This window comes from Lichenostomus cassidix, chromosome 9 (genome assembly GCF_008360975.1).
Source record: "Lichenostomus cassidix isolate B80296 chromosome 9, HeHo_3.0, whole genome shotgun sequence".
NCBI lineage: Eukaryota > Metazoa > Chordata > Aves > Passeriformes > Meliphagidae > Lichenostomus > Lichenostomus cassidix.
The window spans coordinates 17873347-18161704 of NC_139490.1; the positions used below are offsets into that span (position 1 = coordinate 17873347).

At 40.2% G+C, this 288358-nt stretch overlaps 1 protein-coding gene and 1 long non-coding RNA gene across 6 annotated transcripts; both read right to left on the reverse strand.

Moving 5' to 3' along the window:
- Window positions 1-11042: 11042 nt before the first annotated feature.
- LOC146433388 (uncharacterized) lies at window positions 11043-181868 on the reverse strand. Its single transcript, XR_014853944.1, has 3 exons — window positions 181748-181868; window positions 11814-11957; window positions 11043-11205 (listed from the first exon to the last, which is right to left on the reverse strand). It is a non-coding gene; the product is annotated as an uncharacterized LOC146433388 (long non-coding RNA).
- A 38712-nt stretch (window positions 181869-220580) lies between these two features.
- On the reverse strand, window positions 220581-272166 carry PXYLP1 (2-phosphoxylose phosphatase 1). Of its 5 annotated transcripts, none has more exons than XM_085069675.1 (6): window positions 271996-272166; window positions 252355-252486; window positions 231697-231858; window positions 230655-230781; window positions 223464-223603; window positions 220581-222903 (listed from the first exon to the last, which is right to left on the reverse strand). In XM_085069675.1, exons 2-6 carry the CDS (start codon window positions 252431-252433, stop codon window positions 221972-221974), a joined length of 1440 nt encoding a protein of 479 aa, XP_084925801.1. In that variant the 5' UTR covers window positions 252434-252486; window positions 271996-272166; the 3' UTR covers window positions 220581-221971. The 5 variants fall into 5 exon arrangements, with proteins under 5 accessions (XP_084925801.1, XP_084925800.1, XP_084925799.1 ...); XM_085069674.1 differs by lacking the exon at window positions 271996-272166 and adding an exon at window positions 265890-266101; XM_085069673.1 differs by lacking the exon at window positions 271996-272166 and adding an exon at window positions 265314-265422.
- Window positions 272167-288358: the final 16192 nt, after the last annotated feature.

Below are 288358 nucleotides of genomic sequence, written 5' to 3' on the forward strand. Positions count from 1 at the left end.
GCTGAGCTTTAAGGACACAAAATTGCCTTGAAGTATCGATAACAATTAACATTTACATTCATCCCAGTATCTATTGGAATGCATACTTCTCAAAGCCATAATCAGAAGGCAAACAAACAAACAAAATTCATCACTGTAAACAACCATGAAATTTGAGTGTTTGCCTTCCTTCTAATCCAAGCTTAAGTTATGCTAATGTCTGTCCTACTCCTTCCTCAGCCCTAACAAAGCATAAGTAAAAAAAACCACAATTAATTGTAGTCAAAAAGTGGGAGGGGAAAAGTTACTTTTAGCTTTAGTCAGAAATCCTGTATTTTAACAAGACTACTTCCTTCATATCTTTCCTTCACATACCAAGAGAACAGCACACAATGAAGTGTGACTGAGCTCAGAAGATTATTGTATTTAGCATTTAGCATGTATTTGTGTAAAACTGTATTTTTTTCTAATTAAATCATAATTTCATTACATTTAAGCATTTACATAGAGTTCATGTTTATCTCCCTTCAACTTTCAAAATTAATTAATTCCAGAAAACATATTATGATATGCTCACCAAAAGCAATCAAGAAGTACCTATCATGATATCCCTTAAGAAATAAATATTAACAGGGGAGAAAGGTGCTGGAGGAGAAGACTTGACTCTTTCTCTGCTTCTACCACAACCAACACAAACAGCATGGGTATCAATCAGCATGCCGAAAGTCACAAATTAGATTTTATTTTGGATTTTAGTTGGACTCTGATTCATGTTCATTCAGTCTTTCTCATGATACAAAGGAAAACATTGTCCATCAGAGGAAAAATTTAAGTTATGATCCCAGGAAACTCACAAAACCAACAACCACAAGAGTTCCTATAGGACCACAAAAAAGAATTTTAAGCCAAAATTTTAAAGGTACAAGCTTCAGTCGTTCCTAACCAGCAACCTAACACATTTTGAGGATATTAGTCTTCATACCCTTGCTTCATTTTCTCATCTGCTAAATGATGATAACAATATTTACTTATCCATTAGGGTTTAACTGCATTAAAACTGCAGGGTGCCCTGATAATATGATATCCTAGCCATGTAAGAACGTAAGATTATTCATAGGTTTGACTGCAGTCCCTGTCTCAGGAAAATCAGCTGGAATTTTGTGTAGAATGAATATTGATGAGATATCAATTTTATTCTGGCTGAGTACAATTTTGTATGGGTGATTTTTACTTTTTTATTCTCATCTGGTACCGAGTCAAAGTGTAAAAAACAGAATTCCTTGGAAAGTAGGGCTGATCAAGAAAAGGCTTTACACCTGCAAGAATGCCAATATTTCAAAAATATTTTCATCCTAGTTTTGTATAAAAATGAAGTGATTCAAAGATATTCCCAGGAATGCTTTCCTCTCTCTGTGCTTTTCTCATGTAAACAATTTATAGTAACTCAAAAACCCCCACAAGAAACAGCTCTTCCCCCCCTGTGTGTTGGCCAAGGGACCTGACATGTAAAGGTCAAAGGTAAATTTTTCTGAGTTAAAAATTAAAATTTGGAAGATTATATTTTACAGCACCACCTGGAAGACTGTCTTGACTGACCAGATATTCTAGAGTGTTTGTTTAGTTTTTTACTATATGTTTATCTCCTCTTTTGGATATAGAAAACATTTTGGTTTAAACATTTAACCCAACCAAATATGTCCCCATGAAAACTTGCAGGTTTCATCTCAGAGCTTGGGGGGTGATTTTCTTGTTATTTTTGGGTTTGGGTTTATCTTTGTATTTATTTATTTATTTATTTTTTTTAAACAGAAAAGCTAAAAAAGCCCCTACATTCATTAATGCTCTTAAAGCCTGAGTAATTTCTGTAACCCTTTTTCTTCACTTTTCTAGGAGTTATTCAATGTCCAACGTTTAGGGAGGAATTCTTGTATTCTTGAATGAGTATTCAGGCATGAACTCCATTGTTCACAGAGTTTATACATTTGCCCTAGAGAGCAAGCCTGGAAATATTTCATTATAACACTGCACATGCAATTATGTGGTGGGAAACATGATAACACAAAACTGGTCAACAGCCAAAACATCTTTCCGAGTCAAAAATTTAAAAATTATTAAGATATGACATCCAAGCTGTGGAGTTAAACTTCTCACTTTCCTTCCCCCAGTTAGGTCCCATTGTGCACTGTTCCCTCAGATCCTCCTTAATAATTTAAAGTCCTCAGTATCAGAAAGCAGAAACTCCATGATTTTACCCTGGTAGATGACCACATTCCTCAAATTTAGAGTACCAACTCTGTCAAGCCAACAGCAGCTCAAAAACCTGAAGGCACATGGTGAACAACATGAATAAGTTCAGAAGATTGTGCAATCAAGAATTTCCTCTGTTCCACCCCTGCCTCTGCCCTATGAAGAGCTCCAGAAAAGTAAGGATGTAAAAGTGATGGACATTATACACCAAAATCCCTGTATAATTATAAACACTGAACCTGCCTCATGGCAGTGAAGGTTTACCCCTGGAGAAGCATTTGTCCACTAAAGGGTGATTTGTAAGGACAACTTCACCTTACAATCCAAGCATTTACATTCTGTCCTTTGCTAACTGGGACCTTACTGAGAGGCCACTGAGCTATGAGAAAGTTTCAGCTGATGGACTCCAGAGGGCTTTGGATCAGAAAATCCTGGCATGTCTATAGCTGCTCTTGAAAGGGAACTGAAAAAGTCTTATTCTGCCATACAAAATGAAAAAGAACAGCACAAAAAGGGGTGAAGAGTAATCCAGTGGTACATAGGTGCTCTTTAAACATCTGATGGCCTAAAAAACATGTGAGGGATAAATAACATATACTTTCAGAAAATTTTACAGTGACAAGCACAATGCCATTTAGTTTTAATATTATCTCCCTGTCAACTGCAGACCCACAGGTACCCTCAGGAAACGTTACCTTGTTTCACTCATCTTTTAAAGAAAATGAGATTCTTTGGGATTTCTATCTCCAATATCCACCCAGATGGGATATGGAAGGTCTGACAACTGTCCTGACCTCTTTAGTCTCAGAGACTTGTACAGTTTCTTCCTCTGCCAGAAGCCTTCTCCACTGTTCTGAGCCCACAGGAAGGCAGCCTAAGGCAGCCAGACCCTGCCTCTGGCCATTTGCACCAGAAAATCATCTCTGCAGCTCTCTGTGAACACTGTTTTCCTCAGAAAAATCCACAATCATCTGAAACTTTACCAATACCACCGACAAGCACTTCTGACATTCAGTCTCGCTGCTGCCTCTGGGATAGCAAAGAAAAAATGATGTGTTACACGCAGGACTAAGATTCAAGTTCAGGTTTTAATCCATTCTTTGCTTTTCCGAGCCTCTTTCAGGCCCTTGGCATGATGTGTATTGACTGTGGTCGGGTAAACAGAGCAGAACTCAGCACATGGGAGTGATTTAAACTGTGTCATTAGCACATGGCAGGGGGCAGGGCTTCACTTGGATAGTTCACACATACCACACAAATTCTTTAAACAAATAAAGAGCTGTGCTGGGAGGGAAAGGGAGGGGACCTATACAACCCCCAGATTTTCCATGCTGTCTCCCTCTGGTTTGGAAAGCTGATTTTTCTCCCCCACAATGTGACTCCCCCAGTCTATCAGAAACTCCTCTCACTGCACACACTGAGGTGTCCCACTGAAGGTTTTGGCAATGCACAAGCAGGTCTAGAACACGTACTGAGGACAGAGAAAGACAGTCTCATCTATTTTTTAATAGATGCAGTCACAATTTCACATGCAGTATATTAACCCTTTGTTCCTATGAATTCTTGACAGAAACAGGTACTGTAGTGAGCAATGCCCTCGGTAGAGGCAGAGGAACAGAGACAACATTAGGCTGGAGAATGCCTTTCCCTTTCTAAAAAATTAATGATGCATTTTTGTGTAGTTGCACAATGAAATGCAGCTCAAAAAAAGTATTTGTCAAAGCTCAAGCTGACACACCAAGCCATTAATAAATCTGTGTCCTCACCTCTCTGCAGGTACATGGCACAAGGCAGGCTGCTGGGCTCTGATGCAAGCAGCACTCACCTCACCTGTGACCTTACTTTCAAGGACACAATTGAAACCTAAAGGAGAGGGAAAGTACTGAAAGAAGGTGGCATACATGAAGGTGGTTTTATATTGTTTAATAAGACATTACATGATTCTTGATTTGATCTATTTGCCAGCTTTTTAATATGGTGCTAGTCTACAACACGTTTCATATGGATTAAAACTAGTAGTACTTCACATATGTTATTTAGTCACAGCTTTCTTAGAGATAGGTAAATAAAATTCCCTCTTCTGCTTTTAGGAAACCTGAGGCAAAATTATTCTAGATCAACTTTACTCATCAAAAGACACAAATATTTCTTCATTGAGTTCCCCAACAGCCCCACAGTGCCCAAGACCCACTGATTTCAGCAGTCCTTTTGAAACACCAGATGTGTTATCTTGAAGTATTAAACTGTTCTAAAAATTAATGATGGTTTCATTCAGATCTGTGTCAGGAACAGAATTAAAACCCAGGGGCCTGAGAAGGCCAGGTGTGCCTAGAGAAACAGGGGGCAAAGCTGATCTGAATCAGTCTGGGTCTTTTGCTCAAACCCTTTCTGTTTTAAAACCTTCGCTGGGCAGGCAGCAACAGGCCCTGCATAACAGCAGGAGATGACAACCCCTCAAGGATGTGGGGCAGACTCAACAGAACATCTAGATATTTATGTCACCCGGATCTGCAGCAAGCAAGAGAATTGATTTACTGTCCCAGCAGCTCATGGAGGAGGAAGAGTTATTGCTCAGACAGGGAACTGGAGCAGAAAGAGGAGTGACTTCCTTACAACCCCGCAGGAAGCACACTCTATTTAAGCAGACTGCAGCATCACATTCCATTGCCAGGTTAATTTTACACAAAGATTAGCAGTTTAGCAGTTCCCACAAGTGTTTGTAGCAGCAGCAGCCTGTACCTTGCTCTCCAGGGTTCTGTCCCAGCTGAAAGACAGACAAGCATAAAGGATGTGAAGGAACTTTCCAAAGATGCAGACAATGGCTAGCTGTCAAAGCCCACCAGTGAAAATGAAGTGTTTTCTGAAGTCTCATCAATACACATGGAACTGGAGCACAAGAGTACTGGGGGGATTTAGAGTTTGCCAGATGTGATGTAAAGGAGAAATTAATGTATCTGAACAGATCTAATTCCTGATGGATTTTTAGAACTAGAATTCAATCCATATTTCTTTACAGAATTAATACCACCCTGCACAGATAGTTAATAAGTAGATTTGCCTTCAGTATTAAAAGGTGAGAGATTACCTTCAGATTTCCATCCTCATCACCGTTTCTACCTCTATCTCCAGCCAGTATCAGTGAGACTTGTCCATTTTTAGAAAGTATCACCTGAACAAGTCTGGAGGGGAAGGAGTTGAGAACACAGCTACAGCAAGAGAATGAAGAGCACAGTTGTGTATTCAAAGACTTACTCGTGATCCCCTAGTGCCACCTTTGGTTGAAGCTCTCCAAGTACCAAGAAGCTTACAGCCATTCCCAGGGGAGAATGAAGTTTCATTTGCTTTATGTCGTTTGCAGGCAGGCAGTCCTCCTGGATTCCTTATCTTCTTTTCAGGAGAAAATCAAACACTGAATTTTTCTACTAGAGTGACTGAACTGTATCTCCTATTCCCATGCTATTTCTGAAGCTTCCCCAGAAGTGTTGGCTGGAAAAGGCTCACTTGGTTTTTGTGACAGCATTTCCATGTAGCATGGGGAAAAGGGACATCCATGGAACCTGTTTGGAGAGCTTCACACAGTAATGGCTGAAAAAGGAGGAGAAGGCACCAAAAAATCCTTCTGCTGTTTCTGTGAGCAGACATGCCCTGTGGATTTTTGTGTTCCAGCCCATCCTTACAGCCACAAGCCTTTCAGCCCTTTGGGAGGGATGTGTTAAAAGCAGAAGATTGGAGATGAAGATTGTAAAACACCCTCAGTGCCCTTGCAGCAGGGAGTGACCCTTGCTAAACCAGTGTGAAGAGCAGTGATCCCCCAGCATGGCCAAGGGGAATGGTACCTGTGTCCCTGTCGTGTCTATCTCCATCTCCTGTGCCAGGGAGGTGACAGAAACACATTTACTCTCTGTGGTTTAGCCTTGGGCTTGGAGCTGTCCTGGCTGCCAGTCCGTGCTGACTCACAGCAGGCCAAACCCTCAGAGCACGGAAAATGCTGCAGGAAAGTCAATGGAACAGTTTTCAGCAGGGTTTCAGCAATTTGCTGCTGCCAAGAATTAGGCCCAGGAGCATAACAAAGACAGTTGTTTAACCCCATTAATAAGAGTGCACTTCTACCACCTCGTACCGCAGCGGCGACTGACTGAAAGCCATTTCAGACACACGTGTAGGTGGTCTGCTTCATGATGCAGAAAGCAGAGAGGAAAAGGAAAAGAAAAATTAAATGGGTTGTTATAGATCTAGCTATAAACATGAAAAATGTGGTACACAAAAATATATGCAGATACATGTATATGCATACTTGCAAACATACCCCTATGGATTCACATAAATACAAATATATGTATGTACATGCAAACACAGCACACAGAGGAGATGTGGACTATTGTTTCAACAGGGCATAAAGGGCTGTATTATAAAGCAAGCCAAAAGCTTTATAGTATACAAAAGTCACCCTTGAAATATCAAGCAAAACAGTCATCAAGAAGCTCATGGACCTGCCAGCTGCTCTTTTAAAGCTTCAAGTTAACGATTGCTGAAAGAGGCCCTTCAGGCTTCCTTCCCTGCTGAGAATCAGACAAACCTCAGGTCTAGAGAGCTTCAGTAGTCAAAATGTTCTTCTGTAGTGGTAGTGTTGCACCGCTGAAACAAATGGATTTACTTCAGTGCTAGTACCACTGGGTATTTAGGGAGAACTTGCTTTTGCAGGGTTATTATCCACCCTATGTTGCCAGAAACCAATTTGTGGTTTTTGCAAGAATAGTCATATTGCACCATGGGGTTTTCAGACAGGGTTAAAGAGTCAAGCAACAGCTCCTCATCTTTCTTCTTCTGATCCTCCTCTTAGCATTTTTAATCCCATAGTGAGGAAGAGGAAGTGGATATGGGAAAAGAAGTATTTTTTTACTACTAATGTGTAGCAGAATGTCATTTGCAGAACGTATTATCTGTAAATTAACCAAAGCAGGGATAGTGCTATTCCAGGTGTGCCTTTTCACATCCTGACAGAAACACCTTTGCCACCATTTTAGCTCCTGGCAACTTCCCTTTCCATTCCCAGGCTGTTGCCCTTTGCTTTCCCTTCTCTGGAGGCACCAGTTCCATTGTGCCTCACAAAGCTGCTATCCACTCTCTTCCGTCTGTTCTCCTCCTTACACAGCACTTCTGCAAAATGTATCCTAAAGAAGCCTCAGGCTATTTTACCTGGTGCCCTAGTAATGATGTTCTCTTATGTGAGCACTTGAGAAAGATGACAGGTTGACTCTAATCTACTCCATGCAGGTGCCATTTGAATTTTAATTATCCCAGCTAAAAAATTCCACTTTCAGGCCATCCTTCTTTATATTTGAACTTAAGAGGACAAATTTCATACGAGGAGATTCATTCCTGGTGACTGCAGACAGCTAATAGAGACATCCAAGTTAGGATGCTAATCAGCAGAAAGAGTAGAGTATTTATCTCTCTCCAGAGGCTGCAAGCAGGGCACAGTGAAGGGCCTGAAGCTGGCTCAGGTGAACCCAGGCTGTATTCTCTGCTTCTCATTTGCACAGGAAGAATCCTGCCTGGGAAGAGTTGTCCCCTCAGAAGGCGTTCTTGGGGAAAGTGGAGCTGGAAGAGGACACTGCTGCTGTCAGTGGCACAGCAGGGCACAACAGATGGGAGGTTTTTATGGTCAGCTGCAGAGTAACATCTTTGTCTCACCATCCTCAAGTTATCACCAATGTGGTAACAGAGCAAGCAATACAGGGAAGCACAAACTGTGGTGCCATTGAAGCTCATGGCAATCCAGACACCATAAAACATCTTATTTCCCTCTCAGCCACAGGCAGCCTCCTCCAAGGCACCTTGCACTGACTGTAGGCCTGCAAAATGTGGTCATAGATTCAGCTGAAATGCAGCTAAAATGAACTATAGTCACTATTGCCAGCTTCATCTCAGGGAAGAATTTAGCAAGTTTTTCTTCTTTTTAACTTAAAAAAATAGGTAATGCTACTTCTGTTAGTGATTCCAGCACTCCAATATTAAGTATCCAGTTGTCACTGTTAGATGCTGTATATGAAATAGAAGCCTGGGGGAGGTAAGAATTAAACCAGTTTATAATAATTGATATTTCTAGACTATAATCTTGGCATCTCTTTAAATCAATTTATAATTGTTTGCTACCTGTTCCTGAATATGAATAGGTTATTTCACCCGTGAAGGGTGAGTGCTAAGTTCCTTCCCTGGTTATGAAAGATCCATAACTCACAAAGGCTGCAAGGCCAGAGTAAGTGGCAAAGATTAGTCTTTTTTTTTTTTTTCTCCAAGTCAAAGAGCCACAACCACCCTTCGTGTATGAGACAGTCTATTTGCTCTTCTTTGTTGTATTTCTTTTAAATTAAGCTTTTAAAAAAGGGACTGAACCTGGCATCAGATAGTAAACAGAAGGCTGGTGACTGGATAATTAGTACTTTGGGGCTTGTTGGATAAGCCAAAAATAATTAAAAAAATTAAAATATTGCATTGCCAACATTATTTGGGTTTTTCTTTAGGGCATATTTTCATCACAGTGAATAACAAAAGTAATACTGAAGGAAATGTTTTATTTGATTAGACATTAAATATATTGTTTCACTTGGCACTGTATTTACAATTTAATTTTTTAAAACCCTAAATTTTAATCCAGCATTTTATTTCAATGGCTTAATCTACACAGGAGACAAAGGGAAATGACGCAAAGCTTTGCAAGCACAGAAATGTGAATATCAAAGGACATCTAATCACTGGCACAATCATGGTAGGAGAAATAAGCACAGGTGTAGAGGCAGAAAGGGGAAATAATGCAGAAAGTCAGAAACATAGAACAGGTTTCATCAGTTTGAGGCTATTCCTCCCACCTTGAACAAACCAGTGCAAAGCAGCCACATCACCCCAGAGGAGCTTACACAGGAATGCTGGCAGCATAACCAATCCCAAATCTGGGATATAGCACTGTCCTGTTCCCTGGGAATTCACAGCAGAAATACTCTCAGATGATGGTGCAGACACCTCCCTGCACAATCCCAGTTCTCTTAAAATAACTACATGAAAATGCTACCCCTGAGATAAAAATCAGAGGCAAACCTTGAACTGTACTTACACTTTTGACTTTGCATTCTGCCTATTAATCCATTTCTGCCAGAAGTATTTTGAACATGTCAAACATCCAAGAGCTGCAAGACGCTTAAATTTATTTTGCCACTTTAGCAGGTTTCCTCCTCCTCACCAACATCTCTGTTACAGCCTTTCTCTCCTTGAGTTGCAATGGCTCCAAATGCTGAACCCAAAAGATTGAGTGCTGGGTTTAAAAATCAATATTCTGTCACTCTGCAGAGCTAGAAACGGGATCCTTTCCCTCCAGTGATTAAATGTTGCAGCTTCCCAATGGGCTTCAGCGTGTTTGTTTCCAACCCTGAAGGTCTCAGGATTTTAAAGAAGTGGCATTTTAACTATCCTTACAGGAAATGCATATTTCTCATATGAACAGGTTTTAAAACCTCAGGGAGCACATCCTGAAAGGATATCCATGGCTTTTAGAGCACAACAGAGTGGTTCCTGTTAATTGCACTATCAGTTGTACACATCAACCAAGTCACCTGCTCTCTCTGTCTGGCAGAGATGGCACTGGGAAAGATCAAGGGTGATTTCCTTGCAGTGTTTTGCAGACACATAAGTGTTCCCATAAAAAATTAAGGTATTTGTCAAATAGTTTACTTCCCAAATAGTCTATTAGATGAGCCAATGGAATGTAAATTTTTGTGCCAGTAATAACACTGAAAAGAACATTGGCAAATCTGTAACCTGCACTTCCCCTTTGTTATTTCATCTTCAGTTGTCATTTTGTCATTTGTAACTTCGGAAAGCTTTTACTCTTTAGGTGTAATCTTGGTCTAATTCTTGCTCATAAGTAGTTTTGGAATTTAATAATAGGAGTAGAAAAACATACAAGATAAAATATAAGAAAAACATACAAGATAAAATTTTTGATTATTAGAAAAACATACTAAAATATAGAAATATTAGAAAAAATTTATGCTGAGTATACAGCAGATAATTGCCAGCACAAGCAAACAGCTCTTAGCTCAGCAGTTTTTCTATTTGCAACAGAACTAACAAAACTTAGATTTTTATAGTAAAATAGTTTTGTATAGGAAGGGTTTGTATCCTTTACTGCAGCCAAAGAAAATATAAAATGGCTGAATTCTTTCTGCTCTCTTATCCCTGAGCAATAATTTGTGTTTCTTTCCTCTACCTAGCTACTGGTTTCCAAATTCTAAACCACTACTACAGTTAAGTGGAATTCAGACATGCATTACTACAAATAAAATAAAAATGTTTTGCTATAAATCTCTTTTGCCTGCCTTCACCTTCAAAGGACTTGGAGTTGGACTGGTTTTACCCTCAGTTCCCAGAAGTAATTGGGATCTGTAAGTGCCCTTCAATTCCCATAATGCATTTATATTAAAATTATACTAAATCTCAGGTTGCTCTGTGGAAATGTATTAGAGCTGATATAACAACCATCAGCCCAGGCAACAAGCACAATCTATCCATTTCTGTTGCTCACTGCTGCATCAAGCAAAAATGAGAAAATTCTACCGTGGAAGTAAGATATTACAACATTTCAAATTTCTTGAATTTAAGAAATTATTTATTATTTTTATTATTATTATTTGTCTCATATAGAAATAAAGGCTGAATTTTTCTTTATTTCTGAACCAATTCAGGTTGTTAGTCTGAGCTCATTTTCTATTCATAATTATCAAATGAAAAAAAAAAGGCAAATAACTCAGACATACCTTGCAAGATATTTTGGAAGTTTTCCCAAATAGTCAAGGATTCCCTCAAGATAAATCTTCAACCCTTTCAAAAAGAAGTGTAGGATTTGTATGTATGTATGTACCACATGTAAAATGTGGATTTCTGAATGTCTGTGCCAACATTATTTCAAAAGTCTGCTGAGATCTCCTGGAAAAAAAAATTTGCATTTTAATTTCTCTATGTATTTCCTTTCTTTATTGCAACATGAATTATAAATAATAATTAAGAATTACAGAACTCCTGTTTTTATTAAAGACTCCATGTCTAGTGAAAACTAGAGCCAATCTAGCTTCTTGCTGTCAAAGCTCCTTATTTGTGTTATCTCAGCAAACTGTAGTGGAAATGATCACATGAAAAGGTAATTACTATTTTTATTTTCTTGAAATTATAAACAGGAATGTGTTCGTTCCTATGAAATAAAAATCTTATAAGCATTTTTCTTAGTAACAAACCTCTAAAGATGTAAGCATGGGTGTGAAACAACGTGTTAGACATTTACATTCTTCCCTCCAGAATGGATTTCTGTGTAGAATATTTTTCAAAGTTACACCAGATATCAATGATATCAGGCTTGGGCCCTAGAGCTGTAGGCTACCTTGCCATTCACAGAATGAAAATTATTGTTATCTGTATGTACTGGGAAGAATTAAGAGTCTCAATTCACTTCAGGCACTGCTTGCCAGACTTCCTGCAAGCAGAGTGTAATATTTTTTAGATGACACATTTTAAGCTTGTGGGTTTGAAGAAACACATACCTCAGGCAAACAGGCACAGAAAGTAGAGCACAACTTCCCATCTCATTAGAGGACTGTATTTCTGAATCCAACCACGTCTTCCTTCTGTCATGCCTTTTCTTAGGATAAATATCCCCATTCCGGTCATAATGAGACAAACAATTCCTAAATGTGATTTTATTCAAATCAGAGATGGTCCACCTCAAAGTTCCAGCTACCAGCAGCACGTTTTTAATGAGAATGTTTGATTTTTCAAGAGCCATCTGACGTACGAATGTGATGAACAGATCACAGGGGGATATTTTTTGTTAATATATAAACACAATGATTGGGAGTTAACTATGTTTTGTTTTCTTCCAAGCATTTCCAGCTTAGTTTTACCAAAAGAAGCAAATAAAGATGTAAATATGAAAGTTTCTTCTGCAATCTTGTCAGGACTTGGCACTTCTATTTTTCTCCTTACCATTTATGACCAAAATTACGTTTGTGGAAAGTAAGGCATTAATTTTACACTCAATATCCAGGTTCTCCAGACTGAGCTCTCTCAGGCACCCTCACAGCACCACACTGACTGACATGGTGTACAATGGCACTGAGCAGCCAGTTGGTGTCTTTAATTAGGCACTAAATATCCCTAGATGTGGTGGTGTCAGGATTAGAGGGCTGAGGTTGGACATTGATCCCATCATGTCACACAGGCACAGCTTGATTTATGTGCCACACTGCTCAGCTGTCACTGAGCTGTGCCTTCAGACAGGCCAGCTGGAGAAACCAATTCCATCTCAACATCACCAGGCAAATCCATTCTCACTGCCTTGTGCACAGCAAGGAGACTCTCAGTTAATATAAGATCTATTTCCTAGTATTTCCTAAGAATGGGCATTTCTAATAATCTCAGATCATGTTTTCTGCACTTCTTTACCAAAAGGTCCTTTTCTGAATTGCATCTATCCTCATTGCTTTACTTTTGATTTATATTCACATGGTTACTGTTATGATTTTATATACACATATATAAAGGATAAATGTTTTACCAGCATAAACAGCACCATTACATGCTATATTTATTACACTAAACACTTCATAATTGATTGCTAAATGCTACATAGTTAAATTTTCCTTCCCCTGAACAGAATCATGACGTTCAAATATAGATTTAAAAATAGAGTGCTGCCAATGGTTTTAAATAAATACTGTATAGCACCAAATACTCATGGCTGGCATCAGCTGTAGTTTACTTTTGTTAAAGGCTGTTTAAGCTTGTTTTTAAGAATATAACCAGTTTTAAAGGAATTAAACAATTTCCCAATGGTTGTTCCCATGCCAGCCAGGGACAGTGTTAAGCTTAAAACGTTTAAAAGGATTTTACAAGAAAGTTTTATCATTGAAAAGCAATTTTTGGCTATTACTGTGATAATCTGGATATCAGACACATACACAAACAAATCCGCTCACAATGTTCATACATTAGATTTCCGTAGTCATCCCCTAAATTCTGTTCTCTTTTCAGAACAAGCAATTGTAAAAACACAAAAGTTAATTCAATTCCAAATCGTAATTTTGCTATCACAACACGAGGTATTTCTAGACACAAACACAGAAAAGGCTATTTGTGCCTTAATTGTTATTAGCATACAGTAGGAAATCACCTGCTGCTTGTACATGCTGAGGAACCTGTCAGAGTGTGTACAATTGCTAAAGTATACACAATAAGGGAATTTACATATGATTCAAGCACTTCCTTTCTAATTTCTTTACTGTATATTCCATAAATCCCATACTACTGCTTATTAAGGAATGCCGTAGAGTTGCCAGAGGTGGTAGCTGTAATCAAGGATTATTTATTTAATGCAGGAAATTATTGTGAAGGCTAAGAGAATACTCACCACTGGACTTGTTTAGCTTGTTGGAATGATTCTAAAGGATATTGAAGCAAAGAAAAGAAAGTGTTTGTTTTATTTTGGTTTTTTTTCCTGTGAAAAAATGGGGAGGGATGAGAGTTATATTACTTACTTGAGATATCTGGTATATGAATTTTATTTTCTGAACTGCTGTGCACTTTTTAAAGTTAATTTTGCCCTAAATCAAAACTATATCATGCATTTAAAATGTCTAAATATGCTCCAAGTGTAGACTCTAAAGAAAGTTATCCTAAATCTATTTGCTGAGCCAGATCTATGAATTGATCCCAGTCCTCTAAAGATGAGAGTGTGGTTAAAGGAATGCTTTTGAGTTTGTCTGCTAGGCCTTGTCAGGCAAACTAAATAATATATGTATAGTAGAAACCCTAATTAATGCTTCCCAGATAGAAACTAGGATTAGTTTTCAATCAACTGTGCAGATTTTGCATCATCATTTGAATCCTCTTGCTGAAGGTTGTTGTAAAGATGCTTCACTAAAATACATCCAGTTATTACCATGTGGAAAATGTGGGGAAGTGCAGGGAGAGAAAGCAGCAAACAAGTAATAATGTGGAATCAGCTTGCCTGGCATCTGGGACAGATAAACACCCAAAGCTCCCTTGTGGAATTAGTCTGGTCATGCAGCATGGCAATTTCTAGCTGGGCATCCCAACCATTCTGAGCTATTATAAAAGTTTCCCTCTTGAGAAGCAGAGATCCAGTCATCAATATTCCTTCCTTTCGAAGACAAAACTCTGTCCTTGTTTCCTGAATGTTCCCCTTTGAAGGAAGAGGGAATATCCTGTCTGAGGGACCCACACCAATCAATGTCCTAGTTAGTTAGCATTCTTTCATTGAAAATGATTTTTCATTTTAGAAATGCCATTTCTTTAAAAATCAAAGCTTCTCTGCAGAAATGCATTGCTTTCAAATAATTAAGGTCTGGCATGAATTTACTCAGGGCCTGTGATTAGCTGAAGGCCTAATGATTGAGGCACTTCCTGAGGATGTGGAAGATCCCAGCAGAAACCTAGCCTGCCTGATTCAGACCAGGAATTCAAACCCCCCAGTCTCTCATGTCCCCCGCAAATTCTTCACCTTTTTCTCTGTTCTGCAGGTATAACTCAGAGAACTGCAGGCCTGGAAAGTGACCTGTGCCAAGATGAGAGAGTTTAAGGCATCTGCCATGGCTGTGTTTGGTCAGGTAAATCTGAGTTTCTCACCTAACTGGGCAAGCCAAAAGCTTGAATGTGCATTGCCAAAGTGTTCAGTGAATAAAGTGAGTTGGCTGAATACCAGCTGCTCTGAAGGAACCTTCTCTTAAAACCGCATCCATCTCAGTTAAATTTTAGATGGATTTTTGTCTAATTTTTATTCTTATGCTGAAAATTTTCTGCAATACAAAAACTATTGATGGATTAAGTCAAGTACATCTGAAATACCTGCTCAGTGTGGTCTCCTAGTGTGGCTTTGTATAGACAAGAAGGGAAGTTAAAAGCAACACTGCTTCAGAGTTAGCTACTAAATAATGTCAAGGTAGTTCTAAGGGAGAAATCAATCCTATACACTGTGGGTCTATAAGGTTTGCAGTCTAACCAAAATACATCTGGTTTACCAAGTCAGGCTGCATGTGTGCACTAATAATAACTGTGTTTCATTGTCTGACTGGCATCAAAACTGTTTTCTGCAGGAGAAAATTACCTAAACCAGCATGTCCTTGAGGACAAAACTGCTGCGAGCTCACTATGGGAATCCTATGGTATAGTTTACTACCATTTGTGTCATTCTATTTAATTTGCTATTTCTTCCTTACACCATGTGGGTAATAATCACAGCAAATTGATTCCCATGAGCTCCTTGGACAATTAAAGCTATTTGGTTATTGCCACCTGCCTGCTGTTTTCATTAATGCAATTTTCAAGACGTTTTTTTTCCCTTCCTGCTTCTCACCCCAGTAAATTCTTTGCCCAGTCTTGACACATTGCTGTGCTGCAATTAGAGTTAAAAGGCTGTGGAGGGCATCTGTCCCTGAATCTGATCAGTCACACTTCCAAATATTGCTTTGTCATATGCAAATTTAGTTTTGAGAATTGATGAAATTTAGCTTTTTTTTACATGCACAGTCTAAGGGAAACATACAGTTACTGACATACTATTTTAAATCAGATTCTGGGTAGCTTGGCTATTATTTCTGTAACCATTTTCTTCTCATAATAATTGTGAAATTTACTAAATTACCTGTTAGGTTCTAACTTCTCTGTTAAATGTATGTCGGAGAGAGGAAAATATGTGTTGTATTTATCTTTGTGTGCACGTGTGTGTGTTATTCCTGTTTGTCATGTCCTTAACCTTTTCTTTCTTGGAGTATTTAGGCTTTGCTCCTCTATTTCTCTAGCTCACTATTAGCCTTTTCAGATCTGCATTCTCAAATGAGCAGTATGCCTTGTGTTGTAATCTCTCTCTTTTTCCAAGATCAAACTGGCCACTGACTTTTGTGGAGAAAAAAGGCAAAAAGCAGGATAAGGTCATGGATCATAGAAGTAAAGATGAAAAAGGGGAAGAATGAAATGTAAGTTTTCAGTCCCAGTTCTGTTCTCAAGGAAAATTGAAATTGTGCTTTGTACGGAAGATAGAACAAGAGCGAATCTGAAACTGATTTCAGCTTCTAAAAATGCAGTCAAATGGAACTAGATTTCCTCATTAACCTCCTTTAACTGCTATAGTCAGATCACAGAATATTGTGAGTTGGAAGGCACACACAAGGACCATCAAGTGCAACTCTTTAATTGAATGGCCTGATGCATTTGCTATCCATATCCTGGGTTCTCCACATGAAATCACCAAGACAGAATCATCCTTGCATCATTCTGATCACCATAAAGAGCTGATCAACTTGCAGACAAGCCCTATGGACTCGCTGACTTTTCACTGCACAAATGTGAGCTTACAGTGTTCTTCACATTGCTGGTGGCAATGGGAAAAGACAAAACTATGAAAAATAGCCTTGATTTTATTCATTGCTATTACTCTTTCTTCAGTCAGTCAAGGCAAGTTTGTATCTGAAGGTATTTAGACCAACAGCCTGAGCACAAATGTGGATCCAGGTAAGCATCCTGCAAACTGAATGTGCATATAGGACACAAATTGCATCAGCAACAGAGAGAACAGACATCAAGCCAGTTCCGGCTTTGTTCCCCAGCAAACATGGCAGAAAAATTGTGACTAAAAGAAGCAGCAGGAGTCACCAAAAAAATCCTAATTTAGGAACCCACTTTTTTAAAATTCCCTTTCATTAGATAATGTTCCACTAGATCTTAAGCACCGGGGTAGAATTTCCATTCTTTGCAGATCATCTAAAAGCTTAAGGGATTACCAAACCAGTCATTTAAAATGACATTTTCACTGTACAAATATTTGTCTATTAAATAGGCTGTATGGCACAGGACCTGATCAGCCTTGGCAGTATTACAGGTTCTTCATACACTGCAAACCCCACTGTTTCCTCATAAAGCTGTCAAGTCTCGGTTTAATGAAACATATATAAATTCAATGATGTTAGCCATGTCTTGGCAAGTTAATTCATTTTGTTTTTTTCCTGTTGAGTTTCTCCTATTAGGAATTTTATCAATTTATCATTTTAGGAGCACCACAGCAGGTCTCTTGCTGGCAATGGAATACAAGATTGAAGAATAAGTTTAACTTTCAAGCAGCCAAAATATTTACATATATAAAAATATGTCTTGATTGACCATTAGTGCATTAACTCACAGACAATGAAAAATTAGGGACCTTTAGTGAGAAAGATCTGAAATGACCCTAAACCTCTCCTTAAGGCTTCCTCCTATTCTGTGAATTCTTCCATGCCCTATGCTACTTCATTTGTAATTAGAGCCAAGGGATTTCACTTCACATTCACTTCACAGGCTCAGAGACTGAATGATCCACAAGATAAGAATGGTTTTCCCAGAATGGTTTCAGTTGGAAAAGATCTCTAAGATCACTGAGTCCAACCATTCCCCCAGCACTGCCAGCCCACCACTAGACCACGTCCACATGGCTTTGAAACACCTCCAGGAATGGCAACATCCCTGGGCAGGCTGTTCCAATGCCTGACAACCCTTCCTGGGAAGAAGTTTTCCCCAGTAGCCAATCTAGACCTCCCGTGGCACAACTTGAGTCCTGTCTCTCATTATCTGGGAGAAGAGACCAACCCCCAGTTCTCTATACCTGCTCGTGTTTGTAGGAAACAGTGGAAACTCCAATTGAAGCAAACAAGTTCATTCATTTGAAAAATATAAATACATGGTGTTTTCAAGTGTACAATGAAAACCTGAAAATTTATCCACTGAATTTGAGATGAATGCATTAAATTTCCTTAAAGATTCTGAACAGACACATTTAAATGTCTGAGGTAAACAATCAGTCTATTCCCAGAACAATTTGTAAGAGAATTTAAAAGACAAAAATAACCCAATGCATTAATTCTGTCAAGTTATTTACGAGGTCCCATTTCCGATCCTAGTTCAGTTTAATTACCTCCATAGAGAGTTTTGAACTAAAGAGAGAAATTACGTCTAAAAAGAAGTTTGTATGTAATCACACTGTGGCTTTTTAAAATCTTTGTCTCCAGGGGTTCATATGAGCAAATAACGACTCCACACAGAACAAAAAAGGCAAAGTGAAGACAAAAGTGGGACAGTCTGTGTGCTCCAGTGCTGTGGGGATCAGGGAAGAGGGCTAGAACCAGCAGTGAGGTTCAGAGAGAAATCTGTTAGAACTGATCTTATTTTTCTGCCAGAAGCATGACTGAGTGAAATTAAATTAAAAAAAAAAAAAAATCAGAGCTATCAATAAACCTTCTCTCATTTTCCATTACCCTTCAAGAGATTACTTTGATGGGAATTAGACAGCCCCCTGTAGGAAGCTCTTTAGTTCTTGTTAAGTCTTTGCACAGCATGTTTGTTGGAAAGGAAAGCTTGTGTTTGATGCTGTTCATCACTATTGCTGCTGATTTTCTGAGGTTAGCAAACATCAGTGTGTTTGCTCCCCTTTTGAGGGCTGCCAACGTGAAGATCTCACATGAGTTCCAAGCTGCTGGCTGCTGTGTTACAGCACATCCCCTTAGGCAAGCCTTCATGCCAGGCTGAACAAGTTTCACATATCAAATGCACGTTTAAGGATCTTCAGGAGGTGAAAATGCTCTTCCTGAAAGGGACAGCATGTGCTTGTGCTAGTGTTGGTCTAACTGCATTTCTAGATGGTGTTTGATAATCATCAATGAAATCTTTGCCCCTTTTGGACTGTCTGGCATGACAAGTATTACATTATCCACACCCAAAGGGGAATTCTTGCCCTCCAACAGAGGCAGAATTGGTTGTGGATTGTTGTTTGTTTGTTTGTTTGGGGGTTTTATTATTTCCAGTGTCTACAAAGCATATGTGTGTGTGTACCCCTGTTTCACAGAATAATAATTTGCTATTATAACAGAGTGCCTCACTAAAAATTGAGATGCACTCTACATTCTCTTCTCCTATTTTATTTAACGGTGCATCAGGGTTTTGTTCCCCTAAAATTTGCTGAGGTATAAGCACAAACCAAGAACCCACACTGCAATTCCCCTGCCTTTTTCAGTAAATCACTCTTTCTCCTGCTGGAGCCATAACTGTGTTTACCTTTCAGTTCTTCCCTCCAACTTTTCCTGTGTAGAGTCAACCCAGTTTCGTTCCCTGACCTCTTCTCCATTTGCTCTTTGGTTATAAGTGTGTTCAAACAAAATGAGTCTCTCTAAGACTATCATTACACAACCAACCTTTGCCTCTTTGCTACTTTCACTTCCTATAACACTTCTGAAAATTACAGAGAGCTGATAAAGTCTGAATCACTTTTATCACTTATCAGAGGTTTAAAAAAAATGCACACTCAATAAGGCTTCACCACCTCCTTTGGTTTCCTATTTCTCTCCCTTTAGTCAAAGTGTCTTTGTATTAAGTGAAAAACTGCTCTAAAACTGTCCTTTATATCCACCAGATCCTATTATGTCTAGGCACAAGGGCAAAACTTCAGTGAATCTGGATCTCTTCCCTTCCTGTCAGGCTCTGCTCTGCTGTTGTTACCAAATTTGGTCCCTTCTCCTTGTACACAAAGGTACAGGAGTGATTTCCAGCTGGGAAAGGCTTAGCACATCTCCTCCTGGCACAGGCAGAGGAAGGCTTTTCTTTAGCACACCTTTCTGAAGGCTTTGCCTGCACATGGAGCTCATTAGTGACATCTGTACTGAGTTCAGCCACCATCCTGCCAGAAACACGGGAGCAAAATCCACTCAGCATCACCAGGATCTTCAGCTCCCATGCCAAGGAAATGCTGGCTCTCCTCATGGCTAGTGGCAGATTTTCCTATCCCTTAACCTTTCCTGTGGATGAATTCATACAGCACACCCTGTTAACAGATCAGCTTTCATCTCTCTGCTCATCCCTGCTCACAGGCACAGCAATTTCTCTTTTAGCAGCTGTGAATTCAGCACCTCTTTGATCCACAGTCATCCTTAACACCTAGATGTTAAGTGGCATTAGAAATTTGAGTCAAAAGCATCAGTCTTCAGTGGTTTTGTGACCAGCCTGTCTCAGGTGTCTGATGTTTTTCTGCAGAGGATTTTTAGTCCATGGTTTCTTCTTGCTACTTCTGATCAACTGGGAAAAAACCAAACCAGGACATGACTTATTATGGTCACTGTGATTCACCAGATCTATTTGTCTGATCATTCCTGTCTGTCTGTGCCTGGCAAATAAAGGCATTTGTGATCAGATAGGTATTGCCACCACTATTTATATTAACACAAATAAAATGCTCCACACAACACCACAGACCCCCCATGGACACACACTGATTTCACACACATTTTCCACACATTTCTATTGGCTCTGCTTGAGACCACATATTAAAACCCACCAATCTTCCCAGCAGACTGATGAAAGCCTCAGTAAAAACAGCTGCATTTCACATGTGGTTTAAGTTAATGTCTCATCCTGAAAGTTTAACTCTAGCTGGCAATGCTACTTTTTAATATTCACAGCCCTCTTTATCTTCACATTAGAAGGCAGGCATTCAAGCCTTGAAAAGCACAGAAGAATACAATGAGGCTGGTAGCACTTCATTTCTGGAGTGTCCAAAATCACTTTTTTTATTGCAAAGAACATGAAGAGAAATTCATGTTTGATAACCTGTGAGCACATAAACCAGTTGCATAGCACTGTTAAACAGTGTAAACAAACACCCATCTGTCCACACAGTAATATTTCCTTTCAATAAAAATGAAGCACTACCAAAAGTAAGTAGCATTGCACATTTTTTTTCCAGACTGAGCCTAGTATAAAAAAAGTAATGTAAAATGCATCTCTCCTCCTGGTTGGCCTAGAAGAAAAAAAAGTTACAAAACTATTTACTAGAAGCTGGAACACGCTTGAAAACCAATAGCCATACATGAGTTTATGTAACAAGAGTTTAGAAGACTTTTCATTTTTTCCCCTTGAACCTGGATAAGGTTCAAGATCAGTAATAATCTCACACAAAAAAGAACAGTCAAAAGTTCCTCCTGCATGAATGACTGTTCCCAGTAGAGACATCAATGCCACCTTTGTTTTTTTTTCCAGAAAATTCACACTTCAGGCCAGGGAAGCCTTCTCTGCACATGACGTCACTGCAAGTTGTGCCAGAATCTCATGGATTGAAAGGCAACAGATTAGTGATGCCACAGGTTAGTGTACATGGTAATACACAGCACACTTTGGTTCAGCCTTCGCTTTAAGTAAATCAATGAGATCAGATTAAAAAAATCACCTTCTCGAACATGTTAATTGTTAAGGCTATAGGACACTGTGGAATAGGTTCTCAGGACAATCCATCCTTCACCAAAAACAGTGACTAGAGTCTCTGTGTGAGGATTATTGACTCCAGTTTCTTCAGCTCGAAGACAATAATAACTTCAACCGCTTAGCAGAAAGCCCTCCCACTCTCTATTTAGAAGCAGGAATAGAAACCATCAAATTTCTTTCACAATTCCACCTATTTTCCCTTCAATCTGAAATGACAGGCCTTATCACCCGGGAGGTTCACTTTGCAGGGAGCACTACAAGCCCATTACACCTAATGCATAAGAGCCTTTCATTTCAAGATACTGAAAAACATTTCTTCCCTAATATTGCCAACAACAAGAGCAAACCATAAATGTCCAAACTATGTGCAGATGGGAGGAGTGTGGAATAAGAGGATAAGAAAGCAGTTTCCAATGTCACAAAGCTAACAGAAGGTAGTGACACCAGCTCATAGCACTGATGTCAAAGACAAACTCCTGAAGTCACAGTTTGGCAATTTCCTGGTTAAGTGCCAACTGCCTTTGATAGCCTCAAAGGTATTTCTCTTCCATTAATTTGCCTAATTGTTTTTGAATGTGCTGCAATTAATAAAGTGAATGGACAACAGGATTGGCAAAAGGTCGCTGCTGACAACTGCCCAAATCTTTGATGGGCAAAAGGAAAGAATTTAAGAACACTTTTCTCTCTATCCCTACTCCCTATGTGGAAGAATGGATTAGGTCAGGCTCAGTGCATCTTCTCCTTCTCTCTCTTCCTGTGAAGGTGCATAATAACTAAAGGCAGTCAACCTTAAAGCCCAGGAAAAGGCCATGTCTGATTCTCAGCTGATGCATACTTATGCATACTAAAACTAACTCTTGAGCACAGTGGAATTATACAAGGATTGAACCACCAGCATCCCAAGGTCAGAGTTGCCAGCCAGTACCATCAAACCATGAAACCCAATTCCCTGGAAACCAAAAATAGGACAGATCACCCCCTAAACTGTCAAAATTTACTTTGCTGCTGTTTCAACAGCGAAAAACAAAAAAAGTGGCAAAGAACAAAGGGGAAAAAGAAAGAAGTGATGTGACTAAGTGCTCCCAGTGGACCTTTGCAAGCAAAAGAAGAAAGGCAAAAAGAGCAAGAGGTCACCAAAGTGCATGTGATTAACATAATCAGTGTGAGAGTGGTGTCAGCAAATTAAAAATAGAGTCCATAACCCCCAGAAAGTGTGCTTAGGGCAATAACAGGAAGAGCCACAAGGTATGAGATGTGAGACTTTGGAATGAAGCTGAGGCAACAGGACTTTGTATAACTGAATGTGTGTAAACAGCATATGAACAAATCCCTCAGCTGGGTTTCGGTCATTAACAGTCAAGCTAAGCATTTTGCAGACATTTATGGTATGCAAAGATAAATTCTGAAGACATTCAAAGTCCCTCCCTCTCCCATCACCTTTCCTGAGCAGTTCCAGTGACAACAGAAATCGTCCATGGACATGATTGTTCCAGGAAACTCTTGAAGGACAGAGACTAAACTCCCACTTCAACAGGAGCAGGGCTGGACTCTCAATCCCTCAGGTGTTTGGTGAAGCAAAGCTTCGGGATGAAGAGCAACTCCAGGCTTGGAAATAAGGCAAATAATTTACCAGCATACAGGAGCACATAGATATATCATGTGAAGCAATGTTTACCATTCAAAACATTTGGATCAAGCAGGATTGTCTTATAATAACTCTGAGTTATTTTCCTTTCTTGCCCATTTCCACCTAGCTACCACTGAGCTACCTGAGGAACACTCTAGTATGTTCTGGGTTTTTTGAAAGTCTTCATAACATTTACTTTGTAAAGTAGAGTTAGGGTATAATTTTAAAGTTTTATTAACTTCTAGTATATCCATTAATTACATTATACTACAAAACATGCTTCCTTTCTTTGAAAAGAAACCTTGAAAATTACCAAAAAGGAATTCTTCAGAAAAACTTAACCTCTGCAGAAATCAATTGCATAGACAAATTCTACGAATGGTATGTGAAACACCCCTGCCTCTGGTGCCACTGTCCCTCATCCTCCCTCGGGTACCAAATCAAAACCCTTTGTGCAAGAGGAAAATAAATCATCAGATGTCTTTAAAGCACTAATAAAGATCAAGGGTCACTGAGAAAGGACAGCTTCAGGCAACTTCATATTTTCCAAAACCTGACAATAAGAACATTTTTGCATCCAGCAGGGAAGAGTCATTGGAGCACTTTGATTTGGCTTCCTTGAGCTTCAGCTGTGGGACTGACTCCAGCTGCACACCCTCTGCATGTTGGTCCAGGAGCCCCACTGAGCTCAGGTCTGGGTCCATGTTCCTGCCTGCTCTTCCATCCAGGAATACATCCATTAAATTTGGATCCATCATGTGCTAGGTCCTGGCAGGACAAAGATGCATCAAGCTGAGGAGCCTGAGCCAGTGTCTGTCCCCTGGAAGCTGTGAGCTCCACAGTAGGATGGCTGCGTAGGATGTAAAATCCCCTCTGTTCACTTGGCTTGCCATATTAAAAATAAATTAAATTAGCAGCTCAATAAACTCAGTTGTAAGCTGCAGTTGTTAAACCATTCTTGCCACGGGGGCAGCAGCCTTGGGGAAAGGCAGCCAAGCAGAGCTTCACACTCCTCACTGAATCCTTGGCACCCAGGAAACGAGGGAGAGATTCCCATCCCATGGAACGCCATTGCCCTCTGCCCACTTCACTCCATAAGAAGGGCAGAGAAAACTGTCCTCATTCTTCCCAAGTCCGTCAGCACCCTAAAACTTCACCCCTGCATTTTCAGCTGTTTCTTATTCAAAGTACAGTTTCATAATATTGGAGGAGTCCTAGTTATGATTTCTATTGTTTTTACCTGAAAGTCTGCTTTTCCCTTCAGTCACAGAGAAAGACTTCTTTCAGCTACCCAAAAGCTTCCTATTCCATTTTGTAATACATCCCTAACGTGCTAACAAACCACAAAAATCAAAACCCAAACACACAGCCTTGAACCACAGCATTTTGGATTTTTGAATTTCCCAGTATGGGCAAATAAGCCAGTCCTTATCTCAGAGGCCAAGTACAGGAGACAAAGACTTAAAAGAGAGCTGGGTTCCTGTATTCTCCTGACTTTTCAAGCAAAGAGGATGTGTCCTGTGCTGCCAGGCACCCAATGCCAGGAGGGGAGCCCTGCCTAGCACAGCTCCCTGCCTTCCTGCCCGCTCCCAGCTGGGGATGAGCCTCTTTCTCCAGCTTCCCTGCACAGCAAAGACAACAAACAACTCCCTCTCACTTTGCATATTCCAATCTAGCATTTCAAACGGAGCCCTTTGCTTTTTATCCTAAAGTGGTACTTGTTAAAGGAGCTGTGACCACTCAGGCTATTTCCTCTGAGGATGATAACGCTGCTGCAGAAGCTTCATTATTATGCTAATGGAGCACAGGCTGAGCAGCTTTCATAACTGCCACATTAAATCATCTACCAAGGGGAGGCCTCGAGAGCCATTTACATTGCACTGGATGCATATTAATGAAGCCAGGAGCAGCAGAATTGTTTTTGAAGCAAATAGTCAGGTAAGATGGGGGGGAAAAAAAAAGACATTATACTGAAGGTTGGAAAAACCAGAGATGGTTCAACTTCACAAAGGTTCAGTCCTGAGGCTCGGTTCTGCTGCCTGTAATTAGGACTGAATAACAGAACTGAGCAGAAAGCTGCAGCAGCCTGGGTGTGCTGGAGGTCTCTGTGACAGACTGTGATGGCTCCACTGTGTCCCTGCTGTGCAGCACAGCCTCACCCTCAGCCCAACACACACAGAAGCACTTCTGTCCTCCTCCTGCTCTCCTCACACCCTGCCTCCCTCCCTCGTGCCCCAGGACACCCACCTGTGCTGCACCTAAAGCACATTATGCCACCACAACACGAGATAAATACCTAGCAGCGTGCCTTCAGAGGAATCCAGACACATCCATCAGGACCAAGGACATAAAAGCAAACAAGCGACATTTCCAGTGATCTTGGGCTGACAGCTGAATATAGATATACTTTTCCCCAAAGATGAACCACGTGGAAGTCACCACAGATGAAGGGGGATGATACAGACAGGTTAGGTGGAAGAAGGAGCAGCAGCGATAATCACGGCAGTTCACCTGCCCAGACAGTGTCATGCTGCTTTATTTCACACATGTTCTAGAAAATGTCTATTGTCAAGAGGGAGTTTAAGGGCAGAGCAGTGTCATTATTGACAGGAACTGGGAGCTTTTCCCACTCGTATGAGAAAATTGCATAAAGGAGAGAGCTCTGTGGAAAATAAGGATGATGTTGGCATTGTTGTTGAAGCAAAGTCAGGACCTTTTTATCAGATCACAGGTTTGTTTAGACAGTTAGGCATATTTTTAAATGATTTATAGGTGAATATTAGTGCACTGTGGAAAGAACACACACTTTAGAAACCTGGCATCCCAGGAAATGTTTTATTTTATGATTCAAGCCAAGCACTCTCTTCCATCACCATGTTCTGTAATATCAACAATCCACTTCCCTATCTTGCTTCTGCTACTCTCCTCCCTGGATATCTACCCTCCAGACCCAAACAGTGCTTGACAGCAATCCTTCACATCCTCAGAACATCACTTTCTCATGCTCCCTCCTTCCCCACACCTCTTGACTCCAAAGGGATCCATCAGGAGAAAGCCAAAGTTTACAAGAGCAAGAATTCACCTGGAGCCAGCAAAGAATGGCTTTTCTATGTGGTTAAGAAGCATTTATCCATATTCTCATTGGAAACCCAAGAAGATATCATCATCAAAATGTGTCATTTCATCATGAATGACAAGATTTTTTGCACACTATCACTGGAAATGTCACAGGGAACCTTGCATATTACATATGTGCAAAAGTTTGACAAAAAGTCAGTCACACAACCTTCCAAGTAAGCCTTCGCAAGCCTTTACCTTCCAAGAAAAGACTAGAACTAGAATTAGGAAAGCCTGTGTAGCTTCCTCCATCTTATGAGCAAAGAGTGACTGGGGACAGGGTGGACCTTCAGAGAAATGACACCAGCCAAAGGGAAGAGCTCTGTGCCAGCTTTGCACAGTGCTGAAGGAAGGCAGACGTTGCTGCAAGATGGCTTACCCCATTTTCCCCAGCCTAAAAGAAATTATTCTCCACTTCAGCCTTTAATTGACTTTTGAAGATCCACAAACTGACTTTTGAAGCAATTCCCTAGCCTTGTTTTCCAGTCATTTAAAAATGTTTCCTGCCCTGTTGATTTTTTGACATCTCACTAAACAACTAATGTCCATGTTCTCATGAAAACTGCTGTCCCTACTGAAAGCAGGAAAGTTTGTTTGCCATTTTCTTGACTTTCTCTTCAAAGGCTTCCTTTCCCAGCTCAGTTATGTTATCAGGACCACCACAGGTGGCACATCTAAACATTGTAATGCCCCTAATTCACATCTTATCACATATTCCAAAATACCTAACTTTAGAGAGAATCTAGTATATACTGCCCTTGGAATGGAAAGAAAATATTTATGTGTATCTTGCAATTCAACAAGTAATAGTAATCTGATAATAGATAAATGACAGAACAATGTAACACAGGTATATAAATACTCCTACAAACATGAAGCGATATAATGGATACATATATGTAAATAGATCTTTTTACAAAAGGTACTTGCATACCTTGCATGTATTAAGAGTGATAATTTCACAGGTTAATTTACTTTCATTATCAAAGAAGGAAAAATATGTGTTAGAAATGTGTTTGCTTGGAAGCTCCATGAAAGGGATTGGTTTGTGTTGTAAGCAAATTAATGAAACTTCACCTTTTAAATGTGAACAGATGGCGGAAGAAACAGAAATTCCATTAGCTAATAAGATAACAAGTGTACTCAACAAGGTAAAGTTCATAGTCAAGAATCTAGCCTTGTACACACACAGAGATCAGGAGATACCCTGAGAGCTCTGCACAGTTCTGATTTGTACAAAAGCCCCACAAGTCTTCATTCCTAATCTCTGAAATCCTGACATTAAATTAAACTTATAGACGTGGCTTTGCTGGGGGTGGGATGAGGATGGAACTACTCTATATATTTGCTAAATATTATCAACAGAGGGGACATTTCCCACTGCTGATACCCACGGATTCCACTTTGTTGCTACTCTGTGAATCACAAGCTCCCAAACCACTGCCTGTCTATTCCATTTTAAGGACTATTTTACCCAACACATTTAATGCCAGTTAGATCCTGTAACATGCTGGTTTTGCCCTTTGTCATTGCTATGTCTGCTTTAGAAATGGTTTATTCCTGAAAGGGAAAGGAAGTGAAAGCTTCCCCAGAGCTGTTCTGCACCCTATTACTGTGTGTCCCTGAAGGGATTTTTTTCTAGAAGGTTCTGAAAGATATCATTGCTGTCACTGCAGAGCTGCTGTGTGGAGTCCCACAGGCACTGGGTTAGCTCTGCTGCCTAGAATGCCATTAGGGGCAATCAGGAGAGCTTCCCACTGTCACCCAGGGATGGAAGGGATGCAGCAGATGTGCCTGTGGGACCAGCACTGCCTCTGCCCCATCAAACTGGGTACTAAAGTGCAAGGCAGCATCTGAGTCTGCAGGTAAGGCTGAACCACGGCTGGCTCCTGCTTTTCCTTCATGAGCCTACACAAAACCAGAAAGGTCAAAATGCTCTCTGGAAACAGCTTCTGATTCTCAGATAGATTCATCACTCAGTGGTTAAGAAAACTAAAAAAAAAAAAAAAAAAAAAAAAAAATCCTCTTTCCTTCATTACAGAATAACTGCCTGATCCTTCCTACAGTGTAGATGACAGTTTTGGAGCTCCAATCTCCATAAGAGCTCCTCTTTTGGAAATCAGCCATCCCCACTTCTCTCTGGCAGGCAATGGCAGGGAAGAGAGGATACTCCTTCTCTTCCAGGCTGGGGACAGCAGCCATCAGAAGGCACCAGTGACACCAGACAGAGACCCTTAGAGCTGAAAATCTGCAAGCTGCTCTCCTCTGACAGCCTGCTAGGAATGCCACAGGCAGGCAGACAGCCTAGGAGGGGGAATTTGCTCCCCTCCTTCCTTTCTTATCATCTGTAGCTGAAAGCCATCAGCTAGACGTGTTGGGAGAAATATATAGCCTGTGTTTATCTTAAAATACAACACTTCTGGTAGCTCTACAGTTTGTTACTTCCACTCAGAACATTTTTTTTAAAATGATGGAGTTCAAATTGACTATGTTTCCATGTATTGCTAATTAATCATCTAATCAGCTGGCCTTAGACTGTCATATAGAAGCTGAGGTAAAAAAAAAATCACAATGTTCAAAGAAAAATCTGTTTCTTTATGGACAAAGCAAACCATATACCCAGGTTAGAGGAATCTGCATGCATGTAACAACACTTCCCAATTTTGAAAAGTGAATTAATTCTTTGTGGGGACAGCTTAATACAATAGACCTGGAGTGCACAGACCTGGACCTCTGCCAGCACCTGTCTGTTCAGGAATTTCATCCACTTTAATAAGCTCTCTGGATCTCAATTAACCAGGCAAGCTGGTGCAATTGTAGAGAACTCAAAAATAAGAGAGAGAAGATTTCACAGATCCTCCATCTGTAGGCCTTCTGTAAGCATGACACATACAAATAGAACCCAATATTGTAGGTGACATCCTTAACATTATGAATTACAGTGAGGCAATGAGAGGCTGGTAGAGAAGCATCAGCATGAGGCCCCAGAACAAATGTTATTTTTCATGGCTTACTTCAATCATTGTCATCAGAAGTCGGCATCTGTACCAAGCACCTCGTTGATGCCATGGCTTGAGAGGAGCTTGGGATCTGCCAGGCCTGCAAACTGCTCCATGGATTAACCCCAGCTCCAAGTGGGCAGAAGGGTTCACCAGCATGAATCTAATTACAGCATGGAAGACCACACGTGTGCAATGACAATGTAACTACCAGAATAGAGATGCATCACACTGCTTGAATAGCCCAGTAAATCATGGAAACTTAATGTTTACTTTGTAAGAGTCTCACTGGATTTAAAAGAAATGGAACTGATAGATTCCTAAATAAATTACAGTAAGAATCCCGCAATGTTTGCTAGGTAATTGTATTCTTTCCGCATATTAGCCAACTTTACTAGAGAAAACTTTGCAGTAAATTTTTTTTGCTTATATGTGTAACCCAGAGATTCCTACTAAATGCCATTCCATTGCTCACATGCACTTTTATTCTTTAATAATGACATAAAAATGCTGCTACCCTGCCCCATAAAACAGCCTGGCTTTTACTACAGTCATTATCTGTCTGGTCTGCTGGGACTGGATGCTTTTAGGATGGGATGTTCAGTGGAGTCTTATCCATAGACAACCACAAACCATAAAAGACAGCTGAAAGTGGGAAGCACTACCAATGTATAAGGCAGGCAAATAAACATCAAGGCTAATCAGGAATGTAACCAGAAAACCACACAAACAAAGATACCAAGAAAAAATATTTGCAGATTTTATACCTCAGTATCTCAATATTCAATAGGTCTATTCATAGCCCAAGTTTTTAATTCTCTTCTGTGATGCCTAATACAAACTGGGTATTGAAAAGGTAATAGACACCCATCATACTACATAAAACACAAATTTGTAATTTACAAAACACTAAAAACTGTTCTTCAGTAACTAGTCCAGTTCAGATCTTGGCACGGAATTCACATTTATATCCTAAGGAGATGAATGTGGAAATTCAGTCTGAGGAAGGAACTGAGCATTAAAATTTCAAGTCAACACAAATAAAAAGTTAACATTAGTTTTTAATTAACTGACAGTGTCCCTTGTGACGGAAACCAGGAACAAGCACCTTCATAGGCAGTGCTGATCTCCACCCTCAGATTAATACATGTTTTGAGATTATAAAAAGACAAGGAGCAGAAGCCTTTAAACAGAGGTGAACTTTCTTTAAGAAGAGTAGTACATTAATTCTCTCTTATAGCTTTATCACTGTTCTTAATATAAACAAACCAGTTTTTCTTCACCTTTTTTTCCTCTTTCCCAGTGCTAGAGGTGCAGCAATACATATGCCTCCTGCCAATGGAATAACTCTTAGACAGAAGAATCATGAGCTTCCCAATTATCTCCTTTTGGTTGATCTTTGGACTGTTTCACATTAAATATACCTCTGTCAACATTAGCACAGCACAGCCGTGTGATCCCCACCCTCATCCCAAGGAGTCCCAAACCATTAGATTGTCACACTCACTGCCATGACAGAACCCCATTCACACTGCAGATCTTCCCCGGCAGCCTGGGGCCAGGCTAAAATAAATTGCATCAGTGTTATCTGTGGGATCAATTGATTGCAGGCTCTAAAATGGCTAAAGTCTAGGAGAATATGTGAATGCTCCAGACACAGGGCAATTCTTTGAAATCAATGACTGCTTGAAAGGCTTGATAACTAGGGGCTTCAGGCTATTAACACCAGCTGGTCATTAAGTCCACACAAATTGTTATAGCTTTTATAACCTTTTCTTATCTCAAGAAAACAATTAAACATTTTAATTACATTACAGGGATGACAGAAGATAATTGGAGTTATCAGGAAATTATGTAGTCCTGTTAATGTGAGTTACTATGTCATTTCCATTGCTTACAAATGTACTTGCCATCTAGATAAAGTAAAACTAACTTTCAATTAGGTCCATATTCAAACCACAAAGATGGAAGAAGACAAAATAAGTAACCCAAAGTCAAATGAATTCTCATATTAAGATGGTATTGTCTAATCTTTGAACTATTGTCCTGGAGAGAGGACATGGTGATGGAACCTTAGTTGAAAAAGCACAGTTGTCACCTGTGGAAATAAATTACTTTTCACACCTACCTCTATTTTAAAATTGCAAAGTCCATAGAAGAACACAAAAAATTCTATGTTTATACAGCTTCTGTGAACGATCCTGCACTGTTTACAAAAAAAAAAAGTACCATCAATACAGTACCTGCCAAAAGTTGCTCCTTGTATTACTTCATAAAGACTTAGCATCTTCAGACATGTTCTGGTTATGTTAGGGTCTTACAAAGCTCCTAATTCCATAAAAGCAGGTTTGCCCCATATTTCTGTACATCAGTTCTTCACTGGGACTGGGCTATTATGGTGAGATTTCTGAAGGACTACAACAGTGTCTACGTGGGGAGCTGTCACAGTAGCATTTCAGCCTTTTGAAACATGGAGAGAAGGTGTAGAAATATACCCCTTAATTTTTTGCTGCCAATCTTTTCTTGCATAAATTCCTAAGGCTGAACAGCAGGCACAACAGCAGTTGCATTAGTTCCCAGGGAATTCCTGGTCATGATGTGCCAGTCTGTTGGACTTTGAAGATTTACTGTTTTGCACTTAAGGGAAATGTATAAGAAAATATTTACAAGTGCTCATTAAGGCTAAATTGTGTCCTTATCCTGTGCAGGTTCCCTGGGAATTAAGAAAATTCTATAATGAGAATGGATGTAAGGCTGTCACACTTACACAGGAATAGTCTCTTGGACAAGGGAAGGATGAAGAGCTATACTGCAAATACAGTACAGGGCAAAGTTTAGTAGAAAGTGAAATATGAATCACCTTCATTATGGACACAGTCATAGGGGATGCATAAACAGGAATGTATTCTGAAAATATTATGTTAACTAGCCTTTTCTCACCTCCAGCGCCAGTGAGGCTGCAACTGCAGCACTGTGCCCAGGTTTTGCTCTTGTACTTGAAACAGGCTGCAGAACACAATTAGAAATGCAACAAGATTTATGTCCCATCATGTCTAGATGATTCAAAGGGAAAGACTGTCCTGCGAGAGATTTATGCAGAGAACAGGATTCCAATTATCAATTACAGAAGGGATACAAATGAGATTGGCACATCTGCAGCAGAAAAAGCTGTAGTGGAGGAGCCTGAGGCTGGACTAAAACATGGGAGCAGATCAAGCAGGTGTCTCACAGAGCCTGTGGGTGACAGCAGGCACAGGTGACCCTGCTGGGCAGACAGACAGGGACAGTCAAAGGGACTCACCCACATGATTTATTGTGGTATCTTTTTAACAGAGTACCACTTCAGTTCATCACTGTATTGCCAAGGGCTACGTGATGATGTTTCTCAAAGAAGGAAATTAGTGAAAAATCTGAATAACTATGTAGGGAAGGCTGAAAGTCAGAATGGGCAAAGAGCTGCTCTTCCATCCTAGCCAACACCCCACAGGATGAACAATGGCCAGTCCTGATTTATCAAGACTTTTACTACACTAAAAATAAAATCAGGTCCCCTGGTTGGGGACTTGGCCATCTCACAGCAGAAGTGGTTCTATAATGTTACTGATGATGCATTCTGAAAGGAATAAGAGACACTACTTTGAATTTATCTGACAGAAGAGCCAGGAGATTCTGAATCTGATTCAAGTTTATGAGGTCAGGTCTTGCAAGCAAATCAGGACTTGTAAGTCTCTACTTGCAGGTCACACATATGAGGTTGCACATTCCAAGACACAAATAATGCCAAATAAACCTCGCAAAAGAAAACTTGGCACTCCTGAATTTTTTGATCGGGATGGATTCAAATTAAATCTATGAGCTTTCACTGGCAGGTATTTTCATTGTAACCACTTTATTTTGGTATAGTTTGGTTTCTTAATGTAAATCTCTCTGAAGTCTACACATTGCCTAACCATACAGAGGAATTATTTGGTTTGTTGAAGATGATGTGCGCTCCCTTATACCAAAACACAAAAGTTTTAATACTTTTTACAAAATTATCCAGTAATTTATCCCCTCTCTTCTGAAGTTTGGCATTTTACACAGACCACACACTTAAGTTTGTTTCCATTGACTTATTTGACATTTTTACACATAAAACCAGCTGGAATTAGACACTAAGGGCTTCATCTATTTTCCTAGATAACTCAGCAGGCTGTCCCTAAACATAACAGATCTACCTATGACAGCAGCATAAATTCAGCTGTCCTGATATCCCAAATTTCATCCTAGCAGAAAGGCACACCTGCAGCCACTTGCTGTGTTAAATGCAATGAAAATCCAGTTATTCTTTGGGGTGGCAGTTCACAGAAGAGCCATAATCCCTGAACTGATACTCTGCTCAAGGAAGAGCCAGGGATACCAAGGAATTTTGGTTACAGCTACACAAAGTCTCAGATGGTTGCCATGCAAAAATAGGCACAAGCTGTTCCGAAGGCAGATGCTAACTAAATCTTCATAGCAAAGCTGCTCCTGAGGGAAAAAAACCTCATGTCTATCTCAGAGTTCCACATTCACCTCCACATGCCAACCTCAGCCTACTCACAACAAGCCCTGCCTGCATGTCCAGCACCATTTGACCATGATCGTTTGCTCACTTGCTTTTTCAGCTCTTCTCCCCCAGGATGTACCATCTGTAAAAGTTTCCAGGGGTTTTTTCACAAGGTCTCTGTGCATATGTGGCCTTGGGGAGCAATCCACCACGTTAAACAACTGCAAATAGTTCTCCTGCTCTCCATGACAAGCTATACTGGATAAAATGGTGCTGTAAGGGGAGAATTATTTAAATGTGAAAAGGGTTATAGCTCACCAGGGAAAGCAGGAAAAAAGACAATGGCCACAGTATCACTGATGATATTGAGAAAGTGGGACAATATTATAATTATCCCCTTATCATGGCTCTCTTTTTAAACAAGACGTTAAGATCTGATAAAAACACCTAAACAGAAAATAGAATTTCCAGTTTCCCTTTCTTTGCCTTTCTTTTTTACTTTTTTGTGTCCATATTCTCTTTTTAGAGCAAACTTCAATGTGTCCTCCTACAACTCTCCAGCTTTGCTAAGGATGAGAATTTGAAGAGGACTCAATGCACTTTCACCATGCAGGACCCAGTTTAAATTCTGCTTAATTTAATAAAGAAACCCAAACCACATTCCCTGAATATTTTATGGAGGCCAAGTCCAGTGTACATCAAGAGCCCATAGAAGTGCAGGCCAAGATCTGTGTCTTGATCTTAGACAGGTTTTTTATCACTCACAAGGAAAAACATCCTGTATGGAAAGCCTCTGCAGAGAGAACTACTTAAATATAGAGTGACAAATCTTTCAAATGCTAAAATGAAGATGAAATAGGGCTATCAATAGAGCAGCTATGATGATGACAAAAATCAAATCAGCAGTTTTTGCTATTTCAAAAACTATTTAAAATACCAACTTTCAGAGTGGTATTTTTCATTTTTGGTTTTATGATGCATCTAAGGGAAATACGTGCTTCATATGAATTCATGGTTATTACACCACTGCTGCAGCACTTTAGTGTGTGTCAGCATTTTCATGGTGAACCTTGCAGTGCTGGGTCTGTAACTTGTCCATAAAAATTTGCCCAAAGCAAGAACCTGACATAAAAGCTAACATAGGTGCATTATTCTAAGCTGGGGAGGATAAAACATTTTAACCTTAGATAAATTAAAAAATTATTGATTAATGATTAGATTAATGATAACTGGATTTGGACACTTTCTTAAATCATATTGAATACATAACCCAGGGTGATAAATAAACCATTTATAGTATCATTCTAACCTTCCAAAACTGAGATATTTTAAGACCTCCTTATTATGTAAACAGGGTGTCTCAATCATTTAAGAAAGGTGGTTTTGTAGTTCTTTATCTTCCTCAGTTGCCTCATAAATATGCGTTCAGGACATACACTTCTCATGCAGAAACATTACTGTTTCCACATTTTAGATGGGAATTGCAGCTCAGAAACATGCCAAAGGTCAGGATGTGTGTGTCAGAGTAAAAAATCAGCCTTCTACCCTAAATCCTTAGCCTTCACACCAATCAGAAGCACAGCAGCAACATTCTGATCTCTTCATCAGTGAATTTCCAGCAAGAGCTTATTTTTTTTATTGAGATCTCTCAGTTCTAAGTCTCTCACAATAGCAACTATCACTTCTGTAACAACTGGACTAGAAGCCAACTCAGATAAAAAATATTCTGAGATTAATCCTACCTCATCATGCATATCCTTTCAGCAGCAAAATTACAAAATTTATATGGAGATTATTCTAAGCTCACATCTTTTGGATGACTGTGAGCACTGGTGATTGTGCTGTGAACCTAGATTGAATGTTCATATGCACTGAATATATTTATGTTTTTGTCTGGGAGGGACAGTGTATCTTAATGATGATAAAGGCAGTTAGAAAATCAGCTTGCCTCCTCATTCCACAGTTTATAGCTTTGAGAGGAAAAATACGATATCCTATGCAATTTGCAAAGCACACAACCTGAATTTGAAAAAGAATAAGATTATTCTGTCAATGAAGAGCTGCAAGCACAATGTAAGATGACTGAGACTGAAAGGAAAAGGAAAAAACACCACAAAAAGCTGTTTCATTAATCTCAATAATAGTAGAAAGTCTTTGAACTCTAACAAGTCACAATCTTGAAGGCAACTCCCACATTAAAAGAGAGCTCTGGAGTCATTTGCTGGGGCCCAGCTCAAGGTTATTTTTGAAAGTCAAATGTGTGCAGTCTAGGCTGTGGTGCTGTTTTGATATTGGCCATTTTGATAATGCAAAAGAGAAAGCTTTAAGAATAATGTAGCACTCATAATAATTATGTTCTAGAGCATTCTATAGCAACATGTAACAGCATATAAAATACACTAATGTATATTGTTTTAAAAAGATCTAAGCAAAGTATATATTATTTGGGATCTAAGTGGGTAATTCCTTAGAACTGCAGTCTCCAAGATAATAACTTAAACATTTGGTTCCCCATTGAGTCTTGCCAGCAGTTCTTGTTTGTTTGCTTTATGTATTAAAATATGACTTCAGTATAATTAAGTACCACATCATATTCAATATCTACAGAACAGAAATAAAAATATCCTTATTGCTAATCACCTTATAAAGTGGAAAAGAGTCCTAATTGCCTTTATCTTTCAAACATCAGAAATTTCATATTTTAAATATGAAAAGCGTAGGCAGTGGGTACTAACAGTGTGACTGAGAAAAACATGAAGATCCTTCTCCAAACCCACGCTCTGTGTTTGTATATTAGCTTCTAATATTACAGGAAAATTACTGTACAGTGTGCTATAACAAAGAAAGATATATATTATATACAACAATGATAAACTCCGATTCCACTGGCCTTGATTCATCACTTAAGCAGGATGAGAAATTGAGGCTTAATTAAAAAGGTACACCATGAGACAAAACACAGAGAGCCCCAGTCAGACCCCAAGAACAGCTGACTCATACATTTATTTTCTCAGTAGAAGGGGGTGGTTCTGTGTCATTTATCATGCAAGAGGCTCAGGACTCTGTAGTTTAAAAGAGCCAAATTAATCAGTGTACCGACAGCTCTTTCTTTCTAACAAGGTTTTTCCTCACTTAGGTAAGTTCATTTCCAGACATTAAAACCTAATTTTAGTTTGAAGCTAAACCTCAGACTTCTGTGATACCAAAGGCCACTGTAGAACATCCCATCAATGTATTTCCAACCTATGAATTTGAAACAAATCTCCAAAAGGAAGTGCTCTGCTTCAGAGACAGGACCTGGAGAAGGAAGGGGAGGCATTTCCCATCATCAGTCCAGGACGGACTTCCAGCAACATTTTGGTACTTTGGAAAGCACTCACATCCCATTGTCCTCTGTGCCACAGAACCTACATGCAAAATCTAACCAGGGCTGCACATATGCAGATACAGTAACCATTTAATTGTTTCTACACATTCAATATTTGTTACACTTTCTTTCTTTTCTTTTTACTTTGTACAATTGTATTGGTTTTCTGAAAGATTAATGCTCATTTTCCAAGATGTTTATGATAGTGTTTCTCAAGGAATGTCCTGGGATCTCTCATGACACCCAAACATGGGAGAATCAGGACAAGAACCTCAAAATTCTAGGGCATTTCTGAGTGAAGTTGATGCAAAACTAGATGCAAGTTTCTGTTCTTCTGCAAAACCTCTTTATTTTGGGCAACCAGACCTTGTTTCTGAGGGTTTTCTGCACTGAGCCCTCAAAGCATGAAGCAGTAGGAGTGGAAGGAAGTCTGCCTTAGATCATTAACAAAGATCAGCTCTGATGGATGCCTTGGGCTCACAGTTTTCTCCCCAGGCTTACCCCAGTACTGCTTGACACTTTATCTCTTGTTAAATGATCCCACCTTTCAGTACAAAAGGTCCCAAATACCATGTCTCATTCAGTACAAATAGTCTATGAGCCTCTGCAAAAGCTGTTCAAGTCAGAATGTTTCAGATAAATATGTCTGAATATCTGTGGCAAAATTTACTTTATCATGCCAAACAGTTCCAGTACTCATGTGAGGCTGACTGAAGTGGGATATGAGAGAAACATATCCTGAAACAAACTGTGATTCTTTGTCAGAGTCAATACCCACGTGAAGCAGGGGGAAAAAGCTTTCTGTAGCCTCAAAGGACGCAACAAATGGAAGCAATTCCACAGGAGGCTCCACAGAATTTTATCTGTACTGAATCATACACTGCAGCGGCCAAGCCCTCCTCTGTGCCTGCAGGATCTGAGACTCTGTACAGATTGAACTCATACAAAACAAATTTTAAAGCTAGTCATTCCCTAGGTTCACTGAGATTTGGACATTTCATAAATCCATCTAGGTAACATGTTCTGACAGAAATAGCATTGCTACATTTTGACACGAGGGATTTGAAAGTGCAATTCCTTAAACAAGGATCATTCAACCTATTGTTTTCACATGCATTCACTCTCCAGTAAACTCTTAATCATACATAACTGGGAGGTGTTGCCTTTCTTTTACAAAGCTGAGAGCAGACCTAAGGTTCACACTGACAAATCACACTAAAATAATGCACCATGCAAAGGGCAGCTGAAGCAAATGATTCAAATTGCCTAGTGGTTCACAATTTTCTCCATGAAAGTCATTAAAATCTATTTGTAAAAAAACAGTAAGATTGAAAATAAGATGACAAAACAAACTCTGTTGGCAGACCATCTTCACAGGAAGTTTGAGTTCTTTTCACTCCAAAGCATCTCTCAGTCCCTCAGAGCACTGCAACCCACACAACTTTATAAGAACATTCAAGAAAACTCAGACTTTTAACATTTTCCTTCCAGCCAAACTGACCTGCAAGGTGCTGTGTCTCCGAATGGCTTCACCCAAAGTATGTGCAGTATTGAAGGAATACCAATGGTTTAAAACTTAAATGGTTTTCAAGGCAACTTCACACACGGAAGTCACAGACACAAACCTGGGAAAATAATAAGGCCTTGGGATTTGTTGGCGTGGGTTTTAATTTTGTTAGAATGGTAATGCAGGAAGGGTTAGAAGAAAATATAAATCCTAAATCAGATGCACTGGGGAGGAAATTGCGTCTAGGAAGTGGCAGAATATGCTCAGCAGGCCAAAGAAATGAAGCTTTAGAGGTCTATCTGCCTATATAAGACCTGGATTCAATATTACATCCCAGTTTGACAAAACACCTCAGCTCAGGCTTAAAGCTAAGCCTGTGCTTAACTTCACTGAAGACAAGATAGATTTTTTTTAAGATGTCAATCACTAGAGAAGCTAAAGGTTTTAAGTTCAAATACCCCAATTCTCACCTGCAGACAGCAGGACTCCTGAAACAGAGAAGTTTTCTCCAGCACACCTCACTGTTAAAGGAAAACAGTTATTACACTTTCCAAACCCTGAAGTATTTAAATCCCAAGCTAGGTACATAAATAATAAAGCTGCATGACTTTCAGACATGCTGAGTTCCCATTGATTTTAATGAGAGTGATATATGGTCAGATCCCCTCGAAGAAAAGATTGTTTAGATACCCAAGTATGAATGAAGCATCTTGACTTTCAGATAAAAACAGCTTTCATAAGAGCCAGTAGGAGTTTTTTATTGCTCACTGTATATGCCTGATTAGGGAGTCTGGCTCTGAGTGATTATCAACTAGTGTGTCCACAGGAAAAGCTGCACTTTTTTGTGTTTGCAGTGGGATGGTACCCGAGGTAGAAGCAGGCTGCCATCCACCCACTCAATGGTGAAGTTAAAACAACAATTCAAACTGAGTTTCTTCACTAACAGCCCCATGCACACCAGGATTTCCTAAAAAGATGGCAAGGAAATTACAGCATCACAAAGAAATTTCATGGCTTCAGACTTCTCAGACACGGCAGGAGCACGATGTATTTTATGGTTCTTTGTTTGTAATGCATCTTTCAGTACACATCTTACACAAACCAGCTTGGTTGAGAGGTTTTCTCCATCACAAGAAAGAGAAGAGCTTGAAATCTAGGACCAGTCAAGCTACTGTACACTTCAGCCAGCAAATTTCAGCAGGTCACAGCTTCCCCTCCAGTTGTATTTCCAAGGTGGAAGGTTGAAGCCATGCACGACCTGTATGAAACCCTGGTTTTGTCAGTTCTTGAAGCTGGGCAGCTGTGAGACTCCAGCTATTCAGCACTAATCCATACAACATTGATCACCACCTCCAGTACCTTCTTTGTCAATATATTCAGTGGTGGAGGCAAAACACTGTGCAGTGCTTTGGAAGAGATTTTTCTGCAGTGTCTGGGGTAGAGCTGGCAGGAGAGAGCTGCTTATTGGCGCTCACACGATTAAAATAATGCATGTGGCACAATCCATCATCCATGGCAGACATTAAGCACTCTCTAATATCAATTACCAATTAAGAGCTGACAAACAAATTTTTGTGATTAGCAGACCAGTATAATTACAGTCTGCTGGTAAGGAAGAGCCTCACCTCATTTGCTAGGCTTACCCAGCCAGCCCATTCTCTAATAAAGAGAAGGAAATTCAACAGTTTGAGAGAAGCCTCTGAAAAACTGGGGGAAAAAATTCTCCCCATGATTTTCAGATATTTACAGAGTTTTTTACTTTCATTTACAAGTTCATCACATTTCCCAGTGCCACATTGCATTTTTTAGTGTAAACAACATGATGGGTAAGATCACAGCAAATCAACAGGGAAGAAAACAATTCACATCGCTGGCAGAGTTTGTATACCTGCTCATTACTTTCAGCAAATTGCTCATAAGGACACAGCTTTTTCAAGAAGCTGTTTATTTAAGTGCTTAATGGATATTCTTGTCACAGTAGGCCAAGAAAAGTCACATCAAAACCTCTGACACATCATCTGATGCTATTTTATATTTTAAGAAATTTGGCACGCATCACATTACAGTGCAATGCATTATTAAGTGTCATTCCAGGATATGAGATAATCAATCAGAAAGATCCTTTGGGATCAAATGAAATTGAATAACTGACATTTTGGCATGAACAGAAGTGCAGGGGTGATTGAAGAAGTTGCCATTTGAGGAACAAGCTGTTCAAAGAAGCTTAATTATTTCTATTTCCCTTTTTTCTCTTCATAAATATTCCTAGTAGGGTTGCACTGAGGTCTCACATCCAAGGGCCTTCCTCTGCACAGTCTGGATTTCCCACTATCTACACTGTGAGTCCTGGAAAGCCATCAAACAGAGAAATTCTCTGTTAAGAATCTGATCATGTTACTCAGACCATTTGGCCTTGTGCTTGCATTCATTGTATGGAATGGAACACAGGGAAATGCTGTGAAAGCCAGCAACAGAGGGGATTAGGGATCTCTTTGGGTCACTCACTCACTTCCCACCCCTTCCCCTCTCCCTCTGTCCCGGGTCAGGCTCCTTTCCCAGATCAGTCTGTGTGCACTCAAACACAGTGCAGACTGATGGAGAATGCTGCAGTAACTGAAACCCCCTCTGGAGCAAAAAAGAAAAAAGAATAGAAAGTGAAAATAAAGACAAAATGCTGTTTATCTGAAACAATACAAACCTATTCTGATGGGTATAAACAGTCATTGGAAAAATGACTTTTGTGACCCAGTATATCAAATCCAGCATTTCTGTTTGGCATAGGCTTGGCTGCCTCAGTCCAGAAACAGTCCAGGCTGGGAGAAGTACATGTCTGTCACACACATAATGGCTCAGTGCTCTACATTGAAATAATTTATGAATGCCAAGAGGGCTAGATTCTGCAGCCAAGGTTCAGGAAAAGGCACAGCACAATATATTTCATAACTTCTGTGATTCTTTCATTTCTTTAGCTGTGAATGCCTCCTTTTGGTCATTTCTCATGTATTTCACAAGCCTGCACATCTAATCCCTGGGCAAACTATCCATATCCAAGAGGCAGCTGTTGAACAAAAGTAGCCAAAGAAGCACCTGTAGACTTGGATAGAGACCTATGGTACATTATTGGGACACAAAATACATACACACAAACACAAATGCCCAGTGAATTTATGACATATTTAAAATATGTCACTGGCAGAAATTCTCAGCAGCATTTTTCCAGAATGAGAGAATTTTTGTGAGAGAATTCTCTCATTTCTCCAGGATTGGAGAATCCATTTCTCCTGTCTCACATCTCAGAAAGCAGCTTGCTTGATTATTAAAAAAACACATTTTAATAGGTGCCATTTAATTCAGCACTATGTAAGCAATTACATGACCTCTGCTTCACAGACAGGAAGGGGATTTTTAAAACCAAGCAACCTTAATTACTTTCAATTTACTAAACACATAAGCTAGCAGTAGGATGCTTAAAACTGACCAAATTACCAGCTCTCCTTTAATTATCCTCCACTAAGTAGCCAGCTAAGGAGATATCTTCAGAAGCAAATAACTGAGTTGGGCTCATAAATCCCAGAGTAGGATGGGATTTAGTAGGATGTCAATTCCTTTGGTAGGATGTCCATCTCTGTAGCAGCTGCTACAGGAAAACTGTAAGCTCAGGTGTTGCATTTTTCTGGCTGACCACACAGAGGTGAGGTCAGAAAGGATCTGGGATAAAAGAGCAGAAGGGTCGAGGAGCAACCCAGTCAGAGAAGCAAATGCCCATTGCAGTGTGGGTAATGCTTCCCTAGGGACACCTTGTCCTGGCAGAGGCCAGGGATAACTGCATGGCTCTGCTCACAGTGTTTTGGCCTCCCTAGGCAGTTTCTAAAGCTGGAATGTCCCTGGGGAAGCAAATAGTAATATTAAGTTTCTTAACAAAAGAAGTACCCTGTGCCAGTTAGGCATTACACTGATTTTGTCCTTAGGTCTTTCTCTCAATATCACATCATCAATATCACATGAGGAAAATCAATTTTCCTTTTTTTTCTCATTGGGAATTAGTAGAGAACTGCAGCATGCAAGCAATAGGATCATTCAAGAGTTCCGTTGAATATGTTCCCGTCCTAAGGCACAATTACGTTAAACTATGTATTTATTCATCAGAATAATACAGTAACACAGGCCATCTTCCTAAAGACACAGTTTGACTTTGTGAGTAGCTGAAGCCAAACCCAGCAGCTCTTCCCTGATGGCACACCCAGTCCTACACCATATCAGCATCAGTCAGAACTGGGGCTGAAGAGAGAATACAGAAGCAGTGCTCTTCAGAACTCCCACAAAAATGGGGTACATGAGAACTCCTGAGCAGCAAGGGGTGCAGTGCTGTGGGCAGGGAGCTGCATCTTGCTCCCACACATCTAAAGGAATTCACAGCTTCTGACAAGGTCCTATTTTCCCTCTTCTCAATTTCATCCCAGAGACACACAGTTGCCTTAAAGAGCCAGAGCAAAAGAGCAATTCAAGGAGAGCTCTTAAGCAGTGGTCACACAGCCTAACCTGCCTGAAGGTTTTCCAGTGCAGTTCAAAGGCCACAAAGGGGACCTCCATTCTTTGAAGTACAGCTCCCCGTAGTGTTTCTTCCCATAAAGAGCAAAACATATGCCATAAAACTTTATGATCAAACTTACAGGAATCTGGCTAAGAGCCTGGGAGTGCAAGGAAACTAATTAGTTCAAACCACCCCTCCAGTCCCCCTGTTACTTCCCATCCAAACAGTAGCAAACCCAACAGAAGTTAAAAAGCTTAATAAAAGTACAGCCAGACCACAAGACACCCGTTTCTCTTTAGGCAGGGCTTTCTTTTTCCTAAAACAAGACACTACAAGAGCAAGGAAACAGTCCCTAGCCAAAGTACATATCTTTCCAATGCCTGGGAAATATCCAGTGATCTATGGGGGAGAAGGAACAGATTGCAGCTTTGCCCAGGTAACAGCAACATGGTATTTTTATATCTACCTGGATGTACTGTTAGAGCAAGTGCAGTATTTTAGTGCTGTTTTCCAGGTTATTCAGTAACATTACAGAGATTTAACTAGAAAAGAATAAAGGGCAGTAGTAGTACAAGCAGCCAGCCCAGGCAAGGGAAAACGAGGTGTCTGCTCATGGCAATTGAGACATTTACATGAGTATGGGAAAGATATTGTGGTGAGAATTGCAAAAATAACTGATTCCAGCAAGAGATGTCACAGCAACACCAAGCTGTAAAGTGCTTTGCTGAAGAAGTTTGGAGCTGATGGAGGCAGGCACCAATCCAACAATCTGCCTGCCCAAACTGCAGCATTAAGTGTGATAATGCTGACATTTCCACAGTGAGGAGCACAAAGTTAAACAGATTGACTGCATCCTCTCACCTGAGGATGTATGTCACTGCAGAGCCTGAAAACTGGAATTCTCCTCTCTGTGAGCACAGAGCAGGATGCCCTGCCTGACTGTGGCCCACTGAGCAGCAGAGCAGACACTTTCAGGACATGTAGCTAAGTTAGACATGGAATTTCAATATTGACTGTTTTGGTGGGAGGAGGAAGAGGAGAACAGTGACCAACCATCATTCCCATTTTTTCCCCCATATTCATATTTTCCCAAGTCATTTCCTGTCTTACCTTGCATTGTGTGGATGAGCTGAAAAGGCCATTTTTTGCAGCTTCAGATGCATTTTTACAAAATGTGACATCCACAAAACTTAGCTCCTGTATCCCTCGATAGCTTCAATTATCTTCCAGCACTGTGCCATGAATTTTCCCCTATATGAAGATCCCACACACAACTAAAGTCACAGAAACCTGTGACCACTTTAATTAGCAAGGGCTATTGGCAGGAATGTTTGTGGGCTCAAGACCTGAGAGCACAAACACTCACATCCTCTCACACAGTCATTTCATTTTTTATATCATTTGTGGGGAAGAAAGAGCAATTTGCAAAGTAACACACTTACTGCACTGTGATTTGAATTTGCATAATAAAAGCATTTGCCTTTTAAAGCATATATTAATGCTTAGAAGGGAGAGTAAGAGAATGTTCTGATATAATTCAAGATAGCTAGACACAGTTCCATTATTTTAATTTACATTTTATTGGGTTTTTGCTTTGGTAAAGAAACACATGTTATAACTAATCACAGTTCTAATTACTGCCTGATTCTATCTTTTATTACTGCTAAAATTTCTATTAAGGGAATGAAAGAAACTAATAGGATCATTAAAAGATCAATAGGAAATATTGCTTACATAGAAGTTGCAATGTATAAACTTCAAGTCAACAGTTAGGATCAAAAGAATTCCTTGGAAAGAGAGGATTATGAATTCATTCCACTTAGGAAAGAACATGAGCTGATTTAAAGCCTATCCACCAGAAGAATTCTTTTTAATTTCACTCCTCTGAGAGCAATAGGCAAAGAAAAAACACAACAAAATTATGACTAACTTTCCACCTCTAAACTTCTAATACTCTTTCTATAGAGTCTGAGTACCTTTCAGGCATATCATTAGGATCTGGAATGCATGTGACATTTCTGAACATAAAAATGGGGATGCGACTTGTTTAAAATTGTAACCTCATAGGCCAGATTCTTATTCTTAAAATGATGCTCAGGTAGTTCCCAGTGACTATCCAGTCCATCTAAAACCTGTTCTTCACTTAATTTTGTCGAAAAAATTATTCTTTTACTTCAAGTCACTACTCTGTCTGAAGTAGTTAACCAAGCATGAATGTCATACATAAAAAATAATATTATGGTCAGTACCTTTTCTCATATGACAATACCTACTTGGCTGCACCTTCTTACCTTGGCTGTTATAATTTTCCATTTCCCACAAGGAGCTATGAAAACAAAGATCTTACTGTTTGAAGAAGGATTAATACTTAAAGCCAAACACTTGCTATGTTCTCAAATCATATGGCCTAGAAAACTAATAAAGAATATTTTAGAAAAATAAATCATATCCATAAAGAAGTGGTACATGGCGGGCAAGTCCTAAATCACATTATCACCAAAAGCATACACAATAAAATTCATAAGACCCCAAAAAAAGGGAAAGAAGATTTTTCAGGTCACAAATGTACCTGACTGAAAGCTCAAAAGGAGTGAAAAAAGAAAAAAAAACAATACATGTGACCTTTTTTTGCTCCATCTTTAGAATTAAGTAAAAATGTTCCAAAGTACATCATAACTGCAGCACAGGAATAACTTGAGTTATATATTTTTCACTTATAAAATTCACCTGCATGCACAGTGTGATGATGTAGATGTTTTGCTTTACACTGAGAGTGTTGCGTTTTTTTTAAAAACGGGTTCATTGTGAACACATACTGAATTTCAGTAAATTTCTATTTGAATTTCAAAAGGGATTGCTGCTTTCTTTCCTAAACAGTTCCCATTTCTTAAATACTACATGACAGTGTGGAAAGCAATACTTCAAATTACATTTTGCAGCAAATTATGCTTTGCAAAGGTCAAGGGGATACTTTTCACAAAGCTCTGATTGGAATCGTCTTTAATACAGTCTCTCTTTTACGTTACAGTCTTTCTTCTCATATCATATTTAAAATCAAATTCTGTTTTCTGATTGCAGGTTATCAAGCAGAGCAAATGCAATGTAAGGAGTCAATTAAAAGAAATCAGCATCCGATTAACCTGAAGCCAGTAAAGTTTACCAGAAAACTGATTATTTGGAAAACAAAGAAAACTCAGGTTTGACAGTCTCCTAACATCCCTTTTGGCCAGTCAAATCACCAGAAAAAGGACACAAAATGTTTTCATTTTAAAACTATATATTTTGTTTAAGCTCTGCTCTACAGGGACATTATATGGCTAAAAATATAGTGAGATAGTGAGATATAGTTTATAGCTAACTCACAAGACTTTCCAGCAAAGGAAAATAACACTTTTCTCAGTGCAATCCTTGCTCAGTGACAAGGCACCATCAGGTGTGAGTGCAATTCCCTGCCCCCAAACCATTTTTTACCCTTGTTTATGCTGTTTCTCTACAGAATCCTCCTCCCAACACTGTCCCTGTTTATAAGAACCAAGCAAATTATTGGCTTCTGTTTGTGTCTCTGAGACATCTGTTTTCTCCTTTTGTCACTGTATCTTTTTTCTTTTCAGGATTCAGTTGCCTGGAACCACGACAAGATCTGGTTTCAATCAAACCAGTGTATTAATTTACTCCAATAATAATTACAAGGGATTTTTGGGGGGTGGAGGAGAACAGGAGTGGGATGGATTCAATATCATGCACCATTTCAGGCAACACCCTACTCTACTGGTACAGTGAGCTTCACCTAACATTTCATCATTATCTAAACAGTACTTCTGTAATCATTGGTTTTCTAGCAACAAAGAAATGTGTGAATGAACACAAAATGATGACAAGGACTGCACTTCAGCCTCTTTCTATTTCCTGGCATTTGCAGGATCACCTTGCCAGTCTCTTAATGGTTACAAATAACATACTAAGGCACTGCTTTGTGACCAAAACCTGTTACCTCTCTACTTGGTTTTGTTCCACATTTGGATTACCCAGGGATTCCCCCAGATGTGGTGACTTTCATGCACTGGAAATCCCTTTGTCCTTCCCTCTTTCCTGATCCCACCATTAACTCTGTCCAGTTACTGAAGTCCATGGGTGCAAACATGGCACCAAACACTTCCCTGCCATGAACTGGCACCAGTTTCAGATGTTGCCCTACAGAAGGAACCTTCAGGCTGTATTGATACTTGTTCAACAAAAAATTCCACAAGATGGTTGAGATTAGAACTGGACATGGCACATTCCACAAGTCATCTGCACTAATGGCACTAACAAGAGTTCTTATTTCTAAGGGATGCTCATGCATGGATAGTTATTTTTAGGGGTTGTTTTGGGGGGTTTTAAGTTTATGGGAATTACAGAGACAATGTTTTTCCAAGGAGATGATTCAATAGAGTGGGTAATGTATTTTAGCTACATAAATTCTGCATGCAGAGCCTGAATGTTTTGCATGGTTTCAATGATCCACACTGTAACAGCTTAAACAAAGACAATCACATGGGCTTAATAAAGCCAGTGGTAATAAAAAAGAAAAGCTTGACTTTAAGAGGAAAATATTTATATTGGAAGCAATAATTATATAGTACTTTTCATCCCCAGAAGTGCTTTTTAAGTGTCATCTGGTGGTTTGCTTGAAAGACTGAGAGCCAGGATTGGATTTCTTCTCCCCACTGCCACCAGCTTGCTGTGTGGCCCAGGACTCATCACTTAGTGTTGGATTTTCAGCAATTCCAGGCACCCACCCATCCTACAGGGTGCCACTGACAAAAAGACCAGCAATGCTCTTGGGCCTCATTTTTTCCACCTGTACAATGAGATTAGTTACTCTATTTTGCAAGGCTGTCATGCACATTAATCAGTATTTGTAGGTTTTCTGGAGATCCTCAGATTAGAGAGAGCTACAATAACCTGGCTTCATTTATGGCAACATAAGATTGTGCCCAAGCCAAGAACTGCAGTTGCTCCCTAAGGTGGAGCAGAGCTGTCCTTAAGTGTAGGAAGGAGCAAGTGGGATAACAGCAAAGGAATGGTGTTTCCCAGTTATTAGCAATGCTCATACCCTCCCAGCTCCATTGGAAGAGCTCCTGAGAGCCTCTGTGGGAAGCAGGAGGGAAGAAAAGTTCTTCCTTTCACTGGCCACCTCCAGCCTCCATCCCACAGAGCAGCAGCAGTGGATCAGGCAGCTGCTGGCTGTGAGCACTTTGTGTTATTCTCCTTTGGAACTGTTCTGTTTGCTTCTCTGGTGTCTCTAAGAGCAGCCCATGGAGCCACCTCCTTGTCTCTGTCATTTGTAAGCCCTTTGGGAGCTGTTCTGTGCCCCTACACTCTGAACATGAGCACCTGCTGGCTCCCCAGGGCAGCAGCCTCGGGATGCTGTCAAATATTAATGCATTAAAGTCCTTCTCAGCTGGACAAGGGCCCTTCTCCTCACTGCCCTGCAGCAGGAGCTTTGGCTGGGTAATACCTCACACCTATCCCAGCACGGGTAACAAGCTGCAGGAATGGGGAGAGGGCTCAAAAAAAGCAAAAGGGAACACATCAGCTCATCACAGCAGAGAGAGCATACAGCAAACTGAATAGCTGCCATATGCACTGCAGGTCTGCCAGAGAGATCATCTGCTGAGAAACTGCAGCTCTGTTTCTTCAGGACCTCACAAATACACAGAATGGGAAAAACAAAAAAAGAAAAAAAAGAAGCAATAAAATATTTTGGGAAGATCAGTACACTCTACAAGGTAAGAAAGGGGTTAGATCTAACTCTCCTACGCAGACTCCTTTAAGAACCCCTGCTCCACAATAAGGCAGACTGGGAAGAGGGCAATGTAAAATAAAAACTAAATGGGAGCTAATTAAAATGCAACTCACACATGAGGGCTGCTGAAATGCCTGGGATCAATTTTCACTGTCATCACTATAGTAGGGCCAGAGAACTTCAAATGCTTTTTATCAGATTCTCCAACTTACACAAGAATTGGGCTCCAAAACCACCTTTCCTAATTCCTCTATCCTCCCAGGAAAGTTTGGCATCCAAATATGGACTCTGGCACTGCAAAGACTGTATTCAGTATTGATAAAATTTCTACTGGATCTTGCTCTCCTGTTCTTCCTCCAGGCATAGAAAAGCACCTGATTTGTTTAGGCTATTTAATGAACTTCCAACCACTATCTTCTTCCAAGTTCTAATTCCTTATTTCCTCTTCTCTAAAGTTCAAACAATTAATTCCCACATGTCTAAACTGCCCAACAGTCTATTCTGAGCTTCTAGCCCATTTCAGTTCTTGCTAAGTACTCAAGTTGAGTTGCTCTTGCCCTGAGTGATTGGGAAGTCCTCTCACACCCAGCTGCTCAACGTTGCAGCCTGCTCCTTTCACTTGGCAGGAAAAGCCTCTGAGATTAGCTCCTTGTGCCTGACCTACATTTCTGGAGAACTCTGGAGTAGAGAATTGGTTTCTACAGTAATTTCTGGGGATGTTCAGTAATCTTTTTCATGACAGTTTAATAGCCATATATACACCTCTCTATTACTCTGATGTCTATAAGTTCTTGATTCCTCAAAAAACCCCTGCCATGTTAAATATCCCAGTTATTTAGCACAAGATCTTCTGTATACAACAAAGTGTATTTGAAACCACAATGACTTGAAATGACTTTAATAAAAGGGATACTCAAGGCTTATGAGGCTTTGATTTTCATTTTCACTAAGGCCTTTACTTACTCTGGCAGAATCAAATGGGAGTAAATGGAATACAGACATGCCTTACACTCACTTTAAAAAGCCATTACACAAATGAGGAGTCCCCCCTGTCTGGTAAAAAGAGAAGTTGAACCATTTACCCCATTATGACAAGCAGCCTTTTCTCAAGCAATGAAAGTCTATTACTGTGCTTCACCAGCACCTCTTAGCAAGTCAGTGAAATTGCTGTAGACATGATGAAAAGCTCATCCTGAAGTATACAGCATCACATATACATCTCCCTCAGAATTTATTTGTCTCTTGCAAACACATGAACAATTTCCCCATGCCTAGTTTCCTACTCTCCATAGAAGCTAACTTGAAAAGGTCTTTTCTGCATATTCTGGGAGATATACAGCAACTTGTAACTTGCTATTGCACCTGCTGTTTCAGTTTGGGGGATGTTATTGTGTTGCTAAAAAAAACGCCAGCAATGAGGGAGTTGGTGTGACAGACATAATTGGCCAAAACTTAAAATGCAGCGTTGCTCACTGAAGAGATGTGTCATTTAAATTATACACACAAACATCCATCACTTTTCTGTGGGCACAAAAAATAAGGGATTCAGTCTTTGAGAAGTGCCATAAAAAAATCATCATTTCTAGTAACCAGCAATAAGTGGTCACTTAAAAATGAACATTTTTATAAGATCACTTACATATACAATCTAGAATATCCTCCTTATATTTGCATTCAAGTTCAGCTATTAATCAGTGTATGAAAACCAGCTGTTTGTTGACTGACAACTTTAGGAAAAGATTCATTTCTCTTTCATACCTCTGGAGTTTGTGGGGGGGAACCTTGCTTAAAGAATGCAAATTAACTGTGACGTCAATATTCTTAAAAATATCTTCTTAACAGAAGAACCATTTTAACAGGTACAGCCTGAAATCCCAGAGAACAATGGTACCTGTGAACTTTAAATTTCAATGTGACCCCTCAACTCCACCCCATTCCCGTATGACTAGTGACATTCACTTCTAGGAATTTCCAGTGTCCAAGGGATGATTACCCATCTCTGATCAAAGTGCTCACCATAACATGGCACAATCCAGTTCACACTGGAATGTTGCATTATTTTCACCACAAAACATCAGTGCAGCCTGGGATTACAGGGCTGCAATTTTTTAAAGCCTGACAAGCAAATCCTCTCTCTGCTTCTTGAGCTTTGCACTCATGAGAACAGCACCTCACCCTGCACCCCCTGAAGCACCAAACCATCCTGTTTGAAAGTAGCAGGAAGACCACGATTTCTTGCCCACAACATGGAATTTATTCCTTCTTGAATCAGTCTGCATTCCTTCCTGCTCCAAAGGCACAAGTGAAGCACTGCCTTCCTTCCCCACTGCAATTCCACGTCCCTCACTGCAGTGGAATTACACAGAAATGATACTAAGCTCCAGAAAGAAGAGAACAAAGCCCTAAAACTTCCCCTCCTCCTGACCACAAAGATGTTCAAAAATTGCATTTTCTTCCATCCCTTTGAAACATAATTCAGTTGCCTTGTTAATGTCAGGAAGATCATATTTAAACTCTTTCTTTAGCAGCTCAGTGCCCAGCTGGGAGGTGAAAGGCTGTGATCGATGTAGTAACCATACAACAGATGAGTTTCAAGCACTACACATTAGGCTTTATGGATTTCTTTAAAGTGTGCTTTAAAAAAAATAACAAGGGAAGAAATTAAAAGACCCATACTACCATTTCAGCTTTCACAATCCGTTACACAATCCTCATTTTTCAGAGCTAGGAGAGAATAAAAACCCAGCCTTTCAGACCTTGGAAACAGGTGAGTGCATTAAACAGCTGAGCTAATAAATGTCATACTGTCCCTCCATTTTCCCTAAAGGCTGTGCTTAGTTCTCAAACACAACAGGGAACTGAGATGATCTCCAAAGCAGATGAATTCAAGCTTTGGTGACACTCAAGAACAGAGCAGAGTGAGATGGATCCTGACAGGCTGTTACTTAGCCCAGTTGTTTTACTATTTGCTTAACAGCTCTGATTTTCAAAATACAACGCACTACTGAGGAAAAGTTAGGAGCAAAAATAGGAGCTCTGAGTTGTTTCATTTGGAGGACAAAATTCCTCAGAAGATGTGTTTTTCAGAGATTCTAAAAAACTGGCTCAGGGACCATGATTTCCTTTGCAAGTGCCCCCATATTTGCATTAGCTGGGGCAGTGCAAACAGAAACTCGTAATTGGATGTGTTTGCTGGGATTGCATACATATAAAAGTGTGCATGGATAAAATCCTGGCTTATTAAAGCTTCCATTGTGACACTGATACATATCCATGAAGTGAAGTTGTGTCTTGTGCAACTTTAAGTATTAGCAAGGGCTTTTCGTTATTCAAGCCATAGTTGAGAACATAGCTCTGGTGCAGAACATGTGAAGGTAAAATGAACAAAACACCTAGAAAAAGAAACCCCCAAAATATGGCAATGGAACCGAATTGACACCCAAGCTGTGTGAGGATATCAGAAACACCAGTGCAGGAGTAAATTTGATGCTGCTTTGACAGTCTGGCTCTGTACACTGAAACACAGCATTAAAGAGCATCTGCATTCCCACAGTCATTGCCCACAGAACTGCATGCTTTACCTTCTGCTTTATTTCTTTATAAAAGAGAAAAGCCTGCAAGTACCAGGTCCATGTCTTTTTCAGTTTAATCTGTTACAGGATGTCTATATCACACTGAGGATTTCCCAAAGTGCAGCACACTCAGGAGATATTTCACAACCATCCCACTCACAGAACCTCTGTGCCAGCACACTGCATTGATTTCTGATTATCAGCACAATGAACAGGTTTCTTTGGCCACAGTGAATGGCTGCAGACACCCTGGGCCATATCAGCAGTCCTGGAGTTCTAGATGTAAGGAGGGTATGCAAGGAGCAGTACCAACCATATAAAACATATATCCCCTCCCATGCCATTCTGTATCCATGTGTACAGAAACAAACTGAGTTCACTGCTGCTGTAAGGAAATGCAGCTTTCTGCACTCAGTGGAAGGATTATACATCTATGGAAGGGGAAATTACATTGCTCATTTTAACTTATTCCTGCTGCCACTGAAAAAACAGGAGCTGTTTCAAAACAACTCGGTCTGAACCCCATTGTAATCAGTCTCAGCCTTTCCAAAGGAAGAACTGAGCCATCTACAAAAGGAAAAAGAGGAAAAAATCCCATCTCAGAAAGCTGGGCTGTGGATGTAGTGTCAGCAAGCTGGCTGCAGCTGCACAGTGAGCCTGCCATCCATTGCTGCTTTGAGCAGCCAGCAGCAAGTGCTGAGAGAATACTGATCTAGGGCCTGAGCCTCAAAAGAGCTGTGCAAATTCAGCTGCCAGACTTCAGCTGGGAGATAATGCATAGCATGTCTGTGGGAAGCAACCACTTCAGAGGCAGAACTAAGTGGCAATGTTAAGTACACAGGTAAAAGAATAGATAGCAATTATGTAATGCTCAAGAGCTTTCTCCAAATTCAATGGAGTTTCTCTGATTTCAGTGGCCTTTTCAATGAACCTCAAGACCACAAGTTATTAAAAAATAGAACTTAATCAAGTAATTCTGCTTTCTTGCTGATTTAATCTTCTTTATCCCCTCCATTTCTAAATAATGAGGAACCAAGTGTTATGAGTCCCATTACTTTGCTATTCAGAGGAAATCTAAGCCTTAGATTTTGTTGCTAAAGAAGTAAGACTCTAAAGACATAATCCCCAGTACCACTTCTGTTAACTGACCTAAATATCTTCCTTACTTTTCAGGTCTTTGGTCAAGCAAATTGATTTCAGTGCTTCCCTCTGTGATAAGGCACTCACTCCCAAAAATGTCCTTGGTCACACAGTCCCTGCCCATGGTGTTTTTAACACCCCCACGTGCTTGTGCAGGGTCATTAGAATATTGAGAAGACCTGTATCAAGTTTAGTTACTTGCTGATATATCTGGACACACCTGGACTTGCACTGAAACAGTGTTTGTGTAATAGAGTTACAACAAATAAAATAATTGCCTACTCAGTATGCTTTTTTTTTTCCAAACCGCATCATCCATACAGGTGTATTTCATACACCAAATGTGCTGAAAGAGATTTTCAACTCCTCTAACAGTGAGAACATATCAGATTTCTTTCTATGTAGTCTTCATTATCAAAAAGTAACTGAGGCATCCTGTAAGACAACATGAAACCTGTTCTGCTTCAATAATTTCTACATGTTCTCTCTTTTAGTCCTCCTTTAGTATTTTCTTTGTATTTCCGTATTTCCTTTGGGCACAGACACTATCTCACCCTACACATCCCATCACACTGGAACTGTGATCTCAGTTGCATAGGCATAGGCCTTAATGTAATAAAGCAATAGCAAAGCAATGAAATAAGAATAAAGATTGCTGATTCACAGTGCTGATTTCATTTGCAAATACAACATCCAATGAACCAGGACCCAGTGATAGCTCAGGGTAGGTTTAGTTTCTACAGCATCTACATCCACACTAGAAAGGTCAAGTCATCACAGGGATGGGCAGAGTATAAAAAATCACAGCAGAATGGTTCAGGACTAGGACCAGGAAAGGGGTTGGCTTCAGTTGTTAAAATCTGCTGCAGTAAAAACTCCAAGAAATATTATAACACACAGAGAAAATCCTTACATCTTCTGGAAGGACTGGTATATTGGAGTTTCCTCAAAACTGCATCAAATAATCCTGTACCAGCTCTGATCCAGCCAGCAACATGGTGCTTTTCTTCTGTTTATTTCCCTCCTCCTCTTGTCCCAGACTCAAATCTCATCCACCTTGTACAGCATGGCCCTTTCTATGCTGTATTGTCTCTTCTGGCCCAGTTCTGTATATCCCCAGCCTTTCTTCAGGTGTTAATGATGCATTTTTCTGGTGCAAATATGAACTGTTCTAAAACAGACAGCAAGGATGGAGCTGTCACTGTGAGTTTAAATCCTCATAGAAAACAACCATAGAGAATAAGCTGCTTTAGCAAAATGTTCTTGCAGGTAATGCAGACTAGAATTTACCAGAGACATCTCTCCCCTTCTAAGCCCTTCAAATATGACAAAAGTGTAATGGTACCTGAGATCCCTTTGAAGAGATACAGTCAGTGTTGACAATAGGGGTGTTGACACTAGGGGTGTTGACACTTCTAACTCTGTGGTGAAATTTCTGACAGTACAAAAAAGGCCTTTTTCTAAAAACATTAATAATGCTATTAAACTCAAGATCTGTTTCTGTTTGAAGACTGCAACACAATGCCAAAAGTCCATTTTTGATACCTCTGTAACATTAGTAGGGGACCCACACCATGGCTGATATCCAAAAACTTCAACCTCTGCCTGAACTTTCAGTCCTTTGTTCTCACAGTTTCTAGCAATAGTAGTCACTTGCAAGATACACTGTTAGAAACAGTTATTGGTTTTAAAAATATGAATGATCAAAGATCAATGCATTTTAAAATAGAAATTTCTTATGCAGATAGACAGTTGCATCAGACTGAAAAATTCAAAAGCTTGGTAAACCTTATTTGCCCTAATGAAAAGCCTGGAAATTTGGCAGTGTGTTCTGTCCATCATGTACATTAGCATATTTTTCTAAGAAGGCTATTAGGTAACATGAATTTTACTAACAAAAATGGTGAATACAAATCAAGCATTTTGAGAGATACTGCTATGCATCATTGGCACATAATTCAATGTTATGATGGATTGCTGGTTTTCATACTAATTTCAAGACTTTTGAATCACTAAAGTAATATAGTTGGTCAACATAATACATTTCATAAATCAGAACTTGATAGATTAATCCATGTGGATTTATAAATCATGTCAGGGTATTCCCTCCCAAGCAGAGCTTGCTCTCTACCTATTTTTCTTCATGGATTTGCAAACAAAACATTATGAGCTTACATCTCCAAATGATGTGTTAGCCCTCCAGGGCTTTTCCAGAAAACACTGCAAGATCACAAGAGCAAAGTGTACAGATGAGAAGAACTTGGCAAGTTCTCTCCTAAACTCACAGAGACTGGAGCAAGTGTAAATATTAATGCAGTTCACACACCTTTAAAGAATGCATGATCACAAGTCCATCTGTAGCTGACAGTCAGCTCTCAAACCCTGAGCAGTGAAGTCACTGTCAGCACCAACCTTCTCACAGATTTGTAAAGAATTACTTATTTCTTCCATCTCTTAAGTTTATCTGTTTCTTAAAGAGGATTATTCTTCAATATTTTTCTGTGGGAGAAAAAAATACAATTCATTTACTCTGTACCAAGAAGCTCTGCAAACAGAGCTGTGGTGAAGTGTGACCCAAGGTGCACTGGCATGGCTTTGGCTGTTTCTCAAACACAGGACAAAAATGAAACCATGCTGAAGTACTTCAAGCAGAGCCAAGGACACTGGCAGTAAACCTTTCATGCAGCTACCCCTGGAAGACACTCTCAGGCCAGGTGAAAGGGACACTGAGGCTGGCAGAGATCAGTTTCCTGGGTTAATTAATGAGAGCTCTTGCAATGTGACATGCAGCCACCCAGCAGGAACTGACAAAAGATTCATGTAAGCCTTTCTTCCATTGGTACAGTTCAGGTCTTCGTTTCTCCATTTTAATGCCAAAAAGAAAAGAATCAACAATCCTAAATTTCCCTGGGTATTTAATAGATTCCTGGCTGACAGCAGCACCCCAAACTGTCCCTGTTTAACCCCAACAGGCTCTGCAGCAGATCTGTGAAACTTCCTGAAGTCTGTGCCACAGGTTCCCATGAACTCCAGCAAATTCTACCTCTCGAAGATCAAAAGCAACACTATATTTCACAGGCTATCTGCACAAGCATATTTCCTTACCTTTAAAGACCTGAGAAACATTTATGCTGACTTCTATCCTTTCAAGATATTTTAACTCCAGCTTACTGACTGTGCTGATTGCAGGTAACAGACACTGACTTTCTGTGAGACTTCAATTGTGCTGTATATTTGAGGCAATGGAGTGGGGCTTAGAAGCTGTACTGCTGTGATCGTTGTGGAGAAAAGAATTTATCAAAATTCTTAACAATTGAATATGGTAACTTTCCCAGACAAGTTCTGTAAGACTGAATGTGAGAAGCTCCACACATCTCTACACCTTGGTAATGGTTATGTAAAATTATTAGATCCTGAAGGCCTAATATTGAAAGACAATATCACTCTATTTAATATCAGTATTCTTTCAATTCTGGCCTAACAATGACCAAGAGAAAGAATCAATAGGAATTTTAAGGCACTTTTATCAGTGGATATTAATATACATATTCTGTTATATATCTTCTCCCTCCCAGTCTCCTATAAGTGTCAAGTTTTGAACACTTCCACACAGGATATGATATGATATTAACAACAATAGAAATGGAAAAGAGGCCATCATTTTCAGTCAGGGGAAAAAAGGTCAGGAATGGCAGCAAAACAATTCCCCACACATACAGGTAAATCCAGGCTTAATATTCTAGCAAGTTTTCACTGGCCTCATTTAATTCAAACTGGAATCCTTTATAATCATGGGAGAACTTCCTTGAGACTTCTTACATGGCCCTATTTTTAGAGTGAACATGAGCCATTCTGGCAAACAATTTTTCACTCTTGAAGTGCTGTCATGAGGATTCGCTGATCTCCAAGATATGAGTTACAATGCAGATGGCAGCTTGGGGAAATCCAGCTCTGATTTGGAACATCCCAAAGCTCCGATCCCTCCCTCCCTTTATGCCCTTGTGAGCTAAACAACTTAGCTCTGTTCACCTGTTCCTGAAACAAGTAGCTCCTAATCAAGCAAAGCAAAGCAAAAAGGAAAGGAAAAAAAGAGTATCATTTACCTTTGCTGTTGTCTTTAATTAAATGTATTCCACTCTGGTGCTGCCACTTCGGCTGAACCTTTTGCTATGCAAATTTCAAGGCTAACTTCTAGTCAGAGAACAAGTGTACACTTGAGAACGAGTTGGCATTTTTTCAGTGCTACTCGTGTTCAAGTGCTCTCTCAGGTGTTTATGTTATCCTTCACAATGGCCTCTTCCCTTTCCAATTAGAATAATTAGAGAAATGACAAGAAAAAGATGCTTCGTTTCTTTTTACCCACAATAGATCATTGAAGACTGCATTTCATTCTGAAAACCAACCCCTCTAAGTTCCTGCTCCAGGCAGCCTCAGCACCTCTATTAGTCTGGTCTATTTTTTTAAGAGGCATCCCTAATGTTGCTCCCAGCTCCAGTTTCTACACCTCCAGAAGATCCTCACCCCTTGTGGTGCTGCTGAAGCTCCACACAGGAAGGCATTTCAGACCCTGTATTGTGACAGTTTTAAAGGACAGAGGGCATTGCTATTTTTACAGATAGCCCAAAATTTGCACCCAAAACTAAAAGCACTTCATGTTTGTGCCAAGAATTGAAATCAGTTCCAAATCAACCTGGAGGGTTTTAGAGTGTTTCTGAACCAGAAGAGAGAGTGACCATCAATCACTCTCCTTGCACAGCATGATGCAAATCCATTTGTAATCCTCTTCTCATTCACTCTGTCATGAATATAAGCAGAATTTCTAGTTATTGTTATTATCCAGTAAAAAAGATGAGTTGTTCCCTGAACATATTTCCTATCCAAACAGGAAAAGGCCAAACACTGTAGCTTTGCCTACCACACAGTAAATTCAACATACTTAAATCTGTGTTTGAATTGAAAGAAAAAGAAAATTAAAAATTGGTCCATCCTTACAGGCACTCTCCTAGTACTTGTAAGGATGAGGTAGGAATGGGAGTTTCCACATTGCCTCCAAAGTGTGCTTCTTGCACAAGCACAGCTGAGTGTGCCATTGTAAACAGGAGTAAGACTGAACTGAGGATCAGCTCTAATTATTCAATGATTACAGAAATTAATTCAGATTTTCATAAAAACTTCCTTTCTGAAAAAGACATCTACCTGTTAGAAACCACAGAAAGTTGTTTATATGTGTACAACAGTTTCTTCCAGTCCAGAAAATCACACCTCATTTAGTGCTCTTTGCATTCCCCAACTTATTTCAACCTTGTAGTTGACTCACACCCACTTCTTTAAAGAACAGCATGTTACCAAAGTTTGCTTTATGAAATAATAAAGAAAAATAAGTAACAATGGACACAAATTACAACTGCTTTGGTAAATGATTTTTCCCTGAAAAGAGAAAGTAGAAAAAATGTGAAACAGACCAGGGTCATTTTTCTCTCCTCAAGACTGCTAGAAAATGCCATTTTGATAATCTCAAGAATTATCCACATATTCACCTGGGATTTGCATTGGGTTAAAGATCCTGAGTGAAAAAAGAATTAGATTTACATCACTGACAGAAGATATAGTAGTCCTGCATTTTGCTCGATAGGGTTGGTGTTCATCCAAGTTCAAATCTAATTTTTATCTGAATAGAAAAGATCTGAATACTTTCTTTGCACTTATCAGAAGGAAAAAAAAAAAAAAAAAGAACTTTGACTTACCACCTCCCTCGTGAGTGCTCCTAACAGAACTTGAAAGAAAGAGACACCATATCCATCATATCCTTTCATCTTCCTCCCAGTGGATTCAGCAATGTTTCCCAGGTATTACAGGAAGGCTGCTCGTACCACACTGCTTCCCATAACAGCAGCACAGCCTGGATTTCACTACAAATTGTGCTGCGTTCAAAATGGAACCCAGAATTCTCTGAATGCACAGGTCGAGTTTGCAGCACTCTAAAGTCATGTGTGTAAAGGGACAGATGAGCCAATGCAACCCTTGAAAGATTATCAAAACTGAACTGTGTCAAAAGCACTGCATCCAGGTGAAGCTTTTCCTGATTGTCATTCCCTGTAGCAGTTCCAAAAGCCCCAACCTGTAGCCCTGTGCAGAATTTGCTGCACCTCATTTGGTGGTGTGGCTGTCCCACAGTGCACTGGAGACATGTCCCCTACTTGGCTTTGGCACAGAAATTCATGACCCTATAAAATAAAATGGCAAAAGAAGGAGAGGCCTTTGTGTTCCCACTGACACCAGGGCTAAGGGAAGGATTCAGAGCATAATATCACAAGTGTTTGAAGAAATGTAACTGAGACCTTGTCAGGTAATGAAACTCAGAAAAATCCTCAGCACATAAAAATTGCTTTCACAAACATCCAAGCCCACTAAATAAAATAAAATCTGAAATGAAACAAGATACTCTGGAATAACCTTGAGAGCTGCAATCTTCTATTCTGTCAGATAGCTGGAGCAGCAAATCACAGAAACATGATCTACATGTGCAAACTGTCCCATCTACAGACAAAGACTTGCAGCAGCAGGGTCCCCAAAAGAGGCAACATGAGCCTTTTTCTGTCAAAACCTTCCTTATTCTAACATATGAGCTAAAAGCCAAAGGAAGCTGTGCAGTACACTACAAGCAGCAAATGCTGCTGAAGGAATCTTGACATGCTGAAGCTTTCAAGATCCAAAAAGACATTAGACTGATATCAAAGCTGGACATCAGCAATCTAGAGGAAGTCAGAATCTTCATCTCCATTTCACTGAAGCACTGTACTGCTGCTTGTACTACTCTGATGAATTCAGCTCTAGCTATGCTTTGACATTTCTTCTCTGCTTTTCCCTCAACAGCAACAATTTTCCCACCACCCAAAGTGACTGTCAGTGCCCTTACCTTGCTTCTGTTGGGAAAAATTCTGTACTGAACACACACAAACTTTGTCAACAACTGAAAGACTTTTCAGTTTTCAATTAGGATTAAAATATGGCCCATAATTTGCCTGTGATCTTCTGCAGACATTCAAAGAGTTGGGAAAAGAGTACAAACATCCCAGAAAATCAGAACCAAGGCAAATACACTGTTTTGCTGATACAGATTTTGTACACAAAGCATAGGAAGATAACTGAGCTGGTAATGAAATACTTTAATAAATGCCCAAACTTGAGGACTCTTGAGCTGCCTATATAACACTTACTCAAGCCTCTATACTGTCCAGACAAGCATGAAAACATTTGGTGACAAACACTTCCTCCCTTCCAACTGATAGAGAGGTATTTAAATTAGCAGAGGTTTTTAAATTATGGTACTAATGCTTGCTGCTGTGTTATCTGCACAAGTAGTAAAATGGTTTTGCAAATCCAGAATAAAGCACAAGTGACACCCTGAGCTTACATCACAAGGATCACTGTGATCAGTATCTCTGGGTTTGATTTCCTTCATGAGGAAGAAAGTGATGGTTGATCTCATTTCAGAATTGAAGCACAGTAAAATTGCTGTAAGAGAACAACTCAATCCATCACTATTATATGTTCCAATGGTTTTAAAAGAGCATGGGACTGATTATGATCTCAATTATGCCAGCCATAATAACTTGGCTGCATTTGCTTCAACTGATAGGATTGTTTAGATGCTCTGTCAGTACAACTCCAGAGTTACACCACTGGCTTGTGTAGGATTATGACTAATGCATGCTTGTAACAAGATGAGATGTGGTAGATTTCTAGATAGTTTTATCCTCTCTATGCATAATTCTGCATCTAAATTCACTGCAAGAGTGTCCTTTAAAGGTGATATCTCTTTTATTTGAAATTTGTAGTGTGAAGCTGCTTTACTTGCAATTGGTCATTATTCTTAATAGACATGCAAACAGAAGATCCAATAGTTTCACACATCAGATCATAAATGCTTATTACCTCAAGTATGCCTTTGGGAACAGCACTGTGGATTTCCACAATGGACACAGGAATTACAGAACTATAATACTGAACACAAAAAGCTCTTGCAGAGGGGAATTATCTCTAAGCATTTACTGCAGCTGCTTTGCTAACCTATGTCTATCCATCACTTTCAAGATGACTGAAATAAGCAGATCAGCTACTTCATGGCACTAACAACTTTAATGGCACCTATTACCGAAAATTTCAAAAATTATCAAAACTTTTTAAAATGGTAATACTTTACCTTTCTTTACTTTCTATGATGTCAAAGAAGCCTAATAGGCATTTTAGAGAGTGTCTTCACTCAACACAATGTGCCTGTCCTTGGGCTGAGGCACAGATTTCAGTCTGACTGGCTAACTGGGGTTGTCAGCTCCTGGTTTCTGCTGTACACTCATTTCTCTTGACCACATTTTCCAACCAATTAAAAGTCTTGCCATCCCATAAGAAACAAAAATAATTCCCACTTTTTTAGACCAAATATAGGAACTATTTTCAAGTTTCCTGTAATAGATTATAAAGGTAAAGCATAAAGTTAACATTCTGCCAGTTTTGTCTGGAAACATTTGAGGGGCTTCCTAAGCTGGCTACCATCTTTAATTTACTTCTTTAAAGAGCTAAGGATGAAGTTATTCTTCCCTTATGTTTTATGGGTTTAGTATTATCATCATTATAATTTAAGCTTTTCTGTTAATTTTTCCTCCAGAGTCAGAAGATGCCCTGAGAATCAGATTCATAGTAGATGCATTCCCACATCCTACCTGCAATTTAACAGCACAAGTGTCAGTCATCTGCTTCTGCAGGCGAAGCAAAAGGAAAAGCACTTCCAGAGACAGGCTCAGAAGAGTAAGTTTAGCTTCAGTTCCAAGTTCTGCTGTAGAATTATAGGAACAGTGAGAAAAAAATCCCTGTCTGAAGAAGCCACTTTTCCATCATCCTCTGTTCCAAAGGAAAACAAGGTAAGCCTCCTTTCTTAGGAAATGTCCAATACTTTTAAAAGCAGCTTCATGATCTTTTCCTGACTGCATGGGTCTGACAATTCAAGCTTCCTTGATTTATTCTACTTGCATATGAGATCTCAGTCTTTATTTTCTCTCATTCTAATCTTTTCCTTCTTGTGAACAACTGATAAATTGTAATAGTGTTCTGTTACAATTGTCTGTAAATAAAATTCACTGTTTTATCACTACCCTGTAAAGTACTCTGGAGTGCAGGATTATATCCTTAAAGGGCAATGGCCTTTTTAAAGAATATTCCCAGGGTTTAAAGATACTGATTTATAGCCAAGAGAACTCCCCCTAAAACATGATACAGAGTATAATGTACACAGCACAATATATTTAGGGATTTTTTTTTTCCTCTGGTGGCATGTATGTACTGCTGTGCCAGAACTTCAAGTCAGAAATTAAGGAGTCAGCTAAAAAAGTTATGAAAAGTAGCTTCATTTTCTAATGAAAATGTTACAAAACACACTCCCCAGAAAACTTTGGGAAAATCCTGGAAGTAATTTGGACTCTTTTTGTGAAACACAAACTTTCAAAAAATGTCAGTGTTTCAAGGAGGTCTTTTTCCTTTGTTCCTTCCTCTCAAAGACACACTGCACATAGAGAAAAGAGAATACCCTATTGGGAAGCCTACCCTGTCAAGCCCTCATCACCTGTACAATAGCTCCCTGACATGAATTACCTGACACCTCATACAACTGCAAAAAAACTGTGGGATTTTAGTCACTGGGGAGAAAAAAAATCATTTAGTCTTAAAGTGGGAAGAAGAGAAGGCAACAAAAGAAACCATTATAACTCATTTTTCTGATAGATCCTGAGTAAAGCAGCAAGAGTAGAGGGAAGGTTCACATCCAGCTCTGGGTCCCAGCACAGCACCTAAGGCCAGCCTGGATGAGGCTCTGACAGCCTGGGTGGTGTCCTGCTGTCTCTGCCCATGGCAGGGAGGTTGGCACCTGGGGAACTTGAAAGTCCCTTCCAACCAAATCCATTCTATCCTTTTGTCTTTCTTCCAAAAATGTCCTGCAAAGTTCCAGGGAAGATAATGAGTCTTCTCCACAGATGAGCCTTATCCTACAGCTTTTTGAGCAAAAGGCAGCAGTGAGCACAGGAAGGGTGAGGAGGGCAATCTGCCACAAGAACAGTGCTAGAGACAGACAGAAGAATTACCAACTCCTGCAAAATAAATTTTATTCCTTTCCTTCTCCTGTCACAGTTTGTTTTTTCCAACCCAGCCAGCAATGACTTCACACCAAGAGTGAAACACATCCTGCTTTTCTAAAGCATGTATCCCATCAGCCTACCTACAGTTTTAAAATACCATTCCCAACAGTCCTGAAAGGTCACACAGCACAGTTCTAATAATTCTCACATTCCCATTTGACTAACGTTCTGTGCATTGAGAAAGATATTTCATGCCCATGAGTAGACAGCATAGAACAGACTCTTCTCATGCTAATGTGGACCTGGAGAAGCTGAAATGGATTCACTGTAGTTAGTCCAAATTTACTCTCTGGTCAACATGGCTGCATTCCTCTAGAATTAAACCAGAAAAAGAAAAAAGAAAATACACTTATGCTGCAAAGGTACAATCTTTCACCCAAGTGCTATTGAGGTGAGACGATTCCTGAGCATATTCCATACTCAACTTGATTCCCAACTTGATCCCTGGTCCAACTAAGACCCTCTTAAAACCACCTCAAGCAATTCAGCACTGTTTTCATACACAACAGGATATCTCCCTTCCCCTCTTTTACAAGACCCTTTGTTGAGAAAAAGGGTGCAGAATGAACTTCAGCACCAAAGTCTTTAAGCTCCCAGCACTTTAACCTGAGATTGGCAGTGAAGAGAGAAAACAAGTTGCTAAGAGATGAATTTCTCAGCTATTTAACTGCCAAATATTTGGTACCTCAGGGTTAACTTTTTAATACTGTCACAGGCTCCTTTCCCTCCAAAACTGCTGCCCTGTGGAATGTTTCTGTGTCATAAAATATGAATACAGGTAAAACCTTTGCTGCCAAACACCTGTGGGAAAAGCTACAATAGAACTGCACAAAAAGTTCTCTGATTTTCATGTCTTCAACTTTGCTGTCAGCCCTTGTCCTTACCTGGAAGCCACTCTGCTTTCTGAAAATTTAGCCTCTGAGTCCCTAAAACTCTCACATCCTGAGTAAGGAAAGTGGAACAGAAGATTACTTTCAGTAATTAAACTTCTGCTAAGTGCAGTTATTTTCCTGGTACATAGGGTCACTCCTAACAAGAAGCCAAGAACTGATGTTTTATAAGACCTCCATAGATCTGCCCTTCTGAGACCAGGGAGTGCAGACACTGCTGACACAACTGCACAGAAATCCTACAACTTCCCTGAGCTGTGTACAAAATTCACTTCAAACAGCAGTGGATTTGCTTACCTCAGTTACCATCAGCAAATGCCTTAGGAATACCTTATGGACCACTGTGGTCATAAACCAGATCCTGAAACCTCTTGTTTGAAATTATGTGTCATTTTACAGTGTTACTAGGAAGCTGACAACTAGTTTCTCCAGTAGTTAAATTATTTCCTGTATTGAACTCTAGTGCCCAGTTTCTGGCCCAGAAAATAGCAAAAAAAATGTGTTCAGTGCTGCAATGAGATGGAGGATCAGTTCTGCAACTGCAAGTAATTTCCTTTATATTAGTAGAAAAAATTCAGCACCATCAACTAGTTCCTCTAGCTGTCACTCATGGAAGGAAATGTGTAAACACATAGGCAAGGTATGAAGAAAAGTTTGTCCCATCTCTGCCACAGTGAGGTCTTGGAAAGCAGAAGACCATTGAGAAACATTTCTAGTTTGTGGGGGGTTTTCATTTCTTAAAATACATTTCTCCCTCTTTTACTTGACATTGTATTGACCTAACCTATTTTATAGTGTCCCTTTCTTCTGTCTACTTAATTACACATCATATTTGTGTATGGGAATGTTCAGTCTTAGCGAATGTAAGAGGGTTCTTTTCTTTGCCCTCAGAAAGCAGCAATCTCACTGTGCTGAGGATAGACACGAATAAATCAAACCCAAACAAAATCTTTATGGAAATAGGGAACAAATGCGCTGCCTGGAGAGTCCAGTAAAAGACAAAACATGAACAGCAGGGCTTTCTTAAAATCTTCACTTATGTTGATACAATATTGTATGTATTGAACATAAGTCAAATGACAGAATCCTGCTGTACAGCTAGGAGGGCTCAAACCATTCCATATCAAAACTATTCAGCTTCAATAAATTCTTAAAAAACCCCAGTTTTAACTGTAAAAAATGAGATTTTATAACACTTAAGAGTATCAATGTTTTTTAATGATTAACAGAACATATTTTCCTTTCCCCCCATAATTTTCTGGTCATTTTTTTAAGTACGTGTGTCAAACATTCAGCTTGTCAGATTATATGATAATAAATGGCATTCAATAACTGCACAGTACTCAAATTTCATCCAAACTTGGCCAGCAGAACTAAAAACATCTAAACAAAGGAAACATCAAGGGACAGACTATAAGCAGAAGCTACTAGGGATAACCTTTGAAAACAATAGTGCACTACTAATTTATACCAGCTGTGGATCCACAGGGAAGGAGCAATAGTGGTGGGAATTAAAATATATAGACAAGCGACAAAACTGATGGAAGGTTTTGTGTATCCTCATGGAATCCTTCAGAAAACATGAGAAGGTGCTGAGCTTCCTGTCTATGTTTTCTCAGATTCAGTGCCTGGGAGAGATCACATATAAATATCATCAGTGAACAATTGTTACAGGCACAAATACAGGTTTTTTGACCATGTTGGGGCTTTGTTAGTAAAATATGAAGTATTGAAGCCAACATGATATGAGAATATGCAAAAACTCACTGAGATCTTTTTTATACCAACAGTGAAATAGTAAAAACACTCTTGAGCTGCTTTTGCCAAAGGTACTTTCAGCAGGCAGTGTAATTCAGCAGTTTCTCTGGGCTGCCTCATGGAAACACAGCACAATAAGTGCATGTGAAAGTTTGCCATAAGAATTTATGTTTATAAAATTAAAATTTGTATTTATGTGGCTCTCCCAGGAACTGTGTTTCTGGTTATTTGGTTTGTCTGTGTCCTTCAGCAATAAACAGCAGTTCTTGGATGCATTTCCTATTTCCTGTTTCAGATAGGAGCACGTTCTCCAGGCTTTCCTTTCAGCAGGGATGTGTCTACACCAGATCATTGTGATAAAGAGCCCCTTCTTCCCTTCCCATGAACTGCTCTACATGGTGCTTCTCTCCACTGGGCATCTCCTGAAGCTTTATTCCCATCACTGATACTGAGAACAGCACAGACAAGGCTGTTGTCTCTGTTTATACTCTATTTCAATCCTTCTAGGGACTGAAGGGACCAACTACCTCAGTAAAAGCTAAAGGCATTTGAGACTCCAGTTCCTGCAGGCTAGACTTATGAAAGCTCCAAGCCACAGAAAAAAAAAAACTCTATAAGAAACCAAACAAATATTTTTGTGCCCTTCTAGATCAACAGATGCGAGAAATAAAATATTTGAGTAAGAATAAGGGTAAGAATAGCAAAAACCCAAGCTCCTTCTCCCACAGCATGATTATCCTTCTGTTTTCTTCACAAACTCACTTCTTTAAATTGGCAAAATTCACACCAGGATAAATGTTATCTTCTTTCAAAATTACAGGTGTAGCAAGCATCTGTCTTAAACAACCTGTCTTTACTTTTAACTTCTGCTAAGACTCTAACTATACTAACAGAGCAGAGCATAACAAAAAACCACTACAAAATGGTTTGCCTTTAATTTAGAAAGTACTAGTAGGAGCTGCTGTTCAACACAGGAATTTTTTGCCTAATGACTGCTTTGCCTCTGCTGTCTTTGTAAAATTGCAGGGTTTATAATAAATTATCAGATAAAGATATTAGATATGTTAAAAAAATAAAGTAAGAACCCATAATACTGGAATTTATAAGTGATAGACAAGGTAGTTTATCCTAAAGTTCTCAGTTCTTTGGACTTAAAACTTGTAAAAATGTGTAGTTTTCTCAACTTTCCATTGCAATTTATTAGTTAGAGTTGTCTCAGATGTTTTCAGATTGCATTAACTGGAAACCAGAGATATACAATAGATGAAAGGGACTGAAAGAAAAGTCACCAGAGATCTTTATGCTGTGAGCACAGAGTAATCACTCACAAATTCCACTGAAGAGCGCTGAGCATTTCAGCCATGAAAACACAACCAAGCAGAAGAGATCAGCTCCAGTTTTCTCTGGCAGCATCCACCCACAGTGTGAGACACCCAGGAAACATGAGGAGCTCAGCAACCCAGCTGGACACTGGAGCTGCAGCTGACACTTCTCCCAGTTTCTGCAAGACAGAGTGACTCGTGGCTGGCAGCTGCCAGCAGGAAAAGGCTGGATTAGAGGCCATTTCCTCTCTGACCAAGATGAACACCAGCCTCTGGCATTTGCTCAGCCTCAGGCGTTTGCTCTGGTGTGGACTCTGATGATTATACTTAATTAGACTAATTAGTTCACACTAAGCCTCCAGCCCTGCACTTGTGAACAAGTAGGAGACAGGATGAGATTCCCTCTGTTTGCACTTGACAGAACTCAGGTGAGACATTCCTTTCTAATGACAGAGCTCAAGTTTAGTTTCTTTTTCCCCCCTTTCTTGTGAAAGATAATTTTTACCAACACATCCTAGGAAAAAAAAAAAATCTCCAATTTAAAAGACTATTTAACTCCTTCTGCAGAGCATCTGCTCGGGAAGGAAAAAACCATGAGACTAAAGGCAAAGGTAGCTTCAGCAAATAAGGATAACTTCATAAATTAAAACTAGTGTTCACTTTGAACACCAAGCAAACAAAGTACCAGGATGGAGGAGGAAAAGGGAAGATAGCAGTTGAATGAAACAAAGAAGGCAATTAGAAAGAGCCCACAGACGGCACTCAAGAATATTTTTTCTTTCAGGTCCTACAAGTGTATTTTCCGTGGCACTAACAACTATTTGTCAGGGATTATAACATACAAATCAGTTCATTGCATACTTTCAGGACAATCCTAGCAAAGAGGTGCAATATACCCAACATTTGTTGCCTGTATCACAAAGAACAAAAGTCATATAATACTCCCAGAGAAGTTTCCAATAATCTTTAAAAGTAAACACATATATAAATGCACATGAATATGAAAGCTGGGAATCTTGGAAAGAACTATAGTTACCATAGAAGTCATTCAGCAATGTCAAGATCAGTCATTCTTGCTGTCAGCTTTGACAAAACTCACACTGCAGGTTAAGAGCAGGCAATTTATCAAAGAAGTGCCCATCAGACAATCATTATGATGGAGTCAGAAATTTCCCTGCAAACCATCATTATCACTTAGTACATCAGCCAGCAATGTGAATGCTATCTGAATTATCAGAAACTCTGATAAATGGTATGGCAGAGCCTTCAGCCAGCAAACCATGGTGATAACTCTGAGTCATCAACTTTTTCATACTTCCTTCTGGTCTCCAAATATTTATATACCTTTACATTCCCAAGCATTCACAAGAACCATTGCTAATGGCAAAAAGACTGGATCATTTATGTAAATTTGATACAACAACACAGAAAATGGAAATAGGGGCTAAAATAATCAGGATCAACATTTATATGCGTAGATAAGAACAAATTGTGGAATGAATGTTTAATCCCATGTTCTTCTGCCATGGCATTAATCAGTGAACGGATGGCAGTGAAGAAATTGCTTCTGCCCATCACTCACTGCTGCTGCTTTTGAAGCAAGAATTGAACTTTCCCTTTCCTGGCAACACCTGTAGACCCTGTCATGCCAATAATTGCTCCTACTGTTTGCTTTGACATTTGACACGGCAATTCCTGCTGTTGACCAGATACAAAGAGATTTAAATTTAATTACCAGGGTGGCTGCAGGTAAAAACTACCCTGCTTCTTGATGTAAAAGCTGCTGTGTCACCACAGTCAGATAGTATCAAGCAACAGGAATTCATAACACTTTACCCAAAGATAATTAATAATGCCACAGAACGCTGGAAAAAATGTTCACGTGAGACCACAGATACACAACTGGGAGTAAAGGAGTGGATACAATATTTACAGACAGATTACATAAGGAATTCAAGCATACACACTTCATCCTTCAATGGGAAAAGCACATAAAATGTATTTTTAAAGGAACAAATGCAATCAAGCTGACCTGCCCAATTTTTTGACCATAAATTTCTCATGGCAGTTAAAGAGAAGGTAAATATCATTTTCTTCCTTTTCACAGATGGAGAAATGGCTGGCAGTGTCACTTGCCAAATAACACACAACTCTTAGGAGAGCCTGGAAGAAAAATAAGTGAGACTTTCTGGTCTCCTTCAAATTAATAGGAATCTCATGGAGTTAAACAGGTCCAACCTTTCCCTGAGAACATATGAATCTTATATTCAGGGCACTAGGATGTTGTAACATTATACAAAATAATCTTTCAGTGAGCTGCTATAGCCTTATGTAACCAGCCATGCAAAGAAAGAAGATTAAAAATTGAATTAATACTCCAGTTTTAATCATACCAGGAGTCGCTACTGCCACATAACAGCAGCAGCACAAAAGGTGAGAGGGGACACAGCTGTAACTGGCAAACAAAAGGCAAAAACTGTCTTTCTTATTCATAAGTAGATTAGTGGAAAATAAACCACTTAAACACCCAAAGCCTGCTTTATGAACTCGGGCATTTATTTACATAAATGCTGGATGGTTGCTGGTATGAATTGTTTTCATCTGGGTTATTTAAATGTGAGGATCTCTAGCATGAAGGGCAAGCCACCAGGACAGAAGCAGTGTGAGACTCTGCCTTTAAACCCATACATGACTTACTGACTGGGGATTCACTAAATGCTTAGGTGGATCTGACAAAAATCACGTAACAGAGAAGTGCCAAAGCCTCCAGTGTCACTTGCTATTGATGGTCCTTGGGATGCAAAAACCTCAAAGTGAAACAGGGCTTCAGTCCATTCAAGAAAACAATGGAATCTGAGGTATTCTATAAGGGAAAAAGACTTTTCATTCAACAAAAAGAACTTCAATTTTATAGTCAGTTTAAAATAGAACATTTCCAGTCTTAATATTGGTCACAGTGAAAAATATAGATCTGTATTGAAGTATTTTAGAACTGCCTTGTGCACACTGGAAAGATTGTAACTTGACCACTTTAAATACTTCCCTCCCTGGAAGCACAACCAAGGACCTTCCTTTCAGGGAATGTCAGGAATGATCTGAACCTGCAGGTTAGTATTTCTGAGGATGGGAAACAGAGCTATAGCACATTCCTTACTGACTTGTGAGAAAAGTGGGAAATGCAAAATAGAAGGAAAATTGGCTTTATTTCTGCAGGTAATACCAAAGAAAGGAATAAAAAATACCTTATCAATATTTTCACCAGAGAACTATTTCTTTCCCTCAAAAGAATGTGATGACACACTGTCTCTTGGAAGGTGTTTGGGCAATCACATCCACACTGAGCAACAGCAAGGAGCCTGGGGAAATCAAAATGCAGCAATCCCAGTCGCTCCCAACACACACATACATACACTTGCCTGAGTCTCTCTCAGCTGTTTTCACAGTTTTACCCTGCGTGATCAGTGCCCAGACACAGCACCAGGGGAGGAAAGAATGGGAGCTGAAACACTTCTGGGAGTTGAAAAAAAAAACTCCTGCTGGTTGCAAATGCCTCAGCCTCTAGCTCAGAGTAAATCCAGACTAAATATCCTACACTATCCAATTCCATGCTGCTACCTCGAGTGAGATGTGGCACAGCTGTAAAGAACAGGGAAACCTAACTCCAGGAGTGGGAGGTGAGAACATTTCAGCTTTCTTTCCAGCCCCTTGCTTTCAGTGTCTATTCCAAAACTTTTACCATAAAAGAAAGTCCCTGCCAAAAGCCACTTCTGGTAGAAGAGTTTGAACCATTCGTGAACATCCAATAGAGCAAATACTACAATACTACAAATACTACAATTCCTTCCTGCTCTTCCAAAGCCACATGAATTAGTTCTTATGATTCTGGAAGGATTGCATTTATAAGGTTATGAATTTGGATTTTTTTACCCTATCATATTACCATATAGATCTTGGGCATTCTACACCTGCCGTGTCTGGATTATTGACTTCACGCCCTATACAGAAGCAATGAACAGGAATGTGCACCTTTCTTTGCTGTAAACTAATTTTGCAGCTAATTTTGTCACAACTTTCCCTCACACAAACACAATGCAAAGTGAAGTGAACCACACAAAGTCGTAATTTGGCCCTCTGCATTCAGAAACTGAAAGACTGCTAAAATAATTGTCACAAATGTAAATAAGAATGATTTGTCAGGAATTGGTGAAGATTCTCATCAATACTAAAAGCACAAGGATCAAGAGCAGATGTTATCCTTGCGCAGGAATTAAAATGAAAGAAGATGCCTAACAAAGTTTCATTCATGATTTTTTTGAGCTTGACTGGTATGAACACATGGTGATCACAATTACAATGAACTGAACCCAAACTCACAGTACAGATACTGCACTAAAAATGGGAAATCACACAAGAGGTTGCTTGCTCACAAAAAGACAGCAGAAGAGGCAAAACTTGATATGCTCTATTTTCTGAAATACCAAATATTTATTCAACAAACCTCAGTATGTCAATATTTTGACTGCCCAGTGACTTTTTCTTCCTTTTTGTATCCACACTCTATGATTCTTTAGAGATGACAAGGGAAACATTAAATTAATGATAAATGTCAGTAATCAGATGAAATAAAAAAATGTTTAGAGTCATTAATGTTAGTTTTTCCAAATCACTGTTTCATACTGTTTAAAGACACTTCAGAGAAATAATTAAATTCTCAGTACTTCTCTGTGAGGAAATGAAGTCTTCAAAAAATAGGCATTAAATCATTACCTATGCATAACAAATACAATAAATCAACTTAATGAAACATTAGGCACAAAGTTCTCACATATTAGGCCCCAATCCACGCAGCATCCATTAACTTGGTGCAGCAGACTGGCTCTGCCACTGACACTGGAAATATTCTCTTGTCTTTAGTGACTCAGATTGGGAGGTATTTGTTAAGTCAAACTCTACTGTTAATTTCACACCAGAAACACATTTTCAACAATATATGGGTTCTGCACAGATTAATAGTTATCAGAGATGTGAAGTGAGAGTAAAGGAGACTTGGAAAAAACAGAATTTGTCCTTGAGACAGGGAAGGATTCCAGAGGTGCTCTGATTTTTGATTCGTGGCACTCCCATTTCCAGAGGCCAGCTGAAGCCTGATCAAAGGCACACAGAGGCTCCCACGATCTCATTCAGTCTTTTTAAATCAGGGTTCAGACAAGCACCTATTAATACACAGGTTGTTTTTTTTTTTTAAAGAAAGGAGCAGTCACCTCCTTTTCACTTAATTAGGTCATGATTATTTAGCTTCACACAAGAAAAATCTTACTGCAGCAAAGAGTTTTCTATTAACCTCCTCCATTCCTTCCTAGCTGTGCATTCAAGCTGTATGTAAATGGATTGTATTCCTCAATGTCACAAGCTATTACAGAGACAGGAAAGCAGGCAGGATTAAAAGATGGCTGTGATGAGACTATCTAGAAGAATAATTTATAAGGCTACCCCATCAGCCTTCACACTAAGAAGGTGAATGCCTGGCACTATATGCCTAAGGTTAGGAAAGGGTAATATTGAATACTTGCCCATTGCACAGGTTGATGCTTTTTCTGAGGCAGCAGAAGATAAACCAGTTAGAGCAGTGATCTAATGAAACCAAAGAGTTTACATTTCCTTTTAGGAATGGGGAGAAATTATTTTGCTCTTCATTTTACTATTTCAGAGTCAAGAAGGCAACTCTCATTTCCCCTTGCACTTATATCTATAAATCCTGCCCTTAGCTCTTTGGATGCAAAATGAGAAATACTTTCAATCAGTGTTTTCACACTGGCCCAGTTCTCAAACACTTTGGGGTGGGAGGCTAATCTAACCTTAGAAAGGAACAAAGGAGCTTTGCAACTGGTCACTTCCAGCAGAAAAGTAACCTTGGCAATTTTGAAAATAATGAATTACCAGAGAACATGCTGAAAGTCTGTCTATGAACACAGTCTGAAACAAAACTTTTTGTATTACCTCATTTTTTAAGATGATTCACAGCTCACGAAAGTCAATATGAAGATCCATATTGATTTTAGGAGGCTTTGAATCATGCCTAGAATTGCTCTTTCATTACACTTCCATCCAACACAGTAAAACAAATCCTACAAATCAATATATTTCTATAAACACAGCAGTACAAGAATGAATTATAAAAAGTTATAACACAGCTAACCACGATTTGTACACATAAGCAACAAAAAACACTACTTCTTCCTGGGGTTAATTATCTCTTCACAGTTCAAAAAGGTAATCACCTTAAATTACATTGGTCTTGCTAATGCTTTCTTGAGTAATTCTGACATTTTAAGGTAGGAATTTATGTAGAGCAATTAATGCATGAAATAGTTGCAGCAAAATTAAATCTACTCAACATTTTCCGCTTCCTCCAAAAGACAACATTTTGCACATAACTTATTACATGAATAAATATTTCATCAAAATTGGAAATAAGATGCTTTCCCCATTCCCTCTGCAGAAGTTTTGCATTTCTGTGTAGAACTATTTGCAAGGAGAAACGGTCTGAGCTTCAACAAGCTTTTGGTGGTACTTGTCATGTGCCTCGGGTCAGGTGAGTTTGGATTCAGCGGAGTTCACCCAATCTCATTGTGAGGATTAGTAGCTGCACTTTCATGCATTTTTTTTCTGAGAGAAAGCTATATGTAAACACTTCTTGTGACCCACAGCCTAGGCACCTTCTCTGTGTCATTTTTTTCATAGTTGTGTTTCTTCAAACACAAGTTTTTTGTTGAAGACAGAATACTGCCCTAATGGGGAACATTGAAAAAGAAACGGAGATCTAAATGCAAAACATCGGTGGGAAAGGCAAACAGGAGCCCAGACCATTTTGAAAATAGAGGCTACTTTTAATTTGTAATATCCTTACAATTTTTTGCAATCCCTTAGGTCAAAGCAGTGCATTTAATCTCATTTACAAGTACTCAAATAGCTGTCCCTCTTCTTGCACACCCCTTCCCATTTTAAAGCCTCTCTGGCGCTTGGCTTTTCCACCCAACTATGGCTCTGCCTCTGGGAGAAAAACCAAACTGATATATCATCCAAGAAAGAAACCATTGGCAGGAAATTCTGATGTCCTTGAACTGCTGAAATAGTGTAGAACTGAACACTACCCAAATTGCAGCTATTACATGAAAACCTGTTCTAAGAAATTGTCTTCTTAAACCAAGATTCAGGATGTGTTGATTCTTAGGGTACAAAAACTATTCAGACAAGTATTCAAAATCTCGTACAAAAAATAAAATAAAATAAAAAAGCATAGAAAATCAAGGCTGAGCTTGAGAAACATTAATAAAATATCACTTTTTCAATAAACACGTCATGCAGAGTTTTGATCATCATACTGCAGTAGCCTTTTCCTAACAGTTCCTTCATTAACATCCATGTTATTGCAGAAGAAAAGAGCTTTGTTTGCACTTTAACTGGCATTTAAAACATGTTTAAGTTTCCAGTACCCAAAGGGTTCTGCAGGAGAGCTGGAGAGGGATTTTTGTCTAAAAGCATGTCATCATAGGACAGGGAGCAATGGCTTCAAACTGAAAAAGTAGATCTGGATTAGAGAGAAGGAAGAAATTCCTCATGAAGGTGATGAGGGCCAGGCTGTCCCGAAAAGCTGTGGCTCCCTGGAAGTGTCCAAGGCCAGGCTGGATGGGGCTTGGAGCAGCCTGGGATAGTGGAAGGTGTTCCTTCCCATGGCAGGGGTTGGAACAAGGGGAGTTTTAAGGTCCCTTCCTACTCAAACCATTCCATGATTCTAAGAAAATTGTTTTGGACAGACACAGTAGGCACACATGGATTCTCAAACCATGTCTAAGCTCCATATCTAAAATCCAGAAACAATTTCCCAAAACCAGCCTCAATATGGCAGAAGCAAAGCTTCTAACAAGAATGCTCACAGTTAGCTATACATTTTATTTAACTTACCACACAATGACCCAGGCTTGTCTTTTCCACAATGATTGCTCAAATATATTCACCATAATTACAGCTGGCACTCAGGTGAATGTTTCTTATCTTGATATCAATCCACGTGGAAAGATGAAATGTGTTACTCTAGTAAACTAGAGTGTTGATTACCAAAAGAATTTCTCATTCCAAAGACTAACTTTTGTACTTTACTGATCTTGAGAACACTGTGATAAGGAAGCTCTGAAGTGTTTGTCATTCAGATAATATTTGTTTCATCCTCTCTTAGTCATCCAGAGATAAGTTCAAGTGTGATGATAACGTTTCAGTAGGACATTTTTGTAAGCAGACACCATTAATTTAGTTGCAGATTCTGGGAGGAATAAATGGAATCCATTCCTAGGTGACTCTGCCCCTATCATGGAGGGAGAATCTTATTGGAACTGTAAATACCACAGATCCCCACTTGCTCTAACATTGTAACCTACATTTGGGAGAGTCTCTTTTGCAAAACCCCTTCTCACATGAGGTACCAATGAGCAAACTCCAAAGGTTTGGCACTACCAGACCAAGTCCAGCTTTAGCAATGCTGTTTCCTCTACAATTTTTACAATATTTGAAAGTTAATTTAGAAATCTACCCTGCAGGGGCTCTCAGTATTCAAATATTTAAAGTACCACAAACCAGCACTTTTGAAAGGAATGAAATACAGTGTTTAAAGCCAATAATATAGAACAGTAAAGCAAAACCTACATCTACACATACAACCAGGAAGTTCTCCCACTCCAAGACAGTATGGAAACATTTAACTAGCACCAGGCAGCACAAGTTCATTGCCATCTGCTTGGTCTTTGTTTCCATTTCCAGGCTGAGCTACACCAATCTCATGGATACTCCCTGATCCAGTCCACACTGCACAGCACTTCCCACTTCTTCCTGTTGATTCATTCCAAACCCTCTCACACAAACGTGTTTTACCACATCCAGGAATGTCCTTCCTCACCATGCTCCAGAAAGAAACAATCCCTCAGTTATTTCTTTACTACTTGAGAAGCAGTTATCTATAATTACAATATAACACAAGCATGACTTTTTGAGATGTACTGTTTTAATTTGGAAATTTACAGGTAACAATTAATGCTTTACCAAACAGTTGCAACCAAACTTAGCCCTTTCCTATATGCTAAATAATCATAGGGAAATTACAAGGGGAAGAGCCACACAACATCTCTCTCCGTGCATAGCCACCTTCTCTTTCCCCACACACAGCATCTTGTTATTCACTAACCACTCTCTCCTTCTGCAGGATGCAGTCTGCTAAGGATTGTATTGTATCTGCTCCTGAAAAAGCCTGCTGGAGGAAGTGAGAAGTTTCTCAGGTATTTATTACTCCCACAAGTGTGTACAAAACAGATAATACATTTATTTTTTGCTGGCTTCCAAAATGCAAGATAAAATCTGCACAGGCTTTTGTGACTCCTTCCCATTAAAATCTTTAACTTTGCAAATTAATAGTGAAGACATTCTAGCATACCTCCTTCCTGTGAGTTAATGTAATTCCTTTACACATTTATATCCTAGTTTTAAAAGGATTTCTTTATGGATAGCCCTGCCACAAACTGTAAAGTCATTCAACTTTATAGCTAAACCATGAGATGGGTATGCAGGAAATTATTCTTAAACTGGTCTAGTTTTGGCTTGTGAAGCATAGTCCAAAAAGCAAATTTTCTGTATATAATGGTAAGGAGATAAATGCTGAGGGTGAAGAAAAAAAGAAAAAGGCAAATAATTAAAAACCCAGAGTAAACAGTGCAATTGCACATGTGTTCAAAAATTATCTCTGTAAGGATGAATTAAAAATTTGATTGTGCAAAATGAAGAGTCATAAATGCAGCAATGGAGCAGGTGTTGCAAAGTTTATTAGGAAATCTCCTAATTGCTTCCATAAAAATTCAATAGTCCATTGTATGTAAGACAACAAAATTATATTTCATGGAGAGCTGTTCTCCTGCCATTTAATTATGGGACGGTACTGCAGTCTTCTCAGAGCAGCTTTCAGACCTCAGGTGATAATGACCAGACAAGGGTGAGGAATTCCCTCTCCACTGTATTTAAGAGATTTCACATGATAGCCACAGGAAATTAGAAAGCATGGTATTTTCATGAAAAACACTTTTCAATTACCTTTGTATCCAAATAATGTCACATTTGTATTCACAGTACTGCAAGGTTATTATCTAGACTAAGCAAAATGGAAACAGTACCAGAACTTAACTGGAAAGAGAAAATTGGAAAGTTCCACAGCACAGTTGCTGAATAAGTAGAAATACACAAAATGAAGGGCACAGCTGTTTGCTGAAAGGCACTGCAGTAACAGGCAGGGCTTGGAAAGCACCTGGAAGGTTCCCTGAGCTCAGGACAAGGTGACCCAGAGCCTTGGCAATGCCCCCCCAGTGCAGCAATCACATCCACAATGACAGCCAAGGAAAGCAGCTTTCCCTCAGCCCTCACTAAAGCAGAGCTCCAGCAAAGGACTTGATAGGTTTTGATTGAAGACAACCAGTAAAAACAAGAGTTAAAAGGTATTCTTTACCTAAAGTCAAGGTGAAGGTTTAAGCACTTTTTGATTGCTGAAGTTGCTCTTCAGGGTGTTGGCATGCATCATTTGAGACAGGTTTTAAAAAATCATAAACCTTGTTCTGTGTGTTCTGCTTCATATTTTGTAGCAGTTATATATATGAACCATGCACAGTGCATTACATTTTCTGCACAGAAAGTGGGCACAACAAAAGGAATCTAAAGTCTGGCTTATTTGGTTACATGAGAAGATGAAAGAAGAACAGTAAGAATCAAGAGTTACTCACACTGTACATTGATGTGGGCTAAGATGTGAACTTAGGCAAGACTCTGTGGTTCAAAAGAATACCAGGACTTTTATGTTGGCTGTGTCAAATGCCCTCCACCTTTTTAATAAAGTTATAGAACCAGAAAGACTTAGGAGTTTTGAAAGTGAAACTTACTTCAACATTAGTTAGAACAAATTTTCTAGAGAAAATATAAATGAAAAGGCTCTAGTCCTAGACTGATATTTCCTTTTGACTCATTTTCTACTGCAAGGACTTCTAGGATGACAGCAGACCCTTCACAACCCACATGAAATCCTCAGAATGCAAGACCACCAGAACTGTGGGGCTATCCCATTGCTGTTCTCAGCAAAGCCCTGGTCTTCCTGCTTGCCATCTTCCTCACTCCTCTATAATTCCTGGGAAAAACAATTCCTTTTCCCTCCTGTTGAGTCCACTTGATGCAGTTTACAGGAACCAGCATGAGACAAGCAGCCAGCCCAGCCTTTACTGGTCATTCACAGCCCAGGAAGGGAACAAAACATTCCACACTCTCACACGTGTGGAATTTCAAGGAAATACTGAAATTAACATGTTGTATATGTGGTCTCCTTCTTTATAGAGGAATGTTTTATGGAGTGGAGGACATCAGAGAGCTTTAGAAATAGAATTTCCTGTGTTAGTGGCAAGCTCAATAAATCTCATGGCCCAGGAAATGCTTTCCAGTGCCATGTATAAGAAACCATGCTGAAAGCTTTCAAAGCTAGCTACAAGACCTCTGACAGCCCTGTCCACATTTCCCAGAATCACAGAATAGTGGGGTAGGGAAGGGACTTCCCAAAAGCATCTTGTAAAACCCTACAGCTCAAACAGGGTCAGCTGTAGTAAGTTTCTCAGCACCTTGTCCAGTTATGTTTTGAGTATCTCCACAAATGGAGTCTCCACAGCCTCCCTGGGCAACCTGTCTCACATTCAGTCACCATTGCAGTAAAGAAGTAGCTTTTTTCTGTTCAGACAGTGTTTCCTGTGCTCCAGTTTGTGCCCATTGACTCTGACCTTGTGATTGTGCACCACTGAGCACAGTTTAGCTCCCTCTTCTACACATCCTTCCATTAGATATCTGTAAAAAAATTATGAGATTTCCGCCCAGTCTTCTCTTTTCCAGGCTAACCCATGCCAGCTATCTCAGCTTCTTCTCATATGAGAAGTTTTTCAGCCTCTTGGACTTAGAAAAGGACATTTGGGGGAAAAAGAAAAAAAAAAAAGGAATGGGTTTTGGAGACTATTCATTTTGGTGCAATGCAAGTGGAAACATTTTGTGCTTTTCATCACATGAACAGCTGTCCAATATTTGCTGCCTCAATTCCTTCAGTGCTCCAATTAAAGATTGCATAGATCCTGGGCTGGAATGTGTGGAAATGGGAAATGCTAGGGATATAAAAGATTACCAATCCCCTTTAATTTATGCTTTCAAATGCTTAACACAGAGCTATAATTGCAATTTTAATCACATGTGTTCTGTGTGTGCATTGAATACCAAGGTCTCCATGTGTCAACTAGCACCCAGTAAAGCTGCAGGGATTTTTTCCACTTTAATGTATTCATGTTAACATGTAAAAAGATCCATTTTAAAGGCTCTGGAAAAAAAAAAAAAGGTAAGTGACAGCTTCAACTATAACTGTCAAAAACAAGTGGATATAAAATTCCAGCTTGCCTCTAATGGCAGGGTACTTTTTTGTTTTGCCTTCAAACACTTCAAAAACAACCTGCTCAAGGTGGGTGGCAAACTGCTATTTTATGCCCTATGGATAGGTGTCACGAGTGATGCCACCAGATTAGCTAAGCAGGTCTGCTGGGAAGAGCTGAAAGTGAATGCAAATAATTCCAGGTTTTTGAGAGAGTTTTATACTGGATTTTATGTTTTCTGTTTTAAGTTGTCACTTTGACTAGGAACAAGACTTACTTTACACAGCAATTTTTGTGTTTTATGAAGTCTGATTTTGAATGTTTAAAACCTTCAAATACCTGAAGTGTTCTGCACCTCTTGCTTCAATTTCAAACATGTTTTCCTTTATTGTAGTGTGGTGGCAATTTTGTCAGAGTTGTTTAAATAAAATGGAAGAAATCTCAGGGTAAAACTCTGCTTTCTGGGACTAAGGGTTGCAGAGGCTGATCCTAAACTGTTTCCAAACTGACACTTTCACACTTGCTGTGGAAACCTTGAGCTGAACACATCCATAACCTTGAAAGTGTCTCAGTTACGTTTAGGCTTAAAATATCAACATCCAAAATGGATACAAGTATTGTCAGGAGCTAAGATATGATTAGTTGGAGACAGTCAATAGCATTTCACAATTAACCTCCCCCTTTCCTAAAATATACACAACTGCCTTGCATGTAAATAACATCAACCAGTCTTACAGATAAGGATAGAGTCAGGATGTAAGATTCACCCCAGCCATGGCAACAAAATTTCACTGAAGATAATGAAACTGGATGATTGCAAATCCCTTTGGGAGATCAGAATCTCATCCAGTATTTCCTGGCAAGTTTTATCTTACAGCCCAAAATGAATAAAGAATTAAGAATTAAATCAGCAGTATAAAAACCACTTAAAATAAATCACATATTGAGAAAATTTAATCATTAAAATGGAAAAAAATATTATTTTCTTTTAAGACATCAATAATTTATCTAGCAATATTTTCCTGCAAGTATTAACCATGAATATTTAATATGTACATGTAAGCAATTTATAAACAGAAACAAAAATGAAAATGTTTAAACCGTCCTGGATATGCTGCTATAAAGAACCAAATTGAATCATATCACCAAACCAGTAGTAAATTCAACAGCTAGAAGCCTACTCTTTATGAAATTGCACTCCAGCTAGTAGAGCTTGTAAGTGCATTTTTGTTCAAGAGCATAGTTTTATCTATGTAAAATCTTTTGCAGTTGTATCTATTTCAATTTAATTTCTTTTGGAAATATTTGAGAGCCCTCTTCTCCTCATACAAGAGGAAGAGATAGAAACAAATAGCTCAGATTTGCCATCCAAAATAAACTACTTCAACAAAATTCTGGTTTACAAAAGCATATCAGAGGTCTTATTTTCCATCCCAACAGGCAATGTCATTATCTGTCTCCTCGGGCAGTGCCACCAGGAAGCAATAGAAGTATAAGTGGATCAGCTAAGATGACATTTAGTTTAAAATCATTTGGAAGTAGCTACACAAGGTGCTTTTCACCCAGGGCATCTTGAGAGGAGCTGATCTCCAGCTGTGAGTAGTATCAGAGCTGACCTCACCATCTGCCTGCCTGCTCCTGGAAAAGCTACACTGGAACAAACTCAGAACGAGTCAGCTGGGATTAACTCCATCCAGCCCATTGCATGGCACAGCAGCAGCCACATCTAGTTTTCATTAAAATCTGCTTTCAGCACCTCTGGTACCTGAAGCTCCATCACCTGTGCCCACCATTGCCTCTGTGCTGACCACACTCAGCTCCTCTCCTGCTCCACGCAAGGACTGGTCATTCCTGGTTGTTCTTCACCTTGCCTCACTTGGCTCCAACTCGTAATCCTTGTGTTCCAACTTGTAATCCTTTCCTTCCCCTCAAGGGAACAGAAAATCTCTGTACCAACCCAGGACTAATTATGATTTATAGATAATTCACTGCTCCTGAATTTGATGGCATTTTTATCATTGAGTAAAATCTTTATCTGAGTTTTATAGCAAATCATTCTTTACATTTCTTTAACCATCACCATAGATCTAAAGAGACAAGTTTATTGATATAACTGCACAGTCCTAAATTTCCTGTTCCTTTTAGCTCATGGCCAGTCCATGTCAGTCCCTCATTCCCCAGCAGTGGGGCAATGCCAGGGCACTCTCTCCAGCCAGGAGCTGAGGGGTCTCACTAACTTCACTGCTCTGACAACTCATGTGCTCACACTTCCCTGCCTGGATTTCAAGATCACTCCTGAGCTGAAGTGCTGTCAGCAAAGAACAGAGTGCCAAAATCATTTGGCCCACAAAACCAGAAGCAGGAAGGAAGCAGTTTGCAGAGGAGGACTTCCCGAGATAAAGTGAGAGTTATCCATGCCATTACTCCCCACATCACTCCTCCTGAGTGGAGGATTCTGCACTCCTTGAAACACAGCTGCAAACACCACAGGTTGGGAAAGACAAAGGATGTCTCAGCCAGGGCTGGTGGAGGACTGGCAGCTCAAGAAACAACGTTGTGGAAGCCAGAAGGATTATCTGCTGTCTTTGGGGAGAAGGAGGGCAAAAAGGTGATGTATCTGGGGTATCCTGGCAGCTGAATTTCCCACCACCTCTATGTCATGTTGGGGGATGTGACTGGGAGCTTGTGTCTCCAGTGTTCAGATTGTTCTGCTAGAGGAGAGATTGCTTTTATATTGCTAGAGAGATTCAAGTTATTTCTTTGTTCCCCTCCCTTTTCATTTCTGGTTTCAGGTAAACAAGGCTTGTAATCACAGGATGTGCACAATTGTGTCTGTGCCTGTCTTTTGCTGGGCCTGTTCAAGCCTTCTAGCTCCTCTCTAAGTTCTGAGCACACAATTTCATTCCAACAGACATCAGACACATCAACCATGAGGCACAAACATTGAGTGGATCAGGCTTCATGAACCCTTCTGCTCTCAAAATGAACACACTGGCTTTGCCCATCCTGTTCATGCCAAGGTTTCTGTAAGGTTTTCTGCGTCCCCAGTGGTCAGAGGTTCTCATGCATTCATTTAACTCATGGCCCATCTGACAGCTCAAAGTCTTTTGCTGACATTCTGCACCACAATCAAATCAAACTTCCTTCCCAGTTTACTGCAGACACTGGGTTTTGTTCTACATGAAAGAATAGCCCTCCAGCTAAACAATGTATTGTATATATACAGCACATGAGTCTAAAAATATATTTCCTTTCCTGTCTGATTTTTCCCTAGACACTATTATTGTTATTATTATTATTATTAGTGTATGCCAGGGAACTTTTCTCCTACCTTGGAGTCCCTACAAAACAGCCTCTGTTGCTACTTCAGGAGGGTGCCCTCACATAAAGGTATTGTGTGCCAGAATAGGTGCATCCCTCTGCTGAAGAAAATAATTATTCAGAAGGCAATGAAAAGAGGAAGTTTTCCCTCCCCTGGCATAGCTGTAGCCCCAGGAGGGAGTTTGCAACACTGTTCTGAGGGGTTTGAACACTTCCTCTCCTCAGCCAACACACAGAGATATTCTACAGCATAAACCAGCCTGCAAAGCTGGGGTCTTGGTTGTAGTGAACAAAAGATCCTCCATTCAGCTCTGAATATTTAGTGTTAATTCCTTATAATAAATTGATATAGCTGAGTAAACCTTTAGTAAATGTTACAGATGTACTCATGATCTCTGTAAATTTCTGCTCCTTTTCTGGTTTTCCTCATTAATAATTTCTCCTGTTGCTGCTCCTTGCCTCTGTTCCCAAGCCCTCTTTTACAGACTGTTTTGTTGTTTTACAAGACTTAGCCATCTTTCCCAAGACTCAATCCATTTTCACATCAGCTACACTAATTGGCAACAGACCTGACACATTTCTTGATTACAAGTTAAAACACTTAGAACAAAGCTCTAAACCTTTTTGAAAAAGAAAAGGAAAAATGCAGTAAAGAAAATGTCCTCAATTAAATACTCTTTAAATTGAATTCTCCAGGAAGCAAAAGAAGAGGGAAACCAAATTGTGAAAGACCACCCTGTTGTAGTGTTATTTAAATCCCTGGGGGTTTTATTTAAGAAGCTGAGTGTTCTGGACTATAGTCTCAAAGTACTTCAAGCTTTTAAAGATATACAATATTTGTTCTATTGCCATGTAAACAGTTTCTCTCTTCAGATAACTTCAAAGTAGTACAATATTAGTTCTGTTGATAAAGATGCTGACGTTTAAATGTTTTCACAAGTTACGATAAAATCTGTATCACACATGGTAAATGTAATTTCTTCATTGATTTGTAACTCAAAAGTTAGGAAAGAAATATACATGAGGAATCACAGGGGGATTTTTAAATTTGGTATTGATATATAAGTGTAACATTACTGTGTACTGTTGCAAAACACAAATGAAGGTGAGTTCTTTCTGCAGCTGACAGGCAGTAGTATTGCTTTAGGAATGACATCTGGATGGGCCATCATTTTGATCATGTTATTATCAAATTTTCAAAAATTACCAAAATTTTGTATTGTGTTATAATATAAAATAAAACCAGCTAAAGAAAATGAAGCACTTAGATTTGGAAGTTGAGTTTAGGCAGCTGATATGAAGGTTTGTGGAGGTTTTCTGAGGAGATTTTTCTTCCCAAAAGTATTTCAGGTTTTATTCCAATTAGCAATAAAACTGATGGGGGTTGGCTTATATTTTTTGTTGGTTTGTAGGGTGCAGGGTAGGATGCAAACAACAAAAACCATCACCAGGAGAAATAAGATGAACCAATTCAGCTAAAAGAACCTTATTTTTGATGAGTTTTACATCAGGTTTCTTCACACCATAAACGAGTGTGAATCCTGTCTATTACATCATGTTCCCAGCTGAGAATCCAGACCAAGCAGGAGGCACTTGTAGGCACCCCAAGAGCTGGCACAGGGTCTGAGCTGTGCCACCCTCTAGGCCTGTAGGGCTGTGTATGTTTGATCTTGTCCCAAGTGAAGAAGTTAATTCTTCAGCTTAAATCCAATTTAAATCTGTTTCATGCATCTAAAGACAGTGTTGATGTTATCATCTCAGTAAGGCTGGAGTTGCTGTTAGTTTAGTTAAATGGCTCACCAGTTTATTTAAATATTTTCCATGTATTTCAGACCACTAGGGGAGGAAAGTAGCCAGAGGCAATCCCATGGCCAAGGACTGAAGCAATATTGGGTTTGCTGTACATGTCAGGCTGACTTTTCCCTGCAAAGACAGTGCAGTACAAATGCTGCCTTTGAACAGGAGCTTGCAGATGCACCAGGTCAGGGTTTGCAGAGCAGCCCCGAGTGTCTGCAGCCAGCCAGGAGCAGTTTGGTGCCACAGCAAGGGCTGGGGTGCTGTCAGGGAAGGAGAGGAGGGAATAGGGAGCAACACTTCTGACTCCTTGCAGCAGGGATCCATTCCCTGAACTGCACCCAGGGAAGGGTAAAGTGCTCCTGAGAAGAAAATCAAAGAGAGTCCTCAGCACCACATGCTTAAAAAACTGTAAGATTTCTCCTCAAAGAGAATTCACTGCCTGGAGCACCTACACCAATACAGATATTTTGGACCATGACAATATAGATATATACATATTTTTTTGTTTGTATACCTTTGGGATAGCTTCCCAAACTGGAAGATACTACACATGGATAAGAAACATGTTCTAAGATTGCAAAGTAAATTATGTGAACAAAGAAGTCAAATTGCATTAAAAAATACATTGAAATAAGCAGAAAGTGGCTAAATTAACACCTCTCCTTCCCACTCTTTTAATTGCCCCAATCCCTAAACCCTCTCCTCAGTACTGCAGGAAAAATAGTACCAATTTAAACAATGCTGAAAGGACCATTGCAGCAAGATTTTCTGAAGTAATGCAGAAGTAAATAGAATAAACAGGAAGCTTGATAGACTTTAAAAACAAATTTAGTAAAAATAGGCTACAAATCACTTTCTACATTAAGGTATGATATTCTAACAGTTTCTGCATTAGGAAAGATGGTGAATGAAATTATAATGAAAATATTTTCATTAATTCTACCCAGCAATTACAGGGTTGGTTTTTCAACAATACAATGGAACGTATCGAAAAGTAAATCCTTCCCTGGCAATATTCTTTAATGGACAGCTTTCTACTCAAACTTAAACCTTGATACATTCCCACATGTCTCAGGAAATAGAGAAACATGATTTGTATAGTTATATAGATCTGGCCACCAAGTATTTATTCCACCTGCTCTCTCTGATAACCAGCAGCAGGACCCACACAAATGGTTCCTGTTGTTCTCTCCTCTCGTGGAGACAGCTTTGGCACAACTCCAGTTTGCCACAAACTTGGTTTGATGGAGCACTTTCAGTTTTCTTTGGATAATCTGCTCCTTTGAGAATAGAATGGGGGCAGGGAGAGAGAAGGTTGCCCTTGTTATTTATTATTTCTGTGGTCATCTTCTTGGAGACCCTTCAGAGAACAGCTCTTACCTCACTCAGAGGTGCAAACAACAAAACAAAGAGGAATTTTCCCCAAAGGATCCATAGTCAAGAACGATTTATGCACATTTCCTGTATGCCATAAAATCCCTTTTTGTTTTCCATCATTTTAATACACATTTCATTTTTTTGCCTCAGGCAGGACCCTTAGAGGGTTTGCTTCATGCCACACCAGTATCCTGTGGTTAACATCATGTACTCCTAGCAGATCTCAGGACCATCAGATCCAGCTGGTCCCAGAACACACCCCAGCATGAAAGCTGACAATGTTGAGGAACAATCACAAAAATGTCTTAAAAAAAATACTAGAAAAGTAATGGAAATGTATTAGAGCAGAAATGTAGCAAGTCCTTTCAAAAAAAATATTATAAGTCTTCTATTTTGAAAAGAAAAGAAAGAAATGTTTGAAACAGAAATTATCAATGTGTCTTCCTTTTTATACCTGCTCAGGTTGTTAATCAGAAACTATACCATGGGGATTTTCGAGCTTTTGCTCTGGTGAAAACTCAGTCATGAGTACTTTTTCCTCATAAATTTGGTGATTAGATGTCTTTTAGGATTTGGTTTTGGCTTGGTTTTGCTCAAATCGAAGTTGGTTGAACGATTCTTACCCATTTCTACTGAGACATATTATTATTATTCCTATGCTGGGCACCACACAAGATTCTATCACCCATACATGAATTTAAAACACTGTTTATCAACATTTCAGTTAATTAAGTGGTATATTCTCAGATTTCTGCTTTTTAAAACTTCCATTTATAATTCCACAACACAACTAGACAGAATTCTGAGCTTTTGTTAGAATTCCACCAGATGGTTGATGCAAACCTGGAGCTACAACCTCATTTGCCCCACAATTCTTTCATAGTTTTCCACACAGATAATCAGGCAAATGGCACCAAACCTTCCAGTGCTCTCCGTGTGTGTCAGACAGCATCCCAACAGCAGCTCAAGGAATTGCCAATTGACTCGAGAAGCAAAGAGGATCTCCTATGGCACTAGAGCCCGAACCAGGCAGGACAAAGGAGAAAGAGTGACCTCTCCTGGCACCGTGGAAAATCTAAAACTGCTTGCAGTAGGAAACAAAAGGGGTTGGAAGGAAGGAGCGAGTTGGATTTGAACAATTTTTTTTTCAAATGTAAACACTGTTCATCTCACAGGAAAATTCAAATCCTCACCTGAGTTTAGGGGTTCCATAACAATGAGCAGGCAATGAGATGACAGTTTGGTAAAGTTTAATGAGGATAATTATTAAAAAAAACTAGCTAACATGCCCTGAAAAAAGCTTTCTGTTGGGCTTTGTGTGATCATTTGGCCTAATTATTTTTGATGTTTTGCCCATCAAATAACGAATGTGCAGCTTGTGAAATGTCAGATATAATTAGAACAAATAAAGCTGTAGCATGAACATCCAAAAAGCCTCCAACACCCATTAGCAAAAATTCTCCTCAGGAGCCATTTACAGAGCAGCAGCAGCAGCAACAGAAAAATTTTGAAGTCAAACAAAAGTTCTTGAGAGATCACAAACAAGTACCAGTGCTCTCTGCTTTGTTAATGTTATCCATTCATGGATCTTAGATAAGTGCCCTAATTTCACTGGGATTCAGTGACAAAACAGAGCCATACAAATAAGATTTTTTTATTTCTCTTATCATCGCCCATAGAGTAACATAGGCAGCATCTCTGCTAAGTTAGATAATGATTTCCTGAATCACTGCTGGAGTCAGTTAAAGGTATAGAATACATGGATGCAATACAGGATATTGAACTCACTGCCTCCATCAATTTGCTCTCCATTGCTGTGGGGTTACTGCTCCAAGGCTCACAGGTTGCTTAGAGGACTTCCCTTCTTTCCTCTCTTCAGGAATGTTCAAGACAGCATCCCTGTCCCCTGAAGCAGAAATTATTGGCTCATTTGCACCACCACCTGACCAGCATTGCTTTTAATTAACTGATTACTCCACTTGTATTCCTGGCATGCTACCAGGATTTGTTTGGAAGAGCACAGAAAGGCCAGGTTAAAAAAATAAGCATTACTCTCCTGTGGCTCTGTTTTTAACCTGCAATGGGAACATCTGGGAATTTAGATCAAACAAAATATTCAAGATATTTTGAAGCAGTCAAACTCAAGTAAGGAGACACATAAAAAACCCTATGATGTCAAAAAGTGCTGGAGCTATTTAAGAAAATAAGGTACCTGGGGTTCAACCACAGAATTCCTCATTGAATACCAGGCTCTGAGATCTAGACAGAACATAACAGTGAGAACTTAACAATGGAAGAAGCTGTGGAGCTTGGATTTGAATCTTTTCCATCACAAATCACAGTGCTTACAGACAGATTTTTGATTCAGTTCAAGAAACACCTTTTTCTTCCTTCTTCCAAGGCCAGGCAAAGATACACATATATTGTTATGGTAATCACACTTTTGGAGAAACCAAGGCTACACTTCAACCTCCACGGCTCCAATTAGTCTCTTATCCATCCTATTTTGTTCTACAGGAAGTACCTTTCCCACTTTTTTCACTGAGTTTTACATATTTCCACAATGATCCCTCAGCATTCAAGGAAAAATTCTGTGACCCTGTTCAGCTTGGTCAGCAGGTTCAGAACTCTATTTTCTGGCACCTCCTGTTGCTGAGCAGCCTGCAGCACCCACCTTGCACTGGTGTGCACAATCTTGGAGGTGCAGAAATTCAACTCATGCCCAACCAGTGCAATCAAAAAGCCATTCAGGATAATATCGTTGGGCTCTTCAAGAACTCCACCAGAAAAAAAGCTGCTATTCTGGCTAGACAGAAAGTCAAAGAATATTGCCAAAAGAAGTAAGAAATCAGACTGTTTGAAATGCTAATGGATGCACTCAGATTCCTGCCATTACAGATAGGAATCTTGCGGTCAGAATTATATCTGGGACCAGTCACCCTGATTCTTAACAGAAATGGGGAAGAGGGGCCAAGAGGAAGCAAGGAAAAGGTGTATGAAGATAGAACTTTTCCATTAGAGAAAAATACTTAACACTTGCCACTGGAAAAATATTATGAAACAAAATGCCAGAAATCTTTCCAAAATTGTCCTGTCACATCATAAAACACAGGGTAGATCACAAAGCAGGAGAAGCCTTCTGTCTGCGCTGTACCCTGAACAGCTACAGTATTTTATCATATTCTTCAGTGCTGCTAGAAATCAAAAATTGATATACCATCCAACCTAAACAAGATGCAGCAATCTGCATGCATTCAAAAACTATTTTAAAAATTATAGAGACCAGCCGTAGATGACAAGAGGTACAGATTGATATTGCTGCCATCAGCAAGAACTACAGCTAAACCACAAGAAAGAAAATAAATTGTATTAAAAGCAATCAATCAAATGCAAAATCAAATAAAGAAAGCATATTACTCTCACGCTGCCAAATTCAGCCTGTCAAGCACAGAAAGTTCTAATGCAGGGGTCTGGGCTGAAACCAGCTGTGATTCCTATGACTCTGAGATCCAGCAGGGATGGGGGAAGATCATCCCTGTCATTTGCAGTTGCCAGAACAAATCTTGAGCCAAGAGGAATGAAGAATGTCCAATAACCAGGGCTTATCCAGTTCCCCCATTTCTGGAATTTGAAGATAGTATTCTGGTCTGTTCAGCTTTGTCTCTTCTCTGTAACTAAAGAGAGCTTTTCAAAGCAGCAGTGACTGCTCAGCATTGGTTTTCACTGCCAATTTAGTCTTCTGCATCTCTGTAGTTACCCAAAATCAACGTATCAATACAAAATTAAGGTCATGTCCCTATGCTGTTCTTGCCATTCTACACTGAGTATTTGGAATTAAGCATTCAGGAGTTAAAGTCAACTGCTATTTAGCAATTGTGTAACTGCATAGGAGAGAGATTTCTCTCCAGCTCAAAATGAATGCTTCTCCCAAAAAACAATGCTAGTCAATGTTCCCATGAAAAAGTCTGTGTGGGGAATGATCTGAATGAGTGGATCCACCTCACAGAATATCCTACATTTTGAGTCCATGTCAGAGAGAAGCAGCTGCTTTCCCAAAATAGCTAAAATCATGCTCTGGCACTGCTGCCTCTTCCAAATGTTTCTGTGATTTTTGTCTGCTTTTGATCTGAGTGATGGAATAATTCTCAGTGAAGCTGTTGTAGTAAATTTCAGCCCTCCCTTGTTTGTCTTTAAAATGTGCCATCTTTAAAACCATACACACTTTCCAATAAGGTCTTTCAAAGAATGCTATTTTATTTGTTTCTTTATGGGATTTTTTAATCCCAGCAAGGAATAAAATAGGCAACAGATTTTTAGTACATTTTATCAAAGTAGGAATAAAAGAGCTAGAAAATTACCTGTGATATATCATAATTCTTTTCTGAGATAATTACCAAAAAATTGCCAGGCATTCAGGTAATTTCAGATTCCCTAAATGCATACAGATGGTTGTCTCTGAGCTACTGCACTTTGAATTTCAAGGAAAACTGCCTCTGTTTGCCCCCAACTGCTGCTCTGCTCACAGAATATATTAGATATCAAGTTTCAGATGCCTCTTTCTTTAATAAAATGACACAGGCAGTCCAATCCAGCAAAATTCTGCACTTAATGGCCTCTTTAGGTATTCAGTGCTTTATACAAAGTGATCAGGTATATGTGAGGTGATTCCCACAGCAAAAACAGTCTCTCTGGCAATTTGAAAAATGTACTTTTCATTCAGAAGCCAAGAAAAGACCATTATTTCACCAGCCAATCAGCCCTGCAGCAACTGAGAGCAAAGAAAAGCAGACTCATCACACCTTGAGGCGTGGCTACAAATGAGTGACAAAACCTAGAAGCAGAGAAGCACTTCCCTAAGCACCAATATCCCTTCAGGATTTGGAGGGCACCACTCACACTGCTGCTGGGAAAGGAATGACCATGCCTGAGCAGAAATGTGGGCTGCAGAGGTTGGCTGCTGGGCCAGCATGGTTCTAACAAGGATATTCAAAGGTGTTAAAATGCCACAGAGTCAGGGGGAATGTCCAGGGTTATGATCCTGATGCTGGAGGGATAATGCAGAGGTGGGTGAAGTTTAGAAGCCAACAGTCCTCAGACATGAGGGGTCACCCAGGTCAGTAAAAAACTCTCCTCCACTAGCACTGCACATTTTGCTAAGAATGCAAAGGGGTTCTGCAGAGCACAGCCAGCATGAGGACATCTGACCACTCCAGCTGCTGAGAGGGGCAGAAGCACCATGGTGAAGTTTAATCAGCCAAAATAATTGGGCCTTCTGCCATGACCAAATTCTTCTCTGGATATTCCACAAAACTGAGAGCTACCAAGGTTCAGAAGACATTTATTCTCACAATATGAATCTATTTCATTAATGCGACTCACTGTGTGAAGATATGTTTTCTGTGAGAAAAAAGTTACAGTCCAGTTTTTCTTTGTCTCCTGTAGCAGCAGTATATCATGGACCAGGCAGAGCAACTCCAGCCTTTGTGGAATTGCCTGGATTGCCAGACAACTCACATGACAAAAAACCCATTTCTCTCTCAATTCACATAGAAAAAACCCATTTCTACTGTGTGCTGCATTCTGGTGCCTCCCACCAATGCTAACTCCAGCCCCTGGAAAGGGCAGATCAATCCTGCTGCACTCCAGACCTTATCTTCTCATCCCTAAGGCATGAATGTGAATATCTGGTGGGTGGTAAGTGGCTAAATTCATTAGTGGTTACAAAATATGTTGTGATACTCAGCTGGAAAGATCTGTGTAACTGCAAAATAATGTATTATTTGCTTTGGCAATAGCACTCCTATTTTGAATCTGGCAGTGAATAATTGGCAATTGCTTGGCCAAAGATAGACAGCCAAAAATAATAGCCATCAATGCCAAAAGAAAACTAGAGCAAAAGAACCAGTTATTTAATCACAGAAACTATTTTCACATAATGAAGAAAATATTTAAATAAAATATATGATGGAAAAGATACACATTTGAAGGCATCCGTGATATGAGCTTTGGTCATAATGAAATAGATATGAGGAATTACAAGTATTCTACTGTATTTGTTGAGCTGCAATGATCTTTATTTTGCTCTGCTCATGTTGTGCTGTGCACATGCCCTCTAAACAAGGTCAGGCAACTGCAAGAGTGGAGGATGCCCCTCACTTCCCCAGCCCAGGTTCTCAGCTTGGTTTAGACAGATGAAATTTCACTTTAATTGTCATGAATTTATGTCTAAATCATTCGTTTGTCATCTAATTTAACTTTTATGAGGAATCACTTTAAAAACTGAAATAATTCACTTGCAACTTGAATTTCTATGAAAGATTAATGCTGTTAAGAAAAAAAAGTTCAAAAGATAGACTGGCTCAGAACTGTCTGCTTAAGATTATATAGAAATCAAATCAGTTACATTCTCTTCTCAGACTGAACCTGCACCAAGTTTCCCAATAACTTCCTCAGAAGGTTTTATTTAATCAAGAACAAGTTCCATGGAGCCCCAAAGGTCACAGTTTAGAAGGATTATCTGACCTAGACTTTGTATAAAGCAGATGGCTCTGCTTTATGGCAATTAGTAAGCAGGAACTGTGGTATCTGGTTATATCTTCTGATTCTCTGTTTATATGAAGTTATGTGAAACTGGAACCTCTTTGAAAGTCAAGCTGTGTGGAAACCATTTAAGACTATTTCATTTCTAATTATAGGCTTGATAAAGCCATTTTCATGCAAGAGTAGGATCAATGCAGAGCCTGTCAAACTTGTGAACATCCATCCATTGGTAAGTGCTCTGACTCCTTCAAAGGCTATCACCAAGATAACCTTGACATGGGCAATGGAAATCTCACTTCAAAGAAAATGCAAACCCTATCTACAAAGTTTAAATCAATCTTCCCCTGCAGCTTCAGAGTGGCAGCAAACTTGCATATTTATTAGCAAAAACAGAGTTTTAAAATAATAATTTTTTTACTCCCTTTCGTTTCCCACTCATCCATAAATACATACATTTTCCATTGCCTAAAAGAGGAAACCAAACTGAACTCTTGCTGGGTTCCCACACAGATGCAAGGTGGGCTGGTTTGCCAGGGCAACCACAAACAAAAAATGGGCATTTTTCTGCCCCTGACCTCAGGGCTTGTGTGGTCAGCTCTGCCATGTGTGTCATAAGCCACCTCTGCTCCAAAGGAATGGCACCATGCTGGAATGCCACCAGGCTTGAGCTGATGCTGTCTGGGCTTCCCGTGGGTTTTGTTATGTTCTCATAGTGCAACAAAAGTTTTCATATTGCAAATCTTAGTTTTTCCCTCCAGAAGCAAACAAAAAAAAAAAAAGCATTAACTGCAATTTAGTCAGAGTTATTTACAAAGCAAGTGGGAGGCTTTACAAATGAAAATTGCCTTTGCTCACAGGCATAAGACATGCTCTATGTAGAATTCTGATATTTTCCAAGCAATCAATTATGTTTCAAAATCTAAAGAGACATTTTTTTAACTCCATCACTGACCTAAAATACATTCTTGTACCATTGTAGGCTTTAGAACCCATTTCAGAAAAGAAGGTGCAATACAGACAAACCTGACTTTTATAAAAGTCACATACACATCTAAAAAACTTCTAAAACAGAAGTTTTCAGTCTGAAAATATTATAGGGAAAAGCAGCTGCAGAACTGCTCCTGTTGTACAGGAAAACAATTAGACAATAGTATCACAGTAATATCTGAGATAATTTTTTAAAACTAAATACAACACTAAAAATGTTCCCACTGGACTAGGACAGCATGGTGAGGAGTTTGCAGAGCCCTAAACAAAGTGGTCTCCTCATTTAAGGATGGAAATGTGCCAAAAAAAAAAAAAAATTTCTAAGGTGCCCAGAACTGTTTTTCCTACTGGTGCAGAACTGCTGACATCTCTCTGCCAATTGATGTTTCTGTTACCTTCACAGGCAAGCAGAAATATTTTCCTACTCATGGAGTTTCACTCATTTTGCTGTATCTGATTCTGAGCCCACTGGGAGCTCAGTAAATTTCCTCTGCAAAAACAACAAGGAGTTTTCTATCAGGCCTTGTGAGACAAGTGCAGCACCAAGGGAACCCTTTCAACACCATCAGGGAATGTTAACTCTGGATGTCATTAGGATGCAGAGATGAAGTGTAAACATCCTGAATAGATGGTTAAGTGATATATTGAGAGAAAGGTACCAACAAGAAATTATGAGCAAAACAAGTTCAGGAAAATTTTTGGCATACATAAAAATGCAATCACTTTTGCAGCATAATCAATAACATGTATTCCTAACACATTAATAACATATAATAACATTTTTATACAAAGGCAGAAGACAGCTTAGAATGGACTAGAGAAAAAAAAAAATTAAGTAACTCGGTGATTGCAACCCATAGTGAGACTAAAATGGCTGATGCTGATTATGAATTTCACCTAAATTTCTTGCAAAGTACATCAAAGTTCCTAACTAAACCTAGAAATTACATCTGATCTTCCCTGTATTTCCATGTGATCTTATTTCTGCAGAAGACTTGGGCACAGACACAGCTGAAATCAGTTGAGTCTCCCTAGTTTAACATTCCTATCCACTGTTGAGTCACACCAGTGAGTCAAGAGGGCTCTTAACCCACAATCTTTACAAAGGAAAAAACTTTTAAGAGTACATTTTATGATCATTATAATCTACCATGGCCTGTTTCCCAACTGGGAATTGGCTAAGAGCACATGGGAAGAGGAATTATTTGGACTGACCTATTTGTTAAAACACAGTAATTTAAACACTGCTCACCTTGTGACTAAAAGTTGAGTCAATGTGAACCTTGCTTAGTTTTCTTCCAAATCATCTAATCTCATTTATAATTAGTTAGATTATTAGTTTTGTCATTTGTTTCACCTATGCAGCTCTCTCCTTCAGAGTTGTCTCTCCTGTATTAGCACATGTAAGCTTTCCTGACATCCTGTGTCTAATGGATTCTATCACTTTCTGCTGGCTTAAGGAGTTTCTTCAATTACTCTGAACAGGAGGAAAGGTGAGACTTCCTTTGCACAATGGGTAGGAATGAAAGTGAAAAAAAATTTAAAAAAGCTCTCTATCACAATATTCCCAACCATCAGAAAACAGAACCCACATTAAACAGAACACAAAACCATAGTCCCCCAATTTAAGTGAGGAATTAAGTCCCCCAGTTAGGCAGTGAGGAAAAATTTGGTTCTGGGATGAGAGCAAAGAGAGAAAGAAGAATGTAACCTCTGGTTGGTTCAGAGAAATGAAGGTGACTGCAATACTGCCCTGATATGAGGTCTAAACATCTGCAGCTCATCACCTCTTCACAGAGAGTTCCACACATGTCCTCTGTCCCTTGGCTTTGCTCAGCCTGGCCCTTCCCTGCTCTTTCTGAGCTCTTTAATGAAAGATGACTTGGTCAGTTTTTGAAAAGTACCTGAAGATGCAAACTGCTTTTGTAAGATCGATATGGGAGCCAAGCCCTGTCTAACTGCACATGCAGTACCTAAAGGAGGTGCCCAAAAACTTGCCATGCTTCTCACCTGTGCCTTCTACAATATGCAGAGTGAACACTGACTCCATAAATTGCAATCTGCACCCTGAGCACTCCCACTGCAGTCCTGGTGCTCCAAGTCACCTCTGCCAGTGGTATGAAAACAACATTCAGGTGGTACAAAAATGATATTCATGTGCTTAAGTGCTTACAGGCTCAGGGACCAATTTGGAAAGAGACTAAACACCTTGGATAAGGGATTTTTAAAAAGGGAGAGGCTTACAATGGAAACTTCAATCAGGATGTGGTTTTCAGCTGAATATTTTCCTTCTCCCAACACTGCCTTGCTGGGTGTTGGACACAGGGCTTGTGGATTCCTTGGGCAGCAGTTGAGTTCACAACACACTTACTGCAACCCAGCACTCCATTGGATTGTGGAAGGTTATGCTGCTGAGAGTCAGAGCATCCTGACTGAAAAAGGGACGAAAACGACATCTTCAAAAACAGAGAGCAACAAAGGCCAAAAGACACCAAAGATCTCCAGTCTCCTTCCAAAGGTTGCTATATTTAAGTTCACCTCATTGCAACCAACTCAATATGCATCCCTAAGACTTAAGGGGAGGACACAAATCAAGATGCTCAGCTGGTGAAAATGAGTGGCCAACCTCAGTGACAGTTCCATGACATACAGCAGGTCAGCACTTGCCTTTATACCTCTAAAAGTAAGTAAATCTGATCAATAGACAATTTTATTAAAAAAGCAACCAAGACTAGGTCTATTTCTAGACTAAACTTTCATTTCTAAAAAGGGCAGATACTTTTTTCCCAGGAATCTGTTAAGAAATGGAATAATTCAAACTATATTTTAATTTTCCTTCACAAAGACAGTGCATATGCTTTAATTAAATTTCTTTGATAATTATACTGGAAGGTTGGAACAGATCAGAAAATTTTAAAACCATTTTAGGATAATATGCACTCTCTCCCTTTTACCCAGCCAGAATGGAGACGTCTTCCTGCGTATCTGTCCACCTAAACATTATTTAATTCCAGTGAAAAAAATCAAGCCTTTAGTAGTGTTTTCAAGCACTGTTTCTGCGTTCCAGTTTCCAGTGTGATAGTTTGGTAGGAAAATAAAGTCCCTTTCTGCTGGCATAAGCCTCTCTGCATGTAATGAAAAATAGAAGATCCCAAGTCCTTGATACAGTTTGAGTAACACTTAATTCTGGATTACTGAATGAAGTTCATGGCTTTAAACGATTTTCCTTAAACATGTTAAAATACATATTGTATTTTTTTTTACAAAGAACAATTCATCTAAACGCTAAAGTTAAGATTTTCATCCTATTAAAGCAAAATATTCCTTAGTTTCAACTTTCCTGTACAGAATATGCACAGCTAATACACAAGAACAAGTGACAGATTGCACATAGTTTCCATTTTTTCCAAGCTATTTCCTTTATCTTCTCCTGAGCCAAATTTTTATTGGCTAAAATTAATGGACCCCAAAATGAACTCATCCTAGTTAGCAACAAATATTTCATGGCAATTTCAAAAACAAGTAATATCCTACTAACTCCTCAGCACAGTTTATGCAAAAATATGGGTTTTCACCTTTTGTTCCAGTTTGACATTCATGATCCATTTTTTTTCCTTAGTTGCTTTAGTATTGGTAGGAGCTACACATGAAAACCTCTGCATGTACAGAATTCCTTCTCTGTGTTTCTGAACTGAAACTAAATAAGATGTGACATCAAACCTTGCACAGTTTCTCTTCCCATGTTGAATGCAGTCAGAAAAATGAACTCAAAGTAGAACAAGCTTTGAGGGAAATGTCAGCCAAAAGACTCTCTTTATTGAGACTTCAGACACCTCTTCTCATGCCTAAAATGTGGATGCTAGTGGGTCAGGAAGCAAGAAGTCATTATTCAAACAATCCTGTGCCCATTACTCACCACTCTCAGAACATCTCTAAGTGCTGCCTCCATAAGTACTTTGACACTTAGAGATGGCCCTAATCATTCTGATGAACACTAAGGAATTCATCTATCAAAACACATGGCAACTGAATCAACATCACCCTGTTATCTGTGAGGAAAAAAAGCTAAAACCAGCTCTGTATATATAAATTTTAGAGAAGGAGGGGAGGCCACAAAACGGAGGAGGGAAACCCTAGAAATAAAAATGAACTCTTTTCCCGAGCCTTAAATCAGATTTGAAAACTGTCATTTGTTCAATTAACACAGTTTATTTTTGTTATTCATTTCCATGCACTTCTGGGCTCTGGCAAGGATCATCAAGACAAGTATCAAAATACTTGGAAAATATTGTATATACTTCTTGATTGGAAACAGAACCTAAAAGAAAGATCTCAGATTTCTCTACCTAGCTCTGTAGTTTCAGACCAAGATTTTTCCACAGTGGAAGAATTCAACTGGACACAAGAATCTCAACCAAGATTTACCAAGTCTTTTGGTTCTCCTAGCCCAAGTTAATTGTTCTGAATTTCCTCAAGTATCCATGCAATAGCAATGTAATAGTAAAACTTTATGCATTGCAAAAACAATTGCAATCAGGGTTTAACAGACAATTCACGGTAACTGAACATAAGACAGGGATGAGATAATAAATTAATTGGAAATTAAATAAATAATTGAACACTATTCCATTATTCCATATGGATTTTATGCCTTATTAGTAATTAACAGCAAAGCGCTAGTTAGTATCAGTGTAAGGATGAATTAATGCTAACTGATTGAGAGAAAATGCTTCAAAATCACCTGTATCTCTTCCCATATGAATTTTCCTTTACTGTCTCTTATCATAACACAGACTCAGCCCAAATTTCTGTAGCCTTACTAATATCTGACAGAACATAGCCTGAGGTGGTACAAGAGCAGACTGAGAGGAATGCTCTGCAGCTCTAGCCACACAAGGACGTTTCTAAAAGGCAAACTATATTTCCTGTGTTTCAATGAACCTATTCATTTTGGGGAGATGGAGGGTGAACGCTGAGAGAATCAGACAGAGTCAGTTAGCACTGCCACCTCTGTGCTGCACTCTAGGACTGAGACTTGCACTGCCAGGCATCTCTGCAAAAAGGATGCTTCCCCACAGTGTCCAAATCCAGCGGGAGAAAGGGATTTCTCCTGGGCCTTTGGGCAATTTAGCAACTGTGCCCCTGACATGCACTCTCTGGTTATCGCCTGCCCGGGGTTAACACAGCCTCTCGAGGAGTAAAGCAGTGCTCTCTCAGGAGCTGCAGGGAATTTTGGAACGAGTCAGTGAGCTCCTGAGAGACAGAGCCCAGCAATGCACAGTGCCATTAGCACAGCTGCTTCCTCAGCAGCGCTGTCACTCTGCCTCGGGCTCATTGCAAGCACAATAGCTGATAGAGAGCGGAAAAACTGCAAGGACATCATCGATCTGACAACACTCCTGCCACTTGCTTGAGTTTCTTTCCACTCCATCAGCAGAATCCGTAGCAGCTCTCCTTGCTGGCTTTCCCCTCTGCCTTTCCCAGGCAGGCTGCTCGTTCCCTGCCTCCAGCCCAGCAGCAGTGCAGGGATGCAGGACACGGCTGGCCAACTCTGATTGATGATCCTCTGCCCGAGGAAGCAGCAGCGAGTAATAGAGATGGCCTCAAGACATGATTTATGGGTGTTTGGCAGTTCAGACACACACTCACACTGCAGACTAACTAGAGACAAGGCCAGGGAGAGTGGATGCTGGTGATCTATCAGAGAGCCTCTGGCTCAAAGCCAAGGACTTGGTTAGTCAGCTCAAGTCAGAGGGAGTTGAAGACGGAGCAATGCAGCATCAGAACTCAATACAGAGATATATTTTATTTTGTGCTTGTTGAAACTAAAAATTTGAAGTGTTTTCAACTACCTTGGAAAAAGAGTAGTAAACAAAAGAAAAATCATTCAGAATTGAAAAAGTACTGCTCCTGAGGAATTTTTTAGGAAATTAACTTAGAAAACAAGGGATTAAGACGTTAACATGACTGAACTCACCAACAAGATAAAAGAGGCTTTGTCTTTCTGCCATAAAGAGAAGAGGAATCTGAACTTAGACTCTCACAGAGGTGAGACTGCAAAGACTCAGGTAAGGAAATAGTAGGGCATCATCTGTCACTCCTTGATTGAGGTATGGCATCTTCTAGGCCACTGTGAAACACAGCCCCAAAACCAGAAGTTCCATTCTTGGTTCTCTGTTTGGTTTTCTAGGTAAAATCATTTAAGAATGTGATTAAGATCTCGCTGCTTCAAACACTAGGGGGATTTTTGAGTAACCAAGCTCATTTATAACATGTTCTTTGCTCTTCTCCAGGCTGGGGTTCAAAATTACTGATCTCTTCTTTACTGATCTCTTTGGCTTGTATATCCAAACCAAAAGGAATTTAAAAATTTTTAAAAAAGAAATTGAAAGCAATCCACTAGGGGAATGAAGTCATTTTAGCCACTGCACAGATACAACTCCTCTTTTCCCCGCCAGCAGCAAATGAATCTGAATGGTCACCTTATCTAGTCCTCTTTGGATATAATAAGAAATTTCAGAGCCCCTGGGAAGCCAGAACATTATGTCCATTGCAAGACACCATCTACACAAAACCTAAAAAATGTGAGCCCAAAATGTCTCTGCTCAACATTCTTATTACATCTAAATTGTCACCAGGTCACTGGAAGGGTTTGGGCAAATGCATATTCAGTGGACAAGGCTCTACCCAGCACCAAAATCCCCAGCTGACACCTCCCCCATCTGAGGGACAAACCAAAGTCTGATGTTTTTACATGGAAATACAAAATAGGCTACATGTTGGATTTGTTTTTGTATAACTCCCAGTTTACTGTGTGGTCCAATATGAAATCCTTATTCCTGTGAAATAACTGTTTTCTGATCTCTCTCCAGAAAGACACACAGAGAAACATTTTCATGGCTAGAAGGAATTACCAAAAGATTTCATCATGCCTTAGTTTATGCACATATGTAAGACAAAGGATGACTTAAATCAAGCCTTTCATTCAGCTAAATTTTATTGTGCCCAGCAGAAATGGTATTTTTCCTATCTGAAAGTAGTGTCACACAAACTGTTTGGCTTTGGCTTAATTGAGAAAACACAATCCATTTTTTAACTACATTTTGATATAACACATATGCCTAAGCATTCTCGTTTGCTTTTAATTTTTCAGTGTAAGAGTTCTTAGCATTTCCCTGTTCTCAGCTGCATATGATCTAGCCAAAGCCAGTCAATCACAATTCCTGATGTGGTTGCATTCCTTATTTAGTTACAGTCTGACTGCTATCCCAGACAAGATATATTTATGTCAACGTTTTACTTGCATTTCTTCTTTCTTCACAAAAATTTTTACCTGTGTTATCGCTTTACTTTAGGTAGAGCTACTCCTGGGTTTTATTGAGACATAGTCAGAGGAGAATGAGGCTTAATGCCTTTACAATTAGCTGGAAGAGTGTGCTAAACCCACTTGGGAAGAGTTTCAATGCAAGTGCAGTAAATGCATGACTTATGTTGGGATGAGCACTGTGTTTCGAAGGAAGCAGTGTAATGTTATCTCATGAGAGCAGTTCTTATTAATTGCAAGTTTTGCGTGGCTTGGATTTATTAAAGCTCTGAATCTATTGCCAGTTGCTGCCATATGTAGTCTATAATTTGTGAAACACAAGGCTGTACATTTCCCAAAGACATTCCCTCTAATCATTTGCGAATTTAACAACTTCAGCACGAAGGGATGCTTCCTAATCAGGACCAGCAACCTGGCCACTGGCAAAACCAGGGTACAGGCAAGAAATTCTAAATGCATAAGTGCTTTTATAGATATGCATATATATAGATATAGATCTATAAAAGCAGTAATATTGATCAAATAGATTTAGTAATATTTTTCAACTGTTCCACACCCCTTTGTTCTGGATTTTTGGATGCAGTCTGGGTGTTCTGTTTGGACAGAGGAAATGCTTCTTAACACAACAGCTGTGGGCAGAAATGGGAGGAACAACTCTGAGGAGCTCTCAGGGAGGGCAGTAAGAGTTCCCCACACCTCAGCAACACCACCCTGAGACACTGCAACACCAGGGCAGGAAATAAACACCTGCTGTGTTGCAATTCAGAAAAAACTTCATGGAGCAGAAAATGACTGCAGGGGCAATAGGGTAACAGCTCACCAACAGCACTTGCAGGTAGCTTTAATGTTGGGAAATCCCTCATTCCTACAGGGATGCCCACAGTGTTGACAGGCTGCTGGATGAAGCCCACACAGCCTAAGCTTGGCATCAGTGTTCACCAAAAGCCAGTTATTTTCCTCACCTTTCAGTTAAAAGTGGTTTCATTTGTTCTTCTAAAACTCCATTCTACTACCTACCATGCATGAATCTTTACTAGATCTAAGTCAGTCTACCCCCACATGCTTCATGCTATAAAATTTAACTGAAATGACAGAAATTTAACTGATTGCATTTCATCTTTTCTAACTAATTTAACTTTTTTTTAACATTGACAGTAATCTTTTCTTACAGCACAGAGACTTCAATACCAGTATTAATATTTCATAGCAAGAGATGTTGAAAACAAAGTGAATTAACTTTTCTCCATAAGAAAGTAGCTTTTTCCCCCCAGTTCCTCTTAAAGAATTTTTAGCATTAGTTATTACAGGACAGTGAAAGAAAATGTATATGCAATGTAGCACTTCAAGGTTTTCAGAGCATTTATGAGATCATGTAGCCACCTCTGCCTTGTGTGTCTCTGACAACATTTCTAAGTGTATTTCACCACTCTTTAGACAAAGTTCCTTAATGCAGGACCTCCTAATGCTGCTCAGCAGGTCAAAGGCTTTATCCTGTTGGCTTACATGACTCAGCTCAGAGGTTTTTCTGAGCTTTCATGGCCTGGGAGTAACCTCACTTTTGTTACAAGGCTGTGGTTTACAGTCTCAGAAATATTATTGCACCCCAGATTCTGGCCCCAGTTAGATTTCTTTCTAAAGGCAAGGATGTTCGTGCTCAGACTATGCATAAACCTCAGCAATAATACAAAACTTCTTTCCTAAAAAAAAGGGTTTGGAAAAATACTCTCAGTAGATGGATAACATTATCCTTTTAAAGGGAGCAGTTTCTCAGCCTCCTGTACTGCAAGCATCCATTAAAAGGAAAGCAGTTATTTTGCAGAGAAATTACACAAATACTCCATGTCAGGCCTCCTCAACGCCCAAAATCAAATCAGCACAAACATAACCAATAACAAATTCAACACCATTAATGGCAAATTATTAAAGAAGAAATAATACCTCTATAACTCACTTCAAATTGATTATATTCCCATTATTCCTGGAGAGACCTCTGCCCAGCATATCAACAACAGTGCCACTGGGGGACCCAGGGAAAAGACCTTGGGAATCCCAGGTGGGAGTGACAGCAACAGAGAGCAAAGCCTGGAGCTTCACACGAGCTTTATGTGAGCACTGCACTCCCTGGCTGTGGGCAGAGCTCAGCAGCTCCAGCTAGTCCAGCAGCAAGCCCCAGAATGCCAATTCCACACCATCATCTGTTATTAATAGACACATGGAGCACTGCAAAAAGATGGCAATGGGTGTAATATTTATGATCAAGCTTCAAATCCTTTACTTCCTCCAAATTGTTTCTGCCTCAATATATACAGCCTACCACGTTCTTCACTACGTCAGGTGATTCCTATTTTATTCTGCATTATTATGAACTCCTACTTCTATATCATATAACAATGCAAATTGAAAGATGTCTTTATTTTACAAGGAGGTATGTGAAGGATTTCTACATGAGCAATAAATACTTTGCCCACATTTTCTAGATGCATTTATGGTATATATTCACAAGCGTATATATTTCTTGGTTAGCTTGCAAAATTATAAACCAAAACAGCATTTATTTGAAGGGAAATTTACATTTTCTTTGTAGTAAGCAAAAATACATACGTTGATCCAGTAATATCCTCAGGAAAAAAAAAATAAAACAGTTACACCAAATATGCTTAATCTATGTCTAGGGGGAAAAGAAAAGGGACAGAAAAGTCCAGATTGCTCTGAACAAGGCCATGTTTGATGTGCATGTAAAAGGAGCATTTACAGCCTTCACACCACTAGTTCATATTGATGGACAGGAGGTTTAGACTTTGAGCTGGACTTGGAGGAATTTACTTAACAAAATGCATCCCCTTGCCTCAGAGATGAAAGCCATTTCTCCTACCACATGATCTCCTTCTGTCTTTTGTGTGTTGCTGTCAGACAGTTCAATAACTCTGTGTGTCAGATAGGCAAATTTGCATTGATGGAAAATGTTGGGGAAAAAAGAATCAAAGTTTTCTAATTTAAATAAATAAATAGATAAATAAACAGCTCCATAAAATTCACCTACACATTTGTTAAATGGTCAGCCTATTTTTGTAATCTCCATGAAGCTGCTTTGACTAACACTGGAATGCTTTTCCAATATTCTAGACACCCAAATAGACTCTGTAATCCAAAGTCACTGAGGTTTTCATTGGTGTGCCTTCTGAAGTTCACTGTTCAGACTGTGAACATGAAGCCTCGAGGAAAAACAAAGGTAAAAATTCAAAGTCCTGGCAATCACCTGACATCAACCTTTTTTGTACCAACTACTACATTTTGGCTAATTTTAATATTTCCCTTCAACTTGAGCTCTAACAGTAGCATCTGGAAAATTGCCATGGGCCTTGCTGTACCTGGTGGAGTAGAAACAACCATTTCCTCAGAAAGATTAGGATCTTCAGAGCCAAAAGAAGTGAAATTAAACATGGTTATGTGTCATGCTCAGGGCTTTGAATGCCAAAGGTCTGGGTTCCAGTCCTGTTCTAGCCTTACTCAAGACCAACCTACCTTTCTACATTTAGAAAACCAGAAGACTTTCTTATTAGCACTTCAGCCTTAAATGCAATGCTAAATTAAATATTACCAATATGTAATATTTTGAAGTAACTGAATTGCAAAAAATTGATGTTATAAGTAATTAAAACAGGGAAATCAGCATTTTTTTGCTAATATACCAGATATTTTTATTTACCAGTATACCCAAATATTTTTCCAGAAATTCACAATCCACTCTCAGACAAGTATCATAGTATGTGTATAGTACTATTTCATACTCTTTGTGCAACAGCAAGTTAAGCTGCATCTCTAGGTTATCACTGACTAATTTTTCCTTATTTAGCAAAGGAGGAATGAATGTAGCTAAGAAGAGAAGGCCAATCTTAAGCCCACAGAGTGTTTTATGTTGGCAGCAGTTTCACAAAGCTGTGGAAATAGCTAAGGACACATGAAATCTTCTGTCCTTGAGCTACATTTGCCACTATCATGATTCTGGCAGAGCAACAGAATGCAGCTCTTGACTCCTAGTACTGCTCTAGTGACTTCAGGCTCAATAACATAACATAAAACTGTTCTCTACTGCTGGTATTGTCTATCACAGTATGTTGCCAAACTGACTCCCATAGAGTAGGGGTTTTGTTGCTCTTGAGACATTTTAGTGGAGATTCCAAGAACAAGTGAACTCTCACAATTTCAATTGTGTTTCTCTGTACCCATGATCTCTATAAGGATTACCTAAAGTGTTGCTAAGAAAAGAGTATTTCTAAAATACTTTTAAAACAAAATTTTTTTCTCCACACAAATTATATATGCGGCATTCCATATACTGGAAGCATGCATGTGGTTTTTTAATTGTAATTATTTCATATGCAGCAGTGAAAAAGTGAAATTTTAAAAAAGCTAATCAAACATATGACATTTGCTCCTCTTCATCACTTCTGAGATTCTGCCTTTGGTGAAGGCTACAATGATAAGGCTCTGCAGTAAAATGAAGAGGGACATTAGTCTTCCAGTAAAATAATCCATAAAATGTAAAAGAATTGCACAAGGGGAATGTTCCAGTGATACATATATCACTGGAACATATAGGAAAAATAGGACAAAAATGATTTTGCAAACAACTCCTCATCAGGTTCAGGGATACTTTCTTGCCTTCCCTCCTGCCTATATTTTTCCTTTTATGAATTCCATCTCAAATTCCTAAATGAATGCATTGCCTAAAAATTCAACACTTTGCATGCCAAGTGGAGGAAATAAATTTTTGAAACTATATTAATCTTTTGCATATCACTTTAAAGTATTTCTCATGTACTCCTGTTTTTTCCTGTTTTAAATGGCTCAACAGGGGAGCAGAGGTATGACTCAGAGGGCCAAGCACATCACAAATACTGGAAGAAACAGGCTCCACATATTTTAATGTCTGTATATATGCCACACGTGGTTTGTTTAAAAAAATTAAAATGCTTCTTTTGAGAAACTTCATGTCTCATCTCAAATTCTATTGCTAAAGTCTAGAAACCTTTTTTGAAAGGCAGTAGTTAAAAAAATGAGTCATCTACCCCATATTAAAAGTGGATAAAGTAATTTTTTTACAAGCAGCTTAAGTTGCCAAATTTATAATACTGAACTACAAAATTTAGATTTATCATTGGAAATACTATCCAACTCAAACACAGACTGATTTAAAGAGGAAATTTTTCTTTACATTTTCTTATGCAGAAGATAAGGCAGAAGTTTTGAAGGTCCTTTAGATACATGTAGTGTTCAAAACAACCAATCTATGCATTCTTCTAAGATCTACACAACCACATGTTCTCTCACTGTGCCCAGAGAATTCAATCCTTCTGCTTACTCAGTTGTGGGATTTTCATTTATGTTTTGACTGAAGAAATTCTCAGTGTAAGCCCCATTGGACTTCAGCAGACAGGTACCAGTAAGAGGCAATGCTGACAGAGCTGTCTGCAGGACTGGGGAGGTCAGACCCACAAGAATCAATCAGAAAGAACATCCAGACCTTTTTTCAACCTTTGAAAGTCTTAGATTTCAAACTGCACTCAGTTTAATTGATCCTACTGACTGGCTCCATACCTGGATGGAGCTGTGCCAGAGGAACTGCTACTGTGACAGCCAAGCAACAGCATTCTGCATGCTCACAGTAAAATACAATATTCTTAACCTCCTTCTGCTCCAGCTGTGTGGACATCAAGGCCTAATTGCAAATGCATCCCAACTGAGGTGAGTTTTTTCATTGACTCAGAGGCCTTTAAATCAAACCCTAATCTACTAATTCAAACCACACACCTGACCCCTGCCCTGCCAGTAAGAATTGATGAGGAAATTGAACATATAAGATAATATCAAAAAAGTAAAAGTAAAGCAAACAAAGAAAACCCAACCCAACAAACCCAACAACAAAAATTCCCAACCCAACCCTGAAATATCAATTCCTGTGCTTGTATTTGGAATTGGGACTGCTGCTCCCACTAGAAGTTCACTTTCAGCACAAGCTATGATGTAATAGAGTGTACTGCCCTGAGACTTTGTTGTAGTTCCTCTGGGAGGAGATATCAAATTTGATTGACATTTTCTGTTTTGTTGGATTACCTAATGATAATGAATTTAGCGTAGAAAGATTCAATTTAAACATTCAGGATGCTGATGAAGCTAAATCAAACAAGCTACACAAACAGAGAGTCATTTTATGTAACTCTCACCCAGCCCAGAGCACACCCCAGTGGTGCATGAAGTCTGTTATTTATTGATCATGGAGAATAACCAAAACCAGTCATTTTCAATTTTGCCTCTTATACAACTTAAACATGAGACTCCTAAATAGTGTGGGTTTAAGGTTGTCTAAGCACATTTTAGAGGAAAAGGTTTCTGCCAGGTTCAGTCACTCTGTACACAGAGGTTTTAGGTCAGTGCAATTAGCTGAAGACAAGACACTTTTAATAGCTTAAGTCTAAAAGCACTCAGAACTTCCAATCTTGCAAAAAGTACACGTAAAACACACGAAAATGCCTCCAACTGACTTCAACAAAATAAAACTAACTCCAAAACCCCCTTTGTAATTTCCTATTACAATAAACTTTCTAGCCAGCTATATGTAAGCAAAGTGCCCCAGCAAATGCATCATTCAATGAATTCAGCACACATGGAAACAACACCAGATAGAAGACACAACAGGAGCATACAGAGTGTTTGCCTTTAGATATTGTAGCCTTTCAGCAAAAAGTGTGTGAAATTCAAAGGAAACACAAGCACTGGAAAATCACAAAAGCTTTTTTCATGAAAGACTCTAATCTATAAAGCTCAAGTTGTCATACAATTATACATATATATTTGGTCAGCTGTACCAGCTTTGAATCTTGGCAATTCAGGCACCTCACAGGTCAGGTGAGCAGCAGCTTGCTCTGGCTGGCTTGGTGCCCCATCAAACACCCAGGCTATCACCAGGGCATCACTCTAATGAAAAACCACAGCTTACAGGAGCTCAAAGTTACACTGAGAAACAATCCATTTGGTAGATCTGCCCAAGACTGGCTGCCAGATACTTTACTGATAAAATGTCAGCTCATTTCTGGAACAAGAGTCAATCAGTATTAAATGTTAGAAATTAATTTTTTTTTATAAAGTTTGCCACGCTCATCTTTTAAAAAGTAATGCAAAATAATCTGCATAGGCCTTCAGCTCCAACACAGGTCTACAGCTGAGTGCTGAAATCAGTGTTACTGACCTTAGACCTACATTGACTTATCTCAGTTGAAAATCTGGCTCAGGAAGTGATGTCTGAAAAAGATGTGAGAATCTTTTCTGAGAATGGGATTCATTATTCTTTCTCTGGAACACAGAAAGGCTATCTCATTTCCAAGAACACCAGCCTCCAGCCTCCAACACATTAACTGGGAAATTCCTGGCCACACAATTCTGGTAACTGTCCATCTGGGATGTCATCACTTTGGGTGTATGATGCATTCATCTGATTATGTAATACTGGCAGATCACTGGATTTTCAAAAAAGTAAAAATAATATATCAAGCTGCTCTGTGCAGTAACTCAAATAAAAGGAAAGAAACTACAAAAAAGGTATAAGTGGCAAAACAGAGCATCTCACAGTAGAAGACACAGAGCTCAAACACTTTTCTAGTTCATCCAAGAGACAGAGATGCCAATCACAGCGCAGAAAATCCTGGTCTTATGAGATCCTTAATGCAGTAGAAAGTCATAATGGGGAAAGAAATGGCTGAAAACAGAAGTCAGACAAATTCAGTATTAAAATTAACATAAATTAACAGTTTCAGTGGAAAATTAAAAGAAACTACCAAGAAACCCTCCACCATTTGATGTTTTCTACCATAACTGTATGTCTTTTTGAGAGATATATTTCAGCCAAAATGTATATTGTAGGCCATAAATCAATAAAATCAACCAGTGTGCAACACAGTGTTCTTGTAGAGCCTTAAAAAAAACCCTAAAAATCTATTCACTGTACTGGCCAAGCAGACAGAAAGGCCTCAGAGCACACACAAACACAGTGCTTGCATGATGGGATGAAGCAGGCTTTTTACAGAAGCTGGAAAGGATGGCCTGTGGACAGAGAGATGTCTCAGATTTGCAGCTGCTCAGAAACCAGAAATACCATAAAGGAAATCCACAAAATCCCAACAAATATTTATGTAGCTACTTCTTGACTTACACATTCCCCAGAAGTGCTTTTCACAAAACGAATGACCTGAAATCAGGTTAGAAATCCAATAATTCTGAGTCCAGTTTATTAATTAGAAGCACCAGCAGAGGCAGCTATTAGCAGGTTGGCTGCTGGGCAGGAAGGAGCATTGCTCAAAACACATCTCCTGTACCACTGCAAGTTATTTTTACCGGGTTGTCTTTGGCCTATTAAATAATAAACATTGTAAGAAGGTACAGTTTCATGTATCTCCCATCAGAGCCAGCAGCTCAACCTATTTATCACCCAAAGTGCCTTCATTCCTTAATTTAATGCTTACTCAACCACTCTGACAATAGCCGGAAGAGAGCATCCATTTGAAAGAACAGATTCCAACTATGCTGCATTCCAAAATGAAACTTGTTCTGCCCTGAAACATCCATCTTATTTATCTTAATAAAGCATCCATCTCTATTTATCTTAGAGGCTTTATTATTAATGTCTGATCTGGATTAATTTAAAGGGAAAGAGGTTACAAATGAGGTTAACTGTGATAAGGCAAATCAATCTTTTGGCATTGTGGTGACGCAATCTCATTAAGAAATAAAGCATTCCCCTTTATGCTCTTGTGCCTTCATTTCTATAAACATGGGAGCTTTGGTGTCACATTTTACCTTGATTTCTCTGCCCCACAGCTCTCACTGTGGGGATTCTCTGCAGTGACTCAGGGTGGGGTAGAGTAGGGGGTATGAAGGCTGAATGTGCCACTAAAAGTGTGAATTATAGAACAGCAACTTCTACTTCTTTAGTGGTTCGAATTAAAAGAGATGGAGGCATCTCCCACATCAGCACAGTGTCTGTCACCAGCCCTCCACTGAAAACTGAGCAGACACAGATGGGTGAAGGAGAAAAAGTAGAGGGAAATCATTTAGAGGGGATGAAGGCTCATCTCCTGACATATCCTCAAGGCTGGGGAGTGAAACAATTTCCTTTGCAGTGAAGTTCACCAGTGACACTCAGCACTCCAGAGAGTGCACAGACCTGCAGGTCAGCACTACCTGGACAAGAGGGCAAGTTCTGTTAGCAAACCAATTTAACTGGCTACACTGAACAGATGAAAACAAGTCATTGTCCTAAAACAAACCAAAATCAGTAAACTAATGAACAACCACACACCCAGGACAAAAGTCCACATCAAGAGATACTGCCAGTCACATTCTACCTGTTATCAAAAGGAAACCGAGAAATAGGAATTGAGGATTAAATGGGAAAAATGGTTAAGCATTTTGATGCATTTCACTATCATAATAATTTTGGTAGCAGTAGTAAAAGTTGTCATGAGGATCAAGGCTAAGCAGCTGTTCGGGTACAAAGATCTCTCTGGCAAGGAGAAGCTTTAAAGTCAGACAATCTCTTGATGTCTAAGTCTTGAATAATGTTACCTGTATTTTTAATAACTCCTCACTCATCCTTCTAAGTCATAGAATATCATTCATCCTTCTATATCACAGAATATGTGAAATACTTGAGGAGTGTCTTTAAGATAATCAGGCGTGGAATGGGATAGGCAGAAAAAAGCCCAACAGAGAGCTAGGAGAAAGGAAGGCAGTTTTGTTCAGACTAAGCTGGATCCCACAGCAGTGCACACACCACAGGCACACACAATCCTTGGCTCTGTTTTACTCAAGAGGCGGCACCAGCTCTTATCCTAGCTGGTTTGATCCCAATTATATGACCTATGGCTCATAGGAACTTCCCTTTTTTCCCCAATAAATTAATGGTAATAAGGTGAAACTAATCAATGGAACCATAAAGCCATATGGTATTGTGGTCCTGGATGGTAAGTTTATACTCTGAGAATCTGCAAATTAGCTGTGAAAATATAAAATTTTTAAAAAACCCAAAACGTTTAAAAATAGATCAAGCAGAGATAAAAGCCTTGGAACACATTGTAAAAATTACAGATTCCCAGACCCATTAAAGTGAACTAAAAGCAAACGACAATGTGACTGGCTAGCAACTTTATCAAATTCAGTAAAAAGTCCATTTCTTTCTTTATCCAAACAAGGGTCTGCGATCATGAGCACCCCACAATGTCATATGTTATCTAGAAAGCCATTCTGTGTCACCAGCTGATAACCATCACCAGGAGTCCAGTTTCCATCTCAAGGGAAACTTCTGGGACTATCTCTGGTTCATGACTGGGTCAGGTCACTAAAAGTTTTCACTGACCTGAACCTGATCTAAACCAAAGAATTGAAATTCCTGACCTGCTCACCCCAAGGAACAGCTCTAATGAAAAACTGATACAGAATCATACAGTACAGCAAGAGCATGACTGGAGAGCAGCATCTGTCAGAGACAGCTTCAGAACAGCACCTGTCTCTTTTTATCAGGAGATCCCCTGTATTACCACGGTGTGGACTTGAAGTGAGGCTTGTTGTCAGGAAGCTATTCTGCTCATTTTATTGAGTTAGTCTAATAAAAGTATGTGAAACTGAACTGCGTTTTCAGGACATGCATGGTAATTTGTTTGTAAAACCTCACTTCCTTAGTGCTCTTCCTTGAAATCAGTTTTTAAAGCAACCTGAAACCACTTACAACAATAGTGCTATTATTTTTCATTAAAACAGAGAGTGATCTAACTAAATTTCTGGCAAATTCTAGCTCTCTGTAATATAAATTTCCTAAGGCAGTCTTGCAATTTGACATGCTGGCTGCTTCAACAGCTCTGCACTGCCAGTAAGAGCTCACTGAAATGCACTTTAATCTCACAGAGACTTAAAGTAGACACTGCCCCAAAATGTGTAAAGATTAGGCAGATTTAAAACCAGCACAGGAAAGATGATTCCAGGTGAAACAACACTGGAGCATCCATAAACAATTCTGTCATTGTCATACTGAAGAGGATTCAAATATTGACTATGGGTAACATTTCTGTGGGTTTTGTCCCAAACTGGGAAACAAGTAGGTGGGGGAGTTGGGAGGTGGTTTTGGTTTGTTTGTTTAAATTCTGATTAATAAATACATAGCTCAAGACTATATAGAAAATGAAAGGGCTACAGGATTGATCTCTGCTGGTAGCCTGTGGCACACCTCTGCTCCTGTAACAACATGCACCAATTTACAGAGCAAGAAAATTGCCCTTCCAACCTTATGCTTTTGATGGTTCTGTGTTCCATCCACCTTCTTTGCTGAACTTGATGCAAAACTGTAAAATTACTAACACAACACAAATGTATCATGGCATAAATGGATGAAATATAGAAAAGACAGAAGGTGGTTTTACAATAAATACATTATTTAATGTTACCTAAGGTTTTTTTTTCCTCTTTTTTTCAAGTGTGTTCTCCCTATGACACAGAGCAGGGAAGGTAGGGAACAGCCACTCCCAGGAGGTTTATTTAAACACTTGCTTGGTGACAGCGTGCAGGACCCCCACTGCTTTACAAATACAATTTCAGCTGTGCAACAGTAAGAAATGTCATCCTTCATCAGCAAGGTTCCTTGAAATTCCCCATCCTTTGCTTTTATCAATCCTTTGTGATGTGATCTCCAGTTAAATCTGAGCTTTTCCTGTTAAATATTGCTCCCCTTTGAATTTACAAGTTTATTTGTCTGTGCTCCTTAATTGGCCATATTTGAGCTTCTTATTCACAGGAACCCTTCTAATAATTGATTACAATTGACTTTCAAGTAGCTTTAGAATGTGTATTTATGAGTCTGTGATCATTAAACTTGTTTTCTTAGGCCTGTCTTATACCAGGAACAGTGAAACAAAACCTCTAGGATGTTTGACACTAATAAATTGCTGCTTGTGTTAACAATTTAACACAGCTTTCCTTAGGGAATGTTCAAAAATTTACTTATTACAGTAATACTTTTTGCTTAGTACAAAGGCATGTGAGCAGCCTAAAATTCAGCATGACTACTTAACATATGCTACACATGTAAGTATAAAACAATGCATAAAAACCCTTAATATTAAGATAGTTTTACTGACTCACCAACATACACAGTCCTCAAAAAGTCATCATTGTATGATGAATCTGACTTCCACTTTCATTTCCAGCAGCAGTTCCAGGTCAGTGTTAATTTACTCATGGTTTCATCCATCATTCATGACCAGAACCATGTTATTGCTCATGAAATGAATTCATTTTGGGAATTATTTAAATGAAAGTCTTAAGAGCAACCCACCTATGTATAGAACATATAATTTCTAGGGAATGGCAAATGCTTTCAGATTGGAGTTCTGCAAACAGTGGCTCAAAAGATGTTACTACATTGAACACTGTGCATATTTGTATTCCTTTTCATGGCATTCTCATCCTGGATTTGGGAGGGCTTCAGAAGGGATGAGCAAGTGAAGGCTGAGTGACACATACATTCAGGCTCCAAGAGCAGAGGGAAAAGTACAGCACAAAGAACAACTCTTGCTATGGAAAGACTAGAAAGGAATGACTTTTTTTCAGTGTGCTGTAGAGGGAAAAGAAACACAGCAGAGTTTTCCTCAGTCTTGTTGCTGGAGTGGATTTTGGAAGAAGCAGAAAATTGGATAACACAGTGTAAAAGTTTGGCAAATGAAAGGAAGAGAAGAGTTATAGCTATAACAGAAGTGAAAGCAATGGAATGGAGAAAGGAAAATAAAGTTCTGACAGTATCAATCATTTTTCCTTTTTTAAGAGTTAGGGAGTAATTAGCAAAACTGTAAACTTGAAAATGTCAAGAGATTAAGCTTAGTAGGAAGAGTGAAGTACTTTGGGTTCTCATCCTGGCTCCGACCTTCACTTATCCTGCACTTTAATTCTCTCTGTGAACAGTTTCACAATGGCAGCACTGTGCTGTGGTTGTGGTATTACTGCTGGAGAAAGCCTTCTAACTTCTCATGAGTAAGAGAAAAAAAAAATCTAAATAGAAAAAATCAACAAATATTGTGAGATTACAGGTGGGGAAGGATCCAGCCAGTCTAATAACCGAAGGGTTTTGGGGGGAAAAGAAACAAAAAACATCTACCTAAAAAAAAAAATAAACTAAAAGAAAAAATTGCATGTCTCTATTGTTACTTCTTGCCACCAACTTATATTGACATAGATTTGTAGCATACTGCCTTGGGAAACAGTCCTCAGGACTATCTCTGCTTTTTCTGGCAGATGAATTTAGAGAGCTTGCATTTACTCCTTTAACTGTAATAGTCAGGAAAATATCAACTGACTTTATAAAGCAAAGTTTTAATTTCACATGGTTTTAATAATATTTAAAACATTTATATAAAAGAGGCATAAAAAAATAACTGCTGTCAGTTTAAATTCTTGTTGCATTTGATATAACTGCTAGGTATAGGTCTCAATGAAGGAATTCCAGCTGAAAGAAAATGCTCCTTGAATTAAAATTCTTCTAGAAAACTGTGTACCATTACAGAATTCAAGTCCCCCATCAATAAAATGATGAATGACACCCTGAATAACAAAATCAAGTATGTTTATTTGGCCACTTAGTTCAGCAGACACATGACAAATTCTGCATGTCCTCACTGGAAAACACTGCCAATATTTTAAGTCCCAGATTCTTTCTGCCAGAATATCCTCTGCTTCATAAAACATGACTGCAATAATTGGGAAAACATCTGTGGTGATCTCTTCAGACTGAGGGAGTCATCTCCTGAATTCACTGCCTTGACTGACTGCTGATTATTATGTTAAGAGTAGATAAATAAACTTTGATTTAAAATACCACTTTCATTCAAATGGTCTAACAACACTAATGTTCAGCAGTGAAGAGCAATGATCCTCAAAGTCAAGTTTAATGTTTGATGCCAATTATTTCTTATGCTGCTTTTTTATGTTATAAGCACTTAAAGGTTTAAAGGTAAAATATTTTTACCTTCTAGTGGTTAAGTCTTGGAATTCACCACAGACAAGCAAGATACTGGGTAACATTGCAGTACAGATATTAAAATCCTGATGGGGCCAGTGCTTTAACCCCTTTATTTTTGATGAATAGCAATTAAAAGATCATGAGATCACATGAAAAATACCTGCTCATAACCCCTCTTGAAGCAGAAGAAATCAGACTAAAGATTTACTTGGAAGCTTCACATATCAGGAAGAAATGCATGAGTACCAATCATTTAAATGTTTATTTACAATACATCAAGAAGCCACCTCCCCTTGCTTCAAAGCAACAGGCAAATATCTCACCTCCCTCAGTTCCAGTTGTGTAACGCATCTGGGGAAAGAAACAAACTTATTTGTGCTCAAACCTGCCCTGTCCCATGATTTCTCCAAAGCATATCTTTCTCTATTGCTTTACTCTTATAAAGCCCAAATCCACAACTGAACTCGGAAACAATTGCTAAGCAATTGACAGGACAGTTTTACCCTTGCTACCCAAACTCTCTACCTACAAATCTTAGCTCTTGAAGTCACACTCCTCTTCAAAAGCTATGGAAAACCTGGCAAACAAGCTGCCAGCTACCACCATCCCAATATGCAGATACACCAAATTTTTCCATCCCAGAACTTTTCCTTGAACAGTTCAGCACATCACTAATTGAAAGTAAATAAAGGTTTTAATGATTCAAGCCTGTATAAACCTTTTCCAATTCAAAAGCTAGAAGTCTCTTAAGGATAAAAAACACTTGCATAAAATCACTGCAGCAGAGCACAATCAATCCCTCTATCTCCATTTGTTTGCTTTAGCACTTTACAAGGTTCCCTCAATTCTCAGGTCCAGATCAATCATTTGTTAAAGAAAGAAATGAACAGGCTCGGGTGCCTCAGCAGAATACTGATAAGGAACAGTGTCAGCTCATTTTAACTGGGGACAAGAGCCAACTTGGAGATTTTGGTTTTTACCGCTTCTCATGCTTGGTAGAAGACTTTAGAAAATCTACCACCAAGGTGAACAGGACAGAAGAAAACAAAAATTATGTTTGCTAACAGCTTATTTATGCTCCTTATGTGGCTTTTGCTGAATATTTCTTCTTTGGAATTTTTGTATTGTCAGATACAATGACAACATCTTGTTCTTTTAGTCTAGCTTCAGCATTACTGGTTGAACATTTATTTGAGACTACACCATTACAAATTTTCTGATTTAGTTTAACCAGGTCAAGGAATGTGTGAGGGAGGTACAAGTTCATCATAAGCAAAGCACTAAAGCAAAAACAATGTTAAGAAAGAGCAACTTGGATTACAGTTGCTTGTAGTGCTGAGACTAAAGGACAAGCATATTATGAGTTATGAGAGCTGTAAATAATCACAGGTCTTTCATCACTACAGTATGGGGGAAAAAAATGTTATTTCCATTATTAAACTTCTTAACTGCTTTCATTTACATTAATTACCTTTATGCCAATGACCTCACTTTGACATCTGCACCTTGCAACACCCCAGTGCATCAGTAACTTTCCAGCATTGACAAAACTCTGCTTTCAACCACATTTAGAGATCAGCTAAAAAAAAACATTCAAAAGGTAACAGCACTTTAAATAGAGTTGGGAGCCTGATGATGGGGTCAAATACTATCTGACTGGTACTGTGTGAAAGGTGTTTTTTTGATAAAGGGAATTATCTAGGAAATGCTACAATACACACTGAAAGTCACTGAAATCACATCCAGGGCAATGCTTAAACCAAAGCTTTACTGGTATCACTTTACTCTTTCTGGCACACATTGCTTAATGCCTTATCTCCATTCACTCCTTGCCATTACAATTTATTGCCCCAGTCAAAGGTAACAAAATACCTTGGCTTTCCATGGAATTTAATGAGTGTTTCTCCAGCCTTTCCCAATGAACCTACATGGAAGTTTCACTGGAACACTGATTGATATGCACTAATTCTCTTCCACACTACAAAGTCATACGCATTTGAAGGAAGCTATGCTATTTTCAGATGTGCCAAGTGACTGACTGTGATTCCACTTGAAGACACCAGAATGACATAAGAAATATGACTTCCACCAGTTAACAAATTCCCCCAGGTCCTGGTTTCCCATCAAATGTTCTTTTTCTGATCACAGGGACAGCAGTTTAACCTTGTCTGAAACAATAGCCAAAGAAAACAGCCAGGGGGTATCAGAGAGAGTCAAGTTCCTTGCCTGCTTCTACCAACATTCTTATTCCTGTCTCTGCAGCAATGAGGGCTAACAGAGTGCTGCTCTCCAAGAGCTGCATCTCTGAGCCTCCTCTCTGTAAAGTGACATCTGTGCTCTGCAGAAACATCTTTACTTCTGCTCAGTCTTCTCCCCAGCAGACTCTGTGCAGCAGCTCACACACACAGAAGTGGCTCAGCCACGCTCTGGTTCTCCCCCCTCAGATGGTGAACACGACCTGGCTCAGCTTCTCAGCATCCATGAGGAACACTCCAGGCAAAAGCTTCCCCTGCATACAATCCACACATGCAGAGTACATTTCAAACACCTAACATTGCTGAATGCTACTTACTTAACTGATGTTCATTAAGTAAGTAGATTAATGTTTCAGTCTAGGTATTAAGTTAGATTCTTCTCAAGAGATTCTTCCTACATTAACTGAATTCAGCTTCATTTTCTATGGGGATGTACCAGCTGCAGGAAAAAGACAGCCTCAGCCCACTTTAAACTGTCTCCCATAGCCTGACCCTCCTTTTCATTCTTCCTCCCTTCTTTTTCCAAACTAGTTTAACAACTCTGTATCACTTTCTTAGGATTATTTTTTTTAAAGTAGAAGTATTAAATTGTAAATGCGGAAAGAGAATTAATTAAAAATTATACTTTGCTCTATGCACACACACAGAGTCACCACCTGTACATCAGAAAGTGTGTGACAAATGGAAAGGGCCCTGGCTCTGGGAGCTCAGCATGACCAATAAAGAGCTGCAAGGGCTTTCCACCTCACTGAGCTCCTGGTGCTGATGCTAATACCTCCTGGCTGAGTTATGGGCACAAGCAGATTTACTTGCCACAGGTGGGCTGAATTTGTGTCTCATCCAAACCCAGCTTCTGCACTAGAAGGCACAGCTTCTCTGCCATGTCAGCATTCCTTGGGAGTTAAGGTTTCTGCCCCTTTGAATTTAAGGCTGAATGACACATTTTCCAAACCCCTGTTCATCACAACTACACCTGTGCATTGCCAGTGGTGCATGACACAGATTTACAGAATTCCCACAAATGTGTGCTTTTGGTTATTCATAGCTTTTTTCCTACTTCCTCAAACTAAAGCACAGGGAATCCAAACTTCTGTGCAGAAAACAAACACATGAACCCAGTGCATTTGAAGTGCTGCTAGAAGATTAGCAGTTTTAAAATAAATATTTCTTTTTAATTGCAAAACTCAACAAGGTTTGACTGAGTGACAGGAAATATTTTCATTGCTAAAATTTTTGTGCTGGGGCAAGAGGAGAGATTGTGTTCACAGAATATATCAGAAAGTACATATGTATATTATACATATATGCAGAAACACATATCTACTGGATTTTTCTGTATCCACAGAGTTACATTTTAGCTTATTTACAAGAAGGTTTTGGCCATCAATGACTAATGGAGAGAGATTAATGCACTTGGCAGCTGGGGAATTATTCTGTAGAGGAAGCTGCCATCTCCATGCACTGGGGCTTTCAGAAACAGCTTCTGAAGCTCCTCTGCAGCCCTTTTTGCCAAAAATATGGTTTCTTTGTCAAAATGAAGATCAGTGGATGTTTAAAACAGATGTTTGCTTATTCAAACAGAAACCAAGGCATTATCCCAGCCACCTGCTTTTGTTAGATAAATGGACATGAAGGCTCAAAAACTTGTATGAGCTCTGAACCCTCTGTCTCTCAAAAATGTTGTTTCATTCCAAATGTCACTGACTGCATGTCCTGAAGGTCACAGTCTCAAATCCAAGAAACAAGGACAATTTCCCATGATTGAATGTTTTCCAGCCAGCTTTACAAGCAGTGCATTTGTGCCTCAGTGAAGCTTTACTGGACATTATCCAGACAAGTCAGTTCTTTCTCCAAGGTTATATGTAATAACAAGGAGCTACCTATAAATCAACCAAACAAGCTTTAAAAAATTTAAAGCAAACAAATTGATGAGTTGTGTCAGCAGTGATCTTACTGGTTCAGGTAATACCTATTTCCCAGACTCCTTATTTCCTCTCACGAGAAAAGCACTGTATATTCAGCATGTAAAAACCAGGGTTATTACACTGCCCTTTCCTTTTCCATTTCCACAGAGGCTTATAAGATTAATGAGAAAGAAAAAAAAACCAAAACAAACAGAAAAAAAACCCCAACAAGCATACAAAAAAAGGAAACCAACGAAAAAAATACAAACAAATAAAACAACATTACAACAATGGAGCAAACAAATTAGACAGCAAAAACAAGTCAAACACATTCAGTGTATTCCTCTCTTACTATTAGACACTGAAAATCTGGCAGCTGACTTTCACGGCCAAATTATTATGAAGCAAAAAAAAGAAAAAAACCTTAATCCTGGTAATGGACATTAATTGATAGGATAGCTAATTTAGTGGAAATTATTGGCCTATGAAGGTGCTCAGAGAAGCAAGACCAAAGCTTAGCCTAGCTAAAGAGCAGCAGCAGTATTGGGGTTTTCATTTTCCTAGTCTGAGATGGTGTTCACACTTGCCTACTTAGGAATGATCATTTTTGCTTGTAACCTGTACTCTACCAACAGAGATAAGCTTAGTTCTCGTTATTTCGTCCATTTCATCATTCATTCAGGATTTCATTCACTATAAAAAAAATTTTATTTGACTTAAAGAAACAGCTATTAAGTTGCATTTATCAGATTTCAAAGAAAGGCAAGCTTAGATACTCAAATCTAGAAAAGTGCAGTTGAAATGGGAAACATTAATTTACCTTGTTAAAGAATATACACATTTTGTGATAGGATGGAGGGAGATAAGAAGAAGAAAGGGTTTTGTACACAACCTCAGCAGAAGAACAAGTTGCTCACTCCTTCAACCAGCAACCTGACAAGTAATGACAAAGCTACAAAGATTAAAGCCACCAGTGAAGGTCAGGGAACTTAAAACCTAAAGCTTTAAGGAAAGTCTTCACTCCAAGTTTCCCTTTCATGGGTATTCTCCCCCTTTCTCCTCCATTTCTCTCTGCTCCTGTCAGGAGGCAGTTTCTGTGCTCTGCAGTAACGAGAGCTCTGTTAATTGTCCTCCAGTGCCTGCCTGTTCAGCATTGCTGCCCCTTGATTGGTGCCCCCCAGTGTGGTACCCCTGGAGCAATTAGCCAGTCTGCTAATTTCACTTTCCTCTGAGGAAGGTGGATTATGGAGGAGAATCACTGCCTCTTACAACACAAGATGTGGCAGCTTTGCTACATCCCAAACCAGCATCACCACCTGCTCCACCAGTGCTGTGCAGCTCAGTGTGAAGGGATATTAAGAGCTGCTGGAAGTGCTGCCAAAGCAATTTGGACCCAGCCCAGTTTTCAGGCCCTAACATTTCCTGCAAATCTGTCCTCTTTCTGAAAATCTGAAAGTCCAGGTTTTGATCCACTCTAGCTTCTGCTTTGCTGCAGAGAACTGCATGTGCTGCTGGGAAATTGGGGTGGTGAGACCCAGAAAGGGATGTGGATGACAGCAACAAAAATGGTGAGAGAATTACCCAGGTTCCCACTTCTCCCACTGGGCTCAAGTTCTGAACACCCTGAGCTACTAAAAAAGGGATTAACTGCACTTTCATATTCTTTGCTCTATCACCACCCCATTCATAACATATCTGGAAAGTACTTTCTCCAAGAAGACGTCAAACACAAAGTACACCAACACGGGAAGACCACTTTTCACTCTGCTCTGCAACATTCGTGACCAGCACATCAAACTGCTCACCCCAAGAATTCTGCTCAGGAGGAGCTTTTCCCTCTCATTCTTTTAACCACAAACCTCACAAGCCCCTGGACAATTTTCTGCAGCCTCTGCAGTACTGTAATTGGAAATTACACCTCAAAAAAACAGCTCTGGGATTAACAACTGTCACATCTCGGTGTGGAAGAATTAACTCATTAACACACTGCTCTATTGAACCATTACCACTGACTGGAGCAATAACCAACTGCACCACTTTTAGCTGCGTCTCCAAACCTACTGGAATTGCTGTCTTTCCTTTAACCTGGTTATTTAAGAGGAACTGACTTTTCCCTATGTTTCATTTAAATTCTCCAAGCTAATCCCAGTGTCTTGGATAATCAAACCTTTAACTGAGTCATATATTCACGTTCTCATTCTGAAAATAACAATAGTGCATCAGAACAGCCATTAATGCTGCACATTTGGTAGATGCCCACCCTCTCTGCACCCACTGCATACAAACACACATTCCATAAAAACACAGAGTTAGAAAAAGAAATGTCTTACTGTTAATTAAACCAGACAACCAGTAACCAAGAGGGGAAAAAAAAAATCTTGGGATACTGGAGCAGAGACTGAAAGAATTAAGCAATCTACCTGAATTAAAAAGAGACACCATCAAGTTGCCACCGTGTGGCAGCTACACTCAGTGACAAACTACACACGAGCTCTTCCAACCATGGCCAGGCCCAGACTCTTCTGGAAATGGACAGAGCACACAGTTGGGTACTGCAGCTCAGCTAATAACCTTTAAAGACAAGCTACATTCCAAACCAATCCACCTCAGATGTATTTTTGGATAATGAGTCTGATTTTTTTTTTTCTTTCACAGGACAGCCCCACAAAGTTTGGGGTGATTTTCTGCTTTGCAGTGTAAGTCCAGTTTGAAATTCTGCAAGGAGATGGCTGCTCCTAGCCCAGTGTTTCCCCTCAGAAAGTGTCAGTTCATCAAAACTGAAGAGAGCAGAAACATAGCAATTGAAAATAGATAAGACACATTACTTCCACTGATATTGCAACAACAGATTAAAGCCCCTAGCCCAGCCAAATTGCATGCATGTGAGAAAGTCATTTAAATTCAATTTTTCCTTCTTACAATACACACAAAAAAGTTACTGACTCCATCAGCAGGTTTCTGAACTATGCTAATGAACATAACTACATAAAAGATTTAGGTAAATGTTACAAATTAGCCATATATTTTAATGCACTGTACCATGGATTTCAGAGTGAATCAAACACTCCCATGAGACAGGAAAGGGACACATTCTTTGTTTACTACACTCCTTGTTAACAATTTAATGCACTGTGTGTAACGTAACACTTAGATCTAGAGCTTTGAGAGCAATATTAACACACTTTTCTGGAACATAAAAAAAATATTGCCAGTAACAAGCCAGGAAATCAAGTCATGAAATCAATATCTCTATACAGAAAAATTCCCAGTCTTCTAATTGAAATATTTTATTACTTCAGTTGATACAGATACATTTCAAATACCAAAAGTGCAAGACTGTGCTTAAATGAGCATCTTTAGAAGGAGAAGTCTCTGCAGTGAACAAAGCTACATCTAGATCCCCATGAAAAATAAACTGCTTTAACAGTCAAGCGCAACAAATGAAGAGATCTGATTCATGGAACTGCCCTACACCACCCCAAAACAGAGAGCAACAGCTGCTGACACCATTCCCCACCACTACAAGTTCAGAAGATCTCCAGACACAAGGAATAACTCAGAGAAGAACTAGAACCACATGAACAGAAAGAAAAGCCAGTTATCTGAGTTTCTGAGCATACAACCTTAGTCAGCCCTACAACAGACTCCCAAAAACACCAACAGTTTGATCCAAATTCCACTAAGTCAGTGGAGAAGCTCCCTTTAGCTTCAACAGTCTCTGATTTAGACTTGTACTGAATTTTCTGTTCTCCAGGGTTTGCATAATTCCTAAGCACTAATTTTGAGAATATTTGTCCAAGACCCACAAGCTACACCAGTTAAATAAAAAGTGCAGTTCTCAGACAGTAGGAATTCATGCTCTGGGTTTCACAAGTCATCTCCTGGTGTGACTTCTCACATAACACAAGCCACATCTAGAAAAGTCTGAAGAAGCCCTCTCAGAATTTCCAACTCCTTCCCACCATGTTTTTCAGCTGATGCCACTGTTTTGCAGAATGTGCTTCAAAGTGCCCAGGCACAGACATTTGCATACACCACCTCAGGCAACAGCAGCTGGTGAGCATTTCAGTCGCACTGCTGACTTCTATTTAAGAAATCTGACAGCAAAGGGGTTTGGTATACATTTATTTAATCAATCAATAGTGGGCATTCAGACACTGAAGCTGTCAAACAGTAGACATAAATAGAAGTGTAACTGCACTTCATTATAAGGTCTCATCAGACTTATTGATGCTATTTGAATGAATGAATGCACTTCACTCAGTATCCTGGTAACAGCAGCTCGAAAATATATTCTTTAATTTGAGATAAGCTTTTCCCACACAGGAAACATTTCACCTTCTAAGAAGGTAATGAACTTAAAAATATATTCAGCCATAATGTGTAAAGAAAGGTACAGTAAGCTCTTAGGTGTTCACAGCATTTTAAAGTCTGGGTTCTATTCCAGTTACAGTATCTCTATCACAATGGGAGAGTGTCATCCTCACCCTGAAATCCTTGTCTGGGATTGCACAATGTGCTCAGTAGATCCAATACAACTCCACACAGACACTGAAACATTTTCAGGATTTAGCAACAACTCTGTAAAAATATATCTGAAGTGGCCTGGAACACGCATAGCAGGGTTTTAATACTTCCTTCCAACTCAAATCAGAAATAGTCAAATTATTTTTAATCATCACACAGTATTTTATTTAATAAATTGATGTAAACACCAAATTAAATTCTCTGCCAATGAATTAAATTGAAACAAATGAAAATGCTTTGATGAAGGGAAGTTGGACAAGTCATGCAGGACAAATATTCAGACTGAAAGAATTAAAAGCAAGCAATAGATTTTGGTAGGTTATTAAAGGTTTAATTAATTGTCTAGTCAAAAAGTGTACAAGACTAAAACCATCTGTAATTCTGAAAAAAATTAAGGAAAAGGAAAGTGTAAAAGTCAGTAACATTTTCATTAGAAACAAATCCCTCCCATATACACAGAAGTAAACACTTACAACTAAACCACAGAACACAGCACTTCCATCTGCACCAGTGCTCCTGATACAAGTATTGAGAGTCTTGTCTCACTCCATATACAAAGAAGAAAAAATTTAAAAATAAAGAAGCTAATGTAACCCTTGAGTGCTGCATGTCTAATTCAGATAAGAGTTAGACTTTAAACACAGAGGGAAAGGTCTCATTTTGGAGATTGCTGTTTTCAAGTGGGACTGCTTACCCTTGAGGAGTTGCACAAGCTGAGTTTGTCAAATGCTCCAGCAGGGGATGGTGGTTCCTATCTCCAGGCAGAGATAGTCTCTGGAGGTCATTTCTTCCAAAATGAGAATTCCAGAGTTCTAATATGTTCCAAACCCGTTGTCCCTTCACATCAGCTCACAGGGCTGAAGTTGCAGGGTAGAAGGAGCCCTCTGGATCACACTGACAGCTGCTATCATGGCCAGGAAATTGAAATGAGAAGGCTTCTGGTGCTCCATAAACACAGCTCCTTAATGCCTACCATCCATCTCATCAAAAACTTCATTAGGCAAAGAGACTTATCATAAGGGGGATGCAAATAAAAATAAAAGAAGTCCTTCAAATTAGTTGTATTTTTACTTCTGAATTTCTTCTTGCTGGATTTCTCCACCAGTGGTTTAAAATCCCCATATGATAACATGCCTGAGCAGGGAGGTATTAAGAAAACTGCATTTATCAAACTAATGGTGGACCACTTTCAAGTTTAATGCATATCTATCTGTGCTTGTTAAAATAATTACCTGGTCTTCTTACCACTTAATTGATCATTTACTCCTCAACAGGGATATTAAGAGTTATGAGAGCCAACACCAGGAAAAAGAGTCTTGGAAGATAAACCTTCTTTTTCAGGCTTTAAGGTGCTCTCTGAGCAAAGCAGATCAGGACACAACCATTAAGGGATCAAATTTTGCCACCTCTATTTATTGAGAGATTTCCTTCTGTGTTGCTCTTTAACAGCAACTACCCATATCACAGAGTGATTCAGTAAGACAACTTCCAGTGGTTTTTTTTACTAAACACCTTTTGTTTGGCACAAATACTCTGCTGGGGCCACAAGCAAAGCATTAGACTTGATCCAAAGGGATACACAAAAAGAGTGAAGGAGCTGAACTACCAGCTTTGCTCTCACATCCTTTATATCTTCGTTTCTGACCTCTGTTCACTGGAGAGACAATCCCTGTTAGAAGGAAGTGAATGAAAGCAGGAACTGCCTCAATATGCACAACTGAGATTCTCACCAGGTTAGTCTCATACTCCTCTGCCCAAATACCCACACAGGAGGAGGAAGAAGCTATTATTTAACTCATAGTTATTCTAATTTTTCTGTCTCTTGAATGTAGTCAATCCACTCTCTATTTCAGAGAAAACTGGTCACAAAGAAAGCACAATTTAGCACAGAAATACATATATGCTGCCTTTGGGGTTTGTTTTTAGGCTGTCTTTTTTTGTTTTTTCCAATGTCTTCCCAAAAGAAAGGGAAACACTCGTCCCTTCAGTAGCTAGTGGAAACGATCCATAATAGCCATGGACTGCTAAAATGGTAATCGGCTCAAAAAACTACCAGACACAGCAAGACCTGGACTGGGGCAATTGGCCTTGGCTGTCCACAGTTCACAGACAGTTCTTTCTGTGCTCACAGGCTTTGTAACACAAAACTACATAGCTGATCTTTAATCCTCCTTTCTGCCTTCCACGTATCCTCTATATCCTCATCCTCCATATATCTTCATCCATCCTCTACCAGAAACAGCTACTTGTAGAAAAGCTGCCTCTTATTTCAGATGAAAAATGGCCTAAATCACAGTCTTGCTCTCAGCATTTTATTTCACGATACAGAACTCAAAAAAAAAAAAAAAAGCCTTTATGACTACCACATCTGGAGCATGGGCAGGGGAAGAAACCAATGGTAATACCAGGAAATTCCCTTGCCAGATCTCTTGGAATAAAACTCTCATGTTCCAGCTGAATCAGCTGCTTTAAATGAGCCATTGCTTCACCTAGACAGTAATTCTCTGACAGATTACTGCACCCATTGAATAGCATGCAGATTATTAACTTTTCTTTGAACATAATGTCCTGGAATGGAAATTCCTCACTTCACTTCTGTACAATAGAAACATGTTCAAAGGGAAACACCACCTGTTCCTAGCAGATGGTAAATTAGCATTGAAAAGGATCACCTGTGCTGGAAACCCCATTTTCTATTTCTACCACCAGGTAAAGCAGCAGTGTGAGTCACAAGGAGGCCTGTGTGATTTAGCACTGTTACTCCAGGAGCAATGCCTGCAGTGCACACTACTGTGTGTCCATTCTATTTCACTGGTGCCCATTCATCAAATTCCCAAGAACTGTGCCAAGCCTGCAGCATGGCACAATTGCTTGGATGTCAGCCACTGCATTTACATGTATTCATGACCCTTGCTGAGGAACTTCAGTACCTGATGCACTAACCCACTGCAGGATTTCCTTAGAAATACCTGTTATTTTTCTTCCCACATTCTTCCCTTTGCTCTTTTGAGGAAACCTCCAGAACCAAAATTGAGATTGATGCAATCGCTGCACTCATGCTTGATCTTCATCTGTAATGCCATCTGACAGTCATGTGTGAACAAAAATTGAAAGTAACCATGAACGATGTCAACATCATCAATCTTTAATGAGGTCTTAATATGTGAAGCTTGTACTTGTCTGTGAGTCAGAGACCATATCCCTTTTCCAGCAAGCTCCAGCCCACAGTGAGTTAGAATGCTTTTAATTCTTTTCATTGCTATTAAGGCTGCAAGAAAGAAGGAAAGATGTTTCTGCACTTAAGGCACTTTTACTTTATTAAAAGCCTTTCTAATGTGAAAAACGCTCACACAGTCACTCATGTGGCAGTTGCATTACCATTATTTTCACCACTCCAAATACAAAATGAGATTATGAAGGGGGTTCAAGAGCTGGATTTAAATCCAATTCTGCAGCTTCTGAACGTGTGTTAATGTAATATTGTGGGATTTGGAGGTACAGACCTCAATATCTTAATCTACAGCTTTTTCAAACATCTGGGTCATTGGCAATGTCAGTGGTGCTTTTATTCTAACTAAATCAAAGGGATAATCAGAAATATAATCCCTGACCAGTTACTTGCCTGCAAGTCACCAAAAACACACTTACAGCAATGAATCTGCCTTGCTGTGGAAAGCCTTGGTACAGCAGCTTGTGTTAACCCCTTCAAAATAAGGGATTCACTGCTAAAGGAAAAGCTGATGTTTTCAAGTCTGTCTGAATGGCTTCACAGAAACAAGGACTAGAGATCAGAGGGGGAAGCTGGCCTCAAACTGCCACAGTAAACACCTGCCAAGACTGCATTCAGTAAGGGCAGAGAATTCTTAAAAAATATGATTGCACATCTGATTCAGGCACTGCAATGACAGGCTGAGCCTGGGTTTGCCAAGATGCAGCAGCCCCAGCTGAAAACCCAGCTGTGGCTATAAACCAGCCTTGTGTTTGCCACCTGCAGGCTCCCTGCCAGCTGCACATCTGCCAGGGATAAACCCTGCACCTGGGTTCACTCTACAGAGTGCTCAAACAGGCAGCAGAGAGCTCTTCCCTCAGGGAAGTTCTTCTGCCTTGCTGTGATAATATCCTTTGAACAAAGGATATTTCTGGATTATTCTGGGGTTTTTTTCCCTACCTGATTAGGAAGGCTATCAGCAGTGTCACTGGGTTCTATGTCCACACATGGGCACAGAGTGGGAAAAGCACATCAGCTCCCTTATAACTGAGCTGTGGGACTGACTATGAGATGAACCTCTCAACCACTGCAGACCTGAGTGTTTAGGCAAATACTTCTAAAAGAAGCAAGCTTACTAAATCAATGCAAGAAAGCTTAACTTCCTAATGTCAGCTAAACCACAAAACCCTGATTTCCATGAACACACAAAAATCCCTTCTCTACCTGTCCCAAAAGCACACCAAGTATGCTCCAAAGAGTAAGCAAGTACTGCTAGTTCATTCCTCCCTTTTACTTCATCTGGTTTTCATCCATTATTCTGCTCCAGAGCCTGATAAAAAGAAGAGTCAGGCAGCCTTCACTGCTCATGTAATTCTCCATTGTCTTTTCCCTCAGTCTCCTTCCCTGTCTTTGCTCTACCACCAGCGCTGCTGTTTGCAGGACCTGCTCTCAGCTGCTCCCTGAGCCCTAACCGGTTCTATTAACTATTTCAAAATTCTGTAGAAGAGGAAGAAACAGGCCAGAAACAACAGCTCCACCAGGATAATACAGCTGTGCCACGGCTCAGTGGCTGTACAGTGATGGAGCACACCAGGGGCCCAGCCTGTTCCTGCTCTGGACAGGAACAGGGAGCTGAGAAATCAGCAGCAAGAGAGACACTCATTTCTGTTTCAATCCCTTCTGTTTTCCATCTTCCACTTCAGGGTCTTGGCAAAGGATGCCTCACTGAGCACATTATTCAAAGAAAGATTGACTACACTGCCATATAAATACTGCTATCATGTTTTATGCTCTTATCTCCATTTTATGATTTTATATCAGCCTAGACCCTGTGGTTTTTATGGTCCCTAGGCTAAAATGAGGTGCCCACATGAAGATAAAATTGATTCAATACTATATTTGTACAAATTGTACTTTCTGATATACTTTCTTCTGCATTAGTCCCCATTATATCTCACCAACAAGACTACATTGTGGTTTATTTTTAACCTTCCCAGTGAAACTGAGGTAGAGGTAGCACCTTAGAATTCATATTGTATAAGGGACTCACACTAAAATGCTTTCCAAGGCCTCATCTCTCTGCACTCTCTTCAGATTGAAACGATATTAGTAATTATGATTGACATAATTGACCCTTCTAATATTCTTCTTTAGTGAGACAATCTTATCAAAATGGCAATAATCTAAAATCTGAAGCATACCAACCTGTGGAAGTTGATACAAACTTCTGCATTGCCATGTTCTCTCCCAAAATGCAGATGAGGGAAGTTAGAAGTGCCAAAATGCTCTAAGTGCCCAAAATAACAGAAATCAAAGGACAAAACTATCACTAGGAGGGAAACAAACAAACTAAACCCCTCTCTTTCAGTTTGGTCTAATCAGAAACAAGAAAACTAAATACAAAGACTGATACATAAAAACTATGAATTTATGCAAGTGGTCCTGTAGCAACACAGTACATCATTAGTACAGCAGCTTGTTAATTGTTGCTCCCATCATTTGTCACCTTGTTCACACTGCAGATAATAATGAACTGCTTGATTGGAGAATGATTCCATTCCTACAGTATTAAAGTGGTTTGGCAACAACTTCCTGAATGTTTTTGGTCTTTTCCTTTGGTTTGTGGTAAAGGTCGTCAAACCCTTGATGTTAAAATTTCTGCACAGATCACTTTTCTTCCCATTAAAAATTTCAAATTTAAGCCACATGCACCCTTTCCTTTCAGGAAGCAGGAATGAGAGGGCTAGAAATTAAAAAACTCAATATTCCATTTATCTCATTTTAGCCTTAATAACAAGGCTTAGGCAAAATATAATCCCTCCTGTCTACCTTTGATTGGCTTCATATGACACAAACCAAACCGAACTCACTAAAAAATCTCTTGCCAATTCAATATGCTCCTTGTTACCTACTAACTGAGCATCTTGTTGCAGCTAAGCGTTTAAATAAGAAGTTATTCAATATTTGAACAATCTGAAGATACCAATCCAGAATGAAATCCTGTAATGACAGGAAACATTTATTTGAGAGAGAGATTGATTGCCCTTCTGTGCAAATTGTTAGTGTTTTATCAAGAACTGTTCCAACAATGGACTTGTAAAGCCTGGACCACAACCTGAAATGCATTGCAGCCTTTACTTTCTTAGGAGAAAACCCTTGAAGTTTTGCCTTTTGCAAAGTTGGTCTAGAGAAACTTTTCAATGAGTGCTTCACTGTCTCACAGTCATTGCTGATGAACCATTCTCTTCCAGCTCAATTCCTACAGAAGAGCTATTCAGGAGACACATAAGAGCAATGGGCCTTCCTGTGGCATGCCTCAAAAGTCTGGAGTTCTTTATTTTCAGAGAAAAATAAAGTTACATAATTGTTATGAGACGCTATCAGAGACTAATTTCAGATATTATCTGTGCCTTCCACTTCTGGAGGACATTAAGGGAAAGAGGCCTTCCCCACTGTGGTAGCAAGGCATTGGAACTAAGGCAGAAACTCAGCTTCCTAAAGTCAAAGGAAAATTAAAGTCAACATTAAAATGCATGGCATGTTAGGGAGATGAAACCCTTTCTGATTCTCCTTGTCAAAGAATCCCAGAAGCTGAAAGGAGCTCTGGAGAACATTCATCTGAGCCAGCCCTGTGCTCAGAGCATGGAATGTGATGCAGCCATAGAAGATTAAAGGTTTGCAGTGGGCCTCAAAGTCCATCCAGTCCCAACCCCTGCCCTGCCAAGGGACACCTCCCACTGGACGAGGCTGCTCCAGACCTTATCAAACCTGGCTTTGAACACTGCCAGGGCTGGGGCAGCCACAGCTTCTCTGGGCAACCTGTGACAGTGTCTCACCACCATCACAGTAAGGGATTTCTTCCTGCAACTGAGTTCCCCTTAGCTACCTGGTTCTGACTGCTAAACACTGACCCTCAGCTCTACTCAGCCCTACATCTGCCATCCCTGAACTGTCTCCTTTGTCTTTCTCTAATAGTCTGCATATAGAATTAGAATTACAAACCTATTCATTCTCTCTCAAGGTGAAAAAATTTAATTTCCTTCATGCATAACCCAGCATTCATACATGAATGAAATATCTCTGTAAAGAGACAGAGATTTCAGTTTAGGCTGCTTATGTCCACCCACCAGTAGAAATGATGAGAAGTACAACTTGTACATCTATACTCTGTCACACAGATCTTTTCATCTCTAGACATTTCTCTATTGTAATTTTCATCTCCAGAATCCTGCCTATAAGCCTGCCCAATATTTCAAATAAAAGATTTGTTGTATTAAAGTCATGCAAAGTATCAAAAAAAAAAAAAGTAGGGGGAGTTATCCCAATAGGTCTCTTTTGTGCAGCACAATGCAAGTGTAACTCTGGAATGCCTTCCACCTACTCCATCACAGGTTTGAGTGGCAGCTGCTCCAGTAAAACAATAGCAGCTCTGCAGATGCTGATGGCAGACAATGGCTTGACACGCTGAACCACAGTTCAGCACAGCTACATTGTGCTCAAAATCTGATTGAAGTGATAATATTGGAATGACAGTTGGAATGCTTTTATCCTCTTTTCTTACTGAGTTTCTACATAACTTCTTACATTACCTAAGTTGAAACTGACTGACCATCCTATAGGATTGCAATTCTAAAAAAGAGGGTTTGTACAATGACTTTCCTTGCATTGTAAATCTCTTTAAGGTAGATTTTCAAACCCTCCACCCAAGCGGGCCTCTTTCTTCAAGTTGCTGTTTAAATGCCTTTTATTGCTTAGCTTTCTGAGACCCCATAGGGCAGCATTACTCTCACATCTTGGTCTTGACTGGGCAGAAAATACACACATTTCAAGAAAATAAAACCTGGCAAGACCTGTTACACCTCTGGGTAATGTCCCCCTCTAAAAAAAAAATCTCTGTACTATCATTGAGTCTCCTAAGACTTAAGACATCTGTCTGTATGTAGACATATTTATTGCCCCAGGTAGCAAAGAAATTATGCATCCAGTATATAAACAACCAGCATTCAACAGTAAGAGAGCACTAAATACGAAGAAAAACTTTCACAAATGGAAGTTTATCTACAATGTTTCTGTTGAATTTTGATCTTCTGATTAGAGTTTTCTGTTGAAGTTTTCATAGAAAAGTTAATCTGGAACATTGAGTTACGCAAGATTCAAATACCACTTAATTATAACTATGATGAATAATCAAACCAATACAGTGTTTTGACTTTCTTGAAGAATGCTACATTTTGGTGGAAAAAGTGCTTTTTCTTCTAATTTCTCAGTTTCAAGAACTCTTTTTTTTTTCAGCTTGTCCGTATATTGTTTTTACCTTTACTATACTTTAAGGTCAAATAATTACCTTTTTCTCTGATAATTTTGTTTTGTTTTTTTAAACACAACAGTTCTATTTTGCCTACCCAGTAACAAAAGGGCTTTGACTTTATGACCTTCAAAAAAAACCCCAGTACAAATTAAACCACAAAGCTTTCCCTGATAAAGGTAATTAAAAATAGGGACCTATATGCTCAAAGGAATTGAGACTCTAAGCTACCACCAAAACTAAAGGAATTTAAAAAACAGGTAGGAGTTAGCAATTCTGGGCCCACTTATCCTTTTAATCACTGATGAAGATAAAATAAATTAATTCATTTACCTGATCATTCAAGCCAGCCAGTGCTAGAATTATGACCCAAGTCTCCTGACATTCTTTCAAAACACACTGCATTTCAATACTATCTTTTCTTCACCATTTTTAGAAAAATATATACAGATTAAAATAGATGAAGAAGCTTGTAGCCATGTTCTGATACACTAAGATCCCCAGATGGATAAATTATGATATACATAATGTATAGATGTCGCTGTTGAGCCACTAGCAGAGAAAAGGACCCAATTTCTCAGTGTGGCAAGAAAGAGAGTTTATTTTGATTTCAATATATATATAGACTTCTCAGAGGTCGCCCAGATTGGTCAGCCAGAAACCTCCCCCTAGGCCTGATTGGCCAGGCCTGAACGGTCCAAATCTCGAGAAACTGTTTGAAAAACATCCAAACTTTATCTTTGTTTATAAAACACAGTGGAATGCTCTCACAAGAAAGACCTGTGATAGCCACATGTATAAAATTGCACAAGGCCACACCAAGCTTTTTAAAGCTTGAGCTAACAGGGATGCACAGCTTGGCTAGGTCCTGCTAGAGCTACTGTAATCTAACTATTAGACCAATAAAAATGTAAGCCTCAAGCATAATTTTTGGTTGCCACAGAGATCCCAGGTTCATTTACCATCAGATCCAGCCACAGGTTCCACTTACTCAGTATTTACTGAACAATTTGCCTGAGTTTGGTACTGAAAAAAATTGCAGAAAGGAGATTATGAGGGGGAAGGGTTAGTTATTGATGCTATCTTTCATTCCTACTTTTCAGAAAGAAACCCCAGAACTGTTCCTAGGAACTTTTAAGGGTACATACTATAAAAGAAAAAGGCAAGCAAGCAGCTGTGAACTGCTTGCTTTACAAGCTTCTAAAACTATTGCCAATATTTCAGTGACCCAGAAAAGAAAACTTTTACTGATATGGACATTTCTAAGAGCAGCAAAACTGACTCTGCTCTCTGGGTTTTTAAGAAGCAATCTGCTACCACACCAGGCTCTGCTCCCCATGCCACAAGACTGAGCTCCACATGTTATGTCTTTTCACATACATTTGGAATGCACCATATGGCAAAAGCAGCTTAGTTGTGGAGCTGGATTGCCCTTTTCTTCTCCTTCCCTCACACACACAGACACATTTTTCTCTTCTTTTTCCCTGTTATTTGTGGAAAGACATAGCAATCCTCACAGTACTGCATTCTTCACAGCAAGAATCCTGTCTGCTTGCAAACGTCAACTGGTCTGTTAGCACAAAGAGAAAAAATGCAATACCATCTGATTGGTTAAATAAATAAATGCCTTTTCCACAATTCTAAGCCATCCATTCCATGTGAAACTGCAGAGACCACCCTTCTGCTTGATTTATGATACCGTGTTAGCCACAGAATTACTTAGTAAAATCAGTTTGGCTTGATGTAAAATTCTGTCTCCTCACCAGGAGAAAAAAAATAATGTAAGCCCCACAAAAAGAAGACATTAATTTAGGAATAGTTGAGCTATCATTGACTTATCAAAATAAAGCTAGAGACATAAATCAATTCCACCGCCTGGACAAAGATAAATCAATAAAGCTCAGAAAGACATTATTGATTCCGTAGCCATCACTCAAAGGCTCTTCATTTGATTCCTCAGCCATCTGTTTAATTGAAATGATAATTCTGATAACTTCTGGTGGGCCCTCTGCATGTTGACTTTGATACAATGTTATTCAATCAAATACAGATGGCTGTGACCTCCTGTCAGTGAGAACCCTAAATGTGTTATCCACATGGATTAGCGTGGGTAGATACATTTTGCTTTAAACAAGATGCCTTTGTCTAAACTTTTTCTTACATGACCCTGAGCAAGCAAGTCTTTTGTTCAAACCATCCTCTAGTTCCAGATAATTTCATCTCTTCACGTCACCAGCAGCTGGAGAGTAAACTAAACGGTTAAAAAATGTGTTTGGCATTCATCCTTCAAACATCCTTCCTATCTTAATTTCTGCACAGGGAATCATTTGCTTGTATCTTCTCCTTGGCTTGTACCTATTCAGAGCAAAGACAAAAGTAAAGAAGCTGTGAAAAGTGTCTTTGGTACAGACATTTTGGTGGTTTTATGGATTTCTTACTCAAAATCTAACAGAAGGAAAAATACTATTCATCTGCAGTCTAAGAAAGTGGTGTGTTAGGACGTGTGGATTAATGCTGTAAACCTAAGAAAAAGTATTATACGAAATTACACAGTGACTCTACAGCGAGAACATCGAACTAAGATTAAATTATTTCCTCATTTTAGAGAGGTTCCTTGTCGAGTACTAAAATAGAGACCCAGATACCTTTCTGTGACAACATACAAGGGAGATATTTTCTAGTTTGCTCAAAAAGCAAAACAGAGCTCCTGGTGCACTATAGAATCTTATTCCTCCATAATTAAGCAAAATGCACTATGCTGCACTGCAGGAAGAAAGCGGCAACATATTGTACACCCTTCTTCTGGTGCTATAATTAGACAGCAGAACAAAAATGCACATCAGAATCTGAGGACAACGACTGAAAATTGTTAAGCTGTCAAATGCTTTTGGCACAAGCCTTCCCCACCACAGTTAACTTCCTCCTAAACTAGAAGAGCTCGAAGGCATAAAATAAAATGCACCATAATTAAGACAGAAAGGTCAAAATTTGCAATTCTGCTTTTTTTTTTTTTTGCATTCTTTAAGTACACAAAAACCAGGGCTACACTAGCCTGAAAACCAGAGAAAACAGATATATAATAAATCTAAACAGAATGATGTAAAGTGACACTAAGTTCTAGATTAATGGAATATATAGAAACAGTATGACAGTGGAAATAGTGTCCTATTTCCAAATAAAGGACCTAACCTAAGTAAAAATTAAAGTATTGAATCTCCAGCTCTAAATCTGTATCACAAAATTGTACCCTGGCAGCATCCTTCTAAAGGACTGGAATTTGTACTTTCCACATTACAGTGCAGCAGAACTAGGCAGGGAAAGTTTTTCAAATACAGACATTTGCTTGAAGAAATGACTTGTGAGTAGGAAGGAAGAGCCAGTGGTGATCTCTGGAAGCAGCTGCCTTCCCTTCCCTTCAGCAGGAGGACTCATCTCAGAAAGCACTTAGCACAGCCGTCAACGGGTCAGTGCCTGCCTGAGCAGCCTTGGAGAGAACATCCTGGAATCCTCCCGTGCTGCAGACTGCCCATCAAGCGTGCAAGCACCTGCTGTCTGTCAAACAAGGAATTCCTTGTAGCTGGGCTGGGCAGCCCAGAAAACTGTGAAGCAGAAAGCTGTACAGAGCGAGGGGAGTTGTGGATCACAGTTCAGAGGGCAAGAGAAGCTTTCTGAGCAAAAGTCAACTTCAGACTTATATTTGGTTGCAGGCTTGTCATTCCTGCTCAGGAGGAAGTTGTGGTGAAGTTACAGCCCTGTCTTCTCCAAAGTCATTGCTATGGACAACATACTCCTTCCAGGAAACGTGGAGGAAAGGATCCCTATGCACCTTAGGACTTCCACTGTTCTCAGAACAATGAAGTAGCACCGAAGCAATGGGCTCTTTACACAATTTCTCCCTTTCCATACCCATCAAAAAGTCAGAAGGCACCAAACTTTCAAACTTTCACAATACTCTTTACAAGAGGACTGAAAGAAGGTTTTTTCCTGTAGGAAAAAGGCTCTAGCCTATTGGCAGGAATTTTAGCCTGCACTGGAGCCAGCTATTAGATACTGTTGAACTAATCTTACTTTCTTATGTCACTGTCCACTGTAGAGCCCCATGTCAGCATAAATGGGAAATTATACTTTCTGCAACGATACTACATTTTAACAGCATTTCCTGGTAGCAGCAAATACAGTTAGAGGAGAATCTGCTTAGAGAAGCAGGGACTGAAAAAACCTGCACACTTTTTCACCCCCATTTTCAGTGTCTGTAATTGAAGTAACAACATTTCAGTGTATAATGCTGGCCCAGCACACCAATAAATTTTGTAGCTGGAGGGTAGATGATAACTTAGTACCATAGCACAAACTATTTGCAACACAGCCACTTCCCATTAACATCAATTAATGTGCTATTTACAACAAGCAATACACTTTACTTATAGAGCTGAAATAACTAAACCAAGTCATGTAAGGAGGCATTCTTTTAACAAAGAAAATATCCCTGAGGAGTTTTTAATTTCAATCCTAATTTATTTGTCTATCATGATGAAAAACTTGAAAGAAGTTATTTTTCCATATATGAAGCCTATCAGCTGTCTATTCCTGACAGTTTATGATTTTTAATACTGCTATAGTTCATCAGGGAATAAAGTGTCTCAAAGATGGGAAGGGGACAGAACACTATATAATCAGTATTCTAAGTTAGTACCATTGTGTTAAATAGCCTTCTCACTCTCTTTGGTATAGAAAATTGAATTTGAAAAGCAAATACAGAGGCAGAGAGTAGCAAAAAATTGTTCTGCCTAGAATGCAGAATGCAATCATATCCAATTAAAGTCAATAAATATCATTTGGTGATGCAAGCCTAGGAAAGAACAATTTGTACAACAAACATTTTGATAAATAATTTTTCATATAAATTTACCTTTTTCTCTAGCAATTGATTACCATTACAGAGCAGGGAATATTGACATGTGCATGAAACCATAACGAGCTAAAATCAAGTTTCAGATAGAGTATCTCTGGTTTGTCTCCGTGCTTGGAATTAAACAGAAATGCTCAGGTTCTGCAATAGATTCTGTAACTGGCTCTACCACAGAGCTGTCAAGGTTGACTAACCATCCAAGACATCATTCTGCTGTAATCTCCCTGAGAAGCTGTGACAGTGCAGAGATGCCAGGCTGTGGAGGGGATTTACCTCCCAGCCAGGTTCTGCTGATTACTGAGCTTCTGGGCCACCCTGGCCTCGCATACAAGAAAACAAAAATCACACTAGAAACTTTAAATCACACCAGCTCATTGGCAGAGATTGAGGGATCAAGTTTTCTTACTGCCAAAATCCTGAGCTTTACCTCTGTTTCCCCATTTGCACCAGGGCCTGGGGGATGTTCATCTTCCATAGGATAAAGGGCCTTACCATTCAAAATTAAGGTCATAATGTGCCATTTAAAATTATATTCTTTGTACACACAATCCAGATTCCCTGTCAGTTCTTCTGGGGGAAAGAGAGCATCTTCTCATTTGTTATTTATAGTAAGTTCACGACAAAATACTTTGAGACTCCTAAATTAAAAACTAGTAAATTGGTAAAAATTCTAAAAACTTTAAAAAACACTACGATATGTTGAGAATAATTTTTCATAAAGATCTCATGAAAAATAATTCTTATGTCTGTTTCTATAAATATTTTAAGAAGGATTATGAAAATTCGTCCACAAATGTTGTTTCAAAGCAAAGTAGGATTTTAACTGTGAAAAAAACCTTCCCTTTCTAATTCACGTGACCAGATGAATAGCCAAAAAGTATAACGCCAAGCTAGTCTTTACAGACCCAAAATAAAGATAGAATTTTAAAAAATGAACACACACACAAACAAGAACCAGAGGAAAGAAAACAGAAGGCATTACAGAAGCAGTGACTGTCAGAGGAACACACCAGTACACTGATTAAGGGAAATGTAGTCAAAACTTGGTTTACAGAAAACATTCTGATTCTGTCAGTCTGATCCTTTCTATGAAGAATAATATTCTCCAGCCTTTCACATGGGTCCTTCTCCTCTTTCCAGCTCTTCTGCCCAGCAGGCCTGGTGAAGGAATCAGTGAAGGACTTTTGGCACTCTTTTAGAAAGGGTGCTAGCGGAGCAGAGGCCTGCAATTAATGTCATGGATGAGCTAAGGCATAACATGTTCTCATCATACATGCCTCCCAAAGAAACCCTCCCCAGATAGCATTCCTGCTGCAACAGAGGAAGCTGAGGTGTTACACTGCTAACAGAGCTAGAAATCACAGAAGCACAGAATGGTTTGGGGTGGAAGGGACCTTTAGAGGTCATCTGGTACAAACCCCTGCAAGGAGGGACATCTTCAGCTGGGTCAGGCTGCTCAGAGACCAGGGATCTCCATGTGATCCATTTCTGTTTGAAGACACAGATTCTGGAGTTCCTCCTCTGCCACACCAATAATTGCCATGCAGATTTGTGCTGTGTTTCTAAGCAAACCTAAAGACACTGAAATCCATCCCTCCAGCTGTCTGATGAGTCTGTTTGGCAGGTCACAACATTTAAATAAATGCGTGGTGCTTTAATCTGTGCCTCACAGTGAACTTTCTGAGATGTAGTAACCAAGGGATAACCCCAGGCATTCACAAAACCTTGGATAGTTTGCCGTTCTACTTAAATTAAATATTCATTTATTCAAGTCTTAAGCTTTGGGAAGGTTCTTATTAACAAGAGCAAACAATGCAAGTACAAAATTGAACTGAGAAGTACTGATAAGATGGGGGCATTTTAAGCCCTGTATCCCATTTAAATATGACCATTTCATGACCAAACTCTAGAGTTTAGTTTTGCCCTGGAGAATAGGTTCCATATTACACCTACATATTGCAAATATCTGACAATACAAGAATATCTTATGAGTTTTCAGGAACACATTCATTTCACTGATGTGTATGGAATTACAATTCTGTAGAAATGCTTGGATTCCAGGCTGATATAATTACAGGATGGGGGGGAATATCTTATTTTTTAAAAAAAGCATAGTAAGTAAAGCTTGGAAATAAATTCAGAAAATAGGGATAATATTGTACAGCTGAGGTGATCAGACACACCACATCCCACAGCAAAAGACAAATGAGGAATTGCTGTGGGCTAATACCCTGTGCTGGCACACAGAGCCTGGCTCAGCTCCTGCAATACAACAGACCTCTGACAAGTTACTGAATCTCACAGCAGGAGAGTAATTGGGAATTGGCTGGCTAGAAAACAATTCCATTGGTGGGGGAGACACGGGGAATAGTGACAATTTAGCCCTTCTTTTGCTCTATCAAGACAGAACTGAGTTCATTGCAAAGGCCAGAAAGACACACCCGTGTGCCCCTCAACAGCCTGAGGCTTTGGCACTCAGGCTCATGTGGAGGATGGAAGTTTAAGTGATGTCTGATTTGAGCCTTGAAACTCCAACTTAGCTCATGTCACATCTTAATGACCAAATTCTGGGTTCTTCTGAGCCTCCCTTTCCCACCACCAGCATCCCACCTTGATATCCAGACATAGTTTTGTTCCAACAAAGCAATGACAAAACCCCAGGAGAAACCTCCTGTAATCAGTCACTGAGTCTTTGCCTGGTGTCTGCCCAAGGGCACTCAGATGCCATAAGAGTACAAACAGCAAAAGATGCCCAACTCCTTGGTAGCAGTTAAAAAAAATTAATTCTGAGGAACACTGTAAATATAGACAGAGTCACTGTAGTTAGGATGAGCCCATGTAGGATTTTTCCAACTGAGGAAGTCAAATCCTTTGGACCTTGTACAAATTATATACAATTTCATGAGGTCTGTGTTGGGCCACATTAATTATCAAAATGTACAAAACACGTACAAGAAGGCTGCTACATGGTTTTTAAGCCTCAACATCTGAGACTTCTCAAGACATAAGGCCTCCTATCGAGCTCTTTCACAACTGTTTATTCAACAGCAACAGTCTTTTGGGATTCTAAAACTGGTTTTAGGACTGATTTTAAATTTTTGGCCCCTTTACAAGATTATTTCCCACAATGTCACTTCATCTCTGAGAATCACAACTCCCAGAAAGGAAATCAAAATTGAACTCAGTTTATTTTATCTAATCCTTTGACAAACACTGATTAAAGTACTCTTGGTCCCCATACATCTCATATTTAGGATTATGCTGTCCTTACCCATAAATAGACAGAAGTTGACCAAACCATCCTTCCTAAAGATCTCCAGACCTCTTCAGGGAGCAGCTTATCATAAAACAGGCCAGTCACAGATGGTAGAGGAGACATTGGCTTGAAAAGTCAGTGCCTCCTGAGGGAACATACAGGTTCCTAAGTGCCCAGATTTTCAATTAGCAGCTGCCCAACATCAGTACATTTATTGTATGCAGTGAATAAGCAGCATAAAATATACTAATCAAATATATCTTACGCCCCAATGTGATTTCAAGGCCAAGCCTAGAAAAGGACATAAACTCTTGTTATTTTTCAAGCAAATGTAAAATGTGACATTTCCTCTTCGTAAAGTAATGTCCCAGAAGTAGAAAACTGCGCAAAAAGCTGTGGTGTGGTTTATTTTGGGGCTAGTTTAGGGTTTGGGGGTTTAAATTAGCTTAGAAAACGTATAAGGTATGCAGTATTGAAAATGCTGGAAAGCCCACCTTATAGGGAAATTTTCTTTTTTTTTATTGGAAAAGAAAAATAGAAAATTGGTTCATCTTTTTGAGGAAGCCTCACGACTTAGCAAGTGAATAGTTTATGCTTGGAGAAACCCAAACAATTTCCCAGAAAACAAAAGCTGAATGTGTACATGTGACACTGCCTCATCTGTTCTAACATTTTCTTTATTTCCATAATTACACACCATTTTTCAAATAAAACAACATGATCTGTGCCTTTCTATAGCCTTAGATAAGAGCACAGTGTCTACTGCTGGGGTCTGTGCTGCTTATTCCAGACAAGCAGAATTCATTAGAGCTGTTTAAACAAAAAGAACACGGGCAACAGTTTTTACCTGCAGCTTAAACAAAACAAAAAGAGTGAAAATTTGCAGCTTTTTGTCACCTACATAATTTTGAAGCCAAGTTGACTCTGCATTTTAAATGAAGGTGGCTCTGCTACTAGCGGAAAAGGAATTTCACTCTGTTAATTAAATTATTAAAATAAATATCTTAGAGCAAAGAGATCTTATCCTATAAAGAATTTAACTTATTAAAAATATTCTGGACTATTATTAAAATGCAAATGATGTAAAAATACAGGCTTTGGAAAAAATTACAAGATGTGGCATCTTAACATCTATAAAATGGATATTATGTTATACTCTTGTTTAATTTTGCCAAGTCTTCATGTTTGACAGTGTAATTCGCAACTTAAAATTTTCACAGCAAGTGGAATTTGTGGAATTTTCCTTTTCTTGATTTGAGGCAAGAACATCTTCCTGCCAGAAGAGTTAATGGTCCCCTTTCCCCGACTCAGCCCCACATTTTGGTTTTTTCCACATGATCCTGACAAAGACCAGAGCCTTGAGGGGCATCTACCCACCTCTCTGAGAGGACAGGACAGAAGGAAGTATTTCATGCATACTAGAACATTCAAGTTTACTTTTCATAACTGCCCCTTTGGTATTCTTGTTTCAACACATTTGCAATGGATATATCTGAAATATTTAAATCAAGATGTTTACGGAAACAAATACAAAAACAAGATCTTTCCATAACACAGAAATCAGTGTGAGATGAATTTCTGCAAATAAACTTAGCATGTGGCCTCCTCCCATTACAACATCTGGAAAAAACCTCTTTCCTAAGCTCTTCTGAATTTCCTGATCTTTATTAAATATCCCCCTTCCTCCCACCATACCCTCCCCCCAGCCCTTAAAAATTCTATTTGCTAAATTTTCCTTTTCTTTGGTCTGACAAACATTAGTCAAGGTGGATTATAGATTACTTTATTCCCTTCTTTTTTAAGGGACTTTCCTGCTGGCACTTGACTGATGTAATAATGTTGGTCAGTCTTAAACTTTAAGCCTCTAGAGAACACTGTAAAAAGAAACATCAACTTTCAAAAAGTCGTATTTAATAAAGAATTTAAAAGAAAAAGAAGGCAGGGGCTATCAGAAGGGCTAAATTGAATGCTGAGACACAACCATCCTCTGAGAAGCTACAAAGCTGGTGCCAATCAAAGAGCAGGCAGGATGGAAAAGATCCATCTGGAATGTCAATGCAAACATAGCTACTGCAATTAGAAAATCTGGTAAGCACCATCACTGCCCAAGTGCAGAAGGAACAAGTTTCCTCATGCTGCCACTCTGCTGAGGATCAAGGTGCTGAAGGGCAGGTCTGTGGAGTGCCGTCCCCTGGTAACAGGCCCTGCCTTTCCCTTGGATTTGCAGTTATTAGCACTCCCCAGCAAATGGCCCAGGTGGTTAATCTCTGCCTTTCATGATGCTCTGTGTGATGTGACAAGGAGGAATGTTACCAAAATTTAGGGACAGCAAGGATTATGTGAATGATAGTGGTTTAAAGGGCCTTGAGAAACCTCTTTATAATGAAAAGAGCCTCCCAAGACTCCCAAAATCCACTACACCTATAGAACCATAACTTAAGATGGTAAAATGTGACATCCTGTACTTACAAAGAGCTTTGGATGAGTTATAAGGAACAGAAAAAAATTACATTGATTTCACTTCAGTTTACATGTTATGAAAGATGAAGATTATGTTATGAAGAAATTGTAGGTATCCTAAAGTGCTTCACAACTTTCAGATAATATTAGTGCAGTGTGTAATGGTTATTTCTACTAAACTTTCAATCAAATCAGATTAACTTATATTTGAGAGCATATTGGGGGTAGGGAAGAGGTGAACCTAACAAAGAAAAAATGAGTAACTAGGAGTACACCATAAGAGTATTGAGTCAGTTAAATCTGACTCCTTCCCTAACCCAACTGAGCAACTCTCCCACTGTCATATGTTTAGTACTCATCTGAATTAATTCCTTTCTCACTCAAAATTTGTCAACTTTGTCTTGTTACTGGGAGGTCTTTCAGTAGCTTCTATGGGTCCATTTTCATTTTTTACCTTAGTAACGTTCTTTTCACATTTTACCACACTGAGATTGATCTATGACTGACGAAAAAATCCTTTGAAATTTCAGTGGGTTTTTTTTTTTAATTCTGTTTAAAAGGCATCTCTCCACGTCAAATATGTGTGTAACACAGTATTTCCATGTCTCCCACATGGTTTCATAATTAGCCTGCTCTACCAGAATGAGCGAAATATATTGCAGGTTTTCAGCCACTTAACAATCTGCTGTCATCAGAGGTTAGGCTAACCTCTGAAAACCTAATTTTTGCTGCCCAATAGTGCTTATAAATTAAAACTGAAGCTGTATTTAAGATCTGATGAGACTTCTGACCATTTGGTTTTTCCAAAGAGTTTTATTTTCTAAATTTCCTTTACTCTTTTCGGCACATAATTCAGAGACTAATCAAGGAAATTTGGTAGAATGCATCAGCTTTCTTCAGTGTCTAAATTCAATATGGTTACTGCAAAGTATGAACTTCCAGAGGACACATTTATAACTTGCAAAGTAAAGGTCCACAGGTCCTGTGAATTCACCACAAGGTGAGTCGCTTCAAGAAAATATTATGGCCACTCTTGTATTAATTTAATAAACATGCCACTAAAATATAAGAAGGTTTTGCCTCACAGCAAGAAATTTAACAAATTCCATGCATCTCATTAATCAGAAGATACTGAAAAGCATTCAACAACAGGGAAAAAATTCTGATACCAGATGGTTCTTGAAGCACAAAAAATAGGAAAAATGAAAGCTGAGACCTGAAGTGAGACAGGTTTCCGTAGAAGTAAAGTGTTTCTTTTCAAATTAGCAGCTGGGAAAACTTGGCATTGGAATAATTTTCTTAGTGATAAGGAGGAATCTCTACTATTCCAAGTCTGTACAAAGAGAAAGGAGTAGCCTGGAAGATGTTCACTCTGTTACACTCAGTTCTCACAACTCCATCACCTACTTCTCCTTGTCCCTTAAATAAAATGGATGTCTAGTGGTGACTTTATACAATGCTACTTTCTACCACCTTCAACATGGAACGTTGAGACCCAAGATTTACAGATGGCTCTAAAATACTGAGGCACAGACAGTTTGACAGCCAGGCTAAGGTTTCATGTAGGTTCTGTCATGAGCTTCTTAACCAAAGTTCTATCTCTATGGGGAAAAAGAAAAAAAAAACCAAATTTTTTTCTTTTCTTTTCTGAATGACTACATACTTACCTGAGGCCCAGATCAGAATTATTCTTGCTCTGATGCCTTTGAACTTGCACAGAGTTCATTTAAAATATTCCAAATGAACACTGGGATAGTGGGGTAAAAGAGGGCAGAAGAAAAGAAAGTGATTTTGGAGAGTTCCCTTTGCTTTCAGGGTGAAGAGAGAATCCTCTGGATGACAGACGTGTATCAGTATTCCCCTGCAAGAGGTCAGGCTCTTCAATTGCTCCTGTTATCTTCACCTTTATTCCCGATCCCCATGAAATACTTTGGAATACACAGAAATCCACATGAAAACAATGCTCCTGGGTTTTCACATCAGCAGTAGAACTGACCCTTTAATAAAACTTTTTCTTCTAATCAGAATTTGACTATTCTTTTTCATGTCCTAATATCAGTCAAAATAGCATTTTCCTAGTGCCACTGTAGCACACCTACAGTTCTGTCAAGATTTCCAATGTGGAAGCAATCACTGGAGGCTTATATCTCAGCTCCTTTCCAGTCACACAGGGTTACAGTTGAAATAAAACTTGTCAGCCCACATGCATGTTCTGTGTTTAAAAACAAACAAAAAAAAAAAAAAGGAGAGGTGGGGGAGGAAAAAAATGGTGGGAATTGAATTAACTGGTCAAAATATTTTCTTGCAGTAGAACTTTTGAAAGAGTTTTCAGGTAGTTGCAGTTATGTGAGTCATGACAAAACTCCAATGTTTAGCAGTTCTCAGAGTCCAGCACAGATGTGCTTTCTACACTTAAAAACTAACAAACATTAAACAGCAACAGGTCTGAAACCAACCTCTGGGTTCTGGCATTTCTGACATGCAGGTGTGTGTGACTGTGGTGCAAATCCTGCAGCCAGAACCTGCCAGACCACCACAACCTGAACAGGTCAAACCTGGAAGTAAGAATCCAAATATCTGAAGATGTGGGAAAAACAAATCTGAGCTTATTGCTAGAATAAATGTTTGTCTTCATAGAGATATGCAGCAGAACACCCTTATCATTAAATCTGTTATTCTATCATACAACAAATTTACCCTATTTGAGAATTCCTTTGATACTAGGAATTGTTCTATATGGAAACAATTAAGCTACTAGCTGGAGTAATTTAAGGCAGTCCTGAGACTAATCTCAGCAGCATCAAGGGCTACAAGACTGCTCTTGCTCAAAAGTACATTAAGTCTACTTGACATACTTGAAAGATTAGCCCACAAGCTACTTTCATATGCACCAAGCTGCTCCAAAAAGGAAAGAGTTAATTACTTGTGCCCAAGTCACTAGACTGATAACTGTGTTTTATTAGCAGTAATAGACCACAATCATTTGTGACCTGTCCAAACAGCTTTTTAACAGAAAGGAGAAATGTTAGATGGGACACAAAGCTGCTCTATTGACTTCTGAATTTTGGCTTTCTTTTTACAGCTTCCAGAAGTCTATAGGAACAGTATGGAATGAACCAGGAAAAAGACTATTGTAATGAGTACCATATTTAATTTGATTTTTTCCTCCAGTATTCAAGGGGATAAGTGAGGAGAGTTCTCAGAGAGAACAAGAGGATATTTAACCAAAAAGTGTCAAAATTGCTCATCTTTTACCTAGGAAACAGAATTCAGCATGAATTAAAATATTTGGAATTAGTGGAGACTTTTACTGACTTTAAAAATTGCCTAAATAATTAGATACCATCTAGTGAGTAAATAATGGACTCAAAGGACTGCTTGTCCCCACCTTTCATGAAAGCACAGTTACAATGGATCCACTGCTATCACTTTCCTCACTCTCACCCTGAACCCACAAATACTTATTATGCCAGCTCCCATTTCCAGCAGCACAGTTGCCTTCAGCCTGGCTCTGATGCTCAGAATGAAGCTCTCCCTCTCTGAGAAGCAGCACTGAGCAGCAATTCTCAGACTGAGCACAGCAGTGCAGTTAATTCTCACACAGCCTCTCCATGTTTCAGATGAACTCTTGGGCCTGCAAATGTCTTGGCATCTCCAGATTCAAGTGAACATTAGTCCAAAAATAACTGCCTTCCCTGAGCATTTGGACACTAATATCCATGAAGTCAAGTTGCCATCTCCTAAGTGAATACATTGGCAATCCAAAGCTACCAAGAGAAAGAAGAGAAGAAAAACATTTCAGTCTTGAAGAGGGAGCTGAGCTCTAATTGCCACCCAGCTATTAAGTGATCTTGGTGCCAGATCTTATGGTATCCATATGTTTTCCCACTGTCAAGACAGTACAGTAATGCCAAACTTTTCAAAAAGTGCCTTGAGAACTACTGATGAAAAAGGCAACATAAAAGCAAAGTGTTTATTATTATTACCGTTATTTGAAAGTAAATATGGTCCCATAAGATATTTGTTCCTGTTGAGGAATTTTAAATTCTTGCTGTCTACTGCCAAATCTATGCCACCTGGGTTTTGTTTATTAAGGAGGAGTAGGTATGAGAGGACTTAAAATAAGACATTTTCCACAATAAATGACAGGCACAGTATAGTGCCTGATTTATAGAGCTCTAAATTTCTGACACTCCTAGGAAACATTAAGGAGGCTTGGCACAAGGAGGAAATACTTTTAAAAAAAGAAAAGCTGTTGGTCAGAAAACAGAGTGCTTTGCTTTGGTTGCTGGAAGTCACGCTCACAACTCTCTTTCAAATGAAGTCCTGTTGCAGCAGAAGATGTTCCCCCAAAATACCAAAATACAAATATATGCCACCAGTGAGGTTCTTTGCCTTCACTGTCTGCTGTGGCTGTGGTTTAACACAAGTTGGTTTGGGAGATTTTTGCTTTAGAGAAAACTAGAAACAATTATCATGAAGTCGAAAGTGTTATACAGATTTTAAAATTACTAAGATGAGAATCCAGGCAGTTGGCTTATTGATATGAGATCAAAGAGGATTTTTGAGAAAGGAAATACAGAGAACATCTGAAAGGAAATAAAGAAGCAGCAAAGAAACCAATGATTCCCAGCTTCAGAAAATAAGATGTAAGGAAGGACAGAAAAAAAAATCTAAAAGTTGAAGTGAAGAAAACCAACAGCTCTGTTCAACAATACTTCATGAAATAACCAGAGAATGGAGCATAGCTGGATTGTTTAGGCAGCAAATCTATTGTTCAGTGCTAAATTCAGGGTAATTTAATCCCCAAACTGAACGTGACTCTGTAACAGCAACTGATGCATTTCAATTAACTCATTCATTTCTCTTCCTGAGCTATTGTTCACAGGAAAGTGAAGATGTTGGTATCCCCCCAGCACATCTGTTTCATGCAGTAAAAGTGGCTTCATAGATGATCCTCAAAGTTCTCACACAAAACATCCTAATTCTCTAAGTTATGATTTCTTAGAATGTATCAAAAAGCATAGGCACTAATTCTAGATCTTCTTAAACCACACAAGCATATAGACCAATGAAACTGAAAACTTTAATTTAAACATCTCAGCAGGAAAATAATTCCAAATGAGATTCCAAAAGGTATTTCCTTCGTTTTCACAGATATTTTCCTGCTAAGGGAAGAGACTCTGCTCCTGGAGAATTTTCATCTAAATGCACCCACTCCTACCTTCTCCTCATAGATCAACAGTTATTAAAAACAGCAGCTAACACTTGCCCAAAGCAAGGCCACATATAACCTAACAGAATGGGCATGGAGACACTGCCAAGAGACAATAAAATGTCTACTCCACTCTGAGTCAAACCCTTGTTTTCCATTATGCAAGGAAACTTTTGTCAAAACGAGAATGTGTGTGGCCTCATGAACACAGAAGGCTGTGAGTGTGCTCTGCCCAGTTCTTGGCAAGGTCTCTGCACACAGGACTGGGTGACATTACTCTAGCTGTGCCACATCCAGGACAGTCCCCTACCAACAAACAAAGCAGGAGTCAGTCTCTCCTTAGAAAATATGTCCAAGGGAACTCAGCTGAAATGGAAACATCTCCACAACATTTCTTCTGCTCTAAGTACTGAGATCAGATCTCAGTACTTTACACTGAGGACAAATTCCTATCGCTTTTACATACAAAAAAAAAAAAAAAAAGTAGAACCATGTTAAAATGGCACCACACTCAAAAAGTTCCAGAGGTTTATGTATTCCTTTGGGATTGGTAAAACATTAACAGTTTGAAAGGGAAGAACACACAGGGTGTGAAGGTCCTCCGGGATCAGTGCTTATACCACGTAACAGGAAACATCTTGCTTATGCACAAAGACTGCAGTGGTGAATTAAGGAGTTTATTTTTTGCTTATTTTAAAGTGAAGTCTGCAGCTGTGCCTCAGCCAAGACTTGCATGCATGTTTCTGTCTTGGAAGGAGGAGGGAGAACAAGAAAAGAAGCAAGCAAGCACTGAGATGAGAGTCAGGCAACAAAACATGTCTGCCTGCATTTTTGTACTGATGCCATTTTTTCAAGGGTTAATCTTAGCAGCTCTCAGGATAACTGACTCATTTGTGTGGTCTGAGCAACTCTTTAGCTACCTCATTCATTGCACTCAAGCCATTGTGAGAGCAAAAATGTCAGATCAGAAACCACATTTGTAAAAGGGATAATCACATGGAGAATTTTAGGGGAAAATGCTAAATAAATGCCCTTATAATTGTTGCAGGCAACAAAAATTTTTTGTACGATTGGGTGAATCCCTTATCTCTATAAATTATAGACACTGACTACCCATGGCTGGTGCAACTCCAACTTTCTCCAAAAGACAGCCCAAGCCTTTCAAAACCAGTTCACAATTCAGTGTGATTCTGCACACACCTAGTGATCCAGGTCAAGGTGATATGAGTGAGGAGTCTCCATTTCAGCTTCCACATTCCATACAATGAGCATCCTTAGTGGGTGATTCTTTCATGCTCTGCTAAGACTGCACAGTCCCCAGCAGAGCTTGGGCTGGGGAGATGGCTGCAGACTCACCTTCCTGCTGCACTGCCCTGGGAGGAGGGCCCAGCACACTGAAAGAACCTTCCCCTGTCATTCTTCCACACAAAATGCTTAAAAGACATCTCCTTCCCTTAATAGGAAGGCTTTCCATAAGAGTGCACAGCCACACACACAGCTGTGGCTGAAGGAATAATACCTGAGCTCCTACTGCTTCTCACCTTCTCTACCAAAAGTTCTAAGCTGATATTTTCTAGGTAAAGCTCTACATAGCCCACATGGGCCTTTGGACCAAGGCACAACCCCTTATAATGGTGACACTGGCTGTTTTACTGTCCCACTTCCCCTGCAGAGACAGGTGACACATTCCATAGGTGGCACTTTGTCCCTCTCACTCATCCTCTCATGCCTGAAGGCAGAACTACAGCTCTCCTACCCAATGAATGTGCCCCATCTCTTTGCAACACTCTTGTTTCCACTAAACTTCAAGGAATTTTGCAAGTCTTTGAACTCTTCCCACTGCTTTTCCACCCCTTCAGCAGAACAGAAAAAACACACTGTTCCACAAGTTATAAATGGATTCATAAGAGAATCCTTGACTTGCTGTGGCGGAAGTGCTCAGACTGAGTAGCATTTTTTTCTTGCAGGGGAAACACACCTTTTCCTAAACTACCTCAGTGAGACTCTGACTAATGTATGACCACTTTTCAGAAATTAAAAAATGGGGTGTTTTCATTTAAAATGTTAACTTATGGCTTTTGGCAGCCCCCTGAACTTCTGAGCTGCAAACACATCACTTCTTTCACATGAGAAGCTCCTCAGAGCTGTTTTGTGATGACTTTTGTGAGCAATCAGCAGCACAACATGCTGCTGTAAATCCAGGGCTAGAGCTTTGAGTCCATCTAAAATTACAAATAAAACAGAACTAGAGGATAGAGCAATAACAAAATCCACAGACATGATTACCACATGTTTCCAGTTTGTAGGACAGACAGAGGAGGATACAGAGCCCAGCATGAATACAGAGCACAGCTATGGCTGTCTCTATCCCATAGCTCTGCTCTCTTCCCATGCTAAAGCTTTACTTATATCCACAGAAATTAAAAAACAAGTCTGTGTTCCATATGGTTAAAAGGTCTCCATATCTAAGGATTTAACCTCGGCATGGCACAATCTACTATTGCATTTCAGCTGAGGAGAAACAATGCTATCATTGTAGCAGAAGTAACACCTTGGTCCTGCAACCTGAAAACGTGCATTCCAAAGCTGGTGTTAAACTCCAAGAAATGAAACAGTGGAAATCAACTCATTCATGGAGCTTCTGCTGCTTTCTGTAGGAAAAGCTGGAATACCAGCCACAAGTTTTCATGAATTTTCTCCTACTGAAAGGACTTGTTTTGTTGTTGTTGGGTTTGTGTTGGAATGGGTGATTTTCGTATTGCTTTTTTTTCCCCCAGAAAGTTCTCATGCTTGTTTCATATTCTGTTTTTCTGGGTAATAATCTAATAAAAACAGGCTGAATATCTAGTTAAAACAGTGCACTTGGCCATCTTCAAACACAGATCATTGCTGAAAAAGTCCTGGTGCACACCCAAATGTTATTAATGGCTCCAACATACACCAGAGCTCCCATTTCTCCAACCATTAAAGGCAGATCTTGACTGGGGATGTGAAGGGTTTTGTTCTCTGAAGAAAAATACAAGGTTTTTTTCTAAACAACAGGATGAAATGAAAACTAAAGAGATGAAGTGTTGAAATCTACAGAGCAGTAATTCCAGCTTTAGTCACTGACTTGCGACTCGCAATCACAGCAGTTATTGGGAATAAAGCCACATTTTTGATTCAAATTCTTCCCAATTACACTGTAGCTACATCGACCCCTGTAGAAAGGGATGTGTGAGCACATGGGAAAGAAGAGTCCCAATTCTTGAGACAGCTGCCTTATAAATCAGGATGACTTCTGAAGTGCTGGATGAATGCACATAAAACTGACACTCGTGTGAAAAGGAGCACATTCTTATTAGAGAGGAAACACTAGCACAGAGAAAAAGACAAAAATCACAGGGAAAAAAAAAATAATCACTACAACTTTTTGCACTGGTCTAACCATTAATTGAGGAGCTGGAGTAGATTTTAATTAACTTTTTTTGCCATAACCTTTTACTGCTTTTTGTACCTGTTTCTTTTCTGATCTCCAAAGAGGAACAAAGGACCTAAAATTGCAGAGTATTCCCACTCCATTTAAGAGCAGTTCCATCCACTTGTGGAAAATGAAGCGATTTGCGAAGTTAACAGAAAGGGTGACAAATGCTAACCACCTAAGAGCTCAGTGCCTCAGGGAACTGTCCATCCCTAATTGCTACCAAAACACATTCCTACATGGGCAAGGGCACGAGAAACAGCAGCAATTCCCTTTCACTTAAGTACTATATTACCAGAGAATTGCTATGTTTTAAAAAATAGTTACCTTTTATTAAAAAGCACATTCCTACTTTGTTTTATATGGCTTAGATCATAAAAAAGGTTGCTCAGAAATAAATCCCATAGCTTGAACTTGTAGAATCTCTAAACAGGCAGAATCTCTAAAGCAGAATTAGATTATTCTTTTCAAGTAACTAAGAATCAGGTTTCAGAGACATTTTGGGTAGACCCTAATGCCTAATGACACCAATTGGTGTCTTGAAGGGGCTCAAAAATACTTAAGTTAGATATCTGTGGTCAGGAGTGTGAAACACTGAAATTCTAAAAAGCCTGTTCGTGTGCCTTTTTCTCAGGTGACTACATATTTTGAAAATCTGTCCCCAAATTACTTAAGCTCCAGGTCCATTTGGAAACAAATGGAGCATGATTCTTAGGAAGCTAAGCAGGCTTCTCATTCAATTTTTAAACCAAGGCTTGAACCATTAAAGTTATTCATGCTCTTCCAATCCTGCAGGCATTCATGCACTATTTCTTCATGGGCTTGCTTCCACAGTACAAGCATTTTGAGGTGTAAATATTCTTTCATATCTAAGCATTTAAAATTTCATACAGCACTAAATAGCTGAAAACCTGCATTTAACAATAATGCAGTATTTCTTTTTAAACTCAGCTTTAAAAACCTAAACATCTTTAAATGTTATTTAGCCTCTTTTACTAGGGGGTCAAGTAAAAATCTGGAACAATTCGCTGATACAGACTAATTTTGCTTCTATACTTGTGTTACAGCATACTTTGCCAAACTGTAATACTAATAAATGGCAATAAATTGTTCCTTTCTGATACTGACAGTCCCAAACATGAGTTAATTGAAATCTTACTACACATTTACATTCACCTTCCACAGATTAGTTTTTCAAAAGTGGATGATAAAAAGAAAAATAGAACTTGTCTTTCACAACGTTCAAAATGGAGGGGGGAGGGAGGGAAGGAAAGAAGGAAAGCTATGAATTGTTCTACCTTTGGATAATTACTCTGAAAACACTGAAATCCTGAACGTGTAAATACTTCTGCTCCTCAACAGTTTGGTTTCCAGGAGGACAATGAAGAGGCACCACACCTCCCCCCAAAGAGGCTACACATCATCGTGTTAAGCTCTTTAATACAATTTCTGGCAACAGGACTCCAGGAGATCAATAGCACTGCTTCCTAGGCTCTAAACCTGCTTTTAGTGATTTACTGTATCATCAATGGCCACTAAACCAAAATGCTGACGTGTCATCTCTTCCACAGGAGATTTGTCTCTATGTTTTCCTTTCACCCTCTTGAGGAAAAAGCTTTATGAATGGAAAACATGCATTGTAAGTAATTCAACCTGTCGATCTCAAAGCAGATAAGGAACATGAAGGACGTTCATTCCAAAAGAAATGTATGCCTCTTACATTAAGAATTTCAAACACTAGCAGGTATGGATGTAACTCAACATCCCACTGCCCATCCCATCAGTCCCACCTTCAGACTGGGTGGTGATCATGGGCCATGTTATTCTGTGTGTACAACTATGAGAAACAAAAACATAAATACCAAAAAATACATATACTAACTTATCTTAAAATTCAGTCTCACTTCTGCATTTGTACCACAGCATAGAAATACGGTAATTTTTTAATATTAATTTTAGGAAGCTCAAAACATCACAGGATTTCATTTGTAAAAAAACAAAAGTGTTCTTGGTATGTAGTCATACATTCACAAACTATTTTAGCAGAATTTAGTTGAGGGAATGTAAAGCCTGTGTGACATACTTTTGGAACATAAAGCTCCCTGCAGAATTTAACCTAATCAGCTAACCAGGCAAGAGTCTGACAAACAGGTTAGCTTTTAAAATGCAATGATAGGAAGTGTGGGGAAAAAAGTAATTTCCTACCATCTCTGTTCTGCCTGCAGTGCTACTCTGCAGAGGGGGGAGTGCCAAGCAAGTCTGATGACACTTCACAGGATAGCACTTCAACCCAGTGAAGAGCATAATTCAGAACCCCTGGACAACCTGTTTTTTCTTTACAAGTATTTATCCAATAACAGGTGAGTAGCTTTTAACAACGTGGTAAGAACACAATCACTTTTTCTAATGAGGGTGCACTTTGCTCTGACAAGCAAAGCTCGACTCTAAAGCTTGTTTCAGTGTCTGTGGCAGCTGCCCAGTATTAGCAATCTTATTTTGATTATCACAAACCCACTTTGGACAAGGCTTATATATAACAAAACCAAACAGTCCTGGCAGGAAAATAAGCGGGTACAATGGAAGTATTATACCTGCAGAAACATGAGTGGGTATAATGGAACCATTCCATGAACACAAGGGAGATGGGGTCTGTGTTACTTGTATTGTTTTCTTGAGGCTGGAGTTTTGCTTGGATAAATTACAGAGAGGGATGGAAAACAGAATATCATACTGAAAGACAATGAAAGTAACTCCAAAGTCCTGGCCATACCTGTAGCTGCTGGAGGATTTCACTTACTCAGACACTGAGATAATGTGGTGTATCTTGAAAGAGTCTGCACCAGTTTTCTTGGTTTCTACTGAAAATATTTCATCTCTACAGCTCACTTCTGCCTTTCCTTCCTGCTTTTGCAGACTCTTCTGCAGAGACTGCAAAAAATAAGGAATGCTCCCCCAAATTTTCTGGAAATGGGGAAGTTAGTTATCCCTGCTTACAGAGCAAGCTAAAAACTTTCCCTTAATCTTAAACAAAAACTAAGGGTTGAATTTTTTCACGATGGTAAGCCCTGGCTTAATTCTGCTCCCACTAGAGAAGTTTATATCATTGTATTCACACAAGGCTCAGTATAAATAAATACCTTTAAAATCCAGCCCCCTGATTAGTATAGACATGAAAAGAAATGTGGAAAATGGAAGTAATCTAAGGAAGCAATACATGTGAATCAATAATGCCAACCAGTATTTATGGATCTCATTATCTCAACATGTGCTTTTTAGGATCATTTTAAATTACTATTAAAAATAGCCATAGGTACATTTAAAATTAATATTTTAGAGTTCAAATGGTCTGCATTTGCCAGTGCAGAGATGCATTTGTTATATAGCTCTATTAACTAAAGGAACAAAAGGTATTGCAGAATATAATAGCATTCTGTGGAAGAAGAGATTTCTACAGGAAAATGATTCAATTATTCTAAATCAATTATTACAGGAACAGCTACATAGCTCTATATCAATCTCCTTATGTGTTTCTAATTCTTTTGTCTGCTACCTGTGGATATTTAATTGGAATTAACGTAGAAAAATATATCCCGCTGGGAACAAGATTCAAATAGTTTGGATCATTTTTCTTGCTCTAAACTTGTCTCTGTGAGGCACACACAGGGCCAAGTCAAAGGCATCACTTTGTGCAGCCAACAGCAGTCAGCAACAAGTTTTAAACAGAGCTCCAGGCTCCTCCGTGTGGGACAGCTGGATTGGTCATGGACATCATCACCCTGGGGAAGAAACCCACACTAAGTGCAGCACCAGAGCTCTATGTCCAACAAATCTGACAGCCATTATTTGATCAAGAGTCTTCAAAAAGAATAGCAAAGCCTTTCCAAAAGGAAAGCGGACTGTTCAGCCCTGTCAGCACAAGAAGTAAGGGTATTTTTCTTCAGCGGAATAGATGCCGACCATATGATCAAGAGGCGTAAGAAACACCTCAGACAGTATTTCTGCCTCTGGAGCCAGCTTTGCAGGTTCCTGCCAGACTCACCAGCCACAGGGACATGTTCATCCAAAGTCTGTACCAAGAGAAATGAGATCCTACTGTATCTGATAGGCATCTGCCAACAGAACGCATGGAGAGCACAACAGTGAGCACTTCCTCTTTCTTTTATCAGAAGAGATTGTCTCCAGGCCTCTCCCAGACCCTCCACTTCTCTGGAAGCATCAAAGGAGTTATGAAATGAATTACAGAGACAGCTGCTTCTTGGCTGAGAACATACCGAGGTCCTGCTCTACCTACCAGCCACATACAGCATGAAGGATGGGGGAAAGAAAAAGAAGGGGAAAAAAGCTTTATACAGCAACAGCTCATCCACTTCCATTTCTCTAAAGAGATCATATTTTATTCCTGTTGGTCCTTCTGTCAGTCTCAAGGGGTGAAAAAGAGGCCTTGATATATCTCTGGCAGGCCTCATGATGAAAAGGCTCTGTGAAATCCCCCTCAGATTTAGGGCATTCCCAGAGGGCTATGCAGCAGCAATTACAAGTGGTTAAGAAAAGAAATAGGTAAAGAAAGAGAGAAAAGAAGATGAAGGAAAGGAAGCACTAAGGAGACAAAAGAGCAGTTGAAACTAAAATGGTATTACTCATTTGCATGCTATACAGGAAAATCTCAATATTTCTCTGATGTCCTGAAGTAAAAACAACAAAAAAAAAGAAGTAAGGTCTTAGGTTGCATCATTAATGTAAACACTGAAAAAAAGCTTGTGAGGAGGGAGAGAACTAGACACCAATATGTTTCAGTCAAGCTGTGTCAATGCAAAAAATATTAGAAATTACTAGTTGCCTCTAACAGAGGCATGTATAGATTCTTGTGGTCTCATCTGCCTTCTAAAGGGACAGCTGACACTTAAAAAGTAGCATCACCAACAGAATCAACAGGGTTGCAGTGAGAGAGACAGGCTTTGGATGGAGAGTATGATAAAAGGAGAGACTGGCACTTCTATCAATAGAGCCTTGATATTTTCCAGCCTGCAGCCCCCAGTCCCCTGGTGAGATGAACACCCAGCCCTTGCCACATGTACTGCTGTTTGCTGGCACTGATGGCTCCATCCAGCACACACACTTCCAGCCTAGTTTTAATTTATGCCACAACACTTATTCTCAGAAAAACAAAAACTTAACAACTTCATTCACACCACACTGAAGGAACACAAGCTTCCATGAGTCTAAAAAATACCATGCTGGTGCTCATATTAATGAAGTTACAAAATATTTCATTAGCACATGTTGGAGTATGAATAATTTCTCACAGAATTTCACTTGGCAGCCTCCTCCTCCCATGTGGCCCATCAAGATAGTGCATTATCTTTTAACTTCTAGAAAATGGGACTTGCAAAGGATGATTGAAAGGCCAGAGTTGTTTATTCTGGAGGAGAGGGTGAAGGGGCTGTGTGACAATAACCTTCAAGTGTACAAAGGGCTGGTGAACAGAAGGGGATGTGCTGCTTCCCATGTGTTTTGTGTATGAAACAGTAAGGAAAAGGATTAGACATAAGGCAAAGATTTCTAAACACAGGGACAGAACAGCACATTGCTTCAGAAGTTTATGGAGCCTCCATCATGGGTAATCTCTAAAGACAGCTTAGACAAACAACTGAAGCAGTGCACAGTTCGGTGGGAGCCTCCTTGGACTGTACTGTTTACTGAGTTCCCATCTTTTCATCCATATTCCTGTAGAATCCATACAACTTTGTCAGATAGTGGAAAAAGTAGCTCTAATTAATTTTTACTTAATGGCACTTACATAGCAAAGTAGTCAAATGCAAAAAGCAGAGAAATGCAGCCTTGTAAAGATACATAAATAAAAAGCTCAGGGGCTGCATTTCTCTGTACATAAACACATTCTTCAATGTGCATGATTGCAGTGTTGTTTTCCCCTTCTAGGCCATCACTAAAACAGGGATTGCAGTCTTCCACTTCTCTTTCAGACCAATTGCACTTCCCATGCATGTCACTCACTAATCACCAGCTGCTCCACTGGCTTTTCATGGCCTGATTCAGGCAGTAGATAGAATACCCAAAACATGGCACTGCACAGGATGGTGACAGTATGGCTCATTTTTCTTCAAAGTATCTGTTCTTATTGCAGAGTTACAAAACTCTTCGGTATGTGTGCATAACCACAGTCCTTATTTCCCTTCTGAACCAGTCTAGGTTTGCATTCATTCTCCTAAAAAATTTCATTTAACAAGGGATGAGGGAAGAAGAGTCGGTATACAAATTAAAATGTTTCTAGCAAAACTTTATTCTCTTCAGCACAAGAATGAGTGGAAAATCCAGTGAGCTCCAGCCCACATCTTTATTTGACTCCACTGTCTTATTTAACCTGAGTTATTGGAAAGAAATCCAAATTAGAGCATAAAGGCTAACCAGGGATGTGTTCATGACCTCACAACTCAACTGCACAAATAATTGAAATTGGCACCACATATCCTACCCATTAGAAGCAGGAAAATTATCTTCAAGCATTTTGGAGTCCACAATAAAGCCAAATACCAGAAGCCAGCAGCATCCAATGGGACAGACAGGCATCATCCTGCTGTGTCCTTTCTTCTCTCCTCTGGCTCTGAAGTTTTAATGTGTAACCTCCATTTAATCATCACCTTTGTCTCCTCTGCATAAGGGAATGTCAAGAACAGCTTTTATTACTGCAAATTTATTTCCCTCTTGATAAGCTCTCAGCCAAGAGGCAAATCAACAATCTGAGTTTGATTTCCCTTCTTCACCCCAGACTAATAGTACTATAACTACAGCCAGGTCCAAACCTCTATTAAAATTCAATCTACCCCTGTGCCCAATAAGTGCCTCCAGCAGGACAAAATAAATCTAGGTAACTATGAGTAATGAAATCATGCTGCAAAAAAAATTTGAAAATACCTGTCAGTCCACATGAACAAGTGGTCTCTCTCTTGAACCCAATTCATACACAGTCTCAAGCCACAAGGATTTTTTTGGCTCCCCTTCAAACCTACTTCAGCAGCAAAACAGACTAGAAAATTTCTGCACCCAGGAAAGCAGAAATATTTTAAATTTTAAAGTCTTTTTTTAACCTTCAAACCAAAGTTCAGAGAGGTTGTCTGGCCTCACTCATTTCCTACAGCTTGGCAAGTTAGAGATGCCCCATGCACTGAGCCCAACACTCAGAGCTGCTGTGGCTGTGGCACCCATCCATCCATCCATCCTCCCTGGATCAGAAGCAGCAGGATTCTCCTCCATGGGCAGAAAAGAATCCTGGCCACATCCACACTGCTTTCACCAACTGCTGCTTAACATCCAGGAATATCTCAGCTGTACAGGGAAACTGCTACCAGGGAGAAGAAAAATACTGAGCTTTCTAACATCACCCAACAGGTCCTGAATCAAATGAAATCTTTTCCACTGCTACAAAGGAAATGTGAAATAACTCAAATATCTCCTATAATTGCAAATGTTATTCTAACTAGAAAATTCACTATAAAGTCACTTGTGACTTGTAGGATATTTTATGTCATGCCATTGTAATAATTTTTACTACAGTGCTCACATAAACACATACAGAAAGTTTAGCTTTTTTTTTTTACATGTAAAACATGCCTTACTAGTAAGTTTTCCACCCCAAGATGTGGAATGTTCATCTCCCTGGAAAACATGAGGTTAATCCAGCTCTAGAACAGAACACAAAAAAGAGGAGAAAACAGAAGAGGAAAACAGCCCTCTGTGACATGCAACTACAGGGTGTGAATAAGTGAGATCTGGGTTACTTAAAACAGCACAGTGCTGCCACTTTGACGCATTCACAAATCATGAACCAGATCCCTAGGAATTCCAAACATGGCTTAGGAATCATGAATTTTACAAAATTAAAATAGTGTGGATTTCCTGCTATTTCCCTATATGTACTTAAGCCATAGGGATCATATTTCAAGCTACATTTCCCTTATGGCACTCTTGGCTAAGAAAGATTTCTCCTTTATTTTAGCTTTATGCTGAAAGTGAGACATTTCTGCACTCACTCCAAGGGCTGGCACCATGGCACAGATGTGCTTGAGAAAGGGAGGTTTGGGAGAAGACACCTCTGCTGTTTGGAAAAAAAAAAAAAAATGAATGAAACAAGAAATGAGGAAATAAATCCTTACAGGAATAATCAAGCTTCTTGTTCCTCTGCCTGTCACCGTGTTGCAGCTTAAGTTTTAATTGTGTGAAATTATTGCAGTACTACAGTTACAAATGGTGAACTAAGCAACTATGCCAGGGACAGCAACAGAGACAGGACCAGTCCCCAGATGGCTGGTGTTATCAGCTAAGTCCTATAAAATTCACTCTGTCTTGTATCACAATAGGTTTCCTGGGGAAAATGTTACAAAGAGCCCCAGAGGAAACAACATGTGTGTATCTGCTCTGCTGATACTCTTTGTTCTAAGCACTCACAAATAGTTTAATGGCAAAGAAGAGGTTAAGAAACAGCATAACTAAACCCTCAAAATTATTTCCATGAAACTCAATTTTTCTTAGTTAGTAAGAAAATAAACTCTTAATCAAAACCAGCATGCTTGTGCTTTTAATTATATCCCCTAACTGTGAGAAGAGCAATTTAGCATCATGCAATACAATATTAGACTGACCTTCAGAATCAAAATTCTATTAAGAGGTAATCAATTTTCAAAGACTAATTAAGGAGCACTGAGAAGGTGCTCCTTGGGTGTGTAAATAATCTTCTTGCCTCTCAAAAAAGGCAGCTATTCCCAAGGGGCACAGACTCCATCCCCTCACTCACCTCTGAGTCTGCATTTGTGCCCTGCCTGCTCCAGTCCACCTTATAAAGGCAGTGGTGTTGTCCCTTCATTAGAGGGGACAACCCAATGCATAAGAGCTAAATCCAAAAGCCTACACATTTCATGCACCTAAAGCTCACCTGTGACCCTTGAAGTTGTACAAGAAACAGCCTGAATCAGAATCAGCACTGATACTTTCATCAGAAGCTCCAACCCACTTCTGAATTTGTTTCTCACATCTAAATAATGCCATCAGATGTGTGGGGCATCACTTATGCTTTTCTCAACATCTTGAAATCTCATTTCTATACTGATATTATCAAGATATGACATGTCTACTGAGATAGTGCCTTCATCAGCCAAGTGCTGACTAGAATTTTTAGTTGAGTAAATACTTGCAGCTGACTAGTGTACTTCAATCCAGCCTTCAGAGATCATCCTTGGTTAAATCAGACATTCTATATACTTTCAAAACACAACCAGGCATAAAGGATGCCCAGGTGCTGACCGCTGAAAAGAAATAAATGCAATTTCTAATGGCTAAAACAGACGGGTAGCCAACATATTTTGTGATAGAGAAAATGGCTGGGTTTCTCTGGGACAGTTCCATCCCCTGGAGTCATTACACACAGACATTCTTGTTACCCTCAGTACCTGGTGTTTTCACATTCCATGAGGAATTTATTTAACTGACATCTACAAAAATAAACTATATCACCACCAGCCTGAATACCTGGCTTTGAATTGTCTTTCATTTTCCCAGACCTGCTACAAGAGACACAGAATGAGGTATCAACAGGCATGATGAGATGGTACAGCTCACAGAAAGTACCTCTTGAAGAGGTGGTGGCATTTCTGCTGTGCCAGACCACACCAAATTAAACCCATCAACCCTTCAAACCTGCACTCCAAGGAGCAGGCAGGCACCTTGCCACTCCAGCAGATGGGCCAGGAGTGCACACAGCCAAGAGACATTGTTATGTGCTTTAAATGTTTGTTGAGGGCAAGGTTTCCAACCTGGAATAATGAATAGCTACCAAGGATGCTCTGCCCATATGCAACAGGTATCACGTAGGCCTGTAACAGCTTAGCTTTTAAAAACAAAACCTCATAGTATCTATGAGAAGCAAAGGAGAGGCTAAATCCACCATGGCAACAAAGCCCTGTGAACACACATTTCAAACATCCTCATTCCCCTTGAGCTGCCAGAAACCAGGTGTATTGGAGGAACACAGGAAAAGTCCTAAAGCCAGATCCACTTACTGTTTTCTGGAGTAACATAAAAACACTCAGTGAATAAATTCAGAGTCACCTGAAGAAATAAAAAGAAACTACATTTTGGGGGTTGTTCTTTTGCATGAGACTTATTTTCATGGTATCTAAGTAGAGTTGAACAAAAGCCCTTGTTCTCATCAGTGATTTCAGTCCATTTGCACAAGACATTCTAAAGCAGGCAGATATAATTGCACAAGTGTGAGGAATCCACATCAAGGAAAATGCAATTCTACCATTTACTCATTGGAAGTTAGGGTCACACAATGATTTTGCACCCAGAGAGAACCAACTCCTTTAACCCATGTAAACTGCTCCACAAACCAGGGAGCTCTGGCACTTCCCTACTTCTCATCTTAACTTATTCTTGGGGTTTTTTTCCCTTTGGGGAGGACTTCAGGTGTTCATTTCCCTTTACCTTGAATTTCCACTTGTCTCTAATTCCTCAGATTCCATCACTTAGATTATGGTAACTGTAGTGTGTTTAGAGAGCCCAAGTGCAAGACTCATAAGACCATTCTTTTTGTATGGACTCCATGTCTGCAGACAGACTTTTACTGTTGGCAAAGTTGGACAAAAGCATACCTGAATACTCTCCAGCTACTGAACTTGTCAAAGGATTAGTGACAGTAGGTATCACAAATGGTTCTGTGTGTGCTTAGAAGCATTAGGAAAACAGTCAGCACATTACTTACAAAGCATCCGTGTTTTTCCTCGGAATTATCAGGGTTTTTCTAATAAAGTGCTGAGGTTGACTAAATTAGTACAATTTATCAAATGGCTGTGTTACAAACATGAAAGCTCTCCAGGCACTATATTTAGGCTCAACAAGCACCAGACTGCGATTAGCAAACGTCGCCAAACCTCATCACAGTGGAAACATTGATTGTGCCCCATTCCAGATGTTATTAATGCTTTCTGGAGGCTTGCTGCTGCCAGCCAAGCCAAAGCTATTCTCTGCAGTGTCTCCATCAGCTGACATGATATGGCTGCAGATGTTCCAAAACAGCTGCTGTTTTACAAAGAACTAACTTTGTCAAAACTACAGATGTTTTTCACCTTACTTATAAGCAACTCTTGAATATAGAGCCTGCTGTGTGTTCTTGCGGTTAGTGACCACTTGTGCTGCATAGGAAATTACTCACCCCAAAAGAATAATAGTTGATTTGCAGAAAGCAAAACAAATGTAGTCTCACATCTACCTGTCCAGTCTATTCTATTCTTAGATGTATTAGCAAAAGGGATGGCCAAGGAACCAGAAAATACATTTGCTCAGTCTTTGGGGCTCCCAAATCCTCAAGGCTGCTCCCTTTACTGCATGATTACTTACTGAAATCTGTACCTAGACTTCACTACTCCTTCCACAAAACACCCTGTGGCTTTCAGCTGGCAGGGCTGGAATCCCTTGTTGGGACTCAAGAACATGCAAGGATGGCCTGCTTAGCATGGTCTCCAAAGTCTCCAATTCCTTTGTCTTGCCCTGAAAACTTCAGGTGCAGATTTTCCAGCCAGGATCTGCAGTCTGACAGGGCTTCTGACCAGAAACTCCGATACTGCAATATTGAAAAGTAACTCACAGAGGTTAGCAAAGGCTTAAAGAAAACCTATCTCCACTGCACCTTTTTCCAAGCCTCATCTGCTATGGTATTTGCCATATCAGATCTATCTTTTGAAAATGTGCTCTGATTTCAATAGCAGAGAGAGAAAACACAAAATGTTATCACTAACCACTACTAATTACTTCATACTTATTATAAGCACTAATTTGACAAGAGTTGCTAACATGCAATTATTACACACAATTCTTAGACTTTAATGCAGAATTGCAACTCAATGTAGGAGTTTAATCCATGAAAGAACAGGATCCAGGGAGGAAGAACTTAGACAACAAGTCATAGTCTACAACAGGTGGAAGAAAAGGTGTCAAGATTCCTTCTCACCTCAGGCAGATTTCCTCACCACTTTGGCAGAGCACAAGGGAAGAATAGAGACATAAAATGAATTTGAGTTTCTTTGTAAGGTTAAAGGTACAAAAAAATCATGAACACAGCATTTTAATTTTGATGGTCAAACAGTTTGACTGAAAGTCTCCCAATAATTAAGACTGCTAACTATCCATCTATAACCCATTTTAGATTTAGTATAACTTTCCCAATCCTTTTGGTCACGTTGGTCAGGCAGAACAGGTCTGAATGCTGGCAATATTTTCCTGTCAATGAAGCAATGAAGACACAGCAGAATTCATGTTGGACATCAGCCAGAGAAATTACCAGGATGCAGTACTAGTGTTTTGTGAAATGAAGACAAGAAGTATCTTATTTCCTTCCAAGACTATTGCATATCAGTCTAAAAACTTATAGAATTAGGGCTTAGCAGTAGAGCAATCCAACTGAAACACATGATGCAGCTGGTTTTGTGATTTCACTTCTTGGCCAGAAGGTTTTTTGCAAAATCAGCCATTTCTTAATAATTAAAAATCTTCAGCCAGTCACAGCAACAGATTAGATAATCCAGGTGCTTGACATTCCTGCAGGACTTCTTCTAAACCTTAGCAAAATAAAATAAACTAACACATTTTTTTTCCACCAGAACCCATTGTAGATCTGTCTTCCAAAAAGCACTTATTACTAGAGCTTAGGTTTGTCAGCAGTTGCATATTAAAAAATGCCTGTTAGAGACAAAGTGTTTTCCATTTCCTATTCCTGCCTGCACTGAAACAGGAGGCTCTGCCAATGGAGTAAAGTCAGGGATTGGATGTGGTCTCCCCAGTCTTTGTGGCTAGACCAGGGGAATGCACAAGCTCCTCTGACAAGTTCCATGCTGAAAGAAGGGTTTAGCCTCTCTGTATTAGGTATTTTATTTGCAGATGGAGGAGACAGGTAATGAGCTGTCCCCCCTTTCCAATACTTTTCTGATTTAAGCTTTTCACATGAAGGAACCAATGTATGTGCTGCACACATTCCCTGTGTTTGTCATGCTCACTTTGGTGACACCAACCCCTGCCAGCCTCCCACCCTTCCCACCCACAGCCTCAGTTTGCTCCCGCAAGCACTTCTGCCAAAACACTCTGCACCTCTTCCTGTCACACATTTGGGCTTCAAAAATGAAATTCCAAAAATTCAATCAGATACTTAAAGTCCTATTTCAAGAATTAAGTGGGGTACCTTCATTTTTGTTAGTCTTTATACTACCATGCCCTCTTCTGAGTTATCTGCAACATAATAAGGGGAAATTAATGCTAAACAGGCTCTCAAGTTCTCACATCTTTAACAGAAAATGTGCGTTGCTTAAAGGAAAAGAGTTGGGGGGGCAAGGTGGGAGAAAAGGCTGACATACCCATTCTGAAAAATCCTTTTACTTACCTGCTGAAGCTGAGCTGTTGAGGCTTTGCATTGCCTATTGTATTTGATGACTTCCCTAACACCTAAAGCACTCAAAGGAATGCAGCTCAGGGCTGTTTCAGGTGTAATTTATGCCACCAGCTATTCTAGGGAAATCAGGGGAGCGGGAGGCCCTGAACTCAGATCTTGCAAGGTAAGAAACTTTCAGTTCTGTCTTAAATAACAGTAACCTCAAAGGACTTAGAACTCTATTGTTCAAGTCAGTGGGAGCTTTGACATTGAATTTTTTGAGAACAAGCCAGGGTCCTAGGAAGTAGTTAATTAACATCTCTACAGGAAATCTGAAAACTTCCTTTTTTTTATGAATTTCACAGAAGTCCATTGAATGATTCTCAGATTTCATGTCTGCATATGGAGTATTCTCTAGTCTTTGGCAAGACCAGAGCTCCATTGCCATTGCTTTTCTTTTTTTCCTAGCCAGACATTTGTCTTTGTAAGCCTAGGAGAACTGTGTTTAGGGCTAAATATTGTGAGACTAGCAAATTCTCAGAACAGAAAGCTCCACTGAATAACTAGAAATAACATTTTGTACTGTAGCTTTGTTTTTCATAAATCAAGAATTAGGGCTTGGAAATCTGAATCAGAAGTGTTTGAACTGCAATTTTCCCGCCTCTCTTCCAGTCCCAGGCAATATTCTTGCTTGGTTTATGTTTTCTTGGGGTAAAACTCTGGCCCCACTGAACTCAGTGGGAGCACTGCCATTAATTTCAGCAAGGCAAGCACTTCCTTTCCAGTCCCTTGGAAGCTTCTGTGGGGTACGTGCAAGCTCGCCTCCAACAGCAATTATCTGTGCTTCTCCCTTTCTGTAAATCATTGTGACTTCCCAGCAGTACACAAACTTCAAATGTTTCTGCTTTTTGTCTCTCTTTAAGCTGTATAAAGACCTTAATAAATAACCAACTGATACAGTGTGGCAGGAAACTCCTGTGAGTTTAGGATGCAATGGAAGTTGTGCCTTTAAACAGCACTAAAACCAGCAAGTCCTTCGAGCAGCCACATCAACTTGAGCACAGCCTTCTTTCCAGGCTCCTGGAAAATGAAGGAGATTGCTTCCCACCCATGGTCAGCCACCCTTTCACAGCAGCAAGGTTTTCTAAAAGGAGCACCTGTGTCAGAGGCTCTGAGGCCACTGAGCAGATACAGCTATATCAGAGACTTTGGCAGGGAGACTCAACACACACAACTCCATGGAACCAAACTCCACTTCCAGGGAACTAAAACCCTGTTTTGCTGATCGAACCCAGAAAACCGAAAAGCCTGAGACTGAAATGGATTAAGTTGTGAACATAGCTGGTTCAGCATAGCTAACCAGGCACAAAGTTGATGCTGTTACAATCTACCACCAAGGTGACTCACAGTAGAAAATACTTGTTCTGCTCAAGCATCTAAAGCATCAGGAGAGTTGTGCCTCATCTCACTTATTTAGGCAGCAGGAAAAAAAAGCCTGCAATGACTGTTATTGAGTTCTGGTATCTACTGTGTCATCATCCAAAACCACCTTTACCAGAGGTCATCCTTCAATTCAGTCACCCCAAAACCACAGTGAACACTCATCTGCCAATTTTGTTTGTCTCCTCCTCAGCCACAGTGACCATCTATTCACACTTCCAAATTATAGTCTTTTTGTAGCAAGCAGTTTCTCCCCACTGAAAAGATGAACAAACAGCCCCTTATTTTTACAATTACACCTTATTCAATGGCCTTTTCATAGGGCTCAGTGCATTTAATGAGTAAAAATTCAGCAGTATTAAAAAAAAGACATGGAAATAAAACAGTATGATTTTGCAACTCTTCTCTGCACACTGTTCATCAGGTCTGATGCTTCAGTCATAAAACTGACTGGGGTGATCTCTGAGATGTCAGGTTCAGTTTAGTTCCTGCTTCTTGAGAGGAGAGTAGGTACATAAGACTCAACAGGATGTTAGCACTTTTGAAAACTTCTCCTCTCCAAGCTAGAGCTTACTGAAGCTAAGGTGTACAAAATAAAACTCATGTTTTACATCAAATTCCATGCAGAGAGTTTGAGTCTTAGGTAAAATGATCCTACACTGTGGTGAGATGGAGGGGAATTCTGCCTCACAGATTTACTTACTGAACATCCTGTTGGACAAACAAACTGGCAAGGAACTAAGGATGAGACAACAAATCAGCCTAAATCAGAAGTGAGCCTGAGTCATCCAAGACAGTACAGTAACTATTTTGCAACATTTCCTGTCAAAATACTCAAAAAAAAAAACAAAAAAAAACACTTTCATTACCTAGTCACTAGCTGTTCCCTAGAGTTATCCTTTCTTCTAAATACTTTTTTTATATTTCAGAGAATTTGTCTCTCTCAAACATGGAACAATACAAGCAATTTTGCAAATCTTAATGCAGCAGGTTCCCACATAGGTATTTTGGGGTTGCTTTTGAAAATATGGCAGACAACAGCAAAAGTCAAAGGTAGCATGAGGGAATTGTGCTTTCACTGCAAGAAACATCTGAAAAACTCCACAAAGTCTCATTAACTTGGATTTATTTTTATGCAGTCTTATATAGATCAAGGATATACATGCATTATTCCACCTAATTAATATATGACACTTTGCACCAAATTCATGCACAGAGATATTCACAAGCTGAAGCTTCCTCAGAAAGACCACCTTCCACTGAAATAACTACTGATTCAATAAAAACATGCCTGGCTTATGTATGGCAAGTGAAGTTGAAACCATAGAAGTCAGTAATTGAGGTATTCCATGGACCAGTGCAGAAATATGATGCTTATTTTGTGGAACTGTGAGTTTACTAATATTATCTGATTCAAAATCTGGGTTCAGCTATGTGTATTCAATTAGCCATTATCTGACTGAAATCTAGTTGAAGACAATGGAATTTAATGAATTTCATATTTGTTTTCTCATTCTGCATACAGCACCTGCATCTCCAATCTTTTTCTGTGTTAATTCAACATCTGGAGAGGTTAGACATCTGCTGGGAGGCAGAAGCTCATAATGGTCTGCCATTAAAAAAAAAAATATCAAAATTTGAGCAATGACATTTAGTTTTAGAAACAGAATGAGAAAGGTTTTTCTGCCCCTTTTCAAAATATTTTACCTGCTTAAATAAGTTCTACAGTTACAAGACAGGCTCAAGTCTGAAACTCAGTCACAAAGTTGAAAATCAGAGTTTGTGAATAACCTAACAGACAAAAAAAATAAAAGGAATACATATATTTCAGGGATAAAAAAAGGCTGCAGCTCCTATTTTATGGCAGAGGAACAATATTCTCTAGGAGAAGAGAGTCCCTGGTCTTTCTACCAACAGCAAGACGAGAAACTGACACTATCAACTTCAGAACCATCAATGACAGAAAATGTTAAATCCAAGTTACAATTTAGGCATTAAAACTTGCAGAGATAGATGGGATTCAAACAGAATTACAACTACAAGAGATTTCCCCTGAAATTTTATTCCTACTCCAAAAAAGTATCTTTCATAAAACATCCTCTTCTCCTATACCACATGCACTTCTAGCACCCAGGCAAAGGCTGCAGAAGAAGAGGAAGTCCAGATCTCTCTCCCCCACCCACACGTATTTTCTGTGAGTTTCTAGTTCTTAAGTCTGTTATATTGTGAAGAAAAAAGGGTAATATGCCCACAAGCTCAGATTCTGAAATACAGTCTTTGAAATACTCTAGGAAAATTATCATTTGAGTGTTCATAGACTGATTCCAAGGCTCTCATGTCCAAATAATATTCAACTTCCAGACACCAGCAGTAGGCTGTGGGAGAAGTTCATTAGTATTGGAAAGTGGTCATTTTTTCTGAAAAGCCATTAAAAAATGGCACACCCATATAGTATATACATCTGTTATGTGAAAATGTGCTTTTTCACAGGTTTGAAGAAGCATACATTGAAGTACCATGGAATGCAATATTCCCAAGCACTGACTGAACATCATATAGCAGCCTTTCAAAATCTGTCTGGACAAAAGACTGGAGAACTAACTGCACAAAAGAATCCTGCTTTGGCACATTTGTTCCAATGATACTTCATAGTCCCTTTCCATCTGTAATTTCTAGGATTTTGCAACTGTTTAGGGATTCTAGATTCATAAATTCCTTGGCCAAATTGGCAACAGGCTGCAGCAATTTCCCACCTTTAAATCAACTGCAGACCACAGAAACCCCTGGGAACAGTAGAGGGGAATTAGTGTACCTGAGAACTAAACTTACAAGGGGATAAGGTGCAGAGTGCAGGTCCTCAGACACCTCCCATTTCCCTCCAGTGATGTCAGCACAGGAATGTGGGGTGGGACAGCACAGTTAGGGTTCAGCATGTCAGTCAGTGCTTCAATACAAATGGTCTGACTTTCCAACAAAAGCATTTTACAAAGAAGGGAAGTGGTGTTTCTGTTATATAAACTCCGACAGTTATTGTGCGGTACTGATACATTAATTGACCGTTATTAATGAAATACTTATCTAACATAATTGAAGGATTCAATTTGTTTTATGACAACTTTCATGCCAATAAAAGCTGTGCTTTCAGAGGTACAAAGGAAATTAGGACATTCAACAGAACTCATTATGGAATTATGATCATCCTTAAGGTTAACTCTTTGCTGTGTAGACTTCTGCTCACCCCACAAAAGGGGCATTAGACAGGAAAATTCTGCTCCTTTATGCTGAAGGTTTCCCCCAGCCCTAACACTCAAGAGAGGGTAGTTTGACTTTGTTTTAGAGAGAGAATAGGACAAGTAAGGAATGTAACAATCCCCTGTAGCCAGTAAGCAATCTCCTCACCACAGGTCCCACATTAACACACGCTGTGTGTCAGGGCAAGGAGCCCATCTGTAGGGTCCACAGTTGCAGCAGGCTCTCCCCAAATCCCCTGCTTGGGGCTTTGCACATAACTCCACTCACGTTAATATTGCTTCACGAGCAGAAACTTCACCCCCAAGTACTTTGCTCAATCTCCTCGGGGCTTCATTACTGCAGTCCACAGCATTTGTCATCAATTATATTGGAACAAGCAAGCACAGAGCACAACAACCTCCCAGTAACTGCACTGCACTGTGGCCTCTGCAACAAGGGTGAGCAATGCTTGTACCAGGTCTTAGAGGGCCTTTGAACTGGGAAGGGGAAGAACTATCAGTTTCTTTAATCACCAGCAGTAAGTTTGGTTCATTTTGGCTTAAATACACTTCACTCACTTTCCCTCTTTAGTCTTGCTACATAAAAAAAACATGTAAGACCATAGAAGCTGACAGATCCAATCAGTCAAAACACCATAGATGCCCACAGAACCATACAGAAGAAGGGAAAACATGCATTGAAATGTTCACTAACACTCACAAAAATTTGTGCAGTCAGGACTCTCCAGTCTGAGGCACTTCCTTTGCTTTTCGTTTTTCTTGAGAGATTTTTCTTTCATGAATGACGTGACTCTCCTTTTTAAACCGTGTCAGTTTTTTCATATTCACTTAATCTTTCAGTAGGGAAGGCCACAGTTTAACATCACATTATGGGAATAACTCACACTGTTTGCTTTGAACTTCTCACTTCACTTATATAAGTTCCTGTTAGTATCAGCTACTCAATTTAAGTCACAGCACAGGAAGTGATCTATTCAGGCATACTGAAGTTACAGAAAAGTGACTTCTGTTCCTTACTTAAAGGAGAAAAACCAAAACAAAACCATACATACAAATTAGGGTGCCTACACAAAATCAAAACAGGCAGAAGGCACTTGTGATATGGAAAATCACTGTATGGAAATAAAATTATATGATATGACACAGTGCAGCACATGTCCTTGGCACATAGGTGTAGGCAGTAAAACACCAGTGTATAAAGAGTACAGACAAGTTATTTCTTTTCCCCACTACATTTTGATGCCATAAAATAAAATGAAATGTACTTTGTCATTGCTATAAATACCAAGGAGAGAAACAAACAATAGGATTAGCATAAGAATCATCTTTAGAACTAATGTAGCACTTAAACACATCTGTAGTCTTCTGTATGTCAAACATTAAGAGGAACCAGCATTTAAATCAAACTTAAATCCATCAAGATGATAAAAAACTATCTCAAGAGAATCCACAATTTGTTGCTTAAAATGGTGACATTAAAGTGTCCTACACATTTACCCATCAGATCTCAGTGTTTTTCCTGGAACTTAAATAAAAAAGCCCAAGACAGTGGAAAAAAAAAACACAACATAAGTAGAAAAACCTGAAAATGCAGGATCTCTTAGCTAGCCCACCACACAATGCAGCCCACCTCATAAATTATAGTTTAATAATACTTTTGTATATGATGATATGGGTTATTGGTCATGGGGTATTAACACAATGATGCCTGCAAATGGGAATTTTACGATCTCTTAAAATGCACTTGTCACTTCACTTGGTCCAATTCATTGTTCCTTGCTGTTATGGATAATTATGGGTGCTGTCTTATATTAGGCAAAATTACAATTGATGAGAGCAAGGATTTTGATCAAAATGAGCCTGAAGTTTATTGTTCTGTTTTACTTCATATAAATTGATGCTAAAATTAATTAAAAGGGGAAAAGCAGCCCAAATAACAAACAAACCAAAAAATTAAACACCTGTTCCATTCCTGGTCCCAAAGAATTCACATCAGCAGCAATTTTTTCAATCACTCTCAGTGAGTTCCGGGCTGAACCCTTACATATGCACCTGCTACTGAGCAACACTAGCAAACACAAGTAAAGGAGCCAATATTTTATTCAAGGATGTTCTCCTGAAATCTGAGGTCACTACTCACTTTAGATATCTACAGGTACAAAATCATGACAAATTCTGTGAGATTGCTGTAGTCTGCACCAGCATGAGCTTGAGCCCAGGTGTTTAATACTTCATGTTCATCATTGAAAGTTTTGCTTGTCCTAATCTGCCAGTGGATTTGGCTTTGGAGTCAAGAGCACTTGTTCCCCACCATCCCACCCCCCTTGTAACCCAAGCACCATTTGCTGGAGGAAACACGTGCTCTGCATGTGGCTCAAGCTGCCAGCCAGCAGCAGGATGAATGTATTTACTTGCACTCCTCTAAAGTTATCTTCTAGAATCTGGTTTTTATGTGGCTTGGTAGTCTTCCAAGTGCAAAGGATTAAATCACCAGGAAGGGCTATCTTCCCATTTTCAATTCCATTTTAAAATGTGTTATTTTGTGATGCCATCGGATATCAGTAGTGATGCTTGGCAACATTACATATTGCTGTTTAATTGCCTTAAAAACTATTTCCCTGGTAGTATCATTAATAATACCAAGTCTAAATTGGATTAAGCACTACACTGCTATAAAGTTAATTCACTGTGATACTAATGAAATGTCATGTGAGGCTTCCTGTAAATCCAGCTAAACAGTTGCTGCCAAGGATCATTAAATCAATGGCACATTCAGCTATTCTGCTTAGAAAGTATTGTTTTAATTGCTAGCAGGTGATTTTCATTAATGCAAGCATCTTCCATTTTACTGACTTTTTAGATCTGATGGCAATAGACCCTTTAGTAGTTCAATAATGACAATACTTTGCCATTTCTAGGAAAGGAATGAAGCTCACTTGAGAAAGTGGTGGAACAGGAACGGCAAAATTTTCAATCAGAATATTCCACTGCATATTTACAAAGCACCCAAGTAAAAGACCTGCTATAATGCTCAAGCAAGTCAGCAGGCTTTGGCATGATCATCATCTGAAACAATCTGAAGTGTTACATATCTTCAGTTCCTGCAGGAGATTCTCCATTGGACAGCCAAGTTTAAAAACCCTCAGCCTTCACCTCTCTGCATCAGCCTACTCAGGTAGAAAACAGCAATACCTTTTCCCTGCCTTTGTGAAATATTTGTAATTCACTGGGGAAGGAGTGCAACTGACACTGGAAGCGCTGGGCTCAAACATTGCTAAAAATGCTTGCTAGGTGGTTAAACGTGTGCCATGATCTTGACCTGCACATCACGTTGTTTTAAGTTTGTTCATATTCTCTGAGGGGACTGTCTTGAAATTTAGTTTTGCCCCTGATTTCCATTGGGTTTTGCAGCTTTCTCTCTTACTTCTCCAAAATTATAAGCATGTGAAAAACAGCCTTTCCAAGCACAGAGGATCCTCTGGCTCTGAGCTTTGTTCATAGCAACAATTCAGAATCTGAAGATCTTGGCTCCAATCTTAAACAGACTCTCAGATTGCAAACAATTGGGGCAGAGGTGAGAAGGAAAACTTCTCACTTAGAGAGAAAAGTAAACAGGAATGCCCAGAGGAGCTCAAGACAGACCCCACACACCAGCTGTTGCACTTTTCAGATGTATAAGGTAAGAGATGATACAGGTCCATTCACTGTGCAGAAGGTAAGTAGGGAAAGGGAGGATTAAAGCCAAAGGTGGTTCCACCCATCTCTGAGACAGCTGGAAGTTACACAACAACTCCCACTGCTAAAGCAGCTACAACAGCCTCTTTTGAATGTCCAGGAAAAGAACATTTCCCAAAATCTCAGCATTGCTTACTCCTGTGCCAGTCAGAACTTCTGGAACAGGCTCTCTCTGTGCAGAGTACTCTGGGCAAGGCAAGACAGCTCTTGGAACACAGCCATGCTCTGCAGCGCCTGCAGGGGAACTTGGGCAGGTCTCAGGGTCACAGAGCTCCTCTTTCCTACCAGCCATGACAAAAAGACACAGAGTTTGGGCAATGATTTTCCTTGTATCACACCATATACTACACACAAAAATCTGACTTCTGATCTCTGTTCAGCCACATATACATTCAGATCTAAGCGAAACAATAAATAATGTAGTGTGGAATTATAGAAAGTACTGATCACCACTTATTTATTTTGGTCCATGCATTCTATAGTTTTGGTTGCACACTAGATAAAAGGATGTAATTCAGTCTGAATATTTTATGAAGATTGGTGGAAGAAAGCAAGATTTCACCCCACTTCAGTGATATTGCACAAACAACGCAATGAAATCCCTGTCTCTAAAGGAGAGGCCAACGGGGCAGAAATCTTAGTGCCATTAAACTTTGGTTGTAAACACTCCTTTCTTCTTAGCAGCTGTTCTGTATAATAATTTTCATTCAACTCAAGGCAAGAATAGAACCTCATTTCAAAGAAACTCCATTCAGGGTCACTTTTAGTAATGACATCGCTTTAAATCTTGTTAATCTGACACATAAAATCATTGCTAAAAATCGCCCTTTTCTTTCCAAGATATTCTTCAGCAATACTTACACTACATGGCAGCATTCCTTCTCTTCTCTATGACCCTGCCTGCCCAAAGTACAGGTAACATAGACAAGCAGTAAATCAAAAAGTATTTCCCAGTCAGATCTCATTCCACCCGCTCTGGTTTGTAGCCAGATTTCCCAGGAGCCATGGGGTAATTCTTAGGAGCAGGGAAAGCATCTCTGAACCACCTGTGGTGGATTTACAATTAAGAACTAATACCTTTACCAGTTAAAAACTAACCCTTCTGTTAAGCAACAGAACACAGACCTGGCATTCTATCCCCACAATCACTTGACAACTTTCAGAGATATTTTAATTTTACACATAATACTTGATTTTTAAATAATATTTTTAAGGATTCCCCTGCAAAACTGCAGATTAGCCCAGAACACCATAGTCTGAAAACCTCTCATACCACTTCTTTGCTAATAAAAGTCCTTCTGGTTAAACTCCTGCCCTCTGATTTTATAAATCAACTGATGAAGGTCACAGGTTTCCTACAGCTGAAGCCCAGTTTGTGTCAAGCACAGCAAAAGTGTCTCAGGGACTGCTGTGGCTGTTGTTACAATTACTGCAAGCTCTCTGCTGGTCTGTGGATGTTTAGCTTGTCTCCTGAGCAGTCAGCACAGCCTCTTGTTATGAAGAGGGCAAACTGAATAACAAGGAAGTCAAGGACACCTTAAAGGAGACTGAAAACAAGTTGCTTGGCACTGATTTTGACATCAATACTCCTGGAAGCAGAGGGTGTAAATATAGCATCTTTGCCTTAGCTTTCACTTTATGAAGCTGTTAGGTTTAGTTCTTGCTTATAATAGACTATGCAAATGCTGATTCTCCTTATTGATTTGTATACACACATACATGCTTTCTCACACCAGGAAAGTTAATTCATAAGATTCTAAGCGTTCAATTTCAGCACAGTGCTTTGACCTAAAAGTCCAGATAAGCTGTTCCTTTTGACAAAACTTATACAATGGCAGTGATGTTTCTATTCTCTCACTCTTTTCACCATGTACCTCCAGATCAGACTTAAAAAGCAGTTAGAGCGCTCAGAGTAAACACAACATCTATTTGTGTCCTGGGTTGTCACCTCTCCATTTTTCTGCAGCAGTGATTCTTTTATCATGAATGGCTTATCAAACGTCAACTCCACATCTCTCCAGACAATTAAAGGCTGTAGATCATATAACAAACTGCTCCACTGTCAGCTGGCATCATAAACCACAAGGAGCCAGTTGTTCAGGATGTCATCCAGCCTCTGACCAGAGGCAAGATGAAAGCTGAACTCTGACCTGGGTGAGTGATTGAGAATATACTGTTTGTCACTGTCTAAAGAAAACGTGAACTGCCTCCACTGGCATCCAGACTTGCTAAATTTAGTTCCATGAAGCCCTGAGATTAGTGAAACCTTTCAAAGAGGAGATGACAACACTTTGTGTTTTACCCAAGGACAAAGTTAATCATGTTCCTCCCCAGGGAACCTTATAGCACATTTCTAATATCATAAAATTGCGGCTGTGTAAATTTGGACAGGAGACAGTCATTGAGATTTTTTGCTCGTGTAAATGGGATCAGCAACCTCTGTGTGTCAGTTCAGGAATTCAGCCTCCTAAAACACTCCAGCACAATATCTGGCAGTTTACCTTCTGATAATTATGGTGCTCTCTCTATGTATTTTCAAATACTGGCCTTCCATGCATATATTTCCCACGTTCCTTATGACTCAGGAGTAGCTGCAGTTATGAAAACATTCTGGTGAGAGCTGAAAGCTTGGTGGTGCTGCTGCTGCGAGTGACTGTCAATACCTGTCAGTCCTTGCTGGGCTTTGACATCATTTCCAAATGCCCTATAAGAGGATGAAAATGCAGCACCTCCTCTAAAACAGCAATTCTTGGAAGCCTCTCTTCCCTCACCAGCACACACTGGGAATCAGACACTGTGGTGCTCTCCACCCCACAATTCACAACCTTTTCAGAGGGGAGCCTGCAGTCATTCCACACCAGAGGAATGTTTGTCCTCTTAGCACTGCCTCTGATCCGTTGCTTGCACCTCCCTCTCTGACATAACAGTGTTAAACTAACTTTTAGCTCAGTATCCACTGCTGTAAAACATGGAGCTCAAGTCAGAGATGGAATTGAATGTGGTTGTTCCATTTCCTCCCACACAGACAGGTCTACAAGGCCTCAGTCAATGGCCAAACAGCAAGGCTGAATAAATATTAAGCTCCTGGATCCTCATCTGCCCTAAACTACCCCACCTTGCACATGGAGCTTCAGCTCTCCTCAGTGAGGGCAATGAGAACATTGAACTGTTTTCAAAAGTCCTGGCTGGGTGCACCCTTAAAGGGCATCTTCTCTGTGAAGCTTTCCAAAACTGACAAAAGAAATTTCACTGATTTTTTCCTTCCCTTTTGAGCCCAGTGTTTTCTGTTCAATCCAGAAACTAGAAAATATGTACAGAAAAACATCTAAATTATGTACATTTTAGGCCACGAAGCCCATTGGAACTGAGTATTAATGTTTCCATCCTCTTCTGTTGCTGCCTGCTTGTTCAAGGGCACACTTCTGAGAGTGGAATATCACTCACAGCAGCGTCACAGTAAGAAACACCACCAAATACACACCTTTCTGCACACTTATGCCATGGGCACTAACATCTGCACGGCCCTGTGTGACTGCAGGAGTCAGTCAATATGCTTGAACATGAAGGAGTAGAGCTCCAAACATCTAATCTCATGAACCAAACAAATGGCCCAAGGTCACAGACAAAGCCTCTGTCACTCTGAAATAGAGGTTAAAGGGTCCTGACTAAATTCCTTGAGCTGACCACCCAGCCATGCTTCATTTCACATCCTTCTCAGGAGTCATTAAGTATTTCTTCAAGTGCAGCATAAAATTTGCTGTATGCAGTGCCTAGTTTTTATTCTCAGACCATATTTATCAACTCTCTAAATGAAGTTTTATTAGTACTCATCTCCCTCACAGAAAAAAAAAAAAAACACCAAAACAAAACCAAAAAACTAAAAAACAAAACCAAAACAAACCCAAAAAAGATAAAAAAACCAAAACAAATCAAACAAAAATAAGTAATTTATTTCCCCATTATATTGGGAAAAAACAAAGGATATCTTCTTCCCCATAACATATCCACTACTTATATACACTACTAATTTAAAATATTGATAGAAATATTTTTTTTGAAGTCACAGCAAGAAAAGATGACCTTGCCAGATTTAAATTTGTGTTTGGAACTCCAAAATTGGTTTGGTGAACTCTTAAAAGGGATTTCTGATAGAAAAAGCCATTGCAGTGATATGACACAGTATGTAGGAAACTGCTATGTTGCCTAGCAATCTCTGGCTGCTTCACCATTAAGGTTTTAAACATCATTTCTCTCTGTTTGAAAAGCTCAGCAAAATCCACAAGCAATGAAAACTGAGTCAGTTCAAAGTGACTTACACTGTGAAATGTTTATAGTTTTCCACACATCTACAGAATTACAATATTTTGCTTTCCATCTTTGCAGTTTTAATTACAACACTAAACAGTTGTATAAAAAACCCAACAACAAATAAACAAAAAAATAATTATGTGCTTCACAGCTTATTGTAATGCAATTACACCTAGATGACAGGAACTGAGATTCCCTCTGCTAATAATTTTACCATAATAGGGAAAGAATTTGTGTATATTTACTGACTCAGAAGCTACTGACTAGATCAGAGCCACAGTATTGACCAGGCACTAATTTGCTAATTCCAGGCTGCAGCACTGGGACCACTGCTTTGCATACCACAGAGCTGTCTGCTCCTTAAGGCAGTAGAGTCTGAATAAGTGGAGTACTAAACCTCACAGATTCCAGCACACACCTCCTGTGGATGCTCAGAAGACCAATTCCTTCCCATCTCCCTTTTTTCACCCTGATATCCTGTTCCTCACACCAGCACCACCCTCTTATTTCATGACACAGCATGTATCCAGTGCAAATTCATATCCACCACTCAGCATTTCCCATCTGGAGCTTGAAAGATGCAGTGGATGTTGCATAAAGCCACAAGGGAAAAAAAAAAAAAAAATCATTAAGACAATGATTTGGTTTGCAATCCAAGCTGTTGCTCCCCATCAGTAAAGTAACACCATTTGCAGTCAACATTGGTTTATCTTTTTACCCCCATTGTGGGCAGCAATTTATTGTACCAGCACAGAATGAGCAGATTGATAAAGAGAGGAATGAGAAGAATTTCATCCTATGCTGAGAGGTGGTCAGAGCTAACTGGCCAGACCTGAAGGTCGACTTCCCAGTGAAGGATGCAGCCCCCTGCTTCAACCAGTATGTTTATTTATAAATGTACACAAAATTTTCATGAAAATTCATTAATGGGAGCTACATGATCAACAAAATAAGGTTGATCAGGGCAAACAGTTGCAGTGATCAATTTGTCTAACATTTTTAGCCACTTCTGTGCAAGCAGTCTCCCTTTGTAAAGGCAGATTGACCCATTTCATGTTCAGACAGCATTTTAGTTTTTTGAGCTCTCATGCAGGGGTTGCTGTGTTGCCCACATGTATTCCTCATTTGTACATGTGACATGCAACTGGTTAGATAAACTGTTCTCTGGATTTGTATGACATCTGTATGAAATTTTCATACAAATTACTTCACCTCTCCACAAGCATGACACATGACCATTCCCACAGACAAGAAATAAAACAGGACAAAAAAATCATCCAAGGAAAGATGTAATCCTCATGCAATGCATGTTAAATACATCTCTAAAGAAAGCACACACTTGTGCATCAAAAAGCTGGATACACCTTACAGGAAGGTAATCATCCTCCTCTGGCATGCCCACATCAGAGGAAAATGCTGTCCTGCAGCCTCAGCCAAACATCACAGATGCTCTAGAGCTGCAGTGACTGAAAGAAAGACCATGTGTGGGTAGCACCCAAACTCAATCCGTAATGTCTACCAGAAACCACCAAAACTTATACAGTAGTCAAGAAAGTAATATTGCTCTGAAACAAGCATTTTCCATACCAGTCAGGCAGCAAAAGGGAGGAGTTTTGAGCAGCAGATCAGCTCAACCTCCTTCTGAAATCCCCTAAAATGGAATCTTCTTTCTCTGCCCCATGAAAATATTCCCCTCACCTTCAAATCCCCATTCCTTTCTAAAGAGCTGACTAACCCAAACAATGGAGACCAAGGGTATACTGGCATCATGGATTCATTTGGAACATAAGTATTTTTAATTAAGAGGAAATTGCTTTCAGACAAAATGGAGGCATGAAGGAACTTGGCAGGGGGAATGGCAAGAGGAGAGGAGGAAAAAGAGGAGGAATGATGCCCTAATAGCTGTCCTGTACTGAGAACATCTATCCTCACAAAAGGATTTCCTGCTCTTCAAGACAGAGCTCTTTGATTCATTTTATCACTAACAAAGCATAAATATGAGCACAATATTTTCACTTCTATACATGCCTGCCATAATTACAAACCCACTAGGTTTACTGACCTTAGCAAAAAGGATATTGAAAGGACGGGAAGAAGCCTTCCTATTTTCTCACTTTCACTCTAGTACATTTTATTAAATTATAGCCAGGTACCATTTGTAAAAATTTAACCGCAGAACCCAAGAATATCAGTTGATGCCTGAATTAATTTTTCCTTATACCAATGACATCATTTCTATTTAGGATGTTGCTACAAATTCCAACAACTGTAGTGTTTGTCCTAGGCATCACCTCACTTACAGGTCTGCCATTAAGCTCCTGACATTTTTGTGCTAACCTCCAACAGTGCTGCTAACCCCACAAATCCCTAATGCTTAGCTGTACTATTGGCAACTTTAAAAGAAAGGATTGACTTTGGGGAAGCAGGACACCAAACAAAAGTCTATTTTTACCTGTAGAGAAAATAAGAAAGTGCAATAAAAAGCATTTGGGTTCCCCAGCAGCTGTTCAATATGTAAGGTACCAAACTCCATCCACTTACCTCGTAACTCATCGGTTTTTGTGGGCTACTGCCCTTTGTAGAGGCTGGTGGCTGCTCTGCAAATTGTATTTGGGCCCTGAGGGTGTGAGCTACTCCTGACCTTTCACAGCTGACACAGGAAAGCAGAGTTGTCTCTCTTACTCACACACAAACTAGTCCAAAAGCATACACATATAGTTATCCCTCTCTCCTCAGCGTGAAAATATCACTAAAAAATAATTCTCTTGCTCCAGTAAGTAAACATTCCATATTTTGCTAACAAAAGCTTGATTGCCACAAGTTTTGTAGAGACAGAGCTCTCCTGTAGCAGTGGATGAGGCCTGCCCTACTTCTGTGTCTTTTTATGCTGTAAACCAGGCTTTCACCATTTCTGTATTTTATGTCAACAGAAATATTCTGTGGTATGCACGATCCACAGATGTTCTTTGCCTTTAGCCTATCAAGAATAGCTGTTACAGAGCTAGAAAACTGCTCCAAGTAACCCAAAACACACTTCCAAAGGGCTTCATTTCCAAGCCTGGAGAACAGAAAACCACTCAACAACACTAAAAATGAAAGACTTGACATTTCTTTTGCTTCTGGTTTGGGTCCCAGCAGACTGTGCCCTAGTGTAGCACATAATAGCAAGAGGTTCATTCATTGGTACTCAAAAGACACCACACAAGACCCTTTTTTTCCTGTTCTCCATAAAAACACAACAGGGAGGTATCAAGTATTGGGAACCTGCTCCACCAGCAGGAAACAACAGCATAGAGATGCAAACTTATTCTAATATTTTCTGTACCTTTATTCCAGAAGCATTACAGCAGCTCCACCGCTGACCTTGAAATCCCCCTGGCTTTGTGCTCCCCTCCTATCGATGGCCTACAGGAAAAAGGTGACATTAAAGCATGGGGTGGGTCAGAATCATCTTATAAAATGCAAAGCCTGCAGCTGGAGATAATAAGGCACAGTAATTAGCAATAACACCAAGCACCTTGTTTCTTCCCTTGCTGCTGCTTTAGACACAGCCACCTTCTGTAGGGAGAATTAAGCACAAACACCTGTGGGGCAGGGATTGAGGGTTTAACAATAAGGCCAGTAAAGCAAATGCTGTAAGTCTTATGGTCCTTTTCCATCACGTTTGTAGAAAACAACCAAACGATCTATTTATTGATAAATCAGACACAGACGTGGGCAGGTCCCTGGCAGCCAGAAACCCAGTGCTTGCCTTTGCAGAGATTCCAGGGACACCTCACAGCCCCCTTAAGATCTGACTTGGGTTCCAGCTGGTTCCTTAAGACCAGGTCCTCAGCACGCATAAATCATTCCAAGCACCAGTGAATTCCTTGTAAAACCACCGTGATTTACATCAACAGAGAAACCAGCCCCTTTTACCTCTCCTTGCAATCCCAAGTGTTTGTTTCCTTTTCGTGCAGCAGTTGTGCTGCTGAATGCTAATGAGATGAGAGGTGATTCATTCCCAATCAACCATCTCCAGAATAATTAGCATGAGCATCTAACCTTCACTCCCCCTGCTTTTGCAGGTACTACACATCCTGTGCTATCCACAGATACTGGGATGCAGCATGGAGTATTTCAGCTGCATCCCAGCTGTAATTACTTTCTCAAGTATTCAAGGCATTTTGAAGAATCACAACCACCCCTCAGTGTTCTGATGGAAATGAAGTTGTTATTTTTCTATGTAATTATTTCATCATATTTATTACTTAAACCATCTCTAAGAACAAAAGCTACACAGCAAAAGCAAAGCTTCATTTCACCAGGTGCTCTCCTGACAGTTTGAGGAAAGCTATTTAGGAAAAAAAAAAGACAGGGAAAAAAACCGCTTTTCTTTTAACATCACTGCTCTGACAACCACAAAGGCTGCCTGACATTCTTGATAGCTCTATTTATGATGTTACATTATCCTGCAACTGTGAGGAATGCTGTTTCTACTAACCAGGCTTAGGTCTAAATAGAGCTGTGAGACAAACTCTTTCTGTCTTTCCAGCCGTGTGACCTCCTGGAGAGAGAACAAAAAGGGGAATTGGAAACTGCTGAAGGGTTGCAAAGATGGAAATAGTCAGTGTCCCACTTGGTCCCCCACCTGGAGGCCAGGGTGTCTCAGGGAGCCTCAGACTGGGGAGTTTCCCTGGTGGGGAAACAGCAAATCTATCACCCAGCTGTGAACAACTGCAACACACACCACATGAAGAGAGCCATTTCAGCAGCTTGGATTCTTGCTTTTATATTGCTTCAAGTAGAAGAGGTCTGGGACATCCATGATGAATTGTGGCCTTTTGGAACTTTAAGACAGAAAAAGTAAGGCAGTAGATTCCAGAACAAGAGGATCAGAGCCTGTAAAACCCCAGGTGTCCAGCTGTCTGCAGTTACCAGATTTGCTCTCTCTATTAGGCTTTTTTCCCCCCTCACCTCCCCATCAAATCACAAAATCATGTCCAGAAAGTTTAGAAGGAGGTTCAGGATTTTCTCAGTGCCCACATTCACACATCATGTTCCTTAACTTCTCAAAAAATACAAATATGGTTGCATGGAGCTCCATCCTACAAACAGCACAATAATACCTGCTGTTTGTAAAGAACTTGTCATAAATAAAATATTTACAAAAGACATCATAACCATTATCACCATTTTACAAATGGAACAAATGAGGTAAAGTGACTTCCTCATGGCATGGGGGAGGTGGAACCAGATATTCCATGCTCCCCCTTGCTCACGTTGCCAAATACATCCCAGCAGAGACAACTTTTTGTTAGTCTCCAGGGGAAGTTATAAGAAGTTCTGTTAGGAAATAAGGTGGCTAAATAGAGCAAGTGGAAAGGACTAAGATTTTAAATCCTCTAGTTTTAAGGACTATGAACTGGGGTTTTTTGGGCCACATTCTTTAACTGGTTTAAATCAATTTACTAGGTTTTTTAGCCCAACTTCTTAATAGAAAATATATAAAATAGAGCTGGTGCAATTGTGCTATCTATTCCCTCTAACATTCTTTGAATCTGCTAGTTAATTTAAACCAAATATAAAAAAGGTGTAGAAGTTTCAAAGGTAACTATATTCCCATAGATCTTAATACTGATCCCAGATAGGGCAGAGCTGGAACCAGATTAGTCCTGTCACTCTAAGAGCCTGACAGAGATGGCAGCAGACAGAACTTACAGAAGAAAGATGAAAAAACCATTTAAAAAATCTATTTTTGGAGTTCATTTGTTAATTTCTCTTCAGTTTTATGTTGCTCAGTGAATGCATGAGTTTGCACTTCAGTGCAATGGACAGTTCAAACACAGAGAGCCTGTCTTAAAGTACAGCAGGTTTTCGGTTCAGAGCTCTGTTTCCAAGCACACTGAATTTCATGCAGATGTGTGGCAGTAAAAATAACAGCTTTTAGCAGCTATTAACTGGGTTTCTGGATGATTACTATCATTAAACAACTAGTTCATCAAATTAAAATAATTAATTGATCAGATCAGAAATTTCCAAATAAATGAACTTTTAAAGCTTTTTCTCTTTGGTAGTTACAAGACAACTTACTACCAACTTTTCACATTTTTTTTTTCCATTATGTTCAGAACTTCAGGGACTAAGTCTCCAGTGTATTATAAACATTTGGCCTTAATTTGACCAAGAATTTCCAAAATTATCCTAGAAAGCCACCTGTGTCCTGGGCTGCATCACAAGCAGCATGGCCAGTGGGATAAGGGAAGGGATTCTGCCCCTCTGCTCCACCCTGGTGAGATCACACCTGCAGTGCTGCATCCCAGCATATGAAGGACCACTGAGCTGCTGGAGCAGATCCAGAGGAGGCCATGAAGATTTATCAGAGAGCTGGGGCACCTCTGCTAGGGCGAGAAGCTGAGAGAGATGGGGGTGTTCAGCCTGGAGACATGAAGGCTCCAGGGAGGCCTTGGGGCAGCCTCCAGCACCCAAAGGGTTCTACAAGAGAGGAGAGGACTTTTGCCAAGGGCATGTAGTGAGAGGACAAGAGGGAACGGCTTCACACTGACAGAGAATAGTTGTAGATTAGATATGAGGAAGAAATCCTTCCCTGTGAAGGTGAAGGCCCTAGCATAGGCTGCCCAGAGAAGCTGTGGCTGCCCCTGGATCCCTGGAAGTGTCCAAGGCCAGGTTGGACAGGGCTTGGAGCAACCTGATCTGGCTGAAGGTGACCCTGCTCATGAATGGGGGTTGGAGCAAGATGACTTTTAAGGTCTCTTCCAACACAAACCATTCTACAATTCTATGACTTCTGTGGAAATCTTGTGAAGCAGTAAATTTTTCGTTTTCCAAACCCAAAGACACTCAGTCTAATACCATCATCTGAGGCTGTGTGCTCTGGTATGCTCTGCAATACTGATACAGGTAAGCTATTTGCTGCTTGGGTAGTTGAGATGCACTCAGCAGTTCTGACAACAAGGTGAAGAGTGGAATACAGATGTAATAATGTGTTCATGGACTGAAAGGAAAAAACGTGGCTTGTAGAAAGCACATTTTGCTGGTACTTGTTTCTGTAGTGAAGTCACAGACATTCTCTTTGTCTGGTGACTACTGTTCCAGAGGAAGTGACAGAAAAAGAGTTGATCAGTGACATTTCAGCTATGCCAGACAAATGGCTTGAAAATTCACTCCAGGAAATGATCCTCTATTGACAAGGGAATGAACTGTATTACACAATGGGGTAGATTCTGCTCACTCTTATTTGCATTAACACCAGTGTTGCTGAGATAAAAATATGACCCCAAGGGCCATTTCCATCTCTCCTTCTCATGATCTATTTTCTTGCAACAGAGCTTTAAGGTTATGAATACAATCACTTATCTGAAAGAGAAGCTCCTAGAGACAATGAAGCAAGTCCTTATTCAAACACATGGGTCTTCACCAAAAACAGACAAGGAGAAATTACTGTCAAGCTATTTGCTTTATAATGTGCTCCATTGTCTCTCAGAAATAAAGACTCCACTTTTCCACATTCGCATGTGCAATTTAGCCATTACTGTATTGTACTTGTTGGAATGCCAATTTAAGAATCTAAATTTGTTATTTTTCAAATTTTTTTTAATCCCGGGGAAACAAACTTTCTGTTTCTCATAGTTTCTATTTCCCTTTTATTGCCAATTGCTCAATTTCACTGTAACTCCAGTTTTTTGTCTCAGCCCCCAGAAATTCCCTGTTGCTCAAGGTTATCTTGTCCTGCCATCTAGCGAGCCCTGTGCAGGATAACACACTCCTCATTGAGCCTAGGGAGATGGAGAGCTCAAACAAACAGGGCAGGGGGCTTGAAAATCTTCTTCTCCTATGCATTTGTTCTTTCACAAAACCTACAGGTTAAAGGTCCTATCGTGTTGTAGATTAATGTATCTTTTTCCTAAACAGCTGAACCTATTATTGTAATTTACCATTTGATTTCAAAGAGGTTTAATATGTTCCCTCTCGTGACAGGCAGTAATTTAAGTGTTACCCACAAGTGTGTTCTAGGAGATGTTTTGGTGCAGGCATGAGTGTCTCCTTCAGTAGGAGTATTTCTGGGATGGGGACTTGTGGAGAAAAATTCTGTTGTGCCAAGGTAATGAAATCGCCAGGTTGATGTTTCAATACATACCAGGCTACATCAATATTAACGAGAAAAGCTTGAGGGTAAAAAAGCAAAAATATTCCCTGCTACCAACTGAACTTCCCTTTGGTTAATAAAGCAGATTTCAATCTCATTTGGACCAGGTGGGCACTGCTTTTACTGTGTTAGATGACTTTGCTATACACACAACCCACTAATGAGTATTTCTTAATACACTCACTGTCAGATCCAAAGCCCTTTGCAGTCAATGAAAAGACTTTCAATGGCTTTAAACTGGCTTTAGTCCAGGGCCTTATTCACTACAGAATTCTTAATTGAAAATTAAAAGATGCAAGTGAAAAAAAACAATCAGGCAGGAAAAGGGGAGAGCATTTTTCAACCAAAGAAATGCTACTCAGGTACATGTTAGGATTAGATTGGAGTTAAAACTCCATGAATAAGATGATCATTCACAGGAAGCAGGGTCAGCACACAGCTTAAAACAAACACTAACAGGGGGAAATACACAGTTATTGCTACCATTGCAGAAACCTTCTCTAAACAACACAAAGTACCTAAGAAAACACCACAGAAAAAAAAAAAATTCTACCAGAAGTATCTCAGGTTTTCTACCTCCTAAAAGTGAATTAACTTGCTTTGCTTAGAAGGTCCATGGCCTTGGTCAAGAGTAGCAATTTCCTTTTTCTGTTTGTGTGTGACTTTCAGAAACACACCAGGCAATGTTTGAATTATTAGTATCATTATTACTATTAGTTTGGATGATAGGTGGAAAACAAATAATACTCTTAAATCAAAAGATTTGGTAATTTCAGAGCTTCATTGCCAAGTTAGCATAATGCCCTTGGGGTCTGCCATGAAAAATTTGTTCACTTGAAAGTATTTTCTGCCTTGAAAAAGATTTTATAAGCAAAATCAGATTTTCACTTGCTGCGAATGGCATAAAGGTTTCTATCTACATGGATATGTATTTTTCCAAGTCCTAAGAGACATAATATGAAAAGTGTACTTGAAAATGTACTTCTGAGCTACTTCCAGAAATGTAATGTCCCTAAACTGACTGCCATAGTTCAGTGCAGTGCAAAAACATAAACCAAATCCAGAAGCAAACATCCATTTATGTGGCAGAAAAGTGCCTTACATTACACCTACTGCAAGCCATTCAGAAAAGCAAGGTTAATCTCAAATCACCTTCCATGTAATTGTGCTCTTTGTAATAATGCAACATACAACCGTGAGTAAAAATTACTTTGTAGAAATGACAGCTACAGCCAGTAATAAACGGGGCTCTCTTCTTTCTCCAGTTTGAGGCTATGAATTTCAACGTCATGTTCTTTCATAATGACACCCAAGACAGACCCCACTGCAAATTTTCCTGCATCAAGGAGCTCTGGTTCATCCAAAGCACAAGTGATTTTCTAAAATCCTGAGCTCATGGGATCATATTCTAGATTTACTTGTCTACCTGTCTCTCCACTAGTAAGTGCTGAACTCCTTGGTCAGTTTAAAATTTGACAAAAAGGTTGGAATGCAAATGATGTTAATCTCTTAAAATTACACCAAACCCAGCTGGAACAAGGAGAGATAGATTTATCATTCTGGGGAGAAAAAGACTGCAAAAGGGATCTCAGCGTGCTATTAGATATCAGCTGCTCCACCCCATGCAGGGCATAATCCTCCCATGGAGGCCATAAATCTTGAGAAAATCAAGTCTCATCAGCTCTGCTGCTGACAGGCACCATTTTTCCCACCCTCTCACTTGTTGTGTGAACAAGTCTTTCACACTTTGGCTCTGCCAGTTTGTTTGGTGGCAACACTTGGGGTGCAGCTGAGCCACAGACAGGCCCTGGGGCAGGGCTGCAGCTCAGGCACCTGGGCTGGAAAGCTGTGTGCAAACCGCAGCCAGGATGGAATCAAACACTGACTAACTGCTGCCACTTCAGCAGCAATTCCTTGTGGTAGATTGCACATCCATCCACAGAAAATCTCGGAGCCCCACCAGCCAACAGCTGTGCCCTAAGACACTGCGGTTGACTCGGGGAGATGGAGCACAGTGGGAACAGATGCAGAGAGGATCTTTCCAGAAACAAATGCCTGCTTGCTCTGAGTGGAAAGTATTCAACACAGAACTCTGCAGTGAAACTAAACTACAATTCTCTTCAACTTCCAAACCACAAGGATTTTTCCTCAAAGTTTAACTGTTAAAGAGATTGGGCATGAGTATCAGAGACTACCTCAAACACAGATACAGAGAAATAGTGCTTTGTCTATCAGTATTTATTTTAAATGTGGAATTGTGTAACTTTAATTAATAATTTTAGTATTCAAGTATTTATGACTGTACAATTTGCTTTGTACCCATGCATTTGGTGAAGAGTCCCAGATCTAGTCAGAGATATGTATATTTACAAGGTGTTTAATTTCTAGAATTTAGCCATTTATTGTTTCAAGTTTATGGAACTCAAGGGAAATCCTGGATTTACTGAAGTCATTGAGGAAACACCCTCACACTTCAAACTATTGCATGAACAAATAAATTTTGATATTTATATCAAATATAGATTTTCCATATAGGAAAATTTCCAAGCATATTTCACGTAAGGGAAATCAATAAATATGAAAAAGGCTATTCTGGAAAGAATTCCCTCATCAGGTAGAAATAAAGATGTATTCATTTTACCATTCTCCCTTAACTTTCAGCAGATTTGGTGGTGCCAAAAACCATTTACTCACCTTTTAAGAATATGAATTGTCTGGAGGATGGAACATGAATTGTCTGGAGGTTGGAACTAGAAGATCTTTAATGTCCTCTTCCAACCCAAAACCCATATGATTCTATGATTTTATAGTACTGGAACAGAAACTAGAATTTAATGTAAAGTATTCATACCAAATATTCATTCTTGAATTCTGGACAGAATGCAACCTACTAAACTTTCTATCTGGAACTGGAAAACAGAAAAAAAAAAGTAGAAAAAGAGAGGCAGAAAAGGAAACATGGACAGAGGGCAAGGGAGAAACATTTGTCTCCTGTCTTCTTCAAAGTATAACATCATGTAATGTCAGGACCATGCCAAGGTGAAAGTTGGCATAAACAGTGCAACATATCAATCATTTTCTCAAAATCACATTACCTTTTCTCTGGTTTTTCTCTATTTCAGTATTCGTATCAAGAAGTCAAAATATATGGAGGCTATGCTTAAGGGCACTGTCACACATTACGAGTTCTGTTGCAGACAAATTTTTATTGATCTTTTGCTTCCTTTTATATATATATATACACACATACACACATATATATTCTTACAAATAACTTAGAAAATATTCAGTAATTTTGTAGTTGAGACCAGAATAGCATGATTACATAGGCTTAAAAATTCTTATGCAACTACTGTGTGGCTAGCAGAGGTCTTTCCCATGAGAATTCCTTTTGTGTTTTATAAATAAAGATAAAGTTTGGATGTTATTAAAAACAGTGTCCCAAGATCTGGACGGTGCAGGCCTGGCCAATCAGGCCTAGGGGGAGGCTTCTGACTGACCAGTCTGGGTGACCTTTGAAAACTCTATATATATGATGAAATCAAAACAATAAAGGTCATTCCTTCTTGCCACTGAGAACTGGGTTCTTTACTTTGCTAGCGGCTCAACAGCGACACTCCTGAGCTTGTTTTGTACCATTGTAAACATTATCAACAGCAGCAAAAGACCTGAAAGTCCCTGGTCCACACTCACATCCTCACACTTGTCTACTGACAAATAGCACAGAGTACATAAAACTTAGCCAGGGGCTCTTGGCAGGTTATGTCCCACAAGAAGCATCCCAGGTCGATTTCAGGACAACAGGATGGTAATCGAGGCATGTACAGAGATACCAGAAATCCCTGTGTCTGGAATATCTGGTGAATAAAGAAAAATCTGTGCTAATCACCATATATATAGGAGAGGGGAACAGGGAGAACAAAACCATCTGAACTTTACCCAAGCACAATTGCTGGGTTCTGTTTCTTCCCATGCCCAGAACATGAGGCTGGTCAGGGCTGACAGCAGTGAGCAAAGGAGGAATCTCACTCCTTACAAGCCCTGTAACAAGAGGGCACAGCTGCAGTCCTGCTGTCCCAAGGAGGTGCCAGAACTCCTGCCCTGCCCAGCTGCAGCCCAGGCACTGAGTGTGGCTGTGCTCCTCAGATGAGCACCAGATTTATGCTGAACAACATTTTAGCCTGGGGATTGCATTGTGGTTTCACAATCTGCCCCAAAGATGAGAAGACACTTCTGAAAGATGTTTGGATGTTTTGCTAGCAGATTGTTCAGATAAAAGAGCTCCTTTGTGCAGTGCTGGAGCTGCTGTGGGTATGGAAATTTTCTGAAAATGCTGTTGTAATAATTCCAACTTGCTGGCACCAGGAACTTCTGTCTTGTAGAGATCAAGGCACTGCTGAATGGTGATACAATGTCTTTAAAGACTACTCACTTCACTGAGCTCAGAATGAAGCTTTCACTGTCCAGGCAGTCCCAGTTCTATACTTCAGATATGGGGTACTCTGTACCTTAACTCTGCCAAATTTTTGAAACTTTGAGCCAAAAGGTTAAAAAAACTCAAAACTAAATAAAGCAAAAAAAAAAAAAAAGCACACAATGTACAAAACTCCTGTACATTTTAATCCAGTAAGTGGCTGAAAAACCCTGCATCACCTGAGCAAGGCACAGGACAAATGTGGAATGCATCCTCAGAGCAGAAAGAGCTGCTGACACAGCACATGAGGTCATTGCTGCCTGAGGAGATCCTGGCCAGACTCCCACTGAGAAGCTGAGAGAGCTCTAGTTTCATTCTGATTGCTCATAGCAGGAATGTAAATCAGGGTGGGTCAGGAAAGGTAAATGAAGTCACCTGCAGATCAGACCCACACAGAGATCACACTCAACACTCGCTCTCCTGTCCTCACCCAGTGCAGTGGAACACTTCACAGTATTGTGCTCTCAGTGTGTCTCCTGGCTACACTCCCTCCCAGGCAGGCAATTTGGCAATCAGTGTGAACCTTATCTAGGAATTGCAATTTAAATAAGACACAACCATCCTGTAAGTCCAATGATGGATGTGAGCCTGTAGCTCCACTAGGACTGCGTTAGTTCAGTGTGTTTGCAGGTGTTTCAATGCTCTATCATAGCAATGCAAAAGGAGAGCAGAACTAGGTGGGAAAGGAGCACAGTGAAGTGTAAAATAATTTTTTACAGATCAAAATACTGATACTTCAAATCAGGGCCTTCCACACAGTGGCAGATTTCACCCAACTAGCTGCAACTTCTGAGCAATTTCAGGAAGCCTAAACATTGAGAATTCATCCTTTCTATCCCACAAACACATTACAGATTCTATGCTCTTATTCTGAATTCCTAAAAATTCAGTCTAAATCTTGAGTTATCCCAGCAGCCTGTAATTGGAATAAATAGTGTTTAAAGGACCCTTCCAACCCAATCCATTCTATGATTCTGTTTTAGCATTCCATGAGGCTTTTCATAGTCCATGTGTGCTTGATTATTCTCTAAGATATAATCTGCAGAAACAATTTGAATGCTGGCAAGCAGGAACAAAAATGCTCCATTGGTTGAGGTAGAGAAGATCTAGGAATGGGCAGAAGGGAACAGGAGGAGTGTTCATGTAATGTTCACTTAGTAAGAGCATGCCAGAAGAAATGACTGTGCTGAAGCCAGATGTTTGTTAACAAACAAAACACCTTCATCAGACTGGCCTTAAGTGTGATTTCCACACAGATGTTCACATTTCTTTCGTTTTTCTTCTTTTTTTTTTTTGTGTTGAAAATAAAGTTTAACAAGAAAACAATACCCCTTTGACTTCATAGCAAGGTGAAGTGCATCAGAGCTTGAAGTGGGGAACCAGACTGGTGTACCCTACAGGTGAACAAAATAGCAGAGCCTTCCCCTAAAATGCAATCTGCAGTCTCTGCTGACCCATACAGCACTTAGCTGACTTCCTGAACCACGTCCATATTCAAAAGTGTTTTTAAACATGTGAGCTTGCATCTACTACTTCATGCCTCCTGAAGCTACAGTCATGAGCTGAGGCAGTAGTTTGATCAGCAGCTTGCAGGAACAATAAGCAGAGAGGGAGCCCTGCACAGCCATGACACTCCATGCAGGGAAATTGATGGGGTTTAGGCTGAACCAAACAGCTGGCAGCTTCTCCACTAAACATTTTGGCTTCAAGGAAAACAATCAAAACCAAAGTCCCAAAAGAAAACAGAAGAGTGCAAGTTCTGCTTTACTGTGTTATTTCAGAAGCCAACATTACAATTTTAATAGTGCTGTTGAGGAAAGAGAAGAAACCCTAGAGCTTTAAAATACGTTATTTCTCATGTTTGTTGCAGGGCACCACCTGCTTGAAGGGTAAACCACTGCTAAGGCTTTTAAAAAGTCAGGAACATCAGGCCCTTCTGAGCTCATCACTTGCAAGCCACTACGCACACTGTGCATTCCCACTGATTGCATCTCTAGCTTTGTTTTGTTTAAAATCCTTATGTTACCACATTATCTATAGCCTCAGACAGCTTCTTGGCCCAGGCTCTGAGACTTTTGGAGGGTCAGGGCAGAGCAGCAGAGCTCTTTATGGTTTCATGACAGACCACAAAAAACACTGCAGGGCTCCCCGCTGGTTCTGTTTACACATTCTTTTAAAAATGCATAACAGCTCCCGTCTGCTGCACTGCCTGTGCTGCTGAAGGTGTGGCTGGTGACATCCCACACAGGCCAGGAATCCCAGCTGGGACCTCTGAAGAGCTCTCTCTCATGCTGGCAGAGGCTGTCACGACTGGAACAGCAGCAGTACAATACAGGATTGCAAAATATGTGGTTTGAGGGTGCTTATTCTAATATAATTCCAAATAAAAAAGAGGGTGAAAGCCTGGATCCACTGAGATTACAAAAGGTTCTTGTCAGACTCCAAGAAGGGCCAGGCATTCCCAGGCAGCATTACTTTAGTTCACCAATGTAAAAGGATATCCTATAGGAAATCAATGCCATGGAAGATTTAAGACAGCAGTCAGTTTAAAAATCCAGTATAGCAATGTCTCATGTCCTTCCTGGTCTGAAAGGATGTTGCTGGGTTGGGTAGACAAAACTGGACCAAAGGCACACATTGCTGCAAAAGCACAAGGAGACTTGGCTCTGCCAGAAAGGGAACAGCCTGGAACACCACACTGTGCCAGGGGTGAGGGAACCACCATGGAACAAGATAGCTCAGTGGTAGCACTAAACAGCCTTCCTCTTACTGTGCAAGGTTTGTTGGATAGTTCAGAGATATAGACTGCAGCTCAATTCATACCACACAGGTTTGCAGTTCTCGCACTATCTCAGTTATTAAAGGCAGAGCTAACCAAAATATTTAAAAAATCATTCTTGTGGCAGGTTTTGATTATTTAAATTTTTCTGAAATTCATTTGTAGCCAAAAAAAAGCAAAAAACAAAAACAAAACAAAACAAAAAGCCCATTTTAAAATCAAGACTCAGTTGTTTGATTTAGAAAACATAAATATGCAGCATGCATGTCTTACTGCAAGAATGAAATCAGAGAGAGAACAAAATTCAATGACACCCAGGCTGATAATAATCTTTCATGGAAGATCAGGCCTTAAGAACGTGCTAATATTGACTTGAAGGGGGGAAATCAATGCAGCTGGAATGCTATTGCAGGAATGAAAGCACATCAGAGATCCCCAAAGCGATGGGGGACCATTCTGCTGCTTCAATGTCCTAACAAATACAAACCTCAGCTGAAGGAGTCCCTGCTCAGCTTGGCTGGGGCAGTGCCAGAGGGGGAAAAGGAAAATTAGAGCCCAAAGTAGTGACAAAAAAATGGAATTTGCTTGAGGTTGTAGGAATAAGCAAAAGCAAAATTCCTATTCTTTGTGTACCACATACATGCTTGCAGTAAGTTGGTTAAATGGACCTAGAATTAAATTTTAGTAACAACAAAAAAAAATTAAAAATTATACTTTTTCACCTCTGAACTTTCAAAAAGGTACAAAACCAGACAACATGTTAAGTATTCTCAAACACTGTTATATTGCCTCTCTGCCCTTTGGAACAACATACTAAAATATTTCACAATTTTTAATGTCATGCTGGGTGTTCAAATTCTAACAGCTTTCTCTGAGAGGCCATGTTAATGACTGAAGAACATGAAAGATTTACTACTTATTGCCTCTCTTTATGTTCTGAGAATAAATTGGCTGGGGGTGTCTTGCCCATTTTCAAATGTTCCTTTTCAGGTTTATGCTATTTGCCTCCCTTGTTTCAGGAGATCATTTGAATATGGGATCTCATCAACTTTGTGTGTTCAGAGCTGTGATCCTAATTAAACTTTTGCAAAGGTAGATGTTAACTTTTACACTAGCTATAAACTAGAACATAAGAAAAATGCATTAAAAAAAAAAAAGAAAACAGGTGAAACTATAAGAAGAAAGAGTACCTCAGGCATTTCTGGAGGATGTGCTCATTCCCACACTGTGCTTCTCTTCATTTGACACCTTTCTTCATGCAGTAAGAACTGCTTATTCCAGTCAGCCTTCTTTTGTGCATCTTCATGGAATAAGGCTACCCAGCCCTGGATGTCTCTTCCATTTCACCTGGGCTTCTTCTACACACTTGGAGCTGATTTCTGTTTCCTTTTGCCATTTTCTTTGTGCCTGACAGCTCAGAATTCAAAGCGGAGCCATGCTGGGGTGGTAAAAAAGAACTCAGACTTGCTAAGGAAGAATCACCAAAAGATTACAACCTGGTCAAGGAGTGGAGTTATCAGAAATCTTCTGTAAACATCAAAAGATGCTTGCAGGCCACACACAGCTCATGTTTAAAAACAATAAAAAAAACAAGCAGCATTTTCTTCAAAACAGAATAAAAGGTAAAAACACAGGGAGAAGTATTCTTAGCAATTTTGTGTCTTGGTGCAATACTGTCATCTGCAGGTCTGGTAACTTCACTTGAAAATTAATCACTCTAGCTTTTAGTCTTGTTTGTTTGTTTGTTTTTGTTGTGGGGTTTTTGTTTGGGTTTTTTGGTTTGGTTTGGGGTGAGGCTTTTTTTCTTTTTTAGATGTCTTGGTTTGAAAGACAGGTGTCTGCTCAGGAAGGTGGAAACCTCCCTTGGAAAGGAAATATGACCCACCTCCCTCCAAATTATTATAACTTTGAAATTAAGGGGCTTCCAGGCAAAAAAAAAAAAAAAACAAAAAACAACAAACCCTTGAAAAAGATGGGAAGAAAAGAAATTCTCTTATGGAAGAGTTTTACTTCCTTTTAGAGCTTATTTCAAGCACAATAATTACCTCCATCACCCTCAAGCCACACTCTAGAATCAAAGCATATTTTTCAGCTCTTTTCTTTCCAACCAGATATGCACATCAGTGTATGATGATGCTACTTTTATATGTAAGATCCAAAAAACAAGCAGAAATTACTTCAGAAACATTCTTCAGGAACATTCCTTTCCTGGATACTTCCACCAAATCTGCACCTCGTCACATAAGATACACAAAAGAATTCCATTAAATATTGTCTAGAGATGTATCAGAAACTCCCCAAAATGCTGCATGAATGCAGGGATGGCATTTGTCCAAAAGGCCCAATTTTTACTCTTCCAATTCAGTCTCACAATGGTACGAAAAGCTCTACATACCTTTACCTGTCTGGATCCTGAATCTAGTTCAGTGTGACTGGTACTTGTTAAGCTTCTGTAAAACACAGCAAGGAAACAACTAGGTGAACCAAATGATGCATGAGGGATTTCCAGTTTTCCAGCCCACCTGATGGCACTGCTCATGGCATGGCACTTACCCACACAACCTCAGAGAAGCCTTCACTAACCAACTACTGCTCTTGTGTCAGCCCGGCAGCTGAAAGGCACCAAAATTGGGTCATAAAGAGCACAAAAAAGGAAAACAACCCCACCACAATAAAAAAAAAAGGTTGGAAAAGCCTTGAAAGGAAATAATGAAACATCAGCATCTGTCATTTTTTTGATTGTAGTGTTTCACTTGAAAGCAAGGCTGCATGGAGTGCACCTCCTCAGCACACAAGGATCAGCAGGCCTCGAGTTTAAAAAGGGAAAATAATTGATTCTACTGCATACTGGGATAGCACTTCCACTTATGATCATAGTAAGTCATCTGCTCTCTAGATGACTGTGCATATCCTGTTGTGTTGATAACTTTAATCAGAACACTTTATTTTTTTAGCAATATTTGCGTTTATTTTTAGCAATGTGCAGTTCTCTGGGCCCTACAGAAATTGTTACCAGGCGTGATATACCCTTGTGATCTGGGTTTAGATATGATCAGCCACCTTTTTTCTGGCCGAGGGACTGCAGAAAGAGAAGTGGGATACATCAGACAGACTTGTAACACCTGCAGTCACCCAGTTCAGTGTCCAGCAGTGTTGATTGAGTTTGGAAGCAGAGCCAGAATAACCAGCCCATGCTCCCCACAGAAATCTCCAGGTACCTCTAATTCCTGGATTATGCCTGGATTTTTAAGCTCTTTCCTCCCCAGAAGAACAGGAAAGAAGTAAGATCTGTTTGTCCATTTATCTGCCCATCTGCAGGGGTGGGAGAGGTGAACACAGCCCAGCTTTCAGAGCCAATATTCAGGTTCAGTTAGTTCTCAGTAACCAGCTACAGAATCCTGTAGATGCTCCATCAAATGGGAACAACACAGAGAGAAGAGGGGAAATAAAATCTTGTTAAACATATTACCTTTTCCCAAGGACCACAGAGGTTTGCAATGAGGCAGATCTACCACTCCTCTTGAACTATGTTACCCCACAGGCAGGTTACAACTGCAAAGTATCGATCTTGACAGCTTGACTAAAGTCCACTTGTGTTTAGAGGCTAGTTTGGCAAGGAAAAAAATGGCAACTTAGTCTTCTAAACCCTGCAAAAAAGGTTTCAGATGTAAACAACCTTTTTTTTCCTGACAGAGACCTGGAAAAACATTGCTCTTAAAATAGGATGTCTTTCTATTTCAGCTTCAGAATTTCCTTGGGTCCATAATTATTCTAAATTCCTTCCAGGGGTGGACACTTTCAGAGCAGAAGGATTGGATGTAATTAGTGCTGATGTAACACCTTGGTTATTAAAGGTTCCAGCAGTTGAGCTGTGCTGCATTTTCATGACAAATATGGATTAACTACAGCACACAGCATTTTGTCCCCTATCTCACACATGAATTTTAGACCCTCACAAGGTATGTCTGAAGATCTGGAATAATCCATCATGAAACTCATCCATCAGATACAAATTATTGCTCATCTCCAGTAAAACAAATGTGCTTTCAAACAAGCATTTTCCTTTTTTGTCTTCATCAGTCTTTGTGCAGGAAAGGAAATATGAGAGTAATTGCAATCCTTGGAAGATCAAACAGAAATATATTTTACAGTAACTTCCAGAACATATAAGCTTTGATGGAACAAAGAATCAGCCTAGGGCCTGTCTAAAAATACAAGATATCATTGTTCCCCTGCTGTACTCATGAAGTCAAATTTATCAGCTGAAGGTTGGAATTTTAAAGGCTGCAAGAGAAGCCCCTTACAACAACAATCTGCCTCCAGAAGGCAGATGCACTGAGCCTTCTGATCATCTTACAGGTAGTGTGGTGTAAAGGCATTTTCAAGCTTCTCCTGACAGACAGTACAAGTGGGCCAGGATAAAAGCCTGCTGTCCACTAGTGGAAAACTGCTTGAATTTACTTCAGTAGGATAGGAAACCTATCTTGGTTATTGGGTTTTTTTCCTTTTCCTTTTAAATATCCTCACAAACAACTATGAGTTGTTTCAATATTTACAGGAATGTGCATATAAACTGAAGAGACCTGTTGACCAAAACTCTCAGTAGCCCTTCAGAAAGTTAGGTCCATAACTGTTTTCCCCAGGGGAGAGGGATGACCAATAAATAAATAAATAAATAAAGAGCACCACCTGAAAACTTTCCACACATTAGAAAATACTCTTTAAGAAATAATTTTCTCCTTCCTTCTGCAATTTTCTCAACGGGCATCCAATTCTTTTTTAAGAAATTACTCTGCTCTGGTGACACAGCAGGCCCAACTTTCGGATGGATTACAATCCTCCTCGTTTTTAATGACTCATTAGCAATATGCATTCCTCCACATCAGCTTGTCCCCGTGGCCACTAAGCCAAAATGTAAATGTTAAGGTCGGTCATATTTACATGTCACCACTTATGCTAATCACCATCACAGCACCTCACTCTTGAAGGGATGTTATCAATCATCTTGAATATGATTAAGCAATAAAGTGAACAAACAGCTCACAAGGTGATCTCCCCTACTCCTCAGTCAATTAATGCTGCATTGTACTCCATCTGTTTGGAGAAAAGCTTCCTATTGAGTATTCCATGCCTCCCCTCAACACACAAAGAAGTAAACACGAATTGCACCATTTTGTCATTATTCTTGATAGCACAGACATGCACCTCCAGCAAGCTGCAGCTCCCTGAGTGTGTGCTTTCCCAGATGTAGTCCAGATGCCTCCTAAATGCATATGGCAGGAAATTCTTTGCAATCTTTTCTGTTTCCCGTATATTATTGGTTTATAATTGCTGCTATCCATCATAATTTTTTTTTTTTTGCTACTGACTACTGCCCTGCTCTGCAGGTGTGTGGAAGAAACACAGGCCTAGCACATGAGCTACTTTTACATCTGTCTTGGTGGGGAGCAGAATAGCCAGTCTTTAGTGTTAGCTTAAAGGAAGCCTTTTTGGCAAAATCTAACATAAACAAGGTTAACATAGAATCGCACAGAGTCCTGAAGAGAAATATATAGTGCCAAACAGACAACTAGGCTGATTTCCTGATAACTGAATCTATTTGACTGTTTGGCTGGAATTGTGCTCACCCAAAGCTCATACCCAGTGGCTGACAAGGAATAACAGCACAGCAAAATGGCACTGCTCAGATCCACATCCCAGCTCCACCTGGGCACAAATGTCTGGGGTACAACACACAGATTTCAGTGCTGCTCCCAGCAGCAGGCTGTGTCAACGTGGGGCTGGGCTCTGACTAATTAGCCTGGCTCTAGGGCTGACCCAAGGATTCTCAGCAGATACTGGAAAGTGATATCTGTCCCCAGAGCACAAGGCTGGGTTGTTCTTGTGGCTGTAAGAGGCAGAAGGGAAGAGAAAAAGGACAGTGTTACTGTGCAGGTACATCCTGAATGCAGAGCCCTGGAGAGCAAGGCTGGGCAGCGCTGGAAATGGGAGACACAGAGGCAGAGTTTATTGACAAACCCACCACAGCTTCTGAAAATCTGTGGTGTGCCGAGCTGGATGTTCCCAGTGGAGTACACTGAGTGTTGTCCTAATTTACCTTGGGCCTGTTTGCTTCTGAGTGTTCTGACCCTGTGGTTTCTCACACTGGTGCTTTGTCCTGTAGCACACAGTACAGACACACCATGGAAGTTAGAACATGGCCTGATCAGCCTGGAGTCCCTGGTGTCCTCAGCTTATTTTGTGACCTTTAAAGTTTCCCATGATTTCTGCAGAGCTCTGCCCTGAAATGGTAAATTTCAGGGATGTAGATTTCAAAGTGCATTTCTTGTACTTGGAACCTAAAAGAGCTTCTCAGACAATTTTACTCCTGTCTTCTCTGGAATGCTTCACTAGATACCTCACCAATCACTAAGATTTGTAACTATGGATTAAGGGCAGCTCATCCAGTTTTAATTGATAAAAAAAGGGTTGAAAGTCTCACCAGGTCGCTCTAAAATTCTCAGCAACTGACACTGCTAAGCACAACAGGCCAACCCCACCAAAAGCATAACAGAGAAATATCCAGAAAATAATTGACAGCAATAAACACTAAGACATCCACTTTGCTCTGCTTTTCTATTCTGCATCAAATCCTGAACTAGTTCCAGTAAATAGTTCTGGCTTACTATCTCTGAGAAAAAAAAGTAGATCAGAAGGGTTTGGAGCGTTGGAGTTTATACTCTTTTTTCCCATTGCTTAACTCTAAAGTTTAGCACCTTTAGTTGTGTCAGTGTAGTCCTTACAAATCCTTCTCAGGCAACAGATTGGATAAAAACCGAGTGAGGACATGGGATGATTATTAACCTTGCCAGGACCTTTAATCTTGCATGACCACAAAGGTTTGCATGACTAGTGAAGATTCTTTTGAAGACTATTAATCCAATTAAAAGAGACTAAAAAAATCACCTCACTCCATAGAAAATCAAGCACTGAAAACTTCACAGAGTCCTTAACAGAGACATTCAATATCTTAGTTAAAAATGCAACAACCTCTACAGCTCTGCTGCCTACCAGAACAATACCTGCAGAAAATAGGTCTTTATGAATGATCACTGTCATCGTTTCTGTTTTTAGTGATATTGATTGGTTTCAGCAATCAGATAGGATGGCTTCAGTACTCAAAAAAGATCATTCACTCTAGCAAAATAATGCTCATGAATTATAAAGAGAAATATATGTGTATTGATTGCAAATCTTTATGTATTGTGGATGTGTTTTGCTACAATGACTTTGCTCCATGTTGAGTTAACACAGGAACATTCTTCCTTTGGGGATCAGAGAGTAAGAATGAGTTACATCCTGCTCCTACCATGCCTAAAAGATAATGAATGCAGCCAGCAGCCCCTCACCAGCACATATCCCTTGCCCTTGCTGGTTTATACTGTCCCACAGGACCTGCTGCATGACAGCAGTCCAAGAAAGCTCTACCCTGCTCTTTTGCCCTGTGGTAAACTCTGCTACAGCATCACTTCGAAAAAAAAATTAAAAATCACTATAAGTAAGAAGCATCTTTGTCTGTAGACTCACACTCTTTAAAGGTAGCGCTGCCCTCACAAAAAGCAGATTTACTCAACAGCTGCCTCTTTCTGTCCCTAACAACCTCATTTCTCATCCCAGCAAAAGCATTTGTACAGCGCCATGGCAAAACAGATTATGTCGCAGATGGAGAATAAAATCTGACCAGTCAAAAATAGCACTTAATTTTAACTCAGACTAGTTTCCAGTAGTAAATTCCAGCTAAGACTGCATAAGAAGTGACAGCCTCAGTCTTCCAGCCAAAACATACAAAGACAACATAGACAGTTCTTACCAGCATTTCCCATGAGTTAAGGTTTTCTAACGGAAAGAGGTAGACAAGGAATAGAGAAAAAAACTATGCTGATTCTCACTGTTCATTAGAGAGGTCCTAGTCCCCTCTACTGAAATCTAAGTAAACTCCCTAAGAGATCACTTGCAGCTCCATGCTCTGAGGATGCTGCATCTCATGACCTGGGGGTTTACAGAGTCTAATCTAGGGGAACTGATTTCAGTGCCAGGATTAAGATCTTACACCTCTCAAGCTATTCCTTAAACTTCCAAAGTTATTTCAGGAAACGTGAATATATGAGTATTCCACAAGCTCTGGTGAGTCTGCACCTAAATGCCATAGGTGAGCTCTCAACCCAGGCCACAAGTAAGAGTTATAAGAAATACTCATGCACATCCATCCAAGTTAACATACACAAAGCAGAGATCATATATGGCCTTATAAATTTCCCTGTACAATCCCAGAAGAAAAGATAGCTTCTTCAGAAGCAATTCAAAGCACTACTAGATTTGCCCTGCCACACTGGTGTCACTCAGAAGTTTCCCTCCAGCCTGTCCCTGCTGCTTTCTTCTTTCCTTAATTGCTCAGCAATGTTCTCCTGGTCATGCCACTGTAATGTTTGCCAGCCTGATTGTGAATGCCCCTACCTTTTGAGCCCTTTATTTAATCTTACATCCCCTCAGTCTCTTTTCGTCTTTATAGCTCTTTGGAACTTTTATCCACACCCTAAATGCACTCGGTTCTGCTGTCTGCTTGCCCAGTCTCCCATCTATCAGCTCACACATTCTCTAATTCAGCTGCACACTCTCTCATCATTCATCAGTCCATTTACACATTCTTCTATCCGTCCTCACATTCTCCCTCTCTCTTCTTCTCACTCGCTGTTCTGTCACCTCTCTCATTTTTACAGAGCTCTCCTGCCTGTCTGCTGTGGGCCCTGCAGGCCTGGCTGTCCCAGGGTACCAAACACTGTGTCATTGTATACCATCCTGCACTCAAAATTGCCATGAAACACTTCACAGCTCATCAGACCTGCAAACCCGAGTATGTTTTATACATTCAGTGGTCCTGATTCTGATTTCATTCACTTCACAGTAAGTTAAGTCAATGCTAGTGGGAATATACAGGTGTAAAATTAGTTTAAGTAAGATGAAAAAGGACTCATATTTTCTACCAATAATGTAAGTATTAAAGGGCTAAAAAGGAAGTTGGATAAGTCAAAATCCAGCAACTGATCTTTTGAGGAGACTGAAAGACCGTGGAATATTGGAGGACTGTTGTTTTCTTAGCAGAAGTGTGACAAAGAAATACTCCCTGAGCTCATGTTATTTAGTCCCAGAGACTGTAATACAATGGAATATGTCTTTCTGAATACAAAAGACATGAGAAAGACACACTAAAAACAGGTACAAAATCCAGCACAAATACAATTGACTCTACAGAGGTCCCTCTCAAGGTTCACATGCAAGCACCCAACTGATGGAAGTAACAGGCAGAAACAGTGCTTGTATCAAACAGGAGAATCCATGGAAACAATGGAAAAACAAAAGCAACATGGACAACTTCAGTCATCTGAACAGACGTTGCATTGTTAACAGTCAGGCAAGGCATGAAAATGTCAGGCAGATTCTCCCCCCAGACACAGATAAAAGCTCTTGCAAGTGTGTTGATAGATTGGACATCCACCAGATATAAGAGACTAGATGAAGATTTAATTTGGTCCTAAGGAATCAGATCTGAAAAGGGTTGGTCTAATGGTCTTCAACACAGAGATTGTCACTGAATTCCATTTGTACCAATAGAATTAACCAGGGACAAGAATATTCACTGGAAATGTGCAAAGAAGAGAGGTTCTGTGTGCCACCCTCAGACAGAAGGAGGAAAAAAGATCTTTTGAGGGAGCTGCTAGGGGTGTAGCTGGAGTGAGAAAAGGACAATCATCAGATGAATGGGACTGATGATAAATGAAAATCCAATGAGGATGAGAATGCGATGACAACATCCAGAGAATAACAACACTCAGGAGAAGAAATGAGAGATAAAAAAACAGAACATAGTCTTAGTCTAAGAATGACCAAGAAATAATGCAAGAGAAAGACACTGAGCACCTGTCCAGTTCCATCTCTCAAGGGCAGAAAACTAAGAAAAACCTCAAACCACCTAGAAACAAAAAACTGCTCATTATAAAAACGTGGAAAATGCCACACAATAATGAAAAAATTAGACAGACCCAGAGTCAATACTAGATAATCACTTATCTTCAGGTTAAGAAAAGAGACCTGAACAGACATTGCAGATCCAACTCCAAACACTGACCATAACAAGCATGTAGAAGTTCCGTCCTCCCACTTTACTCATCTCAACAGTTTCACCGAATTGAGCAGAGTTTGGCGAGGCAAAAGCATGAAATTCAAGCAGTTCTTTCATAAAGAATAGAGAAAAGAAACCCATCATTACCAGGAACACCAAATGAGGAAAATCAAGACCACAAAGAGACCTGACAGAAAACACTCAAGAGGCCAGCCATGATCACAAAAGAAGAAATAACATGATTTTGCTTTCACAAATAGCTACCACATCTTGGAGAGTTTGAAATGCAGTTAAGTGGAACCCAGTGGAGGCCACAGAGAGGAAGAGAGGGCAGTGGAGGTTATTTGAGCCCAGGAATATGCATCTTAACTGACATAGAATCATGTTCAGCAAATGTTTTAGAGGTAATGGAATGCAGATTTAAAGATCATGGAAGAATTAAGGGGCAAATGAGTTCAAAGAGACCTCATTGACTCTGCCATTCATTCCTGACCTCTGAAATACTTGCAGCATATGATGAAAGCAGTGACATGGGCTTTGCCATAGCCTCGTTAATTAACTAATTATCTAAGGCCACAATCATAATGAGAACTACACAAACAGCATTCAGAACATATTGTCATTCACTAGATCAAGTTACAGTCACAGAAAACTATTTTTGTGGCTTATTTCCCCCCTTCCAAACTCCTACAGTATTATGATGATGTGTTAATGGCTTAAAAGTACCTTTAGCAAGTTGGTACAAGGCTCAGCTTTCTCTGATAATCAGCAGCTCGAATGAGCCCATAATGATGCTTTAGATTCAGTTCTGGGCCTTTCCCCTCTCCAGAGCATTCATATGGTTTTGATCTCATTGCTTTCTCCAGAGGAGACTACCCACAGTTTGCAGGGATGGGGAGGAAGGGGGTTAAGAGTGTCATTTACATTTCCAGGTGGGAATTTTCTGGGCCAAATGTTTCCTAAGCCTGCACTTGTCAAATGCAGTTCAGCTTTTGAATACAGAAATGAATGGGGTTTGAAAAAACTACAACCACTTGGAAGGAATAAAAAACAAACAAAACCACCCAACCCCAAAACTCTATCAATGCATACCTCTGTTCAATGTGCATGAGTGTTTAACAACGAAAATCTGAGGCTGGCTAGGGGACTGTAGCAATATGAATATTAACAATATTGCAATTGCATTGGTTACCATTTACTGAGGAACATTCATGTTCTGCTTATGCTATGGAATAAACAAAATTAACAGGATTGCAAAGGCAGTGATGGGTATGACCACAGAAATGAACAGGTTTCTAAAGACAGATCAGAACATCCATGTCTCCAGTGCAGCTTTTCCCTACCAGTGCCAGACAGAGCTCCACAAGGGGTGGAAGTGACTTCTCTCTCAGCGTCCCAGCAGCCCAGGCAGCACACACAGCACAACAGCAACTGGGCCTCAGCCTTGGCACTTCCGAGGGAAAAAGCCTCAGCACAAAGTGAAAGGGTTTAAACTCAAACAGGGAGCAAACAAATGCATGCTGAAAGAAATGGAGAAACAGTTAATAAACCATCTGAGAGACCAAGGAGCTCTGCTAGAGGCTTTTGCAGTACACAAAACAACTGAGTTGAACCAAGCATAGAAGCAAGGATCTACCTTCAACCACTATAACAGAACTGGGAAGGGATGGGAGTGAGGAGTTTATTTAAACTCTTTGGTTTACATCCTGACTGACTTGCACATTACGAATTTTGTGTATTTACACGTTATCCTGGTTTGTATTGTAACAGAACTTGTTTGTTGTTAGCTAAAGCCTTTGAGAAGAGATTATGACAGAAGGTTCTGGCATCTTTCTCACAAAACTTTTACCAACTTGGGCCCTTGTCGCTTCCCTTTCCAATAAGAAAGATGTCTGCAAGCCTCCTCTACAAGGTCTATGGCATTTCATTTCTTTGCATATATTCTGTAATTGATGTTTTATTTTAAATGTTCTTTTCTGCTGTATTTCATGGCAGAGGTTAAAGGGGGACAACACTTTCCTAGAATTATGGTTGAAAACCATTCTCAGATTTCTACTGCTGCATGTGACAGATGAAATAACGGAGACGAAAGGAGGCTATGGGAATTTTGACTAATGAGGAGAACATGAATTGCAGTTAGCCTGTGGAAATACCTTAAAGCAGCAAGTCTATATATTACACTGTGCTCTTTCCTAGTAACACACAGTTTCTATACAGGATTTACCACTACATTACCTAAGCATTTCAAATACATCATTTCCACAGAATTTTTCTGGGGCACACCTCACTTTACTTGTCCATGCACACCTTGGACATGGAAGCATTCTGGAAACAGAGCCTGGGCAGTGTTTCTGAGGAGAAGGACACAGCTGTTCCATGAGTTTCCCCCAGGACACCCTCAGGGTGCTGCAGGGCATTGCTTACACCACCTTTCTGCGAGAGACACAGGGACATCCTTGGGACACTCAGCAAGCACAAAACAAAGCCAGAAATAAACCTCCAACAGATTTAATTAGAGGCTGGTGTTTAAACTCTCCTTTTCCCTGTCATCTTCCTGACCAGTGGCTGGGATCAGGCATGGACAAAAAGAGAGGTTTCAGGGAACAATGAACAAGCTCTCACTCTGCTACCTCTCTCCATGGCTAAGGAGGCATATCAGCAACATAAATCTATCCAGCTCTCAGGTTCTGTTTATCACAACTTGTTTGATGCTACTCAAATCACCTTGGGAAGAAGGCATACTAAAAAAAAAAAAAAAAGAAAACATAGGTATTTTCTGAGAGCTGCATCTGCTGTGCATGGTCAAAAGAATCTGGTCTCCTACAAGCTGTCAATACAGCAGTTTAAAATAAATGTTTTTGTTGTTATATTCACGCATTAGACTAAAAATTTTGGACTGGAATTCTAAATTTAAACCTGAAATGGTACACTGCTATTCACTGTATTTCTGACATCTCATTTTCAGTGGTTTTTAACAAACTCAGTTTTTGTTCTCTCTAAAAGTCAGACCTCTCAAAAGTGCCAGAACATCTTGGCTAGCCAAGGTCCTTGGCTGCTTTCTACACTCTACATCCAAGAGCATCAGTACTAAATTTCACATTTCTACTCACGCAGGCCACTGCTTACATGACTATGAGCATGACAAGGCAAGGAGTAATTTAACAATTCTCTGAAAAGAAGCAAAACTTTCATCACCTTTTCCTCACACTTCTGGTAGAGACTTAATGAAATAGCTAGAATTTTCTCACCACGATGGAAATTCCTTCAGGAGAATCAGCAAAAATATGGACTGTTTGGGAGGAACAAGCAGCTTCTCACTCCATTGCTTCACTCTCTTAACTGAATTCCACAATTCTTGCACAGTGACTGTTCTTTCAGGCTACCAAAAGGTGAATTTCATCTCTGTCACTGAGACAAAGCATTGCACTGTCCACCCTGGGCTGCCATGGTTAGACATCAAATTTCCACATCTGGACACTTGTGTAACACTAAATCCTTGCCACATCATCCAAGAATACAGAGCCAAAGTTATACAAAAATACTGGGCATGCAGACAGTGACAGAGAGCAGCCACAATGTGAGTATAATACAGCACCAGTTGGTATCTAAGCTTTTTTTTTTTCATTTGCTCTGTTGCAAAGTTTGTATTTTTGTCACTCAGCTTCCTTTACAGCCTTGGGGACTGCATGCCAGTTGTACTGAATTTCCAGCTGCCACAGCCCAAACCAGGGCTGTTGCATGTCAGAGTTTAGAATTAAACATGCAGAATGCAGGGAACAGTCACAATACATCCTTTATGATGCTAATGAAAACATAAATAAGGAAATTAAAAAGCCCCTGTCTGAAATAAAAATAGCAGTCACTGCCATAGAGACTGTATGAGGCAAAATGAGAACTACATTTCAGCAAAACTGCACACACTCCTGTAGCCAGACAAGAAAAACCTTCCCCTTTGCTCAGTGGGATATTAAACTTTATAGCTGTACTTCTTATTTTTAGATAGTTCTTTGAATGCATAGCTTCTGGCTTCCTTAATTTCTTTTGTATGCCATACATTTTCTTTTTATTTCTAATTTTCCTTTTTTGGTTTTTTTTTTTTTGTTTGTTTGTTTTTAAAGAGCTGCACTGCCATAAATCAGTCCAGCCTGTGGAGGTCTTAAAAAATGTAACAGTTACGACTGTACCATTCATAAATACTTTTATTATTCCTTCTAGGCTTTGTGGAATGCCTTGACATTCGTGTCTCTGACTTGGCACAATACCCACATGTCTTTGGGCATGTACAAGTACAGACACACACACAGACACACACGTAGAGAATTTCTCTCACTGTTTAATCGAGAAGAGCCTGTGCACAGCCCTGGCTGCGCAGCAAGTGCCACCAGTGCTCCGGTGAGTGTGTGACACAGAGCAGGAAGGCAATCTCCGGCTCCTTTCCCCCAGGGAATTCCTGTGAATTTCACAGAATGGCTACAGCTGGATTCTGTGTGGCTGGCAGAGCCCTCCTACACCTCCACGGGATCACCCTGCTCCTTCTAGAGAGCTCAGCACTTTGGGGAGCCCCGCGGAGCCAGGCTGATGAGCTCGGGAAGAGACAGACATCATCACGCTTCCCAAAACGTGCTGGCTGATGATCTTTCAGCTCCACCAGCCGAGAGGATGCAAACGAGCCCGAGTGCAGGAGCTGTGATCCATGGCCAAGGAGGCAGGCAGGGGGCTGAGGGAATGACCGCTCAGTTTAGGATGTAGTGTGGTAATTGATGGGTGTGTTTGTAGCTGGGAAAAGAGGATCTGAGTCGCTGCAGTGCACGGGATTTGCAAGTCATTCTCAGGAGACTGGAACCGAGTCCCTGTAGGAAATTTCAGTGAGTGCAGCCAAGCGTTGGTTTTCCTCAAATGTCATCTTTTCCACTGGACACAAGTGAGCACAGGAATGGGTCTGATACCACTGCAAGGTGAGTCTCTCAGCCACACACTATTAGATGTGAAGCTTCAGACGTAAAACAGGCTCATGCCACAAAACCACACCTACTACTAATCCTTTTACTGCTACTAAATGAGACATTTCCCTAGTTTTCAGTCAAGCTCACTCGGTTCTAATGAATGCTTTGCAGCTGTGGAAAACATCTGAAAGAATTAGTGGCTGTTTTGTGGGGATCTCAGACGAAACATTCCACATGTGGTCCTTGGAGACTGCCACACAGCTAAGACTGGGAAAGGCAGAACACCAAAGGAATGTCTGTGGGGGCTATGGACACCTCACACGGGATGCAAGGTGTATTGGCTGTTGCAGGACTCACAGAGGGCATGGATCAGGTCTAGCAAACAGCTGGAATTAGCTGGGGAAAAACCCAAACACTACATCCAGCATTTGGAGAAACAACTGAACCCCAAAGACGCAATGCACAAGTTGAACACGACACACACACACTACCATCAGCTATCCCTTTAAATCAAAAGAGTTGAGGATCTGAGTCTGGGTTTGATTGCCACCACAATTCATGGGCCAAGTCAGGACTAGTGCTTTGATTTAAGGCTTATAATACCAATTTAAGTTACTTCCATGACATTTGAGCACCACAGAACAGAAGTCTTGAGACTATTTATGCTTATGAAGTAATTCAGTGGAGTAGAGAAGACTTTCTTGATTTAGGACTTATGTGAATTGCCCCAAAATTAACATTTACCACTGCAAAAATCAACTGCAAATGCCATTGAGGAAGTATGAGACACTTCTAACTATATTGAGAATGCTTTTGCAATATAATATTGGTGATATTAAGGCTCCTATGACACAGTGTTAGTATATATAAGACTTTCTATAGAAGAATTACATAGGATCAGGGGGAAAAAGTATGAGATTAGGGTTCCCAGACTTGGCTGCATTTGCAATTCATGCTGAATATGTTCACTGTCAAGCTGTCATTTTATATTAGGAGTTAATTTTCCTGCTATCGATCCTCTCTCTGCTTATTCTTTTTCTCATTCTTCAGCTGCCAGGATTTTGGAAAACAATAACAACCGAAACTATAACAAAGAACTTGAAGTCCCAAACAAATTTTGCACATATTCATTCCATAACCATCAGCCAGCCTGACTTCTACAGCCTCATGCAAATTTCCATTAAAGTTGCCATGCATCTGAATAATGAGTCTGTTCAAGAATAAAAGAGGAAAGGAGGCATAGGGCATTTACATTGAAGAGGAGTTGAAATCAAATAAAAGTACTTCGCTGGGTAGCTGTTTATAGTATTGTAGTTGCTCTAAAGAACATACCATTTTTCTGAAAACAAAACCTGACAAGGACAGAAATAAGGCCCACAGATTAGGCGTTGCATTTCGGTAAGCAATGAATGAAATACCCCAAGCAGAATAGACTGTTACAGAAACAGAAAAGAAAAAAGAAGTGTGGTAGGTACAATTCCCCCAGTACCTTTGAGCTTCATTCTGTGCTCAACAGCAGGACTTGTCAATAGGAATATCCCTGAAAGTTAAGTGAAAGAGCCATGTGCATAGTCTTTCCACCAGCCTTCTAACACATTATTCTTTCTATTCTTTTTTATTTACTCTCTTCGCATTTCTCCCAGGTGTTTTTGGCTGAGAGATGCAACATTGGAAAAAAGCAGCCCAAAGTGTGTGCAAGCCTGTGTAAGATCTTTCTGGCACGCAGTGATGGGACACCCTCTCCTGGAGAAACAGACACACTTCCTCTGCTCTAGCATTTGAAGGAAAGGAAATTGGTGATATTCCTGGGATCTGGAGACAAACTACCACAACAAATCCTGATGTAATGGCAATAACTAGGAATGCTTCCCCTTGATATACACAATATTCTTCTCTGGACTGGCAAAGACACTGTTAGATAGAGCACCCTTCAGAAAAATCACTCATTCACATTTAAGCAATGAATAGCTATATTAGAATCATAAAGAGAAGAAGCTCTAGATGAAATAAGTCATGATTTTTGCCTCAAATTCAGATATTCCATGAGAGGGATCCCATTGGTGGATTGACTCCCTGCATCACTAAATATGTCACTTTGAACCTGGCAGAATATCACCATTCACGTGGTTACCTCCTAGAGTTAAAAATTAAAATAGCTCAGATGGAAACACAGGGTCATTTTGCTTGTCTAAAAGTCCAAGTTCTACACATTTCCTCCACTAACTTCTTTAGGATGACATGGTTTCACACCATTATGGATTATAGCAGTTCTCACTAATCCACTATTTGCTTAGAACATCATCTGCGAAATTCATAAAAGGTAAAGCTATGAAACTTCTCACAGGAGTGCCTCCAAGAGGCAAAATATTAATCAACAGGCTAGTGCCTGTGGATGAATAAGAAAGCAGTGACTAGAGCAGGGATTTGTGGTGCAGGTGACCAGGCTACAGGTGACAGTGTGGGAAGTTCCTGGCTGGCTGCAGCCTTTGAAAACAGAAAAACTTTACAAGTCCAGGGCTGCCAGATGAGCAGCCTGGATTCCAGCATGGCATATTTACACTGGCAGCAATATCTCAGACACACAGGGGAGCAAACACCTGGGGGATTCATTTCCCCCTGAGGTGGTTGGCAGCTCTGCTGTGTGCAGAAAGCAGGACAGCTTCTGACCTGGACACTGCTGACTTGTATCTTCATTAGATGCAAAAGAGAATGGGAGGAGAGAGAAAAATCACAGTTCAGTGTGGTCACTGATATGAATTTTGAACTTCAATTGACATTGCTAATGTTGTTCTCATTTGGAGAGCTTCTAACCATGGTCTCCTGTGCTATGACAAGTTTGTAATAAATTGCAAATGATCAAAATGCAGATACCTCTCTCCGTTTGCAGCCCAATTTAGAAAAAATCAGTGGAAGAACAGTAGCAGCACACGGCTCAGGCTATGCCTGATCAAAGGGGAATTATTCCTCCCAGCTCCAGGAGCATTCAGGCACTGTTTATCTCCAGGCAGGAATGAATAGCAAGGGTAAGGCACTGAAGCCCCTAGGAAGTCCCTGCAGCCTTAAAAAGTCCGCAGAGAAAATTTCTAAGATGCATTAAGCACAAAGGTTCTCAGTGCCCAAGGCAAACTGGAAAATATTCCTTCCCTCAAGTCACTTGAACGCTAAATCATCACCTGCAGGCTCAAGCTGTCATTTCACACTGAGTCGTATCTTAGAGTGTCAGGAGCTCTCCTCAAATCATTTATTCTACCCCTCCCCACCCCAAAACACACAGTGGTTTCTTACACAAGCATTAACAGAATACTGAATTAGTTTTAGGAAGGAGTGTGACTTATATTAATATATAGCTTACATTAAAGCTCTGATTAAATTCAGCCACAGCCTTCCAGTCACTTCAAACAGTTCTACATTCAATTATAGTTTGGGATTTATAAAGAAAAAGAAAACTCTCAGCATTTCCTGGTGTGAGTGTTAGCCTAACAATCTGTGGTTTCATCTATAAACAGTAAGAATGGACCTTCAAGAATGAGAGAGGCAAGATGCAAATTAAATACAACCATTTCAAAGAGGCTCCTGTCCTGAAGGCTTTATGGCATCCAACTGGCTCTGGGGGGAACAGCCAAGGTTCTGGTGAGGACCAGGGAGACAAGACCTTTTTCCTTTCCCTGTCTAGTCAAAGCACTTTGCCCAGTTCCTTTCAGTAAAAGGGTCATGTCTCAGTGTACACACACTTGCATGGTTGGCAGTGGGATCTAATCTCGTCTGGCTAAAAATAAATCTCTCATGACTAAAAATAAAAACACATTAAAGATGGTGCTCATAAGTAAGGAATTGAAATTATCCTCCTGATCATCATCAGAGCTGGATTAACGGAGAAGAACCAGAGGAAATCATTATCAGTCTAGGGAAACAGGAAAATCTGAGTTACACACAAGAACTGAATGCAGTCTGTAATGTTACTCATCCAGTATAAAGCAAAAATTCTGGATATAGATATTGGAAGTCCTGACCTGCTGTCAGGAGTAGTGTGTAGTTTGTGAATCCACAGAACAGCGAGCACTCACTTGAAGAGAAAGCAAAGCAAACCTCTTAACTCTGCTACACCATTAATTACAAACTGCCTTCCTGAAGAAAAATCCTCTAAAAATTTTTAAAAAGTAGTAAAGCCACAGTCTTTCAGCAACCCACCATGCAACACTTAACCATGACCCACAGAATGACAGCCACTGGGTAACGCCTGCAGTTACAAGAACACAGGTGAGGGATGGCACACCCTTGGCATCACCCAGCTGCAGATTCCCTTTTTTCCCTGCCTCTTCCCAAAACAGAGGATGAAAGGCTTTCCATTCCAGGTACCCATGCAATGGGAGCACGTTATTTCAGAGCCCACATACACCTGACCAGCAGACAGGACTCAGCAATTGCTCCTAAATGAGTAGCACGTTCCCTATAATCAATAGGACCTTTATGCTGAGCTACTTTTACAAGGAGAGCTGATCTCAGCTTCAGGACACCTGACTGATGAATGTACACACTGATCACATGTGTGTTGATGTTTTAAGTTTTGGCAAAAGACACAATTAAGCATAAAAATTTAGCACCCCCAAAAAGTTAAATAATCAGCCAGGCTGATAAAAAAAATCTCTTCAAATAGTATCTCATTTCTGCTGCACATTTTATCCAGAGGAATCCTGTAGGACTTTGAAATATGCAACAAAGCACAGAATAAATTATATAAATTATATTATCATTTCCCTCTGAGATGAGCTGTAGCACCTGCTTGACACTGAGCAGCATCACTGCACAGCAGGCTGCAGCTGGGAGCCCAGCAGCTTTTGATATGGAAACTGCAGGTGGAGTTCTGAGTCAACATAATTACAGGTTCTGGGATTTCATCAGAATGCTAAGGATGAAACTCCTTTCACTACTTCTTGTGAAAGTCTGTAAAACTTGAATTAATAAAAAGGTTTTCCTGCAGCCATTCTTATTTTGGATTGAGATTTCTTCACTCAGCTCTCCATTTCAGCAGTCAGGGACAGACCCCTCCTGCTGGAATGAGGTCAGGATTTTCAATGAAGGTGCAGGGGAGCCTTTCCAAAGTCTGCTTCACCTCTGTGAAGGGGCAATGCTCATTTACTATTAACACCCACCAGGGAGATGCTTGTGTCATTTCTTAATGCAAACAGCATGCTAACATTTCCAGCAGATTCATCTGAAATAGTTTCTTCTCTTGACATCAAGAAAGCAGGTTGCCATGGCAAGAAAAAACCTTGAAACTTACCTTCCTGCTCTCCTTACAGAGACCTCTGTTCAGGTTGGCTATCTGGGAGTATGAGCAGAACCTCGAAATGGTGCTTTACCTGCACAACATTTATGGACAAGAGTCTATTGATGGAAAGCATTAAGAAAAAAGCAGGTTCAGGATTTTAGAAGCCTGGTGTCTTGCATTTTTATCTCACCTCTGATCAACTTCAGTGTCTTCAGAATATTCTTTAACTTCCCCAGAGAATATCTTTCCTCTGCCCAGTCATATATTTGCACAAAATCTGTAGAGCTTGGTGACTTCTGCATTCCTGACAATGTTGTTGAAATGCACCCAGGTTCAAAATTTACCAAAGGGAAGCCTCTCCCCAAATCAGTCCTAGATGTGATTACAAAAACCTTCACTCCTGCATTAAGATGCTGCCAATAGATAAGATTCAGTCAAGCACCAGATTAAAGAACCCAAGCTTTGTGCTCTTTTCTCCCACACACCCAACAGATCAGTGATTTACAGAGCCAGCCCACCAGGGTAACAGCAGATATTGGCATTCTGTCAGCCTGAGAAAAACTCTTCAATGGAGAAGACATCTGCTGAGAGGGTTTGATAAGAACACTTCACTCTCTTCCTCTGGCAAAGTCATTTTCTCTTCCTAACATCTGAACAACCAATGGCTTTGCCTATCTTTGTGCAGATAAACTATAGAAATCCCAGAAGTTTTGCTAGAAACTGGAATTGATAATTGTTGTAACAAGCTGGAAATTTCAGACAGGTGTTTAACAGGACTCTAATCTCCTCTTGCAGGGAAGTTTTCTCATTACAAATACTACTCTCCATATAGGGAGCCTTGCTGGAAAAACACATCAAGAAATTTTGAAAATTCACATTTAGGAGGGCCTGGGGAAAGAGAACAGTGCACACAGAGCAAAGTGTACTATTCAATCCCAATTCTGATTTAACAGATTTCAGATCTTGGCATCAATAAGAAACAGTGAAAAAACCTTTATGAGAAAACTCTACAAGATACTGTATTTAAATGTAGGCACACAAACAAATGGACATGAACTCACAGGCGCCATTTGGATTCTGGAAAAGCCAAACTTTGCAAGAAGATTAAATGAGAAGTTTAAAGTCAGAAGTTTGTAAAATTTCTAAACATAGTGGATCAGAGATCCAATAAGGCCTTCTAAATTCTGTGTCTGGAAAAGAATCCCTCCCACACACACCAATATTTGGAAGTTGGCTGAGTGGTCACTGATTTAAGAGAAAAATATTTCAGCTTCTTTTGAAAGAGAGAACATTGGGAGGGGAGGGGAGAGGATGGGTAGGAAGGAATTAATGAAAGGTAACAGATTAAGATGATACAGATTTTTCCCTGAGGAGGTTTCTGGCAGGAACCCAGAAACAAAATCTACATTTGCACACTCCTGTGGGAACTGAGAGAAACCCCAGCCCTGCCAAACTCTGTGGCTTCTTTTGATGAATGAAAAGGCATTAGATAGCTCACTGTACATGGCTGGAAGGCATGGGAGAAATGTGCAGCTTCTAAATACCCAAATTCATGAGTAGTTTGCCAGGAGGCTACCACAAATACATACCAGAAGTGGTGGACATTAGGAAAGTATTTCCACAGAATCAAAGAAAAATAAAGGATGAGAGAGACTTGGAAATCACCTGTTCATCTGCAAGTTACAAGAAAAAAAAAAAAAAAGATGAGAGAAACCTTCAAAGGTATTTTATTTTAACACCATTTCCTACTGATGAAATAATACCCTTAAATGTGCTTGAGAGCTCCAGGAGGCAAAAGGAATTGTGACTGCTCCAGTGATAAACTGAAAGCTTAAGAGAATGAGGATGAAACACGCTTCATCCTCAATCCATATTCATTATTTAAAAGCACATAGGATTGAGAAAACATGACCTGGATGAAACAATGCCATTTAAAAAAAAAACTAAAGTAATACTACATTTCCTATTCTAGAGCAGTAAGTACATCACTCATAGTATATTTAGAGTTGGAATTATGCACAATGAACCATTTACTAATCTATCATTTTTCCATTCTCAAATCAACTACACAGGATTACAGAACAGTCTGAGCTGAAGGATCATCAATCCAACTTCATATTCTAAGGGCCACATCCAGAAATATTCAAAGGGATTTCATAACATATTGCGGTTTTGAGCTTTCATGCAAACTGTTCCCTGCACCTGCTGTTACCAGTGGTTAATATTTGACATTCTGTAGCTTTCTCATCGACTTCACAAGCTTTTAATATTTATATTCTCTGATCAGACAGGTTCCAAGCCCTCCATATAACTACCAAAATATCTTCACAACAGCCAATGTGGATGAAATCTATACCATATTTATAGGGAAATAAACATTTCTACAACAGCTGATGACTGACAAATGTGACAGTGCTGGCTTACTCCCTTTGCAGATACATGAGAGAAAAAATACAGGAAATAAAAAAATCATTTGAAGCTGGGGTACAGCATCAGCACAGGACATGAACTCAGCCTGCATCCAAACTCCAACTAAAACTATGTGTACACAGACTCAGCTGCTTGCAAGGGCTGCAGGCAGCGTTTTTCAGTGCTGCTCCCCAAAAATCAGAGGATGGCAGCAGTGAAAAGGGCAACAGCTCCACAGCAGGAGCAAATTCCAGGACTGGACCTGGAGCAGAGCAGCAGGGAGAAGATGGGGCAGCCACGAAGTTGCAGGGCCAGCCACAGCTCCAGCCCAAGGAGCCCATCAAGGAGCTGGTGAGGAACAGAAATGCTGGTTTCACTCCTGCCATAAGCTTCCAGGATTTGCAGAAGTTTTCCTCTGGGCCAAGCAGGCAAAGTGAAGGTGTGCCTCCCAACAAAGTGCTTTACAAAAATGAAGGCTGGCAAGCAGTCAGTCTTTTGTGAAAAGGTGAGATTCAGTCAAATCCCAGGTTTCACGTGGATATCGGGACATGTGGATCCTGCTGTGACAATTACCTTCCATTCCATGCCAATCAGAACAAGCAGTGCCAGAAGCAGCCCAGATGCACAAGCCCTCACAGCTAATGAGCCCCTGTCTATCTGTGTTTAAGCTGCAGCCTCCTCCTTATAAACACCACTTCAGAGCAGCACTGCCTGCTTCCAGGCCCCTATTAAAAACAGAAGTATTTTTATCCCTCTTCAGCAAGATGATGCATTTCAGTGCTCTGTCCTACCAAAACCCCAATTACCACATTGCAGACTCAAGTTAAATATTAACAGGTAAAACTTTCCCTAAACCTGCTTAACTCTGGGCTCACATCTAAGGGGTTGAGAACACAGCTGAGAGCACACTAATTGCTGACAAATGTCATCTTACACCAGTCCTGTTACATAGTCATGGACATCATTTAATCCCCCTTGGAAGAGGTTTAAGCAAAAAGACACCTCTCTGGTGCTTGAGATAGGACTCAAGCCACTATTGTTGTCCACTTGACAGCTAAAAATGACAGTAGCTATTAATCATCCCTCAAGATAAGCCTGAGTTATGCATGTATGAGTGTAGCAGAAAAGCACTGCAGCCTGTTACTTATAAGGGTTTGACTGCTGAGGGTTTTTAATGAAAAAGGCACTGAATTGGTCAAAAGCCTGTTATAACTGGCATTGTTAAAGAAGAACATTAAGTATGTGACCAGCTCAAAATGGAAAATGAAATTAGGAACCAGGGAGCCAGTACTGATTCATCAGGAACCAGGCTTGACTCCATCTCTGTTACTCACCACTTTTGGGGGCAGACAGACATTTTATCCTGTTTTTCAAGGACCTACAGCAACAACTTCAGCTCAAACTTCCCCCCTGCCATCCAACAACCGTTTTACAATGGCATCTTAAAGGCTGCCAAACAGATGAAATTTTGGTTCTACCCTACCATAAAGACCATTTTTAGAATGAGATCTGGACTGGTTTACATTCCAAATGGCAGCACTTTCCTTTCACCTTACCTTTTAACTTTCAGCAGAACTAAAACTTAATGCTGATTTTTGTCAGGATATCCTAAAGAAATAGCTGAAGTGTAATTCTAAATCACTTGTGGAAATGGCTCTCCAGAACATTTGGAAACAAAGGGCTTAATGGCATTTGATTTCAGTTTGAAGGAACTTTACAAAGCTCAGACTCTGTCACATCTCAAAGGCTTGAATAAGGACACAGAATTCTCATGCAGCATAGCTCCTTTATTGAGAAAAAGGGGGAAGAAACGAAACTGCAAGGCAAGAAAACAGAGACCCAACCAGAAAACTGACAGGGGAACATACTCTGCTTTATACTTCCACATAGAATAGGCTTTACTAATTGCAAAAACAGCTCTGCTGAAAACTGTAGGCCTGAGTTTAGCCCACAGGATAGCAGAGCTGTAGTGACCTGCAGAACACACCTGTGTTCAGTGACAGCACTGACTCACTAACAAATAACCATCACTGCTGCCATCGTTATTCCTTCCTCACCCCACGCGGGTTGGAGCCCCTCACACAGAGCGTCCCTCACACAGAGCATCCCTCACACCGGAAGAAGGACTGTCCCTCAGCCTGAGGATGAACTCCCTCAGCCTGAGGGTGAACTCCATCTCCCTTTCCCCGCTCCCGAAGGAGGCCTGTCCCTCAGCCAGAGGGTGAGCTCCATCTCCCTTTCCCTGCTCCCACAGCCTTTCCCTGCAATCCCGCCTGCAGTACCGGGTGCCGCCACGCGAGGGCGCAGCAGCCCCGCCGCGCCTTGCCGGGCTCCCCGTCCCGCTGCCCTGCGGCACCATCAATCCGCCTTTCCGCGCCTTCCCTCCCTTTTTATAAACCAACAAAACACGGCAGCTCCAGCCCAGCCATTGGCACTGCCCACGGGCAAGGAGCGCTGGGAACTAGATCTGTCACACGGATCGGAAATGGTACAAACGGGAGCGAGGAGCGGGCGGGGAGGGCGCTGGGCAGTGAGCTGGCTTTGGGGAGGATCACCGCGCACGTTTCGCTCACACCGTGTTTCGACATCGTGCCGTGTTGAGCACACAACAAAACTGCCCGTCCCGCCATCGCTTCCGAGCCAGCAGCAAGATCTCCAGCAGCATTCCTTAAAGCAGCAGCACTTAGTGCGGCCCTATCACTTGGTGTTATAACTCTGCAACAGCGTTTCCCAGTTGGTAGGGCTAATTCATCAGTGGACCCCTACAGAAAGGCTATTCATCAAGCCCAGGATAAATAAATTCCCACCCATTCCTCTTGTCATTGTTCAGGTGGTTACTTTTATTACCTTAATCCAAACAGAAATCCACTTGAAATTGCAAATTGAATCATAAATTAGGTCAAACTTCAAAAGGTAGTGATTGATCAGCTTCAATAATGCAGTTTGCTTATCACTTTATCTCCATAGGCAGGTCCAAGGTTTGTGAGAATGATCTCAGCCCTGCAGCTCCTTCCTTCAGCAATTCTGGTGGCACTGGAGATACATCAAGTCTTTCATTGCTGCAGATCCTCTCTGTGTGTGGCTTAGAAGAGATGAGTGTATCCTAATGAACCAGGCATACACAGAAGAATAATTACCTTTTCCCTTTGTTGGTTTTTTTTTTAATTTATTTTTACATTAGAGATTTGGTTCTGCCCACCCAGTGACCCTCAAACATACAGGTGAGCAGGTGCTGACAACCTGAAGGTGTAACTGAGAATTTAAATTCCGGATTTCCTTAAACTCCCCAGTCTGGATTTCTTGTCAGTGCTCTGACCACAATGGAGGCTGTTTTGGCTAAAACAGCTATCAGTGTTCTTTATCACAGCAGGACAAGAGAGGTGGAGCTACTGGAGAGTCCCCACTGACAGCCAAGGTGAACAAATGCCTGGAGCACCTGACGTCAGGGTAGAACCGGGACTGCTTAGCCCAGAGATGAGAAGGCTCAGGGGAGTCTCGCCGATGTACATGAATATCTGAAAGGAGCTATAAATAAGAGAGATCTTCAGTGTTGCTCAGTGACAGGAGAAGAGGCAGTGGGGGCACAAACAAACACAGGAGGCTCCACCTCAACATAAAGGAGAAGTTTTGGGGTCTCTACCTTTGCTACTCATAGCGGGCAATTGGTCCTGTTCACCTAATTTCTACAGTGAGTTCACCTTTCAGATTCTCTTCTTCGCCCTCCAGCACACAAAACAGGGATGATGGCAAGCAGAACCAGTCTTTCAGGCAGAAAGGGTACCATTCCAATGTGGTACAGAAGCCCCAAATATTCTATCAGGATTTCTAGTTCAGTGTTCATGAAATGTCTCCTTGCTCCTGCCCAGACTGGGGCCCAGGACAGATGAAGTGCAGAAGTTACAAATGCAAAAAGCAGCTTAACAATACGCACCTTGTTCCTGCAAACAGCTAAGGAAGTCACAACAAACATAACACACAAATATACAAAGAGACCCCAGAATTTTATTTAAAGAAACATGTTCAAATGCAGCATTGAAAACAGAGAGAGTGGGATGCCAACAGTCAGAGAACTTATGCTGAGTTATGTTTTCTTTGACAAACTAGCACCATTGAATCACAAGTCACAGACTAATTTATTTCTAGAGGTTAAAAAACCTCCACCATTATAAAATTTCTAAGAATTCTATTAAAAATTGGTTCTCAATTTACTACTCCTACAGAGATGAAAGCAGTCTGAAGTACAAGTTTTCATATCTACTTGTTGTTCAAATTACCCATAAAAGACAGTTTATTCTTAAGTCTAAACATCCTGATCAAGGGAAAAAAATGTCTAAAAAGTGACCTCCACAAGTCTTTACAAACTAAACAAGTAAGAAATATCTACTGTGTTATAAATACACACAGTACAATATGTACAAGTCTAGTCTTACAAAAGAAGAGCTTCCTAGTCCATAAAAATACTAATGCAACTACAAAAATTTTCTCAGTATTTAGTCAAGCTGACTCCAGCAGTCAGTCTAGCAAATTCCTAAAACACTGATTTGTTCCATAGCACAACAGCTTGAACATGTTCACAGTGGGAAAGAGCCCAACACTTCACCATAAAACTGATTTCTAATCCTAATTTCCCACTCAGGTTTAGTGGTGCTGTTAGTGTTTGCTATCTATTTTAACATCACGAGACCTTTCTGTATTTCTAGACTGTGTTTGAACTATTCAAAGTGCTGAAAGTGCGATCAAAGAGTAGAGTTTTGTATCCATTTTCCAGTACACCCTTCTCTGGCACTGGCAACAACAGCCAAGGGGTTCTAGCTCTGTGAGGTCCAAAAGGCACACGCTCATTTCTACATGCTCAGGGAAGTGTTCACACACACATGCACTTTGCTTCAAGGACCTGCCCCACATTAGGAGGCTTCCTCTGAGTAAGGAAATTCAAAAATTCCTTACAAATGCCTTCATGCAGACACCTGGAATTCATAGTGACCCTAACATGAACTGCTTAAAATGACTGTGAGACGGTGGTGGAAAAAAAAAATAGTTTTGGCTTTAATATTATGATCTCCAAGTATTGCTCTGGAATAGAGAAAAAAAAGTCTATACTCTCTCACTCTATCAAGTGAGGGCCAGGTTACATTCACCCACATGATTTATCACAACAATTAACAGCATTTGTGAGCACACACATACACATAACCCTTGGCATTTGTTCTTCTACTGAAGGCCATCTGCAGCCTGAATGAAAATAAAACTATTTGAAGAATGTTTCAAGCAATACCCTCCTGTACTTACACACACAAGTACAAGAAGTAACAAAACTGAACTGCACCTCTGCCAGAAAACAGATCTCACTGACCCATTTTCCACTTCCCTTCTCTACAGTGCTCTCCTACGACATGCATCATAGTAGCTGGTACTGTTAAAAATCAAGAACATATCCCTCTTGACAAAGTTGACAAATTTCTCTAGTGGGCACATTGGCTTGCTGGAACGTTTGTAATGATCCTTGCAAAAGGAGGTCTGGAATGTGACATCAGCACCGTTGTACAGGATGCGGATAAAGTGTTCTTTGGGCCTCTTCCCATCCTGCCACAGCTCAAAAACTAACCTGGCAGCAAACCTAGGAAATCTGGCCTCTGTAATGCCCAAGGCACTGAGAACAGGTGACAAGGTGACATCGTGTGCAGAGTAGAGAACAAACACCTCTTCCTCCTTGCCTTCTGCGATACGCTGCAGCCGATTGACAGTCTGGTTGAGGAGAGGATGAGTAGCCAACAGTGCATACAAGAAGTAAAGTTTCTTTTCCTGCCTCTCTCTCTCATCCTCCAGCTGGTGTCTCTTGATCACTTTAAAGTGTTCCATACCAATGCAGCCAGTTTTGGTACACGGAAAGGAGACGTTATGGCAGAAATAGCACAGCAGGGAATCTATTGGGTTAGAAGCTCTCAGCTGCCTGGTGGGAATGCCCACAATCTTTGCCATATCCACATATATTTTCTCCAAGTCGTTGTTTTTCACCCGTAAGCTGTACTGCCTGCGCTGCTCCTCCTCTAGGTAGTGGTTTCTCATGGGGCAGTCGCAGCTTCCCGAGCAGAAAATGGTGCTCCACTGGTGCCTCATGTTAATTTTCTTCCAGTCAAAATCTGGCAAAAAGGTGTAGAGCAGAGCCAAGGCGCTCTGCAGGGTTCGGCTTTTCCCCGTGGTCTCCAAGTAGAGCTGCTTGGCTGTCCAGTCACCAGGGAGCAGTTTGTGTTTGTTGATGTAGATTTCTCGGAGCAGTTGTCCATTTCGCAAATGTTGTACAACCCCTGCATTTTGAAAGAAATTGCAACACATGATTAGAATCTTTGTAATAAAAAAAAAAAAAAAAAACAAAAAACCAAAAAAAAACCCAAAGAAACAGCTAGCAGCCTTACTGATAAATGAACAGTTTGTTAAAAGGTTATGAACTTACAAAACTGAACTTCACCTATTATTGACTATTAGGAAAACTGTCTGAAACACGAGGAACCTGCTATTCTTCAGTATCTCTCAGATTCTAGGAACTAGCCTTAAATACAGAAAGAAGCTGGTTCCATAGGATTTGTTCAAAACCTTTGTGGTTTAATATTTGTTCCTTGGTCTAAGACACAGACTGAACGGGTCCAACATGACTAGGACACAGAATGGTCACCACAACTGCTGCCACTTTTACAGCAGAGACCCCAATATATTATCTATATCCCAGCATAGCCTAGGGTAGGACCAACATAATAAGCTGCCATAAAAAAAGCCTTTATTTCAGTATAAAGAGAAACAGAGGATCCCTCTTCAAGCAGAATGTATTTAACAGAGCAGAGGATGAGGCAGAGCTGCTATGGGAACTCACCTGTCTGTGTCAGCTCTCCCATTTCACACAGGGAATGGCTGGGGAAGCGAGGCAGGCTGCTCAGGGAACCATCCATTTGGGCTGCAGACCCTTTGGACATATGCTTAATGAAGGCTTCGAGCTGAGGATGAGAAGGTTTCCTAGAGAGGCAAAAAAAAAAAACCATGAAAACTTCCAAAAGTGTATGGGAAAGCAGCTCGAGAGAGTCAAGTATTCCAAGTATGTCAGCTCAGAAATTTCATGGTGTGAGGTTATTTCCCACAGAGACAACATCTGCTCTTACTCAGGACTTTTGCAAGTATGGAAAAAAAAATTCAAACTACTTACTATCTACCAAAGAACTATAGGGAAACAGATGTCTTGTGATGTTAAAATTATGATACCTTTCAGTAAGTAATTTAGAACAATTTCTGAGGGTTGCTTTGAATTCATTAATTAATACTGTTAGAAATTAAAACTTAAAAGACATTAAAAAATCCTTAAAAAACCCTCCAAACTTCTCTTCAGTTTATGAAGTACCAATGCTCTTCAACAGCACAGCCAAAGGCAATAACAATCTAAAGGGGTTCAAATAACCAGTATTTAAGTAGATGATCTTGAAGAAATTCTCAGATTCTGTAATGTACAATGCTGATTACAATCGCAGCTCTTATTTCTACTTCCTTCAGCTTTCCAACCAAACAACACGAGTAGTCTCGATTCCGTGGTACTGGAAAGTAGCACCCAGTGGCCCCATTAAAACTGGAATCATTGTTTTGGGTCCTGAACTTTTATGCAGGAAGAAAGAGGCCAACACTGCTGGACACACACACAGGTAATATCCTCCCACTATGCAAGGGATGAATGCAGCTGGAAAAGAGATATTCACAAAAATGTCTGAGTTAACTCACTGAAACAGAGTTCAAGGCAGTGAAAGAATGCTTAGATCTCCCAAACTATGCTGAAAATTTCAAATACACCACGGACTCAGCTCACTGTGGTACTGCCGTGTAGAAAACTACAGCTACAAAAAAGCCCACAAACAATGTAACTCCAAGGGATGTGAACCTTTAAAAATAAATCTGTGATCATGTTCCTACAGAAGAAATGCATCACATGAGTGGGGATTTCTTTGCTAAATGTCAACAGTTACCAAATGTCACACAGTCACCTCTCTGATTTTGTGCAGAGCTAAATCAGAAACTGTTTGACAACCCAACTCTGCCCCAGATGGTTCTTGTATTAATACGATGTTCAGCTTGAATACAGTTACTACACTTTCATGCTGCTTAAAAAAATAGAAAATACATAAAATAAATTTTGTCAAGGATCTTTTAGAAAAGTCTGGGATTTATGTTTACTGCTTATATTTAGATTTGTTAGAATGCTAAACTATTTTGGATATGAAAACCTCAGGTCTTCAAAAGGAACCTGAGTTGCAGGACCCAGCAGAGGGAGCAATAACACCACTAAAGTAGGAATGAGCGTCTGGAATCAAAGTTTACTGGGACAAAGACCTCCACGTTTACACAGAAGAGCCAACTGTGGACCTCTTGCAGAGCTAAGCTCACAGCACACACAGACAGGAAGGCTCATAAGAATCAGTGTCTGTCAATAGAAAGGTAGCTCATATTATTCCATAAAATTTGAATTTTCCAGTATTTAATTCACCTTCAGAAAAAAAAAAAAAACCTGGCATGAGAATATTATAATTATGCCACAACTGCCAGTAAGGAAAAATTGCAAAATGAGACAAAAAGCATAATAAGATTAAAAATCAGACGTATTTTTTTTCATTTTTACTTCAAATTGAAGGAAGCCAGCCAATTTATGACATTCTAAATCCCCAGCTTCTTCTATATACTGTAATTTTAACACGGCAAATGAAGATTAATATTTGCAAAGCAGAGATACATAAACCAGGCTTTGCTCCTCTCTCAAGCAGTGGAGGCTTCCTGTTGTACATCAGGAGCTCACTCCAGCTCCAGAAGAAAATTTCCAAGAGAACATTTTGTACATTGCACTATTTTCACAGCCCAGCAGTGAAATCTAAAAATGGAAGAATTGAGAAAATTAAATTACACCCATTAGCAAATGGCTTTTTAAGCTTATTACAGAGGTAGCAGGCCGAATCACCAATTTTCTAAATTTTGCACTTTACAAAACTCTCCACATGAATAAACTGACAATCCAAATTTTCCTTAAACTCTGTTCACTTAATTAACAAGTTCTGCAAATACACGTGAAAGAAAACTAAAAGGACTGCATTATCCATTCTGATTCTTTTGCTTCTTTGAGTACAAAAGCCTGAAAGAATTCTAATGGAATCAAACCTGTGCTGATAAAACTGCCAGTAATCACTTGTGGAAAGAAAGAAAAAAGAAAAGTATTTATCTGCACCTTATAAAAGGATTTTTCGGAAAAAATGGTAGGCAAGATAAAATTACAAAAGGGCTAATAATTGATGAATTTATATTCTAGTGTATTAATAATACAGATATGGAGATGCAAGTTACTTAACTTTGGATTACACTGTATTTAAAGTGAGCACAAGATAAGCACATGCCTGCAGAAGTGCATTATGAAATATGACTGTTAGACACTTTCTGAACAGAAATTCAAAGCTTCCTTCTTGTTCCATATATATATATATATATCCCTGTACAACTGGGCAAATAAACAGCCATTTTTCTCAGCAGCAGGATTTCCAGCAGCACTCAGGCTCCCAGCTGACAAAGCATTCCCCCTCCTGCCCCAAGACTTGGCTTTTATTTAGAATATGAATCCTCCTGTTGAATTGGCCAATTTACAGATGCTGCAGGAGATGGAGTATCCAGGCAACACGGCTGAGGCTGCTGGGGCTGGCAGAGCAGGAAGCAAAGGAAATTGCTCAGTTGTACAGTTGAAAAGACTGAATTATCCTTAAAATTTTATTTCCATAAAAGTCATCAGAAAATACAAATGGGCTAAAAAGATATCCTTCTGTCATTTTCCTGGCATTACAATGGCAAGTCACCACATTTGCCAAAGGTATTAGTACAAAAAATATTTCAAATTTTGTCAGAAAATTTCACTTAAACCCACTAACAATAGCCACACTTCCTTATTTTAACATTTGTTACCCTTATTTAAAATCTGTTGATTTGCCTTTTAATTATTTTATTTGTGTAAAATAGAATACATTTTATCTGTAACAAAACTGGGGATGTTTCTTTTCCCTCAAATAATTAATTCAGCCAATCTTTTTGTTATTTACAAATGAAACACTGGGGCAATAGAACCCAGATTTAATACTCTGATTTTCATACAGTAGAATTAAAATGGACCAACATTTAAATCCTTAATCAACACCTAAATATCTTATTTGCAAAGGTCTTAAAATGCTTTAATACTGAAATATCACCTCTTTATTGCTACACTGTAAACAGTGAACGTGGAAAGAAATACTGCACAGCTATTTCAACTGTATTATGCAGTTCTGCCAGGAATGGAGCTGACATCCCTCAATAAAATTTCCTTTTGCCTTGAGGAGTTGATACAAAAATGAATGGCCAAAGCTGAGAGGAGCAGGCTTCTCATAAGGAGTTGCAGAGCCCTCAGAGCATCACACAGTGAATAAATGTACCACACCAGGTTTCAGCCACACAAACATGACCTTTCTGTAAGCAAACAACACCAGGTTCTGCCAACTGTACCAAAAGCAAGTCCCCTTCTCTTTATTTAAAATGCAAAAAAAATTAATTTTATGACTTCAAGCAAAAATAACATGTGTTTTCTGTGAAGTTCAAGTAGGCAAAAAAACCCGTGTGAGATCAAAGGGCTACACTGTTTCCTTATTAGAAGGCAAATGAATGGAAAGAGCCACTAAATGCAACAATAGATCAGTGTAGTCTACAAAAGAGATCCTAAGGCAGTAGTAGTACTGTTGGGGATTATCTATTCATGAAGGTCTCACAGCTTTTACATTTTTATAACAAACTCCACAGTGCTGCCCTGGCAGGGGCTTGCAGTGAGAGGATGTGTGAGGTCCCTTCCAGCCCAACCATCCCATGGCTCTGTGATTCCATCTTCACTGCTCTCTGACTCTTTCAAGTCAGCAGAGGCCTCAGGAGACCTTTCTTCACCTGATTCTGGTCTGGATGCTCCTTTTGACCTCACTCCAAGTCAGATGCACACCTCCCTTAGCTCATAGTATGATACTTGTCTCATGTCCCACCTCCCAGCTCATTTTTGTGGCAGTTTCAAAACATGTGCATATTGAACCTAAAGTTTCAGTATTTGTTACTAAGCTTCTTATGATTAACATCAACACCTCTCAAAATGTCTTCAACTATATGCTAATTAACCCAGCTTACTATCAAATTACAGCAATCTTCTGAAATCATTTTAGCATCTTCCAAAATGCATTTCTTCCCTCTCTCACAAACAAGCTCAGTGAAGAAACACTGCATATTTTTTACTTTTGACACTATAAATGTGAGCTACATAAGGAAAAAAAATGTGTGGGATTAATTTATTTCTCCCCTAAGCAAACACTACAATGAAAGGATTTTCATAACATCATTCAAGCCATTTTCTTGAGGGAAAAAAGTATGTGTTGTTCGGTTCCCTTTGGAAATTTGCATCTGGAACAATAAAAATGATAATAATAATATTAATTGAAGTTTTAGATGGAAGACATTTCCAAAGCATTTAATCCATTTGCTTATATTCATTCCACATTTATATGTCACAATCCATAATTCACAAAACCGAAGCGTGACCTCAAGGCTATTTTGCATATCCATTAGGAGTCCACGGGGCTGTGGCATAATCTGCTTAATTAATGAATTCCATCAGCTGAATGCCAAGTCAAATAAAGAGCAGCCTGCACATGAGCAGCTTGCTTATCTGATGTTGTAAGTCCAGGAAGCTTAAACAAGCCAGGCTTTCCATCAGACATCTCAACTGCACTGTACAGCAGCAAGGAACCCTCAGTTCAAAGGCAGGGATTACAGACCTGTCACACTCCCCATATAAATACATTTACAATCAAGCACCACATTTACATCACAAAGGAATATAACTCTGACAGCCAAACACAGCAAATAGCTTCCTGATGCTGAAGTAATGAATGCTCCATTCAAAACAATGGCTGAATTCTACATTTATTCATTAAGGTCAGCCTTAACACATCTGGATGGAATGGTGCAGAGCCAACTCCTTTAATCCTTCTGCTGCCCTAAATTAGAAAAGGAGATGCTACTTTCCATAAATTCTGTTCTTGAGGAGACCACGTCTGTCAGTGGCTGAGGCTGGTAAGGGATGTGTCATTTCCACACTGATGATCTAATGCTTCATCAATCAGTGACAGCCATGGGTATCTCCCCCTCTGGCCCCTCAGAGCCTCGTAACTGCTCCACTTGGTCATTCTGTGTCAAAGCCACACTACTGCCCTGCTTTTTATGGATAGTTTTTCTGACTCCAGGGCCTTCATGTTGTACTCCTTGCCTGAAACTGAAGTGGAAACAGCTATAAAAGCTCCTCTGACAAATACAAAACGGAAGTCTCATGTGGCACACTAATATTGAGAAACACAGCTTCGCATCCAACGCTGTCACTTGCAGTTAGCATCTTTTCAATAAAGCTTTCTCACGTACATTGGAACATGACAGATATTAAGAAAGATCAAAAGATCAGAGCCTTTAGGAATTCCAATAGAAATCTGGATCACATTTCTCTGCTTAGTATTTCATGCTGAAAATAATCTCACCCCTTATAGGCAGATCATTAAAAACGTTATCATAGCTATTAGCAAACGATTCATTTTCCATCTTGTTAGGAAAATTAATTGCCCACTCAACTCTGTGGCAGAGATAGCTGGAGTTTGGTCTCCTCTCTGCAGTCTCAGGAATGCACATCTCATTTCAGGAAGCCACTCAGTTTGCACTGGGCACAGAATGCCTCTGGGGTTAGGTATCTCTCAAGGAAACCCAGATTCTCTGAGAGGATGTTGGACCAGACCACTGCATTACACTTCTTGACAGAATAGGCATTTTGGTGGAAGGTGAGGTGTGAATACAAAAAAGCAGCACCAATGTCCAGTTTTTCATGCAGCAGAACCCCCAAGTCCTCTGGGGCTGTTCTCAGGGATTTCTCCCAGTCTGCTGAGGGGACAGCAGCATGAAGGGGGAGATTTGCCCACAGGTTTTGCTAACATATTTTGGTATTTTTCTTTTAATTGTATCAGTAGGTTCACTGATAAGTCTTCTGCTGGAAAAACCATCATCATCCTACTTAAAAGTACTTACATGTAATCAGACAAGCCATGGCAAAGGTAGGGAAATTACATCATTGCTGGTTTTCTTCTATTGCTGTACACTATAATTCATTTGTATCAGTGAGTAAAATCTAAACAAAAAAGAAAGGTTCTGCCACAAAGAAAAGAAGCAATTCTGATCATATCTACAGCTCAAAGTGATTCAGGTGTGAAAACAGATATCAGCAGCCTACAAAGACATGAAGCACTACACTGAAACAGAAAATATTTTAAAACATGAAAATAGTTTAATGGCAGTTAGACACAAATAACTTACATGTGACAGTTCTAAACAGTGAGTGGTAACTACAGGAAATGAGTAGTTTTCAAGTAGCAAACAGTAGCACTTTCTATTAACTTGTATTTTAATAGTTCAATGTGAAACCCATTTTTTTCCTGAATTTTGACACAAATCAATAATTTAAGGAAAAACTCTGATAGCCTGTATTTCTAAAGAGTGAAAGAAAAAATAGTAATACAAAATACAAATAGCCATTTTCTTGTGGTAGTACTGAACTGCCTGAGAGCTTTTTGTATTCAGATGAAGGGAAGCATGCTGAGCTGAAGTGGAAGAGACCATCTCAAACAATGCACCTACAATCTGAAAATGCAGAAACATAGCTAAGAGGAATGGCAACCTAAATATCCAACTAAATAGCTTTTGCTTTTTAAAGAAATATGAAGAACTTAGTCTGGTCTGAGCTGGTAGCATGTAATAGTTCTTGTTTCAAAGAAAACACTGTGCACCACTGATACAGGGGTTGTTTTTTCAAACCATGGCAATACACGATGGTCAGAAGTCACAATGTACTTCAGGCTGCACAAATTGTTTCCTGAAGAGGAAAAAAGTGATTCTCAAGCTTAAAAAAAAAAAAAAAAAAGAGCTTAGTAAAGACAAACTCCCAGAATTTTACCTGCTGGGCACCAACATACAGTCGATGTCAGGTCTCTTTGTCTTGGGAATGGCATACAGAGCATACCTATCACCGTGGCGAATCAGCACCTGAACTGACACCAGCTTAAAATAATGAGGGGCATGACCTAAAGTGAAGAAAGGGAAAATTAAAAAAATGTTTAAAAAAGGTTAAAAAATAAAAAAAAAAAAAGACAGAGAAAAAAAATGTTACCTGCACACACTTTCTTTAATAAAAATATCGGGTATAATTAGCCTGATGGCTCTGGTATTGCAATGAAAGAAAACATCCCTAAGAAATTACAACTTATCAACCCAAGAAAAATTTCACTTCAGATTGCAAGACAAGTTATACAAGACTGAGGTTCTCAGCACATCTCCACAGTACATCTGGAGTGCACCAACCACACAAAACATTATTCAAGCACTGAACTCTGTCAACCTAATAAGGTTATTCCGCTTTTATAATGCCTCTCTTCCAGTCCCCATCATAATGATGGATTTTGCAGCATGTCTAATCTGGATCTTTTTGATATACCAGTTTGTAATTTATCTGATAAGCATTAGTAGGACATGCTAATAAAGGACTTCATTCAGACTCACTGCAGCCACTGTGGGGTAAAGAATGCAAATATGCCTTCTAGCTGACCATGTCTAATGGCTTGGAATTCCAAAATTAATTACTTCTGTGGGGTTTTCCTTCCAGAATTCCAAGCCAACTGTTTGAAATGCAGCTGACTTGTAACAAGAATTACACTTCAAATATTAAATATCTATACCTCTCCCAACCCTTTCAGTTTTAGACCTATACCTGACCACTGGCTAGAGACAACCATTTCCAAAAATCAAGACAATGGAGAGGATACAAAGGGAAGGAAAGAGCAGCAGCGTATTTTGAATTATTTAAGGTAATTTGGCAACCAGCTGGCATTTGCTGCACCTTCTCCAAGTAGCAATGACCTGACAATGCCCAGAGTTACCATTTCCAATGACAGCACACAGAAACAAGCAGCTAACCTGAGGTTTGCCCTCCCCAAGCCTACCTTCCATGCTGCGTTCAGCAATGCTGGGAATATTGCAGTAAACATGAGCTTCATAAACAGGGTCTATGGCAGGAGGCTCCGTCAGCAAATCAGGCATTATTCTCTTCCGGCTCTTGGGATTCAACCCATCTTCCCTGACAGGGTTCACTGGGATTAAATGCACTGAAAGATACAAAACATACACCATACACCTTCAAAAGAGTTTAGGGACATATCGGATTATGAATTTTATCGTTATTTTTAAGTAATTGTGCACAAAGACTATGGTTTCCGTGAAAGGATGTCTTTTGATAGTATCTAACAACTTTGTTTTTAATTTTTCCTGATTTGCACAGCCTAGAAGAGCTCTTTAGCAAGTGAATGCTTGGCCAAGACTTCAGAAGCAGACCTAAATGTAAAACAACTCTGGGTTTTACACTCTTCTTGAAGTTGCTTTTTCTATCAGTCTCCAAGCATGAACCACAGAAAAAGGGCCACAGTAAGTCCAGCTGTCTCTCATCATTCAAACTGAAAAACTGACATTGAAGGACATCAGCAAAAGACACAGCACAGTTATGATGAGTGTAGTACAAACCACTGGGAAAACAAAGTAGTCAAGATTGAAGGACTGGATTATTCATCATTTTCCTCACTAACCCCTGCCCTAACATTGCTGCCTTGTCAGCCTTAAACAGTCTGGCTTATCTAAAAATCAAAAAGCACACAAAATTTATTTCTAGAAATGAAACTGAGACTACCCAAAAAATGTGAAACACAAAGAAATGCAGTAAACACACACAGAGGAGAAACTCACAGAAATACCACCGTCTCCTGTCATGTAGATGAAAGTTGAAGCATATCTAAATGTCAGGCCAGAGTTGCAATGACAGTGTCCATCACCATGCCTTGATGTGAAAGCATCAGTTAATTTATGAGCCTTACCAGACTGCACTTGTAACAACAAATGCCTCTATTCTGTTTTCTGGTATTTTGATCAGAAGCTTTAGATGTGAAAAAGAGGAGAAAAAGTGTTCATATTTTTACCCCATTATTCTTACATCTTAAGATAAACAAAAAGAAGAAGAAAAAATGAGAGAACAAATTTCAAAGCTAAATCTTTAGTTATTCTTCTGTGTCAGTTCCTCCTTCCACCTTGACTCCCAGTTCCAACTGCAGAGGTGAATTTGCTCCACAGTAGTGAGTTGTGCAAACCAAGAAAACTAATGAAGACAGCAAACCAAAGTGGGTTTTAACACGTAGGTTTTAAGAACACTTTGCCAGTAATAAAATGGCAAATAAAATAATAAAAATAAGACTCTTCATTCTTACACTACAATACACTACACTTCCAACATTTTTATGTGGTTACTCTTTGTCTGCCAAAACCAGAACCCAAGCGTTTTCCATAGATTTGCTAGTGCTGTTGAGAAGGCCAACACCTGCCATGTGCAGTGACTTCAAACTTTTCATTAAACTGTTTCAGATTTTGCTTTCAACTGTGCTTGGTGAGAATATTAAACTGTAATGTTGACTTTGGGCACTTGAATTGTGGAGCTCAGCTGCCATTCCAGCATTTACCTACCAGATTCATTTTTTAGCTCCTTGCTTAGACTCACATTGTTGTGAGAGATTGCAAAGCATTGCCCAAGAAAGTGGCAGTAACACAGAGCCTAGTCAATATCTATCAGAAGCTGGGAACTCTGGGGCTTAGGGCACGTTTGTATTTGGGGTATAAATCCCAAACCCAAGAAGGTGTTACAGCAATGACTGCACTCTGCAAACAAACAGCACTACAGACAGCAGTTGGCCAGAGTAGAAATGGCAAATTACAGGTATGTTCTATTGGCCAAGTTTCCGAGACAGCAAAGGTTACAGGCAACAACTCTCAGCTTTCTGTAACAATTGCCTCTAGAGCAACCCATAGACAACGTGGCTACTGCTCCCTTAATGTCACAGAGTTGGCTGAAGAACCCAAGAGGTCATGTAACTTAATTCAGCTTAGACACACCAGTGTTTCAGCAGACAAAGGAAAACAATCCCCAACAGCAAAAACTCTGGTGCTAAAATTTGGTTGGGCAAGTTAAGAGCAAAATAAAGACGCTAACCTTTGTATCTAAGGTAGTTTTATCCACAAAAACCTGAACAGATCCCATTTTTGTACTGAGACTATCAACAGCAGAAGCCAACAGATGTATACATCAGCTTATTACAATCAAGTGCTTATGATTCCTGAGGCCAAATACCTTGTTTGCAGAAAGCAAGTCTCATTTCTAATCAAACTAGTTTAATAAATACCTTAACAATGCCAGACAAATTTAAGGATAAGGAAAAGCACTAAATCTTAAAGAGAAGCATCTACTCACTTTAAAATATTAAAAATTAAATTGAATATTAAGAATAACATTGAATACTAAGAATAAAATTGAACATTAAAAATAACACCTGCAGGACTGCCAGAATATAAGTTTGTAGTTTAAAAAGCAACTGAAAGAACACTTTTAAAGGAGACTCTTAAGTCAGCACAGCAGCTATGGGTACAGCTTAAGAATATTTAGTAGACTAGAAATGGACTCAGAGATTAGCAATAATTCATGTAAGAGCTGGTAAATATTGTCATTACTGTACCGTGAATATGCTTGGCGTATACCAGGGAAGAAGAAAGAACATATGATAAGCAGTATTTGCTTTTAGCACACTGGAAATAATACATATTGGGTGAAAATAATAATGACAAAATCAATCAAAGTACCTATGTAAACACCTGGGTCTTCTATTTAATGTAGTTATATAGAAAAAGAAATTACATGAACTGGGCACCTCCTGGAAATCTCCACCAAGTGTATATACATGAAAATAATAATTTCAGAGTTGGGGAATAGGGATGGGAGGGATGAGGAGCAACAGGGGAAAATTATGACAGGAGACCAAGGAGAGATGAATCCCAGCTGGAGCTGCCTTCTCTGCTCAGCACAGTCACCCTGAAGGGCTAGACTGGTCCTCCTTGCCCCTTGTTAAAGCTCCCCAGGAGCTGGAGCATTCCTGCAGTTTCAGAGCTTTGGGACAAGGATCTCAAGGAACACAGCCTCTCTCTGTATTTCTGCCTGCTCAAACAACAGAGCTATTTTCCACACTCTTAGCTGCTTCTCAATTATGTCCTCATCTCCTGCCATTCCCTGGGCATTGTTAGTGCCTCGTGTACTTATGATGTTCTCTCCTTTCTCCCTCCCTTCTCATTCAACTCCTTGGCCCTCACGCTCCCTTGCTGACTCCATTTATCCCACTTCCTGCCTCTCAAGTCCTGCTTTGCACACCTCAGCCTCTCCAGCTCCCTATGCACAGGAGGCTCAATTGTTCCTTCATTTTTGTACTCCCTGCACCACACAGAGCACTCATCTAAAGCTCTTTGAAGAGCTGACTGTCTCTCTGTATCCAAGGATTTCCCTGCTGAAAGTCCTCCTCTGCAGTGTCAATCCCACCTCTGTCTCCCACGTGGGTTTTCTGGTCTGCTTGTAATGAGCAAACCTACGGTGTTGGACTGATACAGCTCAGAGGAGGAAAGGGAAAAAGTAAACAAAAATAAATTTTAAAAAGCCTCTCACATGAAGCTGAAATTCATCTTTTTTCCCATACTCAGTTCTGCTCTTCCAGCTGTAAATCATTACAAGGTCAGAATTCTGCTACACAGTTTTCACATTGTTTTTTATAGCTTAGCACTATTTTATATGACTTTCTCGATTAGTTCACAGTAACATGCACTTGCCCAAAACAGAAGTCTGCCAGTGTGCACATACTCATACTTAAATCTATGATTAAGAGAGGTTTTGAACAGGATTTTTCCACTGCTGTGCTTTTCAAAGCTCGTGTTTTATTGTGACAGGCATACAACAATGTAAACCAGAAATGGAACAGATGATTTTGATGTGCATTTACCACAGCCAGAGCAGTTAATAAAATAGATCTGAAACATATTTCATCGTCTAACTAGAAGCTTTGCCAACACTGGAACTATAAAGAATATGGACATGTTATTACAGAGGTAGTTTGAAAACAGAGGGAAAGAGAATATATTTTATTTCCCAGTATTCATAAACTTATTTTTATAACTAAAGAAGCTACATAAAAACTACTTTGAAACAGTATTTTTGAAAAATTTATAGCAAGGAAATAAAGGAGATTTCAGAAATAATAAAGTGAATGAACTCAATGCAACTCTTCCCCATATCCCACCAGGATAAAATTGTTTGAAACATGAGTAAAACTAAACACATGGGCTGGTATCAGACAAAAGTAAGACCTGACTGAAGAATCAAATAGCAAGTGCTGCCCTGCGAGACAGAGAGGCACTGGTCCCACAGTGTTAAACCTAAATACTGCTGTAGAATCACTCCTTCCAGAATTCTTGCAGCTCCAAATTGAGATCATTTTTTTAAGTCAACACAATTCAGAAGAAATAAAATCCAAATTCTGATACTAAGTTTAATTAAACAAAAGACCTCCATGAACCTTTAAGTCGCAGCACAGAACCTGACAACGACGTTCCAAAATGAAGTCAATACCTTGACTAAGAAATGCCTTTAAGAACAAACCCAGTGGTGTCTCAAACATCATGAGTATGGATTTATTTCCAGTGTACATTAAGTAGGACTTATTTAAGAGCAAAAAGTTAATCATCTGACTTCCATACACCCCCCAAGTTCCCGAATGCCACAAATTATATAAAAACACCCCAAATATTAGATAAGAGGTTTCCAAGCAAGAGAGACAATTGTTCAGAAGTGCTTTCAGTGGAACAATCCTAACAACTTCAACATAGCAACTAATCCCCTCTGGAAGAATGTCAAGTTTACCAAATCAGCTATTGTGCTCAGAAGCCCAAGCAGGGAGGCAGATATGCATTAGGGCTACAAAACTGACATGAATTTGACAGAATTCAGTACAGCAGAAAACCAAACACAAACCAAGTGCAGTTCATGTAGAAAGAACATGAAATACAATGCTAAATCACTTCATTATCAATTTCTCTCCCTCCTACAGTCCTACTTTCAGCTTGAGAAACAAAAGGTAGCAGCACTGTTTACCAAGAAGAAACACAATTTTCCATGAAAAAGAATCAACAACATTTACCTAAAATCAGAAAGATAGGCAATAATACCAGTTTCCATTGCTGTTTTCCCTTGTAGCTCCAACCAGCCTGAGAAGCAGCAGCACAAGCAGCCATGTTAGTCTCGATTTTCTGACTAACCAGAGACCTCAAGTTTTCATCTTTTATAATACAGAAGGTTCTTTCAGCCCCATAGCAAACATACTATTTAAAACAGTCAAACAGAAATGCAGCCACACAGCAGAAATGAAAAACAGCAACCCCACTGTAGGTAACCTTATGCTGATGGGTAAAGAAAAGCAAATGCGCATGTCAGAGAGCACAAAAAGTTATTTATCCACTTCCACCTTTCCCCCCACTCCCTTCTAATCCCACCAGGGCACTAACAAGGCTGCCTAGCATGGAGTAGAACACTCAGGCTTCTGAAAGTCTGGTGATGAATGTGGACTTCACAGATTCATAGACTCATTAAGGTTCTATGAAAAAAAGAAAAAGACTTCCAAGATCCAACTGGTAACCCAGCACCACCATCTGCACCACAAAAACCTGTCCCCAAGTGCCACATCCACGTGTTTCTCCTCATATCCAATCTACACCTCCCCTGGCACAACTTGAGGCAATTTCCTCTTGTCCTGTATACCTAGGAGAAGAGACTGATCCCCACCTGGCTAAAAGCTCCTTACAGGTGGTCATAGAGAGTGATAAGGTCCCTCTGAGCCTCCTTTTGTCCAGGTTAAACACCCCCAGCTCCCAGTTCTTCTAGTTGCTCTCTCCCTGAAGAAAATGGACACTAGAGCAGGAGCAGTGTAGAGAAGAACAACCCCAAAGAGGCAGGAATTCTTGAAAACAACTGAGATGGGAGAAAAAAGGCCAAGAAAATCTGGAAAAAGTAGTTGAGGCACACGTAGGATGAAGAGCACATAGTGCAACACTGAAGTGGGAAAATGAAGCAGCCTGAGCACAACACAACTCTGACCCCCTGGGTCTGATCCCTGCAAACCCCCTGCATATGATCCCTGCAAAGCCCACACTCATCCCTGAGCAGCACATCCCCAGGCTCAGTTTTACAGCTCTGCCTTGGATTACAAACACACATTTGGGCATCAATGAAGTTGAAATGCGCCTGTGTGACACACAACCCACCCTTGCTCATTTTCTTCTTTTGTACAGCTAAATAAAGGCTTTGACTGGCTCAAAGGTAAGATCTGTATTACCAGCAAGGGCCTTCATCCATAATGCATAAGGCCACAATCACTAATGTGCTGTATTTGAATGCTGAGTAATCACACAAACAAAAAAAGGCTTATTAACCTCACACTGGTCAAACTATCAAGTGCTATTAAGAAAAATAACCATAAAAGTCTTTTAAAAGGCTTTCTAAGCCTGTGAACATAAGCTTCTAAGCATCACATTTTGTATTTATATAAAATATAAATGAAGCTACTAAATTTTTACAGTCTTAAATTTTCACTGGCTTTTAGTTTATTAAGAACATGTAGTTTAATTAAACAAAAAAAGGCCTGTAATTTTTACTTTATATCAAACCTCTTGCCCTACAGAATGTGAGCAAGAATTTTTTTCCATGTAAGATCTGTCCACACTGAACTTACAAAAAAGTGACAATCCTCAGTGTCTTTGCAGTCTCTATCCTTTAACTACTTCTTCACCACATCCCTGCTTCCCCAAGCATTTGCCCTTCCATTTTCTCCACTTTTGCTGTGTGTGCTGCCTGTTGAGCAGGTGGAGCAGGGATCCCTCGGGCACAGATGTGTCCATGGGCAGCTCCCTGTGCAAGCACAGCCCCCTCTCTACTACAGAACAGGCTCTGAGCTTCAAGGTTTACTTCCCACAGAGCTGTTAAATTCTCTGAGCACAACTACTGAGAGGGAAAAAAAAAAAAAAAAGAGTGAAGGGAGCTATGGGGGAGGTGGGTAACAGAGGGAAGAACAGTGGGGGACAGAGGAGGGCACACATTTAAATTTAACCTGGAATAGCAAGAGCAAAATGCTCTGCCTTGACAAACTCCTGGGAAGATGAAGAAGGTTGTTTGGAGCATAATTTCTCCACAATAGTTCAACCTGTGTGTGTTTCAAGGTGACACAGGTACAACCTGCAGATTGCAGCTGTGGCAGGGCAGCAGAGGTGAGCACTTCCCTCCTTACACATCTGAAATGTTGCCTACCCAAGCTCTGAAAATGGATGATTCATCAACCTCAGGAACTTCCAAGCTCACAGCATTCACTGAGCAGCCAAATGGGAGCAAACAGAAAACAGAGACCACAGATCCCTTCCCTGTGTTTCCAGCAGTTTGCAAACACTCAACACCAGGGGTGAGTTATGGGCTGAGACATGCCCAGACACATACACCTATTTAACCCAATCCATTTCGTGACTGCTTTTCTTCCTTCTGTAAAAAAGATCATGGTAATTTGGAGACTTTTCAAGCAGCCTTACAGCACAGTCCTACTGTTAGCACCCTACATGTCCAGTTTTAGGACAGACTTTAAAAAATATTCACAAGGAGTATTTAGGTGTAGTAACCAAGCAGCAGATATTACTGAATAAATATTCTTTTCAAGCCAGTGTTTCTAATCAAAAGTGCTGAAAAATGCTTGCTACAGCAGCCTTGAACATCTGCATTTCATACTGCAGAGCCACAGTTTTGCCGTGGCCTTCAGCACAGCATATTTTGACACCAGAAATTAAAGTACACTAGAACAGTTCTATCGATCCTATCAAATAAACATGGACATCTCCCTTCCTACAGCAAAAAAAAAAAAACAATTACTTTGGAAGATCATGAGGAATGCTGCAGCAGACTTGTGAAACAGAACATCATATTTCAAATTCTTATACAGAAACTTGAACCTGTCAAGAGAAATTGATTAAGTTCACAAAGTTGAGGAGTTGGGTGGGTAGAGGAGGGGCTGTGTTCATTTCAGTGCACTCATCTTTGTTGGGTAATTTTTGTGTTACTTGGGTCAATACCAGAAAAATACTGCTTTTTAAATTCTGCTAAAGTGCTATGTTTGTATTTCCTCATGTTCTTTAAACTACTTCTTTGGTTTCGTAGTGAAGACACAGAAGCTACAGTCCCCTTTCCTCCCCCAATTACTTCCTGTAATTTAATACAGAAAATAGGTAGATTTCTCTTTTATTTTAGCCTTGCAGATTCAGTCACCACAGAGACTGAAGCATCACATCCCTTGCTGCCCTTCTCCACCTGGAGAACTCAGCTACAGTCAGTTTTCAACCCAAATATGCTGGAGATGGGAGCAGGGCAGCCAGCATGAGGAACCACTCTCCTCCAATTGGAAAAATACCCAGGAGAAATTTGAAATAAAAATGCTGTTTCTCTGTTTGAAGTATACGAAATGTAAGTTTTCTGAAGCATCCTGTATATGGCAGGTTCACTGACAGCAAATGGGAACTCAGGGTGACTAGGAGGCTGCAGGTGTACCTCAGCTAATCCAGTGGAAGTCAGATCTGATTGAGAGGAAATGAGGGTGAGCTCTTAAGTATTTGCATTTTTAACATCCATGTTTTGAAGAAAATTACATACATTAGGATATAAGGGAAAAAAACCTAAAGACGTAGAAATGCTCTCCTGCTATGCACAAGCAAAATGGAAGTCTACACATACACCCAGTGTGAGCTTCCTCCCCACAGTCCCTGCTTTCTCCCCAGAACCATCACAATACAACTGCAGCTACAACTTGTAAGTGCACCTTACCTTTTCTAATCAATCCTGCTAACATCACATGAAAGGCAACCAAAAGCTTATTCTTCAGTCTAATGCCATTTGGGTTTTCAGCCTTCTGAGTTTTCAGATCCCTAAAGTTTGCCATTGGAGATGCAAATGTTCCTATGGACAAGTGAGAGCTACTATAAATAGGCTGCTCTCCTTAGCTGTTTTTCACAGAGTTGGACAGAAATAGCCAACCCTCCCACCCCTTTCCAGGAGTGGGGCAAAGCCTATTTGTCTGCCTATTTTCTGGCTCACAAGCTGTGAACTTCCTTAAAGGTTTTCCTCATTGGAGGGCAATTGCCAGAAGCAGCCCTTGCCCACAGAGCCACAGCTCACAAGTACTGACCCAGGGCTTTATTCCATATCAGAGTCAGGGCAAAGGACCAGATTTCAGTACTTGTGTATTCATGTTCCAAGGTAAAACAGAGCAACTACCCACAGTCACTATGCCTGGTAGCTTACCAGCTTTAAACCACTGACACCAGTATAGCAGAGAACATGTTTCTTATTTCCAGCTGTTTTAGCTGCATGCCTTGCAGATTTTTTTACAAGGTCACAATTGGACTTACATGAGGAGAATAAATATGTTAAGAAAATCCTTTTTGCACCAAACACAACATGGCAGGCCTTGTACTCTTGTGTCTGAGACTTAATTTAAGCAGATACATTAAATTATACAACGTGTGCTTGCATTTATTAAGTCCAGATGTGACTCTGAAAAGAGCTTTATAGTTTTAGGTTTTCCCCCACCATTGTTTTTCACTGGACAATTCAGAAGGGCATATGGCACTGCTTAAATAGCTCCCAGGATTTTCAGCCTGACAGCAATAACACAGCAATGCTGACTGCAAATCTGAGCCTTTTCAAGCTCTAGAGATGACAATAATTTTCCACTTCTCCTCCCAAAGTGAAAAATGACTTGCTGTATTTTATAGTATTTTCCTACTACACTGAAACGCTGCAATGCTCACCACAAAACAGATTTATATTTTCATCAATTTAATGTACTACTTTCTTTAAAATAAATACACATGTGTAATAAAGCTTTTCCTTTCCAGCATGTCACTAATTATCCCACTCGGTCTGGAGGGGGTGGGGAGGTTCCCACAAGACATCGAGACAAGCAGACAGCTTTGCTGCCCTATAAACACATTGTTCAAATCACATGTTGCTCGTTCTCCAGGCTGTTTAGTGACAAGATGCAAAAGGAGGTTATAAGACCAAGGTTCTGTTGTCCCTGGCTCACCACAGCCTAGCTGGGATTCCCAAATCAGAAAGGGGCAACAAACACCATTAACCACCATGCTCTTGAGTCCCTCCTACTGCTGAGAGCTGCCCTGTCTCATCAGGCTGTGAGATGACTTCAGATATATCAAACCAGCGTCCTAAGGGCCACCAAATAAAGCTTAAGTACACAAGTACTAAATGGGGGGAATTATGGCCTGAGAGCATGATTTTTGTAATTATAGGAGATCCAGACACTTCTACTTATCCAACATCCATGAGCACTGCAGTGAGATTTTAAAGCACTGTCCTGCTTCTGTCTACAGAATTCAGCAACTGCTAAATGAACTAATCCAGCTGAACTGTCTGGGAACAGATTTTCAAAACAGCTTTTATCAGCTGTGTTCACAAACCCTTGGCAACTCTTCTGATTTTCATAGTATTGTCTCAAAATGAAGATCAACATGAAAAGGTAGCTGCTTTATACTGACATATATGCTGAATGTCACTGCCATTCTTTTCCAGGCAGTTGGGACCTTTGTTTTTTCTCTGGGGTTTTTTGTTTCTTTGTTTTTGTTTCTTTGTTTTTTTCCTTTTGTCCTGTATGATTTTTTTCATCCTGTACAATTCTGACAAAAACTGGAGTGGGAAGCTGTGCAGCAATGATTACAACATGACAAAAAAAGATGCTTGGCAGATTTCACATGTGAACTGAACACCAACATAGCAGCCAAGAAGATTGAGCATAGCAGAAGAAAACACAGCAAAAAGTGTTTTCTCAGGAACACACACTACAAATCCTCTGGCTTTAGTGATCCTTTCATCTACAGCAGCTGGGAATGATACAGTAGAGTAGAGTATACAGGAGAGTTCAAAACAGTTCAAGAGTTGCTCCTGTTCTCCCACCCAGCAATCTGTTGGTGACAATTCACATCTCTGACATGGGCTCTCTGCAGCTGAAGCCAGGAGTGCTCCCTGCACACAGGGGGATTGTGCACTACTGTTTTCTATCATCCTAGATGCCTCATTTCCTTAGGGTTCTCCTCAGACAGCATCCCAGAATATTCAGAATGTCTTCTGACATTGAAGTCAACTGTTATTAGGGTGTGTACTAGAACATCCAGCTATTGAAAGAGCAATCTCAAAATACACAGGTAAAACAAAGAAATAAAGGGACTTCAGAACACACCTTAGCTCTGCCCACCCCATCTTGACAAGTATTGCTCCCCTGGGGTGAAAACCCCAAATCAGCAGCTTTTGGGCTGCAACAAACTACATCTGCTCACTGGTAAAAGCATCTCCTGATCCCCTCTGCTGAGCTGCTCCCTGCACTTCCCCACAGCATGTCTGCCTGCACGCCTGGGCTGGAAGCAGAGAGCTCTGTCCCTCCAAGGGCTGCCACCGCAAAGGCAGGGACACCCCTGTGTGCAGCTCAGGCACAGGGCACAGACTGCTTCGTATGTTAATGGCAGCACTCACACACAATCCACAGACAGCTGGCACTTCTCTACAGCAGTGTCCTCCCAGGATAAAAAGCCTTACAAATTCAAATCAATATTTTCACTGCTGCATTAAATTAGCACTTTTCTGTTTTGCATCTAATCCCAACTGTTTTCTGTCCACAAACTGACCTGCTCTGGGAAGTGATCTCAACACCATATGCCACTGCTTACCCAAGCCAAGCCAGCTCACTTGTTTGTCCTTGTCAACACCAGGGCAGGGCACAGAAAGCTGCCATGGATTTGCCACCAGCAAACCTCAAAACAACATATTTAATACAGTAGAACCTGGCAGATTTTTGTGCTGGGGAAGCCTGCCATGACAGATCTAGTCATTAATCTCAAGAATTCAGAACAGTGCTCTCTGGATCAGAGAATTATTGGTGTCTTTGGGACTCTTGCCATAAAACAGCTTAAGGGAAGACAGTGAGTTTTATTTCTTGTCTTCATTCAGTATTAATGTGCGCAGTTGGTAAACCCAAAATCATACCATGTGTGTTTCCAGCTCTTTTAATCCAACCATCTCTCAAAAATCAGGAAGGGAGATCACTTCCACTTTACAAGACTTCGTATTTCCCTGCAGCATGTCCACAAAAGCCCCAGTCTTTTAAACACTAACTACTTAGACCCTGCCTCATTTAAAATAAACCACAATGCCATTTAGTATGTGTAAGCACTGCTTTTCTCTCAGTGAGTGAGCTTTGAAAAACTAAAAGGGAACTAATTTTAGGAACAGGGATTACACTTATTTTTAAAAAGGCAATAAAAAACTGCCTGGGGACATTAAAATCTTCAAAATCAGTATGGTTTGAGATACCTTATTAATCACAGAAACTCCACATGCCCAAGAACACACAATAAATTTTTCAAAAATCTTCACAGTCAAGTGACAAGACACTTCAGATTAAGTCAGTCACTGTATCGTTACAGCAATGAAAGCCCAGCAAAAGCACAGATAAAAGAACAAAACTGCCTGAAAGATAACTCACAAGAGAAAAATTAAAAGGACTAAGAAGAAACATGAACAACTGTATGAAGCATATTAAGCATTTCTATTTCAGATACACACAGTGGAACCAGCACATCCATAAACCTGATGGTTTTCAACTCAATTTGCAGCAGCACAGTGGGGATTAAGGCAGGCACAAAGCACAGCTCAGAGAAACAAACCTATCATCAAACATGAGGTTTAAGTAGCCCTCCATGCTTTTCAGAAGACTGCATATGGCCTAGAAACAGGGAAAGCACAACTGCATTATACCCACTAACATTAAGGTCGTTTTCCTGGTCACTGAACCTGCTCACTGAACAAGGACAGAAGGGAAATTTGGGTCATCCTCTGATGAAGATGCAGAACCCAAATCTCAAGCAAAGGAGAGCAAATGATTAATGTATGATGAACCTATTTGCAATTAATAGATAACATTGTCCTAAAAGCTCTGATAAAAGTAAAGCAGAAGGGATAAAGCTAATAAAGTGTGACTTGATTGTGAATTCTCAGTAAACTGTTCTAACATCAGAGTGGTCAGCAAAAGATTAACAAAAGGCTCCTTTTAAAACAAAGCAGAGTGACAAGGCTGTGTTTACCTTCTCAGCTCAAGACATCCAGGTTCTGTTTTGATGCCATCATCTCTGTAACATGAGAAAAACAGAAGTCCAAGGCAAGGCATCCCTATAGCAAGGGGATGAGCAGCTGAGAAGTTGCTGGTGGAAAAGATCAGACCTTCAGGGATGAGAATCACTGCCTAGTGCCCATGGACTAACTGTGAATCACCAAACATTTATAAAGAATGGAACAGCTGCACATTAGAACAAGTATTTTCTCTGCTATTTCTACAAACAAAATAGGGTGAATTTCCAAATTTAAAAATAATGTTTCAGTTGTTCAAACACCGGTTAGCCCAGTATACAACTAAGGTATGGAAAAATGCTAGGAACAGGTATTTTGGCTCTAAAAGACAGACAAGCCATTCCAAAACATGCCTTCAGTGACCTGTAAGGCAGGCTGACTCAGCACTAGCGAGCTCTGAAAAAGGAAGGGCAGAGAACTGCTTTAATTACAAAACAGAATTTGCTAAGACATAAATAAATCACCTGACCCACCCCTGCAGAATCAACTGTACAGTAACCTTCAAACATGTGCTTTAACAGTTCATATTAATTCTGCTTAAATACAGTCCAACTAACCACCATGGAAGAAGTCAGAATATACATTTAAAGAAGAATTATGAAGTTCTGTAGCCTGACAAGTAACTTCTGTTGGTCAAATCCTGTTTCAAGCAACTTAACCTGATCTATATTTAAAGCAACTATTTTGAAATGATTGCTCTATTTTTGTAGGAGAAGGTAAGACTGTCCCATAGTATCATTCTCAAGCATTCATCATGTCTCCCTTCCTTTCAAGGGTTTTTTTTGTGGACTGATGCATTATACCACCACTTTTGAGAATCACAAAAATGTTATTTAAATCCCCAGTTACAGCATAAAAAGGATCTTTAACAAAAATCTCTATATTTACAGTTTTCTTCATTTGCTACTAAAATGTACAAAGCCTTGGATTTATTATTTGTGGGTCATTTTTTCCTTTAATCTTAAATTCAGATTAAATTAGCACTTCTAAAAAGAAAAAACCCAGAGAGACCTCTCAAGAGTGGAAAATCTGCCATGCTTATGAGCTTGAAGGCAAAATTCATAAAGGGAGATATCTGCTCTCCTTTTAACTTCATATGCTGGTAACACATGACAAAAACAAGTTCTCTACATCAAGAACTCTAAAGCTGTGGCTTTTAAAGTCTAGTTAGTTGTCTACATCAGCAAAATGCAAAAGCCACCCGAGCAGCCACTGGCCCAGGGCTTTGGCTCCCAGCAGGGGCTGAAGGAAGCCACCCTGAGGATCCCAGGCTAAGCCCCAAACACCTCAGTGTTGCATATGATGCCCACCCTGTCCTCTGAAAGTAAGAGCTGCCTGCAAAGCTCAAGCCAATAAAAGGAAACTCTACTGCTTTTCCGTGTGGAAAATCCCCATTTCTGTTTCCTGTGACTCATCTTTAAAACCAAAACCTCCAGTGCGAAATCAAACGACAGAAAGTAGAGGGAAATTATTACTGGAACTGCAAAATGTCATTTCCAGACACACTGATACACCAACACCCAAGCCTTAACCATGAAGGCAGAAAAAGTATTTTTAAAAAGCTCCAAAAACCATAAACCAGCTCTCCACACTTTACACAGGAACCAGCACCCTGCCAGGGCAGTGGCCAACATCCAAAAAGCAGTGGTTGATACCAAAATTCTTTTTATCAAAAGGCAAGGCTAAGACACTGATGAAAGCATCAAAGTATTTAGGAAAACAAACTCTAAACCAGCAGAGAAGCTCCATGGGCAAGAGCTGCCTGAGAGCCAGGGCCTTTGGAAGGACAGCATGGAATTGATGCCAGCCAGGGTTAAAAAGAGCTCCCCTGTGAAAAGGGATGCTTTCCCACTACAGATTTAGTCCTCTTCCCTTGACTGTTACTTTCCTGAGAATTTGAGTAAATAGAAGGAAAAAAACAAACAAAAAAAAAAACCCAGAAGTATTTACTTCATGGAAAAAATTAATTTACATGGTGCCTTTGATAATAGAGTAAAAAAATCATTGTCAAGCAAACTTTACAGAATGTACACATGGCATCCTAGCAGCTAGCTTTTAAATTGCCTTTCAGTTTGGTTTATTGAAGGAAACTCATGGATAAATAGTTGAAACATTCCAAGGAGACCCACCTCGAGGCTCCCTCAGCCAGTCACAGATGTTCCAGTGCTGTGGAAGGGCTGTGTTTGCCCAGAAATTGGGTGCTCAGGTACCAATCTTTGGGGGAAAAGCAAGCAGCTGCTCAGGCATACTTGCAGCCTCCTGTTCTTGAGCTGATCTAAAGGCTAACCAATGCAATTAACATTTACAAGGTCCTCAATTCTGTCTTTCCTCCTTAGTGTGAGGCTGCAGGACCACAGCTGGATCCTGACACATCCTTTGAATGCACTGCACTGCCATCCTCTGTCCCTGAGCTGCAGGAATTGCCCACAACCCTGCATTTCCCTTCCCTCTGCACTGCTCCAGGCATGTCACACAGCACAGAGCAGGAAGAAAGACCTCAGCCACCCCAACCTCTGCTTCTGGCAAAAAGAGAATAAAGTATCCCTGCGTGTATTCACTGTGTTTGTGCAGAAGGAAACTGCTTGTTTTTAATCACCATCATTACGGATAATATTTACAGAGACAAAAACACAGCCCACAGTCCAGCACAGGTCATTTTTCCATTCTGCAGTTTTTCTGACGAAGCAAAATGCTGAAAACTCTAGATAAAAACAACATAATTGCATTTTAGAACAGCCTTAACTGGCAACTCTATCAAAACCAGCTCTCCTTTTGTCTCTAATGCCGAAGTTTTAAATTGTTTTACAACCATGACCATTTCCATAAACAAAGAGGAGAAAAATAAAAACACGTGTGGAATAATAAACACTCTAAGAAAAATACATCTCCACTCTTTTCTGTAGCTCTGGCCCCAAACATAAAACATGAGGGAAACAATGTCAATTCCCAATAAAACTTTAATCTGCCAGTCATATTTGGTTTGGAAGTCAACCAGTTTCCCTATCCAATGGGTTTCCCAAACAAAAACTCTCCATTGATATAATTATCCATCAGAGAACGCCTCTAGCCAGCAATGGAACAATTTTTTATTGTTAACTTTAACCCTGTCATTTTCCTATACTATTTAGAAATTCAAACAGGTACAAAATCCAGTGGCATTCATCATTCAAGAGAGGTTCCCTCTATTGCTGATTGTTCCAGGTTTCACTCTGCACAATGCATTAACAGCCAAACTGAATTTGAGGGCACATCTGGCCCCAGCCTTTTGCTTCAAAGTCCATGCCACTCAATTATATTAAAGATGCCTAGAACTCTCAAGGCTTGTATGTTTTCAGCAAGCATAAACTCCTTTTTAAAAGTTTTCTTTGTGCCTACTAGAAATTGTACCAAACCTGGCAAAACTCTGAATAGGTGTTAGAATATTCTAGAAAATGTTCAAATGTGTCTCAAATGCAGTTCTCCCTTCATCCACCAGGTATGTTCAGATTAAAAACCTCAGGCATTATTTATCTAAATAAATACACACAGCTTGAAAACAGTAGGACTTCCTGAAGAAAGTTCCCTTACCCTACTGCTCCAAATGAAATTCCCAGGAAAGCAACCATGGGCAGACAGAGGTCCTACAGAGACCTGTGCCTTTGGCTCCTGCACAAGGACAGAAAGAGCAGAACCTGTCAGGTTGTCATTGCTGTCAGTGGGTTGTCATTGCCCAACAGGTACAGGACAGAGGACCCTGGCAGGAAGGAGGGTGTCTTACAGGACCCACAGAACCACATCACCTTGCAGTATGACTGTCACAGTTTAAAAAGAGTCTCCAGCTGTGCAGCAAAGTGCAGTCTGCTCAAATGTCTCCTTCTTCCCAGGACAAGGAGATGAAGGTGCAGCTGGCATTTGATCCAGCCAGCCAGGCCAGCACACAGCATGTGACAAACATGAACTGACTGCTCCAAGAGCTGCCTGCTGCATCCTTTTTTTTTCCTTTTTTTGCAGCTTCTGACCTGGATCCATGCAGCTGCTCCATGTCCATCCACTGAAACTGTTGGTGGGAGAGAATACTTCTAGCATGCAGAGCTGCTGTTTGCTGTCAAGAGAAACACTGGGGGAAACTTTCTCCATGATTTACCCTGTAAGCTGAACTGTTAGTTTCCACAAAAAGCACCAGCCTGGTGGTGAAAACAACAAAGGAAAGCAGACTACAGAACTCAGAAACCACAACAGAAGAGAAAGGGACCAAGAACAAACAAACATCAAACCAGGGGACACAGTTTTCTATCAATCCTGGCTCCATCCCCAACCTATCAACACTGAAGATTCCAAGGTCCTACACTGGTTGTTTTCCCCAGCATTTTTCTCCCTGTGTCTAGACTCAAGATGTGACAACTATTAGATCTGAAACAACTGCCTCAGGAGTTTGTCTTACAAGCAAGGACAGACTTACTGGGACTGCTGACACGACTCCCATCACCTCCACTTCATCGTGGCTGGAGAAATCACTGCTCATAAAGCAGTTCCAGACCCTTCCCAGCACAGTCTATTAAAGTAAACCAGCATCCTTTTCTGTTTGACTGGGTGGCAAACTGCTGCAAGCAATTCCTGAACCCTCACAGCTCAAGCACGAGCCAGACTGTGACCTTGTCAGCCATCCCAGTGTGGCTGTTTGCAATATTGAGTCAGAATCTATGGAAACTCAGCTGAACTTGACCTTTAGTACTCCCTTCACTTCAGAGTCAGCTACAATTCACAACTCTGGCTTCACATGCCACAGCTCCACGTGTGAACAAGAGGGATAAAATATCAAGCATTTATAGGAGTTATGCTCTGCCCTAAAGTGGAAGTCTGAACAAGGAAGACATGTACCACTTGTACAATTATACAGTTAGTGTTACTGTTTTGCTTTTATAAACAAATTTGTCGCAGAAAGGAAGAGACATTTTCAACATTCCGTGCTTAGAAAAGCAGTAGCATGTTTTAAAATTACCAGCCCTCCTCCACAAAGCTGTGCACTGCTTGCTAACAGAGATTCACAATCTCACAACACCATAAAACATCCATTTCCACTCCAAATGCTTCAGGAGGTACCTCCCTCCAAACAAAACAAAATAAACCAGTGGCTTGGGCATTTTCCTGAGTCTAAATGTATAAACACTCATTTTCATTCCATGACCATAAATCATATTATCATAGGATCATTTAGGTTAGGAAAGACCTCTAAGATCAAGTCCAACTATTAGCCCAGCACCACCGTGTTCACTAAACCATGACCCCAGGTGCCACATCTACATGTCTTTGAAATCCCTCCAGGGATGGTGGCTCTACCACTGCCCTTGGCAGCCTTTTGGTGAAGACATTTTTCCTAATATCCAAACTAAATCTCTCCTGGCACAACTTGAGACTATTTCCTCTTGTCCTATTACTTGTTACCTGGACAGAACAGACTGATTCCCACCTTGTAAAAACTCATTTTGGTAGTTGTAGAGAGTGATAAGATCCCCCTGAGCCCCCTTTTCTCCAGACAAAACACCCCCAGCTCCCTCAGCTGCTCCTCACAAGACTTGTGCTCCAGACTCTTGCCCAGCTGAGGAATTAGACCTCACTATGTCTTGTCATGAGGGGCCTGTAGCAGGATGCTCTGCCTAAGTGAGGGTAAAAGGGCTCAAATTTTACCCTATTTGCAAAAGTTACCAGTGATGGATGGAGAGGGGGTGGTCATGCTGATTTCGGTGCTGAAGAATGCTGAGACCAGTCTGGCTCAACAATGCCAAAGTCAAACATTCTGAGGATGTGAAAATACAGTGTTTCCTGACAGAAACAGGCACTGGTGAGGATGTGACAAAAGTTCCTGATAAAGAAAGCAGCGACAGCACTGGTAACTCACCTGGAGCTGCTGAGCTGCAGGCTGCCCAGCTGACACAGCTTGCCTAGAAGTGCCAGATGATCAAAGAGAGTTTTGGTTTTGCTGTGGAGATGGGCTTTGCTCCACATTTGGACTAATTGCTCTACATCCTGAAGCTGGGAGAAGTTAAAGGATCAGGCTACCTGTGTGTCTTGGCTCTCACTAGACTGTATTGCAGTTCTCATCCTGTAAAAGTTTCTGTATCAGTGCTGGTATTGGCACTGAGCTTCATGCTGGCTTGCCTGCTGTAGCTTTCGTGCTTTTTAAAGCACCCCTCAAACATCCTTATCTCCAGCAGAAATGTTATGCTCTAATTAAGTAGAAAATAATTTTATCTTTAGATGAAATGTGATTCACTCTCCTAAATGCCTACCTCCTCATCCCTAAATAAAACTCATTTTAGTTAACAATTCAGTTTCATGTTTCAGCTGCAGCTCCTCCAGGACCTTCACCCTATGCACAATTCATAACCAACCCTACAACATCAAGGGCAGAGCCATAATGAGCCTAAAAGGCAAAACAAGCTGCAATCAGACCCTCTGGCTTGTGCCCAGAGGAGGCTGAAAAAGCAATTCAGAGCCACAGGTCCCTTTATTGCATGCAGATGAGTTTAAACACACACAAATAATAGCAGAAAACCACAGAGTTTCTTTCATCTTTTTCCTTTCTAAGTTGTCCATCATATGCAAAAGACACATTCTAAATCCAGCATAATCTTTTGGGTTTTGGAGGTTTTTTTACACTATGCAGAAAAAGCATAGCCCAGAAGGACAGTGCTCATTAAAACACAATGAAAGATGACAACAGCAAATAATATTATCCTATCCTATGGACATACACTTTTCCTTGCCCTTTTACAGCAACTCATGACATTGCTGTGCATTACTACAGACCACATGAACACAAAGCATGTCTTTTTCAGCAAATGTTCTCTCTCATGAAGCAGGTGATAATCAGCCCTAGGGCACAATGTTCATTTGTCACCTTCTCTGACCTGCCTCCAGCACCACCCTCCTGCTTACCTACAGGGACATGAGGGACATGCACTGACCCACGATTAATTCATGTGTAGCACAACACAATTTATCTGCTCTTAAACAAACCAACCACGTGGGATGAATCAATTCAACTGTCTGAAGCTTCCTGATGTGAGGGTACAAACCAGGAGAAGTTCCAGCACTCAAAGCTCTCACAGCAGTTTCCTCAATCCTGTCTGGTCTGATGCAATGTAAAATAGGAATTGCAGCAGTTTTCACTCCAATGTGGTTTGCCTACTTTCATGGAAGGATTCAATCACATTCAATTACTTAACTGCACTACAAAATGCAGATTTTTTTTTTTTAATGAAATAGCCTGATTTGAACTCTCTAGATTGTATAGATTCTTATATGGCACACAAAAGTATTTTTCTTACGTTTTTTGGAAAACAAACAAACAAAACCCCTTACAAACAAACAAAAAACCCCAGAACAAACCCCAAGTATTTAAATACAGGACGAATGCTTAAACAACATGTAATCATGGCCATTTTTAAACACACCTATAGACCACCATATGTGGAAAACAAAGCATAAGGACACTTACAGAATTGTAGACTGAGGCTCAAAAAGGCTAATAAGGCTGCCAAGGCCAGCAAGAACAGAAAACGGTTTCGGAAAAGCATTATTATTCACTCTGCTTGCTCTTCATGGTTTCATCTTCAGATATCTGTAGTTCCTGCAAGCAAGAAAACATTGGCAAATCTATATAAATACATATTTTAGATGTGGAAGTATCAGCTATAGCAAAGAAAATTCCAATATCCCTTTGAAAGTGTCAAGTTATTTCTTAAAGGCAAGCACACAAGGCAATTTAAATTGGCAACAACAGAATGGATGAGTTGCCTTCACCCCACTTATAAGATTAACTATATTTACATAATAAAACTTCCAGATAAATAAAAAGATTGCCATTTCCCATAAAAATAAGTTTGTTCCTGCTAAGATAGGGTTAATACTCACATTCACAATTCTTAAAACAATAAAGAGTAAGAAAAGCTGTCAATACCACTAAACAGAAAACAGAAAAGTAGTAAAACCTCAGAACTCGTTACTTGCTGCAGAAATAAAAACACAAAAAACCCAAGCCCTCTCCTGAAAACATCCAAAAACACTTTTCCTCGCAAAATGACATTCCAAAGAGTACAGAATTTGCTGAAGTGCCCTGTTTTCACAGATGTACGTTTTCCTGTGGAAAACTGCTCTATATAAGGGATGAGGGGGGGTTGCTCTCCCCCCTCCATGGCTTTTTTTCTTTTTTAAACAACCAGCTGCTCTTATGTGCAAGAGATGCCTCTTCCTAGCACTGACAGCGTGTTGCAGGAAATTGGTTAGTCTTGAAAGAAATCTTCTGAGATTCCCAAATCCTTTGAACTGAGCTCTGTTTATGACAGAACATTCAAACATGTTGACAGAAAATAACTTTTTTCCCCCATCACTGTTTCTTTTTGCCCCAGTACTTATTTCCTCACAGAAAGAGACCTCTTTTTCTTTTTTCTTGTTTTTGAGAATGACAGGGCTTACATACATGTGTAATTAATACATATTTACTTACCAAAACTCTTTGGACTCCAAAACTAACCATCTTAGCAAGATTTTAATTTCTGAGTGCTGATAAAATCACAACCTCAAAGTTCTGGTTTTTTCTACACACAACCCAATTAATTTTTTCTTAGTAGTATTTGAAAAGGTCTCATGAATCACTGAAGTTATTTTATGTATTGGGGCTGATCTTGAAAAGAGTCATGGGATCTATGAGGTGCCCCAAGGGGACTTTAGCAGCACAAAGCAATGGGACCCATGAGCACAAGTGGTGATCACAGAAATGAAGGCAATGGGGCTTGCAGTAACTAAAATCCATTATGCATATACATTTTGCAGGATTGAGGTCTTTCCATCTCCTTTTGACTTGGACAGCTACCTTTACAGCTTCTGGAAACTGTGGGGAAATGGAAAGATCTGGAGATTCTGAGATGCAAGAAACCAGAGTCATTACAGCATTTTTCCCAAATGCCAACAGCACCATAAATGGCATACGCAAGCAGTAATAAAGTAAAAATAAAAAAACGAGAGAGAGAGAGAAAGTTGGAAGGAACAATTTTAACAGACTCAATTTCACAAAGTCATAGCTCATCCTGGAACATCTCAGTGAAAGGCAGGCAGAAGCAAAACTGAACTACATCACTGCAACTCAACAAAGCTGTGAAGGATAGAAGGTAAAAGGATTAGTTTATACCAAACACCAGGAGAGAATAAAGCAGTTCAACCAAACAGATGGGAGAACAGAAGGGGAACCACAGGAAAAAGCAAAAAATAGACTTAGCAGGGAGGAGAAGGTAAAATCTATTAAAAAGCTCTCAGGAACAAGAGGTCTTGTGCACAGTCTACGCTCATTAATCCTGTTGTTGCATAAAATAAAGCTGCCACAAAAAAGGAAAAATTACAAGACTGGAAAATAGGAGATCTTACATACCTCAAATTAGCAAAGTGTTTTAGTGAGTAAGCTTAATGAGCTTTGAGCCTTAATTGAAAGATCAGGAGTTTTAAAACAGTGAGTGTGAAATGCATCACTCAAGAAATTACAAACAGGGTGGAAAGATTTTTCTTTAAAATACACTTTGGCTTGCTAACAAATTAAAAGTTGCTGTGTTGCGACTCATGAGGAATAGGAACAGCTCCTGCTGAGAAGCTTTTAATTAAAAGCCTGTCAATACAATTTGCCATCAGCTCCTCCTTGGTAAGAAGCTGTGGGGAATCAGGTGAAGCTATGTGAGACTGAGTCCTGAAGGCTCTGCTCCTCCAGGCTGGCACACGAGGTGCTCCCAGGGCACAGCAGCGCTTGGCCAGCACGTTTAGTGAAGGCAGGACAATAACTATTGTGAGCACTCACTGAAGTGAGCACTGATAAACTAAAAAAGATAAAACGAAGCCTGGAGGGGGGAGAAACAAAAGGAAACCAACCTTACCTTCCCACAAAACTATTCTTACATGCAGATGAAACAAAACAACAAACCACACACAGCAAAACACATTTAGGGTGGTCAGGATATACTGCCTCAGAGCAGGAGCACTGCAGAGAATCCACTGCCAACCTGACATTCAGGCACTGCTGATCTTTGTCTGTTTGCCCAGGCCAGAGTGCAGGTTCTGCCAGAGCCCCAACATCTCCACACTGTGAGCTCCCAAAGGGCAATTCCACCAACAGCTGACAGCACCACCTCGCTGGGCTGCAGCAGTGGGCCCTGGCTCTGGATCTGGAGCCCAGGAAGTATTGACTGAATTCAGAGGTGAGTGAGCACCACACCGAGGTGGAACTCAGTGCCAGCAGCAGCAGCTTCTGACATGTGCCCAAAATGCAGTGATTGTTCATCCCTGAGACACAGAGGTTTAGATTGGACATGAGGAAAAATTTCTCCCCAGAAAGGGCTGTCAAGCATTGGAACAGGCTGCCCAGGGCAGTGGTGGAGTCACCATCCCTGGAGGTGATAACAGACCTGCAGATGTGCTGCTCAGGGACAGGGTTTGTGGTGGGTTTGGCAGTGCCAGAGGAACAGCTGGATTCAACCTTTTCCAACCTAAACAATTCCACAACTCTGTTTCTGTGAATGCAGTACTTGATAAGGATGACACAGAGAACTCCAAACATTTCAGTCACACTAATTTTAAATGTGACACACTTAAACAGTTTAGAAATTCATAAGGCTAGTCATTAATAAAGCATCCTACATCGAAATGCAAGTAAGTAAAAGGCTACCTCTGAGTCACCTTTTGCACCACGCCTACCTACAGAATTTAGCTTGCCTACCTACATACCTACCCACAGAATTTAACTTGTCCTTTTAAACATGATCCAATATCTCAACTCATCAAAACATGCCAGAATGACTCAGAGCATTTAAAGCACCCTCAGTTCTTACCTAATCTCACATGTGTGCTGGTCTAAGGTGCTACTGCATGCTCATACACAGATAAAAACAGCCTTATGGTTGAAAAGCAGGCCAGGGAATCAGGAAGAATTAACAATTACCTAGAAATGCTGGGAGAGAGGCAGCAGCCTGGAGCCCAGGCGAGGCACGAAGCTGCAGAAGAGCAGCTGGCAGCACTAACCTACTTTCTGCTCAGCACTGGGGCAGTGCCAGCCAGGGCACCACACAGAACCTCCCCCTGGCAGCCCCAGCTCTTCAGCAAACCAGAGACAAGGCATTTCTTGAAGGACTGACTGGCTAAACTATTTCTTTTGTTTGTTTTAAGTCAGGCCCTGAAAATAACTTCACATCAATGCTTCCAAAGCACTTGTGAGATTAGATGTGACGCTAAACCAGCAGTGCCAAACTTCCGTGCCAATTGACTGATACTGTGACATCCTCTAAATCACTAGTATCCATCTATAATACAAACCTACTCCCCAGCATAAAGCCTGAGCACAGAAATATACTGACTCACCATGACAGCTTAAATGAATCTACTTGATTAAAACAGCATGTCTCCATAAATAATCAATAGCACTCCTCAATGTCTGCCTCAATAAAATTACTCTATTTATCTGATGTGCTGCATCAAAATGACATTGTCTACTGAAACACAAGTGAGCAAAAGTGGTCACAATGAAACAAACAGCAAAGACAAATGGTGATTTTGCCCCAAAAGGAAGGTAGTGCTCAGTTTGTACATTCCTCTATGCCAAAGACAGAGGGAAGTATATTTTGCAGCAAGTTTACAGAGCGTAGGATGGAGAACAAAAAGCCTAAAGACTATATAAGGTTGATTTGGATTAACATTCATAGATAGTTCTAGAAGAGGTTACAGAATAACATAGGGACCAACCCATTAATCTGATATCTCTACACTTCATAAGAGATTTTAACTATCATTTCTTTTTGATATCTCTTTTGCTTTTCATCTACATCTGTGGGCTTGTTTTCTGACAAAGCCTGTTTTGAAGGCATCTGAAATGAAGGTGACAGTTCCTGATTCAATTACAATGAAAATTCCTGCTTTGACTTTAACTCCTGATGCTCCACCAATCACTCCCCAACCAGTGGGCAGCAGCCTACCAGGCAGTGCATTTTTCATCTACTAAAACTCACAAGTCCAGCATCCAGACAACTTCAGACAGTGACCTCACACTCTTGAATTGGCAACTGCAGGAAATAGTTGTGTCAGCAAATGGCACAAGTCAAACCTTGCTTTGGCACTTCAAGGGATTTGCCTTTTTTCCAGCAGGAATGGAAAATCGTGGCTGGGATTTTCTGGTCATGACCAAATCGACCAGCGCTATAATGATCCATGGCAAGCACCAGAACAGAGTGGAAATGGGAACACACAGCAGAACCAATCCTTTGGCCAGCATGACCTGCTTAGCTACTGATGCTTGTAATTGTCACGGTGAGGAAACCCTCACAAAACCCCTGCAGCCACTGTAGCAGCAGCAATTTAAATTGGACATATGATCCCTGCAACACTGAGGATGCATTTTGCATGGCACCACAAAGTAGCACAGCATCTGTGGTCCTCTTCAGCACAATTCTCCATTTTCCCATTGGAAAGAAACAAGAAACATAAAATTTAGTCACTTTTTCTCCCAGAGACCCAGCCTGGAGACAGCTTGCTGCCTTCATGCCCAGGCTCTGGCAGCACCCTGACAGCAAAGGCATTTCTGCTCCCACCAGCTTCACAAGTCTATTTATACAGAACATCCAGTGTTCCCATCAGCCAGGACACAGGGGTGACAAGCCCCTGCCTGAAGGAACTTAACAAGAGTCTAAATTAGCTCTGACTGTAAACAAAGAGAAAAAGCAGGACTGCACATAGAAACAATTACTGAATGTTTATTCCAACCTGTCTGCAGTCGCCTTTATGTTCTACTTTCTCACAGATTTAGACATCTGTTTAGATCAGAGGACAAAAGCGTGGTCAGCAGCAAAATTCACTCTTGCCAGCTCATACATCCTCTCCTTTTTGATTGGTACTTTTAGTCACACTTGGTAGTCACTGCTGCTGTGTATCACTGCACTCTGGGGGCTCAGAGCCTAGGCAGGAACCTCTGCACCTGAGCTCTGCTCCACATCATGGAAAACACACAGGGAGAGCTCCACGTGGCACCCACAGGAGCCTCTGAACTCCAGTCCCTCAGCAGAGATGTCTCTGGCACACCAACACTGCTCTAAGGGCTCAGAGAGCAGCACAACCTCTGAGGATGGATGTGGGTTTGAATCTGAAGCTGCTTTTCGGACAGAACATGATACAGCATGGACTGCTTCCCCCAAACCACAGAGATGCTTCACTGCTGTGTTACAGCCTACCAATAAAATCCAGTCTATAAAAAAATCTGTCAAGTTACAAAGCTCTCAACAGTTTAAATAACAATGGATCACAAACCATTCCCCTTTTTAAAAAGTTCAGACTTCATGGCATACCCAAATCTTAAGCATTGAAGAGACCACTGCAGTTCCTTTGCTAGCTTAAAACCTCTAATTTTCTTATTCCTTTTATGGGTTGTTGAAAGTATCATGCTTTGGCCTTTGGTTTTGCAGCTATGATTTTATAGGTCTCACACGGTTTACTCATTTGAGCAGCAAATGTATGAGATCATGAAATATTTCAAGGAGTAGGTGTCCTTAACTTTGGTTTCTTTTGGTCCATAGAAACCCTTAGTTCAAGAGATGATTACAGTCACAAAATTTTCAGTAAGTGTTTTGATCTGTCTTTAATTACCTCTTTTTGGTTGGAAATAAGATCAATGTCCTGCAGTTGTACATGTTACTGTGTAGATATCTTCAGAAAGTTGAAGTCAATACCAACCCACCAGTCCAGCATATTACTTTGGAGACTGTTTCAACCAAATTTTAATATCTAGGAAAATCTGTTACAAATCCAATTCTCTGCTATCCACCTCAGGAATGTCCCCATATTCCTACTCCTTTTCCTATGCAATAACAGGTCATACAAGCCTCTGAACTGCAGAGAAAGTAAAAACAAAACCAAAGGAAGTTCTTCTACTTCCTTAAAGGAAACTGAGCAACTCTTTTTTAACAGTATTATGAGAATTGAAAGAAACCTTATGATTTTGATGGCTCCAGGCCAGAACTGAATATTAACTGGCAGCAAAACCATTCTAGAACATACAGATAATTAAATAATTCTTAAAAAGCAGCACCAGAATGTAATTATTTTAAACTTGCAATTTTAAAACGATATACCATATGCTCATAACTATAAGCATAGATCTTAATCACCCCCAGATCACAGCCAGTGGCTGATCAGATAACATCACAGCTCCAAAAAGCACACAAAGCCAAAGTACTTAACGTGCTTGAATTGTTAAATTATTTCTGGGATTTTCTTTTTATGTTAAGGTTTTATTTTTTACAGTTTTCATTGTTTGAACAACTCCATCTCCTACTCTAACACTCCCCTCTGCATGTGCTTCCTCTAAACAGGAATCTGCCTCCCTCTGCCTCAGTGTCAGGGGTTGTGTCCTGCAGCAAATCCCTTCTTCTGACACTAACTTTGAAAGCAAACATTGCAGGGATGCACTCAAAGCTAGTTCTGATCAACCAGGGAAGACAAGTTGAATAAACAGAGCAGTGAGGAAAGCTCATAAATAGAAAAACGCTTATTTTCCCACAATGAGTCAAATGTATGCCATCCAACGTTCAAGATTAAGTTAGTATTAAGGACAGCATTTTTTATTGCATGTCAGCTCTTCCACTCAAGTTAGATTTGGCTTTGAGAATGTGATCTGAGTTCCCAAATCTGTACTTCTTTTGATTCCAAATGACCTTACACTGGGTCAGTTTATGCCCTGCCTCACACATACATACTCTCCTGGTGAAAGGTCACACCCCTCAGGTTATCAGGTTATGTGCTGATAGTATTCAAACTCAATGGAATCCCCTTTCTCTGGTCCTTCATCCCTAACCCTCTGGCAAACTGCCAGAATCTGAACCTACCCAGTGCCCCCAGCCATTCCCCCACAGCTTGTAGCTCACCCTAAAATGCACCATTTCACATTTGGTGATTTGGCCACTATTGAGAGCTTTCCAGGTAGTACAACCCATTTTACTAAATTAGCAAAATTATAGATGTGAAAAATGGCAGTGCAACAACCTGATGTTAGAAGAGTTTGTGCAAGAAGGATAGGAGGGATGACACTGACTTCATCGCCCATCACATTTCTACTCTATCCCATCCTCGTGCTCAAGCTGTATTTTGACCCTCATCCCCAAAGACTTTTCTTCTGCCTACAGCCCTGCATGACATCTGTTCCTTCCTATGCCAGGTCACCCAAAATTTCCACATTCAACCACCTCCCTACAATCTCAAGGATTCCAAATTACAGGGTAGATACACACTTCAGTTCCAAATGGAACACTTGTGCTTCTCCACAGATTCTACTATTACCCATTACAGCTCATACTGGAGAGGAAAAAGAAAGACTAAACATACTTTATTCAGCAGTTTTGCCATCTTCCTGCAATCTAACCCCAGAATGGTGATGACACAGATGCATTAGCAGACAGTCAGCATTTTCTGCTGCCCTTCCTTCCCCACAACACTGCACAACTGCCAACTTGCCTGGCTGCTGGAGAGCTGAATAGGGAATAACACAGGCAACATACTGGGAAAACTGCCATGCTGCTGGCAAAAGGGCATGCCTGGCTTTTCCCTGGATCCTCATGGCAGCAGCACAAGCTAACCACTAGGAACACATCATCTTACAGCTAGAGACAGCTGAACACACAGGTGCAGGCAGGAGAGTTATTGCTTCAAAAGAAAAAATAAAAGTAGGTTTAGGTAAACAGTGCTGGCATTAAACATCATGTCCCAGCATTTCCTCAGCAAGGCCCTTTGGCTACATTTCTGTTGCTTAGTTTTGTTGCTTTAGATGCTTAGCTGGTTTTCACATTTTATCAGCCCACAGAAGCTCCTCATGAAGGCACCCAAAGGTCTTCAGAGAGAGAAACAAGCCTGTGCTCAGACTCAGGAGCAATCAGCAAACCAACATCGCAACCACAGACACAGGGAAGATGAATAACGCATGAAAAATACACGGCAAAGTGCACGAACCAGGGCCAGCATTGCTTTGTCCTTTCAAACAATCGTTCAGCACACAGTGTACCAGCTGTTTGCAGGCTCCCCAGCCAGCACTGCCAGCGCTAGGAAGCCACAGCACAGCATCTTCCACTACGCAAGTAACTGGGACATTTATCACTGCAGACACTGACACAAAGTTGTGGTGTTTATTTTTTTTATTTTCATAAGGGAAACCATGAGTTCTGTGTCAATTTCCGGGGGAAACTGACTTCAGTCTTGGTTCATGCTGAAGTTTTAGGTGGCTGTAGAAGCTATGAATGGATCAGCTGGAAAACAGCCACTGATTAGTCCTTCCAGACAGCAGTTCTGAATGTGATTACCATGTGGCACAAACAAATAAGCCTAATTATTTCAGCTTCCAAAAATCAGTTACTTTTAAGAAATATGCCAGCTGTCTAGCTTTTCAAAGCCCAGTTTACTTCTGTAATCAATATGAAATAGCCTGTCAATCATGCTCTGAATCCTCTGCCTGTCATCAGAACCACTTAGTGCATAATCACACACTTACCATCTACCTTTGTAGCCCTCCTGGCAAATGTTTCTATTATCAGCTTGCACAATGCAAAAAAAAAATGCTCTTTCTTGCTGCTTAGGATGAACCATTACATTGATGATTCAGGCATTATCTGATTTTTTTAAAAGAATCATAAATGCCATTTGTCACAATACACCTTCCCACTCTTGTATTTCTTCACTGAACAAGAAAATGTCTCTCCCAGCTGTAATCAGAGAACATATTATATTTTCAAGACAAACAAGAACATTAAATTTCAATTCTAACCTAAACCAAATGGCCCAAAACAAGCCCTGTGCAAAGCTCACGTCTTCCTACGCTGACATAAGTCAAGATTCACGTATCCTCCCCTACAAATTTTAGGCAATAAGATTTCCCTAACTTTTCTGCCCTAAATCATGTGCAAAGCCAAAAGCTTGCTTCAGAGGACTCTCTTTGGGATTCACCAAAGTGCAGCCTGATTTTAACAGAATATGAAGTATGTCACAATCTGTGCAGCATTCCTAGTATCTTCCTGGAAAACTGCTACAGAAACCTTCAGTCATCAGCATCCTTTACGTAGCTTTATGATCAACTGTTTCCAATTCTGTTTCTGTGTAACTTATGCCATACACTGGCCTGCATTTCCATTCCCTGTTTTGGAAAGCATTTTTTAAAGTATTTCAAAGAAAATAAGAAAATACGTATTTTTGAAGCACAATATTTTATCAGTACTGCAATATTTTAATACAAGTCCAGTAAAATAATCATGACGCTCAAACCCATGCAAGTAGAAATCTTGCATGGAATCTACATTTAAAGTCTCCTCGCAAGCATTTGACATTTCTTCTTTTTGCTGCAAAATTTAAGTTTTCATTTCTGTATATAATTTACCACCCAAGCCAGAGTATTTTTAAATACACCCTTCTGAATGTGAATCAATGCATCGCTCGCATACTGCCTCCCTCTCCCAGAGAGCCAAGATTAAAGGCTTTGTTCAAACACTTCCCAAATGTGACTGGGACTGGCCAGTTTTGATTCAAACTACACTCTTTGTCCAACATTTGGACCACTGAGGTTCTTTTTGAGCAGCTCTTTCCTCACCCTTGGGGCTGCTGTCCGGCAGTGTTTGTGTGTGTTGCTCCAGTGCCTGCCAGTGTGGTTGGGCTGCCACGCTGCCTTTTCCTGCATCTTGTTGGTAACTACCCAATACCTCCCAAAACTTTCCTGTATTCCCTATAGCACACTTTATCTTCTTTAATCTTCTCGTGCTTCCTTCACCAAATGATTCTCCCAACAGCAAAAGCAATAGCTGTGTATTTTGTGCTCATTCCCAAGCTCCTTGGGAGTGCACCTTCATGCTTTGGGTAGAGGCAGACTGGAAGACTCCACCCTCCTGAACAATTAAGGTGCTACCACCTCCTTTGTAGCATACATCATAGATCTAAATCATAAAGCATATGTCAGTAGGTGGTTTAACATTTAATTCCTATGCTCATGTGATGTATGTTTGTGAGCAACACATATCTCACAGTGGTTTTGCACTTAATTAATTGCCAACATGCTATTGTTAGTCAAAAGATAGAATTGTAGGGAGATGATGAGAATATGCAGCTAGAACTGACCATAAATCCAGATAGAGGCCACACTTAGGAACACATGAATCCACCATTCATCTTTTGGGCAGTAACATGCAGACACACTTAAGACACAAAGCCTTTATACAGAAAAGAAATATTTTGTATTTTTTAAGTATCTGCAACTTCAGCAGAAAAAGCATCCAAAAAAATTCAGCTGAAGTCTAGATTCAAAGGACTCTTATGAGATTGTGAAAATAAAGAAAGAGCTACGTAAGAAACCTCACAGGACACTTGAGGTTTCATTCATCTAAGGAGGTTATGGTATGTAAAAATATACACCCCCTTGTAAAACCACTGGAGGAAGCAAACTTCATGGGGGACAGCGGTTTTGCACAGCAACAAAGCATTGCTTTTTGTGTTTCTTCACTCCAAGATGCCCACCTATAAAACAAAACCAAAATAGCTCAGAAGACAAAGCTGTTAAGAGAAAATGAAGTTCCCAGTCATGAAACTGAAACAATTTTAAGTAAATGCCTGCAGCCTAACCCGAGGCACACCTCTACACAGGTACAGACACAGCCTCAGTTACACCAAAGCCATTTTACAGCTCTCTTGTTGTCAGACCTTCCTATGACACCCTGCTATTCCTCAATGCTTCCTCTGCCCCAGAATGGGGAGCTTGTTCGGTATGGATTGAATCTTATAAAAAGTAGTATTTCAGTACTACAGAGTTTACATAAAATATTTAAGATACTACAATTAAAAACCATTAGAGAGAGGAGCATATGTGTTTTAACCATGTGCACTACTTGTAGTTACCTTTTTGAGAAGATTAAAATTAAGCAGCTTTTGCTTTTCATCCCACTCACACCCTCCCACTACAAATTCTGTCTGAGCTAATCCTCCTTCTAGAGACGTCAAAACAGGGCATAAGTATTACAGCTACTTACTGCCAAAATGTGCTGGTTTAATATCCCATTACTATTGTAATACTGGCACAATAACTTATTATATGTGACAGCTTTTGCAGTTAGTCAAGGATAGAGCCACTTATTCAGTACAGGGTTTTTTCACCACATAAAAATATGTTTGTAAAATTTGTAGAAGAGAAAATTTAAGGTTTGTGCTCAGATGCTCATCTGAGACTATGATGCCAGACAAAATAAAATGCTTATAAAATCATTACACATGCTCTTCTCACCCTGTCATTTCTACTGTCAAAGACTTTATGTAAAGTGATCTGTCCAGAAATTCAGGTTACAGTGCTTCCAAGTGCACTGTTTAACTCCTTACTTCCCGGCATTTTAAAATACACTTTCACAGATTTTTTTTTTTTATTATCATTATTCTTTTTTGAGGGCCACACTCTTGTGTGAGGGCCAAGACAATGTCCATCTCAGTGCACACTTCCAGTGAGAAGTCCATGCTTGTCAAAACGTTCACTGTTATTTTTCAGGAACGTGCAGCACAGACATACACTAAGAAGGCTGTTCAAGGCTCTAAAAAGATTTAGGTTAAGTACGTGTGATGAAAAGGATGCTACGGGACACACTAAAGACAAGAAGCATCAGAAAAAAGGCGAATTCACAAAGTTACTCCGCTCCGGCCACAGTGTATCCGCCAACAGCGGGTGACAAGTGCCGCTGCCCGGAGCAGCTCCGCACCAGCCCTGCCAGCCAAGGCGGCACAGCGAGCCGGGCTGGGGGCGCGGGGCTCGCAGGGCGACCAGCCCCTGCCGGACCGTGCCCTGCACCGCTGCCACAGCCCGGCTCACAGCCCGGATCACTGCCCGGTTCACAGCCCGGCTCACAGCCCGGATCACAGCCCCGCTCACAGCCCGGATCACAGCCCCGCTCACAGCCCGGATCACAGCCCCGCTCACTGTCCGGCTCACTGCCCCGCTTACAGCCCCGGCTCACAGCCCGGCTCAGAGCCCTGCTCACAGCCCGGCTCACTGCCCCGCTCGCACACACGGAGCACACACACCGAGTCTCGCACACGCCCAGGCGCACACACAGAGTGGCACACGGCTCGCACGCCCCGAGCCTCGCACGCCCCGAGCGCACCCGCGCTCCCGTCCGGCTGCAGGGCTGCCCGCCCGAGGCCCCGCCGCGCCGGTCTGGCCGAGGCTCCGCGCTCCCGCCGCCCCTCTGGAGCCGGGCACGGGCCGCACCCCCGCTGTCCCAGGGCGTCGGCAGCGACCGCCCGCCTGCACGGCCGAGTCCTCCCACGGGAGCGGAGCACCGCGAGCACCGCCGGGGACACCGGCCCCAGCGCTCCCAGGGCGCCGTCCCACCTGCCTGGGGGGGCGCAGCCCCGCCCACAGCTGCCCCTTACCTGCCCCGCCGCGCTCGGCGCCTTGTCCCGAGGCCGGAGCCGGAGCCGCAGCCGCCGCCGCCTCCTCCTGCCGGGGCCGTGGCCGGAGCTGGAGCCGCTGTGGAGCCGCTGTGGAGCCGCTGTGGAGCCGCCACGGCCGCGGCTCCGCGCCCGCCGAGCGCCCGGCCCGCCCGAGCGCCGCCCCCCGCGGCCACGCCGCCCGCCCGCGCCCCCTGCCGGCCGCCTCCGCTCCGCACGGGACGGGACAGCCGAGGGCAAGAGGGTACGGGACGGGACGGGGCGGGACAGGAGGGGACGGGCGGGTCCCACTGCCGGGCGTGGCACGGGCACGAGAAGGGACGGGACGGGACGGGACGGGACGGGACGGGACGGGACAGGAGGGGACAGGCGGATCCCACAGCCGGGCGTGGGACGGGGCACCCGCTGCCACCCTCGGCATACGCAGCCCGCCCGCTAAGCAGCCGGGAAGTGTCAGCCCTCTGGAGCCGCCTTCCTTCACTGCCACAGCTGCGGAGAGCAGCGAGAGGCTCCGGGGCGAACAGAGCGCACCCGGCCAGAGTTCCCCACGCCCCAGACCTGCTTTTCAACTTCCCGCTGTTTTCAGCTCGCAGCGTCGGAGTGGATGGCCGTCAGCTCCCCGGAGATGCGGCACGACCACCTCCCGCAGCTCGGCGAGGTGGGTACTGCCACTGACTCCGCTGGCACGTTCTTATCGTACATGACTCACCGGGAGAACGGCTGGGAGCTGGCACGGCCCTTCGGAAGAAATGCCACAGATGTCAAGACAATGATAAAACAAACACACCCTCTTGTGCAGCTGATAAAAGTGAATTCATTCCATAACTTGCACTGTACTCACCGGGATTTGCTCCCAACAAAGCAGTTCCAAACTAACCAGCCTGTCCTCTGACAGGAGCCAATTCTGCTCCACCAGTGGGAGTGCTTGTTCAATCCTACAAGCTGATCATCTTGCAAATACACCAATTTTCCACATATCCCTACACAAGACTCTAAATTCAATTCTGCAGATTTGGGAAATGCCCTAATTGCCTTTACACACCTACTCTGGCATGTCGATGCAGAGTCTGTGTGAATGCTGGGTGATCAGAAGCAATGCACTGACACTAAACATTTGGCACCAGTGCCTATGGCAAGTGGCTGTCAGGGGTTTTGTTGCAGTTAGGATGCATCTCGAAGAATGTCTGTGGTTCTCATACTCCCGTGGTTCCACTTGCAGCCTTGGACTTTTCTGCCAGCTTCCAACTGTGCTGTCACACTGCTCTGCCAGACCAGCAGTCACACTTATCTCTGTGGCCTCTATGCTTGGGTCATGGTGACCAGTGGTCACTGCCCTGCAAACAGCAGCGTGAAGCCAAATTATCTTTCTTTGATGTTGCACATCCACAGAGTCAACACACCTAGCAAAAAGATTGGGCATGTTTTTCTGGCTAAGCTTGTACTTTTGCATGACTGCTATGATTTCACCTGGAAATGTGCTGAGGTTCTCCAACTTTGTGTTTGGGATAAGAAGTAGGAATTAATCTAGTTTTAACCAACAGGGTGCAGAGCAGTGTGGGAAGGGGTTGTCCAGCTGCAGATCAGAAGAATGGAGCCTTTACCCACTGCTGCTCTCCAAAAGCCATCCCCAGAGCTGCTCAGCAGCCTGCAAGCGACTGCTGCACATCAAACGCAGGCGCAGCTGTTCTTCCCTGCTACCAGCATCACATCAGATTAGAGCTAATTGATCATAACGATTTTCTTATTTTGTATAAAACCAGTGCCAACCATCTGAGAAAGAATGGCTTGCAGAAGAGTAGAAGACAAACTACGGGCTCCTAGATGTGGACAGTGAGAGTTCTGACTGCACTTCACCAGATCACTTTAGGGCATGTTGGGATTGCAAAATGCCCAACAATAGCACAAAGAAATCTGCCCTTCCCCTGCTCAAAAAGCAGAAGATACACTTTACAGAAAAAAATTGTCCCCATATGGAAACAGTGATTTGCCGTGATGGCAAATGCTTGCCAGGGCAGTCACATTCCCACCTCCCTCCAGAACAAAGTGCCGTTCAAAAAGGATTTATTATTCAGAAACTGTCAATCTGTTCTCCACAGAATAAGCAGATTTAATTTTCTTTACAGGATGTTTTTGCTTTAGAGAATAAAATATGCTTGCTTATACACACAAAAGAAATCAACTTTCTTAGAGACAGTCATTGTGATACTTATAAAACAAATTACTGTGTACTCAAAAGTTGTTAATATCCTGAAAAATTCTCTGCAGAAACCACATATACTTAGATTTCAAAGATGAAATTAGAGGAGACAAGCTGAATACTCACAGGGCAGAGCAACTGCAGCTCCTGGCCTTGGGGCAGACTCTGAGTTACTCAGAGCCCCACCAGATCACCTCACTTGATGTTCTGATCAATTGGATCAACTTTCTGCTGTACACACCACTATGCATCAAATGACAGTGCAAGTAACATTTCATAGCATCAAGATTTGCTCTTCTGTCCTTTCAGTAGAGTGAATTAGCTACAAACTAACAAAAGTTTTGTTGCATTACCCAGACAGTAACTGTGAGCATGTCTGGATGTTAAAAGTGTAAACTCATTCACTACCATCAACCAACCACGACCAAGACAATCCACTGTTACATATGGTCAGAGCATGGCAGTGCTCCTCTGGATGACCTCAATCCCAAGAGGAAAGCTGACAACCTGAGTTAGAGATGATAGGTCATGGTGAAATGCAGCCCCACCCTGCGAGGACAGTTCTAAACTAATGGTTTACTTCAATTTTCAAGCTCATGGCCATAATATTGTTGTTGTTGTTGTTTTGGGAATTATGTATATGCTAACAGGTAGTAGTACTGTAAAAAACAGGGGAAAAAAGAAACAGTAGGGGTTTTTTCCCTCTCCTTCATTTCTAGTCACTGAGTCGTACCAGCTACACATCCTTCTGTTTGCCAGCTTTTGAATTGGGAGAAGTACGAGGTTAGTTCAGAGCTGTCCTGCAGACAAATTCTAACACACAGAGTACACAGTCAGATTTCACAGCATAAAATAATTCAATTTTCTGTGTAATCCAACAACTAATTCTTCTGAAAGAAATGGGAATCATGGAGTAAGCCCAAAGACTTTACCTGAAATACCAGCCAGACCCCAGCTACTGCTTGATAGATAAGTTTGCAGTCAGTTTTGTGCATATATAAGGGTTTGGGGCACTTCTAAGTTTTTATACCCTTGAACTGTGTGAGTATGAAGTAGTATTTGTATGTGGTTGTTTCACTTCTAGGTTTATTTCTTCACTAACAGTTTCAGACCTTCTAAGTCTGTGGGTGGGGGGTTTTTCTTCTTTTAGGAACCAAGGAGTTTCAGTGGCCTGAAGCATTCTTTCAGTTCCACTGTTTGGCTTGGGCTGGATTTCTCAGCTACACACCTGGATGCTTCAGAGTCCTCACTCTCCATCTAGTAAAAGGTGACTTTCTTAGCAAGTACTACTTTCATTTTGCTAATTACTGGCTGAGATGCTTTGTGTTTCAGTCCTACTGCTTTTAAGTATATTACAGAAACTGACAGTTCTGGAAGGAAACCCCTTTGAAAACAGTTATTTATGCCTCTTTTTGCCACCACTTACCTCAAGTCTGATGTCACCTCTTTCAGCTGTTTTGTCCATGTTCTATGCCATTCCAGGTGTCATGTGGTGTATCTGTCCACTGCCTAACAAAGTTACCCCTGCTCTGATAGCTTTGAGTGCCTAGATAACTTATGTATATTTCAGAATTATATTCCCATGACTTTCTGGGATGAAAATATTATTACCCGTTAAATTACCAGACTCTAAGTCTCACTGGATCTTTTGGAATCTCTTAATAATGTTGTAACCATTGGTCTGGATATGGTGCCACAGCCACTGGTAGAGATTTCTGTAACTCTTCTGTTGCATTTAAAGCAGCTTTTGTTTTCCTCAGAGGCTGTCTATTACCTTATTCATCAGTATTTCTACATATATGGCTTTAGAGCATTTAAATTATCTCTGCAGGGAGTCATTCAATCCAACCCTCAAAGATGCTATTTTGCAGAGTATCATGATCATGTTAAATGCTATGTTTTCATCTCCTGCTATCAGGCTTAACTTCCTGATAATATCATCACACTCAGCCTCATCAGTTTCAGCAGTAATCAAGCAATCAGTAATTAAAGTACATACTAGGAATATTACCACATATCTCATTATTTTCCTCTACTCTTCCATGGGTTGATTAAATCCCAAATAATAATTACAAATTCTACATTGTTTATGGGTGAAGAAAGAAAGAGATGAATATGTCTTATCTGGCTGTACATGCCAATATTGCCCTTTCTTCTGGATAGCACCATAGAAAACCCCATTTATTTTTCAGAGTGAACAGAAGAGTGCTGTTTGCTCATGACTCTGTGTCCTCGAGGATATAATACTCCCTCATTTGGAAATACACTGACTTATTTGCAGGAATTACAAAATAAATTAGGACCTCTGAACAACTATAACTTACACAGTTACTTTGGCCCATTACTTTCTCCTCCTTTTACATTCCAAGTCCCACTGCCATGAACCTGGATGGATACCAACCTTTGGATTAAAACACAGGCCTCTGATCCCAACAGGTCCGGGTTTTATCCCAGCAGGAGCCACAAGAGTCTTACCAGTGCATGGCAGAATGACAAACACCACTGAAGTCACCCAACAGCAATTCAGTTAGCTACCTACAAAGGTAGTTTAGCACTCATGGGACAGGAATCACCACATGGCAATGCTGCCCATCACATTGCAGTTGTGATTTCTCTAAATGCGCAGAGTGACATATTTTGAAGAAAGGAGCTTGTTGTTGCTTCTTTATGGAGAAATTGCTGCAAGCAGCAGAAACCACAAACTTAATTTGGGGTTGAAGGTTTTGAAAGAGGAAGTGTGTGTAGGATCACATCGGGGGGGAATGTATGCAGTAGAAATTGGCTTTATACATAGACTAAGAAAACACTCATAATAATGTATTGCTGGTTTCTCCCCAGCAGAAAACCAAATGCCATTTCCCACTTTGCAAAGGTTCAGCAGTAATTTTCATAGCCAAATTTCTCCAGCATGGACTTGCTAGCATAAGACACAGTAGGGGAACCATAGCTCTCACTGCACTCAGTGTCTCTGGAGAGAAAGCTTAAGTGGCTTCTTTATTTTGGCATAATGCCTTATGACACATCATACTTCAGTTCTGATCAAAGGGCTCCTGTTCATAACTCACACTTCAAAGCAGTTTTAAATGAGATCCTACACTCATTTAAGAGCATAAACAAGTGACTCAAACTCTAGCTTTTGCTACCATCTAAGATCTCTTTTAATGAATTTCTGTTGCATTTGATAATCAGTAATTATTTCATAGATTTTTATCCAGGTGTTATTCTAAATGTCTATCTAGGATTGAACAGCACATATAATGAGGTGTGACAGACAACTTCTGGAACAGCCTTAGGCCAAAATTAAATGTTAAGGAACTTTCCTCTTAGAAACCCTGCTTTGCCTCTCCAAATAGTAGAACGATGGGATGGAGACTGACTTGGAGAGAGCACCCACCTTTGCCTCCCTGATAGGTGCACTATTTGGCCAGCTTATTATTTCACCTCTTTAAAGCTCCATTTAGCAATTTTCCACTAGAATGAGCTTCTGAAAAGAAACTCCACAAAAGGCTCAGCACAATCCTCTGAAACACAGGTCTCAGGTTGTCTGAATATGTATCATTGCTTTTATTTGCATTTCAAACAATGCACATGAAAGTACAAATGCCCAAAAAGGCGGCAGGTGCATAGAAAAAGCCTCAAAAACAACCCTTAAAATAACTGCATACATCCACAGCTACTCTCCAGTGTCATTTATGATCCCAAACAGCTCCTTCTGTCTCCCTGGAATAAGGCAAGCCATTCTTCCAGCACTTAATTGGTTCTAGGGGTAACCGAGTCCAGCTGCTCTGTCTCGCAAAGCAGCACAGCTGCCTTCTCTCAGTCCAGAGGAGCTGAAGTAAGGGGAAAATGGAAAGTACCCACCACTTCAAGAGCTCCATTCCCAGGGTCTCACAAACCTGACTAGAATCCAGATCAGAATTTTAAACAGATCCTTTAGGAGCAGCAATCAGCTTCCTAGGCAACCAGGGTGGCCGCATTGCTGGCTGCTAGCATGGAGATAGGAGGAAGGGGAGAGGGTGTGAAAATATATACATGTACATATATAAAATGCACATATATATATAGATATAAGAGATTGCCCTTATATGCTTACAGGAGGGTTTCCTAGTTCATAAATATTCTTGCTGCAAGCTGTGATTTTAGTTAAATTCAGACTCAACTTGCCAAAGACGTAGGCAGTAAAGTTATTCAGAGTGACAGCTCTTAGCCCTTCTGTTGCCGGGCGAGTTGGGAGCAGATGGTGAGATGCCAGCAAAACTGGCTTTAGAGTGTCTGAATGCTTCCTGGCTTCTGAGGAATTCCCAGGTATCTTGCTGGGGAAGATTTCTGACCCTTCTGGCTGTAAAAAACTGTAAAAAAAGGTTGTCCATAAAGTTAGCAAAAATTTAAGTCCATTGTATTATTTTCCTGTTGTATTTAGTTCTCAATGAAACTGCTAACTTAAAAAGTATAATTAGAGAAACCTACCTGGATAAATAGCCTTCAGCACTGATAACATCACTTCCAGCTTCCTTTTTACCCCATTCTCTGATATACTTCAAACCAGCTTATGAGGGACCCGAGCCAGACATGAAAATTGGTGGCTCTTTCCTCCTGAGTCATTGTCCTTCCATTAAAATCAATATTGAGAACACTTGTATGTCCCACACTGCTGTCAAAAATGTGAAGTTGGGAAAGGCATTGGAATATTTTGTGGACACACACATGCAAAAGTTGGTGTTGACATAGAGATATAATTCACACTGTATTCTTTGTCACCAGAGGGGCAAAGAGGTCATATGGAACAGGAATGTCAGCCTCTTTAGGCTGTGGGCACTAACACTGCTTTGCATCAGGGCCAGAAGGTACAGCTCCTTTTGGCATCCAGACCTGATGTTCCATCAGAAAAAATGCATACATCAACACAGATAACATGGGTGGGTGTAGAAGAAACAACATTCAAATAAGAATATTAAGTTATTGCTACTTGAAATATAAATAACACTGCATAATTTAAGTATATGAGTATCTTAGCATCCTATTTCTGTGCACAAATCTATTGGCTGAGAATGCAAGACACATATAGTCTGGAGCCATGTCCTAGTTTAAGTAGAGATAAATAGCACTGCAAGATCCACCGTCCCAAAATTTTAATTCTTCCTGCTCATAATTAGCACTGACTGACATATTGTGAGTCAGCAGAAGACTTCTACACATGAACATGCACATCCTGCTGGATCAGATGAACCTCCAGCAGGAACACATGTAATTGCTCCGAGGCAGGAATAGTAACATACTAAGCAGTTTTAAAGCCATACTGTTCAATATTATTTATTTCTAACTGCATTTAATAGTCATGTCAGAATACACTTCACTTTTAGGGTTCAATTCTTCTGCACTGACATACAGAAGGCACTACCCCAGTGTGTAGGAACAAATAAGAAAGTGTGTAGAATGTAGAGAGTGAATGAGCTGTGGAGTATTTTCTCTGTGTGTCAGAGGGAAAACAGTGTAGCAAAGCCAGACTTCTCTGTTTTACACCCACATTCGGTGAGGATTTCAAGATTTAATTTCCTCCTTGCTACTTTAAGTTTTGTCAAAGGAACAAATCCAGCAACCTTAAGAGTAGCTCCAGCCTTAGGAGAACTTGCTTTCAGACAAGGAAGTGAAAAAGCCATATTTTAATACTTGATTCAGCCTGGAGGATCCCACCGTGAGCACCAGTTATAAGCAGGCAACAGACAGTATTCCCAGAATATCTAAAAAAACACAATTGTAGCACCGCCTGATTTCTTTCAGCTTCTCTGGCTCTTACAGATCTTTGCCAAGTACATTCTGGGAAGACAAAAAATCCCCCATTCTACTTGATACCTGCAGACCCTTTAGGCAGTTAATTCCTAAATCTTCTCATGTCTTTGGGTTGGGGACACCTGGTAAGGCTGGTCGGCATCATTAGGGCCCCTTAGTGCCCTCAGGGCCACAGCAATTATTTCCTCTCCATATAAGCAACATTTCTTCTTTACCACCATTCACAGAGACACCTTCCTCAGTGAATTGTGTGCTGTATTAATCAGTTCTTTTAACATTCTACAAAAAGCATCCCTGGCTCTCAACAATCAGCTTTTGCAAGATTTCCACTACCAGTTCAGATACGTGGGAAGCATGGCAAACACAAACAAGAGAGGCAAGGGCCAGGATGCTGATGTGGGATGCTGAGCTGGGATGTGATGCTGGATCAGGAGAATGACACTTTCCCACAGCTGAAGCTCCAGCATGGGCAATGTGATGGCAGCAAAGTTTACTTCAGTGGGTCTGATGATTGCTGGAAAAAAAAAATGTAGCTTTTGGAGTGCTTTGTAAAGTTATAGATGCTAAAAGGGCTACTTGGAGATTACCCTTTATTGCATATGTCATGAGGGGAAATGTAATTTTTATATTTTTAGTATATTAAAGACAGTGTAATTTTTTTTAGGTTAAATGAACAAATATCAAGCCAAATGATGGTCTTAGAGGTCACCTCTATCTGGCTGAATGCAGACTATCAGCATTCAGCTTTAATGAAGAGTGCCTGCCAGTATAAATCATTTGTCATTGTCATTCTGAGGAATCACTTTTTTTCTCCTTTTCAGAAAAACTGTGATGTCTTTGTCTTGTTAGTTTTTGCATACAGCTAACTAGCATGTTTCAAGGGCAGGACAAGATCAAGCAAAGATGGGAGGGTATTGAGTCAGGAATGTGAGAGAGACAAATAATGTTGTGCAGTGTGTGATGATAAAAAGAGACCATTTGATCATAGTCACTGCAGAGAATAGCTAAATAACATAAGTCCCGTGGATGAGCATCAGATTGCCCATAATGAAAAGAATTAGCCAAGCAACGGCCTAAATGCTCATTAGCTCAAGTACATGTCTGAAAACAAACATATCCATATGCATGGAGCTGTCAGGAAGGATTAATCCCACAGTCCCAAATGAAGTGACCCAGCTGCAGCACTCTGAAGAGCTTCATTTTCAGCTATAGGACAGACAGGGAGAATTTTACTGCTGCTACCCAGAAAAAGCGGCAGGTCCCCTCAAAAATGAATTAGGGAACCACCCGGGGGATCACAGGTCCTGTCTAGGGATCAAGACCTAAGGGATCCACCAAAATACTTCCTTATGTGTAGCATGGTAAGTAGTACATGCCAGGGGCCTTACCAACCAGACAGACAGGCAGGGCATGAATACCCTCAGTGTGACACTTAGACAAAGGTCTACAGACAGCTCCCCATTTGGGACCTCCTCCCCATGTCTGTGCTGTGGGAGAACTGGGGATGGGATGTGTATCCCAGCACCAAACCTCTGTGTATGTTGTGAGCTGTAGCCCAAGTGTGGAGAAAATAGAGCAACTTGCCTCTCTCTCACTGACTGTGATTAAAGTGAGCTCTGGCTGCTTTTGCAGCTGCAGGAAATCGGGGGCTTGTTTTCCTGACAGCCTCCGAGTGAAGAGAGTTTTCTATTTTGAGAATTTCATTCCCCTTCCCCACTCCCAGTAGTTTGATATTTCTTTTCAGAAGGTTGAAAATCTTAGCCACTGGAATTTGTCTATTTTTCCCCTCAAAAACTGAAGTTCTAAAATTGAATTTGAAGTTGAAACAACATTTAAGGGCAGTTTTTCCCTGTATGCATCCAGTGACAGTCTTAGTAGATTCTGAGAGTTTTTCAAGTAGTCTACATTGGTTGTGCTTATTTTGCAGGCTGATTTCAGACACACAAAAAGAGCTCTGCCATTCCCCAGTGACCTCAGTGGGTTATTTCAGGTTTACATCAGCATGACTAAGAGGAGGAGAATTAGCTCATTTAAAAAGCCAGATAGCAATACAAGCCTCTTGCCCACAGTCAAGTGCAAGTTCTGAATGAAGAAAGCATTCTTACATTTAAAACATATCTGAGTTCTACTGAATTATGCTAAAATTAGGTACAAGTTTAAAGACTTTTTTTTTAAATCCTTTAAATGGGCTCAGATACAAAGCATACTGCCTCTTATATTCTGCTTTCAGCTATACTGGTGTCAGATTTACTCCACCTTCCTGTGAGAATTAAAACCAAGACAGGTGGGAATTATGGAGATGAGGTGAGGTGTCTCAAAGAAACAATCAAAACTTGGCACACCAACTGTACCAGGTAACTCCAGGAAATCCTTTTAAGAGCTTATGGCCCTTTAGAGGGATCATGTGCAGCTGGGAAAAAGGACAACTAAAACCACACCTGCACAGAGTGTGCTACAAAACTTTAATATCTCTTTTTCTGGCTGCCTGTATTTAAAGTAAAACCACTGTATAAGTCTCAGTTGGGTTTATGTATTAAACCATCTCTGAGTAAAATGAGATTGCACTGTTTGTGGGTTTTTTATTTGATATCTTGCACACCAGGAGCAAATGCTTGTTTCTTAGCAGACTATACAAAAATCTGTGTTTATCTAGGGCTACTGTCTAATGTTTAGAGGCCCCTATTTACAGTGCACTGTAAGTATGTTTTCTTTTGGATTTTTCTATTCTGGCAGATTAGAGACCCCCTGCAGAGGTGAAACTATTTAACTGCAGATTTTTCATAAGCCTTCTGATGTGGTTTAACCTATCCCAGCTGAAACCAGGGCACCTCCAAACTTTAACACTGAATACATTTTAATTAAATGTCGCAGCTTTCAGCGTATTAACATCTTCCTCACTGAAATTGGTAAATAGACAGGAGAATTGGTAAAAGACATCATTTCCCAAAAGTCTAGCACTAGCAGTCTAGAGTATATTGTTTTCCCTCCCAGATGTACATAATTATGTACATACTCTTAAGACAAATGTGCAGTTCATGGTCCAGTCAGTATAGGGTTCACTAGGCTTTAGGTCCTTGTGATACTGGATCTCATCATTCAGTCCTTTAAGATCCAATTCATCTCAGCACTTGTCACAGCAGGCAATATTGAGTTATGTCTGCTTTGTCCTCAGCCAATAGATGGGTGGGGTATTAAACCACATGGAGAAGAGAAAGCTAATTTAACACCCTGCATGCTTAAACAAATAAGCTTATTAAAAGAGACAGTGATTTTGCGTGACTTTCCTACTGCTGCTAAATAGAAGAAAATAACAGTTTTCCTCTCCAGTTTTGAAGCTAAATATTTCAGTTCTGAACAAAGGAGGTGGGTAAACAAGTGGCTTTGAGGACAGGAGGAAAGCATTGCTATTCTTTGCAATGAATGCCCTAAAGCGTGAAAGCAGAGCACTCTCATTGTATCCATGATACTGCTGTGTCCCCAAGGCACAAAGGGATGGCACATGGGCTCATACAGCTTTGACTGCAGCAAAGGAGCAGGGATCCCAGCGGAGTTCCCATGGAGCTTTCATCAGAAATGGAGACTCACGGTGTGTTTAATCTCGTCCCCCAAAGACTTTGCTCTGTGTCAGATGGCAGCGGTGCATAAAGATTAGAACAGCAGTCTGGCAAACTGGATTTAAAGTTGCACAGTTTGGTGTAAACTGGCAAATACACACACATCCTGCCCCCCTCCCCCAAAAAAAAATCAGGAGAAATTGAAGAAAGATCACTCTTCAATTCACCAAATACAGAGTCTTACAATGCCTCTGCCTTTACTCAGCAAAACATTGTTATTACAGGATAAACTCTCCTGTTGGAGTTACAGCCTGTTTGTCACATGTGATTATGTCCAGTTCTCGCCCTCAAAGTCAACAGAACGTAGGCACAAAGGCATTCATTAGAGAGCTCCCTGGTAAAACACAGATGAAATTTCACACAGGAGTGGTATATTGAGGAATTTCTTGCCTGGAGAGGAAGAGACATTCATTGTCTGACTGCTCTAAAAATCTGAACATGATCAGGTCAGACAGCTCTGCCCACAAGGTTACTGTTTTATCTCATAACATCCCAGGCAGTGCCTCTGAAACAGCTGTTCTACAAATTTTCTCTCTAAAAGCAGTGTAAAAAAAGACTCCCCTTACTATCTCAGCCTTGCCTCTAATTATTTCATTTTCTCTTTGTATATTTCGCTCTTCTGATACAGGTTACAGCTGAGACATCCTTATGTTAACCCAGAATTTCACAGGGTTGCCAAACTCGTCCTGTCTATGTCGTCTTGCAGAATTTTACCTTCAGGTAATTTTTGAATGGATGCAGAGCAGAAATATTACTTAACATCAAGTAAGGATTAGTTTGACTGCTTCCTGAAGAGTGTTAGAAGAAAAGAGTTTAATTCAGCCTTTATTCCTGTACATTTTAAACATCTTTTAACACATTACCCAATCTGGTGTCATACACACTTTTAACTTGAAGGCTTTTCAAGTACAACTGATGGCAAACATGTTTCAGCTCTATAATTGCTTTCTCTTCTTTGTCAAAACCAGTGACAGAACACAAGTCCCATAGCTGACAAAACTGATATTAAAATGTGCTGTAAAAATTTTTTTTTAGGCTGATGATTCTTGTTACTCTGACAAGGGATTAATTCAACACCAGCCAGTTATTCTGGCTGTAACAATAAATCTCAAATGTTACCTAAGTGTCTACAGTGGACACAATATACTCTTCTTTCAGTTTTGCCTCTTGCATTTTATCCTTTCATTTTTCCTCACAAGACAGTGGTAAAGAGGATCATTTAGTATTACCAGTTACAAAAATATTTTGTTTTCAGTCCAGTGCTGCTTTTTATTTTGATGACATTTTCAATTCAATTCTCCAGCTGAATTGTGTGAAAATATTTTTAATTTTACACATTTTGCTTGAAAAAACCCCAAGTTATTGTGTGGAATATGAGAAATCATTACTGGAAAGACTCCTTCAGTCTAAAGACTTCAGTTTTAGACAATATTTTCTATTCCCAACATGAATTGCATAACCTGAATGGTGTTCCCAGAACTTTTTAACCAAACCCCTGGGAAACTAGTAACCAGTACTTTGTCTGTCACTGGTGATCTCACTACAAGTGCGAATAAGACACACAAATCTCCCTCAGATCTGCTGGTTTCTGGTACATTGAGAGAGAAATCATCAATAATAACTATTGATGCAAAGTCTACCCAGCAGTCAGCCACTCCTGGTGTCCCCCAGGGATCAGTGCTGGGATCAGCACTGGCTAATGTCTTCATTAATGATTTGGGTGATGGAACAAAGTGCGCTTTTGCCAGGTTTGCAGATAACACAGCATTGGGAGGAGCTGTCAAATGCTGCATGGCGGGGCAGCCCATCAGAGGGACCTGAACAGCCTGGGGAAATGGGCTGACAGGAACCTGGGGAGTTAAACAACAAAAGCAAATAAAAATTCCTGCATCTGGGATGGAATGACCCCTTACAACCCAGACAGGCTGGAGCCAACTCTCTGGGAAGCAGCTCTGCAGAAAAAGATCTGAAGGTCCAGGTGGACAAGTTCACATCAATCAGCAGTGAATCCCTGGATAAAAAGAACTTAGGAGGCTTCAACCTGGGCTGTATTCTTGTGGCCACCAGGCTGAGAGAAGCGATCATTCCCTCTGTTAGGCACTTGTGAGACCTCTCTGGGATTGGTCTCTCCAGTACAGCACAGGCATTGACATTCTGGAGTGAGTTTGGTGAGTGGCCACCAAGATGGTTTGGGGGAGGAAGAGGAGAGGCAGAGAGAAGTTGGCCGGTTGAGCCTGGAAGAGGAAACACTTGCAGGATGTCCTTACTACAGTCTGTGCTTCGCTGATCAGGGGATACAGGGAAGACAGACTCAGATTCTTTTTGGGAGTGTGCAGCAACAGCATAAAAGGCAGCAGGCACAAACAGGAATACAGGAAAGCAATTGGACATAAAGAAAATGTTCTTAGCATGAAAGTGCTCAAATGCTGGTGCAGGCTGCCCAGGCAGCTGTGGAATGTCCCTCCCTCTTTGCAGGTGTTTCAGGCTCATCTGGACAGATGCCACCACAACCTGATCTCATTAGGCTTGCTGTGAGCACAGAGTTGGCCTTGGTGACCTCTGGAGGTCACATCAAACCCAAATTATTCTATGACACTATGATTTCTAAATAGAGAGAGAAAAGCTGCAGGGAGCTGTTGACAGTTAAGCTGCACATGGCTGGAAAATAACAGCAAGATAAACAATCTAATCAACTATGAGCCTCTTGGCCTATCTTCAACGGCTTTTAAGATTTTAGGATATGTTTTCAAGGTAAGAAATACTGAAGATGAAGTGATGAATGGACAATGAGATAATATCCTGGATCAGATTACCAGTAGCACACCCTTGAGATCATTCTAGTATTTTCCTTGATAAGAAATTCCAGGTAGTTTAGACCTGCTGTGATTAAATAGCACTTTAAGTTTTTCAGTCTGAGGAAAACATTTAGTGCAATAAGTGTAAAGCAGCAAGGGATCTGATAATTTGTGCCAGAATGAGAAGGCTGAAAATTGGTTCCTAGATGGTCTCTTCAAGGTCTGAAATTGGGACTACATCTCTTTAATATTTAATTTTACCATTATCATTAAAAAGATGCAGAAGGTGATATTTGTCAGTGTCAAAGGTGGGACATGTTATTAGCATCAGAGAGGATTGAAATATCCTCCAGAATGAAATGAAAAATCTTTGGGATGACAGCATAGGAACTGGATGATATTTAATTGCACAGCATGCAAAGCCATGTATTTAAGGAATTGCAGCCAGCTGGAAATAACTAAGGAAAAAGATGTGGACATGCTGGCAAATCACTTTCACTCTGTCTGGTGTACAACACAAAAGGCTGTAATTTTTACTGACTTTTGTGATGCTTCTAGATTTCCTACCAGAGAGCAACTGTGAATAGTATACTCTTTTCCAGAACAAACTTTTAATTTTTTAGAAACCTTTGGGTTCCTCATACAGCAAAAGGGAAAAGGAAAGTATGCATATGTGTGCACAGAGGAAGAGATGGAAAAAGAGGAGATGGGAAAACACTGAAGCACAAATATAATTTTTAGGGTTGGGATTTTCTGTTTGAATAAACAGCCAGTAATTCCAGACATGTGTCCAAGGACTGCCTTTGAAAGCTTTTGGCATCCTGAGTTCCACTAAGGAGGGCACTACTCCAGTTAATGCTTTTGGAGGGATAGCAGGTGATGTCTTGCCAGCTTTTCTTTTGGCAGGGTTATTTCCATGCTAGACCTATCACAAAGATTCTGCATGCTTGAAATATTCAGAAAATGTTGTTATTAGGCTGTGAAAGTCAGAAGTAACAATTTTCTTACATTGAAACATATTAATAAGTTCTCTTATTCTGCTCTGATAGTTTCTTATTTTATTATTATATACATTATTAACTATGCTAGCAGCAGGACATAACAAATGCAAAATACTTGTTCAGGAACACTACTGTTTCCAGTAGGGAATAATTAAGAATGCATGTCAATAACATTTAGGATTCTAATGAATAAAAGATAACTCATGCAGGCAACTCAGAGACCTGCATAATTTTCTCCAAGGAGGTTAAAATGCATGATGAGTGCCTAATTCATAGGGAAGCACTTTTGGGTCATATATTTCAATAGCAGACAGGATGAGATCAAGGTTCAGGTAATATATAGGTTTGAAATTTCATCTTTCCTGCAGGAAGCCTTCAAAAGGATGTCAGAAATCCTCAGTGCAATTCATCTGTAAAGCAGAAAATACCTTAGAAAGGTGGAATTTTAGACCTTCAGCACTTAGCAAAGAGAATATGTATCAAAATCAGAAACTTTACCTCTCGTTCATGGAAGCACTGACTGCATTTTCCCAGCTGGATCTGAGCTGGTAAACAAGTGCTAAGCACAACTGTGCTCCAATCTCCACAAGAGCAGCATAATGAAAGCAGTAAAGAATGTGACCATCCAACTGGCTTTCTTTCAGACTCTCCACCATTCCCCTAATTCTCCTAATTGCCAGAGGCAGCTACTTAGTTTTACATCCCAAAACTGGCTTGATTTTATTTTTCCTAGAAAAATAACAAATGATAAAATATGTTTCTCTGGCTCAGTCCATTTAGACCCTCTCATTTGGTTTAAACTTTGCTGTCTGTGGCAACTGTAGGCTGTAGCATTATGCCTGAATCCTCTTGGATTCCACACCATGAGATTGTAACAGTGTGTCTAGAAATAACTCCTATCTCTTTAGTACTCTTCACTTCACCTGGCATTCTGTAGGTATTTTGGGGCAGGGGTGAGATGGGGACTGTGGGGAGGAGAAAACAACAAAGCAAGCAAGTGCAAGGGCTGGGATTGCACAGACCAGAGGCTTTAGACAACCAGGACTCAAGAGGCAGGCATTGGTACACAGATCCACTTACAGTGCTGCCTTTAAAACAGCAGATGTAGAAATTATCAGAAATTCCTAATACAAAAAGCACAAACAAGATTAGTTCGCTAGTTTGGAATTTTTAGATGCCTCTCAGTCACTTTGATAACTAAATGCTGAAGTGCAGTTGATGTTTTGGCATTACCTCCTCCCTTGTCCAACTGAATGGTTTTTCCAAATTTTAAAAAAATCCTCTTAAAACTTGAACCAAACCTAGAGAATATAATTGGTTTTGGATAGGTTACAACTGCCCTCCCTATCAAGCAAGCAGACAGCAGGCAGGACTCTGTGTGAGGCACTCAGAGGTTTCCAGACTGGCAATAGGATCTGGGAGGCACAGCCAGGCCTCTGCTGCAGGCTGGGGCTGCTCAGGGCTGGTGTGAGGCACACAGAGGAAATACAGGGCTTTGTGTGGCACATTTGTCACCTACAGAAGAGAACAAGAATTTTTCTGCCACTTTTTGTCAGTGTTGTTCAATTTAATTTCAATTAATTTCATCTCCTAAATCTGCTCACCTGGCAGCCCACCTTGCCTTTATACATGCAGGGACAGCAACTACCTAGCTTTGCTCCTGTTCCAGGCTGGGGTAAATTACAACAGAGCAGGATTTTAGGCAGCTTTACCTCTGCCTCTAGACTACAGGAGACAGACTGAGTTTGGTTTGGCTTGGCTTGGTTGGTTCCTGTGATGGATGGCACAATGGCATCTCTTCCCCCCTCTCTGGGTGCTTCTTTCCCCATCAGCACAGCTCCTTCCCTAAGCCAAGCCCTTTCCCTTAGCCCACTGCCATGTCATGTGTAAAGAGCTTGGCTTTCTTTGTTATAGTCTCACCACCCCATTTCTTTCTCTTCCAACCTGGTTTCTTCTTCCTGTTCTGAAGGAAATTAAATTTCTGTGTCCAATTTTACAAGCTGTATTTTTCTAAAAGATGATGGAATATTTCATCCATAGGCAGTGATGTGAATTTAAGCTGCTGATCTCCTGGTTCCAGGGGCCTCCAGATTTCCAGAGCTAGCTGATGCATTTCTGAACTTTTCCAGCTCTCGTGGATTTAGAACAAAACTTAGAAACATTATCAGAGCAAACCCTACATTTAAATGCCAGGGAGTGAGCCAAAATAGACCTACAAACATTAGTTTAAAACCCTCAATTAACATGTTTGTTTAAAGTCACTATTCAAGGTGCTGCTTGGCCACAGGAGATATCATTAAAATAGTGTTTCTGACAGGGAAAACAAAACCCTTCAAGTTGGTCTCTGTTACCCAGGCTTGCTAACTGCAATGATTTAGCCCAGGGAATATGGGATGATACTTTTATATCAGAGCTTTTGAGGGTGTTTTTTAAAGAGCAAGCATGTGGTGGAGGTATATCAGGCAATTTGACGTTGTAATATTGTCTGATCTCAACCAACCAGACTCTGCAACCAACAGCAGGAAGCAGGGCATCAGCTGGCAGCTCTAAATTCATATTCCAAAGGCTGAGGTACATTTTACAAGCCATCTGTGGCCTACTCTCAGGGGGACAGAAGACACACAGGAGTGCTTTGAATTCTAATGTGTGCATTGGCTCCTCAGTGCCCTCTGCACTGGCACCTTGCTTCCCTTCACGCTCAAAGTCATTCACCTTGAAAATCCAGCTAAGGATCTCTGCTAAGTCATCACTGCTCAGCTGAGGTGCAGTGCTTTCTGATATCCCAACCGTATCCCTGCAACTCTCCTTTTTCCTCCCTTTCTCCGAGCAGAGTTTCTTGCTTGGAATTAAAAATCTAATGAGGATGAAGAAAGAGCCTCTTTGTTAAAAACAGAGTTAGAGAGGTGCCAGATAATATTTCTCTAGTTTCTGAGAAATGCTGCACAGCACAGATCCTCTGACAGCACTTACCAGAGGCCAAGTAATAACTTGCTTGATTTCTCTGTTTTTCCACTGACCAGTCTATGGAAATCATGTAAGATTTGTCACTCTGAGCATTTCCTGGAGGTGCTTTCATAGGAAATTGTTACTGGTCCTGAAAAATATTCTGCAAATTCCAAACAGGAAAAGAATGAAAAGAGAGGAGCTTCACTACAAGCAGAATAATTACATTAGAATTACCATGGCACAAATGAAGACAGTGTTTGGCCCTGAGCCTTTTGTTTAAGGCTGTAAGTCCAAATGTCTTTCTGCAAACAGCAGTTACACTACTTTCCAGCAAATTAGGCAACATTCCAGGGGGATACTTGGGTTTACTGGAAATGATCTTTTAATTCATTGTAAATGAAGGACTAAAAATTATGGTCAGGTCAAGAGACAGAAGGTCTGGGGTGCACTTCAGAATGTAGATCAATAGCCAGAAAAATTCAAAATAGACTCCCAGCTAAGTGTCAGTGGAGATTTTCCTCATGAAATGAGTAAAGTGCTACTCTATTGGCAACCTCATTATTCACTACTTAGCAGATGCAGTAATGACTTTAGGCAAATGTGAATATTGAACCTGAAAGGTCTCAGTACTATAAGCAGGAAACGAGCAGAAATGACAGTTGTGTTGTGTCGCAGCCCCTCAGAGAGCCAACAGAGCAGAAAACAGGAACTCAGAATGTGAGCAAATTGTTCTTCTAAGGCAGAGCTGTTCTGAGAGTAGAGGGGTGGAAAGTGAAGCAGAAAAAAAAAGCCTGTGAAGTACTTTCCTTGTTTACTGTGCCTTTCTTTCCTTGACAGAGCAGGGGCCCTGTGAATGTGACACATTTCTAGTAACGTGCAGGGGTGGATGGGTCACACACACTCCTACTTCCCTGCTACAATAAATCAGAGAAAGAAGTGAGAAGCAGAATTATGTCCATGTTCGTTACTATTTTTCCTCTCTTGAGGTAAAAAACACCTTCTTTCTTTTTTTTCAGGAGTTGGCAAATCTATGGACAACTAATGGAATTTGAAGTCATCAGACAAGGAAAAGTGAGGAAGGCAATAATTTCTGTGGCCCTCTTAATACACTGTCATTTCATTGTAAAATAAATCTTATTCATAAAATAGGTCTATTTTAGGTTCAGTGCTGTAAGCAAAGGAAGATATGAAGAAGTATTTCTAGAACTAAATGATGCATCATGGAGAGGCTTAAAATAATTATTTATTGTAAAGATATATTGAAAAATCTACCACTCACTGTTTGTAAGAAGTTGTTTCAGCTTCTGACAGGTGAATTTTTTTCACAGGAGTAAATATTCATCTTCAAAGACAGTAGGTTTTAGGCAATATTTTAAACTGTTCTTGGTCCATTTGGTCTTTGTTGTTTGGGGAATTGGTTTTTTATGTGGTGAAGAGGATTCATGCTATTTCCAAGACGGCTGAAGTTTGTGAATGAAGGTCAGTTGCCAGGTGCAGAAAAAGGATGTAGAAAAAGTGAAAGTTCTCTGATTTAAAACCAGTCCTAGCACCTCATTCATTCAACTTAAACCTCTGCCATGATTCTTCTTACCAGATCAGAAAGACCTGAGGCAGTGAATGCAAACACTTTAACTTTAAAGAATTGTACTCTAACTGCTGAGATGTTGAGGAGACTCTCCTCAACACTGCAGTTTAACACACCCCCAGACTTGGAGGACAGTGACACTGCATAACAGCAATCCCCAGGTAACACTGTGCCTGAGACAAGATGTCACTGTGCTTATAGAAAAACACTGAATACTATGGAATACATAAGCAAAACTTAACCGAGCAGTTCCTTTAATCCTCTGGCAAATCAAAACTGAATTTCTAGTTGTGCAACCCAGCCTGCACAAACCAGCCCATTGCCTGATGTTTCATGGGATTCTTTTATATTAACAGTTTATTTCCCTCCCATCACTCAGTTTGAATAAAATTAAGTTAGACATGAAACATTAACTGAGTAGTGAGATAAAAATCTCAGTGCCACAACTCAAGCCTTTTGTATTTCAAGCCTGGGAAAAAAAAGTGAACAATTAATTTCAATGTCATTACCATAGGCAGAAGGACCTGTCACAACCCCCAGCACTGATTCCCAAAAGCAGCATCCCTCTGCCAAACACTTTCATATTCTCAGACCAGGCAAATTACAGGGAAAACTGAAGTAGCTGAAGGCTACTCTGAATTCTGCCTGATTCTTCTTTGTTTGCAAGTGAAAACTCTGGTTGCATTATGGCACAGAACTCTCCTCAAAAATGTTCGATGGGGTTGTCATTTCACAATAGACTGAGGGAAGCTGCTCTGGAAGAGGCTGTGTTTTAATGGCATCTAAATTACTGTCGTGAGGGGAATGTGTTGCAGATCTTGGCTTGTGTTCAATTTAAAACTGGAAACACCAGAGCTATAGTTAATTTAGCTAGGAGGAAGCTATAGTAAACTGTACCTTATAAAAGTAGTTATTTGTATGATGTGTGAAGGGGATCCTTGCTGTTTGCTTCAACCCTACTGAGCAGAGAGCTTAAAAAAGAAAGAAAAATGTGCACAGGGGAAAACAATTCCCAGCCCCCAGCAGCCTTTGTGATTGCCTCTCCTTGCATGTAAATTTTAAATGCTTTTTGAAGGTCATGGCATGGAAAAACTGAATGGGACTGGTTTTGTGGTCTCCTAAAAACCACAGTGCACATCACCATTGCTTCATCTGTCTCATTTCCTTTGCACACCAGCTACTGTTCAACTCTGCTTAAAAAAAAAAAAAATTAAAAATCAAGCATCACACTGCTTTAGTAGACCTCTGCTCACTTGTTTATAACCTTTTTCTGTGTCTTTTTCAAACACACCAGGAAAATGAGCCATCAGTAGGAACAGGGGCTCCTGTTTGTTGTTTTTGGATGCGACAAGTGCAGAAACACTTGGCATTTTGTGGCGTTTCCCCTCTGACTAAAGCTTGCCTGCCCTGCCTCCCTGTGGTTACTGCTGTCCCTGGCACATCACAAAGTGTCCTCACAGCCTAGAGCAAATCACCTCCTGCAAGGGTTGCCCGAGCAACTCTTCGGACTTGTTCAAGCCTGAAAATATTTTGGAATAAGCCAAAGGATGCTGTGGAGGCCAAGAGCATCATCAGTGGCAAACAACCATGTCAATAGTCCTGGTGTTTCTCTAATGCCTCTCTGATTGTGAAGAGATATTAAAAAATACCACATAAAGTAAGATGCATTCTAGTGTAAATTAGCTGAATTCTGAGCTTGAGTAACTGAATTAAATTTATTCTAAATTAACATATTTATCTTTCAGAGTGAGGCTTTTCAAAGGAAGCTTTTATAAATCTTTTGGCTACAATTTGATTAAACTTCTCTTTTTCCAGCCTAAATCCTGTTTCTAACACTGATGTATTATGCATGTTTTCTTTCTAGGATAGAGTAAAGGGTATTTGTTATTAGCCTTTCCCTTTGCTTTACAACAAAATACAGTGGATTCTGAAGCACTTTGGGCACTTTAGAACAATTTTCATTATTATATATATTAATATTCATTATTGATTACATAAAACAATCAATTATATTTAGAACATTTTCAAAACTCATCAGCTCTCTTGGTTCACTGGCCCTTGAAGTGCAGCTCACAAGTAGTGATGATCTATGCAGCTGAATTTTCAGTGTTTAAATACCACAAGTGGCTTTTAATATTTTTGACAGGTTTTGCAAGGTCTGAGCTCAGACTCGCTTCTCTGCACCACTAGAGGGCAAAATGTTCTCATAGAACTGCTTAAAAAGAGATAAGAAATATGTTCAAGATGTTAATTTTGAAAGTATGTAAACTGTCCTGAAAACAAGAGGATTACAAAAATAAGAAAAAGAGATATTATTGTGCCCAAAACTTAGACCAAAAAAATATTTTCACCTTAGAGAGTTCTCCCCAGATGAGGATAGGCCAATAAATACTTATGGATCCAACAGAAGCAGTGAGAAATCAGTGATAATTGCTAACTCAATATTTATCATCTATCCTGGATTTTTTTTCCCCAGTGCTACCCAAAATATTTATCATGATCTTAAGGCTTGAGTCCTCATTGAATAGTTTCTTCATTCCTTTTCTGTAATCAATGTAAAAACAATACATGGATTTTAGTAATAAGTCTGAATTTCCTTTCTTACACTTTTACTGTCTCTGTGTTCACCCATGAAGTTCTACAGAAACTTTGAACATGTAAAAGTAAATCTACAGCTGCAGAGTAAGGGCAATCTTTCTCCTTTCTCCATCCTAAATACTGGGGGTGGGGGGGAACAGAAGGAAAAATTCTAACACAAATAAATATTTTGCACCTGAAAAAGTAATAGAAGACTCTTTCTCAAAGGAAAGTGGCCTGGAACTGATGCAGGTGCTCCCTCATGGCTTCACTGGGCAGTCAACTTGTGTAAAAGGGTGAGTTAGAATGATCAGTTGGAATGAAATTTTAGGTGTAGCAGTATAGGGAGGAGGACTGGGTTAAGATGAAATCCTATTCAGTCTAACTTAGTAAGGTTTTCCATTTAAATTGGTTCCCGTAGTAATGGTAAAGGAAAAACAACCACATCTAATGTGTTTAACAATAACCTGTATGTATCTGATGTTTAATGATGTCTGTTAGTCCCACAAAAGGGTCAAAGAGTTT

Coding starts and splice junctions, on each gene's coding strand:
- PXYLP1 (XM_085069672.1), bottom strand. CDS start 240,624: ATGGCAAACTTTAGGGATCTGAAAACTCAGAAGGCTGAAAACCCAAAT. Junction 231,859..240,509: donor AGCAGGATTGATTAGAAAAG/GTAAGGTGCACT, acceptor TGTATCTTTCAG/TGCATTTAATCCCAGTGAAC. Junction 223,604..230,654: donor TGTATGTTGGTGCCCAGCAG/GTAAAATTCTGG, acceptor TTGCCTCTCTAG/GAAACCTTCTCATCCTCAGC.